Consider the following 269057-nt stretch of genomic DNA (forward strand, 5'->3'; position numbering starts at 1 on the left):
CAGGGCGCACAGAGAGGGCGAGGCGGCCTCCCGCACCCCAGGGCTGACGGCTGGGTCCTGGGTGTCCCGAGGACTCTTTGGGTGGGGATGGGCGGGCGCCGCACCTCCGAGGTTGCGCGCCACGAGGGCGAGGGGCGCACCGAGGGTGGCCGGCGGCAGGGCTCCCCCGGCCCGGCCCGCGGCGCTTCTCTGCCGCCGCCTCGGGGTGTCTCTGCTTCGCTACGAGCCGGGAACCGCGGCGGCGACGGCGCGAGGAGGGGAGCGGGCGGTGGCGGCAGCGGCGGCGGCGGCGGCGGCCGCGCCAAGAAGCGCCGGGTCACCGCAGGCTGAGGCGCCCGCCGTCCCCGCCCTCCCCCTCGCTCTCCTTCTCCCTCCCTCCCGCCTCCCTCGCTCGCTCGCTCCTTCCCTCTCCCCGCCTCCCCTCCGCGCTCCCCCGCCCTCCTCTCCGCGCCTCGCCTCCTCCGCCCCGCGCCCTGCGGTGCTGCAGCTGCGGGCGGCTCCAGCTGCCCCCAGATGTGGGCTGGGCGGCGCGCGGGGAACTTTCGCGCCGGCTGCGAGTGCGGGGCCCCGGCTGCGGTCCGGCTGCCATGGATCCGCCGGCGGGAGCCGCTCGCCGCCTGCTCTGCCCCGCGCTGCTGCTACTGCTACTGCCGCCGCTCCTGCTGCCGCCGCTGCCCGCGGACGCCGGGCTCGCCGCCGCCGCCGCCGCCGACCCCCCAGGTAGGTGCGGCCCGGCCCCCAAGCCCCGCGACCCCAGCCGGCCGGGCTCCGCCCCGGCCCGCATGCCCCACCGCCCCCTCCCCAGGAGTCGTCCAGCCCGACTTGGGCAAACTCCGCGCGCCCCGCCCGGGGCCAAGTTGGCCAACTTCAGGGCCGGGTCGGTCGCGCAGGGGGCGCCCCGCGGCTCACCCGGGCGTCATGGGCCGGGGGGAGCCTCGGAGCGCTCGCGGCTCCCGGGACGCCGAGGATGGAGACCGAGGGCCGGGAAAGCCCCGCGGCGGAGAGCGCAGCGCCAAGCCCCAGCGGGTCCGGGGGAGCCAGGGCGAGGCGGCGCCCGGGCTTGCGTCCGGGGACGCTCGGGAGGAGCCGGGTGCCGAGCGCGCCTCCTTGGGCCCTGAGGATTGGTTGGGGCGCCCCGGAGGGGATCCTCCAAGATCCGAAGGACCCTGCTCCACCCCTCCCTGTCCTCGGGCGCGCGGGAAGGGGGACCGGCAGCGGACAGACCCCGAGCTAGACACGGAGGACAGGCCGCTGGTGTCCGGGGGAGCCGAGTCCTCGCCGCTCCGGAGGCAAGCGTGAGGGCACTCGGGCGGCAAGGGCCGCTGAGAGGTAGAGGCGCACGGGTAGGAGGTCAACGGGGAATGGCTTCGGAGCAGTCCCACGTCCTGCCAAGGACGGTAGGTTCAAGGGGCGGGGGACGCTCTGACGGGCCGCCCCCTGGGGGGCTGTGAGAAGCTTCGGAGCCCCAACCCAGAACGGGGCAGGAGGCAGAGTCCTGGGTTGGCAGGGTCCCAGAGGGGGTCGGCCTGGAGGTGGCGGGACTCCGGAGTGGCGGCCCCGTTAACGCTCTTTCCCTTTTGGAAGAAGGCCGGGGAGGTGCAGGCTAGTTTCTGGGGGTTGCCTAGTGGAATGCCCTTCCCTTCGCAGTGGGGGCGGGGCTTGGGGGGATGCTGGACTCGGCGCCTGGGCTCAGGGGCTCTGAGGTCTCTGCGGGTCTAACGCCCCTTCCCTTTGCAGGCGGGCCCCTCGGGCACGGAGCTGAGCGCATCCTGGCGGTGCCGGTGCGCACTGACGCCCAGGGCCGTTTGGTGTCCCACGTGGTGTCGGCGGCGACGGCCCAGGCTGGGGTACGGACCCGCAGGGCCGCCACAGTCCAGACCCCGGGCTTCCCTGGAGGCAGTGAGGAGGACCCTGGCGGCCGCCTCTTCTACAATGTCACGGTCTTCGGCCGAGACCTGCACCTGCGGCTGCGGCCCAACGCCCGCCTCGTGGCGCCCGGGGCCACGGTGGAGTGGCAGGGCGAGTCGGGTGCTACCCGGGTGGAGCCGCTGCTTGGAACCTGCCTCTATGTCGGAGACGTGGCCGGCCTGGCTGAAGCCTCCTCCGTGGCGCTCAGCAACTGCGACGGGCTGGTGAGTACGCACTTCTCTCCCTCCTTCCTGTCCATTGCCCTCCCGTGGGTTTTGGAAGCCTGTTATCTGGGAGTCCCCTCGGAGGGCACGACCTGTACTGAGGACCGTCTTTGCACCACGATGCTTGGAGACCGCTGGGCCCCGACTTAAGGGGTTGGCTGGAAGGCAGGTTGTTTTGATTGGTTCTAGAGGGTGATTTATGCAGGGGGAGGGCCACGTTTCCAAAGTGCTTATCAAGTAGCAGAGTGTGGTCTCCCTCATGCCTGCAGGCACAGATCTTGGCGTTGCATCCAGGTGTGTGTGTATCTCTGAGTGTGTGCATCTGCACATATGTGTTGGAGTGCGTGGCGCGTACTCGTGTCTGGGTACCTGTGCACCTGTGTGAACATGCGAATGTGCCATTGTGTCTAGTCCATGTGTGTACCTGCAGGTGTCTGCTCATTTGGGTGTTGGTGTCTGTGCAGCGTGTTGCTATGCATTTTAGCGTGTGTGATATGTGTGTGTGGGCACACGTGCTGGCAGCTGGTCTTGTTTCTGTGCGTGCAAGTGGTGCCAGCCTAGGGAGCAGGCAGTGATGCTGAAGTGCCCAATGATCCCTCTGCCCCCTGGCTGACCGGGAACCACTGATTTTTATGCTGTGGTTTCCTGTGGAACTTCAGCTGGTTGGTTATTTGAAAAGTCGGTTTTCCCTCTATTTTGAGCCAAGGGGAGCATTTGGAAATGCGGGCTCTGGTGTCCGTGGGCAGCCCTGGAGGACAGGAGAGACTGAGAAGGGGTCCCTTCTGGGATTGGCTGGGCCACCCATTGTGACCAAAGCCCTGGGAAGTTCTGTGTCTGGGGGCCTAGAGGGACCATGGCTGGGCATAAGGGGCCCTTGGAGGAAGCCTGGATCGATGCTCAGGGAGGAGGCTGACATTGGCGGTGCTCTGTCTGGTCGCCCTGGGGCCTGGCACGCGGCAGAAGCCACTGCAGCTTTCTATTTTGGATTGGGTATGCGGTGGTCAGGCTGGCTGTGCCCGCCAGACAGCTGAGGCCGCCCACCCTGGGTTCCGCTCTAACTGCTGCTCCGAGCGAGTGGCCGCCCTCCCAGCGCTGCTGGCCCCGAGCCCCCGTCCTCAGGCTCGCCCTGCAGGCTGCAGAGCCAGCAATCACACCAGAGTCCCGCAACCACTGGCGTTCTTTTTATGGAGACACAGGAAATGTCACTTGTTGCTTCTTCGGAAAATCACTGCCTTTGGCTGGATCTAGTTAGAACCTGGGCGTATCGCAAACAACTATAAACGTCCTTGGAGGAGCTGGGTTAACGTGGGGCAACCCTTTATATCCCTGTTGTCTCTGAGGACATCTCGGGTTTTCACAGGTGTATCTCATTTTACCCTGGAGGCGAATTTCCTAAATAAAAGGAAACTGGTGCTGGGGACTGAGGGGGTGTGCGGTGGGGCTGAGCTGGGGCCCGGGGGAGTGGGCATGGAGAAGTCTGTTGGTGGGCCAGCTCCTGTGTGCTAAGTAATTCTTGATGGAGTGCATTTCATGGAGCCTTTGTCAGTGTATCATTCATTCGTCTGTTCCTTCTGTGATCTGTTTGTTCAGCCAGCAGCTCCTTGCGCAGTTGTTCTCCGGGCTGGTCAGAGATGTGGCTGATCTGGTGCCACTTGGGGCACACTGCTCAGCTGATGGGCTGAGGCCCACTCCAGTCAGGGCTCTGAGAGCATGCTCCTGGGGACTATTTGAAGAATGAATTGCCAGGGGGCAAAGGTGCAGAGGGGAGAGGTGTGCAGAGAGTATCAGCTGTACATCAGCTTGGTTGAGATGGGCACGGTGAGATGTCACATGTCCCGGACACACACCAGCAGAAGTGCAAGACAGAGCTGGAGAGAAGACCGGAGTTGGAAGAGGGGCTGGAGTCTTTTTCATCTCATTTTTCCTTTTCTTTCTTTCTTTTTTAAAAGTTATTTTTGTTGTTGTTGTTAGTGGAGGTACTGGGGATTGAACCCAGGACATCATGCATGCTAAGCATGTGCCCTACCACTGAGCTATACCTGCCTCTTCCTTCCTTTTCTTCCTTTCCTTCTTTCTTTCTTTCTTTATTTCTTTCTCTTTCTTTCTTTCTTTCCTTCCTTCCTTCCTTCCTCCCTTCCTTCCCTCCTTCCTTCTTTCTTTCCCATCTTTTCTTTCTCTCTCTCTATTTCTCTTTCCCTTTCTTTCCTCCCTTCCTTCATTCTTCCCTTTCTCTCTCTCTCCCTCTCTCTCTCCCTCTCTCTCACCCTTTCCTTTTTTCCTTTTTGATGTGTGTGTCTGTTCTGATTTTATACCAATTAATTCCTTAGCCCTTTTAGTCTCTCTGTGCATCAGTGATAGGCCCACTTGCTAAGGGCCTGGGGTTTAAACATGTTTCTGGTCTTTACAGTGACCCTGCAGGGGAGGGTTCTTCATTCCTGGTTCCTAGTTGGGCAGCTGAAGTTCTGGAAGGTTGAGTGACTTGCCCAAGGCCACACAGCCCGTGGTGTCAGGAGTCTGACCTGGTTCTGTCCAGACCCTTCTGCCATGATGCTCATAAGTCTGGGCAGGTAGGAGATCCTGAGATGTGGTAACAGAGGCCGTAATCCCTGTGCACTCCCACTGGACAGTCCTTACGTGGCTACGTGCACCTCACCCTCCCAGCAGCCATGCCACACAGCCCCCTTTCTGCAGCTCCTGCTCTTGCTTTGTAGACAGTGAAACACACTGAAGCAGGTGTGTCAGGCTGTAGCATGTGTGCAAGTCCCCAGGGATCTTGTTAAAATGCAGGTGTTGGGTCTGCATGTCCGGGGGGTGGGGTTGAGCTCCCAGGCTGATGCTCCTGGGCCTCAGGCTGCCCTCTGAGAAGTGAGGCTTTGCAGCTCCATTTCTGCCAAGGAGTTCCACAAGATTGCACCACAAGTTGCTCCGAGCAAGTGGGGTTCAATCCACAAGTGGTGTGGGAAACGCTGCACCTTGCTTTCAGCCTGGGAGACTCAAGGAGGCCCACAACGATCTCTGAGAAGCTCTATAATAAAGAAACCCCTCAAACTCTGTGTAATGCAGCACTGCTCACACAGATGGGACCACGGGACCCCTTTGCAGAATATGTGGAACTAGCCTTCCTGGAAGATGTGCAGAGAAACCACGGAGCAGGATTGTGGCCTTGTGGTCCTGTAGCTTAAGTTATGCCTCTTCTGAGAGCCATAGGCTCTTTCAGGCCTATTGTCCTGCCCCTAGCCTGGGACACATATTTGTTCATTTACTTGCTTGGCACTGCGTTTGTTTCTCTACCTTAACGGAAGCTTTATTTTCTGTGGAAGCTTTGTTTTTTATTTAGCATGAGGGGATTCTTATTCTCAGATCCTTTCAGTCACAAGCGAAAGAAAACTCTGGTCAATTTAGATTGAACAGAAATGGGAAGTTATCAGCTCACATAATGATCAGTCTTCAGGCATGGTTGGATCCAGGTGCTCCCGCCAGGTCCTAAGGACCCTTGCTGTCTCTTGCCTCTGCCTCCTTGTGTGTTGGCTTTGTTCTCAGGTGGAGTCCTTCTCTGGTGAGTCAAGGGGCCCCAGCAGTGCCGGCTGACATCTCTTTCTGATAATTCCAGCTGAGTCCTGAGTCCTGGGATCAGATGTCCCCATGAGAATCAGGACATGGTGTTTGCAGAATCCCATGGATCAAGGGTGCAAGGGGTGCTGCTCCCTAAAGTGATACTGAGGTTGGGACCTGGGCCTGCCATGGTGCAAATTCTATGAGAATCGGTCAAGGTGCAGACTCAGGAAATGCCATATAAAGATGTGCTTCATAAGATACAGCGTGCACTTTATTTCCAGAGAGGCTGGTAGATGTGGTTTCCAGGTTCTTTTACAGCCTTTAGACAGATATTGTTCATCAAACTCACAGGGAAAGGTTAAAGTTTGCCTTTTCACGATGTGTGAGAAAATAAGGCTTAACAAAGGATTCTTGTATATCTCGTTGCTACGGAAGACTTTTCTAGTACCGCTTGGTACATGATAGGTGTGCTGATTTCACATTTTTTTTAAATTGGAGTATAGTCAGTTACAATGTGTCAATTTCTGGTTGTACAGCATAATTTTCCCATCATATATATATATTCATTTTCATATTCCTTTTGACGAAAGGTTGTTACAAGATATTGAGTATAGTTCCCTGTGCTGTACAGAAGAAATTTGTTTATCTATTTTTATATATAGTAGTTAATAATATTTGCAAATTTCAAACTCCCAAATTTATCCCTCCCCCTCTCACCCCAGGAACCATAAAACTGTTCACTATGTCTGCGAGTCTGTTTCTGTTTTGTAGAAGAGTTTATTAGTGTCTTCTTATTTCCTTTTTAGACTCCACATTGAGTGATATCATATGGTACTTTTCTTTCTCTTTTTGGCTTACTTCACTTCGAATGTCACATCATTCTTACATGCTCAGTGTAAACCCAATGAGAAGCCTGTTGACATAAAAGTAATAACAGTACGTCATAGTTTACTGTGCCCCTGTTATGTGCCAGGCTTTCTGCTGAGCACCTTATGCTGAATCAGCTTGATTAATCCTCACAACACCCTATGGAGTACGGCTAATATTATCCCCATTCTTCAGATGAGTAAACCGAGGCTCCAAAAGCCGATATAACTTGCTTCGGGCTTTGCAGTACTTAAACGCCTGTTTGGTCCCAAGACTATGCCCACTACATCTCACTGCCTTCTTTGCTTGCCAACAAAAAGAATAAAAATGAAGAAATGCATTTCTTTAAAACATGAGGAAATGTTTTACCTTTTCTGTTTTGACTCCTGGAGACCTTTTCAGTCAGGGGCCTCGACTGTTGTCAGTGTCAGTGAGTGGGGGCTGGGCTCAGGTCTCATGGCCGAGTGGCTTGGTAACTCGCTGCTGACCTGCTCAGGGCTGCAGCTCCTTTAAAGTGGCCTGAGTCCTCATGGCTGGACGATGGCCGTGGAGTCTCCAGGAGGATGGAAGTACCCTAGCCCACCTCCACCTCCTCTGTTCGGTGCTGCTCAGGGGACGTCACCGGTCAGCAAGGCCATCCATCAGTGACGCCTCCATGGGCTGGGGGGGGTGACTCTGTGTGGCAGTTCAGAGAAGGGGGTTCAGAGAAGCCCAAGGGCTGCTGCCTTGTGGGATGGGGCTCCCCTGCTGGGCTGCCATCCTGGCCAGGTGCCTACTCTGTCCAGTCTTGATGGGCAGTAAAAGTCACTAAGGGCCTCAGAGAGAAGTCATTTGTTGGCCTAAGGGACCGAGTTGAGTTTCATTTTTCCTGACAAAGCTGCTCTCTTCACAGCCACACACTGGGCTCCAGCTGGTTCAGGTGCTAGATTCGGGAGGGCAGGTGCAATGTACTTGGGCTGCAGGGCTGAGGGCGAGGAGTGTATGGGACTCGCAACTGCCCCTTGTAGGGTCTTCTTTTCTCTCACCCTGCCTTGGCACTGCCTGGAGGGCAGTGAGAAGGTCTAGGAACACTGAAGAGGGGCTGCGGGAATGTCCGGGTTCCTTGGGTGTCAGGGCTTCTCAGGTCAGAGGAGCACTTGCTTGGCTCCTTCTCTTGGCGTGCTGTGGAGGTGCCCATGGTGGCCTCAGCCTCCTCCATGGCTTACTCTCCTTGTTGTTTAAGACTCATTCAGCTTAAGTGACAAAGAACCAACTTACAAGGGATGCAACAAACACAGGGTGTCACGGGCCCAGTTATCTTTGAGGTCCTGAGGAGTTTCAGCTTCAGGCATGGCTGGATCTAGGGGCTTGGGGCTGGTTTCAGAACATGTCTTCTGCCTTTCAGCTCTGCCAGTGTCTGTGTTCATCTCAGGATGGCCCTCGCCATGGAAGGGTCCGTCGGCAGCTCCTGGCATAACTTGCCTTCCATGGTCGTAGTCTCTTGGAAATGGAGAGCACTCCTTTCTGGATGGTTCCTGCTAGAATCCTGGGAAGGCTTCTAATGGGCACTGCTTGGGTTACAGGCCCATCTTTAAATCAATCACTGTGATGTGGGCCTGGCCCGAGGCTCTTGCTCACCTCACCTTTGGGGCTGAGTGTGAGGGTCAGATCCCCAAACTCTGGAAAGGATTGAGGTTTTATGTTAAAAACAAGAGGGAGGAGCAGCATGCTGGGCCGCCACACTCCACCCAGACCTGCCTGCCCAGCTGCCTCCCGGGCTCCTTCCTTGGGCTCCCCCATGCTTCTGAGATGGAATGCGGGTCTCTCCACTCTCCCCCAGACCTCACCCTTCACTTGGGCAGGAATCCCAGGATCACCCCCTCCCCTCCCTCTCCACGACCCCCACCTCCAGCTGGTCATCATCTTAGACATCTCTGGACGTCACTCCTGTTCCCATCGCTCCACCATGCCTGACTCCAAGCCCTGTCTTTTGCTCCTATGATCCTCAGCCTCTCCAAATTGGAGCAGCTCTTTCTCCACACAGCTGCCAGACTGATTTTTATAAACCACACATTAAATCATGTCACTCCTTTGCTTAAGACCTTTCAATAGTTCTTATTCCCCATAAAAAAAAAAATCCAAACCTGGAAAAAAACATTCAGACCCACCGTCCTGGCATACAGGGCCCCCCATGGCCTGACCTAGTAACCACCAGTCTTGTCTGTCACTGTGTGTCCCTCATGCCTCCAACACTGGGCACTCCCATCTTAGGGCCTTTGCACAGGCTGTGCCCTCACCCCGACCACTCTTATCCTTCCCTCTTTACCTGACTCAATCTGTAGATCTCAGCTACATGGCACTCCACCAGGGAAGCTGTCCCGGACACTCACGTGTCATGTTGCATCCACGCTTCACAGGCAGCTTGTACCTGGCTATGTCTGCAGGCCCCAGCTCCACTGGGTGGGGCTCCACTGGGAGCCGTGAAATGAGCATGCTTGGGGAGTGTGGTGGCCCAGCATCCTGCTACTGTACAGGGAAGAGTGGGGGACTCATCCCCAAGACCCTGTGCCCCCCATACTGGGGCTGGCCCACCTCTCCTTGTCTGCTTTGCTGCAGACCCCAGGATGGAGACCCGCAGGCCCCCTTGGAGAATGGCCAAAGGCCCCACCTCTTTTCCTGCAGGAAAGCACTTGTGCACGCATGTGGTTTTGCACGGTTTTCTTGCCCTGAACTCGGAGTTCATGCAACCTGAGTTCAAAACCCCTGGTCTAAATGAAACTAAGTAAGAGAGGGAAACCCCTTTGGACCTGTTGGGAGGGAGTTTTGGAGGGCCGAGAAGGAGACCTTGGGCCAGGTTCTGGCAGGTCCCCATGCAGCCCTGGGCAGATCCTCCTGCCATGAGCCACAGTTCACCCAGGTGGCAAGTGAGGCTGGATCAGACATTTCTGGGACCCTTTTAGGGCAACTCCAGGTGTCTTAGGGGCCAAATGGGGACCAACTGAGGGGACCAGGTTGATGGAGGGAGAGATGGGGACCCTGGCCAGCCTATGCCCTGCCTCCCTTTATGGATTGTTGTCCCTCAGGACCACTGGCTCCTTGCTACCGTACCCTCAGATGTTTCTTCAGAGAAGCTGCATTTCTGAGTCTTGCTATTGCACAGGGAGATGGATCCAGTGGGAACCCAGTGGGCCCTGTGGTCCCCTGACCAGACTTACAGAGGCTGATGTGGAAATGTTGGGGGCTGCGCCAGCAGCAGGGTCATTAGGTGGGGGCTCCCAGCAGGCAGGGGCTGTCTTGGAGAACTTGCTGCCTTCCTTCATCGCAGCTGCCCCTGCCCCTTTCTGGGGCAGCCACAACCTCCTGGCCAGCCTCATCACCACTTCTCACTGAGTGCAATCTGTGGGCAGGGAAGAGGCTTCTCAGGTGTGCTGACCTGTGGCTGCCATGGTGGAGAAGGCTGGCTGGTCGGGGATTTGTGCTAGAGGTGGGAAAGCCGCCGCCCATAGCCCCTCAGAATGAGGTAGACACACCTGTGGTCTGAAACCCAGACTTCCCAGGCTTCAGCAAGTAAGGCATTTGAAGGCACCTAGGGTAGCCAGAATCTTAGAGACAGCGGGTGGAGCGGTGGTTGTCAGGTGCTGGAGGAGGGGGATGGGGAGCTGATTCACAGGTACAGAGTTTCAGTTTTAGCAGAAGGAAGGAGTTCTGGAGATGGATGGTGGTGATCATTGCACAGCATTATGAACATATTTGATACCGCTGACCTGTACGCTTAGAAATGGTTAAGATGGTATATTTTATGTGTATTTTATCCCCTTACATAAAAGGCATCTGGGGACTGGTGGGATTGGATAGGTAGTTCAGGGGTGGAGTGGTGTCCTTTGCACCCTGCTCGCCCAGCTCCCACCGCTCCGTGACTCTGTTCCCTAGCGGACCGGAGGCTGCAGCTGCCCCCACACCCTTCACCACCAGAGGCACAACCAAGTGCAGAAGGGAAGCAGTCTACTTTTTGGAGGTTCCTGCTGCAGTTCTGAGCTTCACTCTGATTGGATGGGCTTGGGTCACGGGGTCTCTCCATAGCCAATCACTGTGGCCTGGGAATGCCCTGTGCTGACTGGCTCTGGGCTGAGTCACATGCTCCACCCCTGACCTGGAATGAGGTTCAGGGAGCCAGGGGTGCTGGGACCACCTCCCAAGGCTGAGCAGCAGCTTTCTGCCTGCCTCTCTGTCTATGAGCTGAGGGTCCTGCACCCACGCTCTTGAGGACGCCCAGCAGCCAGCAGCTGTCCCTCTGCAGGGGGCGATCAGATCAGGGTCTATATGATCTACCTCTGTTCACTGCATGCACCCAATCCCTGCAATCATCCTGTGTGCCAGCCACCGTTGCCCCCATTTTACAGATGAGGAAACCGAGGCTCCAGTAAGTTACTTGGATATGTGGGGCTCCCCTGTGTGGGTCACCTCTCCTCTTGGATCTTCTGGGGAGGAGCATGGTAACCTGACTCATGAAGGTCAGCATAGCTGGTCCCTGACCTCTGAGCTGGAGCGCAGGGAGGCCAGCTGTTTCTGGGCCATCCTGTCACATTGCCACCTAACACTGACTCCATTGATTGGTTGTGTGCTTCTGGCATTGGTTCCTCAGTGGCAGGATGCTGCTCATGCAGGTGCTGGCCCCTTCTAGGTCCCCCCTGCCTGACGGCTAGCCTGGCTTCTCACCCCCCGTGTCCCCAGCACTTAGTGAGTAAGGAGTGACCGGGGGTGGGGGTAGGGGAAGTCTGGGTCCTTTGTGAGGACCACAAGTGCCACAGCCAGCGTGAGCATCGAAAAACTCATCAGTTCTGAGCCACAGGGATGCCCTATGGCCTGGTGCGTCCACTCAGCTGTGTGGTAGCCTGAGATATGGCTGGGGCCTCCCTACTCTGGTCTCTGAGGTTTGAAGGGTCGAGTATGCGGGGAGCCCCTCCTGGGACCCTGGGTCTGCACTGGTGGGTAGATGCATCCTTCCTTGCCCCTACTGCCCTCCTGCACTCGGGCAGGCTGGGGGTTTTATGTTGCTGTCAGAACACAGCAGGCTACCGGTATATGTGAGTGTGTGGGCACAATCCTGTACGCGTATGTGGGAATGTGTGCATGCGTATCTGTATGAGTGCGATGTGTGTGCATATGAGTGTGTGTGGGTATCTGTGCATATGCGTGGGTGCATTTGAGTGTGAGTGTGCATGTGTGGTCAGGTATGTTGCTGGCAGGGGTTTCCTGCAGGGGAGGAGACTGAGATGGGGTGGGGGTACTGAGAGGAGAGGAGGACCCCAGCCCGCCTTGGACCCTTCCTCCCCTTCCCTCCTTCACTGGCAGGCATTCTGGAATGGGAGGGCCCAGGTAGGAGCCTCTTGCTCTGCTGCGTATGTTTCATAGTAAATGTCAGCTGTCCACCGGGTCTGCGGTGCTGCCATTAATATGGAGAAGTTATTACCAAGCCTGGAGCCGGCTCCTCGGGCTCATCCATGAATTTCAATTACCCTGCATGTCTACTCCGGGGCCGGTGGAGTGGGGCGCACAGCTTCCGCTCTGAGGCAGAGAGAACTCTGGCATCCAGGACCAAGGCTCAGGCAGGCTCTGCGCAGCCCCACCCTGCCCTGCACGTTTCGGTGATAAGTGGACTTAGTGTGAGCTGGAGGCTGCCGGATCACGTGGTCAGCTTTGCCCTGTGCAGCTGGGCAGCCTGGAAAACCTGAGCCTGGGGATCTCAATTCCTTGGTCTCGCTGGGCTTTGGAAGGATGGGTGCTGGCAGAGCACTCAGCCCAGGCCTGGGGTTTGGGAAATGTTGGCCGTTTCTGTGTTTCGTTGCGTTGAAAGTGCCATCAGTTACAGGGCACATCAAGAAAGAGGGGACACTCCCAATGGAACCGCACCACAACACCTCATCTGCAGTCCCATCAGGCGTAGGCAGCAGCCACTCTGCCCCGAATTGCTCCGAGAGGTGGGCTGTTTCTCCCGCCTCACTCGCTCTGCTTACTTGGTATGTGACTGGCTTTGTCCGCTTCTGGGTGGTGACCTCTCTTTGATAAAGGAATGGGGTTACGATCATTTCTCCAGGGGCATTCTTCACTGATGCCACAGCTACACGCTCTGTTGTCTCTGTGCCTGTCTGCACACTCTGTAATTTTTCTGCATCGTCGTGTGACTCCTCGAAGACATTTTGGACGGCAAGGGTCTCAGACACAAGAAGTGCTGACCCTGCGTGTAACCCAAGCGAAGTGATGGCAGTGTGAAACCCCACGGCGGAGCCGGTGTGCGCCTGGCCACACCTGCCACCTCACGGTGGCTCCCAGCCGGCGGCCGGGATAAGACCCACTGATTTCACCCTGAGTTCGGACATGGTAAATGAGAGAAATGTGTGTCTTGGAGTCCTGGACACATAGTTTTATTATGGTGATGATATTACAAATGGTTTCAGGGCCCATCTGAGAGCCAGCATGTGGTTCGCTCCCATGCTGAGGAAGCAGGCACTGGGCCATTCAGGCTGGAGGGACTGGCCCTTGCTGGTTTTTGTGAGCAGAACATTCAAGGATTCTTCTTTGAACCTGGATATTTCTGTTTTGAAAGCTGGGATGGGGGCCACATGGCAAATAGGTGTAGTTATGTCTCATGCAAGGTATGTCTAGGGCTCAGCGGCGGCCAGTCTGGTTGGGACAGAGCTTCTGAAGGTGTGATTAAAAAGGGGCTCAGGAGCTGAGAATATATATAATTTCAAAATGAGTTATGCCACACACTGTCTCCAGTCAGTTGCAAATGAACCCGCTGGTCCGGCATCACAGATAAATCCTCTCTTTCTGTCGGTCTGTTCTTGTCCTGGTACTGAGTTATGTTCATTATCAGAGCTTTAAACTCTAATATGTAATGTGTTGGCTACTTGACAGCTGAGCCGTCCGCCGTGGTAGCTGCAGGCCACTCGAGGCTATTGGCTGTTTGAAATGTGGCTGGTCTGAACTGAGAAGTGCTCTCGAATGTAAAATACACACCAGTGTTCAAAGACTTAGTACCAAAAAAAAAAAAAAAGAATATGGAATATCTAATTGATAATTTTAAAAATATTGATTACAAGTTGAAAAGATAATAGTTTGGCTCTGTTGGGTTAATTAAAGTATACTGCTGAGGTTAATTTCACCTGCTTTTTTTTTTTAACTGCATGTGGCATTCGTGTTACATTTCTTGGATAGTGCTACTTTGAAACATCTGGCTGGGTACTTCCCATTTCGCTGTTATTCTTCTGCAAAAATTTCTTGGCTGGTCACCTCTGTTTATTCCTTCAATTGAATTTTAGAATTGTTTCGTCAGGTTAGAAGCATCCCTTGCGAATTTGATGGACATTAAATTAAACCTAGAAACCAATTAAAGGAGAAATGGACACAATTTGTAGTATTTACCAGGAACATGGTGTGTTTTCCGATTGATTTAATTCTGCTTTCCTGTTGCTGAGTAAGCAACTACACATTTTTCATACGGGTCGCCCATTGTTTTAAAGCAGGGCCATTTCAAGGATTTTTTTTCTTTTTCCATTGCGAATTGGATCATTTCCATCTATCGCTGGTATACAGGAAGGCTATTGATTTTTATGTAATTATCTTTTATCAAGCTCTTTGATTGAACTCATTAATTGTGATACATCTTTGTGAATTCCCTTGCGTCTTCTAGGTATACAGTCTGTGGACTATGATAATTGCGGAGCCTCGTTTTCAATCTGTGCCATCTAGAACCTTCAGAGTAACATTAAGTAGCAGCAGTGGCTTTGCGTATCAGTGCCTGCGCCTGGCTCGGATGGCAATGCCCCCGGCGTTTCTCTGCTTAATATAATGCTTGCTCGTGGACTGAGACGGATTTCATGAGAAGGCAATATCCTCTGAATTCTAGTTTTCTAAGATCCCATTTTTATCAGCAAAGGAGCTGAAATCTAGATAAAATGTGTCTAACACCTCCCTCCGCCCCCCGCAAAGGTGCTAACAGTTCGCAGGGCTGTGTCTCCTGCTGTCCTGGGCCTCAGGGCTGCTGCCGGGTGGCCTCAGTTGCATGCTTGCTGGCCCCGAAATGCAAGCCAGCCCCTGTGCACGGCTGTCACCCACTCAGAGGAAGCGTTTGTCGGGTGCGGGGAGCTTTGCTGAGGAAGCTGGAGGAGGCTGCACTGTCCAGCTGTGAGCCGTGCAGGTGGCTCCCTGTGGAGCAGGGACTGGTTCCTAGAAAGCCCACGTGTGGGGGAGTTGACAGGCCAGGTTCCCTTCCTCTCAGTGATGTCTCTCTCATGCTCTAGTTCCTCTGGGGCAAGCCTCCTGACTCCTCCTCCACTGAAGGCTTTCTCCACCTCTCTGAGCCACTGGTACCTGGCCACACAGGCCCCCTACATCACACTCTTACCTTTGTGTCCACACGCGCCTTTCTAGGAGGTCTTTTTCCAAATTCCTCTTAGAGGAAATCTATGGCCCATCAAAATAAACTTGCTCTCCATCATGTTATCTGTTCCCCCCAAGACAGGCAGGGGTTTGGGGCAGCTGTGAGCGACACCCCGGGCAGGACCTGGGGGTCAGGAGGCAGGAGGTCAGACAGAACCAGGTTGGGGGGGCCTGCACTCCCCGTGCTGGCCTGTGATCCTCAGTTTCTCCACTTTCAATGTCACCTGCCTTGGAGGGCGTGTGTCTGTGAGGTAGTGATGGGGCGTGAGGCCGTCTGGCCTTTAGTCCAAAGGAATGTCATGAGGGGGTTGGGGTGGAAGGTGATGATGGCCAGGGAAGCTGCCTCTGGGCCGCTGGACCCTGACCCTTTGTGCCCGGGGTCCCTCACCTGGGAGAGGGAGTGCAGCCCCTTGCATGGCCATCCCAACGACTCACTGTCCACATAGCGGGCACCTGGGACTTGGCTGCAGACCCCGTGGGCAGTGTAGGCGCGGGGGGGGGTCCTCCTTAGTGCTCCTTGATGCCCCGAACCAGACCGCAGGCCCTGTGAGGCCCCCGGCCCTCTCCCCTCCCCTCCCCTCTCCCCTGACCATTAGCCACTGGTCTGAGCTCACTAGCCCCAAGCTGAGGTCTGGGGGCCTGGGTTTGTGGGTCTGTCACAGCCTGGAGTGGCTGGTCCGAGACCTGCATGTGTAGAGTGAGGACAGGTCCCTGGCAGGGCCAGGGCTCAGCTCAGCGGACAGCGCCTGTTTCCTGAGCAGCTTCCAGATGCAGCTGGAGAGATGCTGTCATGGGAAGGGGTGTGGGGGGTGTGGGGTGGTGCCGGGTCCCCGCTCAGAGCCCTCTCCCTTCCCTTTCCTCCTTTCACCTTCCTTCTTTCCCTCTCTTCCCTGCCTTCCCCCTCCCCCTTCCCTTTCCTTGCTCTCTTCTCCTCTTCTTTCTCAGAGTGAGGGGAGCCCCCTTAGTCACCTCGGTGACCCTCCCGGGGTGACCTTCCTGGGCAGCGGGTTCTTCATCACTGGCTGCACACTCAGCCCCATTCTATAGTCCTAGAACCACCTTCTATGATGCTCACAAGCCCCACTGGCAGCAGGCACACTCAGGGGTGGGGACATCGTCCCAGTGTACTTGGAGGAAAGCAGGGCTCAGAGAGGGGCAGTGACCTATCCCGGTTCACACAGAGTCCAGAGCCTGGGCTCCTGCTGCTGCAGCTGGAGCTCTAGATAAAGGCTTTGTGGTCCTCCGAGGCGCACATCCCACCCCCCCCCCCCCCCCCCGCCACCCACACAGGCAGGGTTAATTGCTGGCAGGGGAGGGCTGAGTTCTTGGTGCACTTCCCAGCAAGCAGGGTCAAGGCCTCACCCCGCCTTACCAGAGCAGCCCCCGCCTCAAATAGAGTGGCCTGGCCTTTGGGTGCCATCTTTCCTGCCAGGGTGCCCAGGTCCTGGCTGGCTGTGTCCTTACTGGGAAGGCCGGTCAGATGAGGCTGTGTTCTGCCCCAGGGCGGCCATGCAAGGTTGTGCAGGTGGTGTCCCGCACAAGGGCACCTGGGCAAGGGGACGAATGAGGCTGGCTTCTACTCAGGGTCTGGGAGTGGATGGAGCAGAAGGCAGAGGGTGGCCAGAGTTGGGTGGAGACGGTGGACACCAGAGGGGAGGGAAGCGTGGGCCGGGCGTCTGCCCTCACCATCAAGGTCACAGGAGTTGCTGCGTTCTTCTCTGCGGGACCTGGAGCACGAGAATCAGAACCAGGGCCAGTCACAGGGGGCTGCTGGCTGAGGAGGCTGTGGTCATCTGGGCGACGCGGTGGATGGGGCAGGATTGGGGAGGGCAGTTGGAAGACTGGCTCCGTTCAGCCGCCAGCCGTCCTGTTGTGGGGCAGGGTCCTCAAAGTCCTCCCCGGCCTGAAGGTGCCCCTGGTTCTTGTGGGATGAACTCGGCTCCAGGGCAGGGCCTGGGCTGGGCCCCTCCGTGCCTCACTCTGGGTTAATCATGCGGGTGTGGATCTGAGCGCATTGTGGCTGAGACTCCCGCTTGTGTGATAACTGTAGTTGCTCCGCTCCCCACCTGCCCCTCCTCCTCTGAAGCTGGCTGGTCCTCCTCGGGCTGGGCATTAACCCTTCGTGAGCTCGGGCAGACTGACACTCACTGAGTTTCTTTTTGTTTTACCTTGCTGACTTGTGTTTCTTTCTGCTCTCCTCTGCCAGGCCCCTCCTGTGGGTGTCTTCTGTTTACTTAGGCTGTAGAAGATAATCAGCCTTTCAAAAAAGTGCTTCCTATGTTTTGATTTTTTTTTTCTGATTTGAATTTTAAATATTTAACTTCTTTAATTCGAGTGGAGTGTGTTTCCTGTACCGAATAGCGTGTTGTTTTTTAAGTATTTATATTTTTTCTAAATTGCCACCCCATGGTCTCAGCACCACTCATTTACTAATTAACCCCTTTCCTCCTGACTTTGGGATGTGCATTTCTTCATCTGTGAAGTTCGTGGAGGTGATCTGGCTTATTTCTGGCCCCTTTCTTGTCACCTACACTGGGATCTTTAATTACCTTTGCTTACTGATATGTTTTAATACCTGATAGGGCAAGTATCACCATCATGACTTAAAAAAATGTTCTGGCTTTTTTTTATCCATTTTCCAAATGGATTTTGGGTTTGTTTTCTTATGATCTTAAACAATATCAGAAAAGGATCTTTATTTTGGATGACATTGCATGCTTCAAATAGCGTAACAGGACCTACGGCAGGACCTCAGCAAGTCTGCTGAACAAGTGAATGACATCTTCATGATGGTTATTTTTCTCAGGGAAATAAGGATATTAATTCTAATCTTTTCAAATAGATCCCAGTAGGTTTATTACTAAGAGGTAGAATTTTATTGCCATTGTGAATAGGATTTCTTCCATTAAATTTTATTGTAGATTATTATGGATTCTATAATGTCTAGGAATGTTTTGAATCTAGGATACAGGAGGTGATCACTTACTCAGAATACCTGGGACCTACTTGTTCCAGATTAATAATATTCTCAGAGTTTGGACACTTTCATTCCCAAAGAGCCAACGGAACTAAAAGCAGTGTGTCACAAAGTACATACACATGTGCGCAGCTGCAGCTAAACACCAGGCAGCCGCCACGGACCTGGCAAGCCCAGCCCCATCCAGGTCCCCCCTGTTTCTTGTCATTTGTCCCAAACTCGCGTCTTCCTCTTGTGTTTCAGCAAAATCAGTCTCCCATTATCACAGTGGCATAAATGCAAAACATGGGTAATCACAAAAAAAATCCTTTAAAGGTAAACCTCTCTAAAGGCAAAGACTACTTCCCATGTCTGCTTTCCAGAGGCGCAAGTTTCTATCTTTATTTCACATCTAGGCATTTTCACCAACTTCCATATTATTAGTTTTGTCCTTTTTTGGTGGACTTTTTTGGTGGGGAGTAGGGGAGGATTTTCTAAGTATGCAGTTGGCTTCTACAATTTATAGTATTTTGATGTCTTCTTTTTCAATATTGATTCATTTTATGTCTCATCATGTTGGTTAGAGTATAAAACTGAATTTTAGTTATTTTGTGCGGGAGCCACAGCCATGTCTTCAGAGCACCTGGCCTGTCGCCATCTCGGGACCAGGTCTTGCTTCCCTCCCGTGAACGCCGCAGGCGGCAGACCCAAGGTGGACACGTCTGGGCCTGTGACCTCCCTTCTTCACTCCCCTGTGGTGGGGCAGCTTTGCTTTTCCTGGTTTTGGGGGGGTGGGTAGCAGTGACTGGCGGGCCCCCATTAGGTCAGGGAGCCTCTCTCAGCCCGGTGTGGCTTGTTAGGTGACCCCCAACAGCCGGACAGCAGTGTACCTTGGGCAGGACTGTTTGCAGGGCTGGCAGGAAAACGCCTGTCTTTGGAAGACCGTTGTGAGTTTCAGCTGAGGAAGTGGTTCCGTGAGACCCTTTCAGGTAGACGCAGAGGTATAACCCGGAACTCAGAATGATTTTGGACTTCACAGCCCCGTTTGAGTCCCTGCCTTGCCCCTTACAACGAGACGATTTCTGGAGCTCCGTGTTCTCATTGTGCAGGGCAGAGTTTGCAAACTGGCGGGCTGCGCGCCGCGTCCACCCACAGACAAGTTTTGCTTGGCCTTCTCAGTGTTTGACAAATTTCTCCAGAGCTCCAGATTTCCAGTTTCTTCTGAGAACTTGGGGCATCTGCAAGGCCTGGATTCCCCAGGGCTGGAGCAGAGCAGGGCCAGAGCCCCCCAAAGGGACCCCACAGCTTTGGGCAGCCCCCCAGTCTCTGCGGCTCCCTGTGATCCCCCCCAAGCCCGCGCTCGCCTCACTCACGTTCTTCCCCCGCGTGGCCCCCGTGTCGGCCCCTGAGACCTTCTCTTACACTGAGGTGGGTGCCGCAGGGGCCCAGGAGCCGGTCGTTTCTTCCTCCCGCCTCCATCTCATGATTTCAGTTCATGGACTGTCGTCTCTGTGCGGGGCTTGGTGCTCTGAAGTCAGACGTAGTCCCTCCCCGTGTTCGATCCTGGCTCCTTCGGTCACTCGCAGAGCCGCGTCCTGTGTCGCATCTGTGGAAGGTGAATTTGATGGCAGGGAGTCCTCTGGTGGGCTGTTGAAGTACGGCTGGCACTTGGCAGGGAATGGTCCTTGTTCCTGCGAGGTGGTATTCTGCTTAGGGCGCTGCTAGGAGGAACCAAAGTGTGAAACATCTTGGAGACGCAGGAAGTGCGGTGCAGATATTAATCACTTCTGGGTGCTCAGTGGGCTGGGCTTGGGCTGGGTGTGGGGAGTGGGCAGGCAGGGCTGGGGGCCGGCAGGCCCCTGGGTGGGATGCTCTCCCCGCCTCAGGCTGTAAGCAGCCTGGGACTTGTTGCCAGATGAGGCCGTGACTATTCTGAAATGGAATTCTTGGGTCAGAATAAGGAGAACAGATGTTTACTGGACGAGGCCAAGAGCCGCTGACATCACCGAGAGCCCGTCAGGACACGGACTGAGGCCGAGGGTCCTCCGTCCCTTCCTGCCGACACAGCATTCGTGGGGCAGCTGCCAGGGCTGGGGGGTGGACGGACGCGCACACACACACACACACACATACGATCACGCCTGCGCACATCACGCCTGCGCACATGTGTACATGTGCAGGCCATTTCTTCCACCAAATCCTCCCCACCTGAATACAATTAGCCAGGATGTGGAAAAGATTTCCAGCCTGGAAGGGGAGAAGAGCGTCTTGTTGGCGGGCAGGCTGGGGAGGGGAAATGCAGGACTGGTTGGTGAGTGGACTCTGCAAGACAGAGGAGCGGCTTTTGTCGGGGAAGAGCTGTCTGGGGCCACTGACCAGGGAAGGGAGGGGCACATGTCCCTTCTTCCCACCGTCCCCTAAAGAGGAGAGCCTGTCCTCTCATTTCTTCTTTGGACGTGAATCTTGGAAGGTGTCACTGAGAGGCTGCTGGGGCCTTGGTCCGGCCCTCGACCAACACCTGTGCAGCTGGTGCCGCCGCCCTGTCCCTCCCCGGGTCTGGATCCCTGCCACTGCAAGTATAGAAGACCCAGTGTGAACCAACTCAGGCCAAGATGGGGAGCTCAGGCCTCCTGTCCTGTTTCAGCTCCTCTTCCCTTCTCCTTGGCTTGGCCTCAGCAGGCTCTCCCCAGCAAGGGGCTGCAGCCCCACCTGGCACCAACTCCCAGCCCTGCAGAAAGCCATTCTCCCCTGGGGTTTTAGTAAGGGTTCCGAGGCTGGTTCTTACTGGCTCAGGCTGGGTCACGTGTCAAGCTTTGAGCAATCATTGTGATCAGGCAGGGAGCAGGGATTCCCGTTGGCCAGGCCTGGTCCTATGACCACCCCCGGGGTGGGGGCCACATGCCAAGCTTTAAGCAAGTGGCTCTGGGAGGGGCAGGGAGCAGAGCCGCCTCACATGACCACTGGCTCCAGCGGCCGGAGGCTTGGACAAGGAGGGCTGGGTACCCGGAAGAAGGGTGGGCTGCTGTTGCTGGGGGGAGCCGCAGGGGCTCGCTGCCTTGCCTGTCTCCCGGCCCTCTGCCCATCTCATCTCTGCTCCTGCCTCCCATTCCTCCTGCCCCGGTCTGCCTTGCCTGCCCTCTCCCCGAGCGCTCCCAGTGGCTCTTCTTCATCCACCGGGTGAAGCCCAGGCCCTGAGACCAGCATTCAGGGCCCCTCGTGACCACAGGCCTCAGGACCAGTCAGCATTTCCGGCTTGTTTTGCCTCCCTCTCTTCCATCCTGTGGGCCTGGAGCAGAGCTCTTGGGGGTTGTCCGTTCCCATCAGATGTCGGCTCTGCCCATGCTGAACACAGCCCTTGTCACAGGTCTGGGGGGGACGGATTGTCTAGGCTGCAGTCGAACCTAAAAACCATCTGAGGGTGAGAGGTTTTAACTGGGGCCTAAGACAAGTCAAGGGTGCGACTGGGTGAGGACGCGGGGGCCCCGTGGGCCCACCTGGTGTTGCATTAGCAGAGCGGATGGAGCGGGGGTCTCCAAGGATCTCTGGGCCTTTGTCTTTTTTTTTTTTTTTGGTTTTACAGTTTTTAATCAGAAATGAACCCCTTGACATGGCTATCCAAATCTCAGACTCACATACACGTTTTTCTTTCTTATGAGTGATACATTTGAAATATTTTTGTATGATTTAGAAACTGTCAAGGAACTTTGACCCCAGGCCATTCATTAACTTCTTTTTATCAAGTATTTTCAGTCTCTTTTCAGGGCAGGTACTTTCCTATGAGCAACGGATTCAGAGACAAATGGAAACTGAGTTGGCTCAGCCCTCCTAGGACTTGCAGTTTAGTAAAATTCTGTCTCTTCTGCCCAAGAGGTGTTCCTCTCCCCTGACGTGACTCACATGACCTCCAGGTCTGCCAGACTTAGGTGAGTTCAGCTAGATAGAAGCCAATTGTTACGTTATGGAATATTTTCATGGAAACAGAATAGACTGAAAAAATCCATTTATTCATATGTTTCCTTTGGCAGTTGATTCTGTTCGAATTGATGAAATAAGCAAAATTCCAAACTTTTCACAGGCATTTTGACCTCAGTCATTCTCAGATCTGTTCAGCTTTGTAAACATAGGCCTTTGTCTTAAGTGCTGAGAATCCCACATGCCTGGCCAACTCCTCACCGCTCCCCCCCCCCCCCCAATTCCAGGAGGCCTTCCCTGGCTCTGTCATGGCAGGCGACACCTCTGCGTCTCCGCTTCTGTCTCCTGGCCTGCCTCCTCCTTGCCCGTTCTGTGTCAGGAACCTTCTTGACAGTCTGCTGAGGCCCATGGACCCTTTATCAGAATGATAATTTTAAGGCATAATTTTAAATGCCTTTAATTTAATTTAAAAAAAAAGAACACAAATCCTATTGAAATAGAGCTAGTAACACTGAAAAAAAGTATAGTACAGCAGTACACGTGCTTTTTAGTTTTTTATTGTCCTTGTGCCTTTTTTGGCAATCGCTTTATTGAGATATAATTCATACACCATACATGTCACCCATTTAAAATAAAATCCAGTGGCTTTAGCATGTTTGCAGAGCTGTGCAACCATCCCTCATCTTTTAGAACATGCTCATCTCCCTGAAAAGAAGCCCCATGCCCTTTGGCTGTCACCCCCAATTGTCCTGCTCCCCGAGTCCCTGGGAACCACTGACCTACTTTTTGACTCTCTCGATTTGCTTCTCCTGGGCTTTTCTTATAAATGGAGCCACACAATATTTGTCCTTTTGTGTCTGCCTTTTTTCAGTTGACATCATGTTTTCAAGGTTCCTGTATGTGTCAGAACTTCATTACTTTTTATGAACAAAACAATATTCCATTGTATTCCATGTTTTAAGTCTATTCATCAGTCGAGGGACGTTTAGGCTGTCTCCCCCTTTTGGCCCTTCTGAGTAGTGCCACCGTGGACATTTGTGTACCAGGGTTTCACGTTCTTTTCAATTAGTGCTGTGTGAAATAACACGACCCAGCCGCACGTGTCATGGCCTCTGTCGTTTGGATCGTGCTGTGCGTAAACACCGGTTGGCCTTGTCTGGAGCGGCAGGAGTGAGAGATGCGAGGCCCCGTCATGGCCGTCGTGACGGGCACCGGCGCTGCCTCTTCTGTGGGCTTGCTGCCTCCGCCCAGAGTGGGGGGCAATGCTGGCTGCTTGTGGTTGTGGAAGATGGAGTTCTCTTTTTCAATTTACGGAACCTGGGTTATGAGCCCTCCGGGGAGCTCCCTGAGGGCAGTGGTAGACTCCTTGCTGTGGGTGCGCAGTGCTTGGCATCCAGTATAGTGGCCCCGAGCGACCCCAGTGAGTGCTGTGGCCTGTGGCGGGGTGAGGTGTCCGGATCAAGGTCCTGCTCTGCTCATGGCCGGCTGGAGGGGTGACGTCCTGCTCCCCTTTCCTCCCCCAAGGGTTCTCTGTGTCTCTAGCTTGGGAGTCCTGCAGCCGGAGGGTGGGGTGCCCAGGCCCTCCTGGACTGCGGGGACCCCCTCCCTGCACTGTCTTCCCTCCCACCAGGTCACTGCCATTCACAGCTGCTTCGGAGGGAACACCACCAAAGGCCGGTCAGCCGGGACCGCTGATGGATTTTACATCGATCGCACAGACCAGCTCCCTGCCCCGCGCTGGGCTGGTGCCTGCCGCTGCAGGGTCCTGGGCCTCTGTCACTTCCTGTGCAGCCCCTGCCAGCCAGGAGGCTGGTGAGGGTTCCTTGGCTGCCAGGGGCCGGTGGGCCCGGCCCGGGTAGGCTCAGGTTCTGCCTCCTGCCCGCCCCTGTCTATGGGCAGGATCCAGTCCTCCTGGCCCCTGCAGGCACTGAGGAGGGAGAGTGACTGGGGGACCCGGGGGCTTCTCCCAGAAGCCCTGCCAGGCGCCTTTCCTCGGTGGCGCCCCGAGCTGAGGCCCAGCCCTCCTGCTGCAGCCTTCCTGGGCCCCTGCTGGAAGGCCCCAGCCGCTCCAGCTCCTCAGAGGCCACACTTGGGTTACTGCCCCGCCCGGCCTCGGCCCCGCCTGCCCGGGGAGCTGCCAAGGTCCTCGCCTGCTGCCCTCCCAGAGGGGCCTCCTGTCCTGCTTCTTGTATTTCAGAGGCAGCCAGAGGCTTCCCTGACTCCGTGGTTGGCAATGACCTTGCTGAGAACTGGCTCCCGGCCTCCCGTGTCTCCTGGGTGTCTTACGTGGCGATGCAGCTCTATTTCCTCCCTGCGGGAGCCCCGGGATTGCTTCAGGCCTTGCCCCAAATTGAGGGCGTGGATGGCAGCCTGTGTTGGGGACCTGGTGCTGAAGGGAGAGCTGGGCTCTGGGCTCACTCCTTTTGTCACCTTGGACAACTCACTTCACTTCTAGGAGCCTCCAGGGCCTCAACCATGGGGTGGCGAGTCCAGGCAAGGACCAATCCAAGCAAGGGATGGGTTAGGGGCACAGCCTCAGGTCCTCTCCCGACTCCTGCATCTCCCATCTGACCCTGAGATGCTCGACCCCAGCGGTCCTGGGATGGTTTACAATGATTGACAACTTTTTTTTTCCCCTGTTTGCTTTAAATCCAAGAGTGCCTGTGCATTGAATAAAAGAGAATGCATAAATAAACCAAAGGAAGAAAACTGAAATAGTTTGTAATCCCATTAACATTTGACTGTGTGTTTTTCACATATATGCACGTGTGTACGAAGATACTTACAAAAAAGGCTGTATTGTACATTCTTTGAGCTGCTTTTGTTCACTCTCTATATAAAACAGACATTTTCTGGATCATCTAATGTTCTGCCTTGATACTGTTGCAGAAAAATGTGTTACAGCTCAGTGTTACAGCTCAGTTGTGACAGCAACCTGGATCTGAGCGAGAGACCAAGCAGCACTCGGAAAGTTGGAGAACTCAGGTTTATTACATTTATTACGCCTGTGGGCCTAGAGAAGTTAACACTCCAAGCTCTGGACCCTGGCTGTAGGTTTACACAGGCTTTTATAGGCTGCCAGTTTACACTTTGCAGCATCATATGCAGATAAGGTTGACTAATTAGAAATAAGCTTTGTAGAAATGGACCAATCAGGAATGAGAGAAATAACCAATCAGGAGTGAGCTCCATGCAAATGAAGCACTACAAATGGACCAATCAGGAGTTAGCTCAGGGAACCAGTAGAATTTAAGGGGTAAGTTCCACTTTCCTAGAAGTAAGCGGCTTCAGAGGCAAAAAAGTGAGAGAGAGCCGCTGGGCCAGGGAACCGGATGGCGCTGGCAGGAGAGTAGTGGCCCTGCCTCAGGGTCCTGCCAGTCTATTTTATGAGGCTTCCCACCTCAATATCTGTGGCCAGAGGCAGCAGAATCTACCTAGGAAATGGTGGAGAGGCTGGGCCCTCCTGGTGCTGGGAGACATGGACCTGGGGAGTGAGGGAGAAGATGAGGAAAAGTGCTTCCAGGCCTCTGACTTGGGTGGATGGGTGGGTGGGAGGAAGGGTGAGAGGTCTGCTGACCAGGAAGGAGGAGCAGCTGGGAGGGAGGGTGTGTCACTGGGCCAGTTTCCCGGGAGGAGTGAGGCATTTGGAAGCGCAGGTTCTGAGCAGATCTCAAGCAGGGGCTCTCTGTGCAGAGGGCTGTGGGTATCATTGCCGAGGGAGGGTGGGCACCAAAGGAGAGACAGTCAGGAGGAGGGATGGAACTCTTTGGCCCTTCACCACCACGGGGACAAGTCCCGGAGGCAGAAGAGACCTGAGAGGGGCTGGTCCCGTGCTTGCTAATGGATGAGAGAATTTCAAGAGGATGGGCTGGTGAGGTGGGAGGCTGCAGATCAGTGTGTGTGGGGTCCAGCAGCAGAGAGGGGGCTTTGCAGACGTTAGAGCCAGGTAGTGGGGAGTGGGTGGAAGCAAGACTGACAAGATGAGAGGTCCGTGAGAGGCAAGGAAGTGGAAGAAAGAGGGTGCGTTGTGGGGACAGAAGCCATAGCAGGGGGAGAGGTCCGGCTGAAGAGGACTTTTCCTCTTAGGATTTGAGTCTACGTATATGCGTGTAGTGGTCACATGTGCACAATATGTGTGTGTCTGCTTGAACTCTGCCTCTTTGCATAGAGAATTTGAGGGGGGTCACTTAAAATTGTTTTTTAAGTTTTATTATTTTTTAAATTGAGGTGTAATTGACAAACATATTCGTGTCAGGTGTACAACAGAATGATTCGATTTTTTTATATAATGCAAAATGATCTCCAAAATAAGTCTAGTTAACATCCATCACCATATATAGTTACGTGTTCAGAGGATCTTAGTTGGCTTGAGTTTGGTCATAGACGGAGGACAGGGATCTTGGAGAGAGGGAAAGTTTGAACATATGAAGGACAAAGGATGTATTAGTCAGTAGTTATTCTGCAAGTGCCAGAGCCAAATGAAACTGGCTTAGGCAAAAAAAAAAAAAAATTATTGGTTAATAAATCTGGAAAAAAAAATCCAGGGCTTCTGAGCTTCAGGTATGGCTGGATCCAGGTACTTAAATAAATGCTCAGTCCTTACTTTCTCCAGCTCTTGGCTCTACTCCCCTCAGTGTTGATTTCATTCATGCTCTTTCATTCACGCAGAAAAAAACGGCTGCAGGCTGCTGCCACCGCACATTCTCACGGTTTAATGACCCCAGGGGAAACAACTTTTCTTTTCCAGTAGTTTCAGCAGTAGTTTCTGGATTTAATCTGGTGGACTAACTTGTGGCAAGTCTTTATCCCTGAGCTGTATTCACTGTGATTGGGTTGGCCTGGCCTGGGTCATATGCCTCCTTTTCCCCCATGTGATCTGTCCCTGCTGTGGGATGTGCACACATGTGTAATGTGTGGGTGCATGGGATGCATGTGTGCAGGTGCATGTATGGTGCATGTGGATGCAGGAGTGCACGAGTGTACATACTTGTGTGTGCATGCATGTATGTGGTGCACATGTATGTGTGTGTGTCGAGGGGATAGCTGCTGGGCACCCACCGTCATAACTGAGAATAACCTGTGATCTTTCACAAGATGTCACTCACGGCTGGAGGAAAACAGAAGAAAAATAACAGGCAGGGGGGAAGCGAAGTCAGCTTGCATCAGCCCTTTCCCCAAGTGCACGGTTAAGAAGGTTTTCCTGCCCAGTGGCCGACTTTGTCCGTGACCTGCTGCTTTGGGTTGGGGTCTGACCTTCCTGGATGGCCCCTCAGGTCTCCTGCCCCAGGAGAGGCCAGAGCTCAACGTCTTGGGGCCCAGGAGAGTGACATCAGTGCTCCTCCCAGGAAGTCGCCCTGGAGGACAGCCCCAGCCTGAGCAAAGGGGCCTTGGCAGTGCCCCTGCCCCAGGCCCAGGGCAGGAGCTTTCTGTCCTCTGCTGGCTGCTGGGCTGTGCCTCTTGTCTCTGTCAGGTTTCAAAAACAGGAGGCCCAGTGTCTGCCAGAGCACCTATTGCATGCACGTGGTTCATTCCCGCCTCCCAGCCTTGTTAAGAACGGCCTTGGAGCAGCTGTAGCAGACTGAGTTCCCCAAAAGGGGTTTGTAGTGGGGCCCCTCCCTGCGTCCCTGTCCCTGTCTGCCCCGTGTCTCTCCCCCGCCGCTGTCCCCTCCTCTCCCTGTCTCCTGTCTGGCTCCCCCTCTGCCTCTGCTGCCTCTCCCTGCTTCAGCCTCATGCCGTTTTAATGAGGGCTTGGCCTCCTGTGCGCGGAGGCGCAGCGGCAGTGCATTTAATTAATAATCTTATGTTGCAGCTCTTCGGACTAAGCGCTGCCATTTTATCCCCACTAATTGGAAGAGGCTAGTTAAGCTCTGAGACGCGTGGCCCTTTCTGCGGGGGACGTGTAAGCCCAGGCTCTCCATCTGGGTGGCCGGGCGCTGCGGGCCCTGGGGCGGGGCTGTGTGCTAGCAGGGCAGAGGGGTTGGCCTGCCCCACCTGCCGGGCCCAGGGAGGGCCCTTCTGCTCGTGGCCAGGGCAGCCATCTGGCCCAGGATGAGCCTGCCTGAGACCTGGGGAGGGGCTTGCGGGTGGGGGTCCTGCTGGAGGGCAGGGATTGGACTCCCTGTTGCCCATTCTTCGTGTCCCAGCTTCACGCCAGCCCTGGGCACGGCCCCCTAGGGACCCCAGAGGGCCTCAGTCTACACCTGCTTGCCGCTCACTGTGGCCCAGCCCCATCCCCACCCTGCGTGCTGGCACCACTCCCCTCACCTGCCCACGGCGTCCCAGCTGGTGCCGGCCACATGGCAGGTCCTCAGCTAGATGCGTGCTGAGACCCATGTCTTTCCAACAAATAGAAACCCCGAGCTGCACTGGCAATAAGAGAAACATACCCCAGGGCTGCGATGCTGTGGGTCCCCTGTGGGCGGGCGGCAGCGAGGAGGCTGGTCTGCGGTGTGGAGGGGGAAGGAGCACCTGGTGGGTGGGTGCCCACCCCGTGCTCCAGGCCTTGGGGTCCCCCCGGGTTGCAGGTTTGCAGGCCGCCAGCCTGTGAGATAAGCAGTCTGAAAGTACCTCTGTGTCTGTCTGGAGGAGAAAATTCAAATGAACTGCGTACCCGGGTTGAGCAGAGCAGCGTCCAGTGGGGAGGTGGAGGCGCTGGCACAGGTGTGGACGAGGCAGGTAGGGAGAAGTGGAAGGAGGAGTGGAGGGCAGGGTGACGCACAGGTGAGGCACAGGAAAGTGCGTTTACGTAATACTTGTGTAATTAACACAAGCAAGTAAGTGAGGCTTCCCTGTAACTGCTGGGGCACGTGGTGTTGGATGCCGACAGCATTCCTGGAGCGTCCCAGTGTGTGCGTCCCGCCAGTGAGCCCAGTGGTCCTCCACGGCCACCCAGCTCTTGCCTCTGGTCTAGGGCATGAGGTCCGGCTTCCGTCCCTCAGTTGGCCTCCCCTCTGGACAGCTGGGTGGCAGCATGGTGATGTGCGACCAGCGGGGAGGGACGCCCTCTCAGCTCCTTCGTGTCCCTTGGGTCTCCCTTCCCTGTGGACGAGGCTCACTGTAGACGGTGTCACTGCCTCCCTGGACCCCCACCTGCTTGCCTCTCTCCCTCTCTATGTGAAGCTGGGCTGTGGGCTTCTGGGATCTTCACACTCCCTTCCTGTTGCATTGGTGACAGAAATTGGGGTCAGAAGTGCACCACCCGGGCAGGCTGGCCGCGCAGTGTGACACTGTGTGGTGATGTCAGCTGCTCTGCCAGTTGAGCCGGTCTTCAGGGACCAGGACGGCTCTAGCCAGAACCGAAGCCCGGGTTTATGAGGAACTACCAGGAAGCCATCTGGAGGAAAGGAACCAGGGTGCTGGGGGAATGGCTGTCCGCTGCAGACTGGCTCCCGCCTCCGGGCAGAGCCGGCAGGAGGGCTGGGCCCTGCTTCTGTCCTTGCATTTCTGCCCTTGTGTGTTGCCAAGAATTAGCTGGCATTTCTTTCTTTCCTTCCTTTCTTGGTTTCTTCCTTCTACCTTTCCTTCTCATCCTCCTTTCCTCCTCCTCCTCCGTCCCTCCCTTCTTTCTTTTTCCTTCCTTTCTTCCCACTCCTTCATTCAACCGCATTTCTCCATCCTTCCTTTGTCCAGGCCTTGTGGACACTGTGAAGACGCAGTGTGAACCGGGAGCACAGTTTCCTGGAGACAGTGTGCGGAGGGTCTGAAATGCCATCCCAGGGGGTGAGGGGGTGTTCTGTGGGTGGACAGCCTCAAAGGGACCGAGGCAGGAACCTCCCATGTCCACAGTGGAGTGAGCCTCCGATACGATGGCTGGGACTGCCTACTAGGTGCCCCCCAACTTCAGCTGTTTAAGTGTCCCCAAGGTGCTGCCCCACTGGGTCCCTGGGACTCTTCTGTTCTGGGGTGGCCTGTGTTGCTGGCCGCCCTCCTCTGTGCTGTTGTCACTCTGGCCTCAGGAAGGGGCCGTTCCCCCTGTGATCACCCCCCACACCCTGCCAGATTCTTTTCTTGGATTCTTTGCAAATACTGCTTCCTGGTGCTCTTGTCTGTCACCCCTGGTGCACATTCCTCCATCCCGGAGCTGCATGTCTGTCTGAACGCGTTCCTCTGTGCTGACCTGCTCTTTCTCTCTGGGAGCTGTCAGAACCTCCTCTTTGTCTTTGATATTCTTGGGTTTCATGATAATGTGTCCGGTGGGTTTCTTCCTCGGGTATGTCTTGATCAGCTCTGAATCCGTTTAAGGTGAATCTTTCATCTAATTTGGGGTAATTATTGGCCATTAGTTCTTCAACTGTTTCTCTTTGTCCCCGGCCCCTTTTCTCCTCCTGGGGCTCACCCACATCGTTTAACTTTCCTCATGCGCCTTCTCTCTCTTAATCCCCGGGCATCCAGAGGGAGCGCACCCACCGTGCTGCTCAGCTCCTGAGCTGGCTGTTTGGCCCGTCTGCCCTGCTGTGTAGCTCAGCCTCTGGACCCTTTTCCCACTACACCCACGTGTCGTCCGCAGGTCTTCTGTAGCGGCTTACTCCTGCTCCGTGTCTCCAGTGCTGTTGATTCTCTCTCTGAGAATACAGATTATCTTTACTTCAGTTCTCCCTCATCTGTAGGCTGCTCTGGGCATGGTTTTTCTTTTAAAGCACCAGTCCTGCTCCGAAGCGACCGCTCTCCCCCAGGGAGTGTGACTTCATCGCTGTGTGGGTGGAGGGCTCACGACCCTTTCAGTGAGTGGGAAAACAGAGGTGGGCGGGAATGTCCTGGAGCTGGCTGGTGTCCCACGCCTGGCTGGTGCGCCTGCTGACCTCAGCTTCGATTTCCTGACCCATGATCCTAGCTCCCTGGGTTTAACGATGGTGGGAAATGAATGCAAGTTGGGAACACCCCCACTTCACTGACAAGAACGCAACCAACTGGCCCCAGGACCTTGACACGACCCTCATGTGGTGATCTGGTCTCGGTGCATTCCAGAAGGTGGGGTATTTACTTTTGTCCATAGTCGCCTTGTGATGTGCATCTTGGGTAGGACTCTGTGGGGTGGGCTGGAGGCTGTGCTGGACGGGCAGGGCCTGCATTGAGACCCTCGGAGGAATAGAAGAGAGAGCTGTGCGCCTTGTGCCGAGGCAGGGGCAGGGAGAGTGGGCGGGGAGCGGTGGCAGACAGTTGGGAAGTGGAAGGACCGAGCCTTGGGGACACGAGTGGGAGGGAGGAGGAATCCAGGACAACCCCCATGCTCCTGGCTTGCGTGGCTGGGAGGGGGGCACACTGCTGACCGTGCTCCCAGGGAGGGGAAGGCAGGGCAGAGAGAAAGTGGGGAGCTTCTGTCTGCATAGTCTGGGCTTGAGGCTCCTAGAGCCATGCTGAGGGTGCATGTATGTTCCTGTGGCTCTTGGCTGGCCCTGGCACAGGGAGGTGTGGGGACCCCAGCCCGATGAGTGTCGAGTCAGCCGGACCAGAGGCTGAGGCAGGGTGTGGCCAGGGTGTACAGAGGCCCTGAGGGCTGGTGGAAGGGGGCAGCTCCCCAGAGCCAGGGGCCTGGGTTCTGGCCCCGATGGGCTCTGTGACCTGGTGGGCACGTTGGCCCCTGCAGGCCTCATTTCCCCCATCCATAAAACGGGGCCATAATCCAGTGGGGACGTGGCAGAGTCCATGCTGTGAGAGGACGGACAGGCCTGGGGGCTGCGGAGGGGTGAGCAGGCAGGAGGGCTCATGAGCCAGGGGGTCCAAGTCAAGCCTGGTGGGTTTACTACTCTTGTTTCAAAAGGGAAGGGAAAACAGTGTCTGTGCCACGATGTGGGAGGAGGAGCAGCCTCGGTCCCTGCCCGGCTCCCTGCATCGCCTTCCACCGCCCGCACTCACTTAGCTCAGAGCTGGCGCCCGCCCAGCTCCGAGTGAGACGTGGCAGCCAGGAGGCTGAGGCCCCGCCAAGCCCCAGATGGCTGGCGAGAGGTGCTTCCCGAGAGCTGAGCGAGACAAGGACCGGGGCCGACCTGGCAGGGAGGGGACAGGAAGGGCCCTGGGGCCCGGAAAGTGCCGTCCCTGGCCCTGACTCTGGCACAGCCTCAGAGTGGGTGCAGGAGGTCGGCACTCGGGTGGCCACGGGTGGCCGTGTGTGTTGGGGAGGGGGGGGTGCAGGGAGCCCCCATCAGGTTCTGGTCAGGAACCCCTGGTGCCAGGACTGACACCCTGGCTCTGGTCAGGGGACCCCCCATTGGCACCCCCTCTGGCTTAGTGCGAGTGCATGAGTATGAGTGTGTGTGTGCACGCGTGTGTGGGTGTGAATGGATGTGAGGATGCAGGCAAATGTGAGCGTGCATTCTGAGTGCGTGTGTCTGTGTATAAGTGCATGAACGGGTGTGCATGTGTGAATGTGAGGACGCATGCTTGTGTGAGAGTGCCTGGGGGGCGTGCCTGGGGCTGAGCATGTGCACGTGTGTACCCCTTCCTCATGGGCCGTTCCCGAGAAGGGGGCCCCTGTGGGGCTTCAGGCTGCTGCTTCTGGCGGTTACTACTGTGCCTTTGAGCTCCCTTCTAGTGCTGTTTCTTGGTGTGTCAGGTTTTGACATTATCTATTGACTTCTTGCCACGGAGGATGAGGATTTAGCTCCCTGACAAGCCCAATCTCCTAGAAGAGTTCTGCCACCAGTTTAGTCCATATTGAGGTTCCATCTTTGATCAGTTTCCCGTGGCTGATGTGACAGATTACTGCCCATATAGGCTTAAACAACAGAAATGTACTCTCTCCCGGTTCTGGAGTCCAGAATCGGCGTTGGCAGGGCTGTGCCCTTTCTGGAGGCTCCAGGGGAGAATCCGTTCCTTGCTTCTTTCAGCTGCTGGTGGCTGGCACCCCTTGGCACATGGGCCCATCACTGCTGTCCCCAAGGCCCTGCAGGATCTGCAGTGTCTCCTGTGTTCACATGGCGTCTCTCTGTGTGTCCGTCTGCCCTCCCTTTGCCTCCCTCTCGTCAGGAAACGGACATGTGATTGCATTTGGGGTCACCCTGATAATTCGGGATGGTTTCCCACCTCAAGATGCTTAATCTAATTGAATACATGGAGTCCTTTGCTGCCCATATGAGGTAACAACATGTACAAGTCCTGGGAACTAGGGCTGCAGCGTGTCTTCGGACCGCACCCTGTGGACCTTTACACAACACAGTTGCATCTTTGCTGCTTCTTGCATCACCAGGGAGGCGGCTTTGGATCCCTCCCTTAGTGTGATTGGGGTCCCAGCGCCCACTCTGTCCCCTCCCCACCTCCGTCATCTCTGCCGTCCCTTCTGCAGGGCAGGCAAGATGTCCGCCGTCCAGTCCTCCATGTGGCCAGGCCTTTGCCGACGGGCTTACGCTGATCCCCCGTGTGCTGCTCACAGCCGGCTGGACCTGGCCGCTCACTGCGCCCCGGAGCAGTGGCCACGCCGACCCCGGGCCCTAATGTTGTGGAAACCAGCGAGAGCACTCGGAGAGGGGCTGGGCTCGCGGCCGCGCTCAGGTCCTTCCAGAGGTCAGCTCCTCCGGGCCGGGAGGGCCGGGGTCTGAGCAGAAGCGGGGATGGCTTTCCTGCTCAGAGAAGTTGGGGAGGATCGACATCCGAGCAAGCATCTGTTGAACATACGCATCTTTCCCTTATATAATCTGGTCTGGAGAGTGGTTTGAAAAAATTGTTTCCTGTTGCCGTTGAGACGGTGGACGGCAAGCCCTGGTCCTGCCCTCAGGGGGTCCTTGGCCCTACCCCAAAGTGGAAGAGGGGGCAAAGGCTGGGAGGAACGAGCCAGCAAGTGAGCGGCAGTGGCCTGGGGCAGGTGAGAGGTGTGGTTCCAGGTGCTGGGTGGTGGGGATGGGTGGTCTGTCTGGGACAGGGCCTCCCTGACTCTGCAGTGTGGCCTCGCTCGGTGTGGCACGGTGGCCCTCTCACCGTCACCAGGAGGCTGATGGATGCCCTGGAGGTCCCGCTCCCCCAGGGCTTCCAAGCCTCCGCTCCTTGGTCCTCCCAAAGCCTCTTCCAGGCCAAGGGAGTCCACTGATTTTACAGCCAGGGAAAGTGAGGTGGGGCAAGCGGGAAGAACTTCACAACCCAGGCCACACTGCTGGCCAGGTGGTGGGAGGCGGGTTCTCTGCCAGGGGCCTCTGCTGACCTTCACGGGGCCCTGGACGGTCTGTAGTGGCGTGTCCCAGACTTAGTTTAAATTAAATTTGATTATTCTTTTAAATAAAAAGTATTTATTTTTCAGGCATACATGGTGACTTGATGCACATATGCTTAGTGAAATGATACTATAGTAATCATAAGGGTGGGCGGATGCATGAAGGTTTGTGATGTATATGTATGCATACAATGGCAGAATATTATTTGATCTTAAAAAAAGAAAGAGACCCTGCCATTTGTGACAATGCGAATGAAGCTGGAGGACATTGTGCTGCATGAGATAAGCCAGACAGGAAGAAAAATGCTGCGTGATCTCACTGATAGGGGGAATCTGAAAAAGTTTAAATACACAGAAGCAGAGAGCAGAGCAGTGGTTACCAGAGATGGGGGGCTGGAGGTGGGAGTGGGGAGCTGTTGGTCAGAGGTACGATGCTGTAGTTATGCGGGGTGAGTAAGGACAGAGATCTAATTTACAGCATGCACATTGGAGGTAATAATTCTGTACCAGATCCTGGAAATTCTCTAAGACAGTAGATTTCATGTGCTCTCACCACACACACACACACGGAAAAGTTACTACGTCCCAGACTTTGGTAAAGCGTCAGATCACCTGGGAACTTGCGACAGCGCAGGTCTCAGTTTGCAGGTCTGGGAGGCAGCCGCGATTCCTCATTTCTAGCAAGCTCCCAGGTGCCACACTGTGATCTGCGGCTGCTGACACACCCCCTGGGCCCACCACCCCGAGGAGAAGGCAGTTTTCTGGGAGAAGGCTTCACCCCTTCCATCCCCATCAGCGCACTGTTGGGGAGAATTTATTCTGTGAATACAGTTACAAAGAATTCCTTCAAAGTATTTGTCTAGGAAAAGAAAATGCTGGGATCTATTGCATGGGGCTCTCAGGGGTGGTTATCACGCCGCAGGGGTTCCCTGCAGCCCCTCGCCCACCCGCACCCTTGCTCTGGGAACGGTGGTGGCTGCCTAGTGCCCGCCTTCTGCCTGCCCGTGGGGCTTTGCAGCTTCCTTCCAGCTGGCGTGCAAGACCTTTCCAGCTGGTATTTCAAGTGCTCTCTCCCGGCGCTGCTGAGTTCTGTGGATCCTCGAGGCGGTCATTTGTCAGATGGTCCCAGAGCCTCCCGACATCCCTTCAGATTATTCCCCCGCTGCTAAGACAGTCCGTGTCAGACAGCTCCCAGTGCCTGTCTTCCACCTCCAAGCAAGCAGCCTGAATGTTTTGTAAACCAGAGAGAGTTCAGAGCACCGGGACTCTCAGTATACACATACCTTTTATACTTCCTCTTGTGCATGCCCTGCTCACACCGGAAGGCAGTGAACTTGGCCCACTGTGTGACAGTGACCTTGAGAAGGAAGCCCCACGCAAGTAGGGGAAATGGAGGCTCCTAAGGTGAAGTTACTTTCCCATATTAATTGAGTGCCTCTGAGGTGCTGGGTGCTGGTCTGGGGTCCAGCAAGGAAAACTCCACTCTCCTGAGATCTTCTGGTTGGAGGGCAGATGGTGACCCAATTAAGAACCCGTATGGCGATTATTGGGAAATGGCGTTATGAAAAAAATAGAACGGGACGGCAAGATAGAACGTGACAGGGACAGGACACTTACAGCTAAGGTCCTTCTGAGGAGGTGACATTTGAGATGAGACCTGGACTTCCAGGTGGAAGGAACAGCAGGTGTAAAGGCCCTGGGGCAGGAGCTAAGTTGAAGTGTGCCAAGGACAGAAAGAAGGTCTCCGTGGCAGGAACTTTGAGTGAAGGAAAGTCAGGTGACAGGGCAGTCACGTTGTGGGAAGCCTCTGGAGGGTTTGGGGGCAAGTCTGATTCATGTTTCAGAGATTCCGTTGGGCAGCTGTGTGGGGAATGGAGGTCACATGGGCTCACGTGCCCTGGCTCCCGGCCTGGAGTGCTCTGTGGTGCTGCCTGCAAGCGGTGCAGCCTGGCCAGGGCAGCCCCTGTGGCACGGTGGGCTCTGGGACCAGTCCCCTCCAGCTGTTGAGCCCTTGTGGGCAAAGCTTCTGCTGTGCTACAGAGCTGTCCTCGCACGACGGGCAAGGCCCAGCTTGGGCCAGCCGGATGCTGCAGCCCTGGGGTGGCTGATGGGCTCCACAGAGGTCGCGATGCCCTTGCAGCCTCTGCTGGGGTGGATGGCGGTGCACGGCAGGGACGGGTGACTGGGGGCGGGGATGCAGTGCGGGCGCTGGCAGTGGGGGGCTTGGGCTGGCTGGCCACTGGTTCTTTTGAGGGTTCACCTCCTCTCTTGGCTGCTTCTGGTGAATGTTCATCCTTTCCTACGTGCTGGGCTCCCCGACTCACCCCAAGGACCCAGGCCCAGGGTTGGCACTTCTGGGGCTATCACAGGGGAGGAGCTGGCTTCCTGGGGTGGACCCCTCAGCTCATTCTCCACCCAGCAGCTGCCTGACCCCCGTCTCCCTGGGGGCCTTTCGCCCAGCTAAGCTCCCTGAACCCCCGGGCCCTAGATCCCGCTGGGCCTTGTCACAGGACAGGCGCTGGGACTTCCAGGGTCCCCTCCTGAGCGCGCCCAGCGCAGACTGCTGTCCCAGTGCAGGCGCGCCTGGTGCTACGGGAGGTGATCTCACAGCTTTGTTTCTCCCGGGGCCCAGTTCCAAGGTCGGGTTCATCTGCCTGGCTTTCTGCTGGCGTGGGGCCTGGCTCTGGAGATTAGAGGTCCAACGGGGCGGGTGGACGGAGCGGGGGCTCCCTGCCGTCCTGCGGCCTGCTGAGCCAGACAGCCCTCCCGGAGCTGCCTTCCCGCAGGAACACAGGCTTGGAGGAGTTCCCTGGGGCCTCTGCCGGCTCCCAGGCTGCCCCGGCCCTGAGGGTCTGCGAGTGCTGGAGGTGTGTGAAAGTATGTGAAAGGAAATATGAGTATGTGAGCTGGGAGAGTATGGTGAGTGGTGTGTACAAATGTGTGCCTGTGTGTGTGTGTTCGGGTAGTAGGTGTGAGTGTGCATTTGTGTATGTCTAGTGTATGTGAGTGTGTGTTTACATGTGTGTTTGAGTGGCGTGTGGGCATAAATTTGTGGTATACGTCCATGTGACAGTGTTTAAGGTACGTGTGTGAGGTTGTGCACTGTGTGTGTGTGTGAGCCGTGCAGGTGTGTGTTTGCATGTGTGTCCATGTAAGTGCATGTATTTCAGTGTGTGTATAGAGTGCAATTATGTGCACGTGTGAGGTATGGTGTGTGTGTTTGGTGTATTTGTATGTCTGTGCACCTGAGTGTGATTGTGTGTGTGTGCACATGTGTGCTCCACACTGCCAGGCCGGTTTGCTCCCAAACACAATTGTGCCCTGTGGTCTGGGGTGGGGCACCTGCCCTGAGCCCTCCTCCCTCCCGTCCAGCACTGTCTCGTCTCAGATGCGGGTAAGGACTAGGAATCCTGTGTGTGCATCCTGGCCTCCCCCACGCGTCCCTGGGTTGCCCTTGGAGATTTCACAGCAAGGTCTGAAAAATTCTAATTTCAATGAATTCATCTACTTTCATTATATTTTAATCACCCAAGTCATTTGAATATGTTCTTGCAAAACCTACAGCTGTGCAGATTAGGGCAAAGCCCTGGCCGGCCCCGCCCAGACTCTTGGTCCCCACCTCTCTGAGGGAATGGGGGCACTGGAAAAATTTCCTCCTAGATCTTTTTCTGTGTTTACATGCACCTAAATGTGCTTCGAGAAAAACATAGAGAATTGTTTGTGTATTTCTCTCCTTCCTTTAAAAATATTACATATGTATTTAAAACACATTCTATAATTGCCACTCTGTAATTTGCATTTTTTGCTCAAAAATAAATCCGAGGACCTAAGCCACGTTGATGTGCAGAGACTGAGTTCCTTTTGCAACTCCCCCCACCCCACCCAGCATTATCGCGTGGACACCACAGAATGTTTAATGAGCCCCTGTGGTTGTGTCTGGGTGGCATCCATGAGCCACAAGGCAGCCCCCTGGGGACTCCCTGTCCCAGTGTGGGGTGGGGGAAGAGCCCAGCTTTGGGGTCAGCAGACCTGGTCAGCCAGTTATTAGCTGTCTGACCCTGAAAGAGTCATGTAATCTCATTGAGTCTCAGTTTCCCAGTCTGTAAAATGGGAATAATGACATTGTGTTCTCCAGCTTTACCTTCATCATCTTATTTTTATTCCTTGACCATTTTGTAAAATAGGTAATGTTGTTCCATTTTACACGTAAAAACACTGAGGCCAAAAGAGGTCAACTAGCTTGGAAGTGATGAGGCAGAGATTTGATCTAGAATCCTCACACAGGTCTCAGTTGGGCCCAGTTCACTCTTCCCTTCGGCCTGGGGGATTCAGGGATGATGTAGCCAGGTTGGCCTCTGAGCAATGCCCTCTGCTTACTAGGGTGTCCCCCTGGGGGACAGGGGCAGGCTAAGCCCCCAGAGCCTGACCCAGCTCACAGTCGGGTGTTCTTGCACTGGGACCAGTGTGTCCTTTGGGGCCAAGGTGAGGAACCAAGTGTTTGCCAGGGGCTTTGTGCTCAGGCCTGCCTTGTGCCCTGCGGGGCCTTCTGGCTTTTAGCATCTCTATCCTAGCTCTGTACAGAGGCAGAGTTTCCTCCAGAGCCCAGGCAATAACACTTTATCTGTCTGCTGGCCTGCTGTTCCCAGACTGCTTCTGAATTAAGTTTTATGTATGAAGACTTTTCAGTAATATTATTGTGTTTATTTGGCTCTCAGCTCTGAAGTGCATTTTTGGGTGCGCATGTCACTCCCCCAGAACCGGAGCCTCCTTTGTAAAGGGATTTACTGTAAGTTCGAGAAACGTTTGCTTAAGCCTACCGTGCTAAAAGGCCTGTGCTTGGTGCTAGAGACACAGAAAGTAGAGGGTCTGCCCTGTCCTCAGGCAGGTCACAGTCAGGAAAGGAGGACAAAACCCTGACCAAAAACAGCATTTCAAAGGCAGCGTCAGTGGGGCCTGTAGGAGGGTTTATTATTATTATTATTATTACCTTTAGTTTTATTTTATGTTCATTATTAAAAGTTATTTTTGCAGCATGAAAAACACACGCTCACTGTAAACCAAAAACATCAAATAGTGAAGAAAAGCTCAAGGGAGAAGACAAAACACATGAAAGCCTACTATTTTGACAAAACCACCGTGGGAGGCAGGATAACAGCCCCCGAAGGCCCCACGTCCAAGTCCCCGGGACCTGTGGGCACGTTCTGCTATGTGACGAGGGGGAATCCGTTGCAGGTGGAAGTGAGGTTCTAATAAGCAGAGTTCACGATCAGGAGACTCTCCCGGGTGGTCCAGGACCCCAGGGTGATCACAAGTTATCCTAAACATGGAAGAGGGAGGCGGAGGAGGAGACCAGAGTGAGAGAGAGAGAAAGCTGAAGATGCTCTGAGGGTGGAGGAAGGGGCCGAGGCATGTGGTGGCCGCTAGAAGCTGGAGAAGGCAAAGCAGCAGTCTCTCTCCCAGAACTCTCGGTCTCAGCCCAGGGGGACCCACATTGGACCTCTGACCGCTGGAACTGCAGGATAGTACGTGCGTTTGCATTAGTTGTTACGGAGTCCAAAGAAGTGAGTACGGCCGTGACTGGGATTTTGGGGACCATTTGCCATCTTTTTACATGGATGTATTTTTTCTTTTTGTAAATGGGATTCATATCATGCATGTTATTTTTATAATTTATTTTTGGTAACTTTTTCTTCTTTCTGCCTTCCTGAGCGCCCACTTCACTTATTGTCATGCTGTTCCATAACTGTGGAGCATTTGAAGGCTGTGAGTTTGCTTCTGGTGGCAGCTTTGGTCTCATCTACTCGTTTTGTTATGCTGAATTTTCATTGTCACTTAAAAAAGTATTTGCGCTTTTGATTCCAAGAACCTGAGTTATTTAGGGGAAAGTTTAAAACCCTGCCAAGGTTTTAGGCTGTTTTGGGTGTTAGGTTTTTCCTTGTTCCTTTGATGTTACTTCCTAGTACAGCCCAAATGTTTTTAGACCTCAGTGACTGTGGATGTATTTCTTTTTTATTTCTTTTTATTTTTATTCATTTTTTAGTGAAGTATAGTCAGTTACAATGTGTCAATTTCTGGTGTACAGTGTATGCTTCATACATATACATACATGCATTCCTTTTCATATTCTTTTTCATTATAGGTTGTTACAAGATATTGAATATGGTTCCTTGTGCTGTACAGAAAAAATGTGTTTTTTTAATCTATCTTTATATATATTGGTTGACACTTGCAAGTCTCAAACTCCCAAATTTATCTCTTCCCACCCCCTTTCCCTGGTAACCATAAGACTGTTTACTATGTCTGCAAGTCTGTTTCTTTTATAGATGAGTTCACTAGTGTCCTCTTTTTTCTTTTCTTTTTTTTAAGATTCCACATATGAGTGATGTCATATGGTATTTTTCTTTCTCTTTCTGGCTTACTTTACTTAGAATGACAATCTCCAGGTCCATCCATGTTGCTGCAAGTGGCATTATTTTATTCTTTTTTATGGCCGAGTAGTATTCTATTGTATAAATACATCACACTTTCTTTATCCAGTCATCTGTTGATGGACATTTAGGCTGCTTCCATGTCTTGGCTGTTGTAAATATAGAGCTGCCATGAACACTGGGGTGCATGTATCTTTTTGAATTAAGGTTCCCTCTGGATATGTGCCCAGGAGTGGGATTGCTGGATCATATGGTAGGTCTATTTTGAGGTTTTTGAGGACTTTCCATACCGTTTTCCATAATGGCTGCACCAAACTACATTCCCACCAGCAGTGTAGGAGGGTTCCCTTTTCTCCACAGCCACTCCAATCCTTGTGGATTTAAACCAGGTTTCTTCACCCATTCAGTGACACCCACCTCTAGCCAGCCCAGACTCAGTTTCCTGCAAGAGCCTGCCCCCTACCTCCACTTGAAGCCCCTCAGACACCCCCAGGCATCCCCGGGTTCTGTCTCAGCTCCAGAGAGCCTGTCCACCAGGTGTCTGGGCATCCATAGTCACCCAGCCAGCATCCCAGGCTCCATGGAGCTTCAGGCACCATCCTCAGCTGCCAGACTCCAGAGGAAGGAGAAGAGCCTGTCTCCATGGAGACGTGGCAGAGATGCCCTGGTCCAGGCCAACTCATCCTGAGTTATGAGCATGGCGGATGACCTGGGTGCTCTGAGCCTTGGGGAATTTCTGAAATTGTTCTTGTCTCTGGTGTTTGCTTAGCTTTATAAATGTTAGAGGGGCTTTCAGAGGGAATGCAAGTTCTGTGTTACAGGGAGAATGGGTAAGAAGGAACCTGTAGCCTCTGGTGCCATGGAAACCAGACGGGGCCGGAGAGAAGCTGACAGAGGATGGTGTGCATCTCCCTGGAGGTGGGGCAGAGGGCATGGGTGCTGGGCGTGCGGGGCAGGAGGTGCAGGTTGGGGGCCAGCCTGCTGGGAAGGGGGGGTGAAGGGGAGCAGAAGTTTGGTGATAACTGAGAGAGGCAGGGTTTGCTTGCTTAGAATTGGAGAAGATACCCTGGCGTGTGGCTGGGCCGAGAGAAAGAAGCCCTGCAGAGAGGGTGGCTGGAGTTACAGCCAGGCGAGGGACAAGGGACCCAGTGCCATTCTTGAGTGCGGCGGGGTGGTGGAGCCATGTGAGTTGTTCTGGCTTAGAGGAACTCCTCCTCCTCTGAGATTGCAGGAAATGGGTGAGGGGGTCACCCCCCCCAGTGGCTTCATCAGTTGTGGGTGGAGGCTTGGGGGTCACGGCCCCATGATACCAGGGCCTAAGTGGAGCAGGGGGCCTTGAGGGGGCCCGAGGACCCAGTCCAGGCTCTGTAAGTTGGGGTGAGGGGGCTGTGAGGAGGGCACGTCCAGAGACAGGCGTGGCAGGCATGGCGGCTTCTGGCCAGGGAGTGTCAGCAGGCAGGGGCCAGGTGGGGACAGCCCCTCGCCTCTAGAGAAGCGGCATCTGGTGGGGACCCAGCTCGTGGCTCTGCGGGGCTGGGGGGCAGGAAGCTGAGGGTGAGGAGCCCGGGGGAGCTGGGGTGACAGATCGGGGCCTTCCCCCCAGGCTGGCGGGAGAGGCTGGATCAATTTTTCTAAATGTTTCCATGTGCCCTGGGTCATAAGTGTTCCCGTCCACCCGTAAATCAGCCCTGCTCGTTTCATTATTAAAACAGCCTGTGCCTCTGTGCTCCCGTCAGAAAATTTGTCATCAGCTGAGAGATGCCCTGGAAATGCCTCTGTCACCATCTTTCGGTCACTCTCTCGTCCTGTTTCTAACAGTGGGGGCTGCGTTTCTGGGCTTGCAACCTTTGTGGCTGCGTACTTTTACCATGAACTGTCAATAAAACAGGGGCTGTTAGAGCAATTTCGTTCTTCCTGGTCTGAATTCTCCTGTTATGACATTAGAGACCCTTTGCTTTCTGTGAGTGCATTTTCTTTGTCTGTCTTTTGGCATTTTTCCTTATTTTCTAAACAGCATTGCCATTTATTTTTTCAAACTAAACCTCATCACGAGGAAAAAATTTTTTTGTAACTATACGAGGTGATGGATGTTAACTAAGCTTATTGTGATAATCATTTTGAAATATTATGTATGTATAATGTCAAGTCATTATGCTGAACACCTTAAACTTACAGTGTTGCGTGCCAGTTAGATCTCATAGGACAGAGGGAAAAACCCAAATTGATTGATCTTTAACCAAAAAGTAAACCCATCGCTAGTTATTTGTGATCCTTGTGTTCTTGATTTTGTCATTGTTTCTTGACCTGTGTCTCTATGTGTGACTTGTCCCCCCCCACCCGCAGGGACTCACAGGGGACCTGTGTCTCTGTGTGTGACTCATCCCCCCCGACCCGCAGGGACTCACAGGGGACCTGTGTCTCTGTGTGTGACTCGTCCCCCCCGACCTGCAGGGACTCACAGGGGACCTGTGTCTCTGTGTGTGACTTGTCCCCCCCCACCACCCGCAGGGACTCACAGGGGACCTGTGTCTCTGTGTGTGACTCGTCCCCCCCCCGACCCGCAGGGACACACAGGGGAGCTGGTCTCACCAGGTAGTGGCCCTGACCCTTGCTTTGAAGCTGGCCCCTCTCTCTCCCTGACCTGCGCCCCGGGGCCCTGCCCGCCCCCCCAGCCTATCTCCGCCTGCCCTGCTTTCTCGTCCTTCCTCGTCCCACCTGGACGCGCCGCCTGTGTTTAAGCTCCCGCCTGCCCGGTCTCTGTCTTCCCTGATGGATCTCTGGTCCAAACCCTGTCCCACCCCCTCACGTTCCTGCCTGCAAATAGGAGGAAGTCCCCAGCTGCTCTGAAGGATCTGCCTTCAAATTTCTGATTACAGACCTTGGGTGGCCGTGTCCCCTCCTGGTGGGACGGCCCCCCCCCACTCCAGCTCCCTGTCAGCTTGCCTAACAGTTGCCCCCCGCCTCCCCCTTCGCTCCCCCTCGAAGCCCAATAGGAGGGTTACTGCTCCTGAGCCGTGGCCCTGCCTGTCCCTGGGGCTGCTGGCCACTTCCCAGCTTTCGCACACACGTTACCTCCGTCCTCCACTTCCTCCGCTGCCCCCGCGTCACCGAAAGTGGTCCCTTCCCGCCCCTGACCACAGGGTGTGGTCGGTCGGCCGTCCCACGTCTCAGGCCTCGCTCGCGCCCTCCCTGCTATCACCGTGTCGCCCTTGGCGCCCCGCTCCTGGCTTTCCTCTCCCTGCCCTGGACCTCTTCTACCCACCTGGACGCGGCAGGAGGCCTAGGGGGCTGACCCCTTCTCCTTCCACTGCACCTCCTCCCAGAGCCGTCGTGACTGTCCTCCAGCGTTTGGTGGCTGGGCCAGCCTTTCCCGGAGACCTGGCTTGTTTCTCCACGCGCCTGCTCACAGGCTCACAAGGGCAGTAGTTCCAGAATGGACGTCCTGGCTTCTCCCACCGAGCACCTTCATCCTCAGCCCCTAAATCAAAACGAAAACAAGGCCTCTGTCTTGCCTCCCATCCTGCAGCTTTCGCCATCCTGGTAGAGGGCGCCCCCACCCCCACCAGCGCGGGGGCTTCCACTGCAGAGCGTGGCCTTGGACTCGACCTCTACCCTCCCTGCCCCACCGCCGGTCCTCAGCAGGTCTCCTCGTGCTGCCTCCCAAGGGCGCCTCCCCTCGGAGCCGGCCCTTCTGCAGCTGCATCCGGCCACTCCCTGCCCTCGTGAAGATGCTCTGCTGGCCACCACTACTGTCCAGGAAACCCGTCAGCCTGGCCAGGGCCCAGCAGCCCTCCGCGTCTCGCCTCCCCCTCCCCTGCCTGCGGTCACCACACCTCGGCTCCGCCCCAGCTCCTCTATGCCCTGGGCCTCGGCCTGCATCTTCCCTTCCTGTGTTCATTCGTGGTTTTTAAATTTTTTCCTTGTCTTCTGCCCCTGAGACTATGTTTTCTGTGTCTGTCCCCTTCTGCACGCCCTGCTCTCTCCTTGCTGCTGTCTTTCAGTTTCTACAACCTTCTTAAACTTGAGTTCCCCTAAGATTCAAGGAAAGCTGTGGAGCATCTTGCTCCCAACCGTGCACAAACCGAACCGATTTCACTGTGGGTAGAATTTAGGTTTCTCATACTACTTATCACTGCTATTTCTTTTTTTAATAATATGCGTCTTCTATTCCAAGAATTGTCTCTGATTTCTGTACCGAGTTTCATGACCGTCTGAGGGTGCCGCAGCCCTGCGTGGTCCCGGGCAGTGGTCTGCATTGCTGCTTCTGGCCTAAGCATTCCCTGTTCCCTGTTCTCCATCTTCCTTCCTCCCCAGCCGGCTTGCGGCCATCCCCGTGGTGACACATCCCTCTTGTAGCCAGAGTGGTGATCTTCTCCGTGGGGCGTGATGTCCTCAGGGCTGCGTGCATGGTCCCTGGACCACGGCCTGGGAGGGTGTTTCCCCTGGAGATGGGGTGCCCCAGGGGGGCGACTCCTTCCCTCTTTGATGAGGCAGCCTCTCCCCAGGCCTGTGGTCTACACGCTCCCTCGTCCTAGCACAGACCCATCAAGCTCTTTCGGCTGGCAGGGCTGTTCGGGCCTGCATGTGGAAGGTGGCCGTGTGGCCCTTCCTAAGTTCCTTCCAGAGCGCCCCGCCGCCCCGCTGTGGCTCCTTCCTGCCGCCCAGGACCGCCCGCGGCAGCGGTGAGAGGCCCTCGCGGGCCGCTCAGACGTTCCGAGCAGGCCTTGGATTCTCGCCTCCCGAGTCTGTCCTGGCTACGGGGAGCAGGCTAACCCGCGTGCTTCATGGTGGGGACGGGCTGCAGTGGGGAAGTCTCGTCTCGAACTGGAGAACCGGGGTCAGCACCCTGGGCCGGGAGACAGTGCAGCTCTGTGGGCGACACCTGGCTCCACAGGGACCCTCCTATGAAGGGAGTGGAGTGAAGGCAGGCTTCCTGGAGCCTCGAGCAGGATCAGGGACTCAGGGACCATGGCCAGCGGGAGCCGTGACTGCCCGTGGACTGCAGAGAGGAGAGCCCGCCTCCGGCCTCGGCCTTCCTGCTGGTGCCTCCCTTTGCCAGGACAGCCACGGAGAGGCTGGTCAGCCTCGGGTGCAGGGCGGGACGGAGGTGAGGGGGCTGGGTGGCGGAGGAGGAACAGCCAGCCTTGAGTGTCGGCCAGAAAGGAGAGGAGCAGGGCCCACTTTCCTCTCTGTCTTTCCAGAGCCAGCTTTCCTTCCCAACGCACAGCGTGTTTATTCGGCTCCCGCAAGTGATGTGACAGCATCACCAAAGTGAGGATGACAGATCCACCAGCAGCGTCCAGGAGGGAGCTGGAGGCCTGGTTAGGGAGCAGAAACCAAAGGGCCACGCAGCCAGCAGGAGCGCCCCCAGCTCCCACCCCGGCCTGAACACCTGGGAGGCAGTAGCGACGGACAGACGGTCACGACACCAGATGTCTGCATGTGGCTTTCTTCTCTTTAGACTGCCTGGGTGGGTCTCTACATTTGTGCGAGAACACAAAAGTTATTGTATGAGTGTCTACAAAACCCACATCTGCTCAGCCTGATGGGAGAAGCGAGGGCTGTTCATGGGTAATCCTGACGTGTCCTGCCTACTCTAGAAGCTGGTCCCTCCCCACTCGGCCAGCCCGCCCACCTTAGAAGCCGGAGCGCTGTGCCGAGGCCGCCCTGCAGGTTTGGTGGGGCCCTGCAGCAACGCTGCAGGTGGGACGAGGGCCAGGGCCTGAGGCCGCCCTGCCACTTCCAGAGCCTGTGGTACCGAGGGTTTGGTGTCCCCGGGTCATCACTCCTGAGCTCCACAAGCTGCCTGCCCAGGGTGACGCCAAGTGGATCAGACCAGCTGAGGCTGCTGGCATCCCTGGGCCAGAGTGGGCCCAGTACCCCGGGCTTGATCCCACTGAGATGGTGCTCAGAACCCAGATGGAGCTCTAGCCAGGCTCCCCTCGTCCCTGTTCATGGGGTTGAGTTGCTAGGAAAGAGCATTAACAAAATAATTGGATGTGTTTCTGGGCTGTCAGCTCTGGAGGCAGGCTACGCACCTCCGTCAGCACCGCACAGCGGCTCCCAGGCGCTCAGCTGAGTGCGCAGGAGGCACCCACACCCAAAAAACCCAAACAACAAAACGAAACGAGACCACCCTGGAAGGTAAATCCCAGTTCCCATCCCGGCCTGGGTCCTGTCAGGCCACTGGCACGTTCTGGTCCACGGCCACGGGAAACTGATGTCCCACCCCGCCACCCGTGTCCTGGGCGAGGGCCCGTCAGCCGCTGCCACGCTCCGGCCCAAGGCGAAGGAGGATGATGTCCCACATCGGATGTCTGAGCCCAAGGCCCTGAGTCACCGTATTATGAAGGAAAACACTTCACACTGAGATGTCAGTTTTCGCTTCCAGTCTAATTTCTGACCTGTTAAAACAAAGCCTTGCAAATAAGAGGCTGCTCTTGCTGTGAGTGTGAATCGGCAAATTAAGCCGACTTACTTTAGAGGGACGCGTAGTGCCCTGGCCTCTTTGGGGAAGATTAGCACTTTTTGAGGAAGTGTGAGTCTGCAGGGACAAAATGACAGGATGGTTGTTGGGCCCCATTTCTGGGGAGGGCAGAGGACGAGTGGCCAGACTGCCTTCCCGCATCCTCCCCCGTAAAGAAGAGGGGAGGCTGTGGGTTAGCACTTACTCAGAATGTGTGAGCGAGGAGCCGCGGGCCCCCACCGGTGAGGTCACCATGCCGGGGACCGCAGGAGGCGGGGACCTCTGGCACACAGAGCTCCTACCAGCCTCTGGGAAGACGAAACAGAGGTCAGGCCATGTCCGGCTGATCCCAACTCGCTTAAGCAGAAGGGAATTAAAGGCAAGCTGTGGGGACTGGGGTTGGAGACTTGGAGATGCGGTGCCTTGGAGAGCCCCAGCCAGAGCTGTGGGGAGCTGTGCGGGCAGTGGGCAGGGCTCCAGGGTGGGGTGGGGGGCCGGGTTGGCCACCTCGTGGTTCTTCTGTCTCAGGGGCACATTCCCGGAAGACAGCGTCAGAAGTGGGTGAGCCGGCCCCCACCCCTCTCTCCACCCGGGCTCCTTGTTAACACTTCTTCTAGCCTGCTTCCAGGCACGGCTGTCTCCGGGTGGGCAGGGGTCCTGGGCAGACATTTTCTGCAGGGCCCTGTCCATATAAACAATTTTTTAAAATTGAACTATAGTCAGTTTACAATGTTGTGTCAATTTCCAGTGTACAGCACAATGCTTCAGTCATACATGAACATACATATATTCATTTTCATATTCTTTTTCACCATAAGTTTCTACAAGATACTGAATATATTTCCCTGTGCCATACAGTACGTGCTTGTTTATTTTATATATACCAGTCAGTATCTGCAAATCTTAAACTCCCTAAACAACTTGATTAAAATGGATTCCAAGAGCCATGAGCCCGTGTAGGGTATCATGATGTGTGGCTGCAGGTCTTGGAGGATGGGGGAGAAGGGGTACCAGCCTGTTTGTTTACTGTCCAATCAGTGCAGCAAAGATCCTTCTCAGCGTGCCCTCACCGCCCCTTCCTGCTTGGGTCCAAGAAGAATGTCTTTGTGTTCTTTATTGTTGAGTGTGCTGTTCCTGGCTGATTGCATGTTTACACCTCCCACGGTGGGGGAGGAATAGCCGTGTGGTTATTACCGACCATGCCTGGGCTCCATGCAGCCTGCTTCCGTAGACGTGCTGTGGATCTCTCCCTTCTGCATTCCCGGATCCTATGTATTTAGTGCTGGTTGCGGTGTTTCTCCTCTTGTCCTCATCCATCCGTGCTTGGTTGACGATGGCTGCCAGTGCAGCTCTGCCCCAGGGTGTGCAGGATGCTGGCCACAGTGCAGCTCTGCCCCAGGGGACGCAGGACAACGTGGACCCCTTGTTCTCTTCCGGTCACGTTAAATTTACCACTGGGAACTTGACAGTGTTAAGCAGAGAATCACACACCCAGCCGCGTCTTCTTGACAGCTCTCAGGCTGCGTGTTACCCTGCACCCTGGACAGGGGTCTCCTCCCATGTTGCGTGTAGCCCTGCCTCCCCCTCGCCGCCACCAGCAGGCAGTGAGAAGGGCCACCTCACCTGTGCGAGACTTGCCATCCGTTGGCGGACCAGCCTGCGAGCATGTGACATCCGGCTTGGCTCAGTGGCAAGAGAGGACGCGGAGCAAGAGTTTTCAAAGCCCAGAACTGGTGGGTGCAGTGGCCCCGAGGACGGCCCGTGCATGGCCTGGAGCCTGTGAGCCCCCGCCCTGGGCATATGGGCCAAAGGATGCCTGCAACTGGGTGCTGCGGACCAGCGATACCCCTGGAGCTAAGCGCCGGCGGACAGGAGCCAACGTTCCAGCCCACACGTGCGGCTTAAGCACAAGGCCAGGCTGTGGGCACCAGAGCCCAGAGCCTGGACTCACTCTGTCTGATGTGAGGGAGAGTCACCAAAAGGAAGCTGGCGGCACCACTCTGGTGGCTCAGCCCCACACACAGGCATGAAGGAATCACCCCTTTGGCCAGTGGGAGTGGCTTGCTTGCCTGGGACCCCGGGAAAACCTCTCGGTGCTAGCCCTGGAGCTTTGGGGCCATGCACACAGGACAGAGGGTTGGAGGGTGTCCACAGGGCGGCAGCAGGGCCCGTGTGGGTACTGGTCAGGCCTGAGTGTCGCATTGGCCACACAGCTTTCCTTGGTGTCTGTGGGACATGTCAGGCTCGCTTTCTCATCAGGGCCTTTGCACTTGCTGCCCCGTCCCCTGGGACTCACCACTCTGGTGAGACCCACCCCAGACTCGGGATGCCATGGTGAAGCCAGCGTGTCTGGTTTGTCTATTCCAGGGGGAGGCAGGCACCATGTGCCCGACAAGTGTCCAGTGATCGGTGAAGAATGAACCAGCCAGAGCGTGCCAGGAGTGGCCTGGGGCACAATTCTATGTGCTTAATCATTTTATTTTAAAATAACTTCAGACCTGAAGCAAAGTTGCAGAGACAGCGTGGAGATTTCCTGTGTGCCCTTGGCCCAGCTTCCCCTCTGTTAACGCCATCTGTGACCTGGAACAATGATGGAAATCAGGAGATTCCCCTTGAACGATGTTACGCCATCACTTAGACTCCAGACTGCGTCTGAATTTTGCCCGTTTTCTGCCTCCTGCCCTTTTTCCGGTTTGGGATCACGTGCAGGACCCACGTGGCATTTCGCTGTTGCGTCTCGTCAGTGTTCTCCTGTCTCCTCAGTCTGTCATTCCTGGCCCAGGCACTTTTGACAGGACCGGTCAGTTATTTCGTAGAATGGGCCTCCACGTGGGTTTGTTTCCTCGGGGTAGACTGAGTTTATGCGTTTGGAGGCAGGAATATTGCAGAAAAGGTGTGCGCTCCACCTCGTGCTGCGTCGGGGTGCGTGATGTCGAATTGTCCTGCTGTTGGCGACGGTAATCCTTACCACTTTGAGAACCCCGCCCTCATCTGCTGGGGTTCTCCCCTGTCAACTTACTGGTTTTTCCCTTCTAATTCACCAATATCTTGTGGGACGCTCCTTGGAGATCATGCAGGCTTTCTGTTTCTCATCATACTCCCCCCCACCCCGATTTCAGCCCCCTGGGTGATTCTTACCTATGACGATCCCTACTGCGGTGTTTGCCGCGGCGATTTTCTGCCTCCATCATTGCTTCTGTTTATTAATTGAATTCCACTGTGATAAGAGCTGCTCTTCACCTCTATTTATTTATTATTCAATGATTAATTTGTGCCAGTATGGACTTGTGGATATGTCCTTTATTCTATGGGTCTGTCTGGGGTCCTCCAAGGCACCCCATTTCCAAGTCTCCATCCTCAGTCCCCATAGTAACTATCATTACTTATTATTTTGTTGAAGTTATTCTGGATTTGGCAAATGAGAACATCTTCAGGTTGGATCCTCTATCCTTTGGTTATGCTTGGGTGTGATTTAAAAAAAATGGTTTTTTCATTGTGGTAAAATATACTTGCCCTAAGATTTGCCATCTTAACCATTTTTAACAGCACAGTTCAGTGGTGTTAAATATATTCATAGTTTTGTGCAACCATTACCACCATCCATCCCTGGAACTCTTTTCGTCTTGGGAAACCAAAAACTCTACACGTGTTAAACGGTAACTCCCCGCTTCCCGCTTTCCCCCGGCCCCTGGCAGCGGCCTTTCTGCTTTATGGCTCTATGACATTGACTACTCTAAGTGCCTCCTCTGAGTGAAATCGTACAGTGTCTGTATTTTTGTAGCTGGCTGGTCTCACTTGGCGTAACGTCCTCAAGGTCCGTCAGGTTGTAGCATGTGTCCGAATCGCCTTTGTTTGTAAAGCTGAATGATATTCCATTGTAGGCATACGCCGCGTTTTGCTTATCCATTCGTCTGCTGATGGACACTTGGGTTGCTCCCGTGTTTTAGCTGTTGTGATAATGCTGCTGTGAACGTGGGTGTACAAATACTCTTGGAGACCCTTCTTCCAATTCTTTTGGACGTACGGCAGCTCTGGTTTTAAATTTTCGAGGCGCCGCTGTACTGCTTTCCACAGCGGCTGCACCGTTTTGTGTGGGGCGGGGAGGCCAGCTGCCTCTGGGGAGGGAGCACAGTTGTGAGTGGAGCCCTGAGGAGGCGGAAGCAGTCCCCTGGTGCTGACAGCTGGCCAGGCAGCAGTCTCCTCTCAGGGACGGCCTGGGGTACCTGTGGTCTGTATCCGCCTGGAGCTGCTGTCAGCTCACCTGCCGGCTTCCGGGGGGGCCCCCCGAGGGCCAGCTCAGTGCTGCTGGTGAGCGGGCTGTGTTGCTGTGTGTGGGTGCCTGGCCATGCCCAGGGAGGGCACCGGGCATCTGCTTGGGGTCACCATTCACACACTGGGACCCTGCCACTGTCTCCCAAAGTGACACCCGGGGGCCTGGTCCCCTGTTGGGAGCAGGATCCCACGGGGCACTTGATCCCACGTGTCAAGCTCCCCTGCATGCGACCCCGGCCTGCCTTTATTCTGGGCGCAGTGCCTTTGGATATCACTGGCCCTGTGCTCGTGCACCATGGCTAGGCAGCCCATATGGCTCTGGAATTAGTAAATGTCTCAAGGTCACCGGTGCTGGGGCCCAGCCCCCCAGCCTGGTTCAGCGCTTGATGAGCGAGAGCCCCATACAGGCAGCAAGTGTCCGAAGGCCTGCGGACTCGCCTGGCCAGAGCCCAGAGAGCCTGGCCCTCATAGCCCCGTCTCCTCCCATAAATAAACCAGACAAGATCCTCCGTCAGATGGCGTGGCCTGATTTTGGTTTGGGGAAATCTGGACAAGAAGGGACAGCGGAAAGCCTCGGGCCCTGGCGGGGCTGCCTGCCCAGGAGAGGCAGCTGGGCAGGCGGGCAGAGGACGGTCGGCGGTCAGCCTGCCCCGGATACTACGGCGGGCCCTAGAGATCCGAGCAGGAAAGAAGCCAGATCCGAGAGAAACCAAAGTCCGGCAGGGTGCCAGGCTCTCTGTGTGTGTGAGGCCTGAGATGCCCGGCGTGGGGCTGGTGGCCCAGGAACCCAGGGAGGTCACAGCCCATGGTGAACACGGAAAGCCAGGCTACTTCCAGACCTGGGCACCCAGGATGGGTGGGCACAGAGGACACCCCCAACCTCACTCTCTTGATACTGCCTTCTCCCTCTGGGGAGACTGAGGCTCAGGGAGGAGAAGGCCGAGCCAGTGCTGCACAGTGAGGCGCAGGGACTTGCTCTGGGGCTGTCCGTGTGGCGTCTGGCATGTTCCCCACCTGCGTCTTTGTGTCTCTGAAGGGCACATCCACCAGGCAGCGCGTCCTCTCTCTGCTGTGAGTGTCTCTGCTTCCTGCTGTGGCCCTGGCTGCTCCCACCCTGCCCCCATCCCAACCATACCTGTGCTAAGGGGATTTCGGGTTGAGGCTGCAGGCTTCCTGCGAGGTCCAGCTGCCCCACAGCTCCCTGGGTAATAGTTCTGCCCACCTAACCAGCTTTCGTCCACCGGCTGAACCCCTGGACCCTTGTGAGCCCATGCCCCCTCTGGTCGTGTGGATCCTGCTGGAGGAGCGTCCAACGTGGGAAGGAGCAGGACCCTGCCTCTCGGGCCCCTGGGACTGAAGGCACCCTTTCTGGGAGGGGTGTGGCATCTTCGGATGTGCTGCCCCCCTGGAATTGCATCCCCATGTCTCCTGCAGCTGTGCAGGCTCGGCCTTGGAAGCCCGGAAAATTCTGGAATGCTGTGGGCATGTGGGGAGCCCCTTGGCAGGAGCCCTGGGACCGACGTCAGCCTGGAGCTGCCCAACGTGGGGCTCTGGAGCAGGACTCCCTCTGGTTCCCAGAAGGGGGGTTGGGTTGGAGGGCAGGGTCCTCGCGTCTGCTTGTCTGGCAGTGCGGCGTCCCCATCCCCCTGGGCCTGCGCTTACTGCTCTGCGTCATGGGAGCAAGAATGTCTGCTCTGGCAGGAGGGCGCGTCGGGAGTCCCATGAGGCCAGCCTTGGGTGTGCTCCAACATGTCTGAATGCCGGCCCTGGGGTGTGACTGAGGGTGGCGGACCCTCCTTCCTGCTGCCAGAGATGCTCCCTGGGCAGAAGCCCAGCCAGTCTTATTCTGGGCCAGGGGCCACCTGCACCCCTGCCAGCAGCCAGCCCCAAATCTGGGCAGTGTTTGTGCACGGAGGCTGCGTCCCCCCACCCCCATTCATGAGTCCAAGTCCTCAGCCCCATTGCCCCAGAACGTGACTGTGTTTGGAGATAGGGTCTTTCCAGATGTTAGGTTACACTGAGGTCATATGAGTGGAGTCCTATCTGATGTGACTTCTTATTAAGGAGGGAATTTGCCAAGACATGGAAACAAAACTAAACGTCCATCAACAGAGGGCTAGATAAAGAAGCTGTATATTTATACAATGGAATACTACTCGGCCATAAAAACGCAATAAAATAATGCCATTTGCAGCAACATGGATGGCTCTGGAGATCATCATTCTAAGTGAAGTAAACCAGAAAGAGAAAGAAAAATGCCATATGATCACTCATATGTAGAATTTGAAAAAAAAAGCCACGAATGAACTAATCTACAAAACAGAAACAAACTCACAGACATAGTAAACAAACTTATGGTTACCCAGGAGGAGAAGGGGTGGGAAGGGGTAAATTGGGAGCTCGAGATTTGCAAATGCTAGCTACTATATATAAAATAAACAAGTTTATATTGTATAGCATGGGGAACTATATTCAATACATTGTAGTAACCTATAATGAACAAGAACATGAAAACAAATGTTATGTATGTACATTTATGGCTGAAACACGATGCTGTGCCCCAGAAACTGACACAACATTGTAAACTGACTACACTTCAATTGAACTCAAAAAAAGAAGAGGGAATTTGGACACAGACACACCAAGAGGGGTGACCCTGTGAGGACACAAGGAGAAGATGACCACCTAGAAGCCGAGGAGAGAGGCCTCGGAAGACACCAGCCCTGCCACCACCGTGACCTTGGACTTACGCCTCTAGGACTGTGAGGAATACCTTTCTGGGGGAGCCGCCCAGGCGGCGGTACAGCGTGGAGCCAGAGCAGACTAAGGCAGAAGTGCTGGAGGAGGTGCTGCCCTGGCGTCTTCGGAAGGAATTGTGAGTCAGCAGCTCCTCTTCGGAGCATCGGAGCTGCTGTGAGAGTGAGGTGGTGTGAACGCGGAGGGATGGTCCCGGGGTTGCCAGGCACGTGGCCCTACGGTGGGACCCTGTGGGCTTTGCTCAGCCACGTGAGTCTCCTGGGGGTCCGGGATGGCTGAGTGACAGTATGTGCAGGATCTGGGGCTCCATGGCTGCAGGTGGCTGGTGACACCTTGGCTGAGGGCCCCTGCCACCAGTGGCATTGATTACGGGGGCATTAGCCCCATCCTGATCGTCCTCAGCGCCCCGAATAACGCACATCTAGGGAAAAAGCAGACCTCGGTGCTCCTAGGTAAATGTCCCTGTCCCCCAGCCCCCTGACCAGACCATGCAGGTCCTGTCTGGGCCAGACTGGGGGTGATGGAGCTCAGACATGCTGGTCCTAGCCAAGTCAGAGGGTGGGGGGAAGGGCAGGGTGTCCACGGCCCCTGAGGAGGCGGGGAGGCCATCTGGGAGAGCGGCCCAGGGAGGGGTCTTTTGGCAGGACCTTGAACAGGGAGCCTAAACTTTACTCTGTGAGCTCACCTCCACCTCACGTCTCAAGGCCACAGTCTGCTGGGGCCCAGCTGGTGAGATGCGGGAGCCCAGAAAGAGAAATTCCACTTTTTGAGACTGGCAGCTGCTCCTAACAGCAGGAGTCATTTTCCTTCCTCAGTGGAGAGCGCCCTGTTATTTATGCGAATGTTAATTTGTGACTGGGGACATTCCCCGACGCGGTCTTCGTGCTGAGGGAGACCTGGGAAATGTCAGCCCCAGCGCCTGGCGGGGACGGTGTCAGGCCTTGTGATGGATGGGTGGGCCTGTGGCGGTTCTGGGGTCTGGGCTTGACCTGCTGACCCCTCTCCCTAGACCAGACTGGGAGGCCAGCTCCCGGGGGAGCCACCCCGGCGCGGCCTGACTTAGTGAGAAGACCGACTGGCTGGCCTCTGCTCTGGCCCCGGGAGGCATTCTTGTCAGCATCTTGTTTATCTCATTTCTCTCCCTTATCTTTCTCTTCCTAGCCCTTCCCCTTTCCCTGCTCCTTTCTTTAAACAATTATCTGTTTTGATGTGTGCTTTTTGTAAAAAAAAACAAAAAAAAACTAACAAACAAAAAAACCCAGAAAAACAAAAAACCCCCAAAACTCACAACATGCAGAAAATACTAATAAAAAAGCAAAACTCACACCAAACCTTGACATTGTTAACTTTGTTATACCTGTGTCCAGACGACTCCCATTTCATGTTAATGATAACGATGGTATTGGGCTAGTTAATAAGCTAGCTGTGCGCTAAGTGCTCTGTCTGGTTTAACCCTCACACCACCTGTGCGAATATTCTTACTATCCTCATTTTGCCCTGGAGACGCTGGAGCCCAGAGCCCACCGTTAGCCAGTGCTGAAGGCAGCATGTGAACGGAAGCCGGGCGACTTGGACGGCTTCCCTGCGTGAGGCTGTGCTGACATCAGGCATGGAGACGTGTGTGACTTTGCATAAGTGCATCATTGTCCTGGAGCTGGGCCTGCCTTCCTTGGTCAGCAACATGCCATGGATGTGTTTGTTCCTTATGTGGTAAAAAGTCTCACCTGTAAAACGCTTTTGGTCCAACATAAATTTGGAAATTTGATAGTTTTCTTTTGCAGGTCATAGAAAGTTTTGGAAGGAATCTGACCATTTACATTTATTGTTATAACGCATCTATTTGATGTTACTTCTGTCATCTTATGTTTTCTGTTTTTACGGTCTTTTGGGCTGTTTTTCTGTTTGCTGTCTGTTCTGTCCTCCTTCATCTTCAGTTATTTGGAAGGAATATGGTTGTTTTTCTAGTTGTGGCTTTTTTTTTTTTTTTTAGTATTCTTAAACATATGTCTGACAACTTCAGCAGCTTGTCAGTAAGTACGGATCCTTCTATGGAAGACTGAGAAATTAATGCAGCTAAACTACTTCTTTTGTCCCTCCTCTACGCTTTTCTTTCATTTTTTTTATTGACTTGTTTGACAGTTTTTGCCCCAGCTTATTAAAGTTGAAGTACAAATTATTTTTACATTGCATAGACTTCCTTTCCAGAATATATGGTAAATGACTTCTGGGTTGTAATCATAATGATCACAGTGGAACGGATGATGAGGTCAGTGCTGGTCCTCTCAACCTGCGATTTCCCCGTTTGTGGGGACTCGATTTTGAAGGCAAGTCTGGGCTGCACGAAGTGGCAGGTGAGGAGTGATGGAGAGAGGTGTAGAGCGGCGCTGAGGCGGCCACTGTTGAGAGGATTCGCTCCTGCAGCAGAGGTGGGCATGGTGCCTCTACGCACCATCGTCGCCGCTTCTGGAGGCTCTGAATTGCTCAAGGTCCTATATCTGGTTAGTTTGCAGAGTTCAGGGTCCCATCCCAATCTCTTGGCTTTCCAGGCCAGCGTTCCCCAAAGGTGGGCCTAAGAAGTGAATTAATGTGACACCACACATGACATTAGAAAGCGTTGGATCCTATCACAGTCCTAGTTGGCTTCTTGGCAGAAAATGACAAGCTAAAATTCATACGAAAATACAAGAAGCCCAAAATAGTCAATTTTGAAAAAGAAGAACAAAGGTAGAGGACTCACACTTTCTTATTTCAGAACTTACTGCAGAGCTACAGTTCAAAAATGTGTGGTACTGGCAGAAAGATAAACATATAGATCAATGACATAGAACTGAGGATCCAGAAATAACTCTTCACATTGATTTATGACAAGGGTGTCAAAACAATTTAATGGAGGAAAGAATAGTTTTTTCAACGCGTGGTGCTGGGACAGTTGGATAAGCCACAAGCAAAAGAATGAAGTTGGACGCCTATCTCATATCATATAAAATTAACTCAAAAAGATCATAGATCTAAATATAAGATTTAAAACTATGAAGTTCTTTAAACATATGGGAGTAAATCTTCACTGTTTTGGGTGTTTTGGCAAAAGCTTAGATGTGACACCAAAAGCACAAATGATCAAAGAAAAAAATAGATAAGTTGGACCTCGTGAACGTCCTTGATTACTTCAAAGAACACCATCAAGAAAGTGAAAAGAGAGCCTACAGAGTGATAGAAAATGTTTGCAAATTATATCACTAATAGGAACTTGTATCTAGGATATATAAAGAACTCTTACAAGTCAATTAAAAATTAAATTCATCCAATTAAAAGATGAGCAACGAGTCTGAATAGTTATTTCTCCAAAGAAGAGAAACAGATGGCCGATAAACACATGAAAAGATGCTCATTGTTCTTAGTTATCAGGGGAATTCAAATCAAAGACATAATGGACAACCTAAATGTCCATCAACAGATGATTAGATAAAGAAGATGTGGTGTGTGTGTGTGTGTGTGTGTGTGTGTGTGTATATATATATATATATATATATATATATATATATATATATATATCTCCAATGGAATATTACTCAGCCATAAAAAAGAATGAAACAATGCCATTTGCAGTAACATGGATGGACCTAGAGATGATCATATTGAGTGAAGTAAGTCAGACAGAGAAAGACAAATACCATATGATATCACTTATATGTGGAATCTAAAAAAAATAATATAAGTTCTACTTACAAACCAAAAACAGACTTACAGACATAGAAAACAAACTATGGTTACCAAAGGGGAAAGGGCAGGGAGGGATAAATTAGGGGTTGGGGATGAACAGACACATATTATTATATATAAAATAGATAAACAATATGGACAAGGAACTATAGCACAGAGAACTATATTCAGTTTCTTATAATAACATATGATGGAAAAGAATCTGAAAAGAAAAAAAAATATGTATGTTTATGTATAACTGAGTCACTTTGCTATTCACCTGAAACTGACATTGTAAATCAACTACACTTCAATAAAAATTTGTTTAAAAACCATAATGGAATACCACTCTATACCCATGAGGATGGCTAGAAGGAAAGAGATAAATAGTAACAAGTATTGGTGAGGACGTGGAGAAATTGGGACCCTTATACACTGCAGATGGGAATGTAAAATGGTGTCGCTGCTTTGGGAAACAGTCTGACACAGAGTGACCGTGTGACCCAGCAATTCCATTCCTAGATCTGTACTCAAGAGACATGAAAATATGTCCCTACAAAACCTTGTTTCACATATAAATATATATATTTTAATTGAAGTATAGTCAGTTTATAATGTGTCAGTTTCTGGTGTACAGCATAATGTTTCAGTCATACATACACATACGTATATTCATTTTCATATTCTTTTTAATTATAGGTTACTACAAGATATTGAATATAGTTCCCTGTGCTCTACAGTATGAACTTCTTGTTTACCTATTTTATATATATTAGTTAGTATCTGCAAATCTTGACCTCCCAATTTATCCCTTCCCACCCTCTTCCCCTGCTGGTAACTGTCAGTTTGTTTACTATGTCTGTGAGTCTGTTTCTCTTTTGTAAATAAGTTCATTTGTCTTTTTTTTCAGATTCCACATAAGAGTGATATCATATGGTATTTTTCTTTCCCTTTCTGACTTACTTCACTTAGAATGTCATTCTCCAGGAACATCCATGTTTCTGCAAATGGCATTATTTTATCCTTTTTATGGCTGAGTAGTATTCCACTGTGTAAATATACCCCAAATTCTCTATCCAGTCATCTGCTGATGGACATTTAGTTTATTTCCATGTCTTGGCTATTGTAAATAGTGCTGCTATGAGCATTAGGGTACATGTGTCTTTTTGAATTAGAGTTCCCTCTGGATATATGCCCAGGAGTAGGATTGCTAGATCATTTGGTAAGTCTGTTTTTAGTTTTTCCTACAAAATCTTGTGCATGTATGTTCAAAGCAGCATTATTCATAAAAGCCAAAAAGTGGAAACAACCCAAATGTCCATCAGCCAATGAATGGATAAATAAAATATGGTACATCTGTCGATGGAGTATTACTTAACAATAAAAAATGAATTCAAGTACAGATATATTACCTACATAACAAGAATCTTGAAAAACAGTAAGTGAACAAAACCAGCCACAAAAGAACACATACTATGTGATTCTATTTATGTGAAATGTCCAAAATAAACAAATCCTTAGAGATAGAAAGTGGATAAGTGGTTGCCAGGGGCTGGTTCATGTGTGCGTGTGTGTGTGTGTGTGTTGGGGAGGGTCTGGGAAAAAGTGAGGAATGACTGCTAACGTGTATGAGGTTTCTTTTGGGGTGTTTTGAAAATGTTTTAAAATCGATTGTGGTGATGGTTGAATTGTACAGGGTAGGTGAGTGAATTGTGTGCTATGTGAATTATATATAGATATATATGTATATATATATATATCTATATATCTATCTCAGCAAAGGTGTTAAATATTTTAAAAAGCATGAATTTCATAGTGAGAAAATTATTCCCTTTTCAGTTTTATTTTAAACTTTCTGATTGAGTCAAGGAGCGTCTCAATTTGATACTAACAGACCTTTTATCAACACTCTTAATTTTTTTTTTAATAATGGAGAGAGATGGGTGTTCAGGCTCAGAGTCTTAGCAGACAGGGGTATCAAGCTAGAACTGAATGAAATCGGGCAAGGCAGAAACTGTGACGGCGGTGAAGAGAATGCTGGAGTTCGGCGCCCCCCCACGCTGGATCTCCCGGGGGCCAGTGGTCGGAAGGCCAGGCCACGGTCCCAAGCCTGTCCCTGGGAAATCTGAGCTGGTGGTTTCAGTTCTTTGAACTTTAGAGTCCTCTGGAAATGGAGTGTTTTGCTTTGTAGAATTTTAGGGGAGATCGAATTTGCATCGTATTTGAAGGCTCCTGCAGGACACGGGGCTTACATTAGGGCTCAAGCCTGGGGGCCCCTCAGATGCCACCAAGCCCCTTGGGAACGAAGGGCAGAAGCCTGTGGCACTGGGGCCTGGACAGTGGGCTGCTGTGGCCTGCGGGAGGCCCTGGGCTTTGTTTTGTCCTCGGAGGCAACGATCCTGGGGAGGAGTGTGTCTCCTGCTCTGAGTTTCTTTGGGTTCTCTCTGCTGGTGCCCCCTTGGTCCTACTGGAATTACTGAAGGATGACCAGTGCCTAATTCACAGGTCACCAGGCCTGACGCCCCACTTAGCAGTTGAGGGAACCGGGGCTGCAGAGGGAACAGGACCGGCTCAGGACTGGCATTTGAAGCCAGGTCTCCTGGCTCTGCATCCAGTGTCACTCCCTCCACTTCGATCTTCGAAGTGGGACCCAACCTGGCTGGGCACAGAGCTCCGCTTTTGGGGTGCATGGCTGTCGGCGCCCCATGGTTTTGAACGTCAGAAACTGACCCTGACCAGCTTAGGGCAAAAGAGGGACTTTCTAGAGCAAAGATTGCAGAGGGCCGGAAATCAAGTCCACGAGGAGGCAGGACCTGCTGGGTGAGCTCACAGGGGCTCTGTGGCGCTCAGGGACAACCCTGTCTGTGGTGCCTTAGCTCAGCTGTGGGGCCCAGCTCTGGCCACAGCCTCCTGTCTGACGTGGGAGCACAAGCCCTGGCCTCCACTCTGGGGGGGGGGTGGCTCCCCAAGAGGAAAGAGAGGTGTGGATGTCACGTGGCAAGAGCCACGTGTGTCCACCGGATGAGGCGGAGAGCAGGGGAGGCAGGGACTGCCACAAGGGCGTCCACAGACAGGCCCCCTCCAGGAGGAATGCTCTGGAAGGTGCAGAGCAGTAGCTTTGAGAGACTTGGGAGAGGACAGATTCCTTCATGCGAGTGCTCTCGCCTCCTGGTGGCCGTTTCCCCCAGAGATGGCTGGTGCTCCTTTTGGAAAAATCAATATGCAAAATACCCTCGTACACTGAACTGTGAAGGGGTCCCCTGGCTGGGACGGAGCAGCTTCCATCTGATGAGACTTGGTTCTGGCGCCTGTGAGTGGTCCCCTCCCCATCAAGCTTCCAGGGTTGCCTTGGTCTTGCCCAGGTAGCCGGTAGGGGAAAGGGCATGCCCGAGCGGGCTGGGGCAGGTGCCCTGGAAGCGGCAGGCCCACTAGCCCATCTTCAGACCAGGCTTGGGCTTGGCCACGTGGCCACGTGGCCACGTGTCTCCCTGCAGAGCAGGCTGGTGCCCGTTGCCCAGCTGCATCTCAAGGATTCTGTACCAAAAGGAAGAACGGAAGAAAGGATACGGTTCTCTTGGAGTGAAAATATCTCCAGGAACAGGAGTCTTAGCAGATGCCAGCATTTGCGGGGAATTCCTATGGCAAGAGTATGTGTGTGCGCGCGCACGTGCGTGTGTGTGTTTCAGAGCAAGGTGGAGTTTGGAGTGACAGCGAACTGATGCAGACGCATGCTGTCTTGTCCTCTGTCAAAATCTGGATCCTTCCGTTTTTGGATCAGCGTCTTTGTTTCTTTCTATTCTCCATTGTCACCACTGCAACCTTGACAGACGCCTGACAGTCTTGGTGCTGGAGGCTGCAAGAACGACAAGGCTGAGTGACAGACCTGGTCCTCTCACGCACACGCAGGAGTCTGCCTTGTGCTACTGCCTGTGGCTTCCCCTGAAGGAGCCAGTGAGGGTGGCAAACTGGGCGCCTAGCAGATGAGAACAGGATGCCTTTCCCTGAGACCCCAACCCTGAGGATGCCAGTGTTTTGTCTGTTTTTTTTCTAATAATGTTTTCATTATTATTTGTTACAGTGATCTGTGATCAGCGATCTTTGGTGTTACTGTGAGTGTCAGTGTTCTGAGTGCTTTAAAATTCAAAGTAACAGAGGAGATCCATTAAGCCTCTGGATTCTTATAAATGTTTAACTTTTAGTTTCCATTTCTAGTGACTACTTCATCAAAAACCGAACAGCAAAGGAACAGGGCACAGAAGAAGGGAGAGGTAGGGCGGGCGTCTTATAATTCACCAAGATCTCAGAACCAGGGATTTGTATGATGACCAGAGAACTGTCGGGTTTCAGGCCCCTGTAGTGGCACCCGAGGGTCTGGGACAGGGTTCTCTCTGTGAGCCTCCCCCCGGCCAGGCTGGGCAGACGATTAGTCGCAGAGTTCACGAGCAGAGTGGATTTGGGGTGAGAGCCAGGGTCAGGGCGTCGGCCCCTCTGCGGGACACCAGGCTGCAGGGACGCCGACAGGCTCCTGATTGAGTGCCCTTCATAACGGCGTGCTTCAGGGGCTTCTTTAATATTTATCAAGTGGGGAGAGGAAACTGATTCTTATTAATAAAAATTACATGTCAAACCAGATACACTTGCCACCGGCAGCAGGAAAATCAAAGTCCTGGAAAAATCTCAGCAAAACGTAGCCCACATTCTGTACCTTGTTCTCTTGTCAGTTTTCTTTTCTTTTTTTTTTCCAGACAGATCATTCCTGGCATGCATACTAAAGTACTTTAAACCCAGGCAATCAAACAAACCCTGCTTTCTTTGTGGAGAGCCCCCACCAAGCAGCACCCTGGCCGGTGGCCTTGAGCGGGGCTCGGGTCCTCGTCCGTTGGTCCTGGCGCTGGTCTTGAGGCAGGCGGCGTCTGGCCTCAGGGTGCCCAGTGCCGGTCACTCATGGGGCTAAGAGTGGTCGGGGCAGGTGCCGCCCAGGTTCATCAGGGCGACCCGCATGTGTGTTCCACTGATATCTGTCGGAGATGAGTTGATGCTGGTGAGGGATGTGGCTTCTCCATGAGTGGGCTGTCAGTTAGAAGCCTCTGGCTGAGTGAGGAGACCTGTGTGAACTGGTACCATGCCTCCGATTTGTCCCGCGGGGCTGCAGTGCCCTTCTGTGGGCACTCGGGGGGGGGTCCCTGCTGGGCAGCTTGCCCAACTTGGGCCCTGGCTTCCTGACAGTGACAAGGCCCGGGGCAGCATCAGACAGATCCAGTGCCCCTAGGTCAGCCCGGCGGCCTCTCACCAGAAGGCCAGCAGAGGAGATGATCCTAATTCTGGCGTAAAGGGACACCCCAAACTCTCCTGGGGTCTCTCAGATCAGAGAGGACTGCTTCTCACCAGGTTGTGTCCTGGGTTATTGTCACGCTGGGTCCCTCCAGAACGGCCCCAGGACCCTGGGCCTGTGGCATAGATGGCTCCACGCCCAGGGTGCAGGGGTCCCTCCAGAAGAGGGGCTGCCCCACTGGACCCTGATGCCCCAGTGTCCTGCCTTAACTGCCACGGTAGGCCTGGGTCTCTACTCAAGAGATACTTGTTCCACCTGGGGTTTGATTTCTAGACCCTGTGTGTCCCTGGCAGGGCTTCCAACCGCTGGGTCCCAGCAGGCAGGGGGGATGACATCACTTGGGTTGCAGAGCGCTGCCTACGTGTGCCCTGTACTACTGCAGCAGTTGCGGGGGGAAGGGGCTACCATGCCTCTTTACAGGCGAGTCATTGGAGGCCCAGGGAGCCTTGGCACCTGGACTGAGGCCACCTGGCCAGACAGAAATGGTGCCGGGAACCCAGAACATCGGACTCCCAGACCGCGCACCCGCTGCCTCCCCGCAGTTCATTCCCACACGTCCTTAAATGAACTCCATTAATGAGATGGGGCTGAGACCCGTCTTCCCCCAAACCACAAACATGGGAATGTCAGTGACAGCGAGGAGAACTCTCGCTGCTATAAACACTCTTACCCACGTGCCAGCGGAAGGGGATGTCCCTCAGTGTCACTGTCCCCCCCATCTGTGTGTCTCTCTCAGAGGACGTGTCCCGCCATTTCAGGGTCATTTATTCACTCATCTCGCAAACATTTGCTCACCCTCTCCAGGCCTGGAGGGGCCCTGGGACCCCGGGTGAGTCAGAGTGCGGGGGCCTGAGGGTTCCCACGGGCCTCTCCGCTCCTCTTTCTTCCCACAGACCGGTGACCCTGGTGCCCCAGTCTTGGCCCTCATCGCTCTGGCTCCTGCCCTTCCTCTTTGCCCCGGAAATCCAGGATGCCTCAAACCCGTGTCCTCAGGGGTCCGCCACTTCTGTGCCTCACCCTGTGCCCCTCAGAGCGTGGCCACCCGCTTCATTCTACTGCCCACCGGCACCCTGGGCTGGTTTCCTGCGGCTGCTGACAATGACTGCAAACAGCAGAAATGTTTTCTCTCACAGGGCTGGTGGCCAGAGTCTGGGGGTTGGCAGGGCTGTGGTCCCCCTGGAGGCTTAAGGGGAGACCCCTAGAGGGAATGCCCAGCCACTACGGCTAAGCTGGCATATCGGCCAGGAAATGCCAGCCTTTCTGATGTTCCGAGAGAGTCTGGAAATCTGGTCACTTATGTGAAAATCCTGATTCTTGAGTTGGGGCAACTAATTCAAGCTTTTACAAACCCCTGAGAGAAGTCTCCCGGTTGGTGGGTTAGGGAACCCCAGCCTCCATCGTCCGGCAAAGATGAACAGTTAAACAGCTATCCATGCTGAAAACCAGCTCCAGGAGCGCTCGGGAGGCCACCTAAAACACTTCAGTGACACAGCGGAACGAAAACCTGAGGATAACTGCAAAGGAGAGACGGGAGACAGCTTCACTGTGCCTGCATCGTCCTGCCCCCAGTCTTGCTCAGGGCCAAGGAGGGAGCTCCCCCGCCGAAAGTTTCCCTCACCAGGAAAGGGAGACCCGGGTGAGCGGCCAGCTTCCCCAGCCTCTCTGGGCAATGCACAAAGAGCCCACTTTGGTTTCATGCCACCCAGAGACCAGCAAAGCTGAGACGTATAGAAACAACTAGAAACCAGGAAGGACAGGGGCTCCCGCCAGCCGTGCAGGGGGAGTGACCTGCCCTGCGGAGGCCCCCAGCAGCTTCCACCACTGAAGAAACCGATGGCCAGCAGGGCCGCGGCAGACCCCCTGTGGATTTTCCAGCTGAGGTTTTGGTTCACAGGTTTTCATGTTCACGGACACCAGGCACCTGCACCCTCTTGCTCCCTTCCTCCCCCCACCCTCAACACAGGATCTGCATAGGCAGCCAGCCCAGGCCCCTGCAGCCACGTAAGTGCAAAATGCTGACTTTGACCCCTCTGGTTGACCCTCACCACCGTGTGGACACCCAGGGCTAGCCTCTGACTGTGCACATGCATGCCATTGCCCTGATTCCTGTCACCAGCCTCCACTGCCATGTGTGCGCCCATGATGAGACTCTGCAGCCAAAAAAAGTGGATGTCAACAGCCAGGGCTCAGGTAGCTGCAGTTGCCTCTGGTCCTCACTGCTGGCCCTGACTCTTCCACGAGTGTCTGCAACTGGACCCTGACGCTACACAGGTACCTCCAGCTGGCCCCATGCATGCTGCTGGCTCTGGCCACCACTACTGCCTGCCCTGGTCCCTAGCTTCTGGACCTGGGGGCCCCACTAAGAACCCCAAGAGTCCTTGCAGCCATTGCAGACCCCTTTTTTCTGAAATGATTGAATTTATTTGCATATTAGTTAGGAAAACCCCACCACCATAAATAGTACAATATTTTAAAATTTAAGAAATCATGTCTATCTAAGATAGATAGTGTATTTGACTTGTTAGACCTCTTTAAGTGCAGAAAGTGGTTCAGGTTTTGCCTTTTTTAAAATTAAGTAGCTGCCCATATGCTTTATAAAGTTCCACTCCACCCTGCAGGTGAGGGTCTTTCCTTACTCAACTCAGTCCATAACGTCTGGAAATGCACAGAAAGCTATGCAAAGCTACAAAGATTTTGAAGAATTGGGGAAACATGATAACATCAAAGGAGCAGAGTAAACTTCCAGTAACTGACCCAAAAGAAACAAGGTGCTTGAATTGCCTGATAAAGAATTCAAAATAATTGTTCTATAGATGCTCAGAAAGCTACAAGAGAACACAGAGAAACAATTTAATATGAAAACAGGAAAATGATATAAGAACAAAATGAAAAGTTCAACAAAGAGATGGGAAATATAAAAAAAGAGCCAAGTAAGTTTTGGAGCCGAAGAACACAATGACTGAACTGAAGAATTCGGCCCTGAACACCAGCAGCCAACGGGACCAGGCGGAAGAAAGAAGCAGTGAGCTGGAAGGCAGATCATGTGAGGTTGTCTAGTCAGAGGAGCCAAAAGAAAAAAGAAGGAAAAGGAATGAGGAAAGCTGTGGGACGCATTAAGAGAAACAGCCTATGCACTGTTAAAGTCCAAGGAGAAGGGGGGCGAACATGGCACAACATTTATTTAAAGAAACAGTGGTTGAGAACTTCCCAAACTTTGGAGAGAGATTTGGACATTTAAGTTCATGAAGCTCATAGGTCACCCCAAAGTGACCTTTTCCAAGGCATATGATAATAAGCTATCTAAAAGTGAAGACAAGGATAATTTTAAAAGCAGCAAGACAAAAACTTTGTCTCATACAGGAGAATCCCAATAAGGCTCTCCATGGATTTCTCAGCAGAAACCTTACAGGCCAGGAGGGGGTGGAATGATATATTCAAAGTGCTGGAGGGAAGAAAGTACCAGCAAAAAATGCTCTGCCTGGCAAAGTTGTCTTTCAGAAATGAAGGCAAGATAAAGACTTTTCCAAACAAACAAAAGCTGAGGGAGTTCACCACTACTAGTCCTGTCTTATGAGAAATGCAGAAAGTTCTTCAACCTGAAACAAAAGGACTCTAATTAGTAATGTGAAAATGTGAAAATAACATGCCACACTGGTAGGGGTAAGTATATAGTCAAAATCAGAATGTTCTAATTCTAATTCCAAAGTAGCTATCACTACAATAATTTGTTCATGGACACACAGTATAAAAAGATGTAAATTACGATGTCACAGGAATAGAAAGGATTGTAAGAGACTGCTATGAGCAAATGTACACCAACAACTTGGACAACCTAGAAGAAATGGATAGATTCCTAGAACCATACCTCCTACCATGACTGACTCATGAAGAAATAGAAAATCTAAACAGACCTGCAGTGAGTGGGGAGATTGAATCTGTAATCAAAACCTCTAAACAGAGAAAAAAGTCCACGACTACATTGTATTACGAGTGAATTCTACCAGATATTAAAGAATTAATGTCAGTTCTTCTCAGACTCTTCCAAAAATTTGGAGAGGAAGGAACACTCCTAAACTCATTTTTATGAGGCCAGCACTATCCTGATACCAAAGCCAGATAAAGATATTATAAGAAAAGAAAACTACAGGCCAGTTTCCCCAAGGAATATAGATGGAAAAATTCTCAATAAAATATTAAAACCAAATTCAGCAGCACATTAAAAAGATTGTACACTGTGATCAAGTGGGATTTATCCCTGGGATGCAGGGTTGGTTCAACATATGTGAATCAATAAATGTGATATAGAATGAAAAATAAAATTCATATCGTTATTTCAATAGATGCAGAAAAAAGCATTTGACAAAATTCAACCTCTTGCATGATAAAAACTAAACAAATTCAGTGTAGAAGGAACATACTTCAACATAATAAAAGCCAGGTATGTGACAAGCCCATAGCTGACATCACACTCAATGGTGAAAAGTTGAAAGCTTTCTCTCTAAGATCATGAATAAGACAGGGGTGCCCATTCTCACCACCTCTATTCAATATAGTACTGGAAATTCTAGCCAGAGCAGTCAGGTAATAAAAAGAAATAAAAGGCATCCAAATTGGAAAAAAAAATTGTTCCTGTTTCTTGTTGACATGATCTTGCATGTAGAAAATCATAAAGACTCTATCAAAAAAAATGTTAGAACAAATCCAGTAAAGTTTTAGGATACAAAAATCAACATAAAAAATCAGTTGCATTTCTATACACTAATAGTGAACTAGCGGAAAAAGAAATAAAACGTTCTTATTTACAATAGCATCTAAGATAGTAAAATACTTAGGCATAAATTTACCCAAAGAAGTGAAGGATTTATGCACCAAAAACTCTAAGATACTGATGAAAGATACTGAAGAAGACACAGATAAATGGGATGATGTACTGTGTTCAGGGGTCAGAAGAGTTAATATTGTTAAAATGTCCATAGTACCCCAAATCATTTATAGATTCAATGCAATTCCTGTGAAAATCCCAAATTCCGATAGAAAAAACAATCCTAAAATTTTTATGGAACCATAAAATACCTCAAAGAGTCAAAGCAATCTTGAGAAAGAACAAAGCTTGGAGGCATAATACTTTCTGTTTTCAAGCTAAATTACAAAGCTATAGTAATCAAAACAGTATGGTACTGACATAACAACAGATACACAGACCAAGGGAACAGAATCAAGAGCCCAGAAATAACCTTATGCATATACAATCAACTTATATTTGACAAGAGAGCCAAGAATACTCAATGTGGGAAGATAGCCTCTTCAATAAATGGTGGTAGGCAGATTGGATATTCATATGCAAAAGGATGAAATTGGACCCCTACCCTACACCACTCACAAAAATTAACTGGGTTAACTTGGAAACAGATTAAAGACTTGAATGTAAGACTTGAAACCATAGAACTCCTAGAAGAAAATTTAGGGGAAAAGCTCCTTGACATTGGGTATTACGCCAAAAGCATGAACAATAAAAGCAAAAATCAACAAATGGGAATACATCAAATGAAATAACTCGTGCATAGCCAAAGAACTACAAGCAAAATGAAGCAAAATGAAGCAAAATGAAAAGGCAACCTACAGAATGGGAGGAAGCATTTGCAAATCGGATAAGGGGTTGATGCCCAAAATACATAAAGAACTCATACAATTCAAAAGCAAGAAAAAAAGAAAGAAAGAAAGAAAAAGGAAAAAGAAAAGAAAATCCAGTTAAAAAATGGGCAAAGGACTCGAATAGATTTTTTTTTCCCAAAAAAGACATGCAAATGGCCAAGAAATACATGAAAAGGTGCTCAACATTACTAATCATCAGGGAAACCCAAATCAAACCCACAAAGAGATATCATCTCACATCTGTTAGAATGGCTGTTAAACACACAAGAAATAACATGTGTTGGTGAGGCCGTGGAGAAAGGGAACCCTTGTGCAGTGCTGGTGGGAATGGAAATTGGTTTAGTCACTGTGGAGGTTCCTTGAAAAATTAAAAATAGAACTATTATGTGATCAACCATTCCACTTCTGGGAATGTGTCCAAAGAAAATGAAAACAGAATATCGAAGAGGTAGCTGCACTCTCTTGTTCATTACAGCATTGTTCACAACGGACATGGAGACATTCCAAATATCCATCTAGGAATGACAAATTGATAAAGAAATGTGGTGCATACGTACGATGGAATATTACCTGGCCTTTATAATGAAGAAGATCTTGCCATTTGCAACAATATGGCTGGCACTGAAGGATATTATGCTAAGTGAAATAAACTAGACACAGAAAGACAAATACTGTTAAGATCTCACTTACGCACGGGATCTAAAAACTCAGAGAAGTCGAGTGTTGGATGGTGATTGCCGGGGGCTGGGGAGAGGAGGAAGTGGGAAGTGATGGTCAAAGGGTGCAGAATTTCAGTTATGCAAGATAAGGAAGTTCTGGAGATCTTTCATACAGCACACTGCCTATAGCTAACAATACTCTGTCATATAATTAAAATTTGCTAAGAGAGTTGATGTTATATGTAGGATTCTTACCACAAAGAATGATAACAGTAAAGGGTGTGGAGGATGCTGTGAGAGGCGCTGGCTGTTCATGGCTCTCATCGTGGTGAGAGTTTCATGAGTGTGTACTCATTCCCAAACTCAGTGAGTTGTATACGTTAACTGTGTGCATCTTTTTACGTGGTTTATGGATAATGAACCCAAAAACCCAAAGTGTGGCAGCTGGATAGGGCAGTGATGGCAGCAGGGACTCAAAGGGAGGGCACAGCCATGTGGCTGCAGTTGAGGGCTTGGAATTGGGTGGGTAGGCGGTTCTGAGCCAGGCATTGAAAGAGAATTGGCGTTTACTAGATGATCAAGGTTGGGGACAGGAGCAGGGAACCCAGAGGCCAGACGGTGTGCAGTGTGTTGGAAGGACAGGGCTGTTTCAGGGACTGGTGCATAGTGTGTGAGCTGGGGGCGGGGAGGGCAGTGGCAGGCTGAGAGCCTTGGACGCCAGAGTACAGAGCAGCCCGACTTCTGATGGGAACAGGGGTCCGTCGAGGGCTTTGCAGCTTGGAAGGTCCATAGCCGGTTCTGGGGGAAGCTGAGGTTCAGTTGCTGTACAGTCTGGGCTGGGGACCCTCGTGGATGAAAGGATGAACAGTGGGGACTATGGCCAGCTGCAGGGATGCATGCTCCACCCATGGTGTCTACTGCTGGGCAGCGCGCACTGTGGTCACAGCCTGTGTTTTCCACGGAAAGCTGGAATTCCATTTTTGAAATGTGAAATTGCAGCATTTTGAGTGTTGGGTTCAGAGCTTTGAAAATACTGTTTGGGTCCAACTGAACATGTCTGTGACAGATTCAGTTCCCAGCTGCAGTTTTGGACTTTGGGCTCCTGGAGGCGAGGGTGGGGCTGACCCAGGCAGAACCCTTTCCTCAGATGGGTTTCCCCACCGTCCAGTGGCTCTGCCCTGGTGGCTAGAAGTGGAGGCTCTGGAATGAGGGGGCCTCTAGGGCCACCTGTCCATGCCCTCCCCAGCCCAGGGCTCAAGCCAGCACCTAGCTAGGGTGCTGGCTCTGCCCTGGTGGCTAGAAGTGGAGGCTCTGGAATGAGGGGGCCTCTAGGGCCACCTGTCCATGCCCTCCCCAGCCCAGGGCTCAAGCCAGCACCTAGCTAGGGTGCTGGGCAGGGCCCACTGGTCCAGGTGGGAGCTTCTGCCCTCTGGCGCCCCCCTCGCTGCCTCCCCTCCTCCGTCTGCTGTGCTCGGGGAATTTGAACCATCTCGTCTTTGCCCTGCAGGCTGGCCTGATCCGTATGGAGGAAGAGGAGTTCTTCATTGAGCCGCTGGAGAAGGGGCTAGCGGCCAAGGAGGCTGAGCAGGGCCGTGTGCACGTGGTGTATCGCCGGCCGCACACCCCCAGGCCCCCTCCTCTGGGGGGACCACAGGCCCTGGACACAGGTAAGGCTGCTACAGGTGGGAGCGTTGCATGGTGAACCCTGAATGTTCTCCCAGGGGTCTCAGGCACCCTCTCTGCAGGCCTGGTCCCAGGTCGAGGCTGAGACCTGCCCTTGGTGACCGCACAGCACCGTGGTCTGGGTGCATGTGGGTCATAAACCTGCGGGTCTGAGGCCTCCATAGCGGGCAGTCAAGGCTGCCTGAGGGCCTTACCTTCTGCTCTCCGAGGGTTGGCAGGTGTCAGCGATCACGGGGAGTCCAGCCCAGGCCTGTGCCCCAGCCTCAGTCCCGCGCCTGTCTCTGAGCCTGTGCGTCTGCCGAAGGCGTCTGCTGCCCGCAGACAGCCTCTCCCCTGCCCCTGCACTGCGCTGTCCCTGCGAAGGTGACCGCCCCTCCCGGGCTGCTCACAGAGAAAGGCCTGAGCGCCCCTTTGGCCCTTTCGGATCCTGCTCCCTCTGGGAGACAGCGAGGTGCCGGGAGGGGAAGGGAGTGCTCCACAGAGACCCCCGAGGTGCACCCAGTGGCCTCGGCACCCTGTGCACAGGCTCATGTGAAAAGTGTGCTCTGGGCCCAGGAGCGTGGGAGGTGCTGCTGGGCAGGCTCGGTGCAGCCTCTCCGGACCCTCCGGGAGGCCAGGCCCACCCCCAGCCCATCCCTCCCCAGCGTTCTCAGGGTCTGGGTCCCGGGTCGCAGCCAGACCAGGTCGAGCTCTGGCTGTGGTCCTTGCAAGACTGGCTCTTGTGGAGCGGGCTCAGCCCTCAGTGTCTGTTTCCAGACCCTTTGCTCTGCTCAGTCACGGCAAGTGGCAAGGGCAGGGCTTGGAGGCCTGGGTCTCGGGTCAGGCTCCGCTGCCTGTTTGCAGGAAGCCCCGGGGGGCCAGCCCAGCGTGCTGTGATTAGCCAGGACTCTCCCAGCGCCCCAAGCAGCCCTGGCTCATTTATTTGAGGCCTCTCTGACTTCCTAGCTGACAGATAAATTGGGTGCAGCCTGGCAGGGCACCATTCTAATTTCAAGGAACGCTGTCAGGTACCTTTGCAAAGGAATTGCTCCACCAGGAAGCAGGGCTCTCTAGAGCCGATCGATACGTCCGGCAGGCCCTTCTTCTCAGGGGATGAATCGATGTCTTTCTGGGCTGCTGACAGCAGGGGGGGCCCCCAGGCGCTGCCCGCCGGCCTCCCCCAGCTTCGGCCCCTCCTGCCTCTTTCCCACTCTTGGGCTTCTCTGCATGGGGAGGAATGGAGAATAACCCCATGGGTGAGGGCAGGAGTGAGAATGGGGCAGGGGACGTGCTCCCAATCAGGGATCAGGGCCCCCGGTTTTGCTCCTTGCTGGTTGTCCGCCCTTGGGCAGGTTTGGGCCTCTGGTCTCTGCCTTCTCGTCTGTGCAGAGGGATTAAAAGTGCCTGCGTCTGAGACAAATGAGGGCCTGGCCACTGTGGGCTCGGGGCTTCCGGGCTAGCCTCTGCTGGGAGACTTGAGGTTCCTGGGGGGGCCCCCCTGCTTAGGCTGGGCGAGGTGAGGCTGCCAGGCGCCCTGGCCATGCTACCAGACTCAGATTCCATGTGGTACCTGTCCCCTGGGCACAGCAGCCCTCCCCTGTGGCCTGGCCAGCCTTGCCTGATTCTCGGGGCTTCTGTGGGTCTTTTGGCATCTTCTCTTGAATCCTTCCCCCCACGCCCTCTGCCTATCTGTCTTCTGTGAAAACTTGGAACTCAGAATGCAGGAAAGGAATTTCAAACTCTGAATAAGCCCAGAAACCATTGACCTTAGAAGATTCTGGGGACAGCCAACTGCATGGTCTGGGGCTGAGGCTGCACTGAAGTGGGAGGGGTCGGGGGAGCTGTCCCAGGCTGAGCTCTAGACCTCAGCCCTCAGCCCTGGGCTGTGGGTGTTTCGGCTCCGGGCTGTGGGCCAAGGACAGTGGGTCTGGGCCACAGACCCAGAGTCTGGCACCAAGCCTCCTTTCCTTGATGTCCCTGCCCAGTGTCAGCTTGACCCCGTGCGGATGACTTGTCCACGGAGAGCACATTTCTCCTTGCATGTGCCTGATTGTTTCCACTGGGCCCAGGGCTGAGGCCCACTCGCTGGCTGGAGGTGGTCCAGACACATTTTATGCTGGGGCTGCTCTGAGTGACTTCAGACGGTCCAGCCCTCCGTCAGCCTGGGCCTCGCCAGGGCCCGCAGGGGCAGCGAGGAGATACATAAAAGCGGTGTCCTTGGCTGGGTGTGCACCTGGCCTCTGTGCTTTTTCCTGCGAGAGGACACAGCCTGCTGGGCGCAGGACACCAGGACCTCTTTGCAAAGGCTCTCAATGTGTATGTATAAGCCAGGGGACCCTCCTTCCGGTGAATTCTGATGGGAACCCTGACGTATCGGTGTGGCCCTGGCCAAAGCAGGCAGGAGGTGCTGACCGGAGGCTTCCTCCCGCCCCACAAGGGACTTCTGGAAGCAAGTTTGAAACACCCACTTACTGACAGGCCGTGGATATAATGGGTCCTCTGAGGAAGGGGAAAGGCTGTCCTGGGCCTCCTGGCCTGGGAGATTGGCATCTGGCTGGGTGTGGGTGTGAGAATAGGGCTGGGGGTGCCTGTGGGGATTGGTGGGGGTGTGGGGGTGCCTTGGAGGGTGGTGAGAGTCAGGGCATCTGATCCCCAGGGGAGGGGACAGCACGCTCAGGACACCCTGGGAAACAGTCTGGCAATTTCCTCAAAAGGTTCAACCTAGAGTTACCCTGTGACCCAGCAATTCTTCTAGGTTTGTACCCAAGAGTAATGAAATTATGTGTCAACACAAAAACCACACAGGAGAAGACAGTGTCGGGGAGGCAGCGTGTGCAGAGGCGGCTCGCAGGCCCCGGGGAGCAGGATCTGGGCCTGAGGCTCAGTTCCAGTCCCAGAGTCAGTGTGGCCATTCTCCCCAAGTCACCTCTGTTACTCCCGTTAAATGAGGTGAGCGGCCCCTCCCAGTGCTGTTTAAGAGAAGGCGGGGCTTATAAAAGAGGCGTGTATGCCCAACTCAGGCTCCAGACACGTTTTGAACAGCCCACGTCCAATTTTTTAATTGCAGAAATGTCTCGCAGAATTAAGAGTTCCACAGGGTATCTGTGGCTGGTGGGTGTGGGTATGGGGGTTGCCTGTGGGGGGATTGGTGGGGGGTACCTTTGGGGGGGTTGGTGGGGGTGCCTGTGGGGGGTTGGGGGGTGCCTGTAGGGGTGGGGGTGTCGCACTCAGCCCCTCCAGGGCACTGAGCCTCGTTGCTGTTGCTTTGTTTCCCTGAGCCGCCAGCAGGCTTCCTGGGGTGACCTCAGGGGCTCCCGGAGCCTCACTAATGGTCAGCTGCTGGGCTGCCGGCTGCCTGGGGAAATGGATGGAAAGTGAAGGTTTTAACATATCTTCCGGGACTCAGGGCAGGGTCGGGGGTGTGCACTGGGCAGCTTGAGCCCAGGAGGAGAGTACTGGGGTGGGCAAGGGGTCGAGGGAGACTGGGGAGACATCTCTCCTCACTGGCCTCACGGGTGTTACAGAAGCATCTCTGCTTGGCTCTGCTGGGCCTGGGAGCCTGGCTGGGCCAGGAGGGCAGAGCTCTGAGCCCAGGCTGCCAGTGTGGCCTTTTAGAGAGAGGCGATTCAGGCATCTTCAGGCCTCCCCTGGGATGGACTCTTCTCCAGCACCCTGAGTCCCATTCTCAGTCCTCCCTAGAGCCAGCCCTGTGCCTGGGGCCATATGTTGGGAGGTGTGCTCTGTGACACTGGCCTCTCTGGTGCTTGCATGTGAACGTGTGTATGTGTGTCTGCACGTGTGGGCATGCACTTGTGTTTGCATTTGCACGCAAGCATGGACAGAGCCTCACTCCGAGCTCTGGGCCCCTGCCTGAGCCCTGCCCTGGCTGCCATCTGTCACCACTGTCTGGGGCTGTGATGGGAAGCCAGGGCCAGGGGGTGTGGGGTGAGGAGCCCCCAGCCCAGCCGGGAAGCCCTGCTCAGAGCTTGCACGGGGTGATCCTGGAATGTCACACGACTCCAAGTCTCAGGCTGCCATGGCCCACTCCCACCTGCCGGGCGGCTTGAAACACCCGCAGCTCATCCTCTCATAGTTTGGGAGGGCAGAAGCCTGAAATCAGTGTCGCTGGGCTGAAATGGAGGTGTGGGCAGGGCTGGGTTCCTTCCGGAGGGTCTGGGGGAGTTTGTTCCTTGCCGGTCCCAGCTTCTGGTGGCTGCTAGCGTTTCTTGGCTTGTGGCTGCGTCCCTCCAGTCTCTGCCTGCCTCTGTGGTCATGTACCACATAGGACCCGGTACCTTTGGGGGCCACCACTCAGCTTGTGCAGGGAGTGAGCCGCCTCCCTTACTAGGCTGGCTGTGCAGTGAATGGGGAGCGCATTCGTGGAGGAGCAACACTGCCGGCGTCTTTCACTTCTTCTCAGGGGACGGTGCTCAGGCACAGCTCAGGCAGGCCCCTTGCCCCGCTTCTGCCTCAGCTGGACCCTGGTGCGGTGCAGTTTCAGCCAGACTGTGGGGCCTGGAGAAGCTGGGCGGAGCCCGAGAGACCACGCGCATGGAGAAGCCGGCCTTGCAGAACTTGGGATTCCGGGAAGATCCCCGCTTGCTAGGAAAGATCCCTGGGCCGCGTGCTGGGCATGTGGTCTCTGTCAGGCACACAGTGCCAGTCGCAGGAAGTCGTGCCATTCCCAGGACAAGGGCTGCAAACTCAGAGGCCTGCAGGGCTCGGCAGGCAGGGCCAGTAGGACAGCACAGAGGATCAGAAAAAGAATGGCAGCCACCCTTGGTCTGGCTCTCGTTTTCCTGCCTTGGATACAAACCCGGCCGCAGAGAGTGCATCTCTGCTAAAGTGGGAACAGCAGCGTGAGTGCGGGGGCACATGGCGTCTGGCCTGGGCCTCACCGCGGGCACAGGACGGACGGGAGACCTTGTCCCCAGGGCAGCCCCTCCTTGGCTCCTTTGATTGAGACCTAGTGGGAGTGTGGGCCGGGGGGCAGCCAGTCCTCTTACTGTCAAGAGAATCCAGACATCAGAACTTTTATGTGAACTCTCCTGATTTTAAAGCGTTGCTTCAAGTTTCTGAAAAGCACCATATGGGCCAAATAAAACACGACCCCCAGGGGCCACCTGTGCTTTATGAGATGCACAGGCGGAAGTGTCCCTTGCCCTCCTCATGGGCCCTCTGCGGTCCCCGGGTAGGGCCTTGGGACAGAGGAGGAGCTGTGGGTTCCTGCGGGGCAGGTGGTTCCCGGCCCGCAGTGCCTCCCGCCCCGCCTCGCTCCGGGCCTGGGCCGAGGAAGGAGCAGTCAGACAGCTCCGTGCCTGTGACCTTGGCTGCCTCCTCCTCGGAAACAGCCAGTGCCAAGCCTCTGCCCGCCGCTGTCTGGCTGCGGCGTCCTCCCTGGCGGGCAGAGGAGGCACACTGCCCTCGGGAGCGCTCTGCCCTGCTGCTGCCAGGGGAAGCCTGTGAAGAGAGAGGGGTTGGGGAGCCAGCGCTGCGTGGCTCCTCCACGTGGCCAAGCGTGGCCCGCCGGCACAGTCTCCACCCGGCGGCCCACAGCCCTCCCTCCCCTCCTGACCCGCTGCGTGGCTCTGCCCCGTCCCGGTGCCCTGAGCCACGTAGTCTTCCAGGCTGCCAAGGAGCCAGGAGTGAAGCTCATGGCAGGCGCTCGGGCCAGGAGCTGGAGGGTTGGAGCTGATGCCCGGCGCTCACGGAGGCCACAGACTAGAATGTTCCAGGGTCTGCATGAAGTCCCGCAGGCAGTGGGCAGCCTCAGCAAGGGAAAGGGCCTGACAGATGGTTCTGTGTTTTAGCCAGCCTGGTCTGGTCCTGGATGAAGGCCGGCCAGGAGGCCAGGGCAATGGTGCCCGGAGTGAGTGTATCCCTGTTAAGACAGGCCACGGATGGGAAGTGGGCAAGGCTCCACTGAGTGGCAGGAAGATGGCCAGGCCTGCCTCAGTGATGCAGTGGGTGTGAGTCATAAGGGCCCAGCCAAGGGTGAAGCCTGACGGGGGGTGGGGGGTAGGGATTGGGGATAACAGGCAGCAGGTGTGGAGGGGGCGTTAGCCTGCTGGAAGCCAGACTCGGGGGGCTTTCTGCCCTACAGCGGTCTTAGGGTCCTGTTGCAAGTTATCACAAACTTAGTGTCTTGAAACAACACAGATTTATTCTCTTATAGTTCCAGAGGTCAGAGGTCCAAAATGGATCTGAGGGGCTAAAATCAGTGGGGCTGGCTTCCTCTAGCGACCTGAGAGGCGACCCTGTTCTTGGCCTCTCCCAGCTTCTGGCAGCCCTGGGCACTCCTTGGCTTGTGGCTGCATCACTCCAGTCTCCGCTCTGTGTTCACAGCCCCTTCCCCTCATCTGCGGTCAAGTTTCTCTCTGTCCGTCTCTTATGAGGACACTTACGATTATGTTTGACTCACTGGGATAATCCAGCAGCGTCTTCTCATGTCAGGATTCTTAACTTAATCACATCTGCTAAGTCTTTTTAGCTGTATAATTTACTCACAGGTTCTGGGGATGAGGGTGAATCCTGGCCATGACTCAGCCTGCGTGATATCAAAGTGTTGACGTCTGAGGTCCCTGTGGAAGTGGGGGAGAGGCCTTTGGCAGGCTTTGCACCCTGAGCCCTAGACCTGGCCAGAGTCCAAATGCTGGGGCCTCTCTCTGCTCTGTGTCCCCCAACCAGGCACCTTCTGAGCCATTCGCCAGAGCCTGGGGCCTGGCCTGGCGCTCTCAGGTGGTGACTGAAGGGCTCTCCCACTGCACTTGGCTCGTGCCCTGTCCAGTGGCTGTTGCCGGCTCTCTGAATTACTGAAAGTCTGGGACCTCGGGGCTCGATGCCCAGGGCCCTCTCAGGCCCTCCTCCTCGTTCTGCCCCCGGGCTGTGCCTGCAGCTTGGGGACTAGAGGAAACCCAAGGAGAAGGGCCGATTGTGAAACCTGAGGCAGCTGGCCCAGCTCCGGGAGGCGTGCTTCAGAGCTGAGCGCACCCTTGGCAGAGGCCTCGGCACTCCCACTGCTCCGCGGCCAGCCCCCTGGACAGCTGTTGGAGATACCAGTGCAGTGACGTGGCCTCACGCCGGGGTGGTGGGCGGGGGCCAGCTCCGGGACAGCCCAGGCTGCGCATTCTCCGAGGCCTGGTGCTGTCTGGGGTCAGACTTCGGAGACCACTCCAGAGCTGTCTGCTGAGCCAGGGGGCTTTCTGCCTGGGCTCTGTGGCTTGGGGTCCCTGCCCGGTGGGCTCCGAAGGCAAAGGTGATGCCTGCAGCCAGGCAAGGGCTTGGGCCCACCTCAGCCTTCAGTAGAGACTTGCCCTGCGTGCCCTCCTCCCCTGCCCCGGCCCCCGCCCTGACGCCCTCTGTGACTGGCACTCGATCTGGCTGGCGCAGACAGCCCGCGGGCTCAGCTCCGCTCCTCAGACTGAAACTTAGTGTCCCCTGTGTCTCGGGCCTGCCCTCCCCCCTTCCTCTCCCCTCCCGCACTTGTATGGGACCTGGTTCGGGGTGGAACTGGCCAGGTGAGTGTGGCCAGGATGGGCCTGGCTCTTCGGAGCCCCGGGAACAGACAGATGATGAATGTGACCCAGGGATGGAGATCTCGGTGCTGACCTGGCTGTGGCCTCAACTCAGGTGCAGGGGACAGTTCTCAGAGGAGCCACCTCAGCACAGAGGCCAGGGCAGTTTGGTGTAAGGGGTCCAGTGTGCCTGCCTGGGCCGCTTACCCAACCCCACTGGGTCTCGCTGTCCTCACCTCTAGAATGGGGGTGATGTCGCAGGGGCTGCTGACCCTCGTCGCACCCTTGGCGTGGCCCCCGCCCCGTGCGCGCTCTTCCCTACGCTCAAGACCCGGGGCTGCTCGCCCCAGCGCGGAGGCCCTCTCCGCCCTCGCTGCCCGTCTCCGAGGCGCTCTCTTCATCAGACAGGATGCACTGATGCTCTTTCTTTCTTTCCTTTATAGTGAGTGACCCCCGAAGAGCTTTCTGTTGGCGCACAGTAACCGCGCCTGGCTTCCAGACCACATGCGGTCTCAGAGCGAAGCTCTGCTCTGGGTGCATCTGGAGTTTAATTAACAAGGGCAGTGTGCCTAGCTGTCACCATGGCCGTGGGCCCTGCAGATCCCCCGCACAGCGGACAGGGATGTTACTGGGAGAGACGTGATGTCTCCAGGGACAACTTCACACGTCTGTGGCATTTGTGTTTCAGATGTGTTGGCCGGCCTGCCAGAGGTGGGAGCAGCTGGGCCCCAAACATCCCTCGGGACCCTGACGAGGCTCCCTCCACACTGCAGGTTCCCCCATGGGACAGCTGTGAAAGAGATGTGGGCTTCCAGCATGCTGGATCTATGCATGGGAGCGGGGACAGAGGGACAGGTGTCCCACGGCAGGTCCCTGGACAGAGGCCTCTTGGGGAGGCAGAGGGGCCTGGTAACAGGTGAGAAGTGCAGGGTCCCAGCCTCAGGGATGTGGTGGCAGAGACAGCTCTGGGGACATCCAATGGGGAGAGAAGGCCCTTCGCCAGAAGCAGGGGGGCCAGGCCGAGTGCAGAAGCTGGGTTTGGGCCCGAGGTCCAAACTCTGCCAATTTGTACCAGCCGGAGGCCTCTGACCAAGGCCCTGTTTCCTCTCAGAATTCTCTGCAGGTTGGCGCACACTTCAGCCAGCTCCAAGCCCGAAGTGTTTTCTATGAAAATTTCCAATTTTCCTTGACCCATTTCTCTTTCAAATTAATACCAAGCAGCGCAGTGCACTTGGCCCTGAAGGAACTCTGAGCTGGAGAAAGGTCACGCAATTAGACGGAGCGCTGGTGTCTGGCTCTCTCTCCTGCCCTTCTCGGGCTTTGTTCCTCTCTCCCTCAGTCTGATCCTCTCTCTCTCACACGCGTGTTTGGAACTTGGGCTGGATGGTGTGCCGAGGTGTCGCTCCCAGAGCTCTTGACCTGGCTCCGCTGAGCTGGGCCCAGTCCTAGGGTGTGGGCTTCACCTCGACCCCAAGCAAGGCTGCAGGGACCGTGCTGGGAGGACCTGGGGGCAGAGCCCAGCTGGGGTGCCTTTCGTGGGGTCCAGGCAGGATGAAGGTGCACCCTTGGGGTGAGGTCAGGGCTCAGGTGAGAGCTTGCAGGACGGCACAGGGTTCAGGGGAGTCCGGGACCTGATGGAAGAGGCGGCCGGGGAGCTGGGCCTGCGTGGGGATGCGGATGGGGCTGATCTGGGCTGGGAGGAGCCCGGCGCCCGGTGCTGCTCCCGGTCATGGGGGCGGTGACATGGATAAGAACTGTGCTCCTTGAGGGGACCCTGCGTTCCAGAGCAGGCACCTCGCCCGCTGCCGCACGTCTGTTTTCTCATCCACTTATTCATTCATTCAACACATACTCACTGTGTGCCTGCCTGTGTCCGGGGCTGGATTGGTGCTGGAGGTAACATCAGAGATTGACCCGGATGACGTCCTGGCTCTTGGGGGGCTCACTGGCCAGTGGGAGAGACAGTGAGCAGAGGCTGCAGAGAGAGGGGGAAAGCCTGGCACAAAGCAAAATCCGGGAAAGGGTAGACTGAGTTGGGGGAGGTGCTCTGGGTCAGAGACAAGACACACCTGGTTTAAGGGAAGGCCAGCCTGGGACACTGCTCCAGACAGAGGGGACAACAGGTGTAGAAACACTTGGCACTTCCTGAGGTAAGAGTCACCCTGGTGTGACTGAGGAGCAGAGAGAAGCCCATGTTCCTGGAAACGAGGGAGTGACGGGAGAGGGGAAGGGCTGGAGATGGGCGAGGGCTGGATCCTGTCGAGCCGGGGAACAAGGGGGGGTTCTTACTCCCCTAGCAGTGGGAAGCCTTTGGAGGGCTCTCAGTGGGGGGAGTGGCTGCAAGGAGGTCCATGGGGGCCCTGGGTCGTCCTGGTGGGCAACGGCAGATGGCGGGGGGATGAGTTCAGGATGCTTTTGGATGTGGAGTGTGAGGGGAGGATCAAAGATGGCTCCTGGCTTTTGAAAGGCCTGAGCCCTTGGGAAGATGGTGGCTGACTGTGACGCAGGTCGACATGGGGGTGCTGGGGAAGGAGAGGCCGGTCAGATGGCTGCGCCAAGCGCAGAAGTCAGAGTGGTGGCCCATCTCCTGACTTCAGAACTGCGCGCCTGCCACTGTCCCTCGCTGCCCTGGCTCAGAGGAAGGGATTTCCTAGGAGAAATGGTGCTAGCCACAGGCCAAGCCCATTTGGCTTCCAGACCCTTGCAGTGGGGGACAGGGACCCCAGACTCTGCCCCACAAGTTAGCAAGCTCTGGGGTGTGCGCGCAGCCCTCCCTTGCCCCTGGAGGCAGAGGCCCTGCTCTATGGGACAGGGTAGCTGGCCACAAGGTGAGGTCCAGTGTCCCTTGGACGTGCGTGTGTGTCTCGGCCTCTGTGGTGGGCCAGGTCCTCCTTCCCCAGCCTGCCACTTTAGGGAGGGGGCCTGGATCTGCTGGGTGGGTGGGACTTGGAGACTGTGCATGGTGGGCTGTGGTGCCTGCCTCTCAGGCCCTTCAGACGGAGGTCTGCTGTCCACCTAGCCTGGCTGCAGGCAGCACTGACCCGCTGCTCACACTGCTGCTGTCCGGGGTGGCGGTAACGCCCCTGCCCCTTGTGCAACCACTCTTGGAATTCGGGTTTGGGGACCTCCTGGCCGGGGACCTCGGTTCTTCTCCTGTGAATAGGTACCTGTTGCTGACCCTGCAGGGTACGGCCTGAGCTGGCCCGGATGCCCCGAGCCCTGGCTCTGAGCAGCTGTCTGGGGTGCTTGGCCGAGTGACCGAAATAATTATGGAATCCAACCTCACGACAAACTCATAGCTCAGGTGCAGAGCCAGACCACTCTCCCACTGCAGCTCCCAGTATCTCCAAGTCCTCACCAGCACAGGGGCTTTGCCCACGGATACTTTGCTGACCCAGTAGTGAAGGAAGTGCTGCTTTTTGCTTTAATTTGTGCTGCTTTGATGGGCAGAAAGGACGAATGACCTCCCCGCGCTGGCTTACTTTGTATGTTTCCTGTTCCTGGTTACGTCCTTTGCCCCTTCATCTCCCGGGGTCTTTTATATCGGGATAAGCCCTTTATCTGCCTTAGATACCGACTTTCTGTCACGTCCGACACAAGCCTTCTCCCCGGGCTGTAGTTCCTCTTTCCTCTTCAGTTTTGTTAGTTTTTGTTGCACAAAAGCCAGTCTTTCTGCAGCGCCGTCTGTGGCTGATTCTTTTCCTGTTCTGAAGCCGGTCGGTGGCTGGGGACATGTGCTTTTATTGAGGGCCTATGTGGAGACGGGTGCTCTGCGTCAGCGTGTCTCTCGCTCTGCACGGCAGCCCCGGGAGCAGGCAGAGAGGCGGGCCCGGGGGCGCTGCTGCCCGGGCCACGACGAGGGGCAGGCCGAGGAGAGGCAGCCCTGGTGCAGGAGGCACCAGAGCGGGGCGGGCTGGTCGTCTCAGGGGCTCTTGGAGCGACTCCACGGGCCTGGCTGGTGCCATCGCTGTGCCCACCTTGCCGATGAGGAAACTGAGGTGCCCACAGTCACACAGCCCAGAAGTTGTAGAACCGCAGCCGAAGCCAGCCCGTCGGCCCCTGCGTGGGGCAGGGAGGAGCAGGCTGGGGCCCAGGGCGGCCTGGCCCCGGTGCAGTGCCTCCTGTCTGCCCGCGGAGCCTGGACCCACCTGGGGCCTCCCGGTCACCAAGGCTCCATTTCTAGATGCAGAAATGGAGGCCCCATGAGGGTGAGGGCGGACATGTCTCAGGCCGTGCAGCACACCAGCTGTGGGGAGAGCCTCTCACTTGCTGTGGAATCCCCAGCCTCAGCTGGAGTGCCTGGCACACAGTGGGTGCTTAAATTTCCGTGAAAAGAAAGAATGAATGCGGCTGCCCTGGGGAAGCCGGTCACACGGTCCTCACTCTGGGGAAGCAGTTGTCCCTGGTGGCGGCTGGAGGGCTTGCTGCTGGAGCCGGCTTTCATGGTTGCGGCAGCTCTCCTGCCCCTGGCTGCAGATTCTCGGGTTTGTGCAGGCGGGACGCTGTTGGGGCCCGGGCCCCATACGGTGCCAGGTGGTCGTGCGCCTTCAGCGCTGCGCTGGGGAGGCGAGCCGTGCAGCAGCGCCCGGGGGCCGGGAAGGCCGCCCCGCCCCCCGCACCCGGCACACTCTGGCTGCCACTCAGAGACCGTGCTGCTGTCTTTGGACGTCAGGTGCCCCGTAGAAGCCACATCCCAAGTACTCATTAGTTCAGTTCATTCAACTGCTATTTACTGATGGCCACCCGGGGCCAGGCTCTGGACAGACCCAGCGCCCCCAGCCCCGCCATTACACAGCTTGTGGTGACAGCAGGGGATGCAGTGAGGTAGCCACACAGTAACTGGAGGCTGGAGGTGAGATCCTAAGTGTGGATTGCCGCTCACTGGGAGAGGAGGGGCTGGGGGCACAGGGGTGGGCGTCCAGCAGGAGGGCCGCGTGAAGGCAGAGAAGGTCGAGGGGCAGATCGCGGTGGGCTGTCTTGGCGTGGCGGGGGGTGCTCTCCTTTAAGTAGAGAAGCAGCATGGCCTGGTTTCTATGCAGGAGGGTGAAGGGGAAGAGGCAGGGAGCCAGGAGGCGGCTGCCGCAGAGGCCCGGAGAGAGGATGTGGCCTGGGCAGGGTGGCCTTGGGAGTAGAGAGGAGTGGCCAGATGCCACACTGAGCACAGCATGGAGCAGCAAGGATGTTGGGGGTCCTGTTAGGTGGTCCCCGTGATGGTCAGAGGGGGACGCTGCCCACTAGGCAGAACCACATTCCCATCCAGGCTCCACTCCTCCCACCCTCCCTGGGTCAGGGAGGAGCTAGAGCCGCTCCAGCCAGGCCCCTCTCATCCCTACCTCTGCCCCGCCCTGGCCTGCAGACTCAGGGTGGTGAATCATCTCTGTGGAGGTCCAGGCCTGGGAAGGTCTTTGTGCATCTGCACTTTTTTTTCTTTTTTTAAGGCTTCTATCCAGATCTCTGGACGCCTGTTCAAGACGAGTAAAAATGCCGCCTGCACACCCAGCTGAAGGGGATGAGCTGACTGGGACTTGGGCCTTTCTTTGGCCAACAGCGGGAATTCTGTGGGTGTGCCACAGGGGCCGGAATCACCCCCTTTGTCCTCAGGTCTTTGACAGTTCGTGGACCGGGGCCGGGGCTGGCCAGGCATGGGGCACAAGTGGCAGGTGATGGAGCCGGGAGAACAAAGAGCTGGGGCACCAGGCTAGTGTGCTGAGGTCCAACACGGTGAAGGGCCACGCACTGCCCTGGGGTCCCCAGACCCCCCAGGCACAAGCCCCCAGTGGCCTGGGAGGAGCGGGGACTCGGGGGGTCAAGCTGACTCAAGTTCAGCGCAGATCATTTGGGTTGTTGTCGGAGAATACGGTCTTGCCTCGTGCAGGAAAGAATTCAGGAGCAAGGCACAGTGAAGTGAAGGCAAGTTTATTTAGAGAGAGACACACTCCATGGACAGAGTGCGGGGCCGTCTCAGAAGACCAGAGACTGACCACGAGGTGCAGAGCTGTAAGGTTTTATGGGCTCGGTAACTTCATATGCTAATGAGTAGGAGGATTCTTCTAGCTTCTTCGGGGAAGGGGCAGGGATTTCCAGGAACTGGGCCCCACCCACTCTTTGACTGTCTGTGGTCAGCCTAGGAACTGTCATGGCACCTGGGGGTGTGCGTGAGGCTCAAGGTCCACTGGAAGTCCAGTCTTCCGCCATGTTGGTCCTAACCAGTTTGTCCTGTCCTCAGTGGCTGTGTCACTCCTTCAGTGGTTGTGCCCTGCCCCCTTCCCTCCTGTTTCAGGGTCGGGGGGTTCAAGGGGGTTCAGGTTAGGGAATGATGGCTTGCTTGATCCCACTCGCAACCCAGAGCCACAGTTGTGGGCAGCCACAGGCTGGAGTGCAGGCGGAGTGTGCCCAGTGCCCAGGCTCAGGAGGGGCAGGGCTGGTGGGCAGCGACACGGACCCCCGATGGGTCAGAACCCCCAAGGATGGGAGCTTTTCTTCTTACCATGTTGCCCAGAGCCTGGGGGTCAAGTGTCCTTGGACGGCGGTGAGGGGTGTCTTTCCACAGGGGTCTCTGATGCCAGCGTCGGTGGGGTGCAGGCCAACGTGGAGTCAGCTGCAGAAGGGATTCCAGTTTCTCAGGAGAAGCCGGAAATTGCGATTTTATGTAAAACCTGTTCATTTTCAAATGCTGGCAGCTAATTCACAATTTTCAAAAACTGTGTATGGGCCAAGCAGGCCCCTGGCAGCGGTGGGGGCGAGAGGGTCACAGGATGGCCTCAGTGCCCAGGAACCAGGGCCCACAGCCACCCCGCGGTCTCTGTGTGGCCGGCGCTGCCACGGAGTTGAAATGCACTTCAGAGGAATTTTTATTTTCCTTTCGGGAACGTTGTGAGAGACCTTTCCAGCGACTCCGTCTGTGTGAGGAGAGATCTGCGGTCGTCCTGTTTTTCTTGGAGGCCAGTGGGGAGGCCCGTCTGCAGAGCACTAGCGGGAAGGGCATGCGGCGGGCACTGGGGGCTCCATCCGAGCCCCTAGACAGAGCCTGGGTGGGGTGGCCGCTTGGTTGGGATCAGCCCCCAGACCCCCGGAAATGGGCCCCCTGCCCCCCAAGCACTGGGACCGCCCCGGCCACTGGCCTGGCCAGACAGGACTTGGGGGGACGGACCGCATGGTCACTGCGTCTGGATGCTAAGTCCCAGGGGCCGGGGTCTTGCTTTCCCAGCGTGCCCGTCCACGCTCAGGTCCCTGCGGCTTGGGGAGCGAAGGAAGAGTGCACGAGGAGTCTGCTCAGACGGCTGGGCTCCTCCGTTCTGGGCCGTGTCCCAGAAGCTACTTACATTCTTGGCCAAGTCACCAGCAGGACAAAACGGGGCTTGTCCTTGTCCTGGGACCTTGGACTGGGACCTGGGAGGGATGCACGGTCTTCACCTGCCGAGAAGAGGACCTGCCCTGGGCCACCTCAGAAAACTCAGTTTGGGCCCTTGGTGACAGACTGCAGGGACCAGGCCCTGAGTCCCCGTCTCTCGATGTCCCAGGTTCCTGGAACGTGTTGGGGTGGGAGGCGTGGGAGGGAGCCGAGGGGCTCAGCATGGCCCTGGCCTGCTGGTCCCTGCTCTGGCCTAGCCTCAGTTCCCCTATTTGTAAAATCGGGGGGTGTTGGACTAACGCCAGGCCTCATCTGACTGCTCACAGGCTGAGTCTCCACCACTCGCCCCCCGACGTTTTATTTGACTTACACAGTGTCTTCAAAAACTGTGAGTTTACACTTTAAAGTCAGAGGTTTCACGTTAAATCTCAATTTTCAGTTTCTCAGGAAGACCAGAAGCCTCAGCAGCCCTGGGCCCGTCCCTGAAGGCAGTATTTAGAGGGAGGTGCGAGGCCTCCCCTCCCCGCTCCTTCCTGCCTGGCCCTCCCACCCGCTCTGGCCCCCGCCTGTCCTGGTTGGCAATGGAGAGACATTCCTGGGGCACAGGTGACCTCTGGTGGGTGGTTACACACGCACAAACTCTCTGTCTCTCCCACACGCATGTGCACACACGTGCACATATGCACGCTTGTGCTTGTGCGCACACACAGACTTGTGCACAGAGCAGACACATCTTTTCATGGAATGAACCTCGGGACCCCAAGGGCAGCCAGTGTTAAAGCGAGAGGTCAAGGACCAGACCACCTGGGATGTAGGGGCGCATTGTGCCCTCGGCTGAGCTGGCTGCTGGGTCCTGTCCTGAATGATGGGCACCCGTGAAGGGGGCCTGGCGCTGCAGTGCTCCAGGGGCAGAACAAGACCCTCCGGGCCTTCTGTGGGAGGAACACAGCCTCTGAGCGCACTCACCACGGTGGGCACAGGTCAGGCTGCGGGCGGGGCTGGGGGATGGTGATGGGGAGCTGGTGGGTGACTTGCCAAGCTTATGTGTGGGGATGTAGGCAACCCCTGGGGCCTGCCAGATTTGGCCCGGCAGCATCTGTGCGAAGAGGCTTGGGGGGGCAGAGGGTGAGCATGCCCACATGCGCCATGGCTGCATCTGTACCCAGGCCCTGGCAGCCGGGCCTCACCAGAGCCACCTGCTCCCCGTGGATGCTGGCAACAGGCAAGAGGGATAGTCTGGCCTCTTGTGTGATCAGTGTGATGTCACGTGTGGCTCCTGAAGGGGCAGAGGGCCAGCTCCGAGGGAATACGGTGGTTCCCCCACCTGCTGTGCCTGGAGAGGAGCTGGACCAGGCCCCAGTCCCACATCTTGGGAGCCGGCCCTGCCTCAGGAGGCCTGCTCTGAGCTGGGACCTGGCTGGCTCTCAGGAGAGGGAACAGGAGTGAGGGGACTTGAAGGCTGAATGGTAGGAAGGGTCTGACCCCCCCAATGGAGGGAGGGAAAGTGGGGGAGAAGGTTGATCTAAACCCAGCCTGCTCTCAGGCCCAGAGGCTGCATCGGCTGCGTCAGCCCTGTCCCCTCCCCCAGCTTCAGTTCCACTCCCCAGACTGCCTCCTGGAGGTTTCCACCAGGTGGCTGCGGTGCTTAGGTCTTAGGTTAGACACCCCCAGACCCAAATCCAAGCCCCGATTCTGAGCCATTCCGCAGTCCCCTGCTCCCTCCTCAGGCTCCGGTGGTGACCTGCCTCGTGGCTTTGAGTTACTGTGGATTCCAGGTTCAGAGCCCTCAGGCCTGGCCTAGACTGAGTGCACGCCAGCCGAGTTCAGGTTTGAATTTCCCTTCCCTGGCGGGCGGGCTCCTTCTCCTGTCCTGCTTCAGTGATGGGCCTTGGCACTGCTGATCTCCGAGAGGGGGTGTCCTGGGCTGTTGTCTTCATCCCCTCCCTCGCCCTCTAGAGATGATCTGTGGACAAGCCTGACCAGTTCTACCCCTAACATGCCCGGAAACAGCACTGCCACCAATCCTCTCCCTGACTTTGTTGCCCGACCCAGTTGTCACGAATGCGAGGAATTCACTTTCCAGTGTCAGAAACTATTCATTCATTTGTTCATTCATTCATTCATTCACTCATCCATTCATTCACTCATTAATTCATTTTACCCACTCATCAGTTCATTCACTTAATTATCCATCCATCCATCCAGTAAGTGTTTGCAGATGCCTCGTGCCAGGCCTGTGCTGGGCATTTCATATGCACAGTCTGGTCTCTGCCTCTGAGGGGTCCCAGCTGAGGGGAGAGGCAGGTAAGGGGACAAACCATGACAAGTGCTGCTCACACGCTGGAGAGGTGCGGGGCACGAGCAGCTGGCGTTTCCCTGCGGGGTGAGCTGTAGGAAGCTCATGAGCGTGGCTGCCAGGCCCCAAGGCCAAGTGGCTGCTCTGGGGCTCCAGGGACAAGGGCAGGGTGTCCTAGCTCAAAGCGCAGACCCTGAGGTCCTGCTCCCTGGTGTAAGTCCTGGCTTCTCCCTCCACCTCTGTGCCTCCGTTTCCTCATCAGAAAAATGGCGGTAAGGGGTTTCCATCCGGCCGGGGTGTTGGGAGGACTAGAGCCGTTCAAACCTGTGAAGGACCCAGCGTGGGCTGGCTGCGCTGCGTGGTGAAGTGCTCCCGTGCGCGGAAGGGGAGGCCCCACCCCTGGCCACGGCCACTGAGCAGCCAGGCTCCTCCCCACGGGTTGCTGCCCATCTACTCCGCAGACAGTTGCTGGACTGCTGTCCCGTGTCCACTTCAGGTGGGCTCTGGGTGGGCAGCCTTGGCCCAGATCGTTTTGCCCTCCTGCCTTGCCAGGTCAGAGTGTGGGGTGAAGGGCCCTGATGTAGGGGGGCAGTGAGGCCCTGGGGGAGTCCTCTGCCTGCTGTGCCAGGTCAGGCATCCTGGAGCAGGTGGCACTGGGCAGTCCTGACAGGTGGGGGTGTCGAGCCTGCCCCCTGCACCAGGACCTTGTGCCATGAAGCAGAAGACGCCAGCCAGAGGTTTTGTTGGACACCACAGAATGTTGTTTTTCTCACACAATGTCACAAAATTAATCAAACAGACTGAGCTAATATTTCAGAGGATCTGTATGCACATACGGATTTCCAGCCTCCTTGAGGGGTCTGGGCCCCAGGCAGCCCTGGGCTTGCATGGCTCTCCCTCGGGGCTCCCGTGGGTGGGCGCTCAGGGCCCCGGGGGCCGTGTGCTCCTTTCCCGTCCCCACCACTTCCACTGACTCCCCTGCCCAGAGTCTGGGCCTTGGGATCCATCACCATGTCCCGTTGTCTTTCTTTTAGCCAGAGCGTATTTCTCTGCATCTTTGGTGCTGTCACATGCTGATACAGGACGGCCAGGAGGACAGGGCCTGTGAGCGGGAGCGTGGGTCAGACCTGGTGGTTCAGAGTATTCTCTTTTTTTTTTTTTTAATTTTGCGGCGGAGGTAATTAGGTTTTTATTTATTTTAGTGGAGGCCCTGGGGACTGAGCCCAGGCCCTCGAGCCTGCACCTGAGCTCTGCCCTCCCGCTCAGAGAGCACTCGCAGGGCTTGGTCTGCAGCCCTGCAGCCAGTGTCTCCCCTGCATGTCTAACAGCATTTGAGTTGCTGCCCCCTCCCACCTTTTTTTAAACGTATAATTCGTGTAACATAAGAGCCACCATTTTAACCATTTAAAAATGTATAATCCATTGGTTCTTACAATCTTCTCAACGTTGTGCAACCATTAGTCCCCTTAGTTCCAGAACATTGTCACCTCCCCCCATGGAAACCCTGTCGCATGAGCAGTCGCTCCCTGCCTCCCCCCCCCAGCCCCTGGCAACTGTTCATCGATCGACTTCCTGTCTCTCTAGATCTGTCTGTTCCGACTCTCCATGTAAATGGACTCACTCAGTATGTGGCCTTCTGGGTCTGGCTTTACTCCTGGTCTTTTGAAATAGTCTGTTCTGCTGGTGTGCGAGCCCGCAGTTTACGCCGTGGTCCTTCTGTGCCCCCGCCGGCTTGATCTTGTCCCTTGAGGTCGCTGAGGGCCCTGCTTGTGCCCTGGCTCTGCGGGCAGCCGACTGTGCTGCATCCTCTGAGACCACAGGCCTGGGATCCTGACCACTCCTCGGGCTCCCGGCAAGGGCAGTGGCCCGGTCTCCTGGCTCTTCCCTCGGACTTGTCTCTGACCATGACCACTTCCCTATTAATTTCAGGTACCCTCCAGAAACAAGGATGAAAGGGGCTTTATTTCTTCAGAAGACATTCAGCTTGAGGCTCTGTCATATGCCTTTTCTAGGCCAGTCCCCACGGAGGGTGTGCAGCCCCAGGGCCCCTCTTCGTGGGAGTAGCAGGTGCCCGGTGACGTGAATATAAAATCCTGCTACTACTGCTGTTGCTCCAAAGCCACAAAGTGGCACCCAGTGGCAGAAGGAAGGCCCTGCTGGAGCTGGTTCAGGGCCTGGCTGCATCTCTCAAGTCTGCTCCCATCACCAGATATGGAGGTGGGCTTGGGGTCAAGTCTGCTTCGTCCTCGTGTCTCTCCGTGACTGGGACTGCATCTCAGATGCCTAAACTAGGCAACAATGTGCATTTGTGAAGCCCAGGGGGTGACACAGTAGGGAGCAGTGGGGACTGTGGTAAAAATAAAATCCAGCACGTCTCACCCCAGGGGGTGGCCTCCACACTTCTGAAATAAGTTCAGTGTTGAGGTCCCTTCCAAGGTGACGTGCTTGCACTGGTGCTGATCAGCTCTGGAGAAGCTCTAAACTGAGAAATAACAGCACAAACCTCCACCGCACCCTGAGTCCCAAAGAGGAAAAAACCACGAGAACCCCCCACGGAGGCCAGCCTGGTGCTGATTTCACATCTGGAGCTGGCGTGGACACGTGTGTGTGTGGACATGTGTGCACACGTCCACGGCCAACACAGCCATGGGAAGCTGCATTAAGGAAAGGGGGACCATTTTTTCTAAGAAGAGTTAGAAAGGAGAACAGGGAACCCCCCCTGCGTGAGACAGTAATAGAGGAACTGGGATGAAACAAGTCCACGTTTATCAACCGTCAGAGTGAACGGACTAAACGCACCAGTTCAAAGAGAGATGCTGCCCCATTAGAGAAACCAAACCAAAACCCCAGGCCTGAAACCCAGCTCTGTGCTCTCACCGAAGACACAGCTAAAGTGCAAAGACAGGAGAAGAACCGGAACAGAACTCATCAGGCGGCTGGAGGCAGGCTGCTGCCGTTACATCCGCCTCCGACGCGGCCGGCTCGAGGCCGTGTCGGGGAAGACGGGTCACCGTCTAATGAGGACAAGTTCATTTCCCCAAGATGACAGAACAGCTCTAAAGGCTCACTCGTTCAGTAAAGCAGCCTCAATGTATTTGATGGAAACTTTGTTAGAAATGGAGGCATTGACACATCTATCATCATTTTGGGAGAGTTCAGCCATTTTTTCCAATTAGTGTTGGATTAAGTAGACAGGACATCAGCAAAGACAGGGAAGTTCTGAATAACACAAATAATGGCCTTGATTTAATGGAAGTAGATAAATTTTGCTTCTGACGAGTAGAGGTCCCTCATTCTTCTCAAGCACGTGTATAACTCTCATGAAAAAAAAATTGATCCATTAAGTGCAAGTCTGACGAAAACGAAAAGAATAATTATAATGCAGATCCTGTTCCTTCACCATCATGCCTTTAAGCTAGAAATTAATAACCCCCTCAAATAGAAACCCCCATTATTGGGGGGGAAAAAGACTCTTAAGTAATTCATGGATCAAAGAAAGTAATGATGGACCTTCTAGGATACTCAAAACTGAATGATAATAAAAGTGCTGAATATCAAAACGTGGATGGAAATTTATATCAGAAAAGAAAAAGACTGCGAATTAAAGGAATAAATTTCCAGTGTACGAAGTCAGTGAAGAAAAGCAAAAATTACCCAAAGGAAGTAGAAGGGAAAAGATGAGACCAGAAATCGATGAGCTGGAAAACTTCTCTGTTCTGATGACTGTTGCTGTTGCAAGGATGCAGGGTCGGATCTTTCAGGTTTTCAAGAGAAGTCAGAAATTTGTAATTCTGCGAGACATTTCTGTAATTAAAAAATTGGACGTGGGCTGTTCAAAACGTGTCTGGAGCCTGAGTTGGGCATACACGCCTCTTTTATAAGCCCCGCCTTCTCTTAAACAGCACTGGGAGGGGCCGCTCACCTCATTTAACGGGAGTGACAGAGGTGACTTGGGGAGAATGGCCACTCTGACTCTGGGACTGGAACTGAGCCTCAGGCCCAGATCCTGCTCCCCGGGGCCTGCGAGCCGCCTCTGCACACGCTGCCTCCCCCACACTGTCTTCTCCTGTATGGTTTCTGAGTTGACACATAATTTCATTACTCTTGGGTACAAACCTAGAAGAATTGCTGGGTCACAGGGTAACTCTAGGTTGAAGCTTTTGAGGAAATTGCTAGACTGTTTTCCAGTGTGTCCTGAGCGTGCTGTCCCCTCTTCGAGGGGTCAGAGCTCGTTACCATCCCCAGAACGTTTCAGGGTCTGTGGATGTGCACTCAGTTTGCTGTGAGCTTAGACTTCATCCCCGGGCCCTGGTGCGGACACAGAGGAGGACTGCCTCTGGCTCCACATGAGCAGGGACCAGCCCCTCCCCGCGGGCGTGGTCCTACTGCCTCTCGGCTGATGTTCTTGGGCCCCGGCCTGTTGGTTTTATCCCGAAATTGGGGAGGCAGTGGAGATGGTTTGAGCTCTGCTTCATTTAGCTGGAGAATAACTTAGATCCCTGATTGGCAGCAACACAGCTCCTGAGGCTTTCCTTGGGTAGCAAGCTCAAACCTTCCCTGGCCGCGAGCCTTTGCACAGCTTTACTTCCAGGGTCCTGTAAGTGTCCCTTTCTCACACCACAGTTCCCATGCTGTCTCACGAGGGCCTGGAGAGGTGGGAAGAACCCCACTTATGGGTTGCAAAAGGAAGGCTCAGAGAGCGCCCCAGCAGAGCCTGGACGAGCTGGGACTTGGACCCAGGCCTGGCGGACGCAGAACGTGGGCTCTTTCTGCCCCACGAGATTTAGGTGCGTCATGAGCCCCCCCCGGGGTGGGGTGACAACGATGAGGTTTTTGCTTCTCCCCCAGGGAACCCTGGATGTCTCCAGGTCCTTCCTGTCCAGTCAGGGCCCTCCGGCAGAAGCCACCTGTGAGGGCAGAATGGAAGGTGCCCACGGGCTGACTGCCTCTGTCAGAACACGAGCAAAAGCTGCTTGTGTCAGGGAGGTGAGCGATGGGGGAGAGTGTACTGGTCTCTTACCAGGAGGGCTCATTCCCCTCACGGTGAGGACGCAGCTCACCGGCTGGCCTCCCCAGGCCTGGCACTGTGAGCACCGAACAGCTACAGAGCGGGACCAAGAGGCCTCACTAGCTTAAGTTGTGAGTGGTCACCTGGTCACCACCGAGTATCACCTGGAATCTGGGCCTGACTGGAAATGGCTCAGGAAGGCAGAGGTCAAAGGACAGGCCAGTCTTTTTCTTTGTAATAGGTTTATTGAGATATAATCCATGTGCTGTAACTCACCCATTCTAAGTGCACAATTCTGCGAGTTTTAGTAAAGTCACAGAGTTGTGCACCCATCATCACAATCAGCTTCTGAACACTTCTACTGCCTTAAAAGAAACTTTATGGTCATCAGCGCTCATTCCCCGTTTCCCCTCGTGAGGCTTGACTTCCCCCTTTCCAGTTAGATGCCTTTTTTGTGCCTCGTTTCTCAGGTTAGAATTTCTAGTATTACGTTGAGTAGCAGTGGCCGAAGTCGGCTGCCTTGTCTTCTTCTGATCTTCCAGAAGAAGCTTTCAGCCTTCCACCGTTGAGTGTGATGTTGGCTGTGGGGCTTTCAGAGACACCTTTTATCATGCTGAGGGAGCCCCTGCCATCCCTGGTCTGCTGAGTGTTTTCATCCTAAAGGTGTTGGGTTTTGCCAGAGGCTTCTCCTGCATCAGCTGAGATGGTCGCGTCTTGTTTTCCTCCGTTCGGTTACTGTGCTGTGTTGTACTGACTGATCTGTGTATTTTGAACCACCCTTGCATTCCTGGAGTAAATCTCATCTGGTCGTGGTGTGTAACCCTTTGACCATGCTGCTGAATTCAGTTTGCTGGCGTTATTGTTGAGGATTTTTGTATCTACATTCATAAGGAATATTAGTTTTCTGTTCTCTTATGATGTCTTTGACTGGCTTTGGTATCAGGGTAATGCTGGGATGAGCGTTAGAATGAGCTAGGAGGTGTTATTTTGTCTTCTATGTTTTTGGAAGAATTTGAGAAGGATCGGTGTTAACTCCTTAAATTGGTCGAGTTTAGCAGTGAAGCAGTCTGGTCCTGGACTTCCTGTTAATTGGGGATCTTGGAATACTGACTTCATCTCTTTACTTGTTATAGACATATTCAGATATTCTGTTAATCCTTGAGTTGATTTCGGTGGTTTGTGTGTATCTAGGAGTTTTTTTTGTGTGTGTGTTTTTGTTTCTCATTTCGTCTAGGATATCTAGTTTGTTAGTATACAGTTGTCCGTAGTATTCTCTTGTAATTCTTTTTATTTCTGTATGGTCAGTAGCAATTTCCCCACTTTTGTTTCCTATTTTAGTAACCTGAACCTTGTTTCTTTTTATCTTGGTCATCCTGGCTGAATCTTGTCAATTCAAAGAATCAACTTTTGGTTCCATTGATTCTCCCTATGGGTTTTCTGTTCTCTATTTTGCTTGTCTCTGCTCTAATCTGTATTACGTCCCTTCTTCTGCCAGCTTTGGTTTTAGTTTGCACTTCTTCTAATTTCTTAAGGTGTGAGTTAGGTTATTGATTTCAGATATTATTTTTTTTTAATGTAGGCATTCACAGCTATGCATTTTCCAGTGAGTCCTGCTTTTGCTGTGTCTCATAAGTTTTGGGTACGTTGTGTTTTAGTTTTCATTTCTTTCAAGATAGTTTCTAATTCCCCGGATAATTTCTTCTTTGACCTGTTGGTTGTTTGAGAGTGTGTTGTTTAATTTACAATTATTGTGAATTTTCCAGTTTTTATTCTGCTACTGATTTCTAACTTTATTCCGTTGTGGTTGGAGAGGATACTTCGCTTGATACTTCATTTGATTCCAGATTTTGTTGAGATTTGTTTTGTGGCCTAACGTACCATCTGTCACGTCTAGCTAGCTTACAGTGCTCTTCAGATTCTCTATTTCCTTATCGATTTTCTGGATTTTATTCTATCTGTTATTGAAAGTGGAGCATATTTATAGTAACTATAAATGGTGCATAACCTTTAAAAATTGTGAATTACTCTATTTTACACCTGTAACCTACATAATACTGTACATCAACTGTACTCCAATTTTTAAAAAAAGAAAGGAGAGTATTGAAGTCTTTAACTGTTGTTGTAGAATTGTTTATTTCTCTCTTCAATTCTGTCTGTTTTTGCTTCATATATTTTGGGACTTTGTTGTTAGATGCATGTATGTTTATAATTTTTATATCTTGATGGATTGATCTTTTCATTAATATATAACGTTCTTCTTTGTTATAAACAATTTTTATTTAAAGTCTGGTTTTTTCTGATATTAGTATCTCTTTTATGTCTCTAGTATGTCTCATATTCCCAGATCTCATTTGCTTACTATTTTCATGGAATTTCTTTTTCCAGCCTTTCACTTTCAACCTATTTGTATATTTAGATCTAAACTGAGTCTCTTGTAGACAGCATGTAGCTGGATCGTGGTTTTTAAAAAATCCATTTGGCCCATTTCTGCCTTTTAATTGACGAGTTTAACCCATTTATATTTAATTACTGATAAGGAAGGGCTTACTTCTATTTGCTATTTGTTTTCTATGTGTTATATATTTTTTGTTCCTCAATTCCTGCAATACTGCTTTTTTGTGTTTAATTGATTTTCCTCCAGTGTATTGCTATGAATCTTTTTCTTGTATCTTTATCTATATATTTTAATGTCATTTTCTTAGCAGTTACCCTGGAGGTTATAATTATTATCTTAAATATATAACTTTTTAGGTTGAATGAATATCAACTTAAATTTAAGCAGTATACAAAAACTACGTTCAAATATAGCTCAGTTTCCCCCACTTTTTATGAAATTATTGTCACATCTTTGTACATTGTATGTCCATTAAAAAATTGATAATTATTGTTTTATGCATTTTCTATTAAATAATACAGAAAAAAAGAGGAGTTACAAACCAAGAATATGTAGTTACCTTTACTGCTATTCTTTATTTCTTCATATAGATTTGAGTTACTGTCTAGTGTTCTTTTATTTTAACTGGAAGGACTTCCTTTCACATTTCTTGAACGGCAGGCTGACTAGCAATAAACTCCCTCAGTTTTTGTTTATCTGGGAATGTCTTAATTTTTCCTTAATTTTTGAAGAATAGTTTTGCTGGATACAGAATTCGTGCTTGACAGTATTTTTCACTAGCACTTTAAACATGTCATCCCTCCATAGTCTCTGATGAGAAATCAGCTGTTAATCTCTGAAGTCCCTTGTAGGTGTGGAGTCATTTCTCTTGCTGCTTTTAAGATTCTCTCTCTTGTGTGTGCGTGTGACAATTTGATTATAATGTACCTTCAAATGTATTTCTTTGAGTCTGTCCAACTTGGAGATCCTTAGCTGTGAGATTCATGTTTTATCACATTTGAGAAGTTCTTGGCCATTATTTGTCTAAGTATTCTTTCTGCCCTTTCTCTCTCACCGCTCTGTGACTCCTATTATGTGTATGTTGGTGCATTTAGTGGTTTGCCACAGGTCTCCTATATTCTGTTTTTTTTTTCTTCTTCTTCTTTTTTCCTTCAGCTCACACTGGATAAGTGGACTGATTTGATTGATTTAACTGATTAAAGTTTACTGATTTGCTCATATCTGTTGTTGAACCTATCTAGTGAAATTTTCATTTCAGATCTTCTCAGCTTCAGAATTTCTTTTGGTACTTTTTCTAACTTCTGTCTCTATGTTGACATTCTCTGTTTGGTCAGACATCTTCCTGCTGTTTTGCTTTAGGTCTTTGTCCGTGGTTTCCTTTAGCTATTTGAGCATATTTAAGACAGTTGATTTAAAGTCTTTGTCTAGCCAGTCCAATGTCTAGACTTCCTCAGGGAAAGTTTCTCTTACTTTCTTTTTTCCTGAGAATGGGCCACACTTTCTTGTTTCTTTGCATGTCTCATAAGTTTTTGCTAGAAACTGGGCATTTTGAATATTATAATGTGGCAACTCTGGAAATCAGATTTGCCCCCAACCCCAGAGTTTGTTGTTCCTGCTTGCTGTGCATTGCTGTTGTTTGCTTAGTGACTTTTCTAAACTATTTTTATAAAGCCTGTACTCTTTGTTGTGTGTGGCCATTGAAATCTCTGTCCTTTTAGCTTAGTGGTCAGCTGGAGGTTTGACAGGGTTTCTGTAAATGCTCAGGCCAAGGAGAAGCAATACTCTTTCAGTCTTTGTAACTGGCTCCATGTCGTGGTGCTCCTTCAGTGGTTAGCCAGACTATTTAAATTCTGTCTTAGCCTTCACTTCCTACTTGTGTGCAGCATAAAGATCAACCAGAGGTGAAAACTTTGAGTCTTCTCTGATCTTTTTTGGGCATATATGCAGTTCTGAGTATGTGTGCGACTTCTAGATTCCCTGGTATACATAAAGACCTTGTTTCTCCAAGTAGCCCAAGAAGGGAATGTTTCTTTCTTGCAGTGTCCAGACCTTGTGGAGGGCCTCAGGGCAGTCACATGGCCACCCCCTGGGCCAGTCACTGTGGTGGGAATCAGGGTGCCAGGTGTGGGCTACTTGGCTCCTTCTCCAGCCTCTTCCGTCCCAGGCTCTGCAACGTGGAGTTGGAAGGCATGAGAAACGCTACCAGCCAGCCAATCCCGGTGAGATACTGTCTCCCTTGAGTGGGATCTGATGGGAGAGGGAGCTTCATACTCTTGACCACACCCATCCATTATGCTGGAACTACCCTTAAATTGATTTGGTGGCCATGGATCTGGGGGAGGTAAGTAGGAAGTGGGCTATGGTTCAAGTGCCAAAGACTCTTGCTGTCAGTATTGAGGTTTTTTTTTTAACCAAGATTCAGTGAATTTTCTAAACAAATGATGCTTCTTCATTTGCTCTATGCCCTTAGAACTGTTTTCAGAGACTTTAGATTGTTGTTGTTGGTTTTCTTTTTAATTATTGTCACCAGTAATGGTTGTTTTGCTGAGAAGTGGGTCCATGGGATTTCGCACACCACCATTCTAGAAGTGGAACTCTTGGAACAAGGCATTCTTTTTTGCTGTTGCTGCTGTTTTTGTTTTTGTTTTTGTTTTATTGAAGTATAGTTGATTTACAATGTTGTGTTAGTTTCTGGTATCCAGTATACTGATTTAGTCATACATATATGTGTATATATACTCTTTTTCATTATAGGCTATTACAAGGTATTGAATATAGTTCCCTGTGCTATATAGTAGGACTTTGTTGTTTATCTATTTTATATGTAGTAATTTGTATCTACTAATCCCAAACTCCTAATTTATCCATCCCCCTATTCTTTCCTCTTTGGTAACCATAAGTTTATTTTCTATGTCTATGAGGCTGTTTCTGTTTTGTAAATAAGTTCATTTGTCTCTTTTTAAAGATTCCACATATAAGTGATGTCATACGGTTTTCTTTCTTTTTCTGGCTTTCTTCACTTAGTATGATGATCTCCAGGTCCATTACCATTGTAATGCTGCAAATGGCATTATTTAATTCTTTTTTATGACTGAGTAGTATTCCATTGTGTGTGTGTGTGTGTGTGTGTGTGTGTGTGTGTGTGTGTACCAACTCCTTTATTCAATCATTAGACAGTTCATTCTTAACCTTTCTTAGGGCCATAGCATGAGAAAGATAAAGGACTCTGTGTTTGTCAGGGTCCTCCAAAGTGTAAGTGATGGAGACACAAATCTAATTAAGCCAAAAGAAAGGAAATGTACTGAAGCATGTGACTGTGACAGTGGGCATAGCTTAACCAAAGGAAGCTGCCAAGGCTCTGTCCCTTCCTCCCTCTACTGACTCAGCTCCTTCCGCACCGACCTCGCCTCAGGTTGGCTTTCCACATAAGCAGCCCTAAGCTTATGCGTGAACTTGCTGACCCAAGAAGGGAATATTTCTTTCTCGCAGTGTCCAGACCTTGTGGAGGGCCTCAGGGCAGTCACATGGCCACCCCCTGGACCAGTCACTGTGGTGGGAATCGGGGTACCAGGTGTGGGCCTGCAGCCAGCTGGGAGCAAGATGGGCACAATTTACACACAAACCAGGGCCACGTGAGGGTGAGGAAGGGTTCTTTCCCCTCAATAGAAAGAGGGGTGTTTGCTTGAAAAATTAACAAATGGCTTCATTACTCCTTTTAAAAACTGCATGCAGGCAGGTATACACACTGTCTTGTGTACAATTAATTTTTACTTGCTGAAAATCTCTTTCACATGCTCAGAACTTAGAAACAGACTTCGTGAGAGTTGTATCTCCTTTAACTGCACTTTTCATGCAAAAGTGATCGGTCACTTCCCGAAACACTGAAACAAATTCGAACTGCACAAGTGAAGGAAGGAGCAAACTTGAATCCCGCCCAAAAGTAAACTTCTCCAAGAGGCTGCCATCATTCGACTTCAATAGATTGAAACTCCAGAATGGCTTTTGATACGGCCTTTTCCACATCATTTTGGACATCAACTTGATTTTGACTGCTTTGACGGCAGTGAGACTGAAAACTCTGACTCATGAAAGTGCAGAATAACAGACCCAGCCCGCCTGGCTCTGCGGAGGAGGGGGTGCCTCTGGACCGATCCGCTGTGGCCTCACTTTCTGCGAGTGTGAGGTCATTGCTGGCCGGCGTGCCTCGCTGAGGCTGCCTGGGGCGCGAGTCCTGGCCGCCGGTCAGGGTCACACAGGAGGGCTGCCGGGGACCAGGAAGTGTCCACGCCGTCCGGAGGAGTTTCCGGGTGTCTGCACATCGCCTTGGTTGACGTGGTGATGAGACTTGTTGCTCAGCCCAGCCGGCAGCAGCCTGGCCTCCTGCTCTGGAGGGTTCGCCCCTCTCTTCCTCTCACACTGCAGTTTCTTCTTGGCCAAAGGACATCATTGTTCTCCGGCAGCTTCCACAAAGGGCCTGGGTTTACCTCATCCATGCAGCTAAGCCCATCTGTCAGCGAAACCCAGACTCCGGCTAAGTCCTCCCGTCAGATTCTCCTGAGTGTTGGGGTTCCTCCTCCTCCGCCGAACCTGAGACCTCCCCCCTGACTTGGGCTGAGCTCATCAGAGTCGTCCTGTGGGAGGCCCATCGAGTTACGCCAAGAGTTCCACCTCCCTTTCTGGACAAAACCCCCGGAAGAGACGGGACATGAGCGCTGAATCTCAGAATGTTTATAATTCGCACAGCCGTGACCGGCCTTGTGTCAGTGCCTCGCACGGCAGCGCCTGAGGTGGAGGCGGCCAGGCGCCGGCTGCGGGAGCTCCCGCCTCACAGCCCCGCAAGCCCGCACCTTGACACGCATCACGGGAGCTCATTAGACAGAGGGTTGCGTTCCGGGGAACCTCCCGCCAGTTTGATGATGGCGCAGGTTTCAGGGCGTCCAAAAGGACTCACGAACTGGATTTTTCTTTGGCGACGTCTGTGATCATGCCCCAGGCTTATTTTGCCACGGACCTTGATCCCTGTGTAACCTGTAACCTGTTTCAGCATCACGCCCTCTGATAACAGACTCTCACAGACCGTCAGCCCATCCATGCTGTTGACTTTTCCTGTCTCTCGCCCGCCGTGTCTTCTCTTCACCCCGATCCAGCTTCCTTCTCTGAAGTTACTTAAATACTCTTCACTCCTTGTGATCACTCTTGCTTTGTAACACTGGCTGGCATCCTGATAGAATGACCTTTTCTACCTACTTTGGACCCTGGGAGTCCCCGAACAGAGCTGCAGGAAGACGCTCAGGCTCACGGGCGGTCCCCTTTACAGGGCCTGTCACAGTGCCCAGCGGGTCTTCAAGCTCCTGGCAGTCAGACCGCAGTCCCAGTGCTCTCCCCTTCCCAGGCCGCTTTTCCTGTCCTTCCTGTCTCAGCACCTCCTACATCACGTCCCCATCCTCATGCGCTCCCTGCTGGCTACACGTCCCCATCCTCATGCGCTCCCTGCTGGCTATTGTCCTTTTTGGGCTCCCATTAAAGCAAAACTCCCCCACGAGGAGTCACTGTCTCCAGTTCCTCTCCTCCCATTCTGTCTTAACCCCACTTGCCTTTTCTCCCATTACTTTCCCAAAGCGGTCCTCCTCAGTGTCACTGATGACTTCCATGTTGCGAAATCCACTGGCTAGCCATCAGTTTCCCTTGGTAGCATGTGATGGGGCTGGTCCCTCCTAGCCTTGGTGTGGCTCACAGAACACCCTGTTCTTGTGGACTCTGACCCCACACTAGTCTTTGCTGACTGCCTCTCTTTCCTCCCCACTCTGAGTGTGTGGGTGGACCTCAGGGCTCCATCCTTGGAGCCCTTCTCGTCTGCCTCCACACTTCCTGCTTGGCGTGTTCATCCGTCCTGGTGCTTTGGGTACCATTTGAATGTTGATGGCTCCCTGATTTGTCTCTCGAGCCCAGACCTCTCTCCTGCACCCCAGACTCAATTCCCAACTGCCTTCTTGACCCTTGGATGCCTAACAGAAATAATGAACTCAGTACCCTCACGGACACAGGCCTCACCCAGACCGCTGCTCCACCGGCTGCATCTTGTCTCTGTGGAGAGCGGATCCTCCCTCCATTTGCACAGCCAAAGGCCCTGAGTTACCACGGACCCCTCTTTCCCTCTCACACCCCTTGTACAGCCTGTCAGGAAGCCTGTTGGCTTCACTTTCCAAAGCCACCCAGAGCCTGACCACCCCTCCTCCCCTCCGCTGGTCCCACCTCAGGCTAAGCCACCCTCTCTGCCTAGGTGGCTGCAGCGACCTCCTCACAAGCCTCCCTGCCTCGCCCCCTGCCACCTCCCAGCCCCCCGCCAGGGTCTAGCCTCAGTGCAGCAGCAATCATTCTTTTCTCTCTAATGGCTTTACTGAGATATAATTCACATACCATACAATTCCCCCATTTAAAATGTACAATTCAGTGACTCCTAATATATTCTCAGAGTTGTGCAGCCATTACCACATCAGTCTAGGATGTTTTCATCACCCCCAGAAGACCCCACACTCCTTAGGTATCCCCGGACATCTCTCCCTCCCCCCACCCCTAGGCAGACACTAATCACCTTCTTGTCTCCATGGATTTGCCTGTTCCAGGCATTTTATGTAAATGGAATCCCACAATACGCCACTCTCCTCCAGTCATTCTCGGATGCCTTCAGACAGATCATGTCTGTCCTCTGCCTAAACCCCTACAGTGGCCCCCACTTCATTCAGCGTAAGAGACACGGTCTTCACCGTCTCCCAGCCCCTGTGTGACCTGGCCCTTGGCCTCTCGGAGCCACTGCCCGCTGCCTTCCTCCTGGCCTCCCTGCTCTGCACAGGCTCTTCCTTCTGCCTGGATGCTCCTTCTGTGACTCCAAGGAGGGGAAAAACCTTGGTTCTTGTTTTGCCTGAAAGAGAAGAATTCAGATGGGAGATGTAAGCTCTGTGTAGTGAAAGATTTTCAAGATTTTATTAGTAGAGCAGAAGTCCACGTCCCAGGACGGGGGGCGGACTGATGCAAGGGCGGACAGCAGGTTTCTCTGCTTGCCCCTTGCCTTACGCCCTTGCTCAGAGGTGGCCTCCTGATGGACGGCTCTTGCCCCCAGAGGGCTCAGTCATGCTCATCCCCTTCCGTGCGTGTCCTCACCCGTGATGCACACAGAAAAACCCATGGGGGGAGGGGCTAAGCCACAACGCTGATGTATTACAGTGAGCATTGGGTCACATCCGAATAGGTCCTTGTCACTACTGCTCAGGTGCGGCCATCAGGGTCTAACCCATCTCTTGCTGGTGCTCATTTAGAGGAAGTAAAGCCCTTTTATGCTGAAGACGCACATTCCGCCAACTTCCAACCATCCTCCCTCTCCTCTGCCTTATCTGCCCGGTGCCCCCACTTACCTAACTACCTAACGTTTCCTCAGATGCCCCCACGACTCCCTCCTTCACCTCATTCCGGTCTTTGCCCACATATCCCCTTTCAATGAGATATACCTCGACCACTAGAGTATTTCATAACCTGCCTCCCCACCCCCCACCCCCCCACCATGGTGGCCCTGGCACTCCCAGTCCATCCACTCTTCATTTCTTTCTCTCCCTGGGCAGCCCCTCCCCCTACTGGAGTCAACATCTCGCGAGGCTCAGCGACATTGACAAGCTAGGGCGTGACACGGGGCTTCAGGGCTGGGGGTGAGGCTTTGCCTGTCCACTCAGTGCAGCTGGAGCAGGAGGGGAGCCCGGACTACGACTAGGGGCTGATGGGCGTGGGGGTGACAGGACGCAGGGCTGAGGCAGAACGATGCCTGAGGAGGGGATGAACCAGATGAGGGGTGACCTGTGCCCTGGCAGGTAGGGAGGCCTATTGGAGCAATCCTGGTGCAGAGGGGACCCCGGGACCCACTGGGATGTCTGCCTGGGGCTCACATGGTTCATGCGGGGGCCCAGGACTGGGGCCAAGTTGGTCGGCATCAGTACTGGAGTCTATGTTTGGTTTGGAAAGAGGCGGTCCACCCTCCTTCCCACCTCCCTCCCCACTCCCCTCTCCCCCAAGGCTAGGCTTGGCACACCAGCACCTTCACTGGCCCGGTCTGGGTACCTGGGGTCAAGATGGGGAGAAGGCTCTCTCCCCCATTACCTGGAAGTTGGGCAGCACCAACCCCTGCACCGGAGAAGAAGGGCCGGGTGAGTTTCTTAAGGCTTCCCAGCTGATTGTCTTTGGCGTCCATCAGATCAGCACTTGGCCCGGGCCTGTCACAGCTGGCAGAACTCGGACACACGTAGGTGGATGGGCACTTGATTCCCCAAGCACGAAGGACATCATCTCTGTTCCACACCCTGTGAGCATTTTGCGGTGTCCTGCGACGCGGGGGCAGCCTCCTTTTCTTGCTCCTGGTTTATTCCTTCATCCTGCCTTGCATAAGCCGTGGCTGGGACCTGCCTCTCGGCCAGGGCTGGTGGTCTAGAGGTGAATTCAACATGTGCTTTTCCTTCGGGAGCTTGTGAATTTAACAATTCCATGTGGTCAATGTTTTAGCAGAGAACACAGGGTGCTGTGAGAGTCTGGAAAAGGGAGTGACTCGCTCTGTCTGTAGGGTTATGAGCTGGGGCACGGGCCTGGGTTTTAAAGACTGAATAGGAGTCTTCCAGGAAAGGCCACAGTGGGCACTGTGGGCAGAGCAAGCTGTATTTTCTAGGACCCATGGCTGTAAATGCATTGCAGGGCCGTCAGCAGGTCTCCCGGGCAGGAGACAAGTGTAAGTGGTGACAGAGGGGCAGGGGCTGGTCAGGCCTTGGCCAGTGAGGCTCCCACTCCTGGTGGGGGGGTCTGGGTCAGCCTGGGAACCGCTGCAGGGCCGACGTGGCGAGGTCTGTGCAGAGGCCAGTGCCAGCTGAGTGGAGGTAATGAGGTGTGACCTCATCACTCGCAGAGGAGAGGCGGCAGAATTCGAGGAACGAAGTGGAAAGGTGCCAGGATTTGATGACTTTTTGGATGCAGAGGGGAGATGGACGGTCAGCGGTGCTTTCCAGGATACGGGTAGGAAAGGCGCCAGTTTGCCTGGGGCTCGTTGACATGAAGGGGAGTTGTGGGCAGCTGGGTGGCAGGTCTGGAGCCCGGGGGGGTGGTGCAGGCTGTAGATGGGCAGGCCCCTCAGCCCGCACATGGTCCTGCAGGTGGAGGCAGCAGGTGTGGAAGGAGGGGAGCAGAGACTGAGTGTGACACCCAGAGGATGCAAAGTGCTCCATGGTGAACAGACAGACCCGGGCGTGGAGGGCCCCAGTCTCCCGAGCTCAGTCTGCTATGGGGATCCGCCTCGCATCCGCTCCGAGCTTAGAACTGGCAGATTTCTCCTGGGACACCCCACCTGGGAGATAGGATGCAGCGCGTTCAGAATTCCCTGCAGAGCAGGGGTTAAGCCCCGTGGGGCAGTAGTGTCTCTGGGTGCCTACTGTGGATGCCGGTGCAGCAGGGAGGTTCTCTGGGGGCAGATGGCATGAACAGCGTCCCGCGGCCCTGCGTCAGGGTGGGGTTACTGGCTGGTAGGACGCCCACAGTCAGTGGTGTGGCAGGGGGCCGGGCTGGGGGAGGACCTGGAAGCCAGGTCCGGGCTGCAGGAGGGGCTGGACAGCTGTGAACCCGTCTTGGTGACCCCACAGCTTTTTTGTCTTCTGACCTACCTGGCTCAAGACAGTGTCCAGTGAGGGAGCGGCTGATTGGCTAGAAGAAGGCTGTGTGCCCGTGAGGGACCAGTGATTCCTGGGAACAGGAACACAGCTGGGCTGCTGCTCCAGGAAGGGAGACTGGATGCTGGGCAGTCCCCCAAACCTTGGTGCCTGGTCCTTGCACCTTTCTGAGTGAGGACGTGTGTGCGAGCGTGAGTCTGTGCTCGGAGTACACTGCCCCGATCTCAGGTGTGTAAGAGAAACCTGATTCCCTTCCATTTTTTGGAAGCCCCACTGTGCTAAAAAGTGAAGGAGACCACACAGGTACATTTTAAGTGTGTGCGTGAAATAAAAGAAGTCTTATACCAAGGCACAAACACGCTGTCAAGTCCATAGCCCCCACCAGACAAGGGTCCCAGCGATAGGACCGCAGGCCTCCCCCTCCAGATCTCACCCTCTCTGTGCACCTGTGTGCACAGCCTCACAGGTGTCACATCCTGCGTGTGTTTCTGATGTATATTGGAGTTTAGGTCTCCCTCTGGCCTCCCTTAGGCCCTGGACAGGTCATTGTGTGTGTGATGACGGCCTCTGGACCTGCCCATGCTTGTCACAGCTGAGCCCAGGGAAGCATTTCAGGACCAACACCTGCTGGCGAAGGGAGGGCCGGGCTGTGCCTCCTAGTCACTCCACCCACCCAGGCGCCTGCCTACCTTGCCTGCTAGCCGGCCCCACCCACCCTCCTGGATCTCCTCTCGCTAAACCACTTAATCCTGCAATGTATTTCCTCCGACAGGCCAGCCCATCGATCGGGACTCTCAGGGACTTGATTACAGTGCTTTCTAACAAAGTCAAAAGCAAATTTCCACGAGAGGTTTGTAGTTAAGTAATTATGGGGCTTGGTGTGTATGTGCCAAGGCGCAGAATTGTGTGGGGCAGGGATGTCAAGGGAAAAGGTCAGAAAATTAAATGAGGAAGAAAGAAGGTGAGCATTAGCGAGAGAGGCCGGGCAGGGGCTCCCAGCAGCCTGGAGGAGGGTGCGAAAGGGGAGTTGTAAAAACAAGCCATTTCACGCTTAATTACAATTTCCCATAAGGTGCTTAGAGAGTGATGATGTGCATTGAACTTGGACAATTAATGTAATTAAATATTCATGGTGCCTGCGGCCCATTTCCTGCCTGGGGATGTCTTTGGAAGCAGAAGTGATTCTTCTTGGAGGTGATTTCAAGAGCAGCCTGGGAAGGGGGGCTTCTGGGGGCTGGGCCTGAGGGCTGCTCCCCTGAGCCCCACGTTGGGGCAGGACCTCTCAGAACAGCTTTTTAAGGCAGCAGCCGGAGGCCCAGGCGGGGCTGGGTATCACTCACCTGTGGGGAAAGAAACAGGGGCCTGGTGTTTGTGACCAGTTCCCATACTTTGCTCAGTTCCAGGCCATTTCAGTCTGACTCGGGCTGTCACCCTCTTTCCCCGATTCTCTGATGGAGGGCCTTAAGGCCCCTTCACGTACCCTGAGCCCCAGCCGTTCATGTGCATTGAGCATGTCCTCTGTGAGCCCTTGCTGAGGTCATTATGCCTATTTTTCAGATGGGGAAATGGAGGCCCAGAGAGGGAGTGGCTTGGCCATGTCAGTCACTGTGGGGCCGCAGGCCACCGGCTCACTTTTTCTTTTTTTTTTTTTTCTTCAGAACCTGACCATCCTGCAGGCTCCCCAGGCAGATGGGGGGGGGGGCTCCTGGGAGCTGGGCATGCCAGGCGTGGAGCCGAGGTGGCAGACTGACCTGGGAGCCCAGCTTTGGCTGGTAGCACAGGGCTCACATAATTTTTGAATTTTTTTTATTTTATTCTTTTCCCCTTAAAGGAGGCACTGGGATTGAACCCAGGACCTCATGCATGGCAAGCACGTGCTCTACCACTGAGCTATACCCCCTGATCCGCTCACGTTATTTTTAAATTGCCTTCTGATATCTAAGGAACGGATACTTCACATGCAAATCCAGATTTCTGACTTCTTTACACTCAACGCCCAGTAACGTGGACCTTCCTCCTCCCAGCCACTGCCTTCCAGCATTCCACCCCTCCCTGCCCCGTGGCCTGAGGCTGCACTTCCACATGGCTTCTCTTGGGGGAAATATTTCTCAGTTAAGACTGTAAAAAACAAAAGATAAGCCAAGAGGGCCTGTGTTTCCAGGGAAAAATGGGAGAGCATATTTCTTTCTGGAGATGCAGGCTGTTTCTCTGTGTTTGATACGTAAGCAAGGTGTGTCTGGGTCAAAGAGGGGAGGCATCGTGCCACGCCCAGCCTGGCCACCTGCGGTCCCTGCCGGCACCAAATCCTTGGCTGGCTGGCACAGTGGGGACCCTCAGGACTGGGTTGGGGGGGCCCAGTAAGTGTCGCGTTGGCATGACGCATGGCCCGAGGCTTGGGTCAGCAGCAGTGTCTTCTCCGATGGCTCCCGCAGGCTGTCAGGAAGTGCCGGGAGCCATGGCAACGGCTCTCCCAGGAGAAGTGGGTAGGTCAGTAGCCACAGCAGACCCGCTGCAAGGCCAGGCCAAGCCCTCTGAACGTGCAGCCTCCATCCACCCCTAGCCTCCCGGCCGCCCCCTGCTCCACCCCTGTAAAAAATGGCCAGGAAAGGAGCAGACGGACCTCCCCTCAAGGTGCTGCTCACAGCTGCTCCTGCCAGGGAAATGCCGGCAGCGACTGCTTCCACGCCAGCAGCCCCGCGGGCCCTCCCAGCCTCGGTCTGCTCAGAAGTAGCCTTAGGGTAACAGTCATTTTTCATGTATCCAACAGGTGGTTTGGGCCCTGGTTTATTGATTTGTTTTTGCCAAGTTCCTTGTGAGTGTCTGGGGACCTGGAGAGGGGTCAAAGGGGGCCTCAGTCTTCCAGGAATTCCCCATAGTGTGTGCATGTGTGTGTGTGTGAATGCGAGTGTGGGTGAGTGGTGAGCTTGTGAGAGTGAGCGTGCATGTGTGTGTGCTTGTGCGCACACGCATGAATGTGTGTGTTGGGGAACAAGTCAGAGCAAGTCGACAAGTCTGTGATGGTCACATGGCCCCGGGATGCTGCATGGAGGTTATCCTGCAGATAAGACGGGCCTGGCAGATGGTCGGGACTGAAATACTGGAGGAGTAAATGAACCAATGAATGAATGAATGAAAACGTAGGTTTTGGGGACCAGGGAAAGATCCACCAACTCAGTCTGGGGGAGGGCCTGGGGAGGGGCAGGCAGTCAGGAACTTCCCCAACAGGAGGAGAGTCGGGGCTGTACCTAGAAGGAGGAGCAGGCTTGGCCGGGCAGACAGGGGTAACTGGTCAGAGAGGGTGTTTCTGCCCCAGTGAGCAAGCTTCAGGGATGGGAGAAGCCCCGAGTGGAGGCGGGCAGGTGGGCCAGGGTGGGGTCGTGCGAGGCCTTCCTGCCCTACTCGGCGCTGCAGGAGATGGGACCCAGGACCCGCAGGCCCCAGCAGCCCTCTTGGTGTCCGCGTGCTGGGGTGGCTGGGTGGGGTGGCGGCACACGCCGTCATGACAGTGGCCCCGCTGCCCGGCACAGACAGGCAGGAGCACCGTGGTCCAGGGTCTGACTTGCACAGACACTGGCTGGGTCATACCTGCTGTTAAACCAGTAAAGGAAACCCCAAACCTTACAACATGATGACTCTGAGGTTCTCTGCCCGCCCAGCCACCGGCCTGTCCTCTGGAGCCCTTGTCCAGGGCAGCCAGAGGCCTGGTGAGCTGGCCCCGCGCCATCGTCTCTGCAGGAAGCGCAGCCCTCGGGCGGCCGCGGGGCCCTGGCTTGGAGGGCATCCCCTACGCCCTCCCCGCAGTCTGTTAGGAAAGGCCCATGTGAGGCTGCGTCACGGATTAAATTTACAGGTTTCAGCACTTGCTCTCATTTCTCATTTCCTCCCCTCTCTGGTTGGGGCTGATCAAATTAAGCCCCGTCAACACCGTGGTCTGACAGGAGGCTTGGTGCGGGGGGAGCACGGAGAGTGTGTCTCCGTGGCAGCCCCAGGTCCTCACGGAGGAGGGGTCCCCTGCCTTCCTCCTCGGTGACTGTAGCCTCTGAAGGCAGGAAGCATCATGGGAGAGGGGCATGTGGGCTTCTCAGTCCCGTGGGCGGGCCTCCCCGAATGTCAGTTGGGAGGCCTCAGCCCCAGGGCTGCCCCATTGCCCTTCTGGCCCCGGGGGGCGAGGGCAGTCCCCCGGACTCCGCTCTTTAGCAGGCCCTGGACCTGCCCAGTGTGGGATCTTCGGAATCTTTCTGTCCACTATCCTGCTCCGTCCACAGAAAGGTTTTAAAGCAAAAGGACCTCACGCACGTGCACGTCCCAAGCAGGCACTGACTGCAGAGTCCATGCGAAGGGCACACCTACCCCTAGAGCTGTGCCAGGCACTGCTGAGCGTGGAGACCCTGAGTCTGGGCCCTCAGCGTCTCTCTCCTACTGTCCAGTGCCCACTCCTGCTTAAACCATCTCAACAGCTCAGAGCAAGATACCAACAAGGCAAAGAGCGAGGCGGGCAGGGTGCTGAGCAGCTGAGGACTGCCATGGAAACGCTGTCCTGCTCCTCCCAGGCCTTGTTAGAGCCCCACAGCTCAGGGCTGGAAGGGGACGCGGTGAGGCGGAGTGTGTGTCCTTGTGCCTCAGGGTCACGGCGGGTGTGGCTCTGGGGCAAGGCCCCCGGCTTGGCGTGTGACCCCCTCCTTTCAGCAGCCTCTTGTCCACCAGCCCCAGGGCAGCTGGCTCGGAGCGGTGCTGTCCGAGCTTGGGTGCAGTGGGCTGAGCTGGATTTCTGGAGTCAGACACCTTACCTGCTGCTCTGATCCCATGTGCCAGAGCGTGACCTGGGCCTGTCCCTCCATCTGCACAAGAGGGGCTCCATCCCTGCTCCACAGGGCCACTGGGAGAATAAACAAGGGATGTCCGTAAAGTCTCGATGTCCCTGGTGTCATCTGATCATCAACGGTAGGGGCCATTTCCCATCACGCTGCTTATGACGGTGCCTGCGAACTCTCCCTCCTAGGAAGGTGGCTTGATGCTGCAGTGTGGCCCATCCTGCAGTGCCACCTTGAGTCCCAGTGTCAGCCAGGGGAGCCACTTGTCCCGGCCCCAGCACCCCTGTGTGCTAGGTTCCCGGTGGGGCCAGGAGGGGTACAGCAGGGGACGAGGAGCGGAGGACAGTCCAGGCCCAGGCCAAGGGAGGGGGTGTGGACAGGCTGCTGAGAGTCCGTGCAACAGTGAGCCTTGAGCAGGGCTGGGCAGCGTCCCACACCTGCTGCCTGTGCTGGCACCAGGCCTCTCTCAAAGCACCAGGACCACCACCCTGCAGAGTCCTTGCCCACCCTGCATGACTCGGGGCTTCATATTGGAGAAGATGAAGGGACTAATGGGAGAAGCAGGTGGGCAGTTGGAGAGAAACGCACCCTGTGGAACTTGGATTTGGAGGCTCCAAAGACACTGAGGAGCTGGTTCCTGGTGGAGGCATGAGCTGGGGCCGTGACAGAGGGTTGGGGTGCGGGGTTGGGGGGCAGGTTCAGAGACCCTTAGGATGAGGGTGGAGCGACTTTGTGGGTGGGGAGAAGCAGGCCCTGCTCCTGGTGCGGGCCCGAGTGGGTGCAGCTGCCATGACCCGAGGCGGGCAGTGCCGTGGGGTGGGGGGTGGAGAAGGCATTTAGTCCTGGAATTCTGAGCGTGGGGTGACTGAGGGCCTTCTGGGTAGCGATGCCTCGGAGGCTGCTGGATGTCCAAATCTAGGACTCCGGAGCGTGGGCTTTCTCTGCCTGTGACGCCTTTGTGCAAGCTGTGCCCGGGCGGAAACTGCGAGGACCGGGGACCCTCGACGTCACCCGTCAGCACCCCGCTTGCCAAGCCTCCCACTTTCTCTACGTTCAAAACGAAATCCCAGGGAATCCTCCCTTCTGTTGGGACCTGTGGGTGTCTGTGTTTTGTTCTGAAGTTCACAGTAAATATTTTCATTAAACGATCTGCCAGTCTCTCCATTGTATCCCGCCATCTGGCTGCTGCGGGCTGGTGAGCAGCTGTGCGGAGGTAACTTGGGGCCAGTTCCCCTTCCCCCCACTGACCGCCAGCAGACAGGCCGTTTTTAGGGACCTGCCCTGCCTTGGCTGTGCACTGGAGCTCGCCAGGGCAGGACTTGCAGCCCCAGTTCCCAGGGGCCTGGTGGCTGAAGGAGCCTTCGTGCATCCCTGGACCTGGGTGGGCTTCCGAAGCCAGGTGGATGGTGGTTCGGGGGAGCAGGAGTTGCAGAGCGGGGCAGGAGTGTTAGCGGCCTTCCGTGTGAGGGCTGTGGACGGCGGGCCCTGGGCACTGCTGCAAAGAGCTTCTGGGCATTCAGCAGGGCCCCACTGGTTTGGGCTGAACCTCAGTGGCCTCAGCACTCCTGCAGGTACCCTTACTTCTCAAAGACACGTATCTGTGGGCGCCCAGCCCCCTTCTCTTGGCCGCATACCTTAAATCCGCAGTGGGCTTTCTCTCTCCCTGCCCTGTCTGCACTGGAGTTCCTCCGAAACTAGGAGATGCAACAGAGCAGCCCCGCGTGATGCTAAGTCTCAGGGCGCTCTGGCTACAAAACCAAGAGACGGTGTCTAGCCTCGACCAGTGCATGTGGCTGTGTGTGAGTGTGTGTTTGTGTATGTGGCGGGGGCATGTTAGGACTCTTGTGGTTTCAAGGCAGAATCCAAATGAACTGACTCAAAAGAGCTGGAGTCTGGGGGTCTATCAGCTTCGCATGCGGCTGAAATCGGGCCCTAACGGATGTCTGTCACCTGTTCCTTCCATCTCTCAGCCCTGCTTCTCCTGAGAGGAGGAGGTGCCCACAGCACCTGCCTGGGCCATGTGGGTGCACTGGGAGCTGGGGGTTCAGTGGGGGGCGGGGAGGTTCACCAGGAGACAATCAAGGAGCGTCACCCAGAGAAGGGGTGGGCTGCCCCGCAGCATAGCTCCAGGTGGCTCCGTTCGCCTCCTGGGGGCAGGGGTGCTGGGCAGTATGGGTGTTTCCTGTCCACCACCCAGGAGCATTGGCCCCCCCATCCCTGGGAGGGCATGCCCTGGGGGCAGTCTCTTTCCCTTTCTCAAGACCCTCCACCATTTCCGCCCAGAGGTCTGTAAGGGTAAGCAGACCTGGGACTCCAGACAACGTTCGCATCTTGCAGCTCTGGTCTCTGAGATTCGGTGCAGCTGTTACAGATGTGGCCCTGCTGGACGAGTGCTGAGGGGCTGGCCGGGCCCCAGGAGCCCCTCCCCGCTCCTCCCCTCCACCTCGAGTCATAAAAATGACACTGGATGAGCTGCGTCTGCTGGAGTTGCCAAAATTAATTCCGGTTCAGTAATAAAGTTATAAAGGGCTGGGATGAAATAATCTTAATGAGCTTCTTTTAATAAAGCTCACCAGTGGGGCTCTGTGCTGATGGCCCCCAAGGGGCTGAGCCTCTTTCTGCTTTTCAGAGCCTTCAAAGAGCCTGCCAGCTTCCAAACAGGGCTTTCGCCGTGTCCTCATTATGCTGCTACATAAACATATTTTATCTTAATGATCATCTTTAGGGGAATTTGCAGTCACGGAGGGCTTGTTTCTTGGTCGTTGATAAATGGAAAGGATGACTTTGCTCCAGATGACCTGCCCGGGACGGCAGTGCCAGCGTGCTCCTCCAGGCTGCTGGTGTGCAGGACTCTGGGCCTGGCACGCCGGCCCTGCAGGGGCCTGTGCGGGTTACAGAGGGAGAGCTGGGCTGGCCCTCTGGCCCTGGTCTAGTTCCATGGGTGTCACTCTTCCCTTAACAACATGGCATTTCCTGCTGTGCAGGGCGGTTGTAGAGATTCAAGATTCAGGGGCTTCTGAGCACTGGGGAGGGGAGAGCATTCCTTCGCATCCCCGTGCTTGACGAGTTGGGCGGTAGCAGAGCCCTGGGCGAGCACACCCATCCCCCCATGTGCTCGCCAGCAAAGGCCAGGGGTGTGGAAACTGCTCAGGGCAATGGGAGCCGTAGGGGGTCCAGGAAAGCACCAGCCTTGGAGTTCACAGCCTGCCTGACACTGAGATCATAAAAAAGCATTTAGCTGAATTTTCTTCTAGCACTTCTATGAGTTCATTTTCATCATCCTCAGTGCAGGGTCAGGATTTGATCTTTTCTTCCTCTATCTAACCAGTTGTTCCAACATCATTTAAGAAAAGAAACCATTTATCTCCACAAATTATTCTCTCTCCTTTGCCCCTGCAGTGAGCAACTGTTCTCAGAACAAAAGGATCAAAGGGTATCCTTTTGTTAGTGTGTATTTTTGCAAAATCAGGGTTGCTCCTTGACTGTGTGTGCTACATTGCATCTCATTCTGTTTCTTACTTTTTTGCCCCCAGCACTCTAAGATCAGCCTGTTTATGTGGGTGTCAGACTTCATACCTCTGCTTGGCACTGTGTGAGTTCTCACCTCCTAACTCCCCCTGGCCTACCCCAGCAGTGCTGTCGTGAACAGGTCTCGGCTGCCTCCTGAGGGACCCGTGCGAGCTTGTCAGTCTGCATGCCTCATCCCGGGGAGGGGGCCATCTGACGCAGAGCTGTCACCCGGGGGTCACCCTTCACCATCCTCCAGGGGAGTCCCTCCTCCCTCTTGTTGCGTCTCCTGCTTCCTGTATCTCTAGCCTTCCACTTTCGAGATTGCCTCTTTTGTTTTGAAGGAGCATATCCTTCAGTAGCTTCAAAAGGGTGCCGGACAGGTAAAACTTTAGAGAACTTACTTGTCTGCAAGTGTCTTTCATACTTGATGGAGAGCTCGTCTGGGTATAGACATTGTGAAGGCTTTGCTCCACTGTTTACCTGCTTCTCATGCTGATTTGGGAAGTCTAAAACCATTCTGCTTCCAGTCCTTCGCGACCTCTTCTGTAGCTGCTCCCCCCAGCCCCCTCCCACTCTCTGTGATAGCTTGTGGACTCTTCCTCGGGTTCTGAAATTTCACGGTGCTGTACCAAGCCGCTGGCCTGTTTCACCTTCCGCGTTGGGTGCTAGCTGGGCCCTGTCGGTCTGGGAGCACCTTTCAGTTGTAGGAAATTTTCTTGAATTGTTTCAAGAAACATTAATTCTTTCCTCTCTGCGTTCTCTTTGCTCTCTTTATGGAGCCTCTGTTGTATGGATGGTATACCTCTGGTCTGGCCCTCTAACTTTCTTCTTTTTTTCCTGATGGTTCAAGTCTCTTGGTCTTACTGTTTCACTTTCTGAGAGATTTCTCAACTTTATCTTCCCAGTCCTTACACTTTGTTAATTATTTCTGCTGAAATGTTTTTTTTAATTGAAGAATTGTTGATTTACAACGTTGTGTTAGTTCCTGGTGTACAGCATAGTGATTCAGTTATGCATGTGTATATATATTCTTTTTCATTATAGGTTATTGCTGGATATTGACTGTAGTTCCCTGTGCTGTACAGTAGGACATTGTTGTTTATCTGTTTTGTACATAGTAGTTTGTATTTGCTAATCCCCAACTTCTAACGTATCTCCCTCCCCCCACATTCTCCTTTGGTAACCATAAATATGGTTTCTGTGTCCGTGAGTCTGTTTCTGTTCTGCTGAAATGTTTTTAATTTCAAAAAACCCGTTTGGCTGTTCTCATTTTGCGCATTTACTGGCCGCAGTACCTGCCTTCAGCTCCCAGTGGTCACTGCTGAGAGGCTCCCCTCCCTTCCTAGGCGGTCTCCGTCCCCTCCGTTTTCCTCATTTTGATCGTTGTGCTTCATCTCAGCCTCCACCTGTTGTGTCTGGGGCTTACCCCGGAGAGCTGGGGATCCTTGGCCGGCTGCTCATGCATAAGGTTGGGCAACAAAAGAAGTGACTGGGTCTCGATGCTGGTTGTCAGGGGCGTCATGGCTGTGATGCTGCCTTCCGGTCTTTGATCAGATTCCCTAGAGAAGCCTCCTCCAGGCTCCTGCCTGGGGGTAAGTACCTGACCACCAGCATTCTAAGAGCATGAATTGTGGAAGCGGGCTGGTGTCGTGGCATTCATTTCATCCTCCTATTTTTTAGCGTGGTACCCATGCTTGCAACTACACCTGGTGCCCGCAACCCAGAGACCTTCTTTTCTACCTTTTCAAGAGAGAATGAGTGTCCGGACCAGTGCAGTGTTAGCTATTGGGCTGTTGCTGGGGCATAGGGAGTGGGGAGAGGATTTGGCATTAGTCATCAACGAGTCCTACTTACTCAATCTACCCTTCGCCCCACTTCCAGGAGTACCAGAGGCTTCTGTGCGGCAGACTGGAAGAGTCGTGGCCATCTACTCAACATGCTAAGTCCATGGCCATATCATCTGCTTTCCAGCCTCCAACAGTTCTGTTACTTTTTCCTCTCCTGTTCCCTTGTCCTAGGCTCTTCAAAAAAACACGTCTCTCTACTAAAGTTGTAATGGGGTTCCAAAGAGGAGCACAATTGGATGTATGTGTTCAATGCACCTTTTTTACCCAGAGGCCCGTTGTATGCTTGGATCTGCGTTAGGACTTTGTATTCAGTTCCACGGATCTATCTTTCATGACACTGGTACCATTACGTTCTAACTAATGTTATCTTGCAATACGTTCTGTGAACTTGAAAGGGTAAGTACCTCCTCATTATTGTTCTTAAATACTTTTCCTGGCTAGTCTCTCATACATAGTCTTCCAGTTGAATTTTGTAATTATTCTGTTGGATTTTAACAATTTTTTGATGGAGATTGTGTTAAAATTACGGGTTACTCTGGAGAAGAATCAGCTTGCAATCCAGGAGAGTGTCGTCATGTCTCCGTTTACTGAGGTCTTTTGTTTTGCGGGAGGGCTTGCGCTGTATTGATTTACTCTTTGTGTGGTCTGCATACATTCATTATTTTTGTCTCTTCCTAGACATTTTGTGGAGTTTGTTCCTGTGGTTGAATAGCCGTGTTTTCTCATTCTGTTTCCTGGCCAGTCACTGTTATGTACAAGAAAGGCATTGACCTTCGTGTACCGATTCTGTGTAAGATGAGAATTAACTATTCCTTGTAAGTTTGGTAAAACTCTTCTGTAAAACCTTCTGGGCTTTTCTTTGACTACTTTCTCCATTTCTTCTAAGGTTTACTCAGGTTTTTCTACTTGAGCTGACCATTGGAATTGATACTCTCTTCTTGGTCTGGGCAATTAGAACAGCATTTCTCATGGCTGGTGCTCAGGGTTTTAGGGCTTGCCTTCGTGTTTGGTCTGGTTTTGCTCTGGCTTTGCTCTGGCTTTGCTCTGTGCTAGCGGCCGTGGACACGGTTTTTAAGTTTTCTTTTTGTCCGAATGTACAGTCAGATTTGGAATGTGTTCCGCGTGTGCTTGAACAGGACTCATCTTTCTGGTTGTTAGGCTTAAACGTTAGGTCAGTCCTAACGTTAGGTTTCAGTCCTTCAAATGGTAGCCGACAGCCCTACCTAATGTTTTATCTACTTCGTGTGTTTTTTCTGGAATAAAGGCATTGAAATGCACAAAGAACTGTGGCTCTGTCTGTTTCTCCTTGTATCAGGTTGAAGCTCTGTCAGGTGAGTCGAGCTTCGGGACTTTTGCATCTTCTCAGTGAATTGTTTGTCAGTTTGCCCCTTTAATGTCTTGGATTATATTTTATCTCATAAATGTCGTTACGCCTGGTTTCTTTTTGTTGGCAATTAGCATGGCACCTCTGTCTTCGCCCCATTTGTTTTAACTCCTCCTGGGTCATTTGGTTTTGGTTATGCCTTGTGTTAGTAATTTACAGCAGGATTTTGTGCCAGCTCCTGCTCCTCTGCCAGTCACCTCACTTTTGCTCTGGCTTCCCGCCCCACCGCACCCCGTCAAGCCTGGGCTGGCCAGCCCTGCTGAACCTGCGTCTCCTTCCAACCCAGCTTCCGGCTCCCACGGGGACCCCCTGCCTCCCCACTGTTGGCCCTGAGTGCCTCCCATTGCATCCCTGTGCTGGCTCCTGTCCCTCACAGCCCTGCGGTTACCAGTGAGGCACGGGGGAAACCGAGGCACCCGAGACCCTGGGCCCCTGCCTTCCGGGGGGGCCTCTACCCAGGGAGGGGAAGACAGTTAATGCCCCAGCAAATCACGTATGAGATCTGAGCTGCAAATGGTGGTGTATTCATGAAAGAAGAAAGGAAGATGCTGTCAGGGAGATACTGAGGGAAGGAAGAACCTATTTTAATTTATAAAGAAATAAGGCAAGTTCCCCTGAGGAGGGGACATTTCGGCTGACACCTGATGGATGACAGGGAGTAGGTCCAGTGAGGAATGAAGGGAAGATCATTCCGCGGAAAGCGGACAGCGATCTTCCTCGCCACTGAGCGGTGGCTTCTCAAGGCTCTGTGCCCCTCTTCCCACTTGCAGGCGTGTAGCTGGAGGAGGCAGATGGGGTCCAAACACATCCAGTCTGGCGCAGGAGGCAGTGCAGGAGGCAGTGGGGCCCTGGCACCAAGGGCTGCGGGTCCCCTTCCCTCTAGACCTCTGGGGAGCTCCTGCTGGTCCTGATGGGAGGGGCTACATTTGGGCAGGAGCAGCAGTAGGAGGAAGAGCATCCCAGGAGAGGCCAGTGCAGCAAAGCCTGGGCGTGGGATTTGCACAGGGAAAGCAAGCACCCAGGCGCCCCTGAACCTCCAGAGCAGGTGGCACCTGCCGCATCATGCTCCCAAGGGGTTTGCAGACTCCAGACCCCGGGGTTTCTCTTCTCCAGATAAACCTGCTTGGTTCTACTAGTTTCACTTTCCCCACACCATCCCGTGCTGCCAGTGAAGTACACGGGTCACTCTCGGGGCATGTTAACAACTTTGGATCCCATGACTTGGGCTGGGTCCCTGCCCCTCTGTGTTGTGACTTGTCTGAGTCCCTTAAACTTTCTGGTCCTGGGGTTCCTTGATGCTAAAATGGGGACAATAATGAGGGTGGTGAGGGCCCCTGAGGGGCCCTGTCCTCCCTTGATCTGCACTTTGACTTTGGATTTGGGGGCATCTCTGTAGGGGCTGGGCCTTAATGTCCAAGCCATCCCCCCAAAATGACCGTGGTCGAGATAATGATAAGAATCATTACGCTTGTGGCGAAATTAACATTTCTGCTGCGTTCTTAGAAAACATTACTGCTTTTAATGGACCTACAACATACAACGTAGTTAAAACCTGTGCTTGCTTGGCAGAAGCAGCTGCAAGACGTCCCCCAGCCAGCTCTGGCCTGATGGCAGCCCTGAAGCCCCCCACGGAGAATGTCAGGAGGGGTCACTGCGTGCGGACTTCTTGGGTTAGGGTGGGGAGCACACTCTGATGCCTTAAGGGGCCAAATGGGCAGCGAGGGTGGCAGGCCAGGCGGCCAGGGGAGTGAGTCCCCCTGTGTCCTGTCTCCAGGCATGGCTGTCTCTCCACAGCTCAGGATAAACTCCCCCACCCCCACCCTCTGCAGTGACTCCTTTCTTAATTTCTCAGAGAATCTGGCTATTCTAGATTTTAACATGACATCTCCCAATTTGAAAATATAGTCGGGCAAATAAGGTACGTTTTAAATACCACGTGGCCCTAACAGGCACCCCCGTGGTCTGGCTTTGCCCAGGGACCACTTGTCAGCGGCCCCTGGCTTGATGGGGGCAGAGGGTGAGATCCAGCCTCTTCCCTGGGAAGAGATTTTTTTTATGGAAATGACCGTCTTTCTGCTTCCCAAGGTGGCTCTGAAGGTGAGCTGTCCCTGCTTGTTGGAAATGCAAAGAAATAAATGTGTAAAAATAGAGCAGCAATTCCTCAAACCCCCTGTCAGGTTTAAGTAGCCGGCGTCCCCTTGGGAGCAGCAAGGATAGCCCTGAGTCACCTCCAGGCAGCGCTGCAGGGCTCTGGGCACCCCCCCCCCCCGCGCCGTGCCCGTCCCAGGAGCAGCGCTGGGCAGTGGCTGCCGTGGGCACGTGTGCCTGGGCGGGGCGGGGTGGGGCCCTGGCAGGCGGCACGGGGATCCCAGGAGGCACAGGAGTGCAAGGAGCCGCTCAGCCCTGGCCTCAGCGTACTCCTTGTTTCTGTGAAGTCCTTCTCTGTCTGCTGCTCCTTCACCTCCACCCTTCTTTCTCAGTCTCTGTCCGTGGCCAGGTTGCGGGTTTGTGCCTCAGACCTGACAGAGAGCAGGTGTAAAGGAGAGAGTTTCTGGCTGACAGTCAGCCACGTCGGGGCCCTTCCTGTCTGTAAAATGGGGACAATAATGCATAGCAAAGAGCCCCATGGTCAGCACTGGACCCTGGTGGCAGGCACCTCAGCTGCCTGTGGGTTACCCTGCTGTTCTCAGAAACCGTGCTGTGTCTTCAGGGTCTGTCGCATGCCACTGTGACATGCCTGGAGGAGGCAGCAGACAAGAGCCTAAGGGACAAGCAAGAAGGACGATTCTGCAAGGGCCCCACCCTCAGCTGCAGGCCTGCAGGGTTGGTGATGGCATGATAACCTAAGTTCTAGGTCCTTCCTAAGGTGGGAGGCTCTGAGACACAGCCCCTCCCCCCACCAGGAAGGCCAAGGAGGAGCAGGACCCTGGGGTCAAGGACCTGTCACAGACACAGAGACTAGTGTGGGGGCGGGGGGAGGGGTAGGCCTTGGCACTGGGGCATTTTGGGCAGTGTGGTCTGGGCCTGCCAGTGATGCTGACAGTCAGCCTGCTTAGCTCGGCTGCAACCCTGAGAGGTGGGGGCAGGGTCTCTGGTCCAGGGTGGGCTCCAGGACCAGTGGGGAGGCAGAAGAGAATTGAGGCAGAAGCTGCAGCTGTACAGACAGTGCGATGCATCTTGGGGTCCTGAGCAGGATGGAGCTCCATCCCTGGCCCCTCAGCCGAGGCCCCTCAGGCCCAGGCCCCAGGTGGACTGCCCACTCTGAGCAAGGTGTCCAGCCTGTGGGGACCAGAGGGAGCCCTTGCCAGACAGACGGTGGTGGAGGATCTGTCATGAGAGAGGCTCGTCCTGGTCCCTGCATGGTTAGGTCCAGCAGCTTCTCATCTCCTCGGCACTTGGCACCAGGGGCAGGCACAGGTAAACCAGGGGAGGGCCCGTGTCGGGGTCCCAGCCCAGAATCTGTGTGGACGGACTGGCACACAGACAGGGGGCCTGGCTTTAGGCAGGGACTGAGCAGGAAGTTCTAAAGGGAGCTGTCTGAAAAGACGCAGTGGAACACATGCCACCTGGGCTGGGCTTCAGTTTCCCCAGTTACAACCAGGGTGGCAACACCTGGGAGCCTGCCCTTTGGCACTGGGTGGCCCTTTGGAAGGTGCAAGTGTGTGAGAGGGTGGAAAGGGTGCTCTGCCTGCCCAGCTGCCGGCCTCTGTTCATCGCTGGGTGCCGGACCTGGCCTCTGTGCGGGCCGCGCTGCGGGTTTGCATGCTGCTGGGTCTGAGCTGACTGGGCACGTCCCTGCTGCCCTCTCTGAACCTCAGTTTGCTCTTCTGTGAAGTGGGGACAGGAGTGCCCTTGGCAAGGTGATAGCCAGGCTGGCACCCGGCAGGCTGCGTCTGAATGACGTTTTGTCCTGCTGCGATGTCCCCGGTGAGCCCGGGCTGCTGCAGCAGACTGTGTCCTCTCTCCTTGCAGGGGTCTCCCCAGGCAGCCTGGACACCCTCAGCCGCGCCCTGGGCGTCCTGGAGGAGCGCGTCAACAGCTCCAGGCGGAGGGTGCGCAGGCACGCTGCCGACGACGACTACAACATCGAGGTCCTGCTGGGGGTGGACGACTCCGTGGTCCAGTTCCATGGGAAGGAGCACGTGCAGAAGTACCTGCTCACCCTCATGAACATCGTGAGTGGGGGCGGGGCACGGGGGCAGGGCCGGGAGGCCGGGGCGCAGCGGGGCTGGGGCACCCACGCTTGCCATTGTTTCCTGGTGGAGCTGGGAGTGAGCGATGTGGCCACAGGGAGGCTCTCCAGGTCCAAAGCTGAGAAAAGGTGGCCCTCCCGTTGACCTCGCTGAACCTCAGTTTTCTCATCTGCAGGTGGGGGGTAATTCTGACTTGGCACCGCTATTTGTAAGCTAAGTTCTCTTGAGTTTTGGCCGTACCGACCTGCACATTTTCCTATACATCAGCTGACTTGTTTTTAAAACTTAACAGTATTCACAAAGGCAACCTCCCTTTATTGTAAAGTTAACCTGGAAGTGACATATAAAGCGATGTTATCCTAGCTGGAGAGTCCTGCCTTCTGCCGGCTGCACTGCGGCTGCGCCGCTCAGACGGGAGATGAGTGTGTGTCAGGGCGGGGGACAGATGGACTGACTCCCCTGGAGGCTTCTCCTTGAGGTAGTCAGAGGAAGTGCAGACTGAAGAGAGCGTCCCCTCCTCCCTGTGAGGCTTGGCTCCTTAATGGGGCGACGTGTGCCACCTACGCCTGCTAGGGCACCACGAGGCACGTGTCCCCTGTCTACTTTAATCCTGGGAGATTAAGTGGGGGCCCTGCCCCTCGTTCCAGCCCCCCCACCCCCACCAGGAGGTGCAGGATGCTGACTCGGCACAGAGTGCAGTCCCCTCGGCCCTGGGCCATGTGGAGGTCCTCCCTCCCCCACCTGGTGCTTCGGGTCAGCCCTGCTGGGAAGATAATCAGGGTGGCAACCAGGACACGCTGTGGGCGAGCGTTGTGGGAGGGGCGGATCTGCGGCAGGAAGCCCGGGCTGGCAGGGGCTGGAGGTGGGCAGGGAGGCCCAGGCGGTGGGGAGTTGTGAAGCAGCAGGGCTGTGCGCCCCAGCCTGTCAGTGAACCGGGTCCTGCAGAGGCCTGGCTGGGGGCGAGCAGTGAGAGGGCAGGACATGTGCTCAGTTCTGCTTCTTGGTTCATGATGAGCCTCTGGGAACTCAGTAGGCCCCTAGGCAAGACCCTCCACCAGGGCCCTAGTGAAGAGATAGGTCAGGAGCCAGAGGGAGACTGTGAGCCGGCTGGTCGCTGGACCGGACCAGGAGGCCCCTGCCTGCCTCTCTGGAATGCAGCCGTCTCGTCCATAAGCAGGGCGAAGTCTGTTACATGCTCAGAGCTTACTTTGTTTGGCAGAGTGTTGTCACCCTTAATTGCACCTTATTTTTGAAAAAATACCTTTAATGTAATGTAATCGTAGTAATAATGTTGATACCATGATGGCTGCACAGGTTGAGCTCTTCACACGTGGCCCTGTGTGCCAGGCCCGTGCGGGTCACTTACCCTGTGTCATCTTAGGGAATCTTCACACCAACTCGACAAAACTGGTAGATAGAAAATCTCGTCTGCCTGCAGAACATGTGCTTTCCCCCCAAGCGTTACACTGCCCTCCAAACCAGTGGACAAAAGGGCAGGCGTGGAATTAGGGTCCTGAGTCCTGGCAAAGGAAAACCACTTGTTCCCTCTGCTGATGCCACTGCTTCCGACGCTAACTGCCTGGGGCCCGTGGGGAGGGGCGCGGGGCTCCTGTGGCTCTCTGGACGCCCCCACCCCCACCCCAGCACCAGCCTGGAAGCTCTCCAACTTCACCCTTTAGGGTTTTCATGGAGATTTTATGACACGGGCACGATTGACGGAATCACTGGCCATGGGTGACTGAACTCAGTCTCCAGCTCCACTCCGCTCCCTGAAGGTCGCAGGTGGGGCTGGAAGTTCCAGCTCTCTAAATCATAAAGCTGATTCCTCTGGCGACCAGCCCCTGTTCTGATGGGCCCACCGAGGGTCCCCTCATCAGCACAGGCCCTTGCTGTTGAAAGGGGCCCCTTATGAATAACCAAAGATGCTTCTCCCACCCTATCACTCAGGAAATTATGAGAGTTTCAGGAGGTTTGTGCCAGGAGCCGGGGGCAGAGAACAGACATATATTTCTTACTGTGGCATATGTGGGTTAGCCTTGGCCCCCCATTATCAGGTATGTCACTGGGAGTGGATTTTCCTGAGCCTGGTGGAGCAAATCTGCCTCCTCCCTGGTGTGGAGGGTCCCTTTGTCGTACACACCTTGTGCCCATGAGCTGGTAGGACTAGAACTTTCTAGAAGGTCTGGAACTTTCTCTAGAAGATCTAGAACGTTCTCTTGGTTTTGCCAGTTAATTTCAGTTCATTCATTTGCGCCCCTGTGATCCAACTGTATCTCAATTTTGGATAATGGGATGGGTTGGTTAGTTTCTTGAAAAAGCGTGAGAAATATACAAATTATTAAACTGAAACAAATTTTATCATAACCAAAAAAAGATTTTAGGAGAGGAATTGGAGGAGCTGAGAAAGACTAGTTGGGCCTTTTTTCCCCTGTTGGATTTAGCAAGTGGTGCTTGTCCCGGGCACGGCAGTTGGTCCTGCAGAGCAAAGGGCCTGGGGTACAGTCCTGAGCTCAGGGAGATGGGGCAAGAGGGCTGGGGGAGCAATGTCTGTACCCCTAGTCTGAGCCCCACCTCCCACCTCGAGAGCACAGTGTGGTTGAGGGAGATGAGGGGCCCTGCTTGGATCCTGTGTTGCCCTGACAATACCCTCTAAGGCTCCGTGTCCTCAGTCAGGGCGTGTGCATGCTCTGGGGAGAGTCCCCAGGGATGACCTGAGGCACGTGAGCACTTTGGTGGTCTTGGGCAGGGGGCAGATTGAGGAAGTGGAACTGTTGGAGAAAGGGTGACCTTCATTAGTGATGCTGTCCAACAGAACTTTCTGCAGCGCTGGCAATGCCTGATCTGCCCTGCTCAATACAGCAGCCACTAGCCACCCTGACCCTTGCACACTTGAGTGTGGCTGGGGTCATTAAAATTCAATTACTTTCCAATAGAGCTTTTTGTTTTAATTTTTAAAATTTTAACTGTGGTGAAGTGTATATAAAATTGATCATCTGCAGTATTTATAAGTGAGCAGTTCAGTGGTACCAAGTGCACACGCATTACTGTGCAGCCATCACCACCATCTCCAGAACTTTCTTCATCTTGCAAAACTGACACTGTACATATTAAACCATCATTCCCTCTTCCCCCCATCTCCCCAACCCTTGGGAACGGCCATTCTGCTTTTTCTGTCTCTATGACTGTGACCGTTCTAAGTACCTCCTCTAAGTGAAATCACACAGTATTCGTCTTATGACTTTCACTCAGCATCATGTTCTCAAGGTTCTTCCGTGTTGTGACAGGTGTCAGAATCTCCTTTCTTGTTAAGGCTGAGTGATACTCCACCGTGCATGTACACGGCACTGTCTTTGCCTGTTGATCTCCTCGTGAACACTTGGGTTGCTTCCACTTTGTGGTTATGGAGAATGTTGCTGCTGAACATGGGTGTGCAAATGTCTCTTTCACGTCCCCGCCCTCAGTTCTTTTGTGCATAAACCCAGAAGTGGGATTGCAGCATCATGATGTAATTCTATGTCTAACTTTTTGAGGAACCACCATACTGTTTTCTGCAGTCGCTCTGCCATTTTTCTTTCCCTCCAACAGTGCAAAGAGGTTCGAATTCCTCCACCGCCTCCCCAGCACTGGTTGTTTTTGGAAGTAGCCATCTTGATGGGTAATGTGAATCTGATTAATTTGCATTTGGTCCCCGGTCCCTGGCGTGGCTAGTGGGCTACCACGTTGCACAGCGCAGTTCTGGATGCTTTGTGCACAAGCGGACCGCCTCCTGGGCCCTTTCCCTGAACGTGGCCGGCGCGTGGACAGCCCTGGGTGTGGAGCCTTGGGACCCTGAAGGTGCCGGCTCACCCGGGGCTGCAGCCAGAGCCCCCAAGTGGCCCTACAAGGCCTGGCCCGCACGTCTCCCTCTGCTTGTAAGCGCACAGCTGGCTGTGGGCTTCCCAGCACTTGGAGCCAAAGCTGCAACGTGGAAGACAGATGTGGCGGCAGCCGGCCCAGACTGTGCTCCAAGTGAGGCATTTGGTCAGCAGTGAGGACAGCCAGGGCCGGGGCAGAAGCACTCCCAGCCCTGGGCGGACCATCTGTCCCCTGAGGAAGGTCACAGAGGCCCTGGAAGGAGGGACTGGTGGGGGCCCCTAAGACAAGGCCCCGGGAATGTGGGCCCTGAGGGGCAGCAGAGGCCCAAGCGGGCTGGGTGTGGATGTGGGCCTGCCTCAGCCCCGGCCGCTCTGAGCCGCCTGGTCTCCCTCGTCTGGGCCCTTCCTCTCGCAGGACTCCCTTTGGGGTCTCCTCGTGGCAGAGCCTGGGCTGGGATGTGGGTCCTCGTGTGACATAGACATTTCCGGTTCATCATGCTCCCCTCCCTTCCAGATCCCAGCCTCCTTACACTGAATTTGGGGCTAGTTTTGTCTCATGGCCCGCGTGGAAGAAAATGACCCTGGTTGCCTCTTGGCCAAGGCAGTCAGGTGCCGGGGTGTCCCTCCCTCTCTCTTTCCCTGCCGCAGGGACCTTGGAAGCCACATGTCTCAGGAGGGGCACCTACAAAATGGGGCAGGGCCACCCAACCTGCATAAGCCTGTGACTTGTGCCAGGAAACGCGCACCGGCCTTTACTGCGTTAAGCTGCTGGGATGCGGCAGTGAGCCTCGGTTAGCTGCATGGAGCCGTCTCATTCTGACGGACACACGTGGCTCTCGTCCACGCGCTGTGGTCAGCAGATGTCTGCTGGGCATCTCTTGTATCAGAAGTGGACAGGGGCCGATGAGGGGAGTTGGAGGTGGAGGTCCAGTCAGGACTTGATGTGACTGAGGCAGTAGGAAATTGGGAGAGGGGCCACTTCCTTCCAGCGTTCGTGGGCAAGATACCTTACGCCTTTTTTTCGTAGGAAAGTGGGAGTTAATCCATCCCTCTTTCCATCTCGGGCTCTCTGGAGAGTGAGAAGGGTTGGAACTGTTCGCTGAGCATTTCGAGAGAGCCACTTGGGCGTGGAAAGGGTCTCATGGTGCTCAGGATATGACTACACACAAAAATGTAAGCCCTCAACAACCCCGGCCAAACAAAACAAAACATACGGCAAACACCAGAACTGGGGGCAATACTGCCCACACGTACGTCAGATGAGAAGTCAACTGACTTTAATAGAATGGTTCTTCAAATTAGCACAGAAGAAACTAACCCCCTCACCAACCTGTTCAAGCCCCTCACCTCCTGCCAGGTCCAGTTTCCTCCTTTTCCTCCTCAAATCTAAAAAAGTAACGTTCACCGTTTATTACAATATGGGAGGGGGAGGGTAGAGCTCAGTGGTAGAGTGTGTGCCTAGCAAGCACGAGGTCCTGGGTTCAATCCCCAGCACCTTCAATAAAAAATAAATAAAACCTAATTACCCCCCAAAAAAGTATACAGCGCTGCATGTCAGTTATATCTCAATAAAACTGAAAGAAAAAAAATTTTTATATATGCTCTATTCAACACAGATGATATATCATTTACAACAGAAAGTTAGAATATATTCACTTAAGGATGCAAATGTTTTCTCCTACCAGTTATTGCCTACTGCCTCATTTTAATGATGGCATAACATTGCACCACGTGACTAAAGCATAATTTTATGTAACTGATTATTTATATGACATAGACACATAATAAAATTTATTTCCCTGTTAGAGGTTGGATCGGCCACTAACTGTAATGAATACCATTGTTGCTAAATCTATTGCTCATCCTTTACTATTTCCTTAAACTGAGTCCCTCAAAGTACGATTGCCCATCAGGCTTTCTACGCCGGAATGTTCTGTTGTGGTTTCACCTCTTCCTGTTCCACTGAGCAGATGCCCACCCCTCACCTCTTCACGCCACCAGGTCCTTCTCAGCTGTGGCTGTTTGATAGCAACCACAAGGCTAGACTTATTATTGTAAGTTGTCTGTATTTGACGGAAATGAGGTTCCATTTAAAAATATATGTGCCTTTTCAAACAGTGGTCCTCTTATATTTTATGATTGGCTTATCCACATCCTTTATTCTACTGAGATTTTTTAGTTTCTTCTGTGCTAATTTGAAGAACCGTTCTATTAAAGTCAGTTGACTTCTCATCTGACGTACGTGTGGGCAGTACTGCCCCCAGTTCTGGTGTTTGCTGTATGTTTTGTTTTGTTTGGCCGGGGTTGTTGAGGGCGTACATTTTTGTGTGTAGTCATATCCTGAGATCTTTTCCTCTCTGGTGCTTCCCTTGGGGGCCGTCTTTGGCATTTCGTGCCCTCTCCAGAAGTTCATCTTCTGGCGGTTTGCTCAGGTCACCCCCAGCAGTGACTCCCACAGCCTGGTCAGCAGCGTGGTTTCCCAGCTCTCACCCACCGCCTGACCATTCCCGCTGCACATTCAGCAGCAGCAGCCCCACACCCACGATGTCTCCTGGGGACAAAACTCCCGGGGCCCCATGCAAAATGAAAATGTGGTTCTCTTGTTCCAAGAGCAGGATAAAGTGTCGTAAAAGGTACCTACACCAAAGCCTTTTCCTTTCTTCCACAGTCTCTCAACCTGTCAAGATTTTAAATTTTCTATTTATTGTCACTCACAGTGAAGAAAAACTAAGCTTTTTCATTATAATCATGAATTTTCCCATAAATCTTCATATTTCGCAAAGCCTGTTTTCAATGCAGATATTAGAACATTTAACTTGCACGAGGGAATCCCTGGAATTGAGCAGATTTGAACTTTGTGGCTCATGCCCAAAGGATGCCATGGGCTAGCCAGAAGTTCCAAGCACCAGCCAGACTCAGGAAGGTTGGGAGGAGGAAGAAAGGACCCCCAGGAATGGAGCGACTAGGAAGTGCTCCCTCAGGGCCCTGGCCCTGGGCAATGCGGGGTGTGCCCACTGAGGCCTGACAGCAGCCTGTCCCCCCACAGCCACCTCTGGAAGAAGGCAGGGCATGGTGCTCCAGGCCAGGGGGCCTGGGGATGTCCAGCCAGGCATCTCCCCTTCCCCTGGGGCCACTGCCCCAACCCCGGCCGTGCCCCTCCCCAAGATGCCCCAGGGCACGTGTGTCCACCCTGACTCTCCCTGCAACTGCATGCAAGCCCCTGCAGGGGACAGAGGGTGGCAGTGGTCGCAGAGTGGAGATTAGGCAGCCAGAAGCCTGTCCCAGGGAGGTAAGGCCATGCATGAGGCAAGGGTTCACTGTCCCATCGGAGTTCACTTACAAAACACAAACTCAAGGGTGAAATGATGACGAATTTCAGGATGGTCACCGCGGAGTCTTGAGCCCCAAGTGCGGAGCCCTTCTGTGCACCGGCCCTGGTCACTCACCCCTGAGCCCAGGGGCCTGAGCCCTGCCCTGAGCCCCGCAGCCCGGCCCGCCATCGCTGCTCCCAGCTGTGTCCTGGCTTCCTGCCGCAGGGCCCCGTTCTCACGGCCAGCCCCAGCCTCCGCCCCTCCAGAGCCCAGCTCGGACCTACCCCCCTTCTCGGCCTGCTGCCCGGAGGAAGAGAGCTGGGCCTTCTGAGCACTGGGGCCAGGCCGTGCGCCGAGGCCTTGTCCTCTGGGGTCCTCTGCACTAATTTTTAGCTCTCACACGCCGTGGCTGCTGGCAGACCCAGGATGAGGCCCTGTCTCCTCAGCCCAGGGGCCCTTAGCCTTGCCAGGGAGGCTGGGGAGCCTTATCCATGCGTTTGTGTGTGTGTAGGGGGGCTCTCGTTCCCACCACTGAGACAGCCCGGAGGAAGGGGCTGGGAGGGCGGGGCTGGGAGCGCAGACAGATGTGCGGCCTGTGCAGCCAGCCGGGCTCCTCCAGGCCCCATGCCCCGCACACGGCTGGCCCTGCCTGGGGCCCCTGCTTCCATGTGCCTCTCCACAGCTCCTCGGCCGCCGTCCCGCCCCTGCCCCTCTCAGCGCTGGCTCAGCCCCAAGGTTGAGGAGTGCCCCTTTGCGCTGGGAACCGCTGTTCTGTCTGACCCTCCGCCCGCCCCTGGAAACATGCTCCCCGCTGTGTCTGGGGCTCCCAGGCTGGGATGCGGCCGACACTCCTGAACACGCCTGCCGCTGACTCTGGTGCTTAGGGAATCAGTGCATTTTCACCGACTTACTCCACTAGCTTCCCTGAGCTCGTCCGGGAGCCACGTGGGGACGCAGCCACCGTGTGCGTGGCCCCGCCAGATGCTTTGTCAGGTGTGGACGGAGGCTCCTCTCTGGGCTCAGGTGAACGGGAGGCCAAGGATGAATGCCTGAGGGGAAAGACTTGAGAGTCATTATTTTTATTTATTTATTTTTAATTGTAGCCGTCAGTTACAATGTGTCTGTTTCTGGTGTACAGCATTACGTCCCAGTCCTGCATATGTACACATACATTGGTTTTCATTGAGAGCCATTATTAAAGTAATACGTTTACCTATGCTTTTTAAAAAGTAAACCTATTAGTGCCAAGACTTCAAGAAATATAAAACTTGGGCCCAAGCCCAGTGCTTCCTACGGGGCTGGTAGCATTTAATGGAAACACCGATTTCCATACTCCTCTTCCCAGAGAAACCAAAGGCCTTGGTGTTTGCTTTGCATCTCAGCTCCTGGGAACCCATCCTCGCAGGGTGTCAGAGGTCGCCAAGGCCATGGGACACATGTGAGGTGTCTCCCCCCGAAGTGCCACTTGTTCTGAATGGCAAGCATTTTAAAAACATCAATTTTATGTGAAAGTAAACTTGGACATGTTACTGGGTAAAACGAAATTCACATGAATTTTTCAAGATAAACTGGAGATGCTAAAGCAGGGTTGGCAAGGGCCAAATTCAGCCCATTATCTGTTTTTGTAAATAAAGTTTTATTGGGACACAGCCATGCCCGTTCATTTATGAACTGTCCATTACTGCTTTGGTGGAGTTAAGTAGTTGGGACAGAGATCACATGGCCTGCAAAGCTACTATCTGGCGCTCAAGAAATATTTGCTATCATGACATAAAGAAATCTACTTGCTTAGTGCCCACCTTGAGCTGTGGCCCCAGCACGATGTAGATGCAATTGTGTTCCACTGTGTCAGTGCACCGGGCATAGAATGAGGACCAGCTTTGGAGCCAGAAGCAGCTGCAGCCTAATCCTGGCTTTTACCGACCTGGCAAAGTTCTTGCCTTGCCCTGACCTTGGTTTCCTCATCTTTAAACCTCCTGCCCACTCTGACCAGTAAAGACTGGCACATTCCCTGGCAAGAGGGGTTCCCAGGAGACAAGCTTTCTCTCACCCACTTCAGGCCTCTGAGCCTCTGCAGCTGGAGCAACTGTTTCCTGCAGGCCATTGCCGTGACCTCAAACTTGAGCTGAGCTCCACTCTTTCCCTGCTCAGACCCCAGCCCATCTCTACACCAGGCTTGCCAACTGAGTGAGTCTGTAAGGGCACTTCGGGGATTCTTTCTAAAGCAACTGAATGAGCGTTTTAAAACAGGGCAAGGAGAGCAGATTTCTGGGCAGGCAGAGCTGTCCTTCCCAGCTAGTTAACTGCTGATGCTCTGGAAGAATTCCTGAGTCCCCAGCGCACCTCTTTTGTTCAGGGCAGACACACTCCTTAAGTTTATGGAGAACTTGGGATCGAAAGGGGCTTCTGAGCCATACTGTCTGACCCCTCCAGCAGAGGGGTGATCCTCTGTACAGTGTGTTCTTAAACAATCTTTGTCGAATGAATGATTTCTCTCTGTGCCAGGATTTGGATATTTTTCCTCTTTTCTTTTCTAATTTAATCCAGAAATTGGCCTGGGCTCACCAGAGCCTTGCCAGGGTTTGCAAACAATCGGAGAGGCACACGGGCTCTGTTTCCCACCAGCTTCCAAGAACGCCGGGGCCGCGTGGTGATGGTGGGGAAGGCAGCGGCAGGGCAGGAATGTTCTCTGCCGGGCTCGGGAGGGGGATCTTGTGAACTGGCCGCGGAGCTGCAGACCCGCCCGGGGGAGGGCGCAGCCCCAACTCCTGTTCACGTGTCTGGCTCTGGCTCTGGCTCTGGCTCCTGGGAAAGAGAAAAACATCTCTGGAGGTGGACACAAAAACTCGGTTCCTCTTACGCTGAAGGGGAAAGCAAGCAGGGCTCCCAGGCAGGGGGGACACATTTGGGTTTGGGTCTGGCCATAGCGAAGCGTGGGAGGGTGGGGGCGGAGCTGTCACCCTCCCCCGGCAGCTCCCCAGGCCCCAGGATGTGCTGGGGCTGTGGGTCACAGCAGGGCCTTCCTGGCACTGTTCCTGCTGCTCATTCTTGTCCCAGTGGCCTGAGACCACGGACCTATGCGCCACCAGGAGACATGACTGGCAGGGCCAGCAGTGTGGGTGAGGCTGATACAGTGTTTAGAAGAGGGCCACGTCTCAGATGCTGACGGGGGCCGGGCAGGAGGCCTCAGCAGCGGGGTGGGGGGGCTGTGGACCATAGGAGTGGGTGGAGACGGGGGTGACAGGAGAGGCTATGCCCCTGGAGATCCCCTCCTGGGTCCCCTTCACTTGTGGTCACATCGGAACAAGCAGGCCCACCATTGCAAGCATTTTCTTCTTCTTTTTTTCCCCTGAGTAGCTGGAAATCCAACTTTTACAGGAAATCTAATTATTTTTCGATGTTGGCAATGGACTGAAATGAAGACCTCACACTGCACTAGCGAACCAGCGCATGACTGGTCGCTCAGTGGGTGGGTTGTTCCTTCAGGCCTGGAAGAAAGGAGGCGACTGCCTGCTCTGCTGTGTGCTGTCATGGGGGATAATTAGTGCCCCCTGCTGGGGCTGTTGGGAGTATGATTCCAGTTAAACATCAGAAAACTGCTTAGCAGCGCGCTGGACACGTGGAGGGCACGCCTCAAGTGTCAGCTGTCCCTTGTCACGTGTTCCCACAAGGGATGCTCTCTAAATTGATCTAAATTGGGCCCCACTGTGGGCACTGGGGGGCAGAAGCAAGCAGTTGTATCCCTATGCTTAGAGAGCTCAGAGTGTGGGAGGGGTGGGGAGCAGGGCAAGGAATACCTAATTACGCCCTGGTTAACATACCTGCTGATGGTACACGCACCATGGGGTCACAGGGAAGGGCGCCTCAGATGAGGGCCACTTGAGCTGCCCCTGAATCAGAGGCAGAGTTAACTGGGCCGAGTGGGGAGTGGGCATGATGTGTGCTGGTGGTGCTGTGGGTGCCAGAACAGCATGTGCAAAGGCCCAGTGGCATCGCCACAGCACAGTGCAATCTTGAGCCCAGCTGGAGTGAAGGATGCTGGGGGAGAGGCAGGAATGAGGTTGGCAAAGCCTTCTGTGCCAGGCTAAGGGGCCTGGGAGTCACTGACACACTGTCAGGGGGGTGATGAGGTTGATTTGGGGTTGAAAGAGATAAACATCTCTCTTAGGGAGTTTGGGGCTCATGCCTTTTTCTATTGGAAATGCCTGTCCCTATGGCCTGGGAGCCTGAGTTTTCATACACCCTGGCCCCATGCAAGGGGCACTCATACGATGTCTCTACATTGTCCCAGTGGCCCTTTGAGGTTCCTCTTCCTTAAGGTCACTGAGTCTCAGAAAGGTTGGGTGGTACCGCTGAGGCAGGGCAGATGGAATTCACCTGTGTGGCCTGGATGCCGGTCCTCTCTCGGCTGTTCTGTCCTGAAGAGCCAGTGCCCCTGAATCCTTGAGGGAGCTCCAGGGCACTGGTCCTCGCTGACCTCCCAGCAGCATTTGGCATCGCTTGCCCACGACCCCGACTCTCCGTCATCCGTCATGCCCTTGGCTTCTCCACCTGCTGTGTCTACTGTTCTCGCTAAGGCTTGCTCAGCCACCCACCCACTCGTTCACTTAGCACACGTCTACAGAGCACCTACTATGTGCCAGACACAGTTCTAGGTGCTGGAAATGTCGTGTGAGCCGGCCTGAGGTCCTGCCTGTGTGGAGTCACGTTTCAGTGGGGGTGGGTGTAGACCACAGCCCCCGCCCTCCATGATGAGGATGCGGGCGGAGAACGTTCTGACGGCGGGGAGGAGGGGTTGGGTGTGCTGTCTTCACGTCTGCCTCTTCTTCCCTGAAGTGTGCAGCGCTCCCCTACCCCCAGGACTCTCCTACCTCCCTCCCCGATCCGGGAGCCTCCTGACAGCTGATGAGGGAAGCCTCTGAGCAGCCTGTCCTTGGCCTCCCTGAGGGGGCTGGCAGTTGTCAAAGCGGGACTGAGAGTCCCCAAGGATGAGGAGGGCCAGGCAGCGTCCCTCCTTGGTGACAGCTCCAGGCAGCTGCACAGCTTGTCTCCTGCAAGCCTTTGCAAGGAAGTGACAGCAGAGCCAGAAAAGCAGAGAGCAGGGCTCCCCGTCTGGCTGTCGCTCCCACGCAGGCCCCTCCTGGGTGCCCCCTGGGCTGCTGGAGTTGCTGCCGAGTGACTCTGGGATCATCCCCTGCCTGGGGTGGTCACTTGGCAACATGTCTCAGAAGGGTTAGGGGTTCACACAAAGGCGCCGCAAATTTAATGCCAGATTCGGAGGGTCTGCTTACCTGGTTTTGCATGTTCAGCGCCTGGCAAAGAGCCAGGCACGTCGTAGGTGTGGAGGAAATGTCTTGTGAACGAATGAATCAGTGAGTAAATGATTTCTCGCTAAGTGACTGTGGGCCCGCAGACTTTCATAAAACATAGGGTCTGCCTGTCCGTGGAGAGGGAGCCCCTGCGGCACGAATGTCCTTGTCCCTCTTCCTGACTGACGCCCAAGGCTGCTTTTCTCCACCACGGATTCTGGAAGTTTGAATCACCGGGTTGTAGGGACGCACGGTTGTAATTTTAGCAGATTTGCCAAATCGCTGTCCAAAGCCTCTGCCCCGGTCCCCACTTGTGCTCATATGGGTGAGTTTCTCAGCTTCTCTGAGCCTGTCCTCCCAGTGGTACCTGGGGACAGCGATGCCCACCTGCACGTGCGGGAGGTGGAAGGCGATGTGATGTGATGTGAGGTGAGGAGGCACCTGGCACAGGTCTGGGAGGGTCAGAGCTGAGCAACGACGTGCAGCCATCGCTCCTTCATCCACGACATCTGCCAGACCAGCGCAGCTCTTGTCCCTGAGAAGCTTGGTTCTCTTGGGGACACACTCGCTTTCCTGAGGGCAGCAGGAGGGTCAAGGGCCTTGGCTGCCCCGAGGCAGAGCCAGCGCCCTCTGCCTGGCTGGGGAGGTCACAGCCAAGGTAATCCTCGAGCTGATTTTGACCACAAGTTGGTGTTTCTGGAGTGGAAAGATGGGGAGTTGGCATTCTGCACAGACCTTGGGCATGTGTCCGGAGTGGGGCAGGCATGGGGGTGCAGGGCAGGGATGGATCTGGCCCCGGCAGGGGAGCTTGGATTGATCCTGAAGCTTTGGGAGCCAGCGGGTTCTAGGCATTGAGGCTGCAACAGCTAAGGATGCAGAAAAGCCCCCGGTTCCCAGGGGCTCAGGTCCAGCCGAGCGAGGTGGCCGTGAACGATCTAACAAACAAATGAGGAGATTTGAGGCCATGATGGGGCAGCGGAGGGAACAGCCTGGAGAAGAGCGGCATTCGAGTTAGCTTAGCAAGTTCCATGGGAACGTCCATGGGAAAGGCCGTGGGACGCGGCAGAGCTAGCGGGAGGGAGGCAGCCAGGTGAGGGGGCGGGGCTGTCCTCATGCCCCGCCCCCGCCCCGCCCCGCGCGCCAGAGCCTGGCAATGAGACGGCGCGGGCCTCTGTGGCCCTTCTGACCCTGTAAGCGATCTGGGCAGATACTTGCGCTTCCAGGATCTCAGCACCTCAGCCTTCGGTTCTGGGCTCCCTGTGTCGCAGGGCGGGCTCGTGCATCTTCTCATCCGCCCACTCGTTCCCGTGTTCCAGCTCCGGGGTGCCTGCTCTTGGCCTGGGCCCAGGTGAATGCACTGGGGACAGAGGTGGCAAGGGAGCACAGCGACTCCAACAGGTTCTCGTGGTGCAGGGGGCCACGCGCTGCGCAGAAGGACACAGCCGTTTCCCGCTCTTCAGGGAGGCTCCTGCGTTCTGGGTGTCAGGGATCTGCGCTGGGGGATTTCTCTTTCCGGGAGGGATGCGTTCACAGCAGACCGCTCTGGCTGCACTGAGGTTTCTGAATGTTGCTGGGAGCTCGGAATTCCCAGCGAGCCCCCTGCCTGTGCCAAAGGCACAGGTGACAGTGTGAGCTGCAGTGGCTTCCTCAGTCTCTCTGTGCCCGTGCCTGGTGGGCGGAGCCTCTCCCTTCTTCCTCATCATGTGGGGAGGCTGGCCTGAGTTCTCGCCATTTTTGCTGTGAGGGGGGGTGTCAGGTCTGGCCGCAGGCTCTTTACCTGGGCTGCTCAGGTGGGCTGAGCCCCACCTGGTCCAGGTCTGCAGCCGTGATGACCTGCCCATTCTGAAGCCCCTCCCAGTCCACACAGCCAGCTACCTCCCACCGCAGCCACCACACACAGGAGCTTCTGGAGCCCACACAGCCCACTCGGGGGCGGGGCGGGAGGTGGAGGGCGGGAGGCAGGCCGCCACTCGGGCCAGGCCACTCCCAGGAGCCCCTCCCGCTTTTTCCCCTCCTGCTAGTGCTAGCGCTGCTTTGGGAGAGGACTCTACTCTGGCAATGTAGTCGCATCTTAGGGTCCAAGTGGGGAGCAGTGGCCGGGGGGAGCCTTGACTGTGGGTCTGACTCCCTGCCTCTCCTTAGCCACCTCCCCTGCTCTCCTCCATCAACCAGGGCCCTTGCTCCTCCCATCTTCCCCTCCCCAGGGACCTCCCAGGGGCCAGGTCCCCCATCCCCACGGTGATATTTTCCCTTTCTTTCCTTGGGGCCAAATGGTGATCGGAATGCAGAAGGATATGAATTCTAGGAGGAATGAACAATCGTTCTTTTCACGTGACATGGTGGGGCCCAGCTGGACACAGGTGGCAGAGCTCACGTGACATGGTGGGGGCGGTGCTCACAGGCTCTGGGATTGGTGGCAGGGGGCTGGGGGAAGGATGCCACGAGGTGCCGCCCCCAGGGCTCTGGTCAGGGGCGCCGAGGAGCTCGGGGCCAGGGCTGCTGCCGGCAGGAATCAAGGTCTCTTCTCCTTCCTGTCAGCGGCCTCCAGACTGGCGTTGGGGGACATCGGGCCCTGGCTGTGGCCTCAGCTGTGTCCTTCTGTGCCCTGCAGCCTCAGCAGAGCCTGTCCTTTCCTGTTCTGTGGCATTATCCCTTTCTGATGAGCTGCCAGTGGCGCATGGGAAGGTCAGGCCCCAAGTGGTGGCGTGGCTGTTGGTCAGCTGGCGGTAGGGGCTGGCAGGGGCTGACAGGAAGAACCCCAGGTCCGTATCCCACACCCTGGTTTCCCAGGAGGGGCTCTGGGAGGCAGCCTGGGTGTGTGCTGCTGTCCCTTCCTGGTGGCCCTGAGGAGGGCCCAGGTGGGCCCAGGAAGAGGACTCGGGGTGTTTGCTTGACCTTCCATCATTTGATGGCAGCTGTATTGAGCCTGTGCTTTGTTCCTGGGATTTTGCTGAATGCTCTAAATAGAGTGTTGAGGTCAGTCCTTGGTCACAGCCTGCAGGGCTAGAACTAGTATTGAGTCTATTTCACAGATGAGAAAACTGAGGCTCAAACAGGCAAAGTACCAGGTCCAAGTCACAGGTCAGGATGGCGGCCAAGCCTTCCTGGAGCTCATGCAGCCTGACATAGTGAGGAGAAAGGAGCAGCTTCCTGTGGTATTTAGCACCAACATGGGTAATTGTTGAAGGCAGCTCTGCTTCTTCATTTGCACAGTAAAGATTGAGCCTCCACTGGGATCTGGGCATCAGCCTCCTTGCCTGGGGGTGGAGGAGCCCCTCGGCACCCTGGGGGTCTGCAGAGGTATCCCCAGGCCCAGCAGAGTGTGGCCTGGTGTGGTACTGGGGAAGGAATGGTTTCACCCTCCTGGGAGGAGCCGAGGTGGGGGTCCTGGGGGCGTATCCTTGGGCTGAAGGAGGGGCTCTACCCGCCTCCCATTTTTGTTCACAGTACGACCTTGGTAATTCCTGCCCTGCCCATTTGCATTTCCTGACAGTTTGATATTTTGAGCAGAAGCTAGAGGCTTGTTTGTTCTTGCTTTGCCTCCGAAGCATTTGCTGCGAAACGAGCTGGTACAGGAGATCTGCAAAGGGAGTGTTTATTCTCACGATGAGACCGGGCTTTCGCAGCCCTACTTATGTGTCATGAGATGCACGGGGATGAGAATACTCCTCGTGGGAAGCCGGCAGACTTTCTGCCCCAGCTTCCTCGGCGCTCTCTTCACCTCCCCTCCCCTGTGGTGGTCCACGCCTCCTCCTGGGGGCTCAGAGACACCAGCCTGCTGCCCAGTTAGATCAGGGGTTCCCGGAGAAGCTACAAAGCTGGGTGGCACCTGCCTCCCGAGGCCTCCCCGCAGACCTCCAGGCTCGGCTCCTCCCCGCAGGGTGCCAGGTACAGCTGGGGCTCCTTCTCAGTTGCCAAAGCTTGGCTCAGCAGAAGAGGTGGTGACCTTCCTGGAGGTTGAGGGATGGGAGCCCAGCCTGCAGCTCTGCCCCTGCCTGTCCCAGTAGGAGCCTCATGTCCAGGACCAGTCCCCTCTGTCCTGACCTGTCCCTCCACCCTGGCAGAGGAGAAAGTCACCCCTGCCCCGCAGCCTCAGGCCACCTGCCAGGGCTCACCAGTCACCTGGATGGAACTCTGCCACCAAGAAAGCAAACTTTTACATTGTCATGCAGACCCTGTGTCCTTCCTTATTGTCTATTCCAGAACAGAAACTTGGCTGCATCTTTGCATAAGCAAAAGGCGCATTACAATGTATTTCCCCAAACAAGAGAGCCCTTGGCCTCTCTGCACAGAGGAGGGCTGCGGCTTTGAACGTTTTCCCCCAAGGTTTAAAGATTCCAGGATCAATTTCTCAGACAAGGCTCAAGGACGTTGTCCCCGCCTCCCCTCCCCCTGCGGTCTGGGCAGAGGTGAGTAGCTTCTCCCCAGCACACAGGCCTCTGGAGGGCCGGTGGGGGTGGGGAGGCACTTGGGCACTTAGCTGGGGCATCATGGGCCCCACTGCTGTCATTTCCTCTTGTTCCACATTCTCTAAAGTTATTCATGCATTCATTTCTTCAAAACTCTTTCCTGAGCACCTACTATGTGCTCAACACTGCTGGGGACATAACAGTGAGCGAGCAGGAGGGGTGCCTCCCATGTCAGGTACATAGTCTGGTCTGAGAGCAGTCACTCTAAGGGCTCACTTTGAGCAGGGGGCAGTTGTGCTGGGGACGGGCACAAGAAGCCAGCAGCACAGCAAGTGCAAAGGCCCTGAGGTAGCGATGGGCTCCTTGTGCAAGGAGTGCGGATGTCAGCAACTGGACTATGGTGAGCAGGGTGAAGACAACCTGAGAAGAGGCAGCAGGGCTTCGATTTTATCCCAAGTGCAGTGGGAAGGCCCTGGGGTGGGCGTGGGGGAGGGTAAGTGGGGGGGTAACTGCCCCCCTCCTTTGAAGCACATTGATTGCTCTTTGATTTTTCAAATGCTCTTTGGGTATTTCAAGATTTCAGGGGCTGGAGAGGAAATTCCAGGTATGAGCCACTGCACAAGCATCAGAGAAGGTGGAACTGTCAGTCTTGCAAGTTCCTGGAGGAAAGTAACTGAAGTGGAGCTCAGAGAAGCAGTCAGGGCCAGTTTTGAGGAAGCCCCAAGTGCCAGCTGAGGGCTGGGGCCGGTTCCTGAAGGCACTGGGGAGCCATTGAAGGTCTCAGGCAGAGGAAGGAGGAGGTCAGATCTTTTCTGAGTGGTGACCAACGTGAAGAACGGTGCAGGAGGGTGGGGGGTTGGGCAGGACAAGAGGTAGGTAGGTGTTGGGGAGCCCCTGCTTCCTGCCTGCCTGTCTAGGGGATGAGATAAGGGTCAGGGGAGGAGGGAGATGTTTGGAAGCTGCCTTCTGTCCTTGTGGCTGTTTGTCTCACATCTGTTAAGTCTCTGCTTGGCAGAAATGTTGTAGCTGTGTCCCTCTCAGGGATGTAGGTGTTTCGCTGGCGTCTCACTTATTATTCCTGGTGGTGTCCACGCCCTGGTGGGTCCCGCTGACTTCTGGCCCTGCCGGCAGCAGCCCATGGGCAGTGGAGGCGGCTGGACTTGGGAAGCTATGGCTATTTCACAGCCCCCTGAAGAGCTGGCGTTGCCCTGGGTGGGGGCAAGGCAGGGCCCACTCCTCAGGCCAGTGGAGGAAAAGAGCCCCCTCCTCAGCATGGCTGGGATGCCCCCCCCACACCCCCCTTAAGCCCCGCATCCTGCCCTCTCTCTTCCTGACAAGTCACAGTGTGGGGAATGGGAGCCAAACCCCAAAGGGGAACCTGTTTGCAGGTACGCGGGCTCTGCCACACCCCCCTGAGGAGCAAGAAGGCGGCCCAGGCCAGCTGGTCACTGGTGGGGGCTACAGGGGCCGGACCTCAGGGGACACCACCCGGAGGCCTTGTGAGTGGGACGGCAGGTTGGAGGCCACCCGGAAGGTCCAGCGGCCGCCGGGAGTTGCCCTGTGCTCCGTGTGGCAGGGGCGGGGGCTTCCTGGGAGAAAACGGTGACAGGAGCATCACAGTGGCCGGCCGCGGCGGGCAGGGCAGGGCCGGGGCGTCCCAGGAGCAGGCCTGGCCGCCTCTCTGGCTTTGTTGGGCTCTGCTGGGCGTGCCCAGGACGTGCCCCATTTAGCTCCTCAGAGGCCTGGGGACCCAGCTGGTCCCCAAGGCCAGGGTCAGGACGCCCAGCCCAGCCTGGTTGACAGGAGCTGGAGGCTGATGGGCATCTTGGAAGGCAAAGCTTCCTCGCTCAGCGGCCTGAGACCCCCAGGGCTCTGGCCACCTCGCCCCCACACCCCAGCAGGCCTCCACCTTGGGGAGCTCAGTGCTGAGGGGCAGGGCTCCTGGGGTTCTGGCCACCTCCTGCAGGGCCAGACCTGCCCAGTGTCCAGGAAGGACACAGAAGTCTCTGGCCGAGATGAGAGTGGCCGCCATTGGCCCCAGTGGAGAGGCCAGGAGAACTGGAGGCTCCCGGGTCCCGATGGGCAGGGTCTGGACCAGGACCTGGGAAGAGCTCTGGGTCTCCTTCCTCCCTTGAGGACCAAGTTCGGCCTCCTCATCGCTCAGGTGAGGCTGACCACCCCGCCTCTGGCCTCCAAGGGCTGCCAGGAACATAAAATGAGCTAATTATGTGAGCCCAACCTTGCATCCCTTCCGAATAAGAAGCTCTCCTGCCGCTGTCCCTGGACCCCTCGGCATAGCTGGGCACTGGACTTCATTTTGTCTCCCTGAAGTCACCCCTTCTTAATGGGAACCTGTCCCCTCCCAGGTCCCAGAGGGCATCTTATTCCCAAATAGCCGGACTGTTTTTACCCTTTCTGTCCCGCACACACGCCCGCCAACTTGCAGCGTGAGCTGAGGCTCAGGGGTGGAAGGAGTCAAGGGAAGCTGGCCATTCCCCCTGCTCTCTCTGTCCTCTCCTGCCCCACATCCGGCTGCAGCGGGACCTCCCCACGTCACTGCCTTCTGCGTTTCTACACCACAACTTTCAGTCAAACTCCGTGAGCCAAAATGGCCAGGCTCTGCTTGTGAGCAATAAAGCAATACCTTAGAGACAAAAAAAAAAAAACGCTTTCTCTCTTAAGAAAGACTGGCCATAAGGACTGTTGTCTCACTGTGGATGAAAAAATCTAGTTTGACCCTCAAAGCTGGGCAAGGACGCCCGTGTTTAGTGGGTGTGCATCCTGCCCCTGTGACCTCATGGGGGGTTGCGGGGCGCTGTGACTTACCAGCAGTGACACACACAGTTTTACTGCTTTCACCAGCATCGCTGCATCGCACGTGTGTGGAAGTCCAGTCCTCACGAACACGGGGGCTGTCGTCCTGTTTCACAGAAGGGAGGGCCTGGCGTAGGTGAGTCGGCAGAGCCTCCTGGGGCTCCCCCTTGTCAGCTGCGGGTGTCACCTTGTCTGGCAGATGACCCTCAGGGCTCAGCGTCCACCCTCTCCAGACTCATGCACCGAGTCACAGTGACCATCCTATAGGTCTGTCAGTCGTCCCTTCCCTGCAGGAAAGCCAGGTCAGGGCAGAGAAACAGATTACAATCGGAAGGTAGATTTGTGGGCAGGGCGCTTCTGGCAAGGGTTACAGGTAGGGCTAGCTGGAGGTCCCCTGGGCCCTGTAGCTCTGCTCTCCCATTGGTGCCATCTCGACACACAGCAATGGTGACAGTGGCCACCAGGCTCCTTGTCTAGAATGTCCCATGTGCCTGCCTGCCCCATCCATCACGAATTGATTTTCTTTGCTAACGTTCAGATTTCCCAGAGGGTCTTCCTACTGTTTATAGGTAGCAGATACCCTTGCTCAGACAGAAATCCTAAAAGGAGGGGGTCAGAGCGAGTACGGCGCTGGCCTGAGATGGCACAGGAGGCTCTGGGAGGTGTGCTTGGCGGGGTCTGCTCTCACCAAGGGCGGGTCAGCAGCCTCTGGGCTTGGCCTGCACACAAGGAGGGGGTGCACGGCCAGTTCAGGCCTCTCCACTGAGTGATGTGTGAGTGGGGTGGTTCTTTCCACGAGCATGTCCTGAGGATCTGCTGGGGGCTGCTGTGTCCCAGGTTCTGGGGCCGTGCAGGGAAGATGCAGCTGAGCGTGCAGCTCCCAGTCCCGTTGGGGACACAGAGAGCCCAGGGAGTAATGGAACAGGTCAGACCTGGGGGCCCTTCCGGGAGGCAGTGACCATGAGGCTGGGCCTCCGAAGGAGCAGGGACTGCTCAGGAAGTGAGTGAATGAAGTGGGCAGCGGTGACGGCCGTGAGGCGGGAGGGTCCTGAAAGAGCGCGAGGGCGGGGCCCGCGGGCAGGACGGCCCTGGCAGCTGTGAGCCCGAGATCAGCCTGCCGGCGTTTCAGGAAGGTTGGGCTGGCCGCGCTGCCGGGAGTGGGGCTTCCTCATTCTTCTTGTGCTGTGGACGGACCCCTTTGACATCTGGTGAGGCCCACGGGCCCCTGCCCAGAATACTGTTTGTCGATGTGAAAAATGAAAATACATAAGAATAAAAGAATGATAAAAATACAAAGGAAGCCCATTATAGGAGCAGCAGGTGTCAAAGCAGAACACTAAAAGCGCCTTTGGGACATTGTAACGCCTGCCCTGCACTAACAGATGGAAAGTGAGATCTGGTGGTGGGTCTAAAATGACCCCCCCTTTCCAAACTGTGATCAGTGTAGACAGCCTTTCACAACCACCGGCAGCAGCTAGGGCGTGATCTCTGCCAGTGGTCGCCCTGGCACTGCCCCTGCTGCTGGGGGTTGGAGCCTGGGCTCACCCTGGAAGGAAAGGCCATGCTGCAGTTAGAGGCTGGAGCATTCAGAGGGGCCAGTGGCCAGTCCCAGTGTAGCTTCAGGCGGAGAATTCCCTGCGCTGCTGGGAGGGGCCGCCGAGGAGAAGGTGGCAGTTATTGGGGGGGCAGGGGAGTGGTGGCCCTAAGAGGGGGCAGGTGGAGCGGAGGGAAAGGAGGAGATGGATTCAAAGTGGATGGTAGGGGGAGAGCGTAGCTCAGTGATAGAGCCCATGCTTCGCGTGCATGAGGTGTTGGGTTCAATCCTCGGTACCTCCATTAAAAAAAATAATAATAAAGTCTCCCCCAAAAAAAACTTAAAAAAAAAAAACAAACAGCAGATGGTGATGCCTGAGTGTGGAGAGCGGGAAAGAGGAAGCAGCGGGGAGGGCCCCAGGGCTCCGGCCCGGAGGCTGGCTGGCTGGGGATGCTGTGGGCCAGGCCAGGGCTGGGCCTTCCCCGGGCCTGTGCCTTCTCCGGGCCTGTGCCTTCTCCTGACACGTCCCTGGTTGCCTTTCAGGTTAATGAGATTTACCACGACGAGTCCTTGGGGGCCCACATCAACGTCGTCCTGGTGCGCATAATCCTGCTGAGTTACGGGAAGGTGAGTGAGCAATGCGGGCCGGCGCCTTCCAGACACACCAGGGCCCCAGCCCTGTGCAGGGTGAACGGCGCCAGGCAGTGAGGCGCAGGCCTCCACGGAAGGCCCTTCTGTGGGTTCACAGCCGCCCTGTCTCTCCCTGGCAGCCTGTGGCTCCTTATAACGACGAACTTGTGAGCCATGCCCACTCGCCTTTCAGCCCCACCCCTCCTTTTAAAATTTGGGTTTTGTTATTATTCAGGTGTGGTGAGGCCAACAAATCAGGAGGCGACTGTCATGGGAAAGACAGTTTATTACTCACAGATTCTGGACACGCAGGGCCACACAGGGAAGCTCCGGGGTCGGTCAGGAGGCCGAGGGAGGGAGAGGGACACTGTGGGCAAGCACTTCTACTGTCGTTTCCACAGGAAGGACCAGGTGAGGCAGGGGTAAGCAGGCTTCGGAGTGGCCAGCGTGAACCGTTTCAGTGGGTTCTGGGGCATCAGGGCTGCCCCTCGTTGTCTGGTACCTGGTCCTGGGGGATTCGCACAGGGGACCGTGGGCTGGAGTGCGGAAGCCCGATTAAGGAGGCGGTTGGGCCTGTGGACTCTGGGTTGGTTGGTTTGCACTGGAAGGAAGAGCATGTTCCAGAGTGAGCTGTTTATCATCTGTAAGAACTGACTAACCCTGGGACGGTCAGCAAGGCCCTGGATGGCAAAGTGTCAGAAACACGAGGGTAACACACCCCTCACCTTGACTCCTGCTCACATCTTCAACCAGTGTGCTCCTCTTCTCACGCCACGTCACCTCTGTTCTAACTGAGCGTTCTTGCCCTTTGTACCTCCCTTTGCTGTCAAACTTGCAACCATCTTTCCTAGCAGCACGCGTGGGTCTATGCAGCAGAGGGAGAAAGCCCCCAAGACACACTGACCTGAGATGGAAAGATAACAGGGTGCCTGAAAGGAGAGCTGGTGAGGAAGGAAGGAGCCCCGTGGTGGCAGCCAGTGTGGACTGAGCAAGTGCCTGGGTCAAGCACCTCAGAAGAATTTTACACGTATTGACTCAATCCCAGGACAGATGAGGAGATGGAGCTATGTCAGTCCCATTTCACAGATAAAGACATTGAGGCTTAAGGCAGTTCAGTGGCTTGACAAGTGAGTGGCCAGTGGCATTTGGCTCCTTGGGAGTCCAGCTTCTCACCTTGGCAGCCAAATTCTAGAGTCCATGCTCTGACCTCACCAGTATGAAGAAAGTTGGGTCATAATAAGACCAGGCATGGTAATTACATGAAGGGTTAACTCTTCTACTCAAAGAAAGAATCTGAGTCTCAGAATAAAATCAAACAGCACACAATGTACAAGGCCTGCAGTATAGAAATGACAATGAAGGACACTGGCTGGACGAATTCCAGCAACAGTGGACCTTGAACCCACTCTTTTTACCTAGAAAGTATGTCACTGTAAAATGCTGGAAGCAACCACAGTGAAGATAGCAGTCACGGTCCTTCACACACCCCACTGAGAACATAAAATACACGAGAGCAGACAGTCAGACGTGGGATAAATTAGCAAAAACCTAACTGCATGAGTCTTTCATACCCTTTTCAAGGACCTTTAACAAATTACATTTTAAATGGCATAGGAGTTTCTAATAATATAATGAATAAAATTAAATTAGCAGTTATATAATTTTTCCCCTTGCTTTATAGAAAGATGTGCCTTCCTTTTGAGGAATCATAGAACACTTTAAAATTATGAAAGTACTTCAGGTCATAAAGAAAATTTAGTAAGTTTTATACAGCAAAGCCTGTTTGGCCTATTCCCTGACTCAGTGCTCTAAAACTAGGTGGAAGGGACAGATAAAACTAGGTGGAAAATCCAATCTCTTTGAAAATTTTTTAAAAAATCCTGGGAAGAAGAATATTACGGTGTCAGTTGCAGACTATTGGAAAAACTATGGGGTGCGGCCAAAGCTGAATCCAGAGGCAAATTCTCAGGTGCTTTCCAAACAGTGCAAATGAAAACAAGTTACCCTTATATTCAACCCATTAGGTTGGAACAGATGTCAACAAGCACCCAAAACCAAAACCCTAAGGAAAGCAAAAATAAGAAAATAGTTCAGAGAAAGCAGAAATCAAAAGATTAGAAACTAGAAAAAAGAAACTATAGGATCAGTGAAGAAGAGAGCCTTGGGGAAAAGCAAGCCTCTGGCATATTTAATCTAGAAAAAAAGAGAGGAAGCACAAACTAAAAGATTAAAGAGAGTGCATATAATGTGACCCTCAGTGGGATGCTCGTCCTGGCAGAAGGGAAAGCATTTGGGGCCAGTGCTGCCCTAGGCAGCTGTTGGAAGGTCTCCATTTGAGCTTTCTTTCCATCCTTCCACTCAGACGCCCAGTGGAGGTCAATGCAGGAAGGATGTGCTCACCTTCCTCTGCAGGCGGGCAGGCAGGAGGGCTGGGAGGGTTCCCGAGCCCTCTGTTCAGGTTTGTGGCTGTGCACTGTAGGCACGCAGACACAGGGGAGGGAGGGCTGGGGCCACTGTGCTCAGGGACCCAGTTCCAGCCTCCATTCACAGGCAACGGTCTTTTGAGTGTCCGTTGACTTCCCCCATCCCCAGCTGCTCCACCATCGCCATGTTCCCCATCCCTCCCCATCCCCAGGCTGGGTCCTTCCAGTCCTTCCATTCCAGCCTGAGGCCCCCTCCTCGGGATCCTCTGGTGGCGGAGGGATTTTTCTGGCCTGTGGCATGAGGGATGGGCGTGGTTATATCCAACCCCCTCCCCACTTTCTGCCGCTGGAGAGGGAAGACGGGAAACTCCAGGCTGTGGGGGTAGGAAGGGGAAGAGGTTCACCGAGTGGTCCAGGAACTAAAAATGGAAGTTCGGAAAATGTGCACGGTTCACTGCTTACCAGCGCTGGCAAAGCTTTGGCTCTTACTTGGGCTAGAAAGAATCTGCCTCCTCCCCAGTGTGGGTCACTGGGATAGACAAAGGCCTGGAAGGTTCTGTGCTAAGCTGTCCCCTCCCGAAGCTGTTTCTTCTTCTTCTTTTTTCTTTAAGTGTCACAGGCAGGTAGAGACCTGGTAGAAACCAGGTAGAGAACCTGCAGGTGAGATTTGGAGAATCTCTGGGTCAGGGACCTGGAGGTCCCGGGAAATCAAGGATTTCCTGGGGAAATGCGAATATTTCAAAACTGACTCCCCAAAATGTAGGAAATACCAATAGTAGCCCCATAACCATGGTGGGAACTCAAATTCTTCACTATTTTCAAGGTTACCTTAAAATTACCTAGTGACTGTAGAGTCAGATCATCTATTTTTGAGTGCCTTCTTATTCATTTGCAAGGAATAATTAAGTAAAAATAATACAGTGCTGTATAAACTGTTTCAGAATACATACATAAATGTGTTGTGAAATGTGCCCAACTTGTTTTTATAGCCAATGTGATTCCTCCACTCAGAGCTGCCAAAGGTAGCGTATCTAAGACAAAGTAGAGACCTGTTTCACTTCTAAAAAGAGTAAAAAAGTCCTGAGGCTTTAAGCATTTAACTCCATAACGCATAAAGAGGAACTCCCACCATGATAAAATAGGGTTTATCCTGGGAACGTGATGATCGTTTAATATCAGAAATGGTCGATCACATCCATTTGCCTAATGACAGAAGTTGTTTTCTAACAGATACTTTCTGAGGGTTTTTGTGAGCCCAGTGCTGTGCTCTGTCACTGGCAGGGTCCCTGACCTCGGGGGCTGCTTCTAGCGCAGAGGTACCGACAAGGAAACGATTACAACCTAGGGCTCAGGGACGCAACGGGCAAAGGTGGAGCAGACAGTCCTTACTCAGAGGTGACTTTCAGCCACGAGGAGGGAGTGGAAGGGGGAAGAGCTAGCACAGGGAAGTTTCACGCTCAAAAGCAGGAGGGGAGAGTGAGCAGGTTGTGTTGGAGGAACAGAGCAGCTGTTCTCTGACTGAGGGGAACCACACAAGAGGGAAACAGCAGGTGCTGATACTTGAAGAAGCCAGAAAAAGCAGATCATGAGGGCCCTGCAGGTCGTGCCAAGGGGTCTGGTTTTCTCCCAAGGGCAGTTTCCAGCCGGAAAGTGACACTTTCTGATTTGCATTTCTCAGAAGATCCCTGGGCCCCTGCGCACAGGCTAGAAGAGTGCGGCCACCATCAAAGGGAGGACCAGGGTGGGCTGTACAAGGACCGTGGCTGCAGTGGGGAGAAAGGAGGGAAGGTGTGAACTTGAGGAGCCAAATCAGGAGCGGATGGATGCTCCATGGACAAAGGTGGAGACACACTGAGTCCATGCCTTGGGCAGCCTGGCAGATGATAATGCCGACCCCTGAGATGGAGAGCGCAAGACAGGAGGCAGTGGCAGGGAGAGAAAGGAGATGAGTTCAGTTGGGATGAGTCAAGTTTGAGGTGCCTTGTGCATCCCAGCGGGACAGCCAGGGAGACGCCGGCACAGGGCTCTGGAGCCCGGAGAGAAAAGATGAGAGTCATTTGCAAAGGCATGGATGGGGGTGCACAGGGAGCACCCCGAGCCGGGGGTCCCCTGTGGAAGAGCCCCAGGAGCCCCGACTCTGAAGGCACCGGCTGGACGAGGGAAATGATCGGTTCTGTAGGAACTGACAAGGGATCTCCTGGTTTCTAAAGGTCTGTGAAAACTAGTAACAGATGGTAGCATGACAACCAAAATTTTATTTAAAGGTGGAAAAAAGAAACGTGTCCCTAAAAGTGTTGTGCAGGGCTGGTCCTCAGGAAGTTCACAGACGCTTACACAGGAGAACAGAGAGGGGTCCATGGGCACCTGAGTCTGGGAGATGCTTATGAAGCACAGGAAAACAGGTCTTCCTGCTGGCATAGGAAAAAAATAAAAATAAATGAAGAGACATGCTGTTCTTTATGGAAAGACTGAGTATAGTAGAAGTTGCTTTTTCCCAGATGATTAATAATAATAATAATAATAATAATAATAATAATAATAATAATTGGAAACTTGATGAAATGATTCTGAGATTCATCTAGAAGAATAAGCAGTCGAGAATGGCTGGGGAAGCCTTGAAAGCCAAGCAGGAAACACGGAAGTGAATTAGCGATGCAATTAACTGAAGAAACACAGGATTGAACTGACATAAGCAAGCACTGAAGAAACCAACAAATGGTGAAAAAAGAGAGAGAGAGAAAGCACTGAACTTTACTATTAATCAAAGAAGTAAAATAATTTACCATTTTTAAAGCATGAGCTGTGTTGGGATTAAGAAGAAGGGTTTACTGCTGATCTGGGTGAAGGAAGCCGCGGGGTCTAGTTAAATAAATTGCAGCATGTCTGTGGCCTGCCAGTTGATCCCATTTTCAAAACATGTTTAAGGGCTTTGGGGAATGGTTACAGCATAAAGGCAAGTTTGTTTGCTTTTTGGAAAAACGGGATGTATGTTTACAGGAGTATGATCTCAATTCTGTGTACAAATATGTGCACAGAAGGGGCCGAAGGGACGCCTCAAATGTAAACAGCACTTAGCTCTGGTGAGTAGGTCATGGATTTTCATTTTCTCTGTACTTTACTGAATTTTCTTAGTTTATCATTATAAGCATGTTTTTAAGTAATCAAAATGGTGCATTTTTAATGATGAAAAAAGGGTTTCTATTTCAGAAAATCTTTTTAGAATGGTGGCATCCAAGCAATCTTGTTTAACTGAATGCTAACTGCAGGGGCTCCAGTGGCACGCCACACGGCTCTGTCGTGTCCAGCGTTTTAGTCCCGGTCTGAAGGAGGACGCAGAAAGGACTCCACACTCTGGCTTGGCACCTCTTCTCTGTGGTGGCTTGGAAGCAGCTGGGGAGGGATCTGCGTTCGTCTGCCCTGTGGCTGGGTCTGGGGGCTTTGTCACCTGAGTGTCTACGAGACTTCAGGCAAGATATCTTGGCCAGAGTGAGGATGTAGGGTGCCACAGGTACATGGCTTTACCTGCAGGGGAGGCTGCGTTATCCAAGTGTGCAGGCACCTCTGTCATGGCCATGGCCAGTCTGGCCCCTTCCCCTTATGTGCTGCCTCGTAAGGAGGGATTCTGCTTGGCCTGGGCCGTGTTGATACCCTCCGAGTCCCCCGTAGGCAGAGTTGGGGTGAGGACACCTGGCACAGACTCCACTGTGAGGCTGCAGCCTGCTCTCCTGGGGACAGTATGGAGGCGGGCAGGCCACGGGGCAGCCTGCAGCCCACAGCCAGCAAGACAGGCAGCCAGAGCCCACTGGGCAGTGGGGCAGCTTCAGTGAGACCAGGATCCATAGAGTGAGAACCAAGAGGGCACAGGGGGACCAATGCCACCCCCTTGCCTCCCTGACTTCCCGCTGGGAGGGAGTTTGGGAATCACTGATGGTGAGGAGGCAGGGAGAGCATGGAGCTGAATGTGCGCCTTCAGGGCTGAGCCGACAGAACCACTGCACCCCCGCGGGGCTGGGCAGACTGGCCTCAGACCTCTGCCGATGACCTCAGAGGGGCCAGGTTAAAGGACGTACCAGGATGTGGGGTTAGATCTCCATGCCCATCCCCAGTCCCCATGGCCTGGCGGGGAGGGAACATGCTGCTGCCCCTCTGCTAGTCCCCAGGGATGCAGCAGGGACCCCTGGTCTCCTGTAGCAGAGCCCACCCCACACTTCTGCCCACCTTCTCCCACCTCCCTGCCCCACCTGTCCCTCAGAGGCCATGGGGGAGGTTGGCGCCCATCAGGGCCTCTGTGTATGAGGGATTCCAGAAAGTTATAGGGCCAGTCTGTTGCATGGTCCTCCTCCAGCGAGCTGCAGGATTGTGGGGGGTGTGGAGTCCAGGGTGCGCATCGCGCTTTCCCTGGGAAGGCCACGCTGCAGAAGCACCGACGGCAGGGGAGGAGAGGCAGGGAGAGTGAGGAGGACACGGCAGGCCAGCCACACCCCGCAGGGCTGGCATCAGACATCCAGATGCGGAGGGACCGGGGTCCCACCCGCTGGCCCTTCATCTCCAGGAACAGAGTGGTCTGCACCCCAGCACAGAGTGTGGGCACCCAGGGACGGCATGGGGGAGTGGCTGTGGGCTCAGGAGCAAGACAGATGGGAAAGGAGGGGCCGGTCCGCTGACCTGGAGCAATCAGTCAGTCTGCAAGGGACAGCCCGTGGGGAGCAGCTGCCAGGGCCGAGGGCGCCAAGGCAGACGCACAGAACGCCTCCACGCCGAAGGTCACGTCGCTGACTAGTGTCTCTGTAAGCACCTTTAAAAGGAATTGCTAGAAAAAGGAAGTGTGACCAAAACCCAAGATAACTCCGGAATACCAGCCCCAACTTTTTAATCACTAAATTCCATCGACATAAAATCACTCCATCAAACGTCGAGAGAAGTTTCCTGTTTCTGTACTTGTCTCATCCTGGGCGGTGTCAGTCAGTGTCCACGGGTCGCAGACTCCACGTGGCACAGCGCTGGGGGTGAGACCCTGATTTCAGGTCTCTGGGGACCTCGTGGGAAGTGGGAGAGCAGAGAGATGCAGAGCAGATGGAGCCTGGGACCTGCCTGCTCCCGGGGCTGGAGCACGTGAAGCCACGAGTAAACAAGAGCACCACAAAGGACAGAGGACACAGGGTGCCCTGGACGGGGTGGCCGGGCTGGTGACTGCCTGGCTGGGGTTCACAGAGAAACAGTGAGCCCTACTTGTTCTAGGAAATACGGGGGTGTAGGGGTGGGCCCCCTGGATGGGGGTCAGGGAGCAGAGTCGGGCTCACGTGGAGGATGAATTCAGTGAGCACACATTTCCTGTCAGTGAGCCAGTCCCCAGTCCCTGGAAGGACTGAAGCACAGAAAAACCACGGTGACTAGCCTGGACCTCTGCCAGGAGAGGTCCTGGGGGACCCTGGGGGCTGCGAGGCTGAGGCTCAGACTTGGGGCTTAAAGTGGCCCAGGTATGCAGGTCCTGTTATTTATTCCAAACCGTGATGGAAATAGACCCGCTTCCGCGGGCTCCACTCCCCCGTGCTGTCCCCAAGGCTCCCGTGGGGATAAAATCTGTAACACTTGCGCGAGTGACATGTTGTTTGTCTTCTAGCTTATGAGAAGCCTCTGAGTTATCTCAAGTTTTTCCTAAAACAACATTTTTCTCCATTTCTTAAAAAGAAAAAAAACAGCCACCCAGCAGAAGAAAAGAGATGATCTTATTTGCACACTGTGCCATCAGCCAGGGAGCAGAGCATCGCGACACTGAGGGTTGCATAGCAACCGGCTTTTCAGTTGAGTTTTTGAGAAGGCACCAAAGCTACTGAACTGTTCTCACTTTAAATATTTCCTAAGATGTTGCAAATCAAAGCAGATGGAAATCAGAGGCTTGGGGACGAAGAACATAAGGTGTCTTGTTGTGAAGGCCAGGTCAAGACAAAGTGTGGAACGCTCTTAGGACTCCTTCAGCGTCGGAGGGGAAGGGCCTGAGAAATGCTGACTGTGAGTCTCTTAATGGGAAGCAGGAGCAGAACGCGCTGCAGCAGGGCTTACTGCTTGTCCCAGGCCACCGCCTACTGCTCTGGGCCTCAGCTTCCCCACCTGTGTGAGGGGCACACCAGGGAGAGCCCCCTGGTCTCCCCAGAGTCTGGGTCCCAACCCCCACCCTGATGGGGGCCAGGCACGGCGTCCAGCCGGGACCCCCCTCCTGGGCCAGACCCTCCAGGGTCCAGAGGAAGCAGTGGGGCCAGATGCTCCCCACGGGCCTGAGTCGGGAAGGTTCGTGCGGAGAATCCAGCACTCCCTGGGAGCTTGGCTGTCTGTGGAAATCGCTTTCCAGCCTCCGGGAGGATGTCTAGAATGTGTCTTGATGATACGAGAGTCCTGGGCGGAGAAATAAGGATCACGCCTTCCAGTCCTCTAGTCCTCACTGGCGTTGGGGTTTGCGAGGCCTGTCACATGGTGGGGTTCAAGCTCTGGGTACCACTTTGCACGCCAGAGCTGCAAAGAGATGACCCTCACCTCGGGGGAGCCCACCTGCACCCAGCTGGAGGGCGTGGTGTTCATTCTGGCCCTTTTGATCGTTGTGGGACGTTCAGCAAGTCACTGAGCTTTAGTGGCCCCTCTAAGATGAGCACACATGAGCAGTGACAGCAGTTAACAAGGGTGTTCGTGCAAGTTGCGGCCTGCAGTGCCCTCTTTGGCTCAGGCCCTGTCTGCAGCCCCGCGTGTGACCTCGCCCTCTTCACCCTCACAGCAGCGCTCTGGGGCAGCCACACCAGCACCCTCCCCTGACGGGTCAGGTGGGTGACCTGCTGGGGTCACACAGCGGTGAGACGCTTTGCTCAGGGGAGGGCGGGCCAGGCTGGGGAGCCCGCGCTCCAGGTGCCTTGGCTGTGCTCCCCTCGGGGGAATCTCCTGTGCCAGTGGTTCCCCCTGGAGGGTGATTTTGCTGCCTCATTGACCCCAGGGATGCTCCTGGCATCTAGCAGGTGGAGGCCAGTGCACAGGACAGCCCCCAGCACAGAGAGCCACCTGGCTCCACATGCCAGCAGCGCCGAGGTCAAGGAGTACACTCGGCTGTCTCGAACCCAGCAGGTCTGGACTCCACGTGCACACGCTGTCCTGTTCTGTGTCTTTGGGAGGCCGGGTTGGGCTGGAGACTCTCTGGGGTCAGGGCTGTTGAGAAGAGTTCGGTGGGCTGCGGCCGGATCCCTGGGACACGGCCGAGGGATGACGACAAGGGTCGCCGTGGGTACTGACGGCCGTGGACAGAGCACCTGAGCTCCGAGCTTGGTGCTGCTTGTGCCCGCTTTGCGGATGGGGAGCCCAGGACAGTGAGGGGACGTGTCCAAGCACACGGAGCAGATGAGGCGGGAGCCTGCCTCCAACAGCAGGGCCGGAGCTGCCAGCGCGCCCGCCTGTCCCCGCAGGGGCCCTGGTGGGCGGGGCCTGCGGTCTGCGGGGCTCCCCAACATGCAGGTGAGCCTGCGGCGCCTCCGAGCGGCGGGTCCCTCCTTCCCCCGTCTCCTTGACCCAGAGAAGGAAACGCATAAATAATTCAGCTCTTTCTGGAGCAAACAATGGAAATGTCAGAGGGCAGTGATTGGAACAGAACTTTCTGTGAGGTTGTAATTGATTTACTTAGGGTGGGACCCCGAGGCTGTCTCAGGCCTCTGTGGTCCCCCTTGACCCCCGTGCCCCCAGCATCTCAGATCCCCAGCAGCTGTGGGATCTGGCAGCCGTCAGAGCCCCCGAGCCCCTAAGCCCCTGTTCCTGAAGCAGCAGCGCCCCCTGGTGACCACGTCAGTGTTCGCCCTTCCTATTTTGTCCCCTGAGCACCTTCACAGGTGGCATGGCTTCCACGCCCACCTCCACCTCTTTCTAGCGGTGGGACTTCGGGTGAGTTACTTCTATTATTTAAGATACTGTTTCTCAACCTCAAAATAGCATAATAACAGCACCTATATCTTAGGGCAATTATACAGTTTAAATTAGGTGACACACATGAACCCAGAGCCCAGTGACTTGCTTATAGTGAGCCCGGCCACCACCCAGCCCCAGGGTGCGGAAATGCCCCATTTACTGTAGAAACAGCTCCATGCACCACCCCACTGCAGTTCGCTCTGGGCAGCTGGTGCCTGTGGCTCCCTCTGGAACAGAGAGGCTGGTCCTGGGGCGGCCCCCTTGCTGGCCCGGGGTGCTGCCCCCTGGAACACCATGGCCCTGGGTGCAGTCCCCAGCCCAGCACAGGTTGGGGGGAACAGGCAGAGTCATACAAAAGGCCAGTGCGGAGAAGGGTAGGCAGCCAGGAGGCAGAGAGATGCCTCTGGGGCTGGGAGGAAAGCAGATGACCACAGTAAGCTGGGTGTGAGAATCTTTAATTGCAACAGGCAACTCTCTCAGCCTCCCTCCATCACTCCTGAGGGAGAAATAGACTCATCTCTTGTCCTTGCTCCAGCAAGGGCTACAGCTCACGTGCTGCGTGTGATACACAGCAAAGGCACAGGGCAGGGGGTCTGGGTGCCCCACAGAGCAGGGCCCATCTGAGGGCTGTGGATGTGGGCCAGGTGGCACAGGAGTCAGCGGGGATCCCACTGGAGCCCAAGTGACCCACGTGGGCACCCAGACCTCCCTCCTCGGCCCCCTGCCTGGACATCTGTCTGTGAGGAGCCCTCTAGGGCAGGCAGAACCTATGGGAAGGCTGGCGGCTCTCAGGAAGTGGGAGGAGGAAGTCAAGGAAAGGTTGGGCCTGGGGTGCAGGAGGCAGGAGTTCGTGGCTGGTGTTTTGGGGACTGCCACCAGGCAAGCCTGCTTCAGCCGGCTTTCGGTCCTTTTGAACCTCTGCTCCACTGACCTGACTTGAGTCCCAGGCTGGCCCTGGACTGATCCCCCAGGGGCTGCACCCCAAGAAGCAGGAGAGCTCCCCAAGGAAAACCCCCTCCAAGAAGCAGCCTGTCGCTTGTGAAGGGAGCGAACTGGGCCCCCAAGGAATGACCCCTCGCCTGTGTCTGTGGCACTGGGGACCCCACCTCCCCCAGCAGGTGTGCGGCCCTCTCCCCCTGCCTCCCCCTTGCCAACAACCATCCTCCCTCACCCGCCGGCCCAACACTTCTCTTGTCTCCTGCAACCCCGTGGTCCCGGCTCTGCTGACATTGCACCAGCCGACTCCCCCATCCATCTCAGCGGCCATGCTGCCTCCCTCCCAACTCCTTCCTCACTGACTCAGGGAGCTCTTTCTAAAATGCACGTGGCTCTGGCACCTGCCACGTGGCACAAGATGGGTGCCGGGTAATAGACTGGCCCCTGGGCACCCTGCACCCTCCTGAACGCTCCAGACCCAGCAAGGGCGAGGACCCCAGCTCTTAGCTCCTTTGTGGCCACTGAGATGGGCCAGAACCTTGAGAAAGCTGGGACCTGAGCAGAGAAATAGGAAGTACCAGCATCTTGGCAGCTTGGATGCCCAAACGCTGACATCACCCTCCTCCTCCACCTCTCGGGATCCCGTCTGGGTCACAGGCTCCCAGGACCCAGTGCGTGGCCGTGTTTCCCTTGATCTGCCTCCCCAGGGCCACCTGGTCCTGGTGTAGCCCCTCGGAGCCCTTCTCTCTGCCTCTTCCCTCCAGGAGTCTCCTTAGAACCCAGTAGCTGAGAGGGGGTCCCAGACAATTTCTGCTCTGGGCCCTGCAGCACAAACCCCGTGGGGCTGGAGGATGCAAGCGACAGGCTGCTTCTTGGAGGGGGCGAGGGAAGACAAGGCAAAAACAGAACGCAAATCAATATTGCAATAAATTATCCTGCCGCAGCCGTGGGATCACATCGGCTGCCGAGGGGTCTGGGAACCTGGATTGAACCCAGGAGAACCTGGTGTCTGGGAGGCAGGAGGCCCTGGCCAGTGTGCCGGTGTCGGGTCCAGCCTGGAAGGGCCTTTATTCCGGGGTTTTCAACCTGGTGACCTGAGGGATGTGTTTTCTTTTGTTCACGTAACTTCCTGTAATTCAAGTTGACACGAACTACAAGGTGGGCTGCTTTTGTAAAATCCAGATTTCGGGATTGGCCTGAGAATTCCAATCTGGCAACCCCTCTGTTCTTACAGGCCAGTGAGGGTGGCGCTGAGGGACGTCTCCCCTTGAGCTGGGTGTGGGCCCCTTGGTTTGCCGCAGTCCTCACCACTCCTTATCACCCCACTTTCTTTGTCAGAACAGGGACATAATCTTCTGTGCCCTTACCCCTTCTAAACTGGCAGATAAACAGGACTCGTTTTTCTTAGCACCAGCCTGCCTCACTGACTCACATCTCCAGCCTTGCCCTGTAGGCATTTGAGTTTGCAGCGCCCTCCCGGCACCTCCCACAAGCCCACCCCCTGAGCAGTCGGGCCTCTCGCTCAGCCCCCAGCCCCCAGCCTGCTCACTCTCATCCTGTCTCAGCCTTTGGCTCCATGGCCTCATTCCTACTCCCTGGCCCTGACACAGTGTGTCTTTTCTGGCTGGACTCTTGACCCCTCCTCAAAGATGGGACCAGCATTCCTCTCCCACTGGTGTGGGACATACCAGCTGAACCCTGCAGACCAGCCACCGGCTTTCATCTGCCAGCCAGTGCCCTCAACTGGCTGCCCGGGACTCTCCAAAGGGGAAGCCGCTGCTCCAGCTCTTTCAGCTGCAGCTGACAATAGCACAACTTAAACTGACTTCCTGACACCAGTGAGTGAGACACATCTCAGCCGCAGGCAGCCCAGGGTGGCCCCTGCTGAGCCCGCTCCTCCCCTCGAGTGTGGGCGGAGCTGAGATTTGCTTACAGGTGGACTGTGGCTTCTGTCTTGGACGTGCCCTCTCTTGCTGTCTCTTGGGTCACTCACGATGGGGGAAGCAAGCTGCCGTGTGTGGCTGCTCTGTGGTGAGGTCCAGGTGGGCTGGCAAGGAACCCTGGGTTCCGCAGCCCAGGAGGGACTGAATTCTGCCAGTATCCGCGTGAGTGAGCGTGGGAGTGGGGCCTCCCCGGGGGAGCCTTCAGATGAGACCGCCACCCCAGTCTCGGCTGCTGGCAGTCCCGTGGGAGACCGTGAGCCAGAGGACTGCGCTAAGTTGCCTTGGGATTCCTAATTCACAGAAACCGTGGGATAATATGCATTTGGGGTTTTTCAGACCATAAAGTCTTGGAATAACTGTTGGTGATAGGTAACAGACGGGCCCGTGGTAGGCTGGTCTCAGGCCTGGGTGAGCCAGGTGGTTGTGTGGGGACACCAGGAAGCGGCCTGTCTGCAGCCCGGGCCCCGCTCTCTCTGTGCTGGCTTCCTCCTCGGCTGGGGCCTCCTCCCGGGGTGGCAGCTCCAGGCTCGATCTCACACTGTCCCCCCTCCTTGGCCCCAGCCGCCATGGTGCTGGGGAAGTGCAGGGTGGGACTGGCTGGGCCCGAGCCCTCCGGCCCCACAGCGGGGTCAGGTCCAGATTGATGGGAAGGTGGGGGGAGTTTTACCAAAGGGGACTGGGCTGCTGGTGTCAGCAGAGCACAGGCAAAGATAACTGCAGGCCGCAGGACCTGAACTGTCCCAGTGCGTGGAACTCAGAACCTGGCAGGTGTGCAAGTCCATGGTGGGGAACAGTCTCCTGACCTTCGGACTGAGAGACCTGGCCCTGAAGGAGACAAGGCCCTGTTCATTGGTGGTGGCCTCGCCAGGCTTTGGGAGGGGCGGGGGAGTCCCAGTCCAGGGGGGGCTCTGAGGCCATCCTCAGTGAAGTGGTCGTCAGTGGTCTGCGTGATCACCCTCTAACCAGGGCTCGGGGTGGCCACCTTCAGCTCGGTAAAATCCAGCCACCTGCCCCAAACTCCAGCACCACAGCAAAGCCACCCACGAGGGCCACTGCCTTCTTGTTCCACCCAAAGGTCCTTCCAGGAAAGGTGACCCTTTCATTCAGTCCCTCCTCCAGAGCGGTGGCCTCTCAAGGTTTTCTAGAGGCAGCGATCACGTGGTAGGGTCTCTGGCTGACCCCCAGGGGTCTGGCTCGGATGTGAAACAGATGCCATGTCCCCTTCCTCTGCCCCTCCTGTGTCCATCAGGGTGGGCAAGGTTGTGCTACAGAAATAAGCAGGCTCCACGTCCCAGCAGATGAGGACAGCAGAAATCGATCTCCTGCTCATGCTGTAAGTTCAGTGTGAGTCAGCAGGGGACTCTGGTCTCACTGTCGCTCAGGGACTGGGTGACAAGGCAGCCACCACCTCGGCATTGCTGGTTCACATGCCAGCAAGGAGAGACCCCTGGAGGGTCTCTTGTGGGCAGTTCAATGCTCGGACCAGGAAGAGGCACACATCACTTTTGCCAGTGGGTCATTTGCCAGAGCTTGTCACAGCTCCTCCCACTCACATGGGGGCACCCAGTCACAAGGGGACAGGCACGTACATCTCTTCCCCTTTCCCAGCATCCTCTGGGCTGCCCACCTCTGTGCCAGTGTCCAGCAGGTCCTGGCCACCCAACATCTCCCTCCAGCCTGCCACTGACTTCATTAGGACTCACTACATCTTGCTATGACAAGTAATCTGATCCCCCAGGAGCACCTGGCTCTGTGCTTCGGACTTGGGAACTGGTCTGCCATCTTGTAAGCCATTGACTTGGGTAACGCACAGGACACCTGGCAGTGGCCAGTCCTCTCTGGCCTTGAATCGTTCTTCCTTCCTCTGCAGCACACTGGCTTACTGACAGTGCCCTGTTACTGATCACTCTCTGCTTGTACACACGGAGAGGATCACGTGGCTCTGCCTGCCGGATACGTTTATGCAAGAGAAGAAAGAAACCAAACGCCTGCTTGTGTGTCTACCAAGGAGTTCTTAGCTCTACTCTGTGGACGGATGTGTCCTTACCGAGGAAAAGAACGTGCCCAGGACTCTGCTCGGAGGGAACCACTTTGGTCGTGGGAGTATGTGGTGACAGCAGAAACCAGAATGCCTGCTGTGAGGACTGTGGAGCGAAAAGGGACGAGTGCCACTTACGGGAGACTTCCTTTTGAGACAATGTGGTGTCTGTTTTATTGGGGGAGGAAGTTTAGGGCAGGGGATTGAATGTAGACTTTGGTTTCAGGCTTCCTAGCTGTGTGACCTGGGGCAAGTTACTTGACCTCTCTGAGCCTCAGTTTCCTGCCTCTCGGAGTGGTTGTGAAGGCTGAATGGGAGAGTGAATGCCAATGCCAGGGTGCAGAGTGGGCTGTGATGCTGCCAGTCCCGCCGCCAGCCTTGGCACATGGGTGCGTGCCACAATCCCAAATGGACCGTGGCTGCTCCCGTTGGCTTCCTGTCCAGGGCTCCTGGGGGAGTTACCTCTACGCTCCTGTCCCTCGTGTGGCTCCCTGCCATTTCTAATGCAGTTTTCCCCTCCTCCTTTGTGTTGTTTTCTGCAAACATCTTCTATCAAGGGGGAAACTCGGGGTTCCCGTCCCTTCTCTGGGCTTGCAGCCCTGCTGGGAGTTGTGTCTCCCCTGCCCTGGGCCCTGACACAACGTGAGCCCTTCAGGGGGAGCGGAGCCCACTGCCTCTGCCTCCTGGCCGGGGCCTGCACGGAGCGGGTGCTGAATAGGACGCAGCGGCCCCGGACGAGGGCGGGGCTGAACGGACGCGTGGAGGCCGTAGACAGCCTCAGAGTTTTGTTCCCATGGCTTACTTGAAATTGTGCAGTGACTTTGTGTGGAAGCTCATGCAGGTGTGCGTGAGCGGGGAGCCTTTCCATCCACTCAGGACAACGGAGCCAAGAGGGAGGGGTGTCTTGAGAGGGCCTGGGCTTAGGGCCATGCGGACCCAGTCCCCAGGAGATGGGGTCTGCTCAGCTCCCACCTGGACCACCAGACGCCCACCCTTGTCTTTCGTCTCTCCCGCCCTGCAGTCCATGAGCCTCATTGAGATTGGGAACCCCTCACAGAGTCTGGAAAACGTCTGCCGCTGGGCCTACCTCCAGCAGAAGCCGGACACCGACCACGATGAGTACCACGATCACGCCATATTCCTCACGCGGCAGGACTTCGGGCCTTCAGGCATGCAAGGTGAGCCTCGCCGGGCGGGAGCCCAGAGGAGAGGGAGACTGGGGATGAGCCCCTGGTCCTGTGAGGGCCGCTGGCAGCCTGGGGCCTGGCTGGGGAAGGGCATCTGGGCAAGGGGGGCTGTGCCAACGGGCTGGGTAAGTGCTGCTGACCTCCTGGCTCTTGAAGACCACCAGGGACTCTGACACCCCCCCCCGGAAGCTGCATCTCCCAGGGGCACAGGGAAGATCAGAGGAAGCGAAATGGGCGGAGTCTGGGGCTGGCGGCCCAGAGACCAGACAGGATCCGAGGCTGGGCTTCAGAGCTGTTTGCTTCCCTTGGTTTTTAAAACACAAATTTGAATAAGTTTGAAAGTTAAGGGGCTGTCCTTAAAAATTCAAACTACATAAAACCAACCGATTTAAAAGAAGAAATTGGAGGGAGGGGATAGCTCAGTGGTAGAGTGCCTACGTAGCATATGTGTGGTCCTGGGTTCAGTCCCCGGCACCTCTGTTAAATTAAATAAATAAATAAACCCAATCCCCCCCCACCGCCAATTTTTTTTAGTAAGTAAATAGAAAGAAGAAATTGACAATTCAACAGTTACAGTTGAAGATTTTAACCTACAACAAGGCACAGGACCATGATAGCCCACCACCCCGTGGATGAATCTCGCACGGGGAGGGTAGAGTGACATAGCCAGGCAGAGAAGACCATAGACTTAGGATTCCATTCATTTCAAATTTGGACATGAGCAAAACTGACCTGTGGTGCTAACAGTCAAGAGAGGGGGAAGGAGGGAGGGAGGTTGGAGGCAGCAAGAAGGGGCTTCTGCAGTGTGGGGGCAGCTTTAGGTTTTGACCAGGGAGGTGGCTCCACAGGTGTCATCCCTTTGTGAGAAGCCGCTGGTTGTAGCCATATGATGGGCGCCTTTTTATGGGCATATATTGAACTTCGAAAGAAAGAGCTTTAACAATCTACATAAAAATGTATGTTTTGGGGAGTGGACTCACTTCACCTCACCCCCACCCTCTACAGGTAGTCATGTTCATTCATTTCAGGTTGATCATTCCAGTGAGCTTTTTAATAAAAATAAGTGCACTTACCTGACAGGTAGGCTGAGTCCTTCCAGCACTTTCTTCCGTGAATTACTGTACGCACTGCCCTGCATCAGACTCTGCTCTCTTAACCTTCAGCTTCTCTCTGCCAACCACTTGTCATATTTGCATAAATAGAAAGACTTCCTAAGTGGGGGAGGGCACAGCTCAGCGGTAGAGCGCGTGCTTAGCATGCACGAGGTCCTGGGTTCAATCCCCAGTAGCTCTGTTAATAAACAAACAAACAAACAAACAAAAACTTAATTACCTCCCCCCAAAAACAAAACAAACATAAAATGAGAAAGACTTATTATGTGACGCCTAATCAGAGGTACAGTTAGTTCGTGTTAACAAAACCTCTCTGAAGCCAGACAGTGGTCCCCTCGGCCACACAGATGGGCACATGGGATGCAGGTGGGGACAGAGGGTGTGACTCCAGGTCCCACCACACAGAGGGCGACTGCGAGCGAGTTGGTGCTGGCGCCTCTCTGCTGTGGGAGGGCCCTCTAGCCACCCTTCACGGCCCCGGACCAGGGCGGCCGGCTGGCAGGCAGAGCGCCCCGTCCGCCGTCCATCCAGGCGAGGGCGCTCACAGAGGGCAGATCTGTCTCATAGAAGAGAAACCGACACAACTTTGATACTAAGTGAGGTCGGTCCTCATTTTAAAACGTGAAAGGACAGCCAAGGATTACCAGACCTTTAACAAAAGGTACAGGATGAAAAAGTGGACACAGATGCAAAACCAAATCAGAAAACTGACTCCAGAGGAAACAGAGAACTCAGAGCATGGGAAAGCACAGTTTTATAAAGTAATGTTCCCAGAATGTTTGAGAAAGTACATCCGTAAACCCAGAACAGGTTGCTAGGAAGAATTAGAGAACAGAGGGTTTTTGTGAAATTAAAGGTGTGGTGGGCAGAATAGAAGAATCAAAAGCTGAAATAAAAAAATCAAAGCGTCCAAAAAGATTAAAACATGAGAGAAAAGTTAGGAGACACAGAGGCTCGATCCAGGAAGTACAACATCTAATAAGATTTGCGGGAAGAGTAGCGGCAAAGTTAGGAGGAAGGATGTAAAGAAAAAAAATACAGATTCATTTTCAAACCTGCAGATCCTAAAGTTCACGTAATGCTAAGTAGGTGAATGAGAAATACACTGAGGCCCGTGTTCCTATGCAGGGTTGCATGCAAAGGCCAAAGAGAAGATTGCAAAGGTTGGCCCTGGCACCGATCCAAGAGCAATCACCTCGAAATCTGCAGAGCAAAATCACTCTGATTTTCCTGTTTATTACAAGGGAAAACGATAATGGTTGGATGACGATGCTTTTACAGACAAGTCTGAAACAGCGCTCTCAGTCACGCTTCCTTCCTTTCTGTTTTTCTCTTTGAACACGTTGCCTGGGACGCCCCGTGGCGTCTGAGAGGATGAGGCTGAGGCCGGGGAGAGCCTGGGCCTCTCACTCGGCAGGTCTGTAGGACGCCCAGGTCTAAGCAGAGACGCCCTCTGGCACGCGCGGCTCTGTGTGCCCGGCTTTGCCCTGTCCAGGGACGAGCAGCTGGGCCCGGGTCTCTGGGTTTCCTCAGCTGGGGATGGGGTCTCAGCCTCATGCCCTCCAGCCACCCCCTGCCCCCGCAACGGGTGGGAATGCTGTCCTGTGAACCTCCCCTGGGGACAGCTGAAGACACCCTGTGATCTGGCTCAGCCCAGCCAGGGGGTCAGCCCTTCCACAGACCGGCCACGCGGCAGGGAGGTCTTCCCGCCCCACTGCTTGGGCTGTTCTGGCTCGTTCCTCAGCCCCGCCCTGGCTCCCTGCCAGGCTCCGTTCCCCGGCTGCTTCCTTGGGGCACACACTGTAACTGGGCTGGCAAAGCCCACGGTGTCTCCTCACCGTGACCTGTGAATTCAGGGCTCTTCAGAAGCCCTTGATGGAGGGGCGTGGCTGGGGGTGGCCCTTGGCACCTCTTAGGGGGTATGGCCTGCTGCAGCTGCCCTTCCCACTTCTGCTCCCCACCCTCTGCCCCTGGGGGCACCCTGCCCGGTCCCAGCTCCTTCCTGACAGACCCCTGGACCCCTTGCAGAAACGTGGCTCAGAATCTCCTCAGCCAGAGTGTGGGGTTCCCTGGCTGAGGCTCCGACGGCCTCATCGTCTGTGGCTGGTCAGTCCCCCAACCACTGGGCCAGTCCCCTCTGCACGACTCAGCAGGGCAGCGTGGCATGTCATCTGTCCTGGCCTGACGCTGCCCCTGAGCAGCTCAGGGCCGCCCTCACTGCAGTCTTCTGTGTACTATGGAAATGGGGAGAAGCCACGGGGGAGCTGAGGAAGACCCCGAGGGAGTGGGCTCAGGGTGCGCTGCCAGGCACGAGGGCCATGGAGCCTGCAGCGGAGGAGGCGGTGTGGAGACGGCGTGCTGCCCGGGGGCAGAAGGCCACTCGGCCAAGGTGGGGAGGAACGTGGGCAGTGGCATGAAAGGGGACCAGCTGGCAGGAGGCTGCCTGCCGAGGCGCCAGAGAGTCCTAGGAGGTGAGATCTGGACTCGGAAAACTGACCCAGCTGCGGTGTGGACACTGACGGGCAGGGCTGAGGCCCCAGGGTGGAGAGCGGTGGCTTCCTGAGCTGGGCCAGCCGGGCGTGCACATGACTCTGCTCATTTACTCTGGAGAGGTCGGGGGGCTGGGGCCAAGGTCCCCCCAGTTTGGGCAGGGCTCTGGGTCTGGGACTAGAGCCACACTCTGTCTCCTCCCAGGCTATGCTCCTGTCACCGGGATGTGCCACCCCGTCCGCAGCTGCACCTTGAACCACGAGGACGGCTTCTCCTCGGCATTTGTGGTGGCCCACGAGACTGGCCATGTGTAAGTGGCCTCGCCATCCTTGTGGTCTAAGGAAGATTCGGGCCTCAAGGGGCCCCACTTCTCCTCTATGCCCAGAGAGAGACAGGCCCCGTCGGAAAAGCCTTTGGGCTGTGATGTCCTGAGCCAGCGCCGCCGCACAGGGCAGGCCCAAGGCCCATCCTGCTGAGGGCCAGGCAGGGCCTGGGGGCTTTCTACTCATTACACCATTCAAGTGCCTGGGCACAGGGGTCTTCTTAACCCGTTTTCCAAAGGAGCCTCACCCAGGAGCAGAGAGCTGGGGGTGGGGAAGCCATGACCCTGCCCGGTGAGCGTGCTCCAGGCACCACCTGGATCTTGCCTCGTGAGCCTTGATGGGGAACTTCGCGGGGCCGCCGGGTGTATGCGGAGAGGGCAGTGGATGCCTCCACCGCCAGTGCTTTCTCATGTAGCAGTGCTCCGCCTTGGGAACAGGGCACCTGAGGGGGCTGCTGCTGGATGCCGTCCCCCAGACTGCCCCTAGCTTTAAGAATCTAGTGGGTACAAAATGGGTACCACCCGGCTCAGGGCAGACCAGGCCAGCCCAGGGGAGTGGGGCGCCTGGGGGAGGTGCAGGGTGCCCTCCCGGCATCTCGGTGGGATGGAGCTGACCAGGGGAGGGTCCAGTGAGGCTGCCTCGGCTCCTGCACAGGCTGGGCATGGAACACGACGGGCAGGGCAACCGCTGCGGCGACGAGGTGCGGCTGGGCAGCATCATGGCGCCCCTGGTGCAGGCAGCCTTCCACCGCTTCCACTGGTCCCGCTGCAGCCAGCAGGAGCTGAGCCGCTACCTGCAGTGAGTACCGCTCTGCGCCTCCCGAGGGCCACCCCAGAGCTCCAGGCTCGGCTCTCGGAGGGCACCTGGCCCCGTGTGCCCGAGCCCCCAGCCGGAGCCCTCGGACCTGGGTCCTCCAGCCTGCAGTGTGGGTGGTGGGGGGGCAGCTTTATGCCTAGGAAGAGATGTGGCAGGGAAATTGAGGCAGCACAGCATGGGGCTGGGGAAAGCAGGCAGGCCCCTGCTGAAGGCAGCTTGCGGCACCCGTGTCCCTTCACAGCTCCTACGACTGCCTGCGGGATGACCCCTTCGCCCACGACTGGCCGGCGCTGCCGCAGCTGCCCGGGCTGCACTACTCCATGAACGAGCAGTGCCGCTTCGACTTCGGCCTGGGCTACATGATGTGCACCGCGGTGAGCGTGGGGCCCTCGGCACCTCCCGGGGCCGGGCCGGCTTCCTGGGGGCTCCTGGGGACGGGGCGGAGCCACCCTCCGACATGGCAGCAGCTTCCTCCACGCCCACCCCTCCTCACCCAGTTGGCACCAGTGCCCTCCTGGCTGGTCCAGACACGATCCTGGGCAGGGAGCACACAAGCGCTGTGACAAGAGCTGTGAAGCGGGGACCAGTGGGGGATGTGGGGGCTTATGGTCTGCAGAGTTCAGAAGGGCTGTCTGGAGGAAGGGAGCTATAAAGGCTAAGTGGGAGGAGAGGGTGTTCCAGAAGGCAGGTACCACGTATGTCTAGAGTTGAGGGAGCGCAGCAAATAGAGGAGCAACAAGTTGTCCCCTAGGATCGAGCGCTGGGGCTGAGCCGTCAGCAGGAACCCCAGCCATCAGAACTGGGCGTGACTGCTGTTCGAGGCCACCCCATGCAAGACATCGCGGCGAGAGCTTTGGTGTCTGTTAATGTTTGACTCAATGCTCATCTCAGCAGCATAAAGGAAGTAAGCAAAGCGTTACCATTTTACAGATGAGGAAACTGAGGCCCAGAGAGGTGGGGTAACCAGCCTAAGGCCACACAGCAAGCAAGTGGCAGGCTCGGGTACTGATGCAGGCAGTCTAGCCCCTTGCACAACTGCCTAAGGAACGTAGTGGGCTTGATTCTCATCTCAATGACTCACTGCAGTGGGAAGCTCTGGAAAGGTTTGCATAGGGAGTGGCATGGCCAGATCTGAGTTCCAGCCAAATGAAGTCCTGGAGGAAAGGCTATCGTGACAGGAAATATAAAGGCTAGGGAAAAAGTCCGGGGGACAGAGGCGAAGGCTGGGGTGAAGGTGGGGCTTACTGGAGCAGCGGGGAGGGCTTCAGGAGGGATTAGGTGAAGTGCTCAGCAGGGGAACAGCAGGTGCACGTGAGATCCTGCAGTGACAGCCCCTCCCAGGCACCAGCCACCCCTGCCTGGGCCAGAGGGGTGCCGCCTAGCCTTCATGCCGAGCACACTGGTGCCAGCGGTCTGTCCAGGCTCCATCAGAGGTGCAGCCACAAAGAGTTAGAGGTTGGGGAGGCCAGGCAGCCCGCAGGACGTGACGCGCCCATGCTGTAGGCCCCAGGCTCTCCCAGCCCCAGGACCACACAGCGCTCAGGGCACCGCACAGCCCGTCACGGGCAGCCGAGTCATTCCTGGCTCCGCAGCTGTGCAAGACGACCCGGGGCAGCAGGCTGGCACCCCTGGAGGGTGCCTGACGTGGGAGGTAGCCTGGCTAGCTGCTGGGGCTTTCTTCCAGTTCCGGACCTTCGACCCCTGCAAGCAGCTGTGGTGCAGCCACCCTGACAACCCGTACTTTTGCAAGACCAAGAAGGGGCCCCCCCTGGACGGGACCATGTGTGCACCTGGCAAGGTGAGTCGGGGCAGAGGGCAGGCACTGGCATGCGCACAGATTTCCGGGGCCTTCTCAGGGGACCCCACCTCCTTTCTAATAACCCCACACTCCTGAGCCTCTGCCCCTTGAACTTCCCATGCCTTCTCTTCTGAGCCTGGTGTCTCAGAGCTCCTCACTGTGCTTCAGGTCCCCCTCGGGAATCCCCTCCTCTGGGGATCCGTGTTGGGGCTCCAGCAGCCTCCTGTCGCCCCCTGCACACTGTGGGTGACTGGGTCACCTCACCTTGAGACCAACATTGGCCAACATTCTGGTGGCAGCTGGAGCCCCAGGCCCAGGGTCAGGCTTGGCCTCTCCGTGCCCAGCTCCTTCTTGTTTGCCCTCTGGTGGGCAGACTTGTCTCAGGAGGTAGCTGGATGGCCACCCACGGCATCTGCCGGCCACCCCAGGCCCACTTCTCACCTTCTGGCAAAGCAGCAGAAAGAACAACTTCTTCCCAAACTTTCCAGCACAAGCTCTGGGCCTGATTCTCATTGGTTCAGATGAAATCACACTCCCACTCTTCAGCCAATCACTCACTAGAGGGGCTGGTTTATGCAGATGAGCCTAAGCCTGGGTCTCAGCCCAGGAGGGTTCAGCCCACCCATGTCAGGCACACCCAGCAGCACGGGGCGTGGCCCAGGAGAGGACTCCAGCACGCTCCCCCCTGCATCAGGCCTAGAAAGGCACCCAGACCACCTGGGCCTGAGGTTCCTCCACCCCAGGTCTTAAATTCTGCCAAATTTTAGTCCCTGGTGGAGCTTCCTAAAGATACGGATTTCCAGGTCCACCCTGAAGATTTTGGTTTGGGATAAGGATGGAGAATTGTTTTGTTTGGGGTTTTTATTTGTCAAATTATGGTGAAATTCACATAACATAAAATTCCTCAGTTTAACCACTTTCAGTGGCTTTTAGTACATTCACAGTGTTGTGCAACCATCACCACTAATTTCCAGAACTTTCTTATCACCCCAAAAGGAGGCCTCATTAAGCAGTGACTCCTTAACTACCCTCCTCTCTCCAGCTCCTGGCAACCCCTAATCTGCTTTCTGTCTCTATTTGATTTGCCTATTCTGGAATTTCATGTAAGTGGAATGATATAATATGTACCTTTTATGTCTGGCTTCTTTCACTTAGTAGAATATCTTCAAAGTTTGTCTGTGTTGGAGCAGGTATCAGTGCTTCATTCCTCTTAATGGCCAAATAATATTCCACCATATGGATGTACCACATTTGTTTATCCATTCATCATTTGATAGACACTGTTTTTTTCCCCCCACCTTTTGGTATTTGTGAATAGTGCTGCTATGAACATTTTGTGTATGTTTTTATTTGAAGACCTGCGAATTGGTATTTTTAAGAGGTGCCCCAAGTGATTTAGCTGTGCCCTGGACTTAATGAATTGTCATAAGTTGGAGATGAAATGTTGTCAGAGACCTAGTAATGCCAGGACTGACCATGCAGCCCTCTTCCCACGGGAGCTCGATGGAGGGAATAGGGGCCCCCAAACATTTGCCATAACCCCAGAGGGGAGCTCAGCAAACACTGAGCTGGGGAATGAGACTAGCTCAGTACGGCTTCCTACCTTAGTCCGTTCCCCTCCGCACAGTCCAGGCCTGGGTGGAGAGAGGGTGCGTGGAGTGGGAGCAGGCCCTGCACAGGTGTGCTCACCCCGGGGTGTGTGGCTGGTTTTCACCCACAGGAATCCTGGCCACTGGGAAAACATGGGCCAAAGAGTGCCTGATCCCCAGCTGATTGTCCGCCTTCTCCTGGGGGCGGGGGTGGGGGGCTCTGGTAAGAATGGTGGGCAGATGTGGCCAAAGTGCCCCCTCCTCAAAGAAACCACTGACCCAGCCATGACCCTTCACTCTTTTTGATGGTAGGAACCTCTGTTCATTTAGCCCAGTAAAAAACATCCTTTTATATATTTAAAAAAACCAGCATTGTGATGATTGTGTGGGTGGCGTTAGTGCTAAACTCTACCTGCCCTGGTTCTCAAGGAGCACAGATAAAAAAAAACTGGCCTAGATCGGGGATTCCAGGTATGTGGGGGTCGGGGGTGGAGGGGCAAAGGGAGAGAGGAGGGAGGGCACCCCCCGGGGGCCTGTGAGAGTCCTCTGCCTGTGTGCAGCTGTATGTTTCAGTGTCTTATCATAATGTAATTTTCTATTTGGAAAGCAACCATCCATTCCTCTCCCTTTCCTGCAGGAACAGGGGCTGAGAGAGAGGGGAGTGAGGAGGGAGCAGGGTTGGAGGAGTAACGTGTCATCTCAGGGATCTGGGCTGTGCCAAGCTCAGCTGTCCCTCTCCATCCCTCTCTGTCCCCACCCCAGTCCCCAGGCAGGGGGTCACACAGCTCTCAGACCCTGCCTCGGATCCTCATGGTCCACAGGTTCCTGTGGGTCGTCCCCAGCACGTTCTCCCCTCTTGGCTCCGTTACTGGATTATAACCCTGGGTACTCAGTTTTCTGTCCCCACCATTTCCCAGAGATGGAACAAGGTATCTGTGTTCCATGTGCTGAGATGACCTAGAGGAAAAACAGAACTACAGATGGGCCACCTCCACCCTCTGCCCCTTCAGTTTCATGGCTGGTTCACCGTCTGCCTGGGTTGCACACTGTGGTGTGGGGCGGGCAGGTGCACAGCCTTGTGCCTCGGAGAGATAAACTGGTGAGGACTGGGCAATGAGCGCTGAGGGCCAGTGGTGCACAGCTTTCTGTGGAATCCAGAGTTTGGGGCGGACATGTTTGGCAGAGAGGGAGAGGTGAGCTTGTTGCTCTTGGACAAAGAAGTGGGTGCTAGACCTGAGGGTTAGGCAGATTAGCCATCTCAGCTCCATAGTCATTCATTCATCCACCCCTTCATTCGTCCATCTGTCCATGTGTCAGACCCACCCCACCTCTGTCAGAACTCGCCATCTGTGGATGTCGGCCGTGAATGAGAAGAGGCGGCTGTGACATGGTGGTTACGAGGGGGATGTGGAGGGGCCTGTCGGGAGCTCAGAGAGGCTTCCTGGTCAGTGACCTTAGCCAAAGCCCAAAGGATGGAGAGAATTGGGACCAGCACTCCAGCCAGGGGGGACCTCGTTGGGTGGAGGCCTGGTAAGGATGGCCGGGGAGGGTGGATGAGAGGCACATGGTGTTTTACAATATAGTGTATTAATAGAAATTTTGAGGTGTAGTAAAGCCAACAGATCAAAAGATAGTTTGTTTCTCACAAATCCCAAAAGTGAGGGGTCACTCAGCACCAGGATCACACGGAGAGCAGAGGGGAGTGGGGACTGCGGTCTCCGCAGAAAGGAACAGGCGAGGTAAGCAGGCTTCGGGCCGGCCGGTGTGAACAGTGCCGGTGAGCTCTGGGGCGTGGGGCTGCCCCTAATTGTCTGGTACCTGGCTGGCCCCGGGATGGTTAGGATGGGGGGTCGCCAGGAATTTAAGGGCCCCGATGGAGGAGGTGGCTGGGGGTGTGGGCTCTGGATTGGTTGGTTTGCACTTGAAAATCGTGGGTGACTCATTTACTGTCTCGAGGAACTGGCTAAGCCTGGGAGGGACCGTCCCTCCAGGGTCAGTAAGACCCTAGACATCACAGTATCAGAATCCAGAAAGCAAAACAAAATGGGGGGGAGTATAGCTCAGTGGTAGAGCCTGTGCTTAGCTTGCTCAAGGTCCTGGGTTCAATTCAGCACCTCCGTTAAAAAGAAGTAAATAAATAAATAAACCTAATTACCTCCCCAACAAAAAATCAGAAAACAGAAGAGATGGTTAACACCGCATGGCTCTCCAGTAGTCTGGTGGGGCAGAGGGAAGGGCTGATTGAATTAATGAGGCCTCTTCCTGCTCCTGCTACTTGTCCTGCCTGCCCAGGGTGCTGGGGGCGTGGCTCAGATCTGCTCTCAGAGGCCTCATTAATTCTGCCCTATAACCACACAGCGTATGCCCTGGATACCCTGGATGCAGGGTCAGCCAAGCACAGAGGATCCCTGCAGGTGTCTCTGCCCCCCAAGCTGGGCTGGCAGGCTCCCCTTGCCCTCCTCACCTGAGCCAGGGGCAGGGCGGTGGGCGGGGTGCGGGCCATCCGGGTCAAGATGGCTCCAGCCTCAGTGTGTCTTGGCAGGAGAGAACCCCCCACACTCATGTGCAGTATCTCGGGGAAGCAACGCCCACCCCAAGTATTCACGAGCTCGGACTGTGCCAGAGACGCATGCCGCGATGCTTACCCAGCATGCAGAGGCCCCGTGCTGTGGCTCACGTTTCCCTGCACAGCTGAGAACTGGCAGGCGGGCACAGAGACAGGGACAGCCCAGGGTCTGGGCATGGGAGTTCAAGCCCTGGTCCCTCCCTCCTCATCGTGTGCCTTTGAGCCATCCTTTCCCCCTCGGCAAGTCACCTTAGTGTCCAGCACGCTTATCCTCACATCCCAGGCTCAGGGCATGTGGTACCAGCTGGTGGGTGGAGGCTGGAAACCCAGGACCACAGTGGTTCAGAAATGCTAAACGTACACTTCCTGAGAAGAACAGCCGGCCTCTCAGGCTTTCAGACCAACCTGGCGGTGTCCGCAGCCCTGCTTAGGGGCACCGGCGCTCTCCAAGGTACTTACCCGGAGAGGCAGCCCTGGGCAGGTTTGCTCATGGATATGCGAGGGCTCTGAACTCGCTCAGACGTGTAACTTCGTGCTTTTAAATGTTTAAGCTTCTCTATTGGATGAAGTACTTGTTGGCATTTAAACAAATGTTTATAGAACATTTTAAGAATATTAAACCTGTTTCTTTTATAGTAACACTGAGGTGTCAGAGCATGAAGCTGTTCTTTTGGGATGCTTACAGTCATCTAGGAAGAAATAAACCAAAATACTAAAGGGACAGCTTCTTAGTGGTGAAATTCTGGGTGATTATCCTGTCTTTCTGCTTTGCTTTTATTTTTTTTCTTTTTTCTTGACTTTTTTTTTTTTAGGGGAGTTACTGGGGATTGAACCCAGGACCTTGTGCATGCTAAGTATGTACTCTACCACTGAGATACACCCACTCCCTCCTTGCTTTCATATTTTCCACAATGTGTATTACCTCTGTTCACTTGGACCTGAGTCTGTGGAGGAGGTGGGGTGTGAGCCTGTGGGGTGTCCTGAGCTCTCCCGTGCCCAGCTTCCCATTTCTAGACTGGGGACCAGTTTGTCCAGTGGGGACAGGAGGACCACTGTGTGGCTTCCTCCACGCCCCCGGCCCTTGGTCTCCATGGCCACCAGTGACTTAGAAGCTGGGCCCTGTCACAGCCTTCAGGGGTGCCAGGACCTTCCCTCACTCCCTGCCTTAGTCAGCTGGGGCTGCTGAAACAAAAATGCCAGAGACCAGGGTGGCTTAAACTACAGGTATCTGTTCCCTAGAATTCTGGAGGCTGGCAGCCAAGGTCGGGGTGTCGGCATGGTTGGATTCTGGACGGTTGCAGACTGCCGTCTGCTCTCTGTGTCCTCACATTTTGAAAAGAGGAATCATCTCTCCCATGTCCCCTTACAAAGGCACTCGTCCCACTCACGAGGGCTCCACCCTGCGTACCTCCCAAAGGTGCCACATTCTACTGCCGTCACATTGGGTTAGGCTTCCGCGTATGAATTTGGGGCACACAAGCGTTCAGTCGCCAGCCTTTCCTTGCCTGGGCCCCCCTCCTTGCCTGCCCGCCCCACCCAGTACCACCAGCTGAGGCGGACACCAGCTAGCGTTCCTGCGGGCTCTCCGCTTCCCTTCCCAGGTTGAGTGAGGGGAGCTCTGAGGTGAAAGACTAGGTAACTGTGGCCCAGGAAGGATGTGACCAGCACCCCTGGTGACCTGGAGCCAGGCCTGCTGGACCCCAGGTGGCTCGTGACCGTGAGTGTCGGCCACGTGTCCGGATGCCCAGCCGGCGGTGGTGCAGCCCCTGACCACTCGCCCAGAGCCCAGGGACAATCCAGAGACTGCAGCGTCTCCCATGCGCTCAGGCTGGGGCAGAGGCAGTGCTGGGGACGCGCCAGCAGGTCGGGAGGAGTGAGTGGCCCGTGTGAGGAGGGAGAGGCCAAGTGGGTGCCCAGGTCACTGAGACATGCACGAGGGCAGGGAGACAGGTGACGAGAACCAGGAGGCCTACGTAGGAGCAGCAGGGGTGTGGAGGTGGGAACGTGGCTGTGCTGGAGGCGGGCTCAGAGCCAGCGCTCCGACGGCAGGCGCTTCTCGGGGAGCACTCTGAGAATCAGCACCTGCACAGACAGTGAGGCTCTGAACACGGATGTGGTCACAGCGCGGGGCCCAGTCTGCCCCACCTGGAGCCCCAGGCTGGCCTTTCAGAGCTGTCCCCAACCTTGACCCCTGGCCATGGCTGTCTGCAGGAAAGGGGCATGACTCTGGGCTGGGCAGCCTTCTCTGGCGGAGGGCATTTCCTGGAGAGGGACTCAGCTGCCAGCCAAGAGCAACCAGTACCCTTCGCAGCTGGGGGAGTGAGCAGCTCTGTCCTGAAAGAGGAATCACCCCACCTTACCCCGGGGCGAGGGCGGGGAGGGCAGGGGAGCCACGGGCTTTCTGAGCAGAGGCGCTCACAAAGTTAGTGAGCAAAGTGGGTTTGGCCTGTTCAGAGAGCAGTCAGTCTGTGCTCCAGTGCCTGGCATGGTGGGGGGAGGTGGAGCGGGGGCGGGGGAGCGTGGGTAGGAGCCAGGCCACGGGGCTGGTCTGAATCCTTAGGTAGTGGGGAGCTCACAGAAGGTTTTGAGAGGGGAACAGAGATGGGTTTACCGTGAAGCTTATGATGTGTGAGCTTTGGGGCCCCCTACATGCGTGTGTTTTCATAAATTTTGGAAAGGAATGTGAAAAGGAATATAGGTATATATATATATATATATATATATATGTGTGTGTGTGTGTGTGTGTGTGTGTGTGTGTAAGTATAGCTGAAAGCACCATGCTGTACACCAGAGACTAACACAACATTGTAAATCGACTGTGCATCAGTAAAAAATAAATTGTGAAAAAGTCAGATGTTTTGACCATAATCAAAGAGGATCTCTTCTCTTTCCAGTCCTTCCCTCCTGATACATTCCTCCTCCTGTCGGCTGACATTGGGGTGGCCGTGGGTGCTCTGTGGCTTTGGCTTAGGAGAAATTGGATTTGGGGTATATTTATTGGCTTATTTACATGGTTTTCAACACCTTCAATAGTGTTGGGTTGTTGTATCTGTCCAGGTGTAAGAATAACTGTTTTCCACAGTGGCTGCACCAAATTACATTCCCACCAGCAATGTAGGAGGGTTCCCTTTTTTCCACATCCTCTCTAGCATTTATTGCTTGTGAACTTTTAAGTGATAAAATATTCTTAAGATACGTTTGTTGTTTTTTTAGACATAATGCTACTTCACACTTAATAGGCTTTAGTATAGTGTAAACATAACTTTATATGCCCTGGGAAACCAAAAAATTCATGTGACTCACCTTATTTGATACTTGCTTTATTTTGGTGGTCTGGAACTGAACCAACAATATCTCCAAGGTATGACTATATTGCCATATCCATGAACATGGGATGTCTTTCCATTTACTTAGATCTTTGGTTTCTTTCAACAATGTTTTGTAGTTTTCAGTGTACTAGTCTTGCATTTCTTTCATTCTATTTATTCCTAAGATTTTTTCTTTTTTGATGCCATTGTAAACAGAATTGTTGTCTTAATTTCATTTTCAGTTCATTCATTGCTAGTTTATGGAAGTACAATAGATTTTTGTATGTTGATATTGCATACTGCAATCTCACTGAAATTTTTTATTAGCTTTAATAATTTTTCAGTAGCTTCCTTAGGATTTTCTATACGGAGTATCATTTCATCTGCAAATAAAATTTTACTTCTTCTTTTCCAATCTGGATACTCTTTATTTCTTTTTTTGCCTAATTGTCCTGGCTAGAACTTTCAGTACAATATTGACTAGAAGTAGTGTGAGTAGACACCCTTGTCTTGTTTGATCGTAAGGGAAAACATTCATTATTTCAGTATTAAGATGATGTTAGCTGGGGTACTTCACTGATGTCCTTTATCAGGTTGAGGAACTCATCTTCTAGTCCTAGTCTCTTGAGTGTTTTTTTCAAGAAAGGGTGTTGGATTTTGCCGGTTTTATTTTTTGAGTCTTGAGGTGATCACGTAGTTTTTCCTTTGTTCTAGTAACATAGTTTATTACATTGATTGATTTTCAGATGTTAAGCCCTGTACTCCCATAATAAATTTCACTTGGTCATGGTGTATAATCTTTTACTATGCTGTTGGCTTTGGTTTGATAGAATTTTGTTGAGGATTTTTAAGTATTTTCATAAGAGATATTGGTCTGTGGTTTTTATCTTGTGATACCTCTGTCTGATTTTAGTATTAGGGCACTATTAGCCTCACAGAATGAATAGAGAAAATCTTCTCTTTCATTTTTTGGAAGAGTTTGCAAAGGATTAGTATTAATTTTTCTTTAAATGTTTGGTAGAATTTAATCAGTGAAGCCCCCCAGGCTTGGGCTGTTACTTGTGAGAAGTTTTAAATCACTGATTCAATCTCTGTACTTGTTATAGATCTATTCAGATTTTCTAGATCTCATTAAATCAGTTTTGATAGTCTGTATCTTTCTAGAAATTAGTCCATTTCCAGTACTCTCTTTTTTCATGTGGATTTGAATTATTCTCCAGTATCATTTGCTTTCAGCCTAAATAACTTCCTTTAGTGTTTCTTATACAGCAGGTCTGCTAGCAATGAATTCTCCCATTTTTTGTTCACCTGGGAATATTTTTATTTCACCTTCATTGTTGAGAGATGGTTTCATTGGATATGATTCTTTGTTGACAGCCTTGTCTCTGGTCTCCACTATTTCTGATGAAAAGTCAGCTGTTAATCTTATTGGGTGCTCAATGAGTCATTTTTCTTTTGCTGCTTTTGACATTTTAGCTTTCTCCTTCAATGTTTTGACTATAATGTGTCTGGATGTGGATCCCTTTGCATTTATCATACTTGGTTAAATTTCTTGGATGCGTAGGTTAATGTCTTTAATCAAATTTTGGAAGTTTTCAACCACTATTCCTTTGAATAGTTTCTACTCTTTTCTCTGTGTCCTCTCTTTCTGGCACTTTTACTGTGCACATTTCATTGGACTTATGGTCTTCCATGTTTCTCAGAGGTTCTGTTCATGTTTCTTTATTTTTTTTCCCCTCTGTTCTTCAGATTGCATAATTTCTATTAATCTATATTTAAATTCATGGTGTCTGTCTTTGGCCAGCTTAAATCTACTACTGAGTCTGCTAGTAAATTTTTCATTTCAGTTTTTGTACTTTTAAACTACAGTTTTTTGGTTTTTGGTTTTCTGTTTGTTTGTTTGTTTTTCAGTTTCTATCTCTTTCCCGATGCTCTCTATTTGGTAAGGCATTATTCTTATACTTCTCTTTCGTTCTTTAGACATGGTTTTCTTTTGTTCTTTGAACATATGTGTAATAGCTGTTCTGAAATTTTGTCTGCTAAGTCTAACATCTGGGCCTCCTCAAAGGTCATTTCTGTTGCCTGCTTTACTTTCCTATGTACAGATCACACTTTCCTGTTTCTTTTCATGTCTCACATTTTTGTTGAAACTGGTCATTGAAGAAACATTAGCTATTGATTCCCTTGGACCTTGTTGTACTCTTGCTTGCTCATTTATCTGTTTACTTGTTCAGTGACTTGGCTGCACTGTTTCAGTAAGTTGCATTTGCCCTGCAGTGTGCAGCTGGTGATACTGCCCCCCAGAGATCACAACCTTGGGCGTGGGCATGGTCACCCTGGCCCACACAGCTCCACACCCCCACCCCCAAACTCTCAGATCAGTTGGGTTCTCTTTGCCTCTTTCTCCGATCTTCCCATCAAGCTCCCCGCTGTTCTGCCTCTGTTGGTATCACATCCAGTGAGCTTTCACGAGCTGCTAGCTGACGGCTGCATTGTTTTTGATAATGCCTGGGGTACAATTTGTCTACAGCCTGACCCAGTCAAACTCTGGACCCCTCACAGGGGCAGGGTGTTGCCAGTATTTGAGGCTTGCTCAGACCGCAGGAGGGCGCTTAGCTGTCATTTCACTGGTTCTGTCTGTTACACTTCTACTTGATTTAACATTTTACTTGTTGTCCCTGGTATCGTGGAGGTACTGGTCTCCTCTTAATTGGTCACTACCAAGATTTCTATTGTTTTTGACAATGCCCTTAGGCATGAACTCCCTAAGCTCTGTTCCAAATAAAGTTAGTCCCCGTAGGGTGAGTTATGAGCTCTCTGTTCTGCCTCTTCCTCTGGGAAGATCACTGCATCACTGCATTTGAGCTAAGAGCAGGTTGGTCCACTTCCAGAGCGACATTCCTGGTCTACAAATAGGTCACTGGATAGGGAAAGTAGCCCCTGGTCTTCTTGGCTTTTCCCCTTCAGCATGGACCCTCTGCCCTACAAGCAAGCCAGAGAAGGGGCTATCGGGGTGCAGTATTCCTGGCTTGCTGTGGGTGAAGACGGGGTGGGCAAAGGAGCTCCAATCCTCTTGGCTACCTCTGCCTGGAACAGATTGTCTGCAACACAGAGTTGGGAGACATGGGAGAAGCCAGGGGCTTGCCTTTCCCAGGGTGAAACTATAGCCCTAGACTGCGAGCTGAGGGGACAGGACCTCTGTCTTTTAGGCAGTAAAGCTTCCATCACACTGATCTGGGAAAGGAATGGGAGAGGGCTGTGGCTCAAATGCCATAGACTTTCAATATTCTTACCAAGATTTAGTAGATTTCCTTGAATAAATGTTTCACCAGTAGTTTTACTGACTTTAGGACAACTTCCAGATACTTTTTTTTTTTTTACTGAATAGTTGATTTACAATAATGTGTTAGTTTCAGGTATACAGCGACGTGATTCATATATAGGTAGACAGATTCTTTTTCAGGTTCTTTTTCTGCTATAGGTTATTACAAGATATTAAGTATAGTTCCCTGTGCTGTACAGTAGGTCTTTGTTGTTTCAGATAATTTAAATGGTTGTTTCTAGAAAGTAATTTTCACTAGTTAAATGATTGTTTTACTGAGAAAAGAGTTCACCAAACGTCTCACAGCTCCATTCTAGAAGTTTCCATTTGCTGCCTGCCTTTGTCAACAAAGTTTTATTAGCACACAGCTGTATCCATTCATTTGTATGTCCTCTGTAGCCACCTGCATGCTCCAGTGGCAGAGTTGAGTAATTGCAATAGAAATCACGTCGCCTGCAAAGTCTAAAACAGTTACATCTGGCCCTTACCGAAAGCGCGTGCTGAGGACGGACTGCAGAATCTTTCTGTTCTCCCTGTGGAAATCAGTCCCTCAAAACTGTCGTCGTATGAAGAGGCGATGAAAGAGCACATAGTTAAAATGGCAGGAAGGTTGTGTCTGTCAATCTACTTGGAAAAAAATCATCGTTCTCTGTTCTGGGTTGTTTGTGGTATTTGTCAGTTTTTAAATGTTTAATTTTTCGTGATATATTTTCTTATTCTAAATCAAGATTCCATTCTATACCTAATTTAGTAGTTTTAATTTTGCAGTCTTCTTCAAGTGGACCCTAGATCGTGTGAGCTTCCTCCCCGGGGCAGGCGGGGCAGCAGTGTGATCAGATTCACCCTGCGGACCTGAGTCTGAGCTGAGCGTGACTTTGCTCCGGGGGTCTCCCCCCTTTATTCATGAATTTCTACCATGTAGGCATATTACCTGTCCTTTGTTTCCATATTTCCTTAAAGTTGCCTTTTTTTTTTTTAACATAAACAAGTAGATCTTACATGCTTCTGGAATCACTGGCTTGATGGGCCACTTGCACCTTTATGACTGGCCGTGTGTGGGCACCCTGGCCTGTGGCATCATGCTGGAGACTCGATTGGGCAGACTCTGGCTGCGGGGACAGAGTAGGCTGAACAAAAGGCCCTGAGGATGGTGCGAGGCCAGGGCAGTGGTCAAGGGAGGCTGGGTGGAGGGGCTGGGGTGGTGGGCGCCAGCGTCCTACCAGGCCTCTCGACGGGGCTCTGAGTTTCTGGGCGTGAGTCATGCCTGGTCTCCCTGTGCCTCCGGGGCCAGGCAGTTATCGCCAGAGTGGGGGACATGTGAGTGATGGGTCAAGGGAGTGACCGTCTGTCTTTCAGCACTGCTTTAAAGGACATTGCATCTGGCTGACACCTGACATCCTCAAACGAGATGGCAACTGGGGCGCCTGGAGTCCCTTTGGCTCCTGCTCGCGCACCTGCGGCACAGGTGTTAAGTTTAGGACCCGGCAGTGCGACAACCCACAGTGAGTCGGCCCTGATATTTCCCAGCCTTCCTGGGTGGCAGCTGCTATCCCCAAGGGTCCTTGCTAGGCCCCTGAGGATGCCAGTTCTGGAGAGGGTGCGAGGGCAGGCAGTCCTGGCCCCTCCTCGTCTCTCCTGGGAGGAAACTTAGAGGGGGCAGGGCTCATGCCCCAAGCCACGCAGCCTGCTGGGGGCAGAGCCAGCCCTGGAGGCTTGGAAACTTGGTCTCCTGACCCAGCAGTCTGCTGCACGATGCCCCTGGGCTCCCCACACCTACACACAGGCCTGCACCCTCTTCTGGTAATGCCCTGGTTGGGGTTGTCATTGGTCTGTGTTCCCTTCAGTAGCCTTGGGATAAATCTCAAAGTCACCCTTTCTTTCCCCATCCCTATCAAACACTGAGGCCTCTTGATTCTTTCTCCACAAATTTCTCAGGTGGTCATTTCCACCGACTTCCCCTGAGAACAAGGCACCACTATGCAAGGGGCCTCGTGGAAGCCAGCTTCTTCCATCATCCACTCTGCAGTGCTGTCACCACCCCTTGTCACAGGCAGAGCGTGACTTTGCGCAAGTCTCAGGTGGGGCCTCGGGTTCTGCTTGGCATCTCATAGATGGTGAAGCAGAAGCCCCCAGCTCCTCCCAGGGTGCTGGCCTGCCGCGCCCCATCACCCCGCCTGCCAGAGGCATCTGCTGGCCACCAGCCGGTGACTTTCCCGTGAGGTTAATGCTTTGTGGGCTGGTGCTGTTCTCAGCAGCGTGAGGACATTACAGAAACGCAGCCCAAGTTTTCTTGAGGTGGAGGAGAGCCAGAGGGTGGAGTGTCCACTGTGTGCCCAACACTTGTTAAGAGCACTTAATTCAGGTTCTACTATTTCAGAATTACCCTGCCGCCGTGTGTGTGAGGGACAGGCGCAGGCCTGGATGTAGAGGAAGCTCACCCAGCTCCTCCACCCTGGGGCTTCTGACTTGGGACACAGCAGAACCCAGACACCCGTCACAGCTCACTGTTGGGCCCCAGCCACAGCTCAGGAGCTGGGATGGGGGTGGCGGGTGCGAGGGGCTGCACAGATGCCTCCTTCCCACAGGACCCCTGAGAGAAGACAGCAACCCCTTCCACACCTGATGCTCCAAGACCCTGACACCTGGGGGATTATCCAGGTCCTGTGACTGGGGCAGGGCAGGGCCAGGTCCCTTCAGTCAGCAGAGCTGCCCCTCAGTCCCCAAGGCTCAGAGATGCCCCCCAGATCCCACAAGTGGCACCCCGAGTGCTGGCCTCTTCCTGGTGGCGCCGAGCCACAAAGCCCCTCTGTTTTCTCCTCCAGCCCGGCCAACGGGGGCCGCACCTGCTCCGGCCTCGCCTACGATTTCCAGCTCTGCAGCTCCCAGGACTGCCCTGACCCCCTGGCCGACTTCCGCGAGGAGCAGTGCCGGCAGTGGGACCTGTACTTCGAGCATGGCGATGCCCAGCACCACTGGCTGCCCCACGAGCACCGGGATGGTGAGCCCCGAGGGGAGAGCGCCCTCCGCGTTCCGGCCCTAGGGGGTGGGCCGGAGCTCGCTGTGCCGCTGATGCCCCCTGGGCAAGCTGCCGGCCACAGGCCACACCGGCTGTCAGCAGAGCCCACCCTGGCCGGGGTGGCTGCTGGGGTCCGTTCAAGGGCTGGGAGCTCATGGCAAGAGTGCAGTCCCAGGGGAGCCAGAAAACAGGGCCTGGCCAAGGAGGCCGGGGAGGGGGCGGGGCTGGAGGCGCGGGTTGTTCCGGGGCTCCCGCGGTCGCCACCCGGTGGACGAGGCTGGAGTTGCACCGTGGGGCCGGCTCAGCCTTGGGGGCGGGGCCGGGGTGGGGGTGGAGCCTGCCAAGGAATCAGGTTACCTCTGGCCCCTCCTCTTTCAGTGGGAACTCAGTTCCTAGTGTCAGCGACTTGAGCTGGTTTAAGCATCAGAAGGCACTTGCAGGCTCCTGGAACTGAAAAGTCTGGTAGCTTCAGGCATGAGTGTGTGTGTATTTCATTGGAGTCTCGTCCCGCTCATGAAGAAGGCGGCATTGGGCAGAGGAGGGCAGCGGGGCCCAGGCCTGCTCCGCTGTCTCCCTCACCCCACGTGATCCACCAGCCGAGCGCCTGTTGCAGGCCCCACACGTGCATGCGGGGAGGGGGTGCCGGAGCAGACAGGCTCCCCGTCTCAGAGGGAGGCTGTGGTCCGGCAGAAAGTCACCTAATGATATTTTAGTGACATCTGCGACAAATGCTGAGGAGGGAGGGTACCAGGGACCCAGGACTGAATCAAGGGGCGTCCGGCCTTATTTGGGCTTTCAGAGAAGGTTGACTGAAAAGGGTCTTCAGGTAGAGACCTGGCAAACAGCCATTTGCCTTTCCCCTGAGTCTGGGGGTCTCCGAGCAGGGCCTCGGGGATCTGGGGGCCCGGCTGCACCAACAACAGCCTGGCTCAGCTGGAAAAAGCTCTTCCTGCGTTCCCTGCACAGGAACACTAAGCGGGTTGCAGGCACCTGCCTCCGTGCTTTTTCTCTCCCGCCCCAGGGCAGGCATGTGTGTGTGTGTGTGTGTGTGTGTGTGTGTGGCGGGGGGTGAATCCTAAGGAGACCCCCGTGGGGTGGGAATTTCTCCCTGCGAGGTGCTTCTTAAGCGAACTTGGGGAGGAAGCTGCGTGGCAGGTGAGCCCTGCAGCCCGCCCTCGTCCCCAGCGCCCGCTGCTTCCCTTCCAGCCAAGGAGAGATGCCACCTCTACTGCGAGTCCAAGGAGACCGGGGAGGTGGTGTCCATGAAGCGCATGGTGCACGATGGGACGCGCTGCTCCTACAAGGACGCCTTCAGCCTCTGCGTGCGCGGGGAGTGCAGGGTGAGTGCGGCGAGGCCGCCGCTGCGGGAGCAGAGGGCCGCTGGCTCAGGCCTCGGCTTCGCGGGGTCGCTGGGAGGAGTCACCGAGGCTGAGCGTGCAAAGTGCTGGAAATGGCACCTGGATCGGGGCAGGTCCTCAGCCGATGTCACATCCCTCCCCCGACTCTCCCCTCGTGTCAGACGTTCTCAGACTTGAGTCGGAGGAGCCACCCGGGGAGCTTGTGGCTCTGCCTCAGAGATTCTGATTCTGTCGGTCAAGGCTGTGGCCCGGAGCATGAGTTTTACCAGTGACCCAGGTGATTCCGATGCATGTGGTCCTCAGGGGACCCCTCGTGAAGCACTGCCAGTCGGCATTGGACAGCTTGCTCTTGATAGGGGTGGCCCCCCATGGCTCTCGTTGGTCTCGCTCTTTGTAAACAGGCCCTTCTGTGTTTTCTGTTACTCTCATGCCTTTGGCTTCAGCCTTAGGCTGTCACAAGAAGCAACCGAGGGGCACCCTCGGCTTATAAGAGGAACAAGGGTGCAGGCTTGCCCGCTGCCAGACTCCCTAGAAGCAGCTGGAAGCCTCTGTAGTTTGTGTGGGTGAGACTGACTGTAGGTGTCGCAGAGGCCGGCTCTCGTCTTACCTTCCTGAGAGGCGAGCACCCTCAGGACTTCTCCGCAGAGAGCCTGGCAGCATGCTGCGGGCGCCTGGAGGAGGGGGGCGAGGCGGGCAGAGCAGGGAGGTGGGCTGCGGGGCAGCTGGAGGTGTGCTCGGGGCTCCTCTCCCCTCACGGGGGTTCGGCAGGACGGCAGCCCCTGGAGAAGGAGGCTCCCGGGAGGCTCACCGCGGGAGGCCGGGAGGGGGCTCGCCCAGCCTCGGTCTGGCAGGGGGGCCCGGCCACAGTCTGCTCAGACCCCAAATACTCAACCAAATACTTACAGACAAAGACAGCAGTGTCTCCCGTGTACCTGGGGACGGTGCTTAACTTATGGAGGTTACTGACTGATGACACAGGCATCAATGCCATTGCAAGAAAAACTGATTAGAAAAAAAAATTAAAAACAGCAGCAAAAAAGACAGGAAAAAAAAAAGAAGGGCTTCTTACTTGCTCTTCCTGAGGGAAGGGCATGCCGTGCTGTGCAGAGCCCCGTGGGAAAGCACCAGGGTCAGCTGGGAGGCAGACGGGAGTAGGGGACAGCCTGGGCTGGAGCCACCACTGGGGCTTCCCTAGGAAAGGCAGGGCAGGGCAGAGTAAGCAGGCTTTGGGCAGGAGGGGTCTCTAGATTGCCGGCACCTGCCCCTGGGGTGATTTAGGGCAGAGACATACCGGCTTGGTGTGTGAGTTTGATGCAGGGGGTGATGGGAGGGGTCAGTTGGTTTGTGTAGGAAAGCTACGCCCCCTTTGCTGTCCCTAAGAACTGGCTGGCTAGCTAGCCCTGGGAGGGGCGGACTCTCCCTGGCTGACAAGATTTTCAAGATGTCAAAACATCATAAATAGTGGGGAGGATATAGCTCAGTGGTAGAGTGTGTGCCTAGCATGTGTGAGGACCTGGGTTCAATCCCCAGCACCTCCTCTAAAAATAAATAAACCTAATTACTCACTTCCCAAAAAACAACAACAACAAAAAAACACAAATTAAAAAAAAGTTTTTAAAATCATAGCTCACAGAAAATATTTTAAAACCGTGAATGATTGCAGTAGCCCAGGAAACATTTAGTAGTGGAAGTAGCTTTAGATGCCTGCTGTGAATATGGTCCAAACCTAACAGGGAAGTGGGAACACGAATTCACCCTCTTAGCGGGCGTGGCTAGAGCTTCGCTCCTTACACTGACAACTGGAGAACAGGGTATTTCATTAATTAAGGGTGATTTTGAACAAATAACAGTAGGATAAATTTTTGCATCATTACAAAATGTTTGCATTTAGATGTGATCACATTGCAAAAGTTAGAAAACAAAGGAGAGCGAAAGGAAAGATGGAAAACACACAAAGGAAATGTGAGTAACAAGATGAAATTAGGAGTCTTTATAACACATGTGAACGTGAAACTCTTCTTTGAAAAAAATCTGGTATCCAAGTAGAAGTTGTCCATTAAAAAATATCAAAATACAATGACTCAGGAAGTTTAAAAGTGAAATGACAGCAAAAGACGTGTCAGGAGAATAAAGACACACACACACACACACACACACAGAGGAGGGAGTGAGGAATTAAATGAGGCCGTGAAGGTGCTAATTCCATGTCCAGTTTGGGGGGTTTTTCCCTATGTGTCCAATAAGCTGTTCTCTGACACCAGCTGGGCGTCCTACCGTTCGACCCAATTCTGACACTACCTGCACAGGAAATTCTGAGGGTTTTAGGAGGTCTAGCCAGAAACTGGATGAAGACCAAATATATATTTATTATAAATCACAACATCACGGCCACTCCGGCCTGACAGGGGGTTCTCCCCTTCGTCCCTTCCTCTCCTTCCCCCTCAGCTCCATCCTTCACTCGGGTCTTACTCTGTGCCAGGCAACGTGTGACTATTTTTAAGGACCATCTCCTCTCATGCTGGCAACAGCCCTGGAAGGCCTTGCTGCTCTGACTCCACGTCCCAAATGTGGAAACAAACTTGGAGTTTCTCTGAGACTACTTGGCCAGAAAGTGGCTCTGTGGTCCCTTTGTAGTCTAGAGACCCTGCCCTCAAAGGTCTTTGTGAAGCAAATGTCCGAAATCAAAGAGCAAAGGGAAAAGAAGCAGTCTCGCAAGAGGCAGTGATGGGAGAATCGTGGTGGGGTGGAGGTGAATTGGCTCTGGGCTTCCTGGCAGCCAGTGCAAAGAGGGAAACCTGTGACGCATTCTAGTACAGACAGAGGGAGCAGACCAGCTCGGAGGAGAGATGGTCTTCCCTGCTGAGTGTGGACGTGGGTGTGAAAGTGGCCTCAGGCCAAGTGCTCAGGGTGTGGACGTGCAGAGTCTGCTCCCCGTGGAACTATGGGGCCCTGGGAATGTGTACTGTCAGCAGGGCTATAGGGAGGAAAAGAACGCGAACTTGTTACTGCTTCTGCCAGGTGGCCCTGGGCAAGGGAACGTCCCTGCTCTGTGGGGAACAATTTTCGATACTGGAGGGGACAGTGTTGAGAGGCTTGGTTGAGAGAATGAAAACGAAAGTGTTCCCACCAACTCTTGTCACCTCCTGCCCAGACAACCCAAGCAGGCTAAAGAGGACACTGTTCCGGGGGGCAGTGTGAGGGAGGGGCCTCCAGGCCTTAGCTTTGGGTGGGAGCCCGAGAGGGCTGGAGCTACGCTGCGTGGACGCCCAGGAGAGGGGCAGAGGCCAGGTGTAATTTGCGTTCACTGGGAGGCCAGCCTGTGGTGCCAGGACAGCCTCGGGACGTGGCCCTGTCTAGACTGTGCAGATGAGCGGATGAGTGACGGGGATTGGCTGGTCCCTGGTGGGCACGCAGGGCTTGTCTTGCTCCAAAGCCCCTTCTCCTTCCCCTGTGTCGGAGGCTGCTAAGAACAGCTGCCCAGACCCGGGCTGGGGAGGGAACAGGCTCCAGGGGCTGATCGGGGACTGGGGAAGGTGGGATCTCAAATACACCCTGCACCCCTTGCCCCCACAACAGAAGGTGGGCTGTGACGGGGTGATCGGCTCCAGCAAACAGGAGGACAAGTGCGGCGTGTGTGGAGGGGACAACTCCCACTGCAAGGTGGTCAAGGGCACGTTCACGCGCTCGCCCAAGAAGCTCGGTGAGTGCGCCCCTCCCTCCCGCCGGTGGGTGGCTCTGGCTGGGTCTGACTGTCTTGGCAGAGGTCCCGGAGTGTGAGGTGGAGGGAGAATCCCAGGTGGGGACAGCTGTGCCAGGCCTCGGGGTGGGTGGGGACAAGGAGAATGACAGGACACAGATGCTCAGGGTGGGCCCGTAGTCTTTATTTGAGGGCACCCCTCTCCAGCCCTCCAGGGCTGGGCTGTCGCCTCCCTTGGTCCCTGCCCCTCCGCTGCTGCGCCCAGCTGGCTGTCAGCAGGACTTGGCCGGGCTGCTCAGTGCGGCCTGCAGCCTGGGGGCAGCCAGTGGTCCCCACAAGACCACAGAATGGGGCTGGGGAACTTGGGGTCTCCAGCCAAGGCGGGCTCTGGGAAGACATCCCTCTGGGTGAACCCCCTTCCAGAGCCATGTCCCTGCCTGGCCCTTGGCGCTCTGAGTGGACCTGAGCAGCTGGCTGCTCTGCCTCTGTCTGAAATGGGGAGAAACCACTTTGGTTCGCCTCTTTTGGAAGAAGGTGGAGGAGCAACCTGTCCAGACTCCACTCAGAGCTGGTGCCAGGACCCTGGGAGCCTACCCTCCGCACGACCCTGCTTGAGCAAGGTGTCTTCAGTCTACAGATTGAGCTGCCAAGGTCCAGGGAGGCCACGCAGTTTGCTGAAGGCCTCCCTCCTGGCCGTGGCCTCTTAGCTCTGAGCCCAGGCGTGACTTCAGGGCCATTCACGACGGCGCCCACCAAGTTCTTGATGGGGAGGCCGGGGGAGTCCCTGGATCTGAAGATGAGCAGGAGGGCTGGGACTGGCTGGGATACTGCAGTTTTCCCATGGGCCCCTCTCTGGGTGGATGATCAGAGCCCACAAAATATTGGGCTCCTGGAACCACCTTTGAGGGCAAGGCCCTTTTTGTGTTGCCGGCATTTGATGGCCTCTTCCTTCTCATCTGGCTTTGCCTCCCCACATCTCTACAAAGGTTACATCAAGATGTTTGAGATCCCAGCAGGAGCCAGACACCTGCTTATCCAGGAGGCAGACACCACCAGCCACCACCTGGGTGAGTGTCAGAGCCCAGACAATGCGGTGAGGCTCTTCTGGGGATCGGGGGCCTGGCTGGGAGGCGTGGCTGCAGCCCCACCTCCCCTGTCGCTGCTCCGCCCACTTGGTGGATCTCTCCTGGGGTCATTTCCCAGTGGAGAGGCCAGGGATTGGGACCAGAGGGCTCCCCTGGCAGCGGCTGTGGAGGGACACGTGTCTCTGACATGACACACCTCCCCACCCCCACCCCACCCCACCTGGCGGAGGGCAGGCGGCTGGGAGACCGAGGCCTCTGCTCCCCACAACGCCCCCAACCTGCGCAAACCAGCGCCCCCTGCCGGCCTCCTGGCAGTGAGCCTGGACTCCGCCCCTGGGTGATCCTGGCGGTGGGGGTTGCTGTCTTCTGCCATCCTCAGCCGTCAAGAACCTGGAGACAGGCAAGTTCATTTTAAATGAAGAGAATGACATAGACCCCAATTCCAAATCCTTCATCGCCATGGGTGTGGAGTGGGAGTACCGGGACGAGGACGGCCGGGAGACGCTGCAGACCATGGGCCCCCTCCATGGCACCATCACCGTGCTGGTGAGTAAGTCGGGGCAGGGCCTGAGCCTCCCTGCATCCTTCACGGCCTGCCCCTTGGACCTCGGATCTCCATCTTTGTGTCAGAGTGAGGAACAGACAGAGAGCTGCCATTCGGGGCTCTGGGCCCTGTGTCAACCCCCAGGTGATCTTAGGACAAAATCTCCATAAAGTTTTAGGTTTCCACTCTGGGTGACGTTCAAGGCCACCTTTCATCACGCTTGTTCAGGTCTGCCATCGCATCCAAACCCCGCACATCCCTGGGAGTGACCGACAGTGCTCTGGAAATTAGACCCAGGTCACCCAGACTTTGTCCCTGAGCAGGACCGGACCCCAGGTCTCCTGAGCCCAGGACCACAGGCTGCTCCTGGCGACGGGAGTACAGAGGGGCTTGATTTTGCTAATCACTTTTTAAAGATTAATTTTAATTGCTCAAGTAATACATTTTACCAGTAAAAAAGTTTAAAATACCTCAGATAGTGGGAAGGGAATAGCTCAGTGGCACGGTGCGTGCTTAGCATGCACGAGGTCCTGGGTTCAATCCCCAGTACCTCCACTTAATAAATAAATAAATAAATAGATTGATTAATTAATTAATCTAATTACTTACCCCCTACCCCCCCAAGATTTTTAAAAAACCGCCACAGATAAGGCTCAGGTGCCTTTGCCCCCATGAGGTGAGCGCAGCGTGGCTAGGCCCGGGCCCCTGGACCCGGCGCCCACACCGGGCGTGCAGCTGCCGAGCGCGTGCTTCGTGCGCGCCGTGCCGCTCTGCTCCCCTCGCCTGCGTGCACTGTTCATCCCCCCAAAAAACCAATCCACAATCGGGAATAAGAATAGAAAAGAATTTTATTTGAGCCAAACTGAGGGCCTGGAAACCAACTTCCCAGATTACTCTGAAGAAGCAGGGTTTCCAGCACAGTTTTGTGTCTTGTGAGAACAAACAAACACGAACAAGTCAGGGGTGCATTTCTTCAAGGTTTAAAAAAAAGACCAGCACAGACACAGCGAGTCCGTATGACCTTTTTTTTTTTTTTAAAGAGAAACAGGTTTATTAACTACCAGATTTGTGTGCGGTCCTTTTGTTTTCAGCCTCATAGGATCTGATCAAAATACAGCTTCCCCTGGGAAATTAGGTTTCTTCTCTACCCCTTCACGGCCATCATGCTGCTCATTTGTAATACAGTGAGGTTAACCCCTGATGGTCCGCATTCCATGTTGTGTTCCCTCTGCCACCTAACTGGTCTTATCACTGAAAGAGGACCCGCGTTGGCATCTCAGGAAGGGAGGCGTTGAATCTTTATCTTTAACATAAATAGTCTTTATTTCTGGTCAGTGTGCCCTCTTCCTTAACAATTAAAGCAGGTGTACAATGTATGTTTGATAGGCCACAAACAGCCTTAATTTTAGCTAGCCAAAAATTCAGGTTAACTCACGGATAAGCCAGAATGGCTTCCCCACATCTCAAAATGTGAAAATTTCTTTTATCAAACATCTTTGGTGCCCTGCCTTTGTCAGTGCGTATACAGCCGGGCCTCGGTGTCTGCCATTCCTGTATTGGTAAATCTGTCTACTGAAATGTATTTTGAATCCCAAAATCAGCACAGGCACAGCTCAGGAGGTGGTGCAGAGTGGGTTCCAGACCACTGCCACACACAAATATCGCAAAATGCAAGTCACGTGGATGTTTTGGTTTCCCAATGTGTGTAAAAGCTATGTTACACTCTTCTGCGGTCCATCAGGTGTGTGATAGCCTTATGTCTGTAAAAACAATGTGCAGACCTTAATTAAAAAATGCAAAACAAAAAACCAGTTACATTAATAACGCCAAAGTTGACTGAGCACAGGTCACCCTCACAAATAGAACAGCAATGAAAAAGTTGGAAATATCGTGGGAAGGACCAAAATGTGACACAGAGACACGGAGTGAGGAAATAAGTGCCCTTGACAAATGGCCCCGACAGACTTGCAGCGTGCTGGGCTGGCCTTTAATTGGTAAAAAACGTAATACCCGAGATGCCGCGGGCTTGCCCTGCAGAGAGCGCGCACGGGATCGATGAGCTTTGTTCAGGCACTGGCCGTGGGTTCAGTGTTTGTGGATCAACAGTATGCATCAAGGAAGGTGTCTTCAAACAGAAATACACCTCACATAACGTTGTGCATTGACAGTTGAATATGTCATGACCGGAGTTTTGCAGGACCCTGATGAGAAGTGGTTCGGTCCTGAATTCGGCGTCTGCCGGGGCTTTCTAGAACCTGACTACCATGAGTGACGAGCACGGGCCACGTGTGTCCCTGGGGCTGGCCCTCCTGGCCCGGCCGTGGAGGTAGGGTGGCAGCGGGCAGACGCATTCACGGCCCTCTCTGGCGCAGGTCATCCCGCAGGGAGACGCCCGGGTCTCGCTGACCTACAAGTACATGATCCATGAGGACTCGCTCAACGTGGACGACAACAATGTCCTGGAGGACGACTCCGTGGGCTATGAGTGGGCCCTGAAGAAGTGGTCCCCCTGCTCCAAGCCCTGTGGCGGAGGTGAGGGCCTTCTCAGAGTTGGGGCCCCGAGGGGGCCCGGGCCGGGCCCACAGTCCCTGCTGGCTGTCTGGCCTGAGGGACGAACCATGTATGAGGAGACTGGCCCCAGGACCAGGGAGGCTGAGCCAGTGACCTCTGCCCGGGTGACCAGGGCCTAGCCTCACCTGGGAAAGGGGCAGAGGGCGGGCAGGAAGGGTGGGTGCTCAGGGCGGCCGGCCAGAGGCAGCCAGGGGGCACGTGTGGGGCCTGGACGGCACCAGCACGCACCTGCGTCCGTGTGGGCGGCAGGGCTGGCCTGGCTGGAGGTGGCTGTGACGGTGGCTTGGGTGGATTCCTGTGACATCACACGCACGGGCAAAGGAAAGACACAGGCCATGCTGGAGACCAGGGCCGCTCTGCAGAGGATCCTCCTAAAAGGCCTTTCCTTCCCGGGGCAGAGCTGGGTGCAGAGGGGTTTCACCTACTCCAGACCTCAGAGAGTCCACAGTCGGGTGGGACATACAGACGGACAGGAAGTTCTGATCTGCTTGGTGTGGTCACTGCTCCTTGCAGTAAGGGAAGCTGGAGGACATAGAGGCAGGAGAAGGCGGCTCAGCCTGCAGGACGGAGCTCCCTCAGATGCCATGAGGGGCCCCACGCCTTGAGGACACAGGGGACTTCGCTGAGGGGCACCCACTCCCAAGCCTGGGCAGGTGGAAGGTGCTCCCCCAGGGCCCCTGCCTGGGCGGATGGCACCCCCTCCTTCCACTGAGCCTCCCGGCCCCCCGGATTTCACGGGCACATCCTGCTGATCCTCCCTCCTGCGTCTCCCTCAGACCCATCTGCTGTTACTGCCTTCCTGGTCCTGGCACCACCCTCACTGCCCCGCTGGCCTTTGTGTGTCCACTCTTGCTCCAGAGTGACCCCTGTAGGACAGATCAGACTGTGCACCTCCCTGGTGTCATAGGTTTCAACAGCTGCCTCTACTCTTGGGCTCAAAAGCAAAATTCTCCTGGCCTCCAAGGTCTAAGCTGACTGCTTCCACTGTATTGGTGCCCCCAGCCCTGGCTCACCAGGCCCTGTCCACACTGGCCTCAGATGCTTTTCCTGGACATGCTGTGCTCCTGCCTCAGGGCCTTTGCACAGGCCATCTCCTCCCCCCGAGAGCCCCTTCCACCACCTTCTCACTAAACCAGCACCCCTCCATCCTCTGTTTCCTGGGACACGTCTCCAGACACCCAGGCTAAGTCAGACGGCCCAGCCATGTTCTCTCATGCCTTGCCCACAAGGCCGAGGTTTTGAGACCTCGGCGCTGTCGACATCTTGGGCTGTGTTATTGTCTGCTGTGGGCACTTTCTCACGCCTTGTAGGATGTGGAGCAGCATCCCCTGCCTCTACCTGTTAGATGTCAGTGGCATCTCCCCCAGTGACAACAAAGTGTCCCAGACTTTGCTAGATGTCCCCAGGGGACAAAATCGCCCCCTGTTGAGAACTGCTTCACTAGATGGTGGCGGAGGGAGCCTTGCAGGCCGTGTTCTGTGTTTAGCCAGGTCCTCAGTGCATAGTATCTCAAGGTGGAGAAGATGACTCAGCGATGGGGGAGGAAGTAGGGCCTCCCTCCTGCCCCAGGAAACCAGCCAACAGGCCAGGGGAGAAGCTGGCCAAGCTCCCTGGCCTCTCACCCTCATTTGGCCTGGGGTACCGGGTGGACACCACCCTGGACGTCTCTAGGCCTGGCTTGGGGAGGACGTCTCCATTGGCTGGGTGGGGAGGACGAGGCTGGGGGGGCCCCAGCGCCCCATGGAGCCCCCTCGAGCTCTCGTCTTCAGGGTCGCAGTTCACCAAGTATGGCTGCCGCCGGAGGATGGACCACAAGATGGTGCACCGAGGCTTCTGCGACGCCCTCTCGAAGCCCAAAGCCATCCGCCGGGCTTGCAACTCGCAGGAGTGCTCCCAGCCTGTGTGAGTGCCCCGGGCTCCCTGGCTCCCCCGGCCCCGAGCCTGGGGCCCCCCTGGAGGAGGGGAGGGCAGAGCCCCGGACTCCTGTGGAGGGAGGTGCGGGATCTGGGCCCTCAGGGTCACTCTGGGCCTCACATCCCCTGAGACGTTTGATGGATTCTTTCTCACTCACCGTGTTTCACGGTGTCTTAAGATGCTGCGAGGCGCCCCCCTGCTTCAGACTTCTGAACGGAAACAGTAATGTGCCTCTTAGTAGTGACGACAGGTGTTAATGCTCAGATGGGGAAACTGAGGCCCCGCGGATGCAGGGCTCACTTCTGTGGAAGATGTCTCCCCAGCAGCTCATTGCAGGGGCTGCGGAGCTGACCCTCTGGCCCTGGGGTCTGGCAGGGCTGCATTTTCAGGCCCAGGTTCCTTTTGTAGGGTCTGGAGTGGGGAAGATGGTGGGTAAATAGGCAGGTGGCAGCCATACAGGGACAGATGCTAAGGTCATCCATGCTGCCGGAAGGGTTTATGATGTCAGCGGAGGCTAGGGTCAGAGGGCAGAGCCGGGAGCCTAAGGAGAAACAGGTTGGCAGGGCCCCTCAGTCCTGGGTTCTCCATGGCCCCCCACCCCCAACCAGGGCCTCCCAGCAGTGGACATGCACGGGGTCCCTCATCTGCAGGACCTCAGACAGAGGCACAGCTGGCCTCCAGGGCGCCTTCATGACAGCAGGGAAGATGGGCCTGGGGGAGCCAGCTGCCCTCCCTCTGTCCACCTGGTTGTCCGGGGCTGACCGTGGGCTGCTCTGCCCTGGCAGGTGGGTCACGGGCGAGTGGGAGCCATGCAGTCAGAGCTGCGGGCGGACGGGCACGCAGGTGCGCTCCGTGCGCTGCGTTCAGCCGCTTCACAACAACACCACGCGCTCCGTGCACACCAAGCACTGCAATGACGCCCGACCCGAGGGCCGCCGCGCCTGCAACCGTGAGCTCTGCCCTGGTCGGTGGCGGGCAGGACCCTGGTCCCAGGTAAGCAGCCCCCCGCCCTGTGTCCTCAGCCCCCACACCAAGCTTGGGTGGGACTGAGGTGGCCAGGGTGGTCCACCTTGGCCCGGGTGCCGAGGTCTTGCCTTGGGCCATGTCCTGTAGGTCCCAGGGCACTGGTAGCTCCACGCAGCGAGTGCTCTGCTGAGAGACCCAGAGGAGTGCGTGTCTTTACTCTGCAGGGCAGAGGCTCCCAGGTGCTATGGGGGCCTGGACCCCCAGTAAACAGGGCAGCCTGGGCTCCGGGACACAAGGAGAGGCCTGAGCTTTCGTTTCTGGGGGTGGAGGTTAAACTTGCAGGAGGGGACACGAGCAGGGGACAGCTTACACTTGGGCCGGAGGAGCAGTTCTGGGGGCCGAACTGAGCTGATGTGAGCACTGACATCCAGCCCACAGGCCTGGTGGGTCGGGGTCCCCACGACCAGATTCACTCAGAAGGTGCTGCACTCCTGATTACGCTTTATTCTAACAAAAACACAGAGCAGAATCAGCAAAGGGGAAAAGCGCTTGGGTGAAGTCTGGAGGAAGCCAGGCGCAAGTGTCCAGGCATCCAGGGTCTGCACTGGTGATCAGTCACACAAGCACAGGGTGCCTGCGCGCTGGACATCCGGTACTGCAGCCCCGGACCCCAGAGGGAACGCGGCTGCTTGCCAGAAATCACACTCGTGGTGTGAACCAACCAGACAAGCTAGTGCAGCCTGATCCCAGGCCTCGGGCATCCGAAGCATGCTCACCCGACAGATCCGTCCATGAACTTGGCTCCCAGGAGCCACCCAAGGCCCAGTCCCAGAACCAGGCCTTGCCTGGGGCTGGGCAAGTGTGAGCAGCCCAGGTCGGCTGAGTCAGCCCCGCCCCACACGCGGCGGGGACTTGAGAATCATCCTTAGGCAGGGCTGGGCTGAGCTGAGGACCCAGAAGTGCCAAGGCCTGTCCAGCCCTGGGTATTCGCTCTCTCTAACCCACTTCAGAGCCCAGGAGATTGAGGCAGCTGCCCGGGGCCAGGGCAAGGCCGGGCCGGCCTCTCGCTCGCAATCTCCCCTCTGTCCTTCGCCACCTCCCACATGCGTGGGGGGCCCTTCCAGAACCAGCCTGACTGGTCACTCTCTGCCTGCAGTGCTCGGTAACCTGTGGCAACGGCACCCAGGAGCGGCCCGTGCTCTGCAGGACCACGGACGACAGCTTCGGCGTCTGCCGGGAGGAGCGGCCTGAGACGGCGCGGATCTGCAGGCTCAGCCCCTGTCCCCGTAAGCCCCCTGCATGCCGCGGGCCTGGGGAGCCCGGGGCAGGTGGGGGGTGTTGGTCCAGGCAAATGCAGCGCTCCCCACAACTGGCTGAACTCAGCAACTGTGAACTTAAAGGAGTTGCTGAGCCCTCCCAGGCCTGGGCCGGGACCTTCCCTGGCAGGGAACAGAAGGAACTGGCAGCGGCCAGGCTCACCTGTGGGCCAGTCCTAGTGAAGGATGGCGCGGACCCAGCCCACCCCTGCCTTCCCGGCACTCCCTTTGGTCTGGGGGACAGAAACCAGATTCACAATGACTATACATCAGGGCTCAGGCCATGCCTGTGCAAGTAGGGGGTGTCTGTGGGAGTGGGGTGTCTGTGGGAGTAGCAGGTGTCTGTGGGAGTAGGGGTACCCAACGCAGAGAAAAACCAGACGGCCGGCTCCGTGCAGGTGCCCTGCCAAGCGCTGGACGCACATCGTCCCTTTTGGTGCCCACAGCAGCTCAAGACGTAGCCCTGGCCCCGAGTCCCTTCTGCAGAGGAGTGGGTCGGGGGGTCAGGTGTGCCTGCCCTAGCCTGGGGCGGGGGGAAGGGGTCGACCCAGGACTCACCTGTTCCTGGTACTTCCCGAGCCAGCTGTCAGGATGCTGCTCAGCCCAGGAGCAGGGCGCAGCAGGGACCCAGGGGACAGTACAGAGACAAGTAGGCGCTGGCGGGTCCTGAGGGTGGGGGTCGTTGCTGTAGCTGCTCCGTGGAGCTGAGACCTGGGGTGCTTGGGCTGAGGCAGGCAGGTTGTGCCCGGACAGGGTGTTTGGGGCCCGTCTGTCCCAAGGGAGACAGCGATTGCCACTCCGGGGAGGTGGGGTCCTCCTGGCACCTGCACCCCGGGACGCCAGGAGCTGCGGAGCCCTCCTGCCTGGGGTGGGGGGTCGGGGTCCTCAGCCTGCGGGCCCAGGAGCCACAGCCTCCTTTCTTCCCGCCCAGGAAACACCTCCGATCCCTCCAAGAAGAGCTACGTGGTTCAGTGGCTGTCGCGACCGGACCCCGACTCTCCAGCCCAGAAGACGTCGTCAAGTAACCGGCCCGTTTATAACTCTGCCTTTGCCCTCCAGTGCATGCCCTGCGCCTTGTGGAGCTTGCCGTGGGCGCCCCTCCTCTCTTTCTATGGAAAACTCCCCTGACTCTTCCTGAGCGCTCTCTTGGTTGAATCTGTTTTCTCCGGGCCTCTGTGCTCGGCTGTCTCCTTCGGAGCCGCCTGGCCGCCTGGCCGCGAGGGCCAGCCTCACAGAGGCACGCCCGGGGCGCCGGCCTCTTGCGGGGGCGCCAGGACCCGGTGATGGCTTGTAAAGGGGCAAAGATCTGTCGTGGTGCTGGAGGGGCCCGAGGCCAAAGTGCACATGTGACCGCTTGGTGACCGCCTCGCGGGGCCGCATCCTTCCAGGCTGGAACTGCGGGTCGGAAGTCGAGGGGGAGCCCGCCGGCCCCTCTCACACGCAGCCTGCCAGCGAGGCGAGCCCGGAGGGGCCTCGGGCATGCGCGCTGCGCCGCCGTCCGGGCGCCCGGCCCGGTGCCGGCAGTGCGTCGGGGGCTCCCCGGCCGCCTCTGCTGCTGCTGCTGCAGCTGCCCCTGTGCTCAGTGTGTCCTCCTGACTCGTGCGCCTGCGGCCTGCTTCCTGTGGCCTTTGTGTCCAACTCACACAGCCCTTGACCCCCCGCGCCCTGTCCCCTTGGGGGTTTGGGTCAAGCGGAGGAGGCGGGGAAGGTGTCCCTGCAGGGGACCTTGGGACGCACCGCCACTTCCTTCTCTGTCGGTTCGCTCTAATGGCCTTTGTCATCGTGTGCACACGACCCCATCCACGGGGTGAGAGAGTGAGAGTGAGAGGCTGTCTGATGTGGATGCGACCCCCCACCCGTGTGAACAACTACAGAATTACCTCAATTTTTATTGCTTTTTTGCTTAGATAAAACTATGTAGAAGATGCCTTAAAGTTGAAAGGTAACAGTTGGCGGCTAGCTCCAGCTTCCGAGGGGGGACGTGAGCCAGGCAGCGGGCAGGCAGTGCGGGTCGAGGGGGAGGTGGCCGGCTCACCCACCTTTTGGCCCAGGGTCCGGTTTCCCGGCCCAGGCGGCCCGGGTCCGTGGTCCTCGGGGCCTGGCCCGCCGGCGCTGACTGTTGCTGGAGCCTCTCGGGGGCTGCCTTACACCAAAGGGCGACTGGCCCGGCCCTCGGCGTGACCGGTGTAGCACTCCGCCGGTCACCCCCGCGCCCTGCTCGCGGCACCCCCTGGACCGCGCCAGCCCTCCCGGCACTCGTTACTGTTATGTACATACTCGGTGCCCACACCAACTCTCACGACTGTTAACTCCCAACTTTGGCCGAGGCGATGCGAGGGGCACGGTGGCTCCGGGAAGGTGCGGCACGGCCCTGGCCTTGTGCTCTGTCTGTATGCACTTTGGTTCATCAGGGACGTCTTGTTAGTGTTTTGTTTGTATTTAATGACGCAGCCTATAAGGTCCCACCGTCGTCGCTTCTCCGGTTTTTTTATGAGACAACGTTAGTGTGTGCCAAAGTGACTGTGAAAACGACCTTTTACTCCTACTAACGGTGGGAGACTCCTTGTCATGCATCCGACAAATAAAAATAAACGTTCCGTGAAACTGGGTGCCTGGGTGTGGCAGGCTGCGGCCTCCTCGTCGTCACCTCCGCGGCCGACGGTGCCGGAGACAGAGGCTGTCGGGGCCGTTCTGTTACACTTCGCTCCTCGCTTTCCGCGTCAGTGACCGTCCTGCCGGCCCTCCTCCTGCCCGACACGGGTACCTAGGGCCCACCCGCACGGAGGCCCGCGCGCCGCCCCGGACACCGCGCTGCGATTTTGTGGTGTGACGGCTAGTGCTAGGCAAGCCCCTCGCGGGGACGCCTGGGCCCCCTCCTTGGACTAAGGTCTCACTGTTGGGCAAAGGGCCCCTGGGGAGCTTCTCTCCGACTTTGGGGTCCGTGCCTGTGGAGTGGGAATATGGGGTTGGTACCCGAGACGGGGTCCAGGTCACTGTGCCCCGAGCCACCCTCAGGCCACAGCTCTCAGCCCTGGGTTACCTGTTCAGGGAGGGAGCGGTGCCTGTCTGGCCCAGGTAGGGGCTGGCCAGCCCTAGGGGAGTCTGGGTCGGGGAAGAGCAAGCTGGCGGTGGCTCTGGGCAGCCAACCTGCAACCTCCATGTCTCCCGAGGCCTGCCTTCAGAAGCCACGGGGCCTGTGTGTCCGCTCCCTTTATGGACGTGGACCACACACAGGTCAGCATCCAACAGGGACATCCAGATCTGGGGCCTGGGCCATGTCCTGCCAGGGAACCCCTCTCCCTCCCTTTCCTGTGAAGGAGTCCAGTGCTGGGAGGAGGGAGATCGTGAGACAGGACGATCCCCAGCGCCATGGAGACAGGCGTCGGGAGACAGGGCCAGGCCCCCAGTGGCAGCCTGCAGGTGGGAGTCCCAGGCGCCATGGCTGGGTTCAGCCTGCCCCAAGCTCTGGGCATTGAGAGATTCCCAGCTCAAGAGACAGGAGACCCAGACAACTGCGTCCACTCAGTCTCTCTGCCCAGACAGATCAGAAGGAATCCCCGCAGAAGGCTGCCCACCTAGAGCCGCGGGAGGGCCACCAACTGCCGGGGGACAGCCCGGTGCGTGGAGGGCGCCGTGGGCGGGCCACCAACTGCCGGGGGACAGCCCGGTGCGTGGAGGGCGCCGCGGGCGGGGGTGCCACCCATTTTCTTTAACTTGCCGCATGACCTTTTGAACACTGAAATGGTGATGAGGCTTGAAGTTTTCTCCATCCCATCCTTTCCCAAAGTTTCCGGGATGGAGGTGATTTCGTTTAGGTGGTACATAAAAGTGATCTGAGTTCCACTGAGCAGCCCCTTCCTTTATGCAAGCTTGGGACAAAGTCTCATTGGGCATCAGCTTTGACGTCTGCCTCCCACTGGCTCCTTTCCCTCCAGCTCAGAGCTTCGCAGACAGGAGGCTTTCCCTAGGATCTGAGAAATTAAACTTGACTCTCAAATTAAGGGGACTGCAAACTTTTCTGTGTATTCATGATTAGGGTCCCCTTTATTTATCTCACAAGTTTTCCATGAATAGCAGTAGTATGAAGTTTCCTTCTAAAATAAATTTTAAGTTAAGAAGGAGTTCATTTAAAGGAGGAAACCACTCAGCAACTAATAGCACCAGCAGGATTCGGATTTGGCCAAGATTGTGGGAGTGGCACCCAAGTGACTTCAACTTACAAACAATGGGTTTCGTCTCCCCAGTTTGCTGTTCACTTGAAGGCGGTAGGTCCTGCTGGTTCGCGGCTGCTGGAAATGACTGAAGACCAATTATTAGAAAACCGAGGTGATCATTTTGCGAGAGATCCTTGGTCAGGCAGTGCCTCAGAGCAGGTGTGTTGCTCAGCCTTCTGGTATAATTTGCATCTCTCTCTGCTAATTCATACTACTGAAAGATACACAGCCTTTTAAGAGTGATTGGTAGCAATTATTTTGAAATTTTTTGAGGCTGATACTAGCATAGCCAAGCTCTTGGCCAGTGGCTTTCTCAATTATCTATTCATCCTGGCGACTGAGGGGAAGGAAAAAAAAAAAAACGCACAACCTAAAAGCTGAGAATTATGTTTTATTCGGCGGACATTCTCAGGACTTCAAGCCCGAGAGGCAGCCCTCAGGTCGCTCTAGGAGACCGCTCCACAGACGTAAAGGAGGAGCTGGGAAACAGGAGTTTTCACAACAAAGACCAGGCAGTCGGAACATCAAAAGATTGCTGTTAGTTAAAAAAAACAAAACCTGATATTGCAAGTTAAGGAATTCAGTGGCTTTTCTGTGCATGGGAAGAGGCAGGAGTCTGGGCTCATTGGAGTCTTTCCTTTGATGCACTTAGCTCTCCAGGGCCCGCACCCTGCTCGTTCCCACCCTGAGCCTCCCCAGGGTGCACCATTGCGGGTGGCTGCAGTGTCCTTTGCTTACTGATCTGGCAGGCAGTATTTTTTCATTCACAATTCATTGACTTATTTTACTTTTTTAAAACATAAAGCAGTGCAGCCCACTGTTCACAGGAAATCAGACACGAAGTTCACTCTGTGAGCCGGGTGGAAGGGGTCCCTGGAGCAGGGGCGCGGCCCCGGGGCTGTGCTCTGCCTGCCTCCGGTCCCATTCATCCACGTGCTCGGCCACAGTTGCTGGGCACTCGCGATCTCAAGCTCTGATCCAGGACCTGGGGACACGCCTGCGCACCCGACCAGAGGTGGGCAAACTTTTCCTCTAAAGGGCTAAATGTTTCAGGTGTTGAAGGTCATATATATGGTCTCTGTTCTGCCCTTGTCGCAGGAGGGCAGCCGTAGGTAATGAATGAATGGCCTGGCTGCTCCAACAGAACCTTATTTACAGAACCAGGTGGAGGGACCGACGTGTCCCATGGACGTAGCGGGCAGGCCCCTACCCTAGATGTGATGCCTGCTTCTCAGGACCCCAGCCTGGCGGGAGACCTGTGAGGGGGTGCTTAATGCCAGTCTTGTCATCCATGTGGAGGAAGAGGCACAGGTGACGGGAGAAGGTGTCTGTGGGGCAGGGGCGGCCCGGGTCCAGCAGCCTGGCCGGGCCTGGCTCCTTGTCGAGGGCTGTGCCTCTGGCCTTCCCGCCCCAGCTGATGGCCAAAGCCTGCGGGGAAACGCTGCACCTGGCGTTGTCTAAGCCCCCTGGGGTCTGCCTGAGGGCCGTCAGGAGTGGTCTGCGCACACTCAGTGACTGCTGGGGGAGGGGCACCAGCTTCTAACGGGACTGCTCTGATGTCATCTGCCTCGGATATCGGACGTCTGTGTAAACTTTTATCCGTGGCTTTAAAACCCTGAAAGCCACATCTCAAGATCTTCCAGTATGATTTCTGGAATCAGCTCTCAACACACGTCCCTCTGCTTTAGCCCCCAACACGTGGGCCTGTTTCTCTGTCTCAAAGTTAGGAAGACCGGGGCTTTTCCTGAACAGCCGATCTGTGCTTACCTCTTCATGGCGCAGATCCTGCCTCTGGGCATGTTTCCTCCGTACTCTGGCCACTTAGAAGCTCCGAGCCAAGGTCCGGTCGCCCTCTGATGGTCCGTGCCTCCGCGTATTCTTCTGGCCGGGAGCGTTGCTATTCTAAAATCCATAATTTCCTTGTTTTGGACTTGCTCGGTCATTCACATTTGTCTTTTTTACATTGATACATTTATGCATTCTCTTGATTCACTGTTCTAGGCTCTGAGATAGAGGGGTGTCCAAAGACAGCTCAGGGCTCTGCCCTTGGTGTCTTTCAGGATAATGAAAAAGTCAAGCATTAGTCACCTTATCTGACAGTTAAATGTGCACTTGCCAACTGGGATGGAGTGCTGGGAAGGGGAGACCCATGGTACCATGAGACCACATACTAGTGGGATTTAACCTCCAAGGGAGGTCTGGCGATGCTTGCCTGAGGAAGATGTGTTTCAGCCAAGCCTAGGGGATGAGAGAAGAGAGGACAGCTGGAGGAAGAGGGGAGGTGGAGTATGTGCAAAGGCCCTGTGGCCAGAGGGAGCACACTGCAGAGCAGGGTGATCGAGGCCTGAGTGAGGCTGGAGAGGTCAAGGGGACAGGTCCTCACCCTGAAAACAACCAGGGGCAATGCAAGGGCTTCAATCTGGACAGTGATGTGGTCACATCACCAGCCGAAGAACATCATTCTGACTGGAGCAGGCGAGGAGGAGGAGGAATGGAGATGGGTGGGCAGAAAGGAGGTTCTTACCACATGCAGCAGAGAAGCAAGGCAGCTTGGCCTCATGGAGGCAGCAGAGAGGGGAACGTGGACACATCTGAGAGCACTGAGGGGGAAATACTAATGGACTTGGAGGTGACTGGTCAGGGGATGCCTGGGGTCCAGCTTGTGCATGTGAAAGGCCATTCTCTGAGATGGGTATTCCCAGCAGAGGCCATGGGCTTGGGCTGGACATGTGGAGTCCACTTTGGGGACCACGGGGGTTGAAGGATGTTCAGGAGGCAGTTGTATCCAAGAGTCTGATGTTCCAGGAGTTTGAGGCTGGTCCAATTCAGTGAGTCTCCAGCCTGTAAGGGGAAATAACAAGCTGGAGCAATGCCGAGGGCAGACATCAGAACCATTGGCCCAGAATGGGAGGGGGTCTGCTTGTCAGCTCTTGTAGGAAGTTTCAATGAGCCTGCATCACATCACATGTAGAGGTGGGAAGTGCCATGTGTCGGTGCAGAGTAACTGTGTCAGATGTGGTTCCCGTCAGTGGCTGCCCTGCCCTTCCCTCCTTCCTTCCCACCTTCCCTCTTCCCTTCCTTCCAGTAGGAGATGAGGTCAACCAGGGAGACTGAGGGGAAGGAGGGCACAGAAGAGGGTTACATGGGAGAAGTTTGAAATGTCCATTATCAAGAACGGAGAGTGGCTGAGCAGAGAGACATGGCTGGAGGGTGGAGCCCCCTGAGGTCAGTGATCAGGAAGCTGTCATGGATCCAGCATCCCCTGTCATATTGCGATATGGCTTATTTTATGTTGAACGAATTTTTGTAAATCATCCCAATGTTTGTGTTGGGTGTGAGATGAGGGGGTAGCAGAAAGGGAAGGGGGTGGAAATTTGGGAAGAAGAGAGTGAGAACAAGAGGTGTTGGTGAGTGGGATTAACACAGCTGCAGACAGAGCTGGAGCCAGACCCGGGGAAGCCGGCCGTGGGGAAAGAGACGGCCAGCAGTGGGCTCTGCAGGGAGCCCAGGCTTCCTGTGCCAGCTAGACCGTGGGTGACCAGGAGCGAGGTGGGGAGGATGTGCTGGGCAGATGGATTAGCCTCTGTGAAGGCAGCAAGTTCTGGAGCACTTTGTTCAGGAAGTGACCAGAAGCTGCATGTGGCAGGGCCGTGTGGTAGATGGACAAGTGGCAGGACGTGAGGCTGTCCGGTAAGTTGAGGCAAGTGGAAGAAATCCCAGACACATTTGGATAATTTTCAATTTCTCTTTAGGCACTTTTCCAAAACAAAGATCATCTGGGGAGTTTGGGTGAGGATGGGAGCAAAATGTGGGGTGCGGTGAGGCCACAGCCGAGGCTCCGGGATTCGCCCTATCGGGTGTTAGGAATTGGTTCTCTTAGGTTTTGTTTTGTTATAGTTACTGTTACAGATGATTGTAGGGTCCAGCTGTGCCACAGAGTGTCATCAGGGTGACCACTGGGGTGTCCAGTGTGAAGATCTGACAAAGCCCCATTGTTTGGGATGACTTGGAATCACTCCTAAGAACAGACAGGCTTCATTTCTGTCTCAAACTCCGAGAGATACTGAAAACTCTGGACTCAGCGGGGGCCTGCTTGGAGGAGGGGAGCATTGCTCACAGCTTGAGCGGCAGCACTCGGTGGCGGGGTCCCCAGATGCCGCCCCGCCCCAGGGCTGCTCTGCCATCTAAACCACACCGACTTCCTGCGCGAGCTCGCTTGCCTCTCCTGTCTCTGGGCTCTTCCAGCAAACTGCTCCCTGTGGGGGAACGAGGTCCCCCTTGTCTTGTCCTTTGGTTATTTGTCCCACTTTTCTCTTTCAGAGGGCCGCTGCCAAGGCGACAAGTCAATGTTCTGTAGGATGGAAGTCTTGTCTCGCTATTGCTCCATCCCAGGCTACAACAAGCTGTGCTGCAAGTCCTGCAACCTCCACAACCTCACCGACGTGGACGACGGGGCAGAGGCGCCGCCTGGGAAGCACAACGACATCGACGTGGACGTCGAGGCGCTCGCGCCCACCCTCCCAGTGCCCACCCTCATCGTGGAGGTGGAGCCTCCACCAGGCACACCCCTCGAGGTGCCCCTCAACGCCTCCAGCTCCAACGCCACCGAGGACCACCCGGAAACCAACGCTGTGGATGTGCCCTACAAAGTCCACGGCCTGGAGGACGAAGTCCAGCCACCCAACCTGATCCCCCGACGACCGAGCCCGTACGAAAAGACCAGAAACCAAAGAATCCAAGAGCTCATTGATGAGATGAGGAAGAGAGAGATGCTCGGAAAGTTCTAATAAAGTGGAAAGATAGCATCAATAGCATTTTTTTCCTTGCTTATAGAGATATTCCATGGGATGGCAACTCCGGTGCTGTGGAGATGAAGTCAGAATTCCCGGTTCCAAAAGGCTTTGCGAAAACAAAGAGGGAGAATGTTAAATATATATATATATGTATATACACACACACACATACATATATATATGTGGTTGTGAGCAGGTGGCACCTAGGTTGGTACGTGTGCTCCCCAGCCCTGGAGTGTTCTGAGTCCTGTACCGGGGCTGGGTGTGGGGTGAAGGGGAACACAGAGGTGCGACAGTGCCCGTCAGTGAGAGGAGGCAGGAGGGCTAGCTCAGAGAGAGAAGGCGCTTGCCCCGAGTTTCTGAGCAGTGGTTGGGGATCTCCCTTCCTTCGTGGTGACAACCCCTGCTGGAGACGAGGGAAATTTCCAACCCGTCTCCAGACCGAGGTACAAGCCCCCTTGGGGACTCTTAGGAGAAACAGTGATGTATCTACTAAGTTAACCTGCCACTAAGATGAGCGCAGTGAAGTGGAGGCTGTGAGCCCCACCCAGGGCCTTGGAGGGCCGGGGTGAGTGTGACGGCCAGCGGGGGCCACGCCCCACCGTGAGAGCTGGCCCTTGCTGCCAGGCAGTGTGCTTTCTCAGTAGAAGGCTGGAAGTGTTCTTGTGAAAAGCCTCCATCTTAAAGATCAACTCAAAATACGTGACGGGTCTGGGCGCCTGCCGGGGTCTGAGCCGCCAGGCTGCAGCCTCCGGTCCCCAGGCGTGGCCGGGGGCGGTCTCGTGCACGAAGGACTTCAGGAACGCCATCCGATCCGTCTGGTGCTCTCGCGCTGCATTTGAGTGTCTCAACCAAACCCGAGCTGTGAAGCTGCCCATTTCCTTCTGGGAAGGTGTCAGGAATGCCCTAACTGGGACTTGAGGATAGATGGAAACACGTTTTCTACTTGAGGAGAAGACAGCGGTGGGGCCGGCCACGCCTAGGCTCTCCCAGGTCCCCTCTTCACTAACCCTGGTCCTGCTTATCACCTCTGGCCGGTCTGGCCTCAGGCCCAGGGCTCCCCAAAGAGGCTCTCCCCTCCCCCAGGTGCACCGGAAGGATGAGGGAGGCATGCGTTCTGCTGGAGAGTCCAGTGAGGGGGCAAGGCCTGCAGCCCCCACTCTGGGGCAGGAGTGCTCCCAGCAGGGTGGGGCCTGTGGGGGCTCAGGTTTGCTCCTGAAGACCAGCTGCTTCGCTTGCAGGGCCCAGGCTTGCCAGCCCTGGGGAGTCCCCTCGAGTCCTGTCCCCACCTCCATCCCTTAGAAGTGCCAGCTGTGAACTGCCTGACTGGGCCTCCGATGGGGGGCCGAGGGTGGAGGTGGGGAGAGGCTGCTTTATCCTTTGCTCTTTCCAAACTTTAATAACTTCTATCTTTAGCATCATAGTGCTTTATGAGCCTGATGAGAATGAGAGAGAAATAGGAAGGGACTGGGGGGAGGGGGAATGGGAAGACAGTGGCTGATTTTTCACCTCTGCCTGCATTGATATGTCCTGAACAAGCAGCTTAAACTTGCCAAAATTGCAAGACCTGGGCACATTAGCTCCTTAGCGGGGGCCTCCCTAATTCTGAAGCTTTTCATGTTCAGGAAAGTTCTAGAGCTTTTGGATTCTCACCAGTCATAGATCTTAGAGAATTCTTTCTTGTTTCATTCCCCGTCCTGTGGAGGAGACTACCAAAGCTCAGGATAACACCCTGATAGCTACTTCTTGTTGAGTTTTGAGGTGCTAAGTGCGTCTGTCTGCACCTGTGCGTGGGTGTCAGCATGCCTCTGCGCGTGGTCTAAGGGACAGAGTAAGGGTGCAGGAAACAGTGCAGGGACATCTGGGGCGCTGCTGGGATGATCACTCACCTCCCCGTCTCCCCGGCTCAGCCTGCCTCCCTCCTCTCTGCCGCCGTGTTCCCCACTTGCTCATATGTGCCCCAGTGTCTCAGAGGACTTTGCTGGCTTCCAAGAACCAAACTGGAGAAATTTCTGAGTATCTCTCATGGTATCACTTCCTCAGCGAGATGCGGTGGGAAGCATTCCTGCAGCCCCATCTCTCCCCATTGGGAAATGGGTCCACGGCTTTCCCTCATTGGTTGAACTCACGGCAGCTGGTGCTACTTACGGGCGGAAGGGCTGGACCGTGCTTGCTAGGGTCCGTCCTAGAATGTCAAGGAAACTCCAGACCAACGTGACTCGGTTTACCCAGCCTGGGGGCCACAGGTTGGGAAGACTCCCTCCCCGGATTCCCACAAAGCCAGGCTGTGCGTCTTGGCAGCTGGAAGCCTTTGACGGGGGGCCCTAGGTGGGGCCCTCCCAGGGCTCTTCTTGTGCTGCAGGAAGAAAGGTGTCCTCTGGGAACTGTAGGTCAGTGTGGCCATGGCCGCACATGCCATACTCAGTGCCTTGGGCCATATATCCACAGAGATCTGTAGGACCAGATGGTCCTCAGAGGTCTATCTAAGAAGGCAGTGCTCACCACTCTGAGACACTGCAAATCTCTGCTGAGCTTGAGGTAGCTGGAGAGCTGGCTTAGCAACAGGCCTGAGCTGCCAGCGGTGGCCGAGGGGCCCCTGCAGCCTGGGGGAGGCAGAGGACGTCTTGGGCGGAGGTTCCCTAACACCAGGTTGAGGCTCAGAGGTCCTCTCTGTCCGTGGCTCTGAAAGTCAGCCGAGGGGCCTGAGAGTCACTGCGTGTCTGTAGGAGACTTGTGCTGGAGTTTTGGGACCTGGCTTTCTGATCTACTCCTTTTGGAAAACCCATGGAATTTCACATATAAGCCTTTTGTGTGTACTTTGTTTTTTGTTTGTTTGTTTGGAGTATACAAATGGTGCTCAATAGCCAAGTCTTTATCAGATGAAGCATTATGACTATGCACTCCTGTCTGCCAGGCAGCCCCACACCATGGTGCTGAACGCACATGACATTTTATCTTACTGATAACAGCAATCAACACACTTGTTTTTCTGTATACTCAAATTTGGCTTCTTGATTTTTATAACTTATTAAAGTCAAAATGTCTATGTTTTTGCACATCATACCTGTGTGTTTGTTACCTTGTCTACGTCTGTTCCCCCTCGCCACCCTGAACTTGGGCAGACGGAAGGATGTGCTGCCCTCGCAAAGCCAGGAGGTGTGGGGGGACACTGGTAAGCTGTGAGTCAAGGCTGCTCAGGGCAGGATCCCGAGAAGGGCAAGAGGCACCCAGAGGCCTGATCCTCTCCCATTCCCCATGGGGTCAGTCCTCCAGCCAACATGGCGTAGCCAGTAGCTCCTAAGTCACCCTGCAGGTCAAGGAGGAGGTGAGGACTCTGCAGACACCTCCTCCTCCCTCATTACCACCCCACTTCTCTCCTCTAATTAGGGTTTCCAGGAAGAACTGCTAGATGCTGAGTTAAATTTGAAATTCAGTGAAATGCTCTTGGATCTTAGAATATTTATGTTGTAAGTACAGTTAATATGTACACTGATATACATGTATATGCATATATATATATATATATATATATGAATACAGTGGATCACTTGGTTTGCTACAGACATTGTTAAAAAAAATAAAAAGCAAAGCTGCATAACTAGGATAAGATATTTGCAAATCGCTTATTTGACAAGAGACTTGATTACATACTATATAAAAACTCTCCAGTCTCAGCATTAAACAAACAAACAAACAAAAAACCCAAACTGGGCAAAGATTTGATAGACACTTCACTAAAGAGAAATGGATGGCAAATAAGCACATGAAAAATAATCGAAATCATTAGGCTTTAGAGAAATGTTTTTTAAAACCACAATGAGACAATATTACCAACCTATTAGTGAGGTGGGAAGCCCCATGAAAATGACGGCAGGACTCTCAGGCAGGGCCACTACTCTCCTGCCAGCACCATCTGGTTCCCTGGCCCAGCAGCATTATCTCGCTTTTTGCCTCTGAAACAGCTTCTAGGAGAGTGGAACTTAGCCGTAAAATTCTATTGGTTCCCTGAGCTAGCTCCTGATTGGTCCATTTGTAGCACCTCATTTGCATGGAGCTCACTCCTGGTTTGTCCATTTCTATCACTATTGATTGGTCCATTTCTACAAAGCTTGTTCCTAAATAGACAACTTTGTTGCATCTTATTTGCATATGATGTTTCAAAGTGTAGACTGGCAGCCTATAAAAGCCTGTGTAACCCTACAGACAGGGTCCAGAGTTTGGAGCGTTAGCTCCTCTGGGCCCGCTGGCGTAATAAACATGAGTTCTCCAACCCTGTGAATGCTGCTTGGTCTTTCACCCGGATCCAGGTTGCTGTCACCACTGAGCTGTAACACACTTTGCTGCAACATTAGCAGGATTAAAATGAAAAACAAACAAGCAAAACAAATACACCCTGACAATACCAAGTGCTGGTAAGGAAGTGGAGCAATGGGAACCCTCCTGCACTGATCCTGGTAATGCAAAAATGGAATGACTAGTCGACAGTTTGGTAGCCTCCTATTACGTTAAATACTCACCTTCAACATGACTGAGCAATCCTATTCCCGGGAACTTACCCAATAAAAACTAACTCACTCTCCCTCTCTTTCTGTCTCTCTCTCTCACACACACACACACACACACAAACACAAACACACACACAAATAGAAAAGGCTCTCTTTTCTGAAAGTTCCCACTTACAAGATCATGTGGCTTCTATTAATAGTTTCTGCAAAGCACTTCAGCTTTTTACTAGCACACACCCACTCTGCTCAACACCCACTGCCCAGTTCCAAAACAACATCCACGTTTTATGCTTTCATTATGGCAGCGCCCAAATTCCAAGTACAAAAATCTGCATTAAGTTATCCATTGCTGCATAACAAATCACCCCAAAACTTAGCAGGGCAGAACAACAGGCATTTACTAACCCACAGTTTCTAAGGGTTAGGAATCCAGGAGTGGTTCACCTGGGTGTTTGTGGCTCAGTGTCTCACATGAGGCTGCGGGAAAGCTGATGGCTGTGGCTCGTCTCATTTGAAGGCTGAACTGAGGGAGGACCCACTTCCGCCCTCATTCATGTGACTGTTGGAAAGCCACAGTTCCTTGCTAGCTGCTGGCCAGGGGCTTTGGTTCCTAACCACATGGAACTCGCCACAGGCTGTCTGAGAGGCCTCACGACATGGCAGCTGGCTTCCCAAAGGACAAATGATCCAAGAGAGCACATGGCCAATACAAGAGCCACAGTCTTTACATAACCAAACATTTTAAATAATGTACCATTCCTTCTACCACATTCTGGTCATTAGAAGTGAGTCACTGAATCCAATACATACTTAAGGGCAGGGTGAGTCCCGTATCTTGGAGGGCAGCTTATCAAAGCATTTTGGAATATAATTTTAAAACTATCATCCTATTTCTGGACTCTCTTTCTGTCTCATTGATCTACAGGTCTATCCCTTCACCAATATCAGTGTCTTTATTACTATAGCTTTGTCATAAGACTTAAATGAGTATTTTGAGTCCTCAGCTTTATTCTGCTTTTTCAAAATTGTTTTGGCTACTAATTCCTTTGCTTTTCCACCTGCTGTTTTAGAAGCAAAAAGTGAGATAGAGCCGCTGGGCCAGGGAACCGGATGGCGCTGGCAGGAGAGTAGTGGCCCTGCCAGGGGGTCCTGCTGGTCTTTTTCATGGGGCTTCCCACCTCACTATCATTACTTTTCAGGGTCCTCAGGCAGCTGCTCCATGCACTGTCTAGGATTTTTGCTCATATTTAGTGGGAGATATAAGGCAGTGTGTGCTTACTCCATCAAGTTGAACCAAAACCAACCAAAGTTGCTTCCAGTGATTATATCCATACAGAATAAACTCACAAACAGGGAATTTATGAGTATAAAGGAAGCATATTGACTGGAAGCTTCTTATTCATCACGTCTCCAATCACACTTAGCCTAAATTTTTTATTAAAATTTTTAACATAAAGTTTAGAGGATGATCAACGAACATATCTATATCGTCCACAAAGATTTGACAACAGTTGACTAATTTTTGACATATCTGAAAATATGCTGCAAACATCATGACTTTTTAAACTTGAAAACTTTTGCATGCATCTCCTAAGAAAAAGGGCATTGTCCTTTATACCTCAGTACCATTATCACATCTAGGAAAATTAAACATACTACATTATCTAATACCCATTCCACCCTCACATTTCTCCACGTTCCTCCCAAGTGTCTTGTAGAGTTGTTTTACTGTTTCTGAATCAGAAGCCAATTAAGGATCACATCCTGCTTTTGGTTCCATCTCTTGAGTGGCTTCATCTAGAAGACTCCACTTTGTTACATTGGCTTCTTGAAAAGTCCAGACTGGTTGTCTCGTACAATGACTCAAACTCTGGGTTTGTCTATTTCCTCACCATGTAATTCAACTTGTTTCTCTGTACCTTGTATTGCTTGTAAACAGGACAATAAGTCTAGATAAGAGACTTTGATTTTCATTAAATATTTTTGGCAAGAATCCACCACAGACGCTCGTGTGTGCTTCATACGGCATCTCGTCAGGAGTCACGTGGTGTCAGGTTGCCCCACTGGTAGAGAAACTCAGTTTGACAGCCAGATCCCTCCATTATAAAGGCATGTCTTTCCTCTGCACTTGGCATGTGATCTTTTGACACCAGGTCAATAATGTTCCTTAAAATTTTTTTTTCGTTTATTAGGGTTTTATCATCCATTGAATGTGCCTGATTTGATCACATTAAGGGTTGTAAAATGGTAATTCTTCTAAATTTATCACTGCATGCACAATTAAAAGATGGCTTCTTCAAGTACGTTTATAAAAAGCTGTCTTTTTTTGTGTTTTTCCATCATGGGCTTATTTTACTTTTACTTATATGTTGTAACTAATTATGGTGATTATTCTTTTTGATGTTTCAACTGTCCTAAATTTGATCACTGGAAGTACCTTCAATTTGGCCTCCGTGTCCTTCTGACACTGTCCCATTCATCTCTGTTCTTGTGCTATTGCATAAAAAAATGTTCCAGGCATACTTTACACTCTCCCTGCTCCAAATATGGAATCAGCCATTTCTCCAAGGAGTTCTAGATCCTTTTAGTGGGGAAATGGCATTTAGAAACCAAAATCTGGGTACTAAGCATGCTCACTGCTATTGGGCAATCAAAACATGTTTTTATTTATAATGCCTTGCAAATGGCTCTGTACAATGTTAAATTTTGAGGTTTGTTTAAAAGCTTCATTTTCCTTCTAAATACACTTAAATATATGAGATACTTTCTAATGAGCTAAGTCAAAAGACATACTATGCTGAATTCTTGAGTTTAATTCTAAAACCTTTTTCAGATAGAAGGTTCTAGCTAATTTTAATAGAATAATCTTTTGAATGATACCAGCTGTGAAGGGGAAATATAAAACTGGAGGAAGCAGGCCCAAGGGGAAAATGAAATCTTTCTAAAAAAACATGGAAAATGTTTGGATAAACAATTTCAACTGATGATTGGAATGTTTAATAATAAAATATGCATATATCACTTTACAAAAAGAATTCCTAAAAGACGTGTCACAAAAACAAACAAAAAGGCAATCTTCTGTGTGAAATCTCCAGGGGCAGTTTCACCATCGGGACCTCAGCTGGGGTCTTAGGGTTTATGTTAATAATTTATGTTAGTATAAAAGCAGTTATAATTAGGGACACATAAGAAAATGGAAAAACATGACTAAGTCAATTATCAAGATTAAAGTCAGGGGGAACCTGTCAAACATGAAAATTAAGCTGATTAAGTTAGGGTAATTGTGCCCCTAACCCGTTTGCAAAACACATAGCTTTGGGACTTGCACTCTTGGGACTTGGGGTTGAAAGTGAACCTATAATCAACACAGAAACCCAGAACGGAAGACCTAGATCCTAGTCTTGACTCTGCTCAGTGAGCTCACTTTCCTTATGAGTGAAATGAAAGGCTCTACATAAACTTAAGATCTCTCCTGGCTCTAATGAGCTGCCAGGTGTCCAGTCAGATTCTGGAAATACATCAGTCCTGCAACAGACAGGAGAGTGTCTGTCTGACAGTCTCTCTACCTGCTTCAGTTTACTCCAACGTCTACCACACTGTAAGTCTCTGTTCAGCAACGTAGAATCATAGCAAATAAGTAATAATGTAAGAAAGAGACACCGCCAGAAAAAAATATACATGTATTTATAAATATGACTTGTTGGTGTGGCAGCTCACGGAAAGTGAGCTTGATTATTTCCATGTGAAAACCTAAATTTAAAGAATTCCTTTTCACCTTTAGCTTCTCTTTATGAAAGGCGGCATGTCCTACGTCTGCCTGCCATTTTAGAAAATAAGGCCCCACATTTATTCACATTATTAATAACTCAAAACCTATTCCCAAAAGAAAATTCATGTTGGAGCTTACTCTTAGAGGGGAATAAAGTCTGATGAAAGAAACAAAACGTTTAGTCTATTATTTTCATTTTTTTTTAAACATGAAAGTTTAAAAATTTGTTTTTTAAAGTTAGGCCTTTTACATTTTTCTACGAATTTAAACATTTTACGTATTTTTCGAAACCTTAGAATTTATTGGTTCTTATAAAATGTGCCAAGTCAGTGCTCTTTATATTTTATCAATACTTAATGGTGACTGGCACATTCTCTCTAGGAGAAATAAAAAAAGACTTAATCTATCAGAAGTTGGTGCCCTGTTTATCATTCTCCTGATCATTCTCCAGTGAGAATTCTTAAATTATCTGAGGTGAATTAAACGTCACAGGGCTTATATCTTCTAAGAAATCTCCAACCCCGTATTCCTTCCATTTATAGAGCTTCTCTTTACTGTGGACTTTTTTGTGTCTACAAAGGTTTGACCTGTAACTGTAGGCTTTCCCACATTCCATGCATTTGTAGAGTTTCTCTCCAGTGTGGATTCTCTCGTGTTCAGTTAGGAATGAATACTGGCTGAACGCCTTTCCACACTGATTACACCGGTAGGGTTTCTCTCCTGTGTGAATTCTCTGATGTCTGTAAAGGTTGGATTTGCAACCAAAGGCTTTCCCACACTCTCTGCATGTGTACAGTTTTTCCCCAGTATGCATTTTCCGATGCTCATTAAACGATGAATACTGGTTGAAGGTTTTCCCACATTCCTTACACTGATGGGGCTTCTGTCCGGTGTGAATTCTCTGATGTTCAATGAGGGTTGAGATGCGTGTGAAGGTTCTCCCACATGCCACGCACGTACACAGTTGTTCTCCAGTGTGAAGCCTCTGATGTTCAGCCAGGGATGTAAACTGGCTGTAACTTTTCCCACATTCACTACATGTATAGGGTTTCTCGCCTGTATGGATTCTTTGATGCCTACGAAGTTTTGCTCTACAGCTGAAGGCCTTCTCACACTCACCGCATTTATAGAGCTTCTCCCCAGTGTGGATTCTCTGATGCATCGTGAGGGTAGAACACTGGCTGAAGGCTTTCCCACACTCCTTGCACTGATAGGGTTTCTCTCCAGTGTGAACCCTCAGGTGCTTGATGAGGGTTGAACTGCTGCTAAATGCTTTCTCACATTCGTTACATTTGTAAGGTTTCTCTCCAGTATGAATTCTCTGATGGGCAAGAAGAGATGATCTGTGGCTGAAGGTTTTCCCACACTCATTACATCTGTAGGGTTTCTCATCAGTATGAATTCTCTGGTGTTCAATAAAATGAAGAGCCTGGTTGAAGCTTTTCCCACATTCACTGTAAATATGAGGCTTTTCTCCTGGGTACATCTGGAAATATCTCATTAGATCAAAATTCTGTTTAAAATCTCTCCCCAGAGTATAATATAAATTGGGTATCCTTTCTATAGGAACACTCTGTGGTGTAACAAGAACTGTATTTATAAACAAGCCTTTCCCCAGCTCAAAACTTGTCTGGTTCCCATCTCTGCTGATGGTTCTCCTGTGTGAAGCCACCGTCTGCCCAGGAGCTTTCTTCTCTTGCTCCTGTTGTATCCTGCCCTCAAATTCCAAAGCTCCTCCCAATCTGACATCCAAGTGACCAAACTTCATGGATTTTCTCTGCGTTATTCCCTGAGATGTCTCTTCTATAGAACTGTCCTGTTTCGGAGGCAGTGCTTCTATTTCAGGCCATGTCTTAAAATCTAGAATGAATCAGAAGAATTAACGGCGCCTCTGTTGGAAGAGACAAACGTGCATCAGTGGGACAGTAAAGCTGGCAACGCACAGAAAAGAGGTTTGATACCACGCGATCTCGCATACAGACTTGAACCTGGAGAGAAACAGGATGGAATGGAAGGAGAGGCACACAGGTTAAGGAGAGGTGCGAGAGGATAGAGTGGACTCATCAGAGTGAAAATGAAGACGCTGCCACTGGAGAGGAGTAAAGGCAGACAGAAGAGCTGGCTGAGCAGAAGGAGTGAGGATGCAGGAAAGTGTGGCTGATGAGCTCGGCCTGAATCCTACGGGACCCTGCAGTTTACCTTCATCTCCTGCTCTGAGAACACGAGGCAATGAAGCAGGTAACGTCTCTTTACTTCCTCCTCTCTACCCACACGTTGCTTTTATTATATTTTTTTCCCCATGCTATCACTGAAACTCTATACGCAGTAACTTAAAAATATTTGCAATGTTTCCTTTAAATTTTGTTTTTGTATGTGGATATGATTTCATAGCAGTCTGCAAAAGGGGAAACAGTCTCTTAAAAAGGAGGACATCAGGGTTTAGAACTTACAGCAGCCCTGAAGCCTGACGGGCTGATGCCACCTGATCTACGCTCACGACGCTGATTGTAAAAAAGGGGGGAGTACGGAGAACGTCCGCCACACACAGCCATCCACCCCCCGTGGCTGACGGCGGGACGACTTCTTTCACACCACCCACCACTGCGTTCCCCTCTCTACCTGGTCATGAGGAACAGCAGGCACGTTCATGTCTTCTAATAAGCTGCAACCAGAAGACTGGATTCTCTTTGTAGGAATTTTTTGAGATTAATGAAAGTCTACAAGAGAGGTGAAGTTCTGACGCATGCCCAAGCCCCGGGCTCCAATCTGATGCTGAGTGAGAAGGTCTAGCTTGCGCTGACTCTAATGAGCTCTGGGTTACAGCCTGGCTCACTTTCATCGATCCACGATTGAAAACAGATTAAAATTAGATCACTATAACTAGGTCATTGTATGTACTTAAATAAGCTAAACACCTTAAATAAAACATAGGTTAGTTATATTAATAAAGTCCATCCAGTTTTAGTAATAAAGTATATTTTATTGAAATTAAATTTAAAAAAGAAATATAGGCTATAATTCTGTATAAAAATCCAGATTTTTTTCTTTATGGGGCCCTGCGTTCATCCCCTGGCAGCGTCACCGACAAAACAAAACAAACAAAAAATAGATTTTCCTTAATGATATCTATGGGAAACCTAGCAGTTTGGATTTTCAAGGTCAACCAAGGTACCTTCTCTGTTTTAATCCTGTCCCACAATATGACCTTCCTGCCCAACCAGAAACGTACCCTATTACTCTAATCATATTTCTTTACAGAAACTCAATTGTTTAAGCCTAAACTGACCATCTTGCTCTTAGAATATCAAAACATTCTATCACTTAACTTACATATATAAAGCTTCTGAAAATAATTCCAGTATTTGCTCAAGGACAACGGTGGATATGTCTTATGATGATTTGTTACTTCCTTACTGTGTATAAGACAAGTACACAGTTAGAATGTCTTAGACAAAAAAAGAAAAAAAAAGAATTAAACAGAGAGAGCAAGCTGGAAAAATTACTATAAAGGGCAGGTGAGTTTGGAAAGGAAAAGAGATTCTGTCCTGTCTTATTGGAATCCTGAGACTGAATCAGTCACTTACTGAACAAATACTGACTAAGAGGCAATGATAATAAGAAATAAATAAATGACCAGACAGTAACCGTTCATTCCTCCACGGTGTGGGGCTCTGGTTTGAGGCTCAGAGAATGAGGATACTGCGGCCAACAGCGTTAGTAAAGAACGGCCGTGTGAAGGGAGACGGACGGCAGAGAAGGGACGGGCTTCAACAGAAAAAGAAAGGAGGCCGTGCGAGCCAGAAAGAAGGCTGGTCAGAGTCATCCGTGGGGACAGTAACCCGTGCAGGGGAGGCGTATTGGCTAAAGAAGGAAATCCAGGTTGGAACTAGTCAAAATTTTGGTTAAGCACAGTAAGGCCAAGTTTCTGAATAACTGAATGAAGAATTCAGAATAACATAATAACTGAAGGCGTTACCAGTTCTTAGGCAGGTAGTAATAAGACAGAGTGGTCATACTCGGCAGAGGGGGCAGCGTGGCTCAGAGGAGGGACAGGATGGAATCTGAAAATGATATGGCTGCAGTGGTCTGGCTGGACTGGGCACCTCATTTTGAACCTCACTGGCACTGAGTTAATCGTAGAGGCAATTCAATTCAATTTAAAAAAATATTGACCAAATCCAATATATTGGATGCTGGAGGCACAGAATTCAAAGACTTGGTCTCTCCCTTAAACATGCAATCTAATTAGAAAGAAGTGAGTAACTACTAATAAATGGAAACAAAACAACTATAATCCATTATGATAAATACTATAATGGACATGTTCCAGGCATGCAGAAGGTGCTACATGGACACAAACGACGGGCAGATGAACGCGGACTGGGAAGCAGGAGAGACAAGGAGAACCCGCAGACGAGGGCGGCCTGCGAGGCGGGCAGACGGGCGCTGGAGGGGAGGTGGCTTCCCAGTGGACAGGACGGAAGAGGAGAGACAAGCTAAGGACAAACACACAGATGCTCATGAGTACACAGCGTGGCCAGAGCATGGCGCCAGAGTGGAAGTGGCCACTGACGAAACCACATAGGAATCTGCAGACAAGCTATGACGTAGGCTTAATGCCACATTAAGGAATCTTACTTCACTCCATGGATAACAGAGAAACAATGAAGTCACTTAAGGTGTAGGATGAACACTTGAGTTTCAAAAAGATCACTCTGCTGACGGCGTGGAAGCTGGGTGGAGAGAACACGGCTCCGGGAGGAGAGGGTTAACTTTCCCGTCGCTCATGAGACTTCTGCAAATCGCAGTGGGGTAAAGTGACAGCTGGAATGTCTAAGCTCAAACCATCGTCTTACATGCTGCACTGCACTGCCTGCTAACTCTTTATTAGGAGAAACCTGTATTTTAATAAAGTCGAAAAATATCTGGAGGGAGAACAAGTGAAAAAAAGATGTCAACGAAAGCAAGACTCGTAGATTAAAACTTAAACCACAAAGACAGGAGCACAATATTGGCGGATCTACGTCACATGGTAAACAGAAATGACACTGGTGATCTAGGTTCTTGTCACGACACTTCAGCTTTGTAGCTCTGTGACCAAAGTATTTAAAAATCTCTGATGCTCTGTTTATTCAGATATAAAAAGAGGAAGTGAAATTTGATCATCTTTAAGTGATCCCCCAGTCCTGACAACCTACAGTTTGGTGATAAAGACCAACTAGGTCAGACCGGGCTAGCGGAGCAGTCAGCAAACTTCAGGTCTCTGGGCCAAATCCAGCTGCCCCCCGTTTCTGCAAAGTTCTGTGAGGACACAGCCACACCCGCTCGCCTAAGTACTGTCTCTGGCTGCCTTGGCACCACCCCCAGCAGAGTTAAATGCTTGCAAGAGACCGTACGGCTCCCAAAGCCAAAACAGTTACTACCTGGTCCTTTATGGGAAAAGTTTGCCGGCCTCGGACTAGAAAGGCCCCCGGGGTTATGTTAACAAAAGCCGGCTGAACGTAACAGCGGAAGATGACAACCCAGTTTCAAGAAAATAAAAGGGAAATGTTAAGAAACCAGAAATAAAAGGACGTTGATAATACTCTGAAATGTGTGGATGGTTACAGAAATGAAAAAATTATAAAGATTTCAAAATGTGGCAGAAGGTGTGAAGTCTTTAATCTGTCAGACACGAACAGGTGTAAACACAGATGAGAAGAAACCATGAAGACCAAGGGGCCACAGACGGCAGGAGGAAGTGAGTGAGCGGTGGAAGCAAGGGACAGAGAGCGCAGGGAGTGCACAGGAGGAAGAGGTCAAGACAGGGATCTTCCTGATGCAAAGAAACCGTTGCAACCAAGGGGCTGTCTACCAGGTGGCCCTGAGCGTCTCCACGGGGCTTTGAATCCCCAGGAGCTCTCCGAGCCCTCCTCAGGACCCGCTCGTGCCCGTCGCCCAGTCACTCACTCACCGAGATGGGGGTCTTCAGGGATTTCTCTTTCCACCATACAGGGGTCTTCTCCTAGCTGCAACCGGCAGATCACCTTCGGCGTTGAAAATGGAATCCCTGCTCGCGAGGAAGGAAATGGAGTTGGAACAGAAGGCAGGAGAGCAACCCCCGGACTCACAAGCCAGACCCTGCAGGGCAGAGGGGCAACACCAGCACTTTGGGGGATGGGGCAGGAGGCGGGTTTGCTTCAGGAACAATACGGGGCCCTAAGTATGAAAGCCTCTGAGATGGGAGGCCTTCCTGTACGGTTTTCAGACACTAAACTGGGATCTGGTCATTGGATCAGGAGGCGGGGCGGGGGGCAGGGCAGGAGGCAGGCAGAGGAAGAACAGCGTCACGACATGAAGGGCATCACGACAAACAGGCACGCTTTCAACTCTACAGGTTCTGGTCCTTTCCCGGGGGTGTGCAGGAGAGAGGCCCACAGACTCGAACCCCAGAGGGAGCCCTAAGGTGCCCCCGCAGCAGGTGCCCGCGCCCGGCAACCTCCTCACCCAGAGAAGCCAGGGCGCTGAAGTTGTCCAGCATCACCTCCCGGTACAAGGCTCTCTGCGCGGGGTTCAGGTGCAGCCACTCGTCCCGGCTGAAGAACACGGCCACATCCCCGAACGTCACAGACCCCTGTAACGGCAAAGCCACTCCTGTCCGCCCAGACCACATCTTCTCCACCGGGAGACTCAGTGAGGAGGTGACACTGGGATGTGTGGCAACCAATTCTGAAATGCCCCAGGACTCTAAGTATTCCAAATCAACTATTCGTGTTATTTCTGGAACCACCCATCAATTACTAAACAGATATTTACTGAGTGCCCACTTAGAGCAAAGACCCATGCTGCCTGCTCTGAGGGTAAGAAAAAAGGGGCAAATTTCCTGCCAAGAGGGAATTTACATACCAACCTGGGGTTTGTCAGAGTAACCGAGTGCATCCATTTATCTCCTCCTTGCCACTCAAAATCCAAATTAAATAAAAGGGGAAAAAAATCAGAGTACATTTAGAGCAATGCTGGAAAACAGGGGACGGTATCAGTAGAGAACAGATCACTAAGAACATCAGTGATGACAACTGGGGTACAACTTGCTGCGTGTTCACTGGGCACCAGACGTTGTGCCAGGTGGCTTACGTACCCACGCTCTCACGCCATCTTTTTGGATTAATGGGAGCTTCTGATGACACCATCAAGAAAAAACATCACAAAAGGGTTTAAAAAAGGAGGGCGTGGTGGATTGAGAAATAAACTTTCTTAGACAAGCAAAAAATTCATTACCAGCAGAGCTGCCCTGCAAGAAATGACAGAAGTTCTTCAGGGAGAAGGAAAATAATACAGGTCAGAAACTTGAATCTACATTAAGGAAAAGCAGCAAAGAAGGAATCAAGTGAAAATAAAATCGTTTATTTGCCTTATTCTTAACTGATCTAAAAGGTAACAGCTTAAAGTAATAATAACAACGAACTGAGTGATGACAGCATATGAGGGGTAAAACGAGTGACAGCAAGGTCACGAGGGATGGGTGGGAGGGACGGGGACTGCTCTGTATCTGTAACACCCAGGAAGCAGCATGGTGTTACTTAAAGGTGGACTTAGATTAGTTGTAAATTTAGACTGCAAACTGCAGGGCAACCGTTAAATTTTCTTTTTAAAAAAAGAAGCACTACTGACATGCAGAGACAGTAGAAAGACTTGTGGTTGGCAGCGGTTTGGAGTAGGGCAGGGGAAGAGGGCTAAACGGGTGAAGCAAAGGGATCATTTTAGGGCAGTGAAACCATTCTGTATGCTACTGTAACGGTGGATACGTGACACTCTGCATTTGTCAAAACCCAGAGAAATTTACAACACAGAGAGTGAAACTTAATGGATGCCAATTTAGAAAGCTCATTTCCAATGCTAGAGGGTCCCGGAATGGAACACAGAGTGTGACAGACAGTCTACATACAGTACAAACGTACGGCCCAACCTACTGAAGGAGGTGGTAGGAGAGGTGCTGACCTTCCTAACTGTGGAAATGAGTGGGGTCTGTGAGACCAGCGGGACCGCGCAGAAGCACTGCACCCTGGCTGACAACGTAGACTCCCAGCGGGGTATGAGCTAACAGTTCAGATACTGCTACCCATGTAGCCTGGAACTGAAGGGTTAACGTCATCGGCTGGCAGACGGGGGGTGGGGGTGGTGAGGGGGGGCTAGGTTTCTCACTGCTGTTGGAGCGGGAAGTTACAGATAAGGAAAGAAAGGAGGTTAGAACAACCCCTGTGGCATGAAATCAGAGTTGGAGACATCAGTATGAATACTTAGCTTAACATACATACAGGTGGTTACCTACAGAAATACACATACAGACGGTTTTATCCACATACATATATAAAACCGTACACCTAGATGGTTACTTACAGAAATGTTTAGACACACACACACATACACATGAGTTTCCTCTATCAGCTGAGAGGGTCTAAAAGCAAAGACACCCCAGCAGCAATGAGTAAACATAAGGCCCGGATCTTGCTTCTAACACCCTTCTCCAAGGAAAAATACCAGGGCTACTGGAGAAAGAGCTGATTTTGGTACTGGGCCAGGGAATACACAAAATCAGCCGAAGGCATCGCGCAGTGCCAAAAGTAAGGAAGTGCTCCAAAAACAAAACCAAACCCACACGCTGACGGGGTCTGTCAAAGGGACAGAGGAACAAACTGAAAGAGCTCCCAATGGCCAAAGCTGGAACAATTTGAGCAACAAAATAAAGCAGTATTAGATTATAACCCGAAATAGAAAATACGGATCTATGAGCCCACACTAATAAAAACAATGAGGGAGAAGCAACAACCTTCTGTACAGAATTTCAAATAACTTATGTCGATTCTCTGCCCCCAAGGAGGTGGAGCATCATCCCTGCTCCTTGTGGGTGGGCCGCACACAGTGACTCCTCCCCACAGAGGATAGGGGGGCAGATGGAAAAGGAGAGGACGTTTGCAGTGGAGAATCCTGCCAGGTGCCATAAGGTCATCGCCAACAGTGATAGGTCATTTATCAGTATGTCATTTTGATGACTACCTCTGTAGCTTTCCTCCCCAAATCCATAATGCCATTAAGAAAGATATCAGGCAAATCACATTAGATGAATATTCTATAAAATATTTAACCAATACCCCTCAAAACTGTCATGATCATCAGAAACAAGGAAAGTCTGAGAACCAGAGAACCAGAAGGAGCCTAAGAAAACATGACAACTAAATGTAACATGGTGACCTGGATGGGACCCAGGAACAGAGAAAGACTTAAGCTAAAAACTAAAGAAATATGAATAAAGTATGGACTTTAGTTAATAATAAGGTATCAACATTGGCTCATTTAATTGTAACAAATGTTTCATAATAATGCAAGATGTTCATAATAGCGAAAACTAGGTGAGGGGTACGTGGTAACTATGTACTTACATGGTAAGTACGGTACTACCTTTGAACTCTTTCTCTAAATCTAAAACTGTCTCCAAAAACTAATTTTAAAAAAATAGTGACAATACCAAAAACAGGTACTGATTTACTGCAAAAAAAAGTTAACTGACAAACTATAGCTATAAAGCAATCAGCACCAAGCCCTACGTATCTTTCCCCCACAAGATAAATTACATGTTATATGCAAATAGAATAGAATAAGGACTATTTGTAAAATCTGCGAGTATCCTGCTTCTTCCAAAAATTATGTTTGTTTGATTTTTCTGACAGACAGCAGAGAGAAATTCCCCTCTCAGGACCTTCAGTGAGGAAAGAAGGTGAGATTGAACACTGCCACTGATGGGACTCAAATGGGGTAATGAGACCTGTGATGGGGTCCCCTGGGGTCTCTAAGAGACTTAATGATCGAAGGGTTAGATACTGAATTAGTGGTCCACAAAATCTGGCTCCGAGGTGCAAGCATACTTCTCTCCCTCTTCCTTGAGCTAAACTCAAGTCAGCCTCTCCAGCCTGGGGGTGTGAGAAAGCTCACGACAGGCACGAGCCCTACTCTAGGCAGAGGGTGGCCCAGGTCACAGCTGCGTTTTGCTTTGCACTGCATTTTGCTGGTTTTATATTTTGGTTACCTGAAACACCCTGAACGCTGCTTGTAATTAAAGAATCGAAGGAAAACCTAGCCTAGTGAGGAGAGATGTACCAAATTCAGCAGGTCCTAAAATAATGCTGTTTCTGCTGTTACTAAAGTCGTGACAGCTGGCATTTACTGAGATTTGATATGTACCATGCACTGCTCTCAGCACTTCACATAGTCTGCCTCAGAGCATGTGAACTGTACAGACTGTCTCGTCTGGGTTTCAAAACCCAGCTGTATGACCTTGATTAAGTTACTTGCTGCTCTGTGACTCAGCCTCCTCGTCTGTAAAATGCAGATATTAACTCTCCTCTTGTAAGGATTAAATGAGGTATGTATACTACTAACCACACTTTCAAATGAGGAAAAGAGGCAGAGAGAGAAAATAATGTGCCTGGTCCCATGTCTAGCTTGCATGCAAACTCGTGAAACCAACTTTCAGAGTCCACATTTTCACCCTCCGGGCTAACGCTGCTTTGTAGACAAGCAGGAAGTGTCAACAGAATGGAAGGAAGCTGGTGTTGGGGGAAAGACAGGACTTTCGTGGGGAATATTTCACAAGGTTTGGGGAGTGACAGACTGGATCTCTAGGGAAAAGTTCAGGCTTGAGGACAGAGATTTGAGAAAGAGCCTCAGAAAGGAGAGGGTTAAATAATGAAAACAGATCTCAAGGAGAAAGAGCAAGAAACAAGAGCCCAGGAGGGGAGTGTGAAATAGCAGGGAAAAAACAATCAGAGGAGACAGAGGCACCAGTCAGGCAGATGAAAGGGGCTTTTGGACAGTTTAACATCACAGCTGCATGAAGCAGACAATCTCCCAAGAGAGGGGGAGCCCTCTGCCCTCCCCACTGCCGGCTTCAGGGCCCGGGCCAAGCTACACTCCTTCTGGGTTGCCCACCAGTATCAGGCCTGCCCTTCAGTATCAGCTCAAAGTAACTCCACTGCTTGGATCTTTCCCCTGAATCTTTCTGGACGATTGATCATCTCCTAAGATCAGTACCATGAACTCCTTGAAGACAGAAATAACACCTTTCCTCTCTGTACCTCCAGTGCCCTGCACAGTATCCTGTACACTGTCAGTGCTCAATAAATGTTTGTTGAGGGTGTCTTCTGACCTTCCCTGGCTTAGCCCCAAATGACACTGTATCATCTGTGAAGACAAAGCCTGCCTAATACCCCATACTCCACACCAAACACTTACTCCATCTGGAAGCCTATGTTCACAATTGACTTAATCTTTGGTCAAAATGAGTTTAGGGTGAATTAAGAGTGACCTGTGTCTGAGGTCTGAGGACAGAGGACACACATTCCTCAGTGACCCCTTGATAAATCCAGGATCATGGGGAAAAATCTAAGAGGGTCTGAATTCTCCATAGTTACCACTGTAAGGTAAAGTATCTGGACAAAGGATGGAAATACATCCACCATCTCTGAACCCAGGAGGCAATTCATGAAAAAGACAAAATTCACTTACTGTCACCTGAGAAGGCAGGAAATCCAGTGCCATTCTTTCCTTCTCAGTTTTCCCGTCAAGGGAGAGCAGAATGCTTGACAAGGTAGATCTGCAGAGGAAAAAAAAAGGTGTCATGAAGAACTCTGGTGTCAAGGGATGGCTTGGAAAAAGGACGTTACAGCCACCCATAATGTCTATCATGTCCTGACAAAGCCACCCACGTCAATGACGCAAACCAAGTAAAAAAGCCAATGAAGCTCTAAGACAGTTTGCCCATCTCCACCTCCTCCTTGTATTAACCATACTGCTAATTTCTATAAATGATGCTTTCACATCCGCCTGGGGTCTATTAGCTGCGTCTAAGCAGACTGACTCACCATAGGTATCTGGAGTCCTTAAGGGAATTTTAAACTACACGCTCAAACAGTCACAGCAAACATGAGATTCCTGGGCTGCCACTTTCAAACACAGCCAACTGGTCCTAAGCCCGTTTGCCCTGCCTCACCCTCTCCTTCCTGAAGAAACGACAATAAAGGTGCTTCCCCACATTCGCCCTCTCTTTCTCTGCCTAATGTCAGGCCCAGCTGCTCCCTCTGAGGGGCCCTGCCTGGAGTGCTGTGTTCTCTCTAGGGAACTGTGAGTAACCTCTAACCTGTGAACTTTCTCACCCTCTTTCTCCCTTTTTCTCTCTCTGCATCTAGCCTTACCATAGCTGTCCGAGGTAACATGGTTAAAATACTCTCTCACACACACGCACACACATGCACGACGTACGCCAGATAGGTTGCCACTCCTAATCACAAATTCCAAGAGCGCCACCTATTATAGCATCCACAGCTCCAAACACAAGCCCCAATTGGGAGAGAAGGTGGGAGGAGCAGCCAGACCAATGGCAGAGAAGAGCCTTGGCCACGGCTGCCTGCGCTGGCTGCCTGGGTTTGCAGCGGGCTCTGCGGGGACAGCGGCCGGCAGGAGGCTCAGCGCGCCGAGGGCGCTGCGTGGTCCCGGGGCCGGGAGAGGGAAGCTGCCGCAGCAGTACCGTAGATGCGACGCACACCTTCTCCCTGCTAGGCGTCTTGCGTGCTTTACATATAATACTTAATCCTCACAGCGACTCTAAAGTTACTGCTTCCCCATTTCACAGATGTGAGGGAGTCTGAGAAGCGGGGAGTCTACTGACTTGCCCAGAGAAACAAAATCGGTTAGTAGTAGATTCAAAAGGGGACTCATGGTCCGAGTCCAGGGCCCCAGTTAAATGTGGCAACTTACCTGTCCAGTCTGTGTCTCACTTTCTTTCCCTGTAATAGGAGGACGTGCACAGCCGACCCCCGTTATCAGGGTGAAACGAGTTAGCTCGTCCGAGGCGCCCGGCAAGAGCCTGGCGCACCGAGGCTCTCTATGGGCGCCAGCTGTTGTGTTTATTATCTGTTTCACTTACAAGTTTCAGGGAAGACGGCCCCTTGAGACTCCCCCGCAACACACACACAGCAGTCCCAGGCACGCCCCACCTCACCTGGCAGGTGCGCTGCGTCCCCGCGCGTGTCCCGGGGACCAGCGATGTCCAGCCGCGCGCACCGGACCGCCTCCTGACGCACCGGCCCGGCCCCGCACACCCCCCCGGCCAGACGGACACCCGCGGGGCCTCCGACCGCCACCACGAAGAGGCAGCAGGGAGCTTCTCGGTCCTAGGCAGGCCGCCCTAGCAGAGCTGGGATCACCCGTACCCAGAACCCCAAGAAGGCCGCTGGAGCCTTCCCCGCCGCCCCGCGAACCCCAAGAACTACGACTCCCGGCTTGCCTCGGGCCGCGCGCCGCCTACACTTCCCAGGGGGCGCCGGGGCGCGGCCACTTCCGGGAGGGAGGCGAGCGCTTTCCCGTCCGGGGAGCCCTCCGTCCCGCTGTCCCGGTCGGGCAGCGAGGCCAGGGCGCGCGCACGGGGAGAGCCAGGTGGGTGCTTTCCTCCGGGTGCTCGCTGCCCAACTCAGCCGCCTGGCTTGTTTCGTTAGGCAGGCAAAACTATTTGAAAAAAACAATCCTGAATTTTGACGTCTTTAGGAGGGTCCATGCGCCGTAGAGCCCACCGGCTAGTTTTATTTTTTAAAAATTATTTTAATGTGTACCCAGAAGATAATGTATGCATAGGTGCCGTTTAATAATAAAACGAATACCCACATACCCTACACTCTGCTTACAAAAGAACCTGGCCAGGATTTTGGAAGACTTATCCAAACGCTTCCATAAATTGTGGAATTTATATACTCTAGACTGTGTTAATTCCCTTGCTGAACCTGATGAGTACCTTATATGTATGTGTCCCTAAAACAGCAAGTGTTTACTTTTGCAAGGTTTTTGATCTTTGTGTAAACAGAATCTGGTATATGTTCTTCTGATTTAAATGCTCGACATGAACAAGTTCACCACCTTTTTTTTTTTTTTTTTTGGAATGGGAATGCTCACTCAATTTTATTTCCATACCGCTTACATTTAAAGCCGTTTTTGGTTGACGTTGGGCAAAATTAACCTCACACTTCCCCTGTACCTCCGGCTACCCCATCGCCCCCTTCCTGGGATGAGGAGAGCTTCCCCCAGCCTCACTCACATCCTGCACCACAGGGGTATGTTTCTTTCCCTGGGTGAACATACGTTATGTTCACCTGTCTTGATACACGTGAAGTTCATTCATTTTCACTGTTGTAAAAGATTCATTATTCATTCATTTAACAAACATGTATGTGGCTTTCTGATAGATTTTTTAAAAGCAGGTGTCCTGAGGTGGGAGCATGCCTGGTCTGTTCAAGGAACAATTAAGAATACAGTTGCTGAAACAGAAATAAGGAGGGAAAGAGAAGCAGGGGATCAGAGGCAAGAGGGCTAGAATTTTAGGCTCTTATTGGTCGTTATGTCACTGGATGTTGCTCTGGAAGCGAATGCTTTGTACATGGAAGAGACACTCATGTCATTTTTTTCAGTGATCACTCTGCTGTGCTGAGAATAAACTAAAGGGTCAAAGGAAGAAGTACAGAGATGAGGACTAGTTAGAAGACCATTACAGTAAGTGTGAGTGAAGACAGCAGTTTGGAATGAATAGAAGTTATGACAAGTGGTTAGAAAAACTCAAAATTCAAAATATGGAAAAGATGAAGATATTATGAACATTGCAATATCCTGTTTTTCAACTATGAAGTGTATCTATACTTTTAAAACAGTCCTGGTAATTATATTACATTTTAAAAAAAGATATTCTTTATGACCTATTTTTCTGGTTATAAAAATTAAGAATTACCTTCTCTCTTGACTTTCTTTTGTTAACCTAAAACAAACAGGCTGCCAGTTATTTCTCCAGCAAAAATGGGTTTATTCAGGATAAACAAAGAATCGCAATCTGGGGTCTGCAAATGCGGTTGTGCAAGTCCCCAGCAAAAATGGAGAGAACTCTTTTAAAGAGGGGGCAAAGGAAGATGAGAAGGCTATAAACAGAAAGTTCTTTTTCATTGGCTGAGTCCAGACAGTCTCTCATTGGCCGCGCTGGTGCCGGAGGACGAATGCCCTTTTCCTGCAGGGCTCTTCCTGTTGTGGGGTGAGCGCGCCCCCTGCTGTCTCCCGTCCCTATTTGAGGTTTCTGTTTATTAAAGTTTTATACTTTATACATTAAACCAAGTGCAATTTTATTTTACTCACTGTCCCAGGTAAAATTTTAAAAATCTGAGCTAATAGGCCATGACTACTAGTATCTAACTGTAGTACTTCCATATTCCCTTTTCTTTCTCAGATATGAATTTTGGCCATTCCCTTGAGTTTTATCATTTTTGTTTTTAAATTTATATTTAACTGGTTTCTTTATTGATCATGTCTATACCAACTTTATTTTCTCTTTTGAGAGACTTGGCATTTCTGTTTCTTTTTCACACTGTCCCCGCCTAGTTGTCATCTGTGCCCTCTGTTACTATGTGGGCCTCTTGTACTTAGTTTTCTGGAGAAATCTGAGGCCAATATGCTTTTTCTCCTCTTGTTGGTAAGCTTGTTTATTTCTCCACATTGACTTTATAAATCTCCACCCTGCCCTCCTTGTTTCCTGTATCTTTAAGTATTTCTATTTTTTTGCCCCTGTATCTAGCAATTTGGTCTTTTCCATTATTTTGTCTGAGATACAAAGAAAGGCTAAGGCACTGTCTGTCCTATTTTTTTTTCTCCTTTATTAAACTCTTATTCTTGGCGTGTGGCTTTCATGACAATGTGAAGATCTTACATTTTAATTCTTTGTCCTTTCCTCCATTTCTGGGAGAAGCCTTCAAATTTATCTTCCAAGCTTACAGAATCCAATTTATAAAGTGATTATTCTTTCACTTTCTCTTTCTAATGTAGTTTATTCTTTAAAAAGAAATGACCATCTGCTTTATTTGAAAAAATGTCTACACTGCATACAGCATCCATGACATAGTAAGAAACCCACTGTCCTGACCCAGCAGGCCCCTTGGGTCCATGGTGGTGTAACTGAAGGCAAACTGTTTCTTCCCTTCCTTGCTTCCTCCCTCCTCTCCATCCTCTTTCCTTCCTTAGTTCCTCCCTTCCCTTCCTTCTCTTTACAGTGAGGGAAAAAAAGAAAAAATGTGGAAAAGGAATAATGGGAATTGTTCCCAACTATTCAAAATCTGAAAGGCTAAATAAAATGGAGTATATGCACCGTGTTTAAAATTAAATTACGGCTCCTCTTCTATCTTACTCTCTTAATCAGCTGATGATCTTAGTGACACCCATCCTCGTGCACATGTGGAATTGAGGGTGATGGACGGACTAGACTGGGGGAACATAACACGTATACCGTTTAGAATGCCACCCAGGTACTACTATGATTCTGAGTGTTAATGACAGAAATAGGCAGTAAGTTATTTGTATCTTCCAGTCCTATATGAACTCTCTTAGAGGTTTAAAGGGTATTATAATTGTACAGATACATTTAAGAGTGACTGCAAATACTTGTTTAGAAGAAAGAACCCCACTGACCTAAATGAGGAGATATACAGGCCAGATGGTATTGAAATATAGGGTTCTGAGGGTAATTCTGTCTGGGTCTTTCCATCACAGCTCTACAAATTTATGGGGTGAGTCATGAAAACCTATAATTTTTGACTGGGTGTAATCTAGTTGCTGAAAAGAAATCGGAGTTTTGTTAGCTTGTTTTCCTTGGCGCATACCTTTCTACTGAAGCAGAGATCACAAAGCAGATGTTGGAGAACCAGCAGCTTTTAGACCTCTCTTGGTACAGGCCTGCCAGTGGCTTGTTCTGTTTTAGGAACAACCAAGTTTGGGGATATGGCACATAATAAGCACTTAAAAAATATTGTTGGAATAGACAAATAAAAATCAGGTAGACATGATGACTTGTTATTTGAGTGGATAACAAAAATGTTTCTTCTGGTAATTCTTGGAGATGAGGTAGTGATGCTGGTATAAATCTAGAACTCCCAACATAACCTTTAAAAAGAAAACAATAAAGGGTATGGAAGAGAAAAGAGAAGAGGCAGCGGTGTTCCTAAAATTGATACAAAACCACCACCAGAAAGTATGCCCTACATGTGAAAATATGCAACAGCTGCCTGGTATGTAAGAGCACCGAAAATAAGGAAGTGCCAGAAAGTACACGCAGGACATATAAACAACTCCCACGGCTTGACAACAACAACAAACAGTGCAATTTAAAAATGGGCAAAGGATTTCAACAGACATTTCTCCAAATAAGATATACAATGGCTAAAAAGCACATTAAAAGATGCTCCACATCCCTGGTCATTAGGGGACGCAAGTCATAACCACAACGAGATGCCTTTTCATACCTGTTAGAACGGCTATCATGCGGGGAGAAAAGAAAAGTAACAAGTGTTAACAAGTGCTAACAAGTGCTGGCGAGGCGGCAGCAGAACCCACATTCAAACCAGAGCCCTTGTACGTTGCTGATGAGAATGTAAAACACTGCAGCTGCTGTGGAAAAGTCTGACAATGTCTTATCAAGTTTAATATCCACTTCTCAGCTGACTATGCAATCCCACCCTTGGGTATTTATCCAAAGAGGAAGGAAAACTTATGTTCACACAAAAACCTATATGCAATTGTTTGTAGCAGCTTTATTCATAATTTCCCCAAACTGGAAACAACCCCAATGTTCTTTCTGCTGTTGCTTGGCTGACGTCATGAATGGGAACTGTGCATTGTTTGCTGCTTCTACATTTATTGAGATGAGCATATGGACCTTAATGTTAAGGCTGTGCACAGTATCTGTAAGTTTCCTAATGTTAAAATAACCCACGAAAAACCTACATTTATCACGATGTATTTACCATGTTTAGGTACTTCGGGATTAATTTGCTAACGCTCTTGTTCAGGAGTTTTCAGTTCTGTCCCTGGATGGCACTGGCCTGCGGTTTTCCTTTCTTGTACTTTCCTTACTTGATTTTGGTGCTGGGTTATGTTAAAGTCGCCATGCTTGTAGGCAATCTCCTCTGAAAGATCCCGCAAGATTTACACAACCTGTTATATGCAAGTTTGACAGACCTTACCGTAAAAATAACTAGGCCTAATATTTTGTGTGGTTTTGATTTTTTGGGTGATTTTAGGATTATAATACTTGGGGAATGCTTTGGTCTGAATGTTTGCGTCCCCTCAAAATTCATGTTGAAATCCAACCCCAAAGATGAGTGTTAGGAATTAGGAGGTGGGGTCTTGGGAGGTGACCATCGTGAGGGCTCCTCCCTCATTGAATAGATTAGTGCCCTTGTCAGAGGCCTCCAGGAGAACCCTCACCCCCGCCACCATGAGGAGGCACCAGAAACGGACCAGGAAAGGGGGTTCTAACCACAACACAAGCATACTGGCGCCTTGATCTTGGACTTCCCAGCCATCGTAACTGTGAGAAGTAAGTTTCTGTTCTTTATAAGGCACCAAGTGCCTGTATTTGGGTACAGCAGCCCGAACTAAGATAGGGAAGTTATGTGTTTCCCAGAATTTTCCCGCCTTAGGTAATTAGAGTTTAAAAGAACGGTTGTGGAGAAAGGGGCACTGCAGATGGAGCATTAAGTGACCCAGAAGAGTTTGTTCCTCACGAGTCTGAAACGATGAGACTGACTAGTCCCAGAAGGCAAAAGCTGAAGTCAACTGACTTCTGCTTTGTTTAATCTCCAACCCCAATACCTTCCTGGAGTTTTGGTTTTTGTTTGTTAAGCATCTGGGCAAACAGAAAAAACTAAAGCCTTTTAAAGTGAAATGAATATTCCTGTCCCCAAGTGCTTGCCTATGCCCGATACACGGGGCAGAACCCGGTGTGAGCCTCTACGGGGTTCAACAGATTTTCAGTCTTACTTCTGAGATAACTGTCTTCAGCTTGCTCGAATTATTATTCACATTTTAGAAATGATTTAGTGGGATAAATAACTTATCAAAATAAGAGTCCATTTTTTTTTTTGGAGGAAAAAGCATCTGAACGTAGAGCCTGCATTTTGTCTGGCGGCCTTCAGAGTGTGGGGAGGGAGGGCGCATCACCTGACGGGGGTGAAGGTGGAATGTAAGAGTGAAAGCTTCCTTGTCCCTTTACCTCCCAGGAGGACAACCCACGTTCCACGCCCCTGGGCCTTCCCAGTGGCTGGTGACCAGAAAGTCCAAGGAGGCAGGCACAGCCTGGGAGCCAAGAGTCACCCTCCCTATGGTTACACTGCAAGGTAATTTTTTACATTTATCAGTAAATTAACTTGCAAAAAGCAACAGTTGTCTAAATAACCTTTAATTCTCAACACAGCAAAGGCAATCACTTCATGAGGAAAACAAGTGACATACGATGCATTTTGTGATTTGAAATAATGTGACCTCCGATCTGATTCAGTTTAGAGCAAGCAGCCAGGGAGAAAACGCACGAGATTTATACCTGCAGGTTATGGAGTGATTTTCTTCTCAGGTGAGTGGCTAAGGAAGCAGGGGAGAAATAACTCCGAAGTTTTAATCTCCAAGTGCAGAATTTACTTTTAAACTATTACAAAAACAAATTTTAGTGACAGTGAGGTAGCTCCAGGTCACCTGCTTACTCTCCCCTCCAAAACATTCTTCCTAGTACAACTTACCTGCACGACACTCAAAATGCAGTTTCAGAAAAACAGAATCCTACATTCATCTGCAGTCTGGAATGTTATGGCTACACTTTTCCATCGATCTACATGCTTCCCCAGTGACGGCTGGGAAAGCTGGTGGCTGTGATCACCACAAAGAAAATAAAATACTGTTTGATCTACCTATTCTATGGTCTGTAATAACTTAACAACACATGAAAAAACAGTGGTACCAAAGTTTTCCTACTGTCCCTAAGGTTATCCTGCACCCCGAAGTCTCTCATGGTTGACGAGGTATAAATTCTGGTGCTTAACCCACAGTTAATACTCTTCCTGATGCTCTCACCAGGGTGAATTCTCTGATAGTCAATGGCATGAACTTCAGTTGGGAGCTTTTGCCACATGCTTTTTACTTACAGTTTTTCTCCAGTATGAGTCCTCTGGTGGTTGGTGAGGGATGAGCTCTGACTGAAAGCTTTCCCACACTCCCTGCATTTATAAGGCTTTTCCCCTGTATGAATTCTCATATGTGTCATAAGGGATGAACTTTGTCGAAAGGCTTTCCCACAGACTTTACAGTTATACGGTTTCTCTCCAGTATGAATTCTCTGGTGCTGAATCAGAGCGGAGCTTTGGTTGAAGGCTTTTTCACAGTCATTGCATTTATAAGGTTTCTCTCCAGTATGAATTTTTCGGTGAGTATTAACTGCTGAGTGGGAACTGAAAGCTTTTCCACATTCCTTGCAATTATATGGTTTCTCTCCAGTATGGATTCTGTTGTGTATATTAAGCCGTGAAATCCAGGAGAAGGCTTTCCCACATTCATTACATTTATAAGGTTTTTCTCCAGTATGAATTCTTTGATGCTGTATAAGAGCTGAGCTTTGGCTGAAGGCTTTCCCACATTCTTTACAGGCATAAGGTTTCTCGCCAGTGTGAATTCTTTGATGTATAGTAAGGGCTGAATGGTAACTGAATACTTTTCCACACTCATTACAATGAAAGGGTTTCTCTCCAGTATGAATTCTATGGTGTCTACTTAGCCGCGATATTGACGTGAAGGCTTTCCCACACTGAGTACACTCGTACGGTTTCTCCCCAGTATGAATTCGGTGATGCTGAATAAGAGATGAGCACTGGCTGAAGGCTCTCCCGCATTCATTACACTTATAGGGCTTTTCTCCTGTATGAATTCGCTGGTGATTATTAAGGGATGAGCTACCTTTAAACGTTTTTCCACACTCATTACATCTATAGGGTCTCTCTCCAGTGTGCATTCTCTGATGGCCAATGAGCGACGTGGTGAAACTGAAGGCTTTTCCACACTCACTACATATATAAGGCTTCTCTCCAGTGTGAACCCTCAGGTGCTGAGTCAGAGATGAGCTTTGGCTGAAAGCTTTCCTACATTCCTTACATTTATAGAGCTTCTCTCCAGTGTGGATTCTCTGATGTTTACTCAGGGAGGAACTGTGGAGGAAGATTTTCCCACAGATATTACACTTGTAACATTTACGCACCGTGTCGATTCCCAGTTGCTTAAACAGAACTGAATACTGCTGTGAACGGGGTTTCCTTCCTCTGGAAACTATGCCCGGTTTTCTCATAAATGATTTTAGATCAAGACTTTCCCCAAGGTCAACACCTAGAAAGCTGTTCTCCTTCATAAAGGTTTTCTGGATGGCAACTAAGACTTCCCTGAAAGGTCTGTGCGTCTTGCCTTGCTGATTCTCTAGCTGGTCCTCATTTATGTAGATTTTTCCCAGTTTGAAGTCAAAAGGACCATCACCTGTGAGTTCATTCATTACTTCCTGATTTTCTTCTTTGGAACAGGTTGTCGTTTCAAACAAGCTCTCCCATCCTAAAATAAGCAAAACGTGTAAGTCTCTCTCGCACTGGGAATAAAGGAAAGTGACATCTAAACATACAAGGGCAGCTAGCAAATACATCCTGGGAGTCCTTAGAAAGGGACGGGGGAAGAAGGGGAGGAGAACACAGCAGGCTGGAAGCCGTGCCCAGGCAGGAAAGGTCTGAAGACACCGACATGCAGGTGGGCTGAGGGACTGGGAGGGCAGCTCTTCCCGCGGAGGAGCCGGGCCTGCCCCAGTGACAGAGCAGCGGTCAGCAGGGCACAGGGCATCTCTGAGGAGAGCAGGCTGTGCTGTGGTTTGGCTTCACCCCCAGGTCAGCCACCAGTGCACTCAAGGTTAATCTAAGAGAAAACTGCAGAGGGGCCGTCAACAAGACGGGGAAGGAGTGCAGGGCTAAAGCCTCTTTGAAACACGGGCCTCCGAGAGTGGCGTCTTGGGACTCGTCTGAGTGCTGTGAATACTGCTGGGATGAACATTCACGGACTCATTCAGACTATTTCCTGAGTGTCCACTATGTACCATGCAAAGGTCAAGACTCAGGGTTACAGGGAACACGCCCAGTAAGTGTCCAATTTTCACAAGGTTTACATTCTAGGGGCCGGATACTGACATCCACCAACTAACCAAATAATCAGAGAAGCACTGGGAGTAATGAGAACTGTAACAAAACAAAAAAACAAGGCGACGGGTCATATGACTGCACAACCTGGTATTTTAAACTGGGTGATAGGGAAATAAGATTAAAGATGAGATCTAAATGGCACACAAGAGCTGGCCAGGCAAGAACGCGAGTATAAAGATGGTGATTCCAATCAGAAAGGAGAGCCAGCTCGGAGCCCTAAGGCAGGAACAAGCACTGAGTGTTGCAGCACCATAAAGAAGTCCAGCGTGGTCTAGCAAGCGGGAACCGGGGAGTGCTCCAAGGTGGGGGGATGAGGCGGGCAGGGCCACAGCTCGTGGGACCTTGTAAGATATAGGAAGGTGTTTGGAATTTCGTCACAGGATCATGAGGGAGCAGAAGGGACATGACAGTTCTGTCTAAAAAGGGTAACTACGGTTCTGTGACGAACAGACTGCAACTGGGGGCAGCGAAAAGAGAACAGGGATGGGGCAGAGCAGCCAGTTAGGAGGCTGCCACGGTCCTCCTGCGTGGAGGGGATGGGGGCATCGTAGTGGAAGCAGGTGCACTGGGATACTGTGGAGGCAGAGAGAACAGGTATGCTCACCTGTGAATACACCCTGGTACTAACTAAGCAAGAGGACCCAAGAGACGCCTAGCGTTTGGCTTGGGGAACCCAGTGGAGACAGCTGCCACATACAGTGACAGAGGAATACTGGGAGAAGAGTACATTCCTGAGTGATTTTCCACCCACCTTTTCCATCACTTAGGGTACAGAGCAAAAAATGGAACCATTGATTCAAAAGAATGAATGTATTTTATGAGAGGTTTAATTTTCTTAGCTAAAAAGGAAATATATACTCATTGTAAGAAAAATTAAGAAAATATAGAAGACTATAAAAATGAAAATACTGTTCACTCATAAACACATCATGCAAATATAATCACTGTTATATGTGGAATGGAGCTCACCAAAATTTTTCTGTATATTAAAAAATAACACATTTACTTAAAAAATTAAAATGGGTTGAAACTAAACTTCCCCCTACCCCTACTTCACTTAAAAAAACTGTGAGTAGCTTATGGTGAAAAAGAACATGAAAATGAATGTGTATATATATTCATGTATGACTGAAGCATTGTGCTGCACACCAGAAATTGACACAACATGGTAAACTGACTATGTGCCTCAATAAAAAAAAATTGTGAACTTTTCTCCATGTCAATAAATGTGGGCTGACACCATCATTTTAACAGCTACATAATATTCCAAGGCATGAATATATCATCATTTAATACATCCCCTTCTGAATCGTTTAGCTTTCTTTACTCCTAGTGATGCCTCATGTTCTAACATTCCCTTACACCATCTTTACAACTTTGCACAATTATGCAATTATTTTCTTACAATAAATTTCTAAACCTGGGATTGATTTTAATAAAGGCAGACTGTCCTCCAGGAGGACAGTCAAAATCCCACTAAAGACTCTGCTTATTGCTCAGAGTAACAGAAGAACCCTGGACATGTGTTTCTTAACCTTCAGTAATTTAACAGGGAAAAAATGGTATCTCACTGCTTTGGTTTGAATTTCACTGACTTATAACTAAGTTGACTAGTTTTTCAAAAAAATCTTATGTGAACTTTAAATTCACATTCCTTGCCTTTTAAACAACACTCGTGTCTTTGCACTTAGTTATTTGGACCCTTTTCCCCTTATATTTACCTTTGCGTTCCATAGCCATGACAGCAGTATTAATAGGAGAAAATGGGGAACTAAAATTTCCAAAAGAAAGACTGTTTAATAAGATATGGTTTAAGAATACACTAGAGTTCTTTCAATGAAGCAGACCTCTATTCAACAAAGGCTGACTAATTCACTGACGTTCACAATCAAAAACAGGCTCAAGAACAAGATGTACAATCTGTTTCTCTGTGTATGTGTTTCATGTACAAACACACTCAAACAAATCTTCACACAGTTTGAAAGGATAAATAGTAAAATATTAACAATGGCTCAGCATGGCTGGTGAAATTTCAAATAAATTTCTTTTTTGCTTCTCTCTTTTTTTTTTTTACAACACCATGTATACCTTAAACAAGTTAATATAATTAATTTTTATATGCTTGCAAAAGAAGAACACAGTCAATTTGAACCTGATGATTTCTTTGCCAACTAATGATGTCTTTGAAAGCTCACAATCAAAACTGAAGCTCATCCACGGCTACTGTTCTGGGTCTCAGAACAGATACATTTATTTTCTAAGGTTCTGACTGAATTTCTATCTTATTAGTTCATTATTCTTGCAGTCAGCCTCCTCCAATTGTTGGTGAAATGTGGCAGAATATATGTTAGTATGTGGTAGAAAAAAGATTCCTGAAATGAAAAAAGACTTGGGTCTTCAAAGCAAAGGGCCCCCTGAATGTCAAATAATTTGGAGAAAAAAAGAAGCCTCCTTGATATAATATAATGAATCTTCTGAATTCCAAAAATGAAAAGAGTATCTTATACTCTTCTAGACAAAAGACAAAAAAGGGGGGGAAAAGAGATTTTCTATACAGGAAATAAGAGGGAAAAAATTTAAAACTAACCGAGGACTTTTGATCAACAACACTCAGTGCCCCAAAACAGCAGAGCAAAGTTTTGAGTAATTCTTAGGGAATAAAAACTGATGCCAGAATTCCAAACTTAAAGCATAATTCCCACAGAAATAAGAGAATTGATACCAGACATGCACAAATATGTGAAAACATTAGTCAAGAAATATTCTAGTCAAACCAAAGGGGAAAAAATCTTGAATACAGGGTTCACGAATGGACACAAGACTGAACTGACACAGAAAGCCCACCTCTTGCCATCAGGAGAAGTAAATTCTGCACAAGCTGCAAAACTCAAAGCAGTGAGCCATCCTCTGGTGCCAGAAACAAAGACAAAACCCAAAGTGGGACAGAAAGCAAGAGCTTACAATTCTGCAACCCACAGGGGTTTTAGAGGCCGAGAGAGAGACATCCCTGCAGCTCGGGTCTGAAAGTGTCCCGTCCTGCTAGCCCTGCTTTCTCTTGTGTAGCACAAAGACACCCGTGCATCATTTTCTTTTTAGCTGAACCATGTGCAAAAAGCTGCAGGTAAGAAAAGTCAAAGCAAAAACCCAAGATGGGACAATGGGGGTGCACTGCAGTGATAAAAGGTTTGTTCAAACCATAAAAGGAAAATAACTTAAGAAAATAATCTAGTAAAAGCAAGAAAAAAAGGGGAAGCTATGAGTCTCAAACCTTTAAACATTATATATTTCATTACATAGTCTGCATCCAAATGACAAAGGACACGTGGTAAAAATGCAGCCCAGGCTGGGAGAATTCAACTCTCCCTCCGAACCTGCCATGTCACGTACTCCGAAAGGCAGAGTGAGGACATGCCCTTCTGGCCAGCATCTCCCACTGGGCCTGGCACATCAAGGAGGGCTCTGCTGGATGCTGCCTGAGCGCGGCCTCTTCACTGATCAGCAGAGCCCAGGCAGTTAGAAAATGCTATGCAATTACTGTCACTCACCTAGACACGCACTCTGAGAAACTCCATTTTCCACCATCCAGGGGTCTTCCCCTTGCTCTAACTGGAGGATAACCTTTGGTTTGGAAAACAGAATCCCTGTTCATGAGCAAGAAAGAGAATGAATCCACGGTGCAGACATGAGGGGACGCTCTGGCACTCAGATCCAGCCTCAGGGTCTCTAAGACAGAGGGACAGCTGAGAGGAAAGAGGTTTGTTCTGAAAGGAGCTTAAAACTGGGCTCCCAGAGGATGGCCAGGAGGTGAGCTCAGGATGCAAGTTAGGGCTATGGCTGTGCATTTTTCTAAGCTGGAACCTCCTATGAGACCCCGAGGGACAGAGTTCGGGGGCAGAAGACAGGAAAGGCACAGAAAGGATGCCCATCAGCAACTCTACCAAGCCGAGACTCGTCCCAGCAGCCAAGGGGCATGGCAACTGCTACTTTCTGAGTCCATGCCCCGCAGTGTCCTCCTTGGAGAGGGCACCAGGATGCCCCCACACCAGACTCTGCATCACAAGGAAAGTCCTTACCCAGCGACAGCAGGGCGCTGTAGTTGTCCAGCATCACCTCCCGGTACAAGGCTCTCTGCGCAGGGTTCAGGTGCAGCCACTCGTCCCGGCTGAAGAACACGGCCACATCCCTGAACGTCACAGACTCCTGGAACAGAAAGCCGTTCCTGCTCACCCAGGCCCATGCCCGCAGTGGGGTGACTGAGCAGCAACCCTGCCGCCACTCTAGGTTCTGAGCATTTCCAGCTGAGTACTTCCTGACCACCCCTCAGTCACTGAGCACACATCTGTCACCCACCTACTGCTGCAGTAGAAGAGAACAAACCTGACTCCATATGAGACCTGTTCCCTTGGCTTTAACCCTGTGCCCTGTTTTCTAGGCTTAGTCTTGCTGGCTCTGCACCTGTTGTAAAAAAAAATGTTGCCTTTAGCCTGAAATACACAGAAGAGCCTATTCTCAAGGCTCTGACCTTTAAGGATATTAACACTTTTGCACTCATATAAAGATAACAAGTTCCAGAATAAAAAATAAAGTTTGTTTTGCTAGAGGTTTTACAGGGACACCATCATCTAACCCACGTGGACAGCTGCAAGAACAAAGAATTCCTACACCAAGAAGTTTGCAGCAACCAACCACACCCCCTCCCCTTTTTTGTATAAAAGGAGCCTGAATTCTGACTTGGGTAAAATGGTTCTCCAGGACATTAGTCTGCCATCTTCTCGGACTGCTGGCTTTCCAAATAAAGTCGTTATTCCTTGCCCCAACACCTCGTCTCCTGATTTATTGGCCAGCTGTGCAGTGAGCAGAATCAGTTTGGACTCGATACTCGGTAACACTGTCAGTGAAGCACTGAGTCTTCAGAAAGCTGAAACACAGCAGCCAAACAAGGTAAGCATTTAAAATCATTAAATAAAATCAGAATGATGGCAGTGCAGAACTCTAGACATGGAAATGCACGATCGCCTAGACCAAACTCATTCCCAGGTGAGACAAGAGAAGTGGGTCTGAGAAGCAAACTCACTCAGGGAGGAAAAGGTATGCCCGGATTCGGTCATCACCTTGGGCCATCTGTGTCCTGGGCGAGAGGACAGTGACAGTCACAGGAAGGGAGGCTCTAGAATGCCCAGGCACCGCTTTCCCAGGAGCGGGCCCAGGGAGGTGGGCTTGGAAGAGCCAGGTGAGGAGGCTGCAGGTGGGACTCCCCCCGCCTCCCCCCACCCCTCCCCCGCCAGCCTCTGTTCTGCTACGTCTCTCTGAGACGGAGCAGGACCCTGTGGGGCCCTCCTGGAGACAAAAGCCCTTCCGTGTCCCCACTTCTGGTTTACAGGAAAAAGGCCTCAGCCTCCTAAACCTTCCTGAGTACCAAAGGGCAGATTCAAACAGTTGCTGATCAGGGGAGTGAGGGAATGCAGAACAGAGGAAAAGCAGTCAAGAAACAACAGCGCAGCAGTAAAGCAGGGTCCCGTTCCTGCTCCAGGGATACACGTAACAATGTGTCTTTGCGTGTTCCTGCAGGAGCTAAGGCCCCCAGCCAGGTGGAGGGCGGTGACTTCAGGCTGAGAGCAGGAGTCCGGGGACACCACCCTGCTCCGTCACCAGCAACCAAAGGAAGTCATACATCCTGCAGCCCTCACCCCAAATTTCGCCTATAAAAACTTCTCCCTGAAAACCAACAAGGAGTTTGAGTATTTGAGCACAAGCCCCAGTTCTCCTAGCTTGGCCCTGCAATGAATAAACCTTCCTCCGCTCCACACTGTGGCATTGCGGTTTGTTTGGCCTTACCGTGCATCAGGCACACGAACCTGTGTTTCGTAACATCTCCCACCTCACTGCATCACAAGTCACCTCTTATAAACTGGTGTCTCTTTCTTTTACTATTAAGAATCTTTTTTTTAAAAGCAAATTAGGAAAGACCAATAAGCATAAGAAAAGGGAATAGATCTAACTTTCTACCACCAGAAAGAAGGTTTGTTAACTTCTAACTGTATATCCTTTCGGACTTTTTACATGCTAATATGGCTCTGGATTTAAACAAAAATAAAATATTACACATGTAACTTTATCCCATTCAGTTTTTTTACTTGCTACCCAGTGTGTCACGGTACAGATGAATCAGTTTACGTAGGTAATCTACTTGTGGGCATTTAGGCTGTTCCCATTTTTGTAATCCTAAAAACGCTGAACTGAGCATCCCTGTACGTCACCAGAAAAGCATGCAAAGCTTATTTCCTTAGGACACATTTCTAGAGGGGGAAATACTTTTACTCTCTCATTAACATCTCCCCCCAAACCGAGAAAGGAGGTCACAAGGCCAGGGATGTTCTCTGACTGGTTAGGACAAAAACAAATGAAAAATAAGAGGCTGTCAGAAATAAGGGAGAAGACTCCCGCCCCCCTCTTCCATTTTCTTTCCGAATTTCTTTCTTTGTCCAAATGTATGTACATCTTTTAAATGCTAAATAAATCATCCGCCAAATCATCACAAATGTTTTCTCAAGGACCTGGTAACAACTCTTTGAATGTGCCAACCTCCCCATTTCCTGGGAGGAGATGGGCCTAACTTGTCACCTGACAAATTTCCAAACTGCAAAACTGGGTCATAGCACTGAGCTAAGGACAGCGGGCTTTCTGTCTCTGCAGTCTCTTTAGTGGCCTGCCTGTGACGCACGTTACATTCTGGTTTAATGTTTATTCGGTAATAAAAAGCGTTTTCCTTCCCTCCTACCTTTGTGGAGAGGTTTTCTGGTTTGGGAAGGGATAATGTTTTTGATTATATTTCCTCTAGTGCCATGAATGGGCAAAGGGAAGAAATCACCATGGACCGGAGGCTTCCCACCTCAGGAAAAGCTCGATTCCCTGAGTCTGGCCCTGAAAACCACTGCCCACACTGTGACTTCTTTTCCTTTCACCATCTGTGTGAGCCTGGTACTGCCTGGGTGTGCCCAAAAAAAAAAAAAATAGTAGAGAGTACCCCTGACCACACCTGCTGATTCACTGGTCTTCCTTCTAGATCTTCCTAGAAAATCACTGGACCCTTACCAAGTATTACTGGGGCTGACTGGTCCTCAGGAATGCCGTTCCTCTTTGATTTCCTAGTGTTAAGGAAAGATTTGACTCTTTATGTCATTAAACTGTCTCTGCCCCATACAGCGCAAAAACAGACCTGGATCCCTCACAAAGCTCTGGGTGTGGCACCGGCATGGGGCCTGAGGGCCCATTCACTTCCTAGTCAACAAGCACTGTTAACATATTGATCTCCACTTCACCCCAATGTGGGTAACAAATGAGTTTCCTCAGAGGCACCGGATCCCCAGTGGGCGATCAGCTGGGTGATCACTGAGTTAAGTGAAGAATTCACAATGTGACTGGCCCTGAGGCAAGGGGAACCTCTTTCGGGAGCCCTCGGGCCCCTTAATGGGCTTCATTACCTGGAAAAGCTCAACAAGCAATCAAGCCCCATCCACCTCTGAACCCCAAGGACAGTTCAAGAGAGAAGCCTGCACTCACCAGAGCCCGGAATGGCAGCAGCCTCGTGGCCATTTCTCCCTCCTGGAGAAGGCACCTGAAACGGAGAAAGAAACTGTGAGGTCGCTACGATCCTGTTTGCACTTCCTCCCCGATTAGGGTTAGACCTGGTTAGAATAATCTCCACACGAGCAACCTGCAGAGGGAAGAGGGAACCTGGAAGCCCAGGCATTCCTGAGTCGGAGAGGCCCAGGCATGACCACCGAAAGCAGGGGTGGGCAGTAAGCAGAACTCCAATCACTGGGCCTCCTTCCTTTCAGCCAGTGCTTTACGAGTAAAGACGAATCAAACTGAGGGATTAAAACTCTCTGATGTACATTAACAATGTAAAGGGCAGCCATGCTGGGCTCACAAAGATCTTAGAAATGACATAAATATTCCACACACCTGCATTTAGGTATTTTGAGCTATAATAATTACAGTTATGATTACAGTAATTCTTTAAGTGTCACTTGAAGAACTGGTGTCCTTTTCAGGAACAGCCAACCAAAAATTAGTCCTCTCTTCTCTTCTTCTTGGAAGCTGTGCTTCCCTTATCAAACCTCCTTAAATGTAAAAGGAAGTATTTCCTACCCACCTTCCCTTCCCCACCCCCCCAAAATTACAAAACTGAGAAGAAACAGCTTCGTTGGCTAGAAATGACTTTAAAATTTGGAGAAAAGGGAAGTAACTTTGCAAGCGGACAAAATTATTCTAAATAAAAAAAAATTAAATCACTTAGGATTCACTGTGGGAGAGCAATGCGGAAAAGCAAGGTTGGCAGAAACGGAGAAACACAACAGAAAGTTTGAACTCCGGAGGGGGAGACCAACAGACGTCAAGAGCCGAAAGCCGCCCCAGGCTCGCCAGCCCGGAGACAAGACACGGCCCCCCCGCAACCCCTCTTTAGGGAGCGTCTCTCCGGGAGCCCGGGCGGAGGCGGAGGCGGAGGCAGCGGGTCGGGCGGGGGCTCCTGCCGGGGCAACGCCCCCTCCCCGGGCCGCGTCCACCTGCCGAGGCCGCCTGGGCTCGGACGCCCGGCGCTGGGGCTCGGCTGGCGCTCCCTCCGTCCCGGCCGGCCCGCCGCGGGGGCCGCGCATCCCGGGCCCGCTCTCCCCGGCACCTGTACCTGGGCGCGCCGGGACGGGCACGGGACGCGGCGGACCGCACCGCAGTAAAGCGGAACACCCAGCGCGGGGATGTCCGGGGCCGCCGCCGCCAGGCCTCCGGGCGCCGGTGCGCCTGCGCACAGGGGACCCGCGGCGCTTTTCCTTTCGAACTCTATTTCCCAGCCGTCTCCATGGCACGGCCCTCTACGGTGTCCGCGAAGGGCCAATGCAGGAACGCCGGAGAACGCGTTCTTGCTGGAAGCCCGAGGAGGCTGAAGTCTTCCAGCCCCTGCTGTAACCACGTATCCCCTCGTACACCTTTTAATTAATAATTATGATGACAATGATAGCAAAAGGGAAAAGTAAGTATGTAATACAAAAACGTGGAAGACTAGCCTCTCACTACTGCTTATTCTTGGTTGATCAAAGAACTGTTAGAATCTATTTAACAGATTTTTGAATTTAAAAAAATTATGTCTACATTTTGTAGCCTGTAATAAGAGACATATATTTTAACTGGCGCTCACCATTGGTTAAAACAAAAGCATAGACTCAGTATTGCCCTTTTCATGACACTCATTACTTCTTTTTAAAAGGGTTCCTTTAAATTGTAAGGCTTGCCTTCCAATATTGACTGTAATTCCCTTCTTTACAACTGCATCCTCAGTGTCTGGCACTGTACATACCAAATAATACGTACTCAGTAAGTGTCGAATGGACGCTTTTAAAAATATCCACCATTGAGGGGAGGGTATAGCTCAAATGGTAGAGCGCATGCTTAGCATGCATGAGGTCCTCGGTTCAATCCCAAGTACTTCCTCCAAGAATAAACAAATAAGTAAACCTAATTACCTCCCCTCACCAAAAAAAAAAATGAGGTCTGGCCCTATGTGAGAAACTAGTTCTAATAAAAAGCACTTAGAACACTAGAAAATTGTAAACACTATACAAGTATCAGACATTATTACGTCATTATCATCATTATTTTTTGTTATCTCCACTCTTGTTTCCACCCTCAGCACCTTCCTCGCCCATACCCCTTCACAGACACCAGTGGTAACCATTCTCCTGGATGCATTTTTTTAAAAACTGAAACATAGTAACAATATCTGGTGCACAGCACAATAACCCAGTCATGCACATACGTATATTCGTTTTCATTAGAGGTTATTACAAGATGTTGAATACAGTTCTCTGTGCTATACAGAAGAAATTTGTTTATATACTTTATAGCTCATTTAATTCTCACAACAAACCTATAGCTAGTTACTAGTACTTTCTGCGTTCTACAAAGAAGGAAACCAAGTTATACTTCCTAACCCTTATACCAAATATTTCCCAAGTTAAAAAAATCAATAAATGAAATCATTGAGAAAACATTGCCAATATATAATATCCAAAGTAAAAAAAAAATAGCAGCATAAGCTTACTTTTGCTTTTGTTCTATTTAACTTGGAAGTATAGAGGTAAGTTCCAGGAGAAGCAAGGGAATTTGGCAGAGGTTTCTTCTAGACGTGGTACTCCATTTTAGGGCACCCCTGAAGGGCACTAGTGAAGGGAAATCCACCCCATAGGAAGAACCTTGAGGAGTGCCCCTGAAGTGGGAAGCCCCGTGAAAAAGAACAGCAGGACCTCCAGGGAGGGCCATTACTCTCCTGCCAGCACCATCCGGTTCCCTGGCCCAGTGGCATTATCTCACTTTTTGCCTCTGAAAGGGCTTATTTCTAAAAAAGGGAAACTTATCCCTAAGATTTTATTGGTTCCCTGAGCTAACTCCTGACTGGTCCATTTCTATCTCTCCTGATTTTCTACAAAGCTGGTTCCTAATTAGTCAACTATTGTTACACCTTATTTGCATATGATGTTGCAAAGTGTAGACTGGCAGCCTATAAAAGCCCGTCTAAACCTACAGATGGGGTTCAGAGCTTGGAGTGTTAACTCCTCTGGGCCCGCTGGCGTAATAAACCTGAGTTCTCCAACTCTCAGAGTACTGCTTGGTCTCTCGCCTGGATTCAGGTTGCTGTCACAGCTGAGCTGTAACACACTTTGCTGCAACACTCCTGGTTGTTCACTTTGCTTGGAAGGAAAAAGGCCAGAGGTGTAATTATGTATCATGAGCTGTGTCCATTCATTTGGCTGGATGATCAGGGAATTGGAAGGAACATAACTGGAAAATTGGTGATAAGGAAATCTGGGGAAGAGAGACATGGATAGTCTTCTCTGAATGGGCCAGAAATGTGAAGATATTTGTGTCCTATGTGAATGCACACCAAAGGGTCATTTCAGCAGAGGACAATTTTAATAATCAAGTAGCTAGGATAGCCTGTTCTGTGAACACCAGTCAGTATCTTTCCCTAGCCACCTCTGTCACCGCCCAATAGGCCCATGAACAGAATCACCATGGTAGCAAAGGTGGGAGTTATGCATGGGCTCAGTCACATGGACTTACACTCACCAAGGCCAACCTGACTATGATCATGGCTGAATGTCCAATCTGCCAGCAGTCAAGGCCAACCCTGAGTCCTCGGTAGAGTACCATTCCTGTGGTGCCCAGGCAGCTGTGTGGTGGCAGACTGATACCTTATCCGCTGTCGTGCTATTCCACACAGCATTGTTTGTGATTGAAGAACTCACTTCACAGCAAATGAAGTGTGGCAAGGGGCCCATCCTTATGGAATTCATTGGTCTTACCGTATTTTCTACAATCCTGAAGCAGTTGGCTTGATAGGATAGTGGAATGGCCTTTTGAAGACCTAATTACATTGTGAACTAGGTGCCAATACCTTGCAGGGCTGGGGCAAGTTTCTCCATAAGGCTGTATATGCTCTGAATCAGCCTCCAGTATATGGTTCTGTTTCTCCCACAGCCAGAATTCATGGGTCCAAGAATCAAGGGTTGGAATTGGGAAATAGTGGTACCCTCCCCGGCTCTTACTCCTAGAAACCCACTAGTAATATTTTTGCTTCTTATTCCTGCAAAGCTACATTCTGCTAGCCTAGAGGTCTTAGTTCCAGAGAGAAAAAAAACTTCCACCAGAAGACACAACAATGATTTCACTGAACTGGAAATTAAGAGAACCACTTTGGGTTCCTCATGTCTCTGAGTCAACAAGCAAAGGAGACATACAATGTTGGCTGGGGTGAGTGATGCTGAACACCAAGGGGAAACCGGACTGTAACTCACAATGGAGGTGAGGAAGAGCATGTCTGGAATACCAGTGCTCTCTTAGGGCATCTTTAGTATTACCATGCCCTGTGATTAAGGTCAGCGGAAAACTATACCAACCCAATCCAGGCAGGATTACTAATGGCCCAGGCCCTTCAGGAATGAAGGTTTAGATCATCCAACCAGGCCAAAAACTGTAACCAGCTGAGGTGCTTGCTGAAGGCAAAGGGAATACAAAATAGGTAGTGGAAGAAGGTGGTTATAAATACCAGCTATGACCATGTGACTGGTTATAGACATGAGGACATGACATGAGATAGGACATGTCCTATCATAAGTTCATTGTCTCATGATGAACATGCTTGTTTATAATCTTTGTTTTCTTCTCTTATTCTCTTCTCATGTAACACAAGATGTACTGATTTCATATCGTAGTATTTAAGTATTGTTAACTTGACATCATAATATTTCAGTTGAAGGGGCAAAACCCACAAAGGGACCAGCAAGACCTCCCAGCCAGGGCCACTGCCTTCCCACTTTTGTACTTCTGTGAAACAGTTTGCTTCTAGGAAAATGGAACTTAGCACTAAAATTCCATTTGTTCCCAAAAGCTCACTCCTGATTGGTCCACTCCTAACACCTCATTTGCATATGACATGAACTTAACTGAAACCTAAAAGCCTGTGTAAACCTACAGACGGGGTCCAGAGCTTGGAGTGTTAACTCCTCTCGGGTTCCTTGGGAAACCCGAGTTCCCCAACCCTCCGAGTGTCACTTGGTCTCTCTACAGGATACAGGTTTCTGTAACACAGGATATCAAGGAGAAGAGGAAACATCACTCAAGGTTGTTACCGCCTCTTCTGGGGAAGAGGTTAGTGAGTTTGGGGTTGGAGGCAGGATAGTTGTATTATGTCGGGTGGAAGTATGAGCTTGTTATTGTCTTTACGTAGAGATCGAGTGTGGTTTAAAGAGCTGCCTGTGGGGGCCAAGTTGACAGAAGGTAGGCTTGTGATTAATTCATTGTTTCAACCTGAATAGGCTATGGGGTGCCCGGGTACCTGGTCACACGTTATTTTGGATATGTCTGCCTGTGAAGGTGTTTCTGGATGAAATTAACACTTTTTTGAGATTAACATTTGAATTGATAGACTGAACAATGCAGATTGCCCTGCATGATGTAAGTGGACCTCGGGCAATCAGTTGAAGGCCTGGATAGAAGGAAAAGGCTAATTCTTTTCCGAGTAACAGGGAACGCCGCCTGACTGCCTTAAACTGGAGCGTTGGTCTTTTCCCTGCCTTCAGATTCAAACTGAAACATTGGTTCTTTTTGGATCTTGAGCCTCTGGCTTTTGTTCTGGAATTTACACCATGGGCTCTCCCAGTTCTCAATCCTTTGGACTTGGACTGGAATGACACCATCAGCCTTCCCAGGCCCCCAGCTTGCCGACTGTAGATCTGAGACTTCTCAGCCTCCACAGTCACATGAGCTGATTCCTTCTAACTTATTCATGTTCTGTTTCTCCGCAGAATCCTTAATAATACAGTAGGCAACCACACACCAAACGATAAGAGTTGTGGACATACTTTTTTCATTGCAATCTCTTTAAATTGTATTTTCTTTAGAATTTTTTTCCAGATTTGTTGAGATAGAGTTGTTCATTTTAATTTAGTCATTACATTTATTTCTCTTGGCTCTGACTAGCGCCCCCTAGAGGGAGTGGTCATGGGAATTATAGTTGACACACAACACAGCTTTAAACTGCATGGGTCCGCTTATACACTGATTTTTTAAATCAACGAATTCATACCATAGTGCTACACAATCCATGGTTGATTGACTCTGTGGGTGCAAAGCCATGGTTATGGAAGGTTGGCTCTAAGTTATACGTGGATTTTTGACTGTGAAGAGGGTCAATGCCCCTAAACCCCACATTGTTAAGGATCAACTGGATTGTTTTGCTCTGGTTTTAAGGGAAATAAATACTTGAAATGACTTATCTCTGAATACAGTATCTTCTGGAGGCTCTCAGTAGATAACTTGATCAGGTTAAAGACAATCCTTAGATTGCTAAATTTTTAAAGTTATGAATGAATATTGGATGTTTGCAAATGTTTTTCTGCATCCATTTAGATAATCATTTTTTTCCTTTAATCTGTTAATGCAGTGAATTACATTAATAAATTTCCTAAATCACTAATCTGCTAAAGTGCATTTCTGGGACACAACAGACTTGATTCTGATGTTTTTATGTTCTTCATTTTGCAAATGTTTTGACAAGGATTTTTGTATCTGTGCTTCTTGGTTTGGCTGGAAATTTTCTTTCTGGTCCTCGTGATGGATTAGTCTCATAAAACATATTGTAAGATGTTTTCTTTTTTTCTATTCTGAATCTTTTTAGGAAGAGTATGTGCTGCTGCAATGCGTACTTCTGCATGATGGATTAGTCCGGTGTGACGGGCAAGGTGTCTTGGTTTGTGTGAGAATTTTTTTCCCTAGCACATTAATATTTTACACTTCAATAAGCCAGAAAGAGAAAGAAAAATATCATATGATACCAGTCATATGTGGAATCTAAAAAAAAGAAAAGAAAAAGAAATAAGAGGACACTAATGAACTCATCTACAAAACAGAAAGACTCGCAGACATAGTAAACAATCATACGGTTACCGGGGGAAAGGGGGTAAGAAGGCATAAATCTGGGAGTTTGAGATTGCAAGTGATAAACACTATATATAAAAATAGATTTAAAAAATTACTTCTGTATAGTGCAGGGAAGTATATTCAATATCTTGCAACAAACTTTAATGAAAAAGAATGTGAAAACGAATATATGTATGTATATGCATGACTGGGACGTTGTGCTGTGCACTAGAAATTGACACATTCTAACTGACTGTACTTCAATTTAAAAAATGAAATAAAATAAATTTTACACTTCAAGTAAGGGGATCTGAATGCAAGTAAAACCAACACAGCTGAGAGCATACGGTTGGAGAAAACGGGACTGTTTCCCATACCCCTTCGACTCCCATAATCTCTCCTAGTTCATCGTGGCCCTCTGCTTTCTCTCTCAGAAACACTTCTGCGTGGTCTTCCTAACTCAGTGGCATCAACCCTTATCCAGAGTACTTTCACCTTTCTTAATAGGAGACATTCTTTCTCTCTCTCTCTTTCTCTCCCCCTCTCTCTTTCTCTCTCTCTCTCGGCCTCCAGCTGGTCCAACAGACCCCAAATCAAACCTACTGGTTGGGGTTCCTGACCTAAGTTGGTACTAAGAACGGGAATCCCATTCACACAAGCGGCTAGGGCCTGCGTGCCCGCCTGGCCCCGTCCCTGAGGCTGGCCCCAGAGCTCGGCCATGACCGCTCCTGCCACAGCAGCACAGTTGAATCACTGCAGCAGAGACTGGACGGCCTGCGAGGCTGGAAATACTTATCAACCGGACTGTATTAGTTTTCTATCGCTGCTGTAACAAATCGCCACAAATTTGGTTATTTAAAACAACACGAGCGTATTTGCTCACAGCGCTCTAAAATCAATTTCACTGGGTCAAAATCAAGGTGCCAGAAGACCTGCAGACCTGGAGGCTCTAGGGGACCATCCGTTTCCTTGTCTGTTCCAGGTCTTGGGGCCGCATTCCCGGGCTTGTGGCTCCTTTCTGCATCTTTAGAGCCAGCACTGAGTATTTCAGATCTCTCCCTTCTTCCATCTTCACACTGCCTTCTCTCTCATAAAGACTTTTATGAATACATGGGGCCCGCCAGTTTAATCTAGCGTCATCTCTTCATCTCAAAATCCTTAATTTAATCACATCTGCAAAGTTCTCTCTGCCATATAAGGTAACATTCACAGGTCCTGGGGATTAGGACTTGACCAGATTGGCGAGGGGGCCTATCATATGGCTCTTAAAAAAAAAGTTGTTTGCCAGACTCACAGCATATAACAAACTTATGGTTATGAAAGGGGGTGGGGGAGGGATAAATCAGGAGTTTGGGATTAGCAGATACAAACTACTAGATAAAATAAACAGCAAGATCCTACTGCAGAGCACAGGGAACTATATGCAACATCCTATAATAAACCATAATGGAAAAGAATATGAAATAGAATATACATACATATATATACACATATGTATACACACACACATATATGTATGTATATATCCGAATCACTTTGCTGTAACCAGAAACTAACATGACATTGTAAATCAACTCTACTTCAATTAAAAAAAATTGTTTGCTATGATCATACACTGACACTGTGTGTTATGGAGAAAATTCCATTAAATCTAAGTTCCATTAAATAAAAAAATTTTTTTCTTGACCCCTGTTCCACACTGTATGTGAGATAACGTCCCTCAGATTCATTCTATGGCTTTCTTCACTTTGATTTCTCTTAATTTTGAAGAAAATGGGTATTTTGGTTAAAGACTTTGCTATTAAAAACAGCAACAATTAGGCAGTATCTCTCAATGAATACCCTGATATTTAGCAAATAGGCCCTTGAAAATGGACAGTTGCTCAAATATATATCACACCTGAATAACATTACTGAGTCCGCAGTGTCAGATCCTCAGCTCAGGCTGCCTCCACTCACCTCATAACCCGTGTGAAGAGTTATTATTATCCCAAAGCAAAGGGCTGGCAGCCTTGGGAGAAAGCTCATTTGCAAAGTTTTTTGATGTGTTATGAGCTGATTTCATATATTGAAGCCCTAATCTCCAATACCTTAGAATGTGACTTTATTTGGAGACAGGTCTTTACAGAGGTAATCCAGGGGAAATTAAGTCATAAGGGCGGGCCCTAATCCAGCATGATTGGCGTCTTTATAAGAAGCAGCTTGGGACGTGCAGATGGAAGACGATGTGGAGACACAGGGAGAAGATAGCCATCTAGAAGCCAAGGAGAGAGAATGGGGCAGAGCCTTCCCTCACCGCCCCCAGGAGGAACCAACCCTGCTGACGCCTTGATTTCAGACTTCCAGGCTCCAGAACTGTGAGACAATAAAGCCTGTTGTTTAGGTCACTAAATCTGTGGTGCTCTGTTATGGCAGCCCTAGTAAATTAATAGATGCGGTGAGAGACTCTTGCTTCCAGAGGAATTCCGGAGTTGGAATTCCCCAAGAATCAAAAAAACCACATGTTCAAAATAAACAAGTTGTAATTTCTGTAGCACTCTCTTCCCTTCCTGTCAAGATTACAAGAGGGGAGGAATGCATGGTTAGAAAGATGCACACCAACTGCTGTCACCTGCATAACCCAGGGGGTAATAGCCTAGTTCCAAGTTAGCCTGACTTGGCTTTACTATCCCAGCTCTGTAACTTACCCTAATGCTTGTGTAACGCTGGTGAGATAGGAGGAACGGGGCAGGGCACAACCATGAAAATAATGACACAGCAACTGAGAAATGTAATTGGTTAGAACCAAGATGGCGGAAGATTCGACTTCCAGCAGACCTTGAGCTACATGGCACATCCACAGGCGCCATGACAATTTCCAGGCTGACCATAAAAGGTCAAAAAGTGACCTTTGCAATGTCAAGCTTGGGCTCCGTTAGGGTGGATTAGGGCAGTGGATGGGGCACTTAGCTGGTGCCCCGTTCTTTCCCACTTGTAAAGTGGGTAAAGGCCAAGCCAGACCTCCTGATGCATGGCTTCTACCAGGGACAGGTGCCTGGGCATTTCTGAAAACAGAGACCCTCGGGGGCTTTGGATGTGGTGAGGGAAGAGAGAAGGGCGACATGGGGCTTTTGTTTGCACCCTCTGCCAGCTTTGCCCAAATCCCCGCGGCCGCCCTAATCCACCCTCTCTAATGGAGCCCAAGCCGGCTCAGGCCCCCTTAGCACGGGCCTGCTAATCCCTGGGGCTGGGAGCTCACCACCTGTCTCCAGGATGCACTTCGCTCTCAGCATCAGCAAGGCAAATCCAGGGCCCTAGATGGGGGTGATGGTAAGAGCATCTTTTGGCCAGTCCCCCTCATCTTGGCCTGAAACATGAGATGGGGAAACTCAGGTACAGGGAGCCTCCCAGGGCTCTTCACTGCTTCAGACCCCAGCGCCCAGGAAGTCTTTCTACACCACTAGAGGAACAATTCCTCAGGACTCCATCATCCGATGCAAGAGGTGGGGGTGGGAGCTGCAGGGTGAGTCAGCCCTGTCCCTGCCCTCCTTCAAAGGCAGTGAGAGCTGGTCGTCGTCTCCCAGCAACCTGGGTACAAATCCTGATACTGACACATGTCAACTGTGTGACCTTGGGTGAGTCACTTAACTCCTTGAGGTCTCCATTTCCGCATCTGCAAAATGGGGCTGATGGTAGCAGTCTCTTCTCTGCGGGGTTGTGCTTGTGTTAAGCAGAGTCCTTGCTAATATTAAAAGTCTGCTTGCTCACGCCTCCTTCGTGCTCAGCCCTGTTCTCCCTTCTCCCGTCCAAGGGCATTCAGTTCGCTCACCCTGTGCTCCTTCCTCCCTCCACTCACTGGTTTCCTGCAGGGTTTTGCAAGGGGAAAGTTGAGAAGTACCTTAGGCAGCTGGAGCCAAGACACTGGTGGCTAGGAAAGAGAGGAGAGACAGAAAAAGGGTAAGAGACAGAGAGACAGTGAGAGAAGGAGACACTGACAGAGAGAGAAAGAGAAGAGAGAGAAAAAGGAGAGGGTGGGTGGAGAAAGCCAGAGACAGAGAGACAGGGAGAGACCAGGAGACAGAGAAGGACAGAGTATGGGTGTCAGACACATATCCAAAGACAGGAAAGAAACGGACCCAGGCAGAAGGAGAGGGAGCGAAAGGAGATATGGAGAGGGCCAGTTCTGCGCACACCCCTTGCTCAGGAGGGGTCTCCGCCCTTAGGGCGGCCTCTCATCCCTTCCCCAGAATCCTTAAATCCTCTCTCCCTCAGGGCGCTCTGCATCTGTCACTGCCCTGTCCTGGACCGACAGCGGCTGGCGCAGGTGAGTGTGGCCACAAATGATGCCCAGGTGTGCACTGAGGGTGCGCCTGGAGGAAGCGAGGCCCGGGGCTGTCGGGGAGGGGAGGGAGCAGGACTGGAGCGGCGGAGACAGCGGTCGGGCAGGGGGGCCCGGGTGATGGGGCTCAGAAGGTGGCAGAGCCAGGCGGCCTGGGAAGGCTGGCTGAGTTGACACCCCCCTCCATCTCTTCTCCAGCTGGCACGGCCCACGTTTATTCATTGCTCGCCTGCGCTCTCCCCGAGCCTCGGGGGCTTCCTCCGCCAGGAGCTCAGCGCGTGCTCCGGCCCCGCTCTCCCCCGCAGCCCCGCGGGCCGATGGCGGGGCTGCCGGCGCTGCTGGCGCCGCTGCTGGCGCTGGCGCAGGCGGGCGTGGCGGGCGGCGCGGGCTCGGTGCGCCTGGCGGGCGGCCTGACGCTGGGCGGCCTGTTCCCGGTGCACGCGCGGGGCGCGGCGGGCCGGGCGTGCGGGCCGCTGAAGAAGGAGCAGGGCGTGCACCGGCTCGAGGCCATGCTGTACGCGCTGGACCGCGTGAACGCCGACCCCGCGCTGCTGCCCGGCGTGCGCCTGGGCGCGCGGCTGCTCGACACCTGCTCGCGGGACACGTACGCGCTGGAGCAGGCGCTGAGCTTCGTGCAGGCGCTGATCCGCGGCCGCGGCGACGGCGACGAGGCGGCCGTGCGCTGTCCCGGAGGCGCCCCGCCGCTGCGCGCCGCGCCCCCCGAGCGCGTGGTGGCCGTCGTGGGAGCCTCGGCCAGCTCCGTCTCCATCATGGTCGCCAACGTGCTGCGCCTGTTTGCGGTGAGGGCTCGAGGTCCGGAGTCTCTCTCCGGCCCTCCTTGCCCGGGGGGTGGCCGAGGTCTGGTCTCCCGGGAAGAGTCACACTAATTCACAAGGAAACCCTGTCCCCTGCGCCAGACGCAAGTCTGTCTGGGACGGTTGTTCTGAAGATTAAAGTGTCTCTCTCGAGCCCCCGGTCTTCCTGTCCCTCTGTCTCTCTCTGTTCCCCCTTCCTCCTTCCCTCTTTCCTTCTGCTGGTCCCCTCCCCTTTCCATAACGTCTCATGCTCCACCCTTTCTCTCTGCGTCCCGCTTCAAACCTCCCTAACCCCCCAAGACCAGCTCCAGCCAGGTTCTTCCAGAACCTCCGCCCTCTCTGATTTTCACCTCAGCTCCCACTTGCTCCCCAAAGGGAGCAAGGCGGTGAGCGTGTCTTTCTTTAACCCGAGGGATTCACCCCTGTTCTCTGCTAGCCTCTCTCTTCTTGGCTTTTCTGCCGCCATTCTCCGCTCTTCTTTCCCACTTACTGCCCCCAGCCCCACCCCACCCGCTTCTCCTGGATCAGCTCAGCCGTAATCCCCGCTGTTAATCACTCTAATGCACACAGATAAACCCAGTTCCGAACAAGACCTTACTTTTGGCCAGACACAGCCTTCCATCAAACATCCCCTCCCCTGCTCCCCTGCCTGCTCTGCCCCTGCAGGGGCTGCCACCCACCTGCACGGACCACCCCTTTGTGTGAATGAGGGAAACGCGTCTTCCCCTGGGGCTGACAGTTGTCCCTTTTCCCAGGCAGATGCAGCCTATGCCTAGCGGCTGCATTGGCCACAATCTGGACGGGAACCCCCACTTCCCTACTGCCTGGGACATGCCCATGCAACCGCATGTGGTGGTCCGGCCCTCTCCTCTAGACCCTCCTACCTCCTGTATTCTGTCAGACCCATTCACAAAATGCAGATCCTTCTCCACACCTTCCAGCTTCTCCACCTGGCTGTTTTAGCTTGCCCCCAGTACCATAACTCCAAACTTCCATGCTCCCCACCCTGAGTCCTGGGTTCTCACTACCTTCCCTCCCTGGGGTCACTGACCCTCCATCCACAGCCCAGGTGTCCTTCCCCACTCCAGATACCCCAGATCAGCTACGCTTCCACAGCCCCTGAGCTCAGCGACTCCACACGCTACGACTTCTTCTCCCGCGTGGTGCCACCTGACTCCTACCAGGCCCAGGCCATGGTGGACATCGTGCGGGCACTGGGATGGAACTACGTGTCCACACTGGCCTCAGAGGGCAACTATGGCGAGAGCGGGGTGGAGGCCTTTGTGCAGATCTCCCGAGAGGCTGGTGAGCTGGGGGCAGGGGGTTCTGAGGCATGAAGGAGCCTACAGAGGGGCCATCAGACAGGGCATAGCTGTGAGATGGGACACTGGGTCCATGAGGGGGAGCCTGCATGGTGCCTGCTGTGGGCTGGTGCCCTTTTCCTTTGGAGGACTCAGCCCCTGCCACAGTCATGCGCGGTGGCGGCCCCGGTGGGTGAATGGGTGGGACCAGAGCTGACTTTGACATCTCCGACACCCAGGGGGGGTCTGTATTGCTCAGTCCATCAAGATTCCCAGGGAACCGAAGCCTGGAGAATTCAATAAAGTAATCAGGAGACTCATGGAGACACCCAACGCCCGGGGCATCATTATCTTTGCCAACGAGGATGATATCAGGTGGGATGGATGGCGCGATCAGTCACCATGTTCTTCAGAAGCTCTCCTTGAAGGCCCCACCGCCTCTTCTCACACATTCCAGCCACGTCAGTTCTCCTTTTCTCCCTTTCCCTCTTTCAGCCGCCCCCCATATTCCTGCCCCTACACACCTTTCCCACTACCATCTGTCTGGGGCCCCCAGAAGTGAACCAGGCCTAGTCTGGGTGGAGATGCTCCAAGCCTAGCCAGGGAAACACACAAGAATACATATCTGCTTTTATCATTCCCAGTGGGGGAGAGACTGGCTGGCACAGTAAGTGCAGGAAATGAGCTGTCAGGGAAGGACTCCCAGTGGCAGGAGGGTGTCAGCCGGAGGCCACAGACCCTGGCCTGAGCTCTAGCAAGAGAAGGGAGTCCCTTGCTCCAGGCAGCAGGAAGTGGCTACAGTACACAGAACAAGAGGGCGGGACTGGGGTGGGAGCCTGGCTGGATCCTTTACTACTTGAGAAACTCAGGGCGAGTGTCCTTAACACCCCACATCCTTCTTTTCCTGATAAATAAGGGTCTGATGAATGATGCGGAATGGGGTAGATGGAGAGAGAAAACTGAGAAGTGATCAGAGCTAAGTTGGAGGAGGATCTCAGCGCTTACTCACTCCCGCGCTGTTCTTACCAGGAGGGTCCTGGAGGCTGCACGCCAGGCCAACCTGACCGGTCACTTCCTGTGGGTTGGCTCAGACAGCTGGGGAGCCAAGATCTCACCTGTCCTGAACCTGGAGGATGTGGCCGTGGGGGCTATCACCATCCTGCCCAAAAGGGCCTCCATCGATGGTGAGGATGGGAATGCCCTCCCCCACTGCATCTCCCACCCATGCTTGTCCTTCCCCACAATCCCCTCTTGAAGGTGCGCATTTCCCCCTTTTGTAAAATTGCACCATGATCCAGGTCCCTTCTAGGATTCCCAGATTCTAGAATTCTGAGATTCTGTGATTCCACCCCTCCAAGCAGTGTTTGAATGAGTTGGCAAATGAGGAAATGCACATCCCACTGTACAAGGTGGAGAATTATTAGGTTTTGTTGGTTTGTTTAGTTTTGTTTTAATGCAATGCCTGTATTCCTGGTTCTGGCAGAGGTATTGTAATTTGAGGGTAGGTGTGAGAAGAAGAGAAACCATGGATGTGGGACATAATGTCCTGCTGATCAAATGATGAAGCCTACCTTTCCTCCCCTCCTCCACCATCCTGCCTGTGAATATGTGGAAAAATGCAGGAAAGATGTTCACTTTAGAACAGGATTGCTTGTTTTCCCAAAGGCTAGACTGAAGGCTCCTTGATAAGGTGTTTCAGGGCTGTTTTACAAAGCAAACACTTTTAAAGGCTAAGCCCTGACCCCCAGGGGCTCCAGCCTTTTGGGGGTGTACACCCACCCTCATACTCTTTCTTTCCCTTAGAATGCATTCAGTTGCAGGCGACAAACTAGACTGGGAGTGGTTCTAACAATCAAAGCATTTCATCACAATAAAAGAGGTCTGAAAGTAGGGGTGACTTCATGTTTGAGGCAGTGAGTGAATGACATTCTCAGAGCCCTGAGCTCTGTCCCCACTTCTGTTCCACCATCCTCTGTGGTTGTTATATGTCTTCATGATTGTGGTATCTTATTGACAAAGTGGCTGCTGAAGCTCCACCCATTACATCTTCACAGCAGCATTCTAACCAGGAAAGAAGGGGCAGCATAAAAAAGTCTTTCATGTGGTGAGGCTCTGAGTTTGCATCCGGATGCAAATTTACCCTGGAACCCTTTCACCGGCCAGGCCAGAACTTGGTCACATGGACACCCCCAGCTACAAAGTGAGCAAGTGGTGATGGGATACAGGTGGTGAGCTGTTGCTGGCTCAGATGGTTGTCACCCACCCTCCCTCTCTTGCAGGGTTTGACCAGTACTTCATGACTCGCTCCCTGGAGAATAATCGCCGGAACATCTGGTTTGCCGAGTTCTGGGAAGAGAATTTTAACTGCAAACTGACCAGCTCAGGTACCCAGTCAGACGATTCCACCCGCAAATGCACAGGTGAGAGCTGTCCAGGGTGACGGGGGTGGCGAAGGAGAAGGTGGGAGGCCAGGTCGGGCACCTGGGGGCCAGTCGCACTTCCTCTGGGCATCCCTAGGACAGGCGAGGAACGCATCGGCCGGGACTCTGCCTACGAGCAGGAGGGGAAGGTACAGTTTGTGATCGATGCTGTGTACGCCATTGCCCACGCCCTGCACAGCATGCACCAGGCTCTCTGCCCTGGGCACACAGGCCTGTGCCCAGCCATGGAGCCCACCGACGGGCGGACGCTGCTGCAGTATATTCGAGCCGTACGTTTCAATGGTGAGTGGGAGCCAGAGCCCTGAAGTGAATGAGGGGAAGCCTGCTGGGATGGGGTTCTTGGGACCTGGGATGACTCAGGATGGAAGGGATGGCAAAGGAGAAGGGTATAGTGCGGAAGCCCTGGCCTGAGAGCTGAAGACTCAAGCCACGTTCTGGGAACCAGTTTTTAACACTCTTTCCCCAGGCTTCAGCTCCCCCTGCCCCAGCCTGCAAATTCCAGGTGTCAGGGAACTTCTCTGTGACCCCTTCTGCCTGGGACCCTCAGAGGGTCACACACAACTCTCCCCTGCATCGCAGAGTTTGGAGGCGTCTGGTCTCTCGGGGCATGCTTGGATCACAGCACAGATTGTGCAAAGGCACTGTGGACATGCTGCACACTCTGAGTCTCAGGCTTCCAAGTGTCTCCCCAGCCAGGCCCTGGGCTCTGTGAGGCATGAGTCTTTCCCCCTGGTACCAGCGGAGGACCTGGCAGGGCTCAGCATGAGGGCTTCTGAAAAGGCCCAGATGGACTCAGCTGTGCTACGGTTTGTGGAGAGAGATACATTTGTGTTCAGTTACGATCCTTTAGAAAATTAAAAATTCTGCTCTTCCACCAAATATTGAGCACCTTTTCTCTGCCAAGCTCTCTGCTAAATAGTGTGACTTAATATCACTCCAGAACAGCTCTTCAAGCTGGCAGAGCAAGCTTCTAAAAGAAAGCAAGCTGATGGTTCAGACTGATAGCTTTGTACAAGCTTGAACTCTTCCTCTGCCTGGACAGTTACGCTCTTCCTTATTTTTTTTTAAACTGCGGTAACTATACACATAGCATAATACTTACTAGCTTAACTGTTCTTTAAGTGAACAGTTTAGTGGTGTACAGTGTTGTGCAGCCAATGGCTAGAACTCTGCATTGTCCAAACTGAAACTCTGTACCCATTAAACAATTACTCCCCCTTCCCCTTCCCCCAGCCCCTGGCAGCCACCTTCTGTCTCTATGAATCTGACTACTCTCTATGAGTGGAATCACACGGCATTTGTCCTTTTGTGACTGGCTTATTTCACTTAACGCAAAGTTCTCCAGGTTCATCCACGTTGTCAAATGTGTCAGAATTTCCTTCCTTTTCAAGGCGGAATAATATTCTGTTGTACATATACACCACATTTTGCTTATCCATCCATCCGCTGATAGACACGAGTTTCATCCATGTTTAAGCTATCGCGAATAACGCTGTTGTGAACATAAACGTACAAATATCTCTTTGAGTCGCTGCTTTCGTTTCCTTTGGGGATATACCTGAAGTGGAGATACTGGGTCGTGTGCTGATTCTGTGTTTAATTTCTTGAGGAACCGCCATATTATTTTCCGTAGTGACTGCATCATGTTACATTCCCATCAGCAAAATACAGGGTTTCAAGGTCTCCATACCCTTGCCAACACTTATTTTCTGTTGATTTTGACAGTGGCCATCTTAGGTGGTTGTGAGGAGGTGTAGGGTTTGTATTTTTGAGGGGAAGGGAATTAGGTTTATTTATTTATTTTTTAATGGAGGCACTGGGAATTGAACCCAGGACCTTGTGCATGCTAAGCACGGGCTCTACCTCTGAGCTCTACCCTCCCCCCTCTACCCACTGTGGTTTTGATTTGCATTTCCCTGATGATCCCTGACGCTCAGCACCGTTTCACATGCTTGCTAAGTAAGCTCTCCCTTTGTCCTGGCTTGGCTGTGGCCTCTGCAGGAGGCTGGCTTTGATGGGCTGGAGAACCAGCTGAGGATGACAGGCTCTCCTTCCAGGCAGTGCAGGAACCCCTGTGATGTTCAATGAGAACGGGGACGCACCCGGGCGATACGACATCTTCCAGTACCAGGCGACCAATGGCAGTGCGGGCAGTGGCGGCTACCAGGCCGTGGGCCAGTGGGCGGAGACCCTCAGGCTGGATGTGAGTGGCGCGCGCTGAGCCCCGGGCGCAGGCAGGCGGGCCCACCTGCCCGGAGGCCGGAGTCACAGGTGCCTGTGTCCTCTGTCCCAGGTGGAAGCCCTGCAGTGGTCGGGAGACCTCCGCGAGGTGCCTGCGTCTCAGTGCAGCCTCCCCTGTGGGCCGGGTGAGCGGAAAAAGATGGTGAAGGGCGTCCCCTGCTGTTGGCACTGCGAGGCCTGTGACGGGTACCGCTTCCAGGTGGACGAGTTCACGTGCGAGGCCTGCCCGGGGCACATGAGGCCCACGCGCAACCACACGGGCTGCCGCCCCACACCCGTGGTCCGCCTGTCCTGGTCCTCGCCCTGGGCGGCCCCGCCCCTCCTCCTGGCCGTGCTGGGCATCCTGGCCACCACCACGGTGGTGGCCACCTTCGTGCGACACAACAACACGCCTATCGTCAGGGCCTCTGGCCGCGAGCTCAGCTACGTCCTCCTCACCGGCATCTTCCTCATCTACGCCATCACCTTCCTCATGGTGGCCGAGCCCGGGGCGGCTGTCTGCGCCTGCCGCAGGCTCTTCCTCGGCCTGGGTACCACCCTCAGCTACTCCGCCTTGCTCACCAAGACCAACCGCATCTACCGCATCTTTGAGCAAGGGAAGCGCTCGGTCACGCCCCCGCCCTTCATCAGCCCCACCTCGCAGCTCGTCATCACCTTCAGCCTGACCTCCGTGCAGGTGGGTCCTCGGGCTCCAAGTGAGTGACGGGGTGGGCGGATCAGAATGGAGCCGGGGGAGGTGGGTGGTGGGCACTGAGCCCCACTTTAAAAATCAGTCACTCTTTTCTATTTTGGCCTCTATGTTAAAAAAAAATAGAGGGGAGGGTAATAGCTCAATGGTAGAGCACGTGCTTAGCATGCACAAGGTCCTGGGTTCAATCCCCAGTACCTCCATTAAAACAACTAACTAAATAAATAAAATATTTTAAAATGAATAAATAAAAACAAATTGCCCCAGGAGATAGGGTGCTACTGTTCTTTGTAACTAGAACTCATTTAACAGCCGCTGTTTCTCCTGCTTCGTCCTTGAAGGAAAATGGGTCAGTTAGGTGGGGAGTGCAAGCAAACATCCAGTGATGTTTTTGATATAAAACAGTGAAATTATTTTCATAAACTGAACATGCTCTTGCACAATTTGGCTCCCATTTAAAAATAGGGCAAAGAGAGAATCTAATGAATTTTTCCCAAGCAGAGCATCTGTTTCCGTAAAGGGAGTTCCTGCTGCCCTGTCCCTGGATAACCTGGACAAATGGCATAGGCTGTAATGACGTTCCTGTGGACCAGGGTGTCCGGTCCCTTGGATGGCCAGAATTTCATGCTGTAGGTGCAGCCAAAGCAGAATTCCTTCAGGGTGTTCTCTGAGATAGTCACATTGCATCACTGGAGATGGCTCCCAGGGTCTGGAAAGCACTGGGTGTTCTCTGTGCAAATGGTACTAAGAGACAGGTGTGTGCGACATTGTGCGACACTGTATGACACTGCAGGGCCAGCCCCGTTCTCAGGGCCGGGTGGAGGGCCTGTGCCCAGCCCAGCTGGACACAGCTCACTCTCCACTCCAGGCAAGCCCTTCTTCCTACCCAGCTCTGCATATAACACGGTCATTCCCACCCACAGGCCTCGGTCCACGCAATTCTCCACGACCGGAAGGTGCCGCCATCTTCCTGCACGGGGCAGGGCCTGAGCTCCCCTGCCAGGGCCAGAATCCCAGTGCCCAGCCCATGCTCAGGAGGCACCTTGCTGCTTCCTGCCTGAAACCCCCACGGTGCCCCTCGCCCCGGGATAGAGATGCTTAGACTCCATTCAGTGCCCCTGGCTCACCTGTGGCCTCCCCACGTTATACCTCCCTGTCTAGACACCCCAGACCTTTTCAAAGAGGCACACCTTCAACTTCACAAGGTTATTTAGCAACATGATGGATGTGAAATGTTCACCAATTCTCTGGACCTGGGAAAAGAAGGGGGTCCTCAGGAACTAAGTTTGCTATTGCTAGAGTGGATCAAGCTAGTGTTTCCACACGGACAGAATGGACATGGTACTGGCTCCTTGGAGGGCTGTGAGAAGGAACGTCTTGGCTGGGCCTGGTTCTTAATCCCTGGGGCATGCACTGATTCCTCCTGCAAGCTGGCACTGTGTCCTCACAACAGAGGGTTCCCAGGAGGTGGAGAAGATGTTTAGGGTCACAATTCCAAAGCCTCTTCCTGCAGGCCCTGCACCTTGCAGGGCTCAGTAAATAGCACTGGCAATGGTTGAAATAGAGACAGAGGACATCCAGAGGACCCTGGCCCAGCCAGCACATACCTCTGCTGCAGTCCCTTCTCTCCACCTGCCCGTGTCACAGGCCTTTGCCCAGGCAGTCCCCTCCTGGACAGCCTGCCCCTCTCCATGGTGGCTCTCAGGTCTGAGCATCCCACTCACTAGGCCAGGAGCCTCCATGTGACCCTAATCTCCCAGAAACCTCGGTCAGGGGTGAGTGTGGGCAGGTCCCCAATACTGTGCTCCTGCAGGTGGTGGGAGTGATGGCATGGTTGGGGGCCCAGCCCCCACACAGCGTGATCGACTACGAAGAGCAGCGGACGGTGGACCCGGAGCAGGCCAGAGGGGTGCTCAAGTGCGACATGTCGGATCTGTCCCTCATCGGCTGCCTGGGCTACAGCCTGCTGCTCATGGTCACGTGCACGGTGTACGCCATCAAGGCCCGTGGCGTGCCCGAGACCTTCAACGAGGCCAAGCCCATTGGCTTCACCATGTACACCACGTGCATCATCTGGCTGGCCTTTGTGCCCATCTTCTTTGGCACCGCCCAGTCAGCTGAAAAGGTAATCTGGGGTCCCCCATCAGTTTTACCACCTTGTTTGCTTCCTGCCTGTGCACAGAAGGGCTCAGTTGTTCCAAGAGCTGGACCACCACATGAATGATTGCTCGGCTGGCTGGTTCATTCATGCACTTAAACACCTGTCCACTCACTTGTCTGTCCAAGCTCCCTCTGCTTGTTCACTTAGTCATTCCCTCTTCCTTTGTTCATTCATGCTTCTAAACCATCAGTTAACTTGTTTTTATTCAATCAGTACTTTATGTCTGCCAACCCATTAATCTTTCAGTCCATGTGTGTGACCATCATGCAATCATTTATTCGTGTGGAACATTTCTTTATTCGCCCTGTCATCCTTTTGTTTGCCCACTTGCTCCTTTACTCAGTCTTGGTTCGTCCAACCATTTATACACTGGAGAATATGGTCATTCATTCATTACCATGCTCTAGCCCTTTTTAGGCATATGGACCATTTCGCTCTCTGTGAATGAACCTCTCTTGGTCACTTGCCCACTCAGTCCTGTGTCACTCAGCCTCCTTCCTGCCTATACCAGAGCCACACCATGACCGCCACTTCTTCATCATGCCACAGGGCCTTTGCTTCTGCAGATGTCCCATTCACATGACAGAAACAGCCTCCCCTCCAGGCTGGGGTGGAGGGGGTGGAGGGTGGGAGAGGGCTGGGCTGAGTCCCACCTGGTCCCTTCCTCCACTGCTTAGATCTACATCCAAACCACCACGCTGACCGTGTCCTTAAGCCTGAGCGCGTCGGTGTCCCTCGGCATGCTCTACGTACCCAAAACCTACGTCATCCTGTTCCACCCGGAGCAGAACGTGCAGAAGCGGAAGCGGAGCCTCAAGGCCACCTCCACCGCGGCGGCCCCACCCAAGGGAGAGGACGCAGAGGCCCCCAAGTAGCTAGTTGGCGGGGGGTGAATGGGACGATTGCTCCCCTTCCTCTGCTGTTTCCTTTCCCTCACTTCGTGGTGGAAGCTGCGAAGACCCAGGTCTGCAGTGAGCCACGGGGGAGGGGTCTGGGGCGGGGCGGGGCGGGGCCCACAGAGGCCACGCCCAGCAGGGTGGCGCTGGCCTTCCGAAAGGCCTGGGCTCACCCGCCACGTCTAAGCCCTGTTGTCCTGTACGTGTTGGCTTCGTTGTCCTCACTGCAAACCAGACACAACACTCGTGATGGGAAACGGCCACCGAGAGTCCCTGCTCTGGAGAGGAACTAAACTTACACTCACTGGTTTGACGTTCAGAGATCGCGATGAAACCCCGAGCTTGGCCCAGTGGGAGCGGACTTCCTCTCCTCCACCAACCCCCGGAATCTGGGGACTGAGCAGCACGTGAGCATGTGTAGACCCCAGAATGAAACACAGGACTGGAGTCAGGGAGGCACGGTTTCCACCAGGGCTCTGTGGGTCTGCGTTTCGGATGAGTACATATTTTGCTGGTGCAGAGGGATCGGGCCTTGGGTGAGAGCCCCTGAGAGAGGCTGGGCCCACTCAGGACGGGGGCGGGTGGGGGGCGAGCAGAGGGAACTGGGGCTCCCCCACGAGGGTATTTGTGTCAAAACCTTCTCCTCCAGGGCTTTTCTCCTGGGATCTGGGGGACGCCACACTTGGAGTACAGTTTTTTTCCTTTCTCGTGTGTACTCCCTTAAATGAACCCTCAATTTCAAGAAAATCAGATACACCTCTGTGGTGTTAGTGGCGTCAGAATAAACTAACAAGCATTGTGTTCTCCTTCCTCTGATGCCTTTGAGGGATGGTGTTCATGAGCTCCAGGCTGGGGCCAGTGACAGAGAGAGCTGGGTCCATGGAGAAGACCAAAACCAAATGGATAAATTAGGATGAATATCCAAACTCTTCTCTCCCAGTATTTACTGGGCGGTTCCCTTTGAAAGGCAAGCATGAGGAATAGGGAGCAAGATGCTTTGACTTCAGATGCATCTTTTAGGAAAATTTTGTTTTACAAAGAGCTTGGTTTACGTTACGGAATTTTATTTCCCTGGGGTAGAATTTAAATTTGCTAAATTGACTCTTTTTATTTATCAGTATGAATTCTCTAGTATCTAATGTCTGGCTCTGATTTTGAAGGTCAACCACACTTGGTACAACACGGAGACTCTTCCCTAGACAGAGCCTCTGCGTAATACACTTTGACCTTGGGACTGACTGCTTCTGCGTTCTTTAATAGGGCTTCTCCTCAGAATAATGTTTTTGGTGTACACATTCTCCTTCCTCACATTTGTTGCATTCCTAGCAATTCTCCAAAATTATGAATTTTCATGTATTGTGAATGCTCACCCAAATTCATTATTTCATGGGGCTTCTCTCCTGTGTGAGTTTTCTGTTATATAATGAGGTGTGTTTTCTTGCTGATGGCTTTTCCACATTCGTGCTTTTATAGAGTTTTTCTCCTACACTAATTCTTAGAGAGCTGTGAGCTCTGATCTCCAGGTGAAGGTTTTCCTGTATTTGCTGTTTTCCTGGTGTTTCTCCCAGTATGAATTCTCTGATGTGCAGTGAGTCTTGACTTCCAGTTGAAAACCTTTCCACAGTCTTTACATTTTTGTGGTTTTCCCCGCTCTGAACCCTATGACTTAGAGTTCCAATGATTTCTTTTTTAAAAAAAATAGAACCATTATTTATTATTCACATACTGATTTCTTTTTTTTTCTCCTGTTCATTTTTTACTACAAATCCTCACAACATTGTTCCCAAGTTCTTCTCTTAAGGTTTCTTTAGAGTTTAGGATTTGAACTTTTAAAAAAATTTTATTGAGTTATAGTCAGTTTATAATGTTGTGTCAATTTCCAGTGTAGAGCACAATTTTTTAGTTATACATGAACACACATATATTCATTGTCACATTTTCGCTGTGAGCTGCCACAAGATCTTGTATACATATTCCCTCTGCTATCAGTATAATCTTGTTTATCTATAGTGTTCCAATGATTTCTTAGTAAAAGCTTTTCCACACTGAGAGGATTTCTCCCCATGTGAAGTTTCTGACTTAGATTCCTGGCTTGCAGCTGAAGACTTTCACACACCTCCACATTCATTCCGACCTGTCTCTCTGATGTGGATTCTTCGATGCATAGTAAGTTCTGTCTTCTTCCTGGCCTCCTCTCATTCAGTCGTCTTATAGAAAGTCTTCACGGCATGCACCATTTTGTGTGTGGTGGGGCATCCTTTATTGTTAAAGGTGTTATCATATTTCTGAAGTCTCTAATGTGTACCAAGGTCTGGCTCCGGGAAGAGGGCTTCCCCACGTTCAGTATGTACATAAGGTCTCACTCTGGGATCAATTCTTCGACGTCCAGTGGGGGCTGACAACTCCCTGAAGGTTTTTCCATGTTATTTGCCTACATAGTTTGCCTCCTCCGATGCCCAATCAATTTGAACCCCTGAATAAAGGTTGTTCCTTAAATTTGTGGAATTTATCAGGCATTCTGCCTGGGTGGCTCCTTTTCTGTTAAGTAAGAGCCGGGCTGTACCCGCAGCCTCTCCTGCATTCACTGCCCTCGAATGATTTCTCTGCAGTGTGGGCTATACGTCCCAGTGAAAGTGGGGTTCCTTTGGAAACTCCTGCACACTGCAGTCACAGTACCCCCTCCAGTGGGAGTTCTCTCAAGCAGAGTCCGGGTTCATTCTGACACAAGCTTTTACTCACTGTGAGCATTGTGCCGAGACTCGTATAGGAGGGGTCTTTATATGAATTATATTCTTAGATGTTTTCACTAGTGTAATTATTTGGGGACACATTTTATTACAACTTTGTCACATTTATTATGTTTTGTACTCTTTGGAAATTTCTCCCAAATTCATTAGTCGTTGTAGCTCACTTGACTCAGTAACTTCTTGTTAAATAAACGTGACTTTTCCCGAAAGTTGGACTTGGGTTTCCTGTTGCTTTTGTATGTTGTCATTGATTTGCAAGACTCTTTCTAAAGTGGAAGAAGATGCATAATTCCAAGTGAAACTTTCCACCATCATTTTATAGAATGAAGGGTCTTCAGGAATCCTTTGATATATCGATGTCTTTGCCTCTAAATGTGAAAAATTCCCAAGCATAAATTTGTCCCACTCTTTTGGGCTTTGAGGGAGGAATCTGCTCCTGAGTGGAGAGCAGAGTAGTGACAGCTATGACCAGTAGGCTGGGACTTTCAGAGGTGACCTTTCAGTCTGTGGAGCAAAGAGGAAGAACCAAGATAGGATACAGCTCTGAAGGGGGAAAACTGAGCGAGAGGACTGGATGGAAAAGGCTGACAAGGGTGCAGAGAGGCACTTATGGTGAAGGGACAGAGTGTGGACGTTTATATGTATTATATACATATTATATACAATATTGTTATTATATATAATATATTATTATACATATGGCTAAGCCAAGTCCACTTTCTTTTTTAAAAAATATTTTATTTTATTTTACTGGGGGGTATTTATTTACTTTTAGTGGAGGTACTGGGGATTGAACCCAGGACCTCATGCATGCTAAGCATGTGCTCTACCACTTGAGCTATACTTTCCACCCTGGGTGTGGACATTTTAAGCCTCATCACTTCATTCATGGATTACTATTGCAGGACACTAGCTAGACTTCCTAATTCCTATATCTTTCCCCTCTCATCCCACACTCATCCAATATTAAAATCATCATTCCAGAGCACTGGGTCCCCACATTTATAGGAACATGGCTGTGGTCCTGACCTTTCCCAGCACCTGCATCATATTTACCTGCAGACTCAGAAGCAGAAATCGCAGGAAGGGTGCACTAGTCTAGAGGATCGTGGCCCCAGGCACCAGCCACTGATACCCTCTGACGGGTCGGGCATCATTAGGTTATTCCACCAGAGCTCTTGAATTTTGAATTTACCTGTAGTATCAATTCCTGAGTTATTCTGATTTGCCAGACAGAGAAATTTTCCCAGATCCACAGACCTTGTCTTGCTCCTACCACTGGATACTTCATTCAGTCAGCTTCCACATCTTGAAACTGCACAGCACTGAGGTTAAGACTTATTGAGATCAGTTCCAGCTCTGCCACTTCCTGGCTGGGTGAGCTTGGGTGAGATAATTAGCCTCTCTCACAGCCAGTCACCTTAGTGATCCCTGCAGAGATGCCCAAATCATTGACCCCATTTACCTACCATGGACCCTCCCAGTCCTACCAGTCACTGTCCACACACATCCCACCCATTAAGCAAAGTCCTCAGCTGACCAGTCCCAACACCCCATCTCAGACCCATTGGCCCCTGTTCACTGACCCCCACAGACTGCTTGTTCATTGTTCCAGCAAGTACCATTGGGTGCTTTCTCTGTGCTAAGCACCTGGGATACATCAGTCTATGAAATAGACAAAGACTGTTTCCTTCACAGAACTTACATCCTAGTGGTGGAAACAAACAATAAACAATATAGAAAACAAATAAATTACATAATATGTTAGGAGGTGATGAAGTGCTGTGGAAAAAAGAAAACAGAGCAGGGTAAGTAGAATGGGGATGGCTCAAGGGGACGGGCTGCAATTTAAATAAAGTGGTTTAGTGTGGGCTTCCTTGAGAAGGTGGAGCTGGAAGGAAGTGGGAAGCGAGCCATGGGATTATCCAGGGGAAGAAGGGCCTAGTGGATGGAGCAGCCAGTGCAGAGGTCCTAGGGCAAGGGCACACCTGTGTATCTGAGGACCCAGCAAAGAGGCTGGAGTGGTTGGAGCAGGGTGAGGGGAGGAGCCAACGTGGGAAGGTAGGTGAGCTGTGTCAGTCAGGTTCTCCAGAGAAACAGAACCAACAGAACATGCTGCTTTCTCTGGAGAACACTGATAGATTAGATGGGTAGACAGAGATATAGAGAACACACAGTATGCAGAGATAAAGGATAGAAAGGCTGACAGATACAGAGATCTAGCTCCTATGCAGATACTATCTATCTATCTATCTATCTATCTATCTATCTAGTCTATAGTCAATAAGATACATATACATGCATAATGTCAAGACATGTATTTTAAGAAATTGGCTCTCATGATTGTGGGGGTTGGCAAATCTGAAATCTGTAGGGCAGGCAGTACGCTGGAAGCTCAGGCAGGAGTTGATGCTGTAGCCTTGAGGCAGAATTACTTCTCCTCCTAGAAACCTGGATTTTTGCTCCCAGGGCCTTCAACTGATTAGACGAGGCCCACCTACATTATTGAGGATACTTACTTCTCTACCTTTTACTTGAAGCCAACTGACAGTAAGTGTTAACCATATCTACAAGATACTTTTATGGCAACACATTGATTAGTGTTTGGTTGAATAAGTGGGTTTATAGCCAAGAGGACTATAAAGAGGAATGCCTGGGGGTATACCATGTGGTGCCCCACAGGCCGTTATAATTATGGACTTGCTTTTATTCCAGGAAACACTGGAGGGTTACACCGGAGGGCTGTAAGAGAGGAGTGATATGGTTAAGCTAAAAGGACCACTCTGGCTGCTGTGTTGGGAATATCTTAGAAATAAGATACTAAGGTACTGTCATGATACTGTCATGCATGTGTCTTTTCAGAGTGTATTACATGCAGACTAGTGTGGTGGACACATCCACTCACTGAAATAACACTGTTCTCAATCATGCGTGTACTAGCATTCTTAGAAACAGCTTTTGGTGTCACCTTATATTTTGGGGAGGGGATAAAAAGGAAGAGAGAGAAGGGGCAATCAGAGGACTCGGGTAGCTAGGGTGACAAGTTCTCCAGAATCGTGGCAGTACAGCTTAGTGGTCAAGCATCTGGTTTCTAGAATCAGAAAGACTTCACATTAAAAACCCTTCTTGGGGGGCACGGTATAGCTCAGTGGTAGAGTGCCTGCCTAACATACAGAAGGTCCTGGGTTCAATCCCCAGCATCACCACTAAAAATAAATAAGTAAATAAATAAACCTCATTACCTCCCCCAACCCAAGGGGAAAACAAAAAACAAAACAACAACAACAAAAGGAAAAAGCCCTTCGCTTAACTCTGACACTGTGATTCTGGACAAGTCACAGACTCTTCATCTATAAAGTGAGTATGATAACCATTGTCTAGCTGACAGGTAATCACCCGCCCCCACAAACCTGGGGGTTTTGTATAAATTTCTTGGCACAATATAGGTAAAGTGCACAGTGCCTGCCTGATAGTAAAGGCTTAGTGAATATTACCTATAATGTGACCATATTTTCAAGCTATGATGGTACAAATAAAAATGACCAGAAAGGGGAAGAAAAGCTGCTGACAAAAGAAAACCTAGAAGACGAGGACGAAGATGAGAATTATGGCTTCCTTCTCGAGGACTAGCCACAAACACTTCCTTTACTGATATCATCACCAGTTTAGGTGAATTACCGTATCAGCCGCAGAACTGGGTCCTCCAGACCCAGCCTCCCCCGGCTGTCAGGAGTCCAGAGTATTTTCCTACCAGAGAATCTGTCAGAGCGGGGCCAAAGACATAAATTACTGCATTTTTTAACACCTCCCCAAATAATCCGTATACCACTTCCCTAATGAACACGTGTAACCGTGACATCTCTTCACTCATCATCCCAGCCCATCCCCGCTGCCTACTTAATAAGTTCCAGCACAGAGCACTGGCAACAGATGCCCCTCAGTATCCACTCTCAGACGACATACTCCTTGATAAAGAATAGCAGAAGTAACATGACTGGATGGGATATTAAAAATCCTCCAGTCCACTCCTCTTTTTTGTTTTTTTTTTTCAAATCAGCAAAGAAACTAAACACTGGAAGATACAAGATTTGTCCCAAGTTAAGCGGCTAGGAAATGGCAGAAGCAAAAGGCAAGTCTGCGTTCCCGAGGGCACCACCCCTACAAAAGCACCATGGCTTGTGCAAAAACACCTACACACTGCTTCTTCCTCAACCCTTACTGATTGATCCCAGTTTTAAAGGTCACTTACTGTCTGCAGCCAAGTTTCATGAAGTTTTGCCAACACTTCTGTCATTTCTGTGAATTCTGACAACAATTTGCTCCTATCCCCTGGTGGCACTGGTCACAGACCCATCACGCACTGTAGCTGCTTATTACTATTGAACCAAATGACCTCATAGTTCATGGCTCATTCACCTTTTTTAATCCCCAGTGACTCTTGAATATTCCTAATCAAATCTCAGGAGAAAAAAAACCTTAGCAATACATTAAATGTAAACCTTTAAGTCTTAATAGTTCTCATCTCTAAAAAACAAAGTGGGTAAAACTTAGTATTCGGACCAATAACGGAACTCTGTAAATAGT

General features: G+C 52.8%; 3 protein-coding genes, 1 long non-coding RNA gene and 1 other non-coding gene across 6 annotated transcripts; 3 read left to right on the top strand and 2 right to left on the bottom strand.

The window, feature by feature from the left end:
- The first annotated feature begins 454 nt into the window (after positions 1 to 454).
- On the top strand, positions 455 to 205083 carry ADAMTS2 (ADAM metallopeptidase with thrombospondin type 1 motif 2). 2 transcript variants are annotated; one of them, XM_072947118.1, is made up of 22 exons: positions 455 to 720; positions 1738 to 2132; positions 70752 to 70911; positions 120684 to 120886; positions 142679 to 142762; positions 159059 to 159215; positions 163031 to 163136; positions 163804 to 163947; positions 164207 to 164339; positions 165650 to 165763; positions 177905 to 178050; positions 179371 to 179546; positions 180771 to 180904; positions 184499 to 184622; positions 185606 to 185686; positions 186084 to 186250; positions 188621 to 188780; positions 190589 to 190721; positions 191519 to 191726; positions 192856 to 192985; positions 193947 to 194036; positions 201550 to 205083. In XM_072947118.1, exons 1-22 carry the CDS (start codon positions 588 to 590, stop codon positions 202014 to 202016), a joined length of 3645 nt encoding a protein of 1214 aa, XP_072803219.1. In that variant the 5' UTR covers positions 455 to 587; the 3' UTR covers positions 202017 to 205083. The 2 variants fall into 2 exon arrangements, with proteins under 2 accessions (XP_072803219.1, XP_072803220.1); XM_072947119.1 differs by lacking the exon at positions 142679 to 142762 and having other exon boundaries at positions 469 to 720.
- TRNAG-GCC (transfer RNA glycine (anticodon GCC)) lies at positions 106989 to 107059 on the bottom strand. The gene has a single exon. It is a non-coding gene; the product is annotated as a tRNA-Gly (tRNA).
- Positions 205084 to 207941: 2858 nt separating the features above from the next.
- On the bottom strand, positions 207942 to 241194 carry LOC102524737 (uncharacterized). Its single transcript, XM_072948198.1, is given in 10 exon segments — positions 207942 to 212156; positions 216250 to 216345; positions 216783 to 216909; positions 221835 to 221922; positions 223327 to 223628; positions 230314 to 231761; positions 235939 to 236034; positions 236467 to 236593; positions 239954 to 240008; positions 241080 to 241194. Coding segments are annotated over 9 exon segments (3717 nt in total). The 5' UTR covers positions 239987 to 240008; positions 241080 to 241194; the 3' UTR covers positions 207942 to 210756.
- LOC140688404 (uncharacterized) lies at positions 223677 to 225201 on the top strand. The gene is made up of 3 exons (XR_012063059.1): positions 223677 to 223760; positions 224783 to 225024; positions 225137 to 225201. It is a non-coding gene; the product is annotated as an uncharacterized lncRNA (long non-coding RNA).
- Positions 241195 to 251124: 9930 nt separating the features above from the next.
- GRM6 (glutamate metabotropic receptor 6) lies at positions 251125 to 261705 on the top strand. The gene is made up of 11 exons (XM_031689275.2): positions 251125 to 251168; positions 251489 to 251983; positions 253087 to 253303; positions 253539 to 253674; positions 254329 to 254483; positions 255579 to 255719; positions 255822 to 256022; positions 257798 to 257943; positions 258034 to 258657; positions 260483 to 260794; positions 261508 to 261705. The coding sequence occupies exons 2-11, from the start codon at positions 251501 to 251503 to the stop codon at positions 261703 to 261705; spliced, it is 2613 nt and encodes an 870-aa protein (XP_031545135.2). The 5' UTR covers positions 251125 to 251168; positions 251489 to 251500.
- Positions 261706 to 269057: the final 7352 nt, after the last annotated feature.

This window comes from Vicugna pacos, chromosome 22 (genome assembly GCF_048564905.1).
Source record: "Vicugna pacos chromosome 22, VicPac4, whole genome shotgun sequence".
Taxonomy (NCBI): Eukaryota; Metazoa; Chordata; class Mammalia; order Artiodactyla; family Camelidae; genus Vicugna; species Vicugna pacos.

Coding starts and splice junctions, on each gene's coding strand:
- ADAMTS2 (XM_072947118.1), top strand. CDS start 588: ATGGATCCGCCGGCGGGAGCCGCTCGCCGCCTGCTCTGCCCCGCGCTG. Junction 721..1,737: donor CGCCGCCGCCGACCCCCCAG/GTAGGTGCGGCC, acceptor TTCCCTTTGCAG/GCGGGCCCCTCGGGCACGGA. Junction 180,905..184,498: donor GCGTGCGCGGGGAGTGCAGG/GTGAGTGCGGCG, acceptor CCCCCACAACAG/AAGGTGGGCTGTGACGGGGT.
- GRM6 (XM_031689275.2), top strand. CDS start 251,501: ATGGCGGGGCTGCCGGCGCTGCTGGCGCCGCTGCTGGCGCTGGCGCAG. Junction 253,304..253,538: donor GCAGATCTCCCGAGAGGCTG/GTGAGCTGGGGG, acceptor TCCGACACCCAG/GGGGGGTCTGTATTGCTCAG. Junction 255,720..255,821: donor TTCCACCCGCAAATGCACAG/GTGAGAGCTGTC, acceptor TCCCTAGGACAG/GCGAGGAACGCATCGGCCGG.